This window comes from Clavelina lepadiformis, chromosome 1 (assembly GCF_947623445.1).
Source record: "Clavelina lepadiformis chromosome 1, kaClaLepa1.1, whole genome shotgun sequence".
Taxonomy (NCBI): Eukaryota; Metazoa; Chordata; class Ascidiacea; order Aplousobranchia; family Clavelinidae; genus Clavelina; species Clavelina lepadiformis.
This window is the reverse complement of record NC_135240.1, coordinates 13,262,678-13,501,336: the sequence shown is the minus strand read 5'-3', so window position 1 is coordinate 13,501,336 and position 238,659 is coordinate 13,262,678. Positions and strand designations below refer to the sequence as shown.

The 238,659-nt window shown below is 35.8% G+C and overlaps 21 protein-coding genes, 2 long non-coding RNA genes, 1 other non-coding gene and 1 pseudogene across 54 annotated transcripts; 12 read left to right on the top strand and 13 right to left on the bottom strand.

Moving 5' to 3' along the window:
• Positions 1-5,506: 5,506 nt before the first annotated feature.
• On the top strand, positions 5,507-9,692 carry LOC143464576 (uncharacterized). The gene is made up of 2 exons (XM_076962432.1): positions 5,507-6,880; positions 8,906-9,692. The coding sequence occupies exons 1-2, from the start codon at positions 5,600-5,602 to the stop codon at positions 9,197-9,199; spliced, it is 1,575 nt and encodes a 524-aa protein (XP_076818547.1). The 5' UTR covers positions 5,507-5,599; the 3' UTR covers positions 9,200-9,692.
• A 1,971-nt stretch (positions 9,693-11,663) lies between these two features.
• Positions 11,664-21,309, bottom strand: LOC143458275 (TBC1 domain family member 15-like). Its single transcript, XM_076955302.1, has 15 exons — positions 20,383-21,309; positions 19,595-19,690; positions 17,268-17,395; positions 16,784-17,005; positions 16,382-16,516; positions 15,997-16,123; positions 15,633-15,839; positions 14,885-15,013; positions 14,640-14,743; positions 14,400-14,474; positions 14,101-14,237; positions 13,680-13,780; positions 13,344-13,541; positions 12,977-13,093; positions 11,664-12,777 (listed from the first exon to the last, which is right to left on the bottom strand). Exons 1-15 carry the CDS (start codon positions 20,407-20,409, stop codon positions 12,613-12,615), a joined length of 1,968 nt encoding a protein of 655 aa, XP_076811417.1. The 5' UTR covers positions 20,410-21,309; the 3' UTR covers positions 11,664-12,612.
• A 4,406-nt stretch (positions 21,310-25,715) lies between these two features.
• On the top strand, positions 25,716-34,377 carry LOC143463707 (elongin-A-like). Of its 2 annotated transcripts, XM_076962109.1 has the most exons (17): positions 25,716-25,995; positions 27,237-27,321; positions 28,398-28,454; positions 28,674-28,898; positions 29,049-29,114; positions 30,413-30,983; positions 31,114-31,218; positions 31,332-31,426; positions 31,532-31,594; positions 31,814-31,973; positions 32,060-32,113; positions 32,265-32,359; positions 32,616-32,717; positions 32,851-32,932; positions 33,014-33,151; positions 33,454-33,576; positions 33,703-34,377. In XM_076962109.1, exons 2-17 carry the CDS (start codon positions 27,265-27,267, stop codon positions 33,765-33,767), a joined length of 2,058 nt encoding a protein of 685 aa, XP_076818224.1. In that variant the 5' UTR covers positions 25,716-25,995; positions 27,237-27,264; the 3' UTR covers positions 33,768-34,377. The 2 variants fall into 2 exon arrangements, with proteins under 2 accessions (XP_076818224.1, XP_076818223.1); XM_076962108.1 differs by lacking the exon at positions 27,237-27,321 and having other exon boundaries at positions 25,721-25,995.
• Positions 34,378-40,550: 6,173 nt separating this feature from the next.
• LOC143449320 (L-fucose kinase pseudogene) lies at positions 40,551-42,665 on the bottom strand (annotated as a pseudogene).
• A 159-nt stretch (positions 42,666-42,824) lies between these two features.
• LOC143458439 (uncharacterized) lies at positions 42,825-53,027 on the top strand. Its single transcript, XM_076955313.1, has 7 exons — positions 42,825-43,058; positions 45,934-46,108; positions 48,781-48,897; positions 49,103-49,255; positions 49,577-49,682; positions 49,901-50,310; positions 52,489-53,027. Exons 1-7 carry the CDS (start codon positions 42,913-42,915, stop codon positions 52,561-52,563), a joined length of 1,182 nt encoding a protein of 393 aa, XP_076811428.1. The 5' UTR covers positions 42,825-42,912; the 3' UTR covers positions 52,564-53,027.
• Positions 53,028-53,132: 105 nt separating this feature from the next.
• Positions 53,133-58,421, bottom strand: LOC143458423 (sodium-coupled monocarboxylate transporter 1-like). Its single transcript, XM_076955312.1, has 13 exons — positions 58,196-58,421; positions 57,652-57,755; positions 57,269-57,457; positions 57,000-57,065; positions 56,744-56,863; positions 56,273-56,427; positions 56,018-56,149; positions 55,720-55,938; positions 55,539-55,651; positions 55,196-55,353; positions 54,715-54,929; positions 54,198-54,301; positions 53,133-53,837 (listed from the first exon to the last, which is right to left on the bottom strand). Exons 1-13 carry the CDS (start codon positions 58,245-58,247, stop codon positions 53,650-53,652), a joined length of 1,815 nt encoding a protein of 604 aa, XP_076811427.1. The 5' UTR covers positions 58,248-58,421; the 3' UTR covers positions 53,133-53,649.
• Positions 58,422-59,055: 634 nt separating this feature from the next.
• Positions 59,056-64,707, bottom strand: LOC143458406 (sodium-coupled monocarboxylate transporter 2-like). Its single transcript, XM_076955311.1, has 13 exons — positions 64,578-64,707; positions 64,225-64,328; positions 63,948-64,136; positions 63,701-63,766; positions 63,282-63,401; positions 63,049-63,203; positions 62,826-62,957; positions 62,259-62,477; positions 60,296-60,408; positions 60,041-60,198; positions 59,717-59,946; positions 59,476-59,579; positions 59,056-59,387 (listed from the first exon to the last, which is right to left on the bottom strand). The coding sequence occupies exons 1-13, from the start codon at positions 64,624-64,626 to the stop codon at positions 59,194-59,196; spliced, it is 1,833 nt and encodes a 610-aa protein (XP_076811426.1). The 5' UTR covers positions 64,627-64,707; the 3' UTR covers positions 59,056-59,193.
• Positions 64,708-65,106: 399 nt separating this feature from the next.
• Positions 65,107-83,645, bottom strand: LOC143455638 (potassium voltage-gated channel subfamily KQT member 4-like). Of its 9 annotated transcripts, none has more exons than XM_076955109.1 (18): positions 83,566-83,645; positions 80,120-80,254; positions 78,661-78,866; positions 75,343-75,433; positions 74,497-74,623; positions 74,204-74,379; positions 73,947-74,075; positions 73,634-73,744; positions 71,719-71,903; positions 71,479-71,650; positions 71,238-71,355; positions 70,449-70,548; positions 69,198-69,329; positions 68,802-68,993; positions 67,284-67,485; positions 66,734-66,859; positions 66,379-66,595; positions 65,107-66,025 (listed from the first exon to the last, which is right to left on the bottom strand). In XM_076955109.1, the coding sequence occupies exons 3-18, from the start codon at positions 78,858-78,860 to the stop codon at positions 65,472-65,474; spliced, it is 2,832 nt and encodes a 943-aa protein (XP_076811224.1). In that variant the 5' UTR covers positions 78,861-78,866; positions 80,120-80,254; positions 83,566-83,645; the 3' UTR covers positions 65,107-65,471. The 9 variants fall into 9 exon arrangements, 7 of the variants coding, with proteins under 7 accessions (XP_076811224.1, XP_076811222.1, XP_076811223.1 ...); XM_076955107.1 differs by lacking the exon at positions 83,566-83,645 and adding an exon at positions 80,488-81,965; XM_076955108.1 differs by lacking the exon at positions 83,566-83,645 and adding an exon at positions 80,421-80,558.
• Positions 83,646-87,632: 3,987 nt separating this feature from the next.
• On the bottom strand, positions 87,633-94,395 carry LOC143453986 (ketohexokinase-like). 2 transcript variants are annotated; one of them, XM_076954974.1, is made up of 8 exons: positions 90,938-94,395; positions 89,471-90,859; positions 89,121-89,258; positions 88,900-89,037; positions 88,547-88,616; positions 88,304-88,453; positions 88,071-88,159; positions 87,633-87,922 (listed from the first exon to the last, which is right to left on the bottom strand). In XM_076954974.1, exons 2-8 carry the CDS (start codon positions 89,578-89,580, stop codon positions 87,652-87,654), a joined length of 966 nt encoding a protein of 321 aa, XP_076811089.1. In that variant the 5' UTR covers positions 89,581-90,859; positions 90,938-94,395; the 3' UTR covers positions 87,633-87,651. The 2 variants fall into 2 exon arrangements, with proteins under 2 accessions (XP_076811089.1, XP_076811090.1); XM_076954975.1 differs by having other exon boundaries at positions 92,455-94,395.
• Positions 94,396-96,945: 2,550 nt separating this feature from the next.
• LOC143452334 (uncharacterized) lies at positions 96,946-100,495 on the top strand. The gene is made up of 3 exons (XR_013115007.1): positions 96,946-97,208; positions 99,721-99,779; positions 99,913-100,495. It is a non-coding gene; the product is annotated as an uncharacterized LOC143452334 (long non-coding RNA).
• Positions 100,496-105,763: 5,268 nt separating this feature from the next.
• Trnaa-agc (transfer RNA alanine (anticodon AGC)) lies at positions 105,764-105,836 on the top strand. The gene has a single exon. It is a non-coding gene; the product is annotated as a tRNA-Ala (tRNA).
• A 1,025-nt stretch (positions 105,837-106,861) lies between these two features.
• Positions 106,862-108,849, bottom strand: LOC143452221 (uncharacterized). Its single transcript, XM_076953110.1, has 2 exons — positions 107,785-108,849; positions 106,862-107,667 (listed from the first exon to the last, which is right to left on the bottom strand). Exons 1-2 carry the CDS (start codon positions 108,110-108,112, stop codon positions 107,300-107,302), a joined length of 696 nt encoding a protein of 231 aa, XP_076809225.1. The 5' UTR covers positions 108,113-108,849; the 3' UTR covers positions 106,862-107,299.
• Positions 108,850-112,885: 4,036 nt separating this feature from the next.
• LOC143452151 (uncharacterized) lies at positions 112,886-124,318 on the top strand. Its single transcript, XM_076953011.1, has 5 exons — positions 112,886-113,205; positions 119,911-120,227; positions 120,415-120,574; positions 120,688-120,811; positions 121,828-124,318. The coding sequence occupies exons 1-5, from the start codon at positions 113,139-113,141 to the stop codon at positions 123,395-123,397; spliced, it is 2,238 nt and encodes a 745-aa protein (XP_076809126.1). The 5' UTR covers positions 112,886-113,138; the 3' UTR covers positions 123,398-124,318.
• A 4,315-nt stretch (positions 124,319-128,633) lies between these two features.
• On the bottom strand, positions 128,634-132,666 carry LOC143452214 (pirin-like). Its single transcript, XM_076953098.1, has 8 exons — positions 132,126-132,666; positions 131,858-131,993; positions 131,537-131,665; positions 131,339-131,448; positions 131,179-131,262; positions 130,752-130,892; positions 130,484-130,610; positions 128,634-130,173 (listed from the first exon to the last, which is right to left on the bottom strand). The coding sequence occupies exons 1-8, from the start codon at positions 132,258-132,260 to the stop codon at positions 130,061-130,063; spliced, it is 975 nt and encodes a 324-aa protein (XP_076809213.1). The 5' UTR covers positions 132,261-132,666; the 3' UTR covers positions 128,634-130,060.
• LOC143452166 (uncharacterized) lies at positions 132,315-138,134 on the bottom strand. Its single transcript, XM_076953037.1, has 2 exons — positions 136,184-138,134; positions 132,315-134,907 (listed from the first exon to the last, which is right to left on the bottom strand). The coding sequence occupies exon 2, from the start codon at positions 134,809-134,811 to the stop codon at positions 132,880-132,882; it is 1,932 nt and encodes a 643-aa protein (XP_076809152.1). The 5' UTR covers positions 134,812-134,907; positions 136,184-138,134; the 3' UTR covers positions 132,315-132,879.
• Positions 138,135-138,603: 469 nt separating this feature from the next.
• On the top strand, positions 138,604-142,017 carry LOC143452249 (uncharacterized). 17 transcript variants are annotated; one of them, XR_013115000.1, is made up of 11 exons: positions 138,604-138,758; positions 138,900-138,945; positions 139,113-139,589; positions 139,890-140,016; positions 140,095-140,184; positions 140,549-140,617; positions 140,695-140,786; positions 140,868-140,973; positions 141,091-141,168; positions 141,408-141,490; positions 141,766-142,017. XR_013115000.1 is itself a non-coding variant. In XM_076953206.1 (11 exons), exons 8-11 carry the CDS (start codon positions 140,947-140,949, stop codon positions 141,853-141,855), a joined length of 315 nt encoding a protein of 104 aa, XP_076809321.1. In that variant the 5' UTR covers positions 138,610-138,758; positions 138,900-138,945; positions 139,113-139,589; positions 139,890-140,016; positions 140,095-140,184; positions 140,549-140,617; positions 140,695-140,786; positions 140,868-140,946; the 3' UTR covers positions 141,856-142,013. The 17 variants fall into 17 exon arrangements, 15 of the variants coding, with proteins under 15 accessions (XP_076809321.1, XP_076809306.1, XP_076809312.1 ...); XM_076953206.1 differs by having other exon boundaries at positions 138,610-138,758; positions 141,054-141,168; positions 141,766-142,013; XM_076953191.1 differs by having other exon boundaries at positions 138,610-138,758; positions 138,900-139,001; positions 141,054-141,168; positions 141,766-142,013.
• Positions 142,018-143,561: 1,544 nt separating this feature from the next.
• On the bottom strand, positions 143,562-158,032 carry LOC143452175 (tetratricopeptide repeat protein 39C-like). Its single transcript, XM_076953048.1, has 16 exons — positions 157,859-158,032; positions 155,783-155,831; positions 154,990-155,118; positions 153,470-153,581; positions 151,645-151,748; positions 151,028-151,161; positions 149,641-149,937; positions 148,851-149,019; positions 148,623-148,716; positions 147,246-147,300; positions 146,867-146,919; positions 146,068-146,177; positions 145,808-145,931; positions 145,235-145,353; positions 144,920-145,042; positions 143,562-144,796 (listed from the first exon to the last, which is right to left on the bottom strand). The coding sequence occupies exons 1-16, from the start codon at positions 158,008-158,010 to the stop codon at positions 144,713-144,715; spliced, it is 1,908 nt and encodes a 635-aa protein (XP_076809163.1). The 5' UTR covers positions 158,011-158,032; the 3' UTR covers positions 143,562-144,712.
• A 5,213-nt stretch (positions 158,033-163,245) lies between these two features.
• On the bottom strand, positions 163,246-174,233 carry LOC143452126 (frizzled-2-like). 2 transcript variants are annotated; one of them, XM_076952994.1, is made up of 13 exons: positions 173,486-174,233; positions 172,830-172,984; positions 170,937-171,098; positions 170,650-170,761; positions 170,420-170,522; positions 169,359-169,541; positions 168,490-168,591; positions 167,322-167,440; positions 166,968-167,103; positions 166,588-166,720; positions 166,180-166,256; positions 165,919-166,038; positions 163,246-164,864 (listed from the first exon to the last, which is right to left on the bottom strand). In XM_076952994.1, the coding sequence occupies exons 1-13, from the start codon at positions 174,158-174,160 to the stop codon at positions 163,990-163,992; spliced, it is 2,952 nt and encodes a 983-aa protein (XP_076809109.1). In that variant the 5' UTR covers positions 174,161-174,233; the 3' UTR covers positions 163,246-163,989. The 2 variants fall into 2 exon arrangements, with proteins under 2 accessions (XP_076809109.1, XP_076809102.1); XM_076952987.1 differs by having other exon boundaries at positions 163,250-164,864; positions 165,913-166,038; positions 173,486-174,232.
• An 11,405-nt stretch (positions 174,234-185,638) lies between these two features.
• LOC143452230 (protein LKAAEAR1-like) lies at positions 185,639-187,077 on the top strand. The gene is made up of 4 exons (XM_076953119.1): positions 185,639-185,898; positions 185,967-186,131; positions 186,233-186,339; positions 186,603-187,077. The coding sequence occupies exons 1-4, from the start codon at positions 185,795-185,797 to the stop codon at positions 186,740-186,742; spliced, it is 516 nt and encodes a 171-aa protein (XP_076809234.1). The 5' UTR covers positions 185,639-185,794; the 3' UTR covers positions 186,743-187,077.
• Positions 187,078-189,254: 2,177 nt separating this feature from the next.
• Positions 189,255-196,137, top strand: LOC143452159 (double-strand-break repair protein rad21 homolog). The gene is made up of 15 exons (XM_076953025.1): positions 189,255-189,434; positions 191,159-191,283; positions 191,420-191,524; positions 193,104-193,210; positions 193,303-193,389; positions 193,553-193,639; positions 193,705-193,800; positions 193,973-194,094; positions 194,227-194,395; positions 194,483-194,706; positions 194,812-194,910; positions 195,048-195,179; positions 195,288-195,495; positions 195,568-195,644; positions 195,767-196,137. Exons 1-15 carry the CDS (start codon positions 189,291-189,293, stop codon positions 195,956-195,958), a joined length of 1,974 nt encoding a protein of 657 aa, XP_076809140.1. The 5' UTR covers positions 189,255-189,290; the 3' UTR covers positions 195,959-196,137.
• Positions 196,138-201,289: 5,152 nt separating this feature from the next.
• Positions 201,290-208,373, top strand: LOC143452089 (coatomer subunit alpha-like). Its single transcript, XM_076952930.1, has 22 exons — positions 201,290-201,448; positions 201,558-201,671; positions 201,993-202,066; positions 202,214-202,330; positions 202,491-202,641; positions 202,776-202,900; positions 203,080-203,351; positions 203,488-203,685; positions 203,852-203,994; positions 204,173-204,395; positions 204,588-204,812; positions 204,931-205,063; positions 205,260-205,436; positions 205,565-205,754; positions 205,853-206,113; positions 206,238-206,516; positions 206,633-206,718; positions 206,830-207,039; positions 207,200-207,313; positions 207,387-207,587; positions 207,707-207,882; positions 207,950-208,373. The coding sequence occupies exons 1-22, from the start codon at positions 201,409-201,411 to the stop codon at positions 208,089-208,091; spliced, it is 3,651 nt and encodes a 1,216-aa protein (XP_076809045.1). The 5' UTR covers positions 201,290-201,408; the 3' UTR covers positions 208,092-208,373.
• A 1,233-nt stretch (positions 208,374-209,606) lies between these two features.
• Positions 209,607-215,303, top strand: LOC143452140 (uncharacterized). The gene is made up of 8 exons (XM_076953004.1): positions 209,607-209,741; positions 210,963-211,179; positions 211,401-211,541; positions 211,650-211,760; positions 211,965-212,638; positions 212,741-212,871; positions 213,061-213,498; positions 213,627-215,303. The coding sequence occupies exons 1-8, from the start codon at positions 209,647-209,649 to the stop codon at positions 214,631-214,633; spliced, it is 2,814 nt and encodes a 937-aa protein (XP_076809119.1). The 5' UTR covers positions 209,607-209,646; the 3' UTR covers positions 214,634-215,303.
• A 4,855-nt stretch (positions 215,304-220,158) lies between these two features.
• Positions 220,159-225,195, top strand: LOC143452186 (uncharacterized). Its single transcript, XM_076953059.1, has 2 exons — positions 220,159-222,989; positions 223,418-225,195. Exons 1-2 carry the CDS (start codon positions 222,335-222,337, stop codon positions 224,626-224,628), a joined length of 1,866 nt encoding a protein of 621 aa, XP_076809174.1. The 5' UTR covers positions 220,159-222,334; the 3' UTR covers positions 224,629-225,195.
• Positions 225,196-225,238: 43 nt separating this feature from the next.
• On the bottom strand, positions 225,239-228,244 carry LOC143452326 (uncharacterized). 2 transcript variants are annotated; one of them, XR_013115002.1, is made up of 3 exons: positions 228,069-228,244; positions 227,802-227,948; positions 225,239-226,779 (listed from the first exon to the last, which is right to left on the bottom strand). It is a non-coding gene; the product is annotated as an uncharacterized LOC143452326 (long non-coding RNA). The 2 variants fall into 2 exon arrangements; XR_013115003.1 differs by having other exon boundaries at positions 227,762-228,244.
• Positions 228,245-228,754: 510 nt separating this feature from the next.
• Positions 228,755-235,037, bottom strand: LOC143452197 (V-type proton ATPase subunit H-like). 3 transcript variants are annotated; one of them, XM_076953068.1, is made up of 14 exons: positions 233,953-235,037; positions 233,489-233,638; positions 233,218-233,421; positions 232,806-232,910; positions 232,525-232,581; positions 231,671-231,715; positions 230,670-230,767; positions 230,265-230,457; positions 230,100-230,195; positions 229,886-229,968; positions 229,660-229,785; positions 229,482-229,583; positions 229,250-229,363; positions 228,755-229,110 (listed from the first exon to the last, which is right to left on the bottom strand). In XM_076953068.1, the coding sequence occupies exons 1-14, from the start codon at positions 234,046-234,048 to the stop codon at positions 229,077-229,079; spliced, it is 1,503 nt and encodes a 500-aa protein (XP_076809183.1). In that variant the 5' UTR covers positions 234,049-235,037; the 3' UTR covers positions 228,755-229,076. The 3 variants fall into 3 exon arrangements, with proteins under 3 accessions (XP_076809183.1, XP_076809190.1, XP_076809198.1); XM_076953075.1 differs by lacking the exon at positions 232,525-232,581 and having other exon boundaries at positions 233,953-235,036; XM_076953083.1 differs by lacking the exons at positions 231,671-231,715; positions 232,525-232,581 and having other exon boundaries at positions 233,953-235,035.
• Positions 235,038-238,659: the final 3,622 nt, after the last annotated feature.

Sequence of the window (238,659 nt, the reverse complement as noted above, 5' to 3'; positions counted from 1 at the left end):
TCACAACTATAACGTCAGCCTACTTTCCGTATTGCCAGTAAAGTGCTATTAACTATGTCAACATTTTATATGCAAATTAAAAGAAGCGAACTACACCGTTGGCAACTAACAACATGCTTAGAACTATTTTGAAGTTATGGTTGTAAGACGTCCAGATATAACTACAAATGCAGGTCTATGTATTTTGGGGCTTGAAAAGTTGATGTCCTGTATAACAGGCTGCTGACCTCATGGCGGTCAACAAGATTTGTGGAGAACTTAATTTTTTACTGATAAGGAATAAACTGTTCTCCGAAAAAACATTAAAAACTATATAGTCGCTCTATATGGCGTCATCTGGTGGAACATGAACTTAGTTGTTAAAAGAGTGATGTGGGTGCAATAATTTTTAAGATGTTTTGGAGGCCAAAACGGTCTCTCACAATTTATACTTCTGTAACTACAGCAAAAAATTACTATTTAGTCTTCAAAAGCCACGGTCTTTTAAAATTTGTTAGCGGTCGCCAAAGCCAAGCCTCGAAAAATGTGTGGATCCATGTTAAAACTGGGTCAAGAGCCGGTTTAGCAGCTTTGATTTAATGAAATGATTTACGCTACGGTTCTGCTAGAGTCTAGCAGCTAGACTATTACCCACTTCTCATCGGGAAGGAATGAAGTTGACAAGTTTATTAACGCGCGCCAAGTTTAAGTCGGATCAACGCCAACAGCGGGCGAATCTGGCAAATTAAACAAAACTTCGGTTTGTAGCCTAATAGCCTATGATGTTTAAAATTATAGAAACTGTTTACCTTTCCACTGACTGATCGATCGTCATGTACTGTATTATCAACGTTGTGAATTAAGCTGCTTCGTATTTAATGTTTTCAATCCTGGATGGCAAATATGTGCAAAATACTTCAAACATTTTGAATTGTTTACATGTGAAGTAGGAACCCATTATCTTATAAGCGGTGATTTTAACGATTTTTGTGAATCCCTTTTTTATTTTTACTTTTAGCATCGTTGGTTCGGTAGCGTAGTGGTATAAAATTTTCTCAGTTCGAGGATAAAGATTACTATTTATCATATACATATACCATAGCATATACCATAAATTGAAAACGGGTCAACGGACATCGTGTAATTGTACCTGATAGCACGTTTGCATTAAGAAAAAAGCTGAAAGTAAACGTTCAAATAAAAAATAAAACTGTACTAACGCTTTCGGGCAAATTTTCTCGTCCTATCCCGTATCAAGACTCAATAAAAAAAGGATTTTATCGATAAAATTGAATAAACTCAAAAGAAAAAACATTACGAAACCCAAGCGGTCATTCGCAGCTGAACTTTCAATACGGTATCACTCGATATCACTAAGCGATGACTCCTCTACGTACATTCAGGGCATTGTTATGTGCTTATCAAATACCATCAGTGTTATGACGTGATTTGAACATCTTATAACCCAGTAATTATGCAGCTAAGCAAGAAATACGGTAATCTCTTTTGTTTAGAAAATCAACCATCGATAAAAACTATAACCACATAACCGAAGAGGCGAAGAACCTGATGATGGTCCGTTCAGAGATCTATTTAAATGACAAAATGATAAACTGTAAGTAATATGAAACCAAGAGGATTTTCAACAAAGTGCCAATGAAAATACAAGAGTTGTACGTTTGTAACCGTTTATCATACTCGAAGCCTGAAACCTCCTGCAAAATGTAAAGCTATCCGAAAATGAAATGCATTTATTTCAAGTTTTCAGAATGCAAGATAGCACTGCTTTAAAAAACTCAAAGTTTTTGTATATTTTATTGTAGATTGATGTACAAGGGCTATTTTGAAGCAAGGCTATACAAACACACAAGTTAATATGTCCAACCATTTCGTCTTTAAGAAATACCGCACATTATGCAGGCCTAATAGAAATTTTCCAAAATAATTGCGATCTTTATCGCCTTGCGAACGGAGACAACAAAACAACAACGAAAAAGATTTCTTGCAAATGAGCGATGATGGTCCACTAACTTAAAAGCTTATTCTTATAACTAGTCCCAAACGTAAACTTGTTCGACCTTGTATATCGACGTTAACTTGACAATTTAAAAGTAATACATAAAGGTATAAAATTTTGTGGACTAATAAATTAGTGATATTTCTATAAGTAAAGAAATATTCAAATACCGTAATTTGTAACATTGTTTATCTTTCGTGAAATTTTGAACTAAATGAACTTTCTTGTGTTATAGAATATAAGGTGCTACTGTAATTGACAAACAAGTATATGGTAATATTTTAAACATAACAGATGACGTTATTTACGGTTATTTATAATTTGTCGAGCTGTGTTTGGCATTTCCATTCTTTACGTCAATTGTTTAAGTTTCTGTCCGAAAATAGTCTTTGTTTACCAGGACAGTTCATTACATGACTGATTAGTGATTACTATGCACTGGTTTAAATGTAAACTTGTCCGGCTCGACACTAATCATACAGTAAATATCTGTAAGTGTGAGTTTTGTGTAGAGCGTGAAAACGCAAAACGTGCCTGTGTGCAATAAATTGTTGACTGCTTACACGTCATTTAAGTTTTTAGTTTCAACAAGTTTTGGCTGTTATTTATAAGTAGGGTAGAAAACCAATATACCAACTCATAAATAATAATCTATGTTGTCCTTGATTTACCTATGTTATATGGTTTGACAGTTGGTGACCGACAAAAAACGCTTGCTTTATTGCATAAGCCCGTAGTGCAGCAGTTCCGTAGAACTGTATTATTTACTAGAATCGAGTTACAGTACAAAAAAGTGGTTTAACAGGTTAGAAATCTGGTAGAGTCCAATGATAACCTATATTGTTCAGTGATACAAATCCCAGAAAATGACCAATTTACATTTCTCAGCGTACGCCATTTACAACATCAACTGCCGTTCGATGAAGTTATACATAGATTCGATAAAGCGCAATTTGGTTTTGAAAAACCGAAAAATCAAATGAAACGAAAATTTAATGGTATAATTCTAAATCAATTTTGTGTAAACAACTTTTAAAAAATTGCGTCATTGAAACAAACTCCTTCCCAAAAATCCTGCATGTAATGGTTATAAGATACAATACAATATTTTATGCAAAAATTTTCATAAATTGCGAAGCGCTAGTAAAATATTGTTGGGGAAGCATTGAATCTTATTTAATGTTTACCCATATTTGCGTGTGAGGCATTCTAAATAAATAAAAAGGCGCCAGATATCAAATGTATCATGACTACCGCATTTCCATTTGCTGATTTCTTTTTTTGTCTTCATCGATAAGCATGTTTATGGTGAATTTAAATCCTCCCCGTCAAACTAAACGCAGCATCTTCGATATGGTAATGACGTATAAGATTTTGCCAAATGTTGGAATTTATCTGTTTAGTTACGAACATAAACAATAAACATCCTTTATAAGTTATTCCTCAAGTGAATTTAAGCGTTTTATAGAGAATAACGTTCAGATATGTACGAAGAACAATCTAGATGAGGCCAGATGAGCTATATTTCTATCTTCTAAAACATACGTTCAACTAAAAGGATGTATGAAGTCAATGTATGAAGTGAAGAAAATCAATCAGTGGTAATTATAAACAGTAGGTGTCGTGGAGTGAGAAGATAGTATATTTTTTGCAATATTAACTACAGAATCCTTCAGTACACGAAATATACACTAGTATATAATAGAATCTCTGTACATATTAAAAAGATTATCGAAGGACAACAACGTCAAATTATTTTTTGACTCTAAAGACCCTTGTTATTTTTATAGTAAAAAGACCCTATAATTCTGCGGCGCAATACTGCGTTACATTATCATGCTTATTTAGAAAGTTCATCATGAATAATCGGTATTCAGGAATTTTGTTCTCATATAGCGGAGGGTAATGAAATCTGTCCAGTGCCTGGCATAGAAGCGTCGTTGTTCATATAGCACCCGAGGTCAGGTTATTCGACGCGTTCTTTCATTTATTGCCCCACTTGTGTGAGAACGGAAACTTCTCGCTGAAGCTAGAACGGCAAGGTACAGTATGACATTCTCACGGGCTACATTTTTTCGGTCTCGTCACCTCACAACCCACTATTAGTAACTATATATATTAACTGAAGACCGTTTAATCTTATCTTTCGAAAGCTAGACGTATGCGCTAACAAACATGCAATCATAAACTTTGAGCTAGTGAGAAAGCATAGGACTACTAAACCTGTTTTGAATGAGAACGTTGCAGCAAAACAACTTGTGGTATCAAAAGATAAACAAAACAACTTCTACGTGAGACAAATTATTTTGACATTTCTATAACCTGGTAGTTATCTAATTTCTGCAAACCATAGGAGTCACATTGGTAACACTTTGGCAGTAAATCTTTTGATAAAACAAACATTACGAAAGAAAGCGAGGAAAGTCATCAAATAAAATCTGTAAAAGTCTAGGCAGAAAAGACATCTCACATGTTGCTGATAGAATAAATATTTATAGCTGACATCAATAACAATATAAATAATTTGGAAAAGCTTGCTATAATGACCAATGTATGTGAAATAACGTTCTGCTTAGATGGGTAGTAATTCAATACAACCGGAAATATAAAGAAGTTGATGTTTCTGGCGACTTGCTTTGCATTGCCCTAGGCAGAGGCGGGCGCCAAGAAAGCGACATCACACAGTTACAGCAAAAGAAAAAAGATGTTTTTGCAAAACCTAGGACTTAACAGTACGCTACCCCAGTGATTCGGGTCGAATGAATGTCGTTCACCTCAAACAGGTGACAAGTCAATTAGTAAACAACTAGCACAGTTTTAAATCGTTAACCAGCTTATGGACGTTTATTGAGTTCAGAAAAACGATCTTGTTTTATATTGAAGACGTACCACTTAAAAGTCGCATAGGCGGAACTCCAGTATGTTCAAGCTTAAAGTTTTAACCAACTTATCTAATCAAATATGAGGAGTTATTTATGTACTAGTTGCAGAGATGTACAAATATTGTCTCGTTTTGTTTAGAGTAATGATGGTTTAACATGTTCGCATATAGACTTTTTTGGAGCATAGGAAGTACTTATGAAAAACGTTATAACTTAATTTTACTTAAATATACCGTAAGAGCTTTGGTGTGTAATCACATGTATGCTAAATTTTAGCAAACGCTCAATTTATTGCATTGTTTGCAAGCACTCCGGTTCCAGTTTTCCCGTATAGTCTCGCAAAATTCACATAAGATAACAAGAAATGCCGCAGCAATTTCCGTTTCCTGCGATTTTGAAACTGAACGTACATGAACCAACCCTGCCGATGCGGTTCAGGGTGTGGTTACGCTTATACTGATGATGCAATCAAAAACATAAAACACTTTTGGAGAAAAGCATCTTTTACGCGCTGCTACGGCGCGCAGTAGGCTACGTGAATGAACGTTTTGCAAAGTAAACTAATTTCGCAATTTTTTTTAAATATCGATAACCATTGTTTGTATCGATGATCATTGTTTGTAGGTGAAATTTCTGCTCGGTTAGGTAATTTTTAATAGTTTATGAATAACCCTTTATTGTGGTACACCAAGATAAGTTTATCACGAAAGGTTTGGTAAACATGCTTGAGGCAGAAGATAAAAAACTCCTGGAATCCAAGAAAAATGAAACATTGAAGAAGGAAACAAAAAGCAGACAAAGAGGTCGAAAAGTACGTTATTCAACTGGAAAAAGCAACAAAAGATCGGTAAAATACCCTTCTCTTTCTCCAGTAAAAGGTTTGAAGCTAATCAATTTTCCCATTCTTCATCCGGCTTTTGAGCAAGCAATCAAACCACATTTCATAATTACGCCACCAAATGACTTTCCTCCCGCTCTAACTTGCTCCGGCGCATCCTTCGCTTATCAAACAAACGGCGCCCACTGCAAGGACTGCGAGTGCAGGGATCATCATGTAAATCATTATCGAGTCCCTGTTTACGATTTTCATTCACCCAGTCATCATCATCTATTGCCACATGTGGCGTGCAGCGTTAGTCGATCTGACGTTGTTGACGGAGAACAAATCACGCCTTACGGTCGAGTCACGTCAAAGGTTGTCGATGGCACAACGTACTATCACTATGAGCGGCCTATTGACCCACAATCTCGTTCAGGCGAGGTTCATGCCTCCACGCAAAATGCCTTTAGTTGTTTTCCTGCCAACATCAACTTTCCACAGAATAGTTCTTGTTCGTCTTACCTTATACCTCCTCCTAACGCCTGCATCAGTGAAATGGGATCCGTTTCCACTACCGTATCATACAAGTCAACCTCATCTTCCAGATGCTCTTCTCCTTTTCTTGTTTCAAACGATTCAGCTTCAATAAATCGAGATTCTGGATTGGTATCAACCGAATCAACAGATGAAGAAGTGCATTTCGACAACGACGATAACCTCAAGAACCACCAGTACGAAAAAATTCTTCAGTTGGTAACGGAAGCGGCAGAAAAAGCGCTCTCGGATGAGCAGCTCTTAAAAGACGCTTACCTTTTGCGGCAGATGAGGAGGAATCGACATGGCTACATCAGCATAAAGTTGTTGGCGAATACAAAAAGCATTAAGAGATTGACAAGGGATCACAAAACTCTTGTGATGGCTTTACAACATTCTGACATTCTGGAAATAAACGAAGCAGGGACTAAAGTAAAACGAAATACTGACCTCCCGGAGAAAGTGGGATCATACAAGGCAAACATGTACCTTTTGCTGATAAATGTGCCAACTGATGATGATATTGAGAAAATAACAAAGCGATTCAAAGAGTACGGAGCCATCGAACAAGTGAGAATCGTGCGGCCAAACCGGCCATTACCACAATACCTGCATAATTATGCCACAGTATTTCCTGAGTTAGGAAAGGTAAGAAATGGTTTTAATTTGTATAGGAATGTTTGGATTTTGCACCAAATGTTTAACTTATGCCAAACAGTAAACAACTTAGAAAAGTTATACTAATCATAGTTATTCTCATACCAAAAACAACTTTGCAGTTTTTAATGACTATTTCACTGGCCAACGCATTCATATATTTTAATAAACGTTAATCTTACAATTCCATTGACCGCACATGACGCAGATTAAAAACACGCTTAGTTTTCAAATGTTTCTACCTGTTTCCGTTCATTTATTGAACTTAATAAGCACAAGATTGAACGTGGTTGTCATTAATGGATGTACTCGGGTCGAACTATGACTTTGGTTAAAGGCTGTACCAGACACACCCTACAAATGCTTAGTGAAGCAAGGTTACTAGCAGAGATGCCTTTAAGCAAAATGTCGCGTACCTGGTGCCATACGACATCTTTAGGATGTACGTCTTGTTCTATTTATAAGTTATACAGCTTGCAAGTTAATGCGTTTAAAACATACTTAGTCACATTTCGTACGTACAACAATGCGCTCGATGGACATTCTAATAATTATTCTTGCGTCTTGTATTGGTATGAGAGGAGTAAAATGACTGCAGCATTTTATCTTAGCAAAGAAATTTTTTTGGGTTACCTAATAATCAAATCGCTGCTAAAAGCATGTAAATGTTTCCAACCATATCCACTTTGCGGGACCGTAACAGTTTACAACCAGTTTAAAACTTGAACTTGACGTTACACTTGCAAAACGAGCGAAATAGCCGGACAGGAATCGACCGCAATTTACAGAGTCAAAACTGAGCGCCGACGTTACTACTTGTGCCTGCTCCCGATTTCAAATTTTATTCTTGTGCTTTTTCATAAAAACTTTAGCGTTTTGGAAGACTGGGTTAACAGTAATACTGATTAAATGTAAACGTCGCACGTCGTTGGTCTTGTTTTCTCCCCTCCAATTTTTACAACTACGATAAAAAAGTTCTATACAATTCGTATTGCGCTTTTTAACTTTAAACATATCAGAAATTGCTCTCAAAATCACTTAGGATAAAATAATGCGATATGCAAAGGTAGGAGTAATGTTTAGTAAAATGTAAAGATCGTAATCAATTACTTAAATAAAACAAAGAATCGATCTAACAAAAGTGCAGTAATCCAACATGCCCCGAAGGGAATAAAATATTTTCTCCATGCAGTCTTGTAGTATGGTCTATGTTAGAAATAGTATACTTTTTACAAGTATAGTTTTGAGCGACTTTGTTCTACTTGCGCGGTGAAAACATATTTATTAATTAACCCTTTTTGTTGTAATAGAAATAGACAATGTAACTTCTCAATCTGCGAAAGTTCTATTGCTAAACAATTATATTTTGCAATGCTAGTTTTAAAGCAGAATAAAATTTGTAAATAAGTGAAGTTCAATGAAATAAATAAAACTCGAAACCCAACCAGATTTAGTAAACGTTAGGAACCAAACTCTGTTGAAAATTTTATATATTGACCATAATACAAGCAACGATATATGGCAACAAAAAATAAAGCTAACATAACATCTTAAGCGTGCTGTGATGAAATGAATTACATGATTAAATATAAAAACTTATCATGATTCAGCAAATAATCCCCTGTAATGAAATATTTCCAGAAACTAAATAATTTTAATTGAACTAGCTTTTTAATACCTCTAATTTTCTTTTTCTTGAAAAGTTGTTTTCCAAATTAACAAAACCTGTTTATTACGCTCTTCTAAAGCATTATTATAACTACATTGAGCAAACAAACATTATTTGGTAAAGCCCTAAAGTTAGCCCACTATCAAATATGTCTTGCACTACACTATACGCATACTAAGATCAATACAGAACAGATGAAAACCCTGCGGTAACTTGACGCAAAAATCTGAAGCCTACTAAGGCTATAAGTCACACAGTTTTGCATGTATGTCTACAACGACTGCACTAAAATATGTCAATCTTACTGCGGAACAAACCTAAAGCGACTTACCAAAAAATATCTGCAGGTAATGTGCGCAGTCGTGGAATTTGAAAGAGAGACAAGTACATACGCTGCCTATAAAGGGACAGCAGCGCAAGACACAAACTCTGCTGCTATTCTGGGGTCAAAGTTTCAACGACGCATCCGCAAGATTCAAGAGAAAGCGGCAAATTGTCAAGATACGATCCCAGCATCACAACATCTGTCAAAGAAAAGTGAAAACGATATCTTCAGGATAACAAAAAAGGTAGTCCGACACAATTCCGGTGAATCAATAGATTCCAACAGCGCCGATAGCGGAATTTTTCACGACGAATAACCGACAACCCAAAAGATTTATCCGATCGACTTGGTGAGGACCTTGCTGAACCTAACATTTAATGTCGCTCAAAACTAGTCTCTGTGAGAGCGTTAACCAGCAATCTGCGTCATTAGCTTCAATTGTTTCTTAGTCGTTGTAATTCCAACACAGAAATGCCATTTGGGATCAGAACAACAGATGTTTGATCAGAAAACAGAAGATCGTATTAATTAAAAGACTGCAATTTCCTGCAGAAATCGTTTTGTTCACTTTGACATCAGTTGATTTACAACGTATATCTGCACCTGCTTTTTAATTGGATACATGCATTCTTGGAAAAGTGTTTTGCACTAAAGACTATCCTTGTGTTCTTATCACGGTATACTTAATGATCTTTCAAACCGATTAAATGTTTCAAGCTAGTAACATAACTGTATGTGATAAACGAAACAGAAAATAACAAAATAAAGAATAACTAACATAAACGTGTTGTCTATTTTTTGGGAACTTTTAACCGAAAGATTTCTCTGTCGTAAAAAATATTAATGACAGATGGATACATTTCGCAGTAAATGCATTGAAGTATTAGTTCCATTGGACAAGTTATGGAGCTATCTAGAGTATAACACCATCCAGTGAAAAACTTCGCTTTTCACAGCAACGATTCATAAAGTCGTAGTGAATACTTGATACAGTTCTTCATACATAATATAGGCTACCACAGTACTTGTAAGGAAATAAATTCTTTCAATCTGCTAGTATTTTCCTTAAGATTTTTTGTTATCATAATGTTTGATCGCCGTTATTTTGTAATTTCAACCTTGAAAACGATGCTAGCATCTGGCAGCCGTTGACTAAAGTAGTCTATATATTTTAATCGGCAAAAAAACCTATTTTGCACAGAATGTGCAATAAATTTCTGCAAAAAGTAACTTATGCTTGGATGCTGTCACTGATTTTCACAGCTTTGTAAAGTCCAACAAGTTATGTAGATGGTTAGTTGATTTCTAAACATTAATACAACAGCAAAGATATAATGTAGGATATAAGGTGGAGTAACATTGTTATGGGTACAACAATACTTCTCAAGTTCTCAAGACAAACAAGTTTATCGAGTTTCTTGAAAAGACAGCAGACAAGCTTCAATGTTGGTGGTTTTTACAATAACATAAAACTGATTGTAGACAATGCTTAAAAGTCATAAAACTTTTCCGGTAAAACGATTTTGTGGTCAAAACTATTTCTTGTTAGTTTTCGATCGAAAGATTCTCGCAGGTGGAGATCTGATTCGCTTTAGGCGAATTTAAATACAGTATCATGGTTGAGAATAGAGCTGATAACTGTTCTTTTTATCAATTGTCGCAGTAGATAGCCTATCGCCGCAACACAAAGCTAAAGAAACAAGCAGAAAATTGAATGGTTCCCCGTGTTAAAATGTCTTTGTTGCAACTAACAGGACAGGCCTTGAGTAATCACCAAAAGTCCATGAAACTTAACCATGTATTTTTGCATGTGCTTTTTCTTGATAATTTCTGTTTTCGTGTAGACCCTAGGGTTTTCTGCTTTTCTTCTCTCACATAACAACTAATACTTTGCCCACAGCGAGGCCACTAGTGGTTGTTATAACCCCGAAATTTAATTAATTCTTCCCTGTACCAAACCGAGCGATTTGAACTTTTTGACCAACCGGTTAGTTGTAAACAAGCTTTTGAGTAACGTCGCTGACAGGTAAACAAAAGCGCGTGAAAGCAAAACCTCTTTGACGATGGAAAAACTACCGCTGTTATTTTACTAAATAATCGTGATCACAAGCTAAGTTTTTTTAGACAATTGGGTAATGATAACCGTAATTTAAAGTATTCTCCAAACACTTAGGGTGTAATTTTTATTGTATAAGCAACTGCATATGCCTTAATAAAAGCAATATGTTGCAAGTGTTTATATTAATGTAATGGAATAACCAAGAAAATACTAGAAAAGTTAGTTGTGGTCAGTGTCAAAAACAATGGTGATGAATAAAGATTTATATAAGATCATAAAAACAAACATGTCGCCGATCGCACTTGAGCTGTAGGGAGGATCGCAAGTTTGACATGCTTAGTTTGAGGTGTTTTTCAAAATGATAAATATCTGTTATTTTACCCAGGTTATCGAAAGCTGAGCATTTTATTGCTGCTAGCCAATTATTTCTCTTTGAATGTTATTTAATACTTGCGAACTTCTAAAATTACCAGTTATCACCAACTTTATTGAAACGAGCGTAATATTGTTACCAAAATTTACTTTGAAAATAGTTTGTATGACGGGCAATGAAACTACAGCATCTAACTTAGGCAAAGTTTTAAGGCCATCTTATAACTTCTAAATTAAAGCATCTTATATTGATGCTAAGTGAAAGTCATTTAAAAATCTTTTCTACTTGTCCTACAACGGTGATGCCTACATGGCGAATCTGCATATCTCAAAAACAACAAAATAAAAATTGGAATTGAATCACTATTTATTCAAGCTAAGTGCTTTCACCATTCTCGCGCGCAAAAAAAAGATAGCAAAACAATGAAACAGAAAACTCGGCGCACAGACAATTAGGCTATAACGATAGAAGGGAATATTATGCCATTTCTCAATGCACTTAACGTGTGCCTATACATACCTGTTATGGGAAAAAAATCTTTTTCCGCTCAAGTTAAAGACAATTCAATATTGCACGACTATACAGGCACGAAACCGTAAACATACAAAACAAAACTCAGTCGACATAAATACGTGGTGTAAGTGTCAAAGAAATGCCTGCACATTACACGATAATCTAAATGATCACATCTTACAAGCACGAGTTATAAAAAAAACTCTTTAAAATGGAAAATAAAGACCCAAAACTTTTGAGATTAAACATGATGTTGATGTTAATGGCGCATAAAGTCAGCATAAAAAATTACCACGTTTTCCTTTAGATTCAAATATTCTTGAAAAATTTATAAATGGTGTAGGCAGTATTATAATTTTTTCCAAAAATATGTTTTTTCAAGTAACGGAAACATATAGGTTTACAAAAAATGCGCGGATATGTACAAATGATAATAGAATTTTAACTGAATGGAAAAAAATATTTAAACGTCTCATACGCATTGCGCTGATGATAGTCAAGTCATCAAACGTATCCATTCATCACACATAACACTAGTACCCTGCTGTTGTAAACGACGCGCTTCATAGCGGCAGAGTTAAGAAGATACGGAGTAATTGGAAAGCAGAAACGAAAACTTATTAACGGAAATATATTTACTGTAATTATAAAAATGCTCCATATGGTTTAAGCATATGCGTATATACCGCCTTATAAATCAGAACACCGATGTGCAATGGACGTGATACAGACAAACTTTGAGACAACACTTAAGTACGAATTAATTCACAAAACCAAGAGCTTCCTAATTTTCATTTTCTTGTTTTCGTTTTGTCTGTTTTGATAAACCTACTACGTCTCGCACAGTGTCGGATAGGTCGCGTTGGCAAGTAGCGAGTTGAAGGTATATTCCTTCTGCTTTGCTCAATGTCAATTGCAAATCGATTTTGCCAGACAATCCATTAACGTGCTGAAGAATGAAAGATCTACGGTTACCGGTAAGGTATTTCTAGAACGCATTAGCCGTAACAAGATTTAGTAAACTAGTTTACCGTAGAATAACTTTTTTAAAAACTATTGGAACGTGAAAACACTATTTCGACTTGAGTTGGAGTTTGCATTTGTCAAAATTTGGCCGTGAGCATTTTATAGTATGATAACATAGATACCTTCAATATGTCCGTAAAGCCACAATCTTTATCCATTAAGACAGGTTTTTCCGTGTCCAAAAGAGCAACACAGATCAAAAGATGGAAGTTATCACACGGTAAGCCGGTCCAAATTACCTAAATAACCGGTACAATGTCAATGGGAAGCTTATTACTTGAAAATAAAGGAGCTCACCAAATTAATCGCAGACTGAAAACATTCACCATGATCAGTTAATTTATTGTGACTTACTAGATATTTTCAGTTAACGTGCTTCCACTATAGTTACAAATTTTGCAAAGAATAATTTAAGCGGTAAAACCTAACTTCGGAGAAACAAAACAAATTTGGTGAAAATTTGCAGCGATCGTTACAACAACTCATTACCTCCCACAACGTTTGGATGTTTTCAAAAGAAAATTCTCTTTTGAATCTTAGGAGGAGCCAACGGAAACAGAAATAAAGGTTTTTTGAATCTTTTTCAATCAAGTTGTCAAAAAATGTTGGATCAAGAAACTGAATCAACGTTCGCAAGTCGCGCAGCTGTGCCTTCATACCATTTTGATTGACATCAAAATTGTGTTGCTGTAAATAACCAAATTTCATATTTTGAAGGAATGCCATACAAGTCCTTGGAAGTCTTTACCACAATGCCCTTTTAAGATAGTTCAAGAAAAGCTTTCCAAGAGATTGAGCAATTTAATAAAGTATGCATTTACTGACCACAATATCCATATATCCAACAAAGCACCAAAAAGCATCAACTTCATTTCCCATGAGCTCCAGTATGGGAGAAAGCAGATCGCTCATACCTTGAACATAACCTGCAAAAATAGAGGCAAGTTCTCATATGAAGAACATAATAATATCATCACCGAAATACATTCAAAATGTCCGGAATATAATATCAAAGTAATAAGTTCTCATGCCTCATCCAACATGTTGAGCTAATTACGCTCCTGATTTTATTCAATCAGTTAGTTTTATTACAATATTTTCGATTCTGTGCCCGTGCCAATCTTATTTCTTTGATGAAATTAATATGGGATTTATGGCAATAACCCAAGGCCGACAAATTATATACGTTAGAAAGACTGTTCGGTTCAACACACGCTTACACATCAGAAGATAGAGCTCTACATACCAAGATCGAAGTTATACATGCAATATGTCACAAGGACATCATTGAGAAGCTTCAAGCTGACATTCTCTTTCCCTTCATAGAAGGTCCGCGTCCGATCGGTTCTCGTCACGTCCTTGTCAATCAAGCTCTTGTTTTCTCTGGCAGAAATATTATACCAGAAAATGATGATTTCTGCAAACTATTTTCAGCATAGCGTGCGAATAATATACGAGTGCGGGGCGAAAATTAACATTTTTATTTTCTTAGTCGAACAGTTTTCAGATTAGGCTAAAAACAACGTATTAAACAAAGGGATCTACCTCAGTGGAGTGAAGCGAGTTTCTTGATCTGGTGTCACTGACTTCCATTGCAACTTCATTCGGTAGTAATCTTCCCTTAAAAATACAAAAAAATACTTAATTACAAATATATAAGCATGTAATTAAATGCAATTATAAATAATTAAACTAAACCTGATAAACACATAACATTTTTCAAATTGCACACTGCATAGCAGTACTGTAAAATAGGGATAAAACCTTCAGAAATAGCAAACTTACTCCTTATTTCTTCTTAGCTCACTTATCTCACAGCTTGTCATTTCCCACTTATAATAACCAAGTAAATATTTCCACACTTCTTTGCGTAATGAAGGATCAACACCCTGAATTTAAAAACACAAAAAATATCAATCCTGCCGTGTTTCACACAGTTCAGTGTCTCAAACCACAGAGAATGCAATTAGTGAGGGTGAGTGAGAGTGATCATGTGATACACGTAAAAGGTGTTAACCTAATGCATCTACCCCACGAAATATGTCTTTCTTAATTTGTTCAACTTCGGTGATCCTTCCTTCACTGTCTTTGTGACTAGTCCAGTACTCAGGGCTGATCGGTTTGCCTCTCTGCGGATGCAATCGTGGACCAAGTTCAGCCTGCAAAACACCCATAATATTATATACAGTAATACCTATCACACTAACTTCAATACGGATTGAAATGTAATTCGGTTATTCCGAGTTTACCATACATAATTCTTTGCCAAAACTGTGTACCAAAAAATATTTTAGAATAAGCATGTCTATGTCTGAATTACATAACCATGATAATAGAGCCTGAATTACAAGGCTTTTCAAGATAGATAGATTTGTGACAACTACAAGAAAATTTATGTGGCTACATAATTAACCACATATCGTATATCGTATAGTCAAAATATCGACATATCGTATAGTCAAAATTGCCTCAGAGAAAATGTTCCAAAGAAACACTACAACACTAAGCCAACCTGTAATTAAATTTATGTGATTTTGCAAAATCTAAAGTGCTACAGTCGTTTTGTCTCAAAATTCAGTAAGACATAGCTATAAGCAAACTGAACTCATTTAGTATGGTGGAGAAAAATGTTGTTGTCTATGACTAAATTTTGAAAGCAAAGGGTAAAGGCCAAAAGTATATTGAGTGACAGAAGGTAAAATGTTGAAATGAAAAGAGAATGTCCATCTTTGTGGTCATGTGGTTGGTATTCATGTCCTATATATTGTTGTCACTTACACAAGTTATGACTTCAAAGCCTGCACTTCCTTCGCCTTCCTGCTTAAACTGGATTCGACTGGAACCAACCGCTTCAGTGGCATCATCAATCAAAGACGCTCGCTCATTGGTTGGCCTTGTCAGTGGAGTTGTCTCAGCTGGATTCAGAAAGTCTTGCAAGAAGTTAGTCACTTTTGAGAACTGATTGAATGTTGAAGTTAGAGGATTCTGTAAAAGATATACGAATAACGTTCTTGTCACTATTTATCAAATGCACAGGTCATGGAACAACATCAGATGTACAGTATGATGATAATGATGGGTAAAGCATAAAAGTGCAAATTTACTAGCAACAAACAGATAACAATTTAAGCCAACTGCTTACCTCCAAAAATTTACCGCCAAGTGTGGGGAATGAACTGTCACCAAACAAATTGAGTTGATCAAAAGACTGTGTCAGAGCATTCTGATTGAGTGGTGTTATTTCAATAGTGTTTTCTTGTCTAAGAGACCTATACATTTACTAACATTGATACATCTGACATAAGAACAAGACAAAAATGCTAACTTTATGAAAATATACTATATAGGAAGTGACTGACAAGATACACTTTTCCACAACGCATAAAACGAAATTAAAATCTTCAAGTCCCAGTTAAGCTCACACGATATATATACACTATATGTATAACATACACACATATATATATATATATATATATATATATATGTATATACATATTGTATCTTTGCACAGTACGTATACTAACTTAGTTGTTGTTACATATCTTTCCAACACTTTCCAAAACTTTTTAGAGCCACCTTGGTGAAAATGTAGAGTAGGCAGAGATGCACCATCTGCCAATTCTAGCAAAAGATATGCCCAAGCAACACCTTTTTTGGATCTAGCATATATTACGACTAATTACTATTCCAAAAATTTGACATATGAGACAAAACTTTCAAACAATAATTTCAATCAACTATATAATACAAAATGAATTTCGATTTATAAAGCTTGAATGGAAGTGCCAATTACTGGCAGGGTCTATTTATACATTTTGCAGGCTACAGCAAAAATATCACTCATACCAAGCTCATTAACTACTATGAAACCAATACGTACACTAATACAGGTGAACTAAAAATAATTACAAGAAAATAGTACCTACTTTTTGATACATCGAATGTCCTCAAGTGGGATAGTGAAAGTGTACTGTGGAGAATTACTCTCTTGGGATTCTGCAGAGAGTACATCCATACTGAGATCAAAAGACTCATCTGTAGAAGATTCCTTTTTTGCATCTTTTGCAACCATTGTCCAGTCAGGATCCAGTGCAACTTCGGGAGTGGGCAGCCTCATTTCAGATGTAATTTCATGGTTGAATGCAGAGCTTCGGTTTTAATTAAAAGTACATTATCAGTATAAAATATCTTTGGTCACAAAAAGGGAAATTTCACATATCAATCTAATAACGCAAGTTCTAATAACTTAACTAGGGGTACGAGATTAAATTTCAAACTTTTTCTTGATTTTTGGTGGTAAGGATTTTATCTAAATATTATAGGGCAAAAAAATCTGCAACGAAACACTATGCGTACAGTCAGCACTAAAGGTTGGGAACTAACTGGGCAGCACAAAATTGACAGAAATACCTATCTAGCTGCTTATCTTCTCCAACCACTGCACTAGATGAAACACTTAAAACTTGAGCTTCATGTTCCGCAGGAGGTGGTGTAACAATGTTGTCATAGGGCTTCCATTGGAGATAACAGTGTTCATCCTGGTAGAATAAGAAATTCTATTATAAAACACAATCTGCTTTCTAGCATCACAGATTTTTGATCATTCCTTTTGCAGCTATTAATTATTTACAGAGCTTACATTAAAGTGAGGGGAAACTCCAAAAACAAGTTAATTTCCTATGAAAGAACAATACTCACTGAACATTCTGGTAAAATAGTTTTGAAAAATAATTCTTTTTAGATACTTATCGGCAAAAGAAAATCGCAAAGTCTCAGTTTTTAGCCTTCATTGTGACATAGATTAAGGCTCTTGTTATGTCATAGATTAGTTAAGTTGCTTAATAACACGCTACTGCTTTTGCTTTTCTTACGTGGTTGTCAACTGAAGTCAGAAGTGTAGGAGTTTCAGTTTAGCTTATGTCCAATTAGGCGTCATGTGAAGAAATTAGCAACGTGAAGCATTGTAATTGCATAAATTATGATTGTCTTAAACATAAAAAATCCGGTAGCTAAATCACTTGCAGCAATGAAGTTACGGTATCCTTTAAATCACATACGCTACCCGTTAAACTGGCACTGCACTGATTGGCATGGTTGGGCTATAAACTGTCACCTGTCAAGCTATTGGCAGTTAGAGCAATCTATACAGCTGCAACAGATACATACGTGATATACAGTAGGTGCTGCTAAATTTATGAATTTGCAAATATCATAATTTGCCAGGCAACTGTCTACCGCTAAGCACAAATAATTCCAAGAGGACATGTGAGTCATGTGAGGGACAATGAAAGATTTGGCAGAGTAAAATAGAAGAGACTACCAGAATTAATTGTCAAAATTCACAGCTTCCTAGATGAAGACCGTTATTCTTCACTTCTAACTTGCGGAAAAAGGCAACAATCATTTGATGCAGGAAAAGGAACTGTGCATAAAACCATGCATAACGACTTGAACATGCACAAATTTTGTTCCAAGATTGTTCAGTGAAGAACAGAGGGATATGTGTGTTAAGAGCAGCAAGGAAACGATGGGACTTTTTACTTCAAACCCAAGTGCTCATGACACTGTTGTTACCTGTGACGTGAAAGCTGAATCTATTATTATGATCACAAGACTAAGCGACAGTGCCACTGAAAGGGATTCTCCATTCTCCTATTGGATTCTCGAAGACCCAGGCAAAGCAAATCCACTGAACTCATAATGATCCCATGTTTTGACGCCAACTGCATGATCTACATTCACTGGGTCTTTCATGGCCAGATTATCAACAAGAGTGAGGTCGAATTTAACCAAGCTATAAAATTTCCAAAAGCTTTTAATGCAGCTAATTGTGATGGAATTCAAAATGTTAAAGGCCATAAACCAACAAAAATGCTTTGGCTGACTAGTATGTGACGCACTAAAAGATTGGAAAATGAGGTAAATCGGCCCAATACAAGAGTGGCGAAAAGAACAAGCGTTCTCATTCTTGAGGCATCTATCAGCTCTGTCTGCCTGCGAAGGAGCGAGACAAGTGCCTTAAAATAGTTGAGTCAAAGGTAGAGAACACACAGCTTGGTTTTTTCATGGTTAGAGTAGCTTGTTGAATTAAGCATAAAACAAAGAGAGGTTCTTTGACATTCAAGAGACCTGCACTGTACTCATCTTGGCTTTGTTTGATTGCACCACAGTCATTTAATAGTGACAAAAGGCAGCAATCTGTACTCAGCAATGATAACCAAAATGAATTTTTACCACCATTATTTTGAGCAAACGCAATTAATAGAACAACGATATTATTATTACCTAACAGCAAATATTGATTTGGTGTTGACTATATAACTTTGTCAATATTAGCCTTACCACCATGAAAAAGCGCATTCACAGGTGTAGGCTTCAGGAATGAAACTTTTAACAAAAAGGGTCATGGTTTGATGCTGCTAGATCAAATGTATATGTGAAGAATTGAAGACTCCTAAGGCCGAACCTCTAATTTGAATTGAGATGTCTGAACTTCAATGATATGGTCACATTACCAAAATACCTCAGGAGAGGCTTGCAAAAACAAGACACGCTTGCCACAGAGACAAGGTATAAAAACAACAGGCATGTTTATACAGGCACATCCCTACTCTCTAGTATGCATGTATTACTGTACATGTTTGGGAATTGATCCTAATATATAAAAAAGTTGAAAACAACTAATTTAACTGTTTCAATCGGTAAAAATGTTGTTTAAATTAAACGTTTCGACTTACATCTTTGAAGATTGTCAGAATACCACCAAGCATTTTATCATCATCTGATCCAGGAATGCAGAAATGAATGAAAACCCCTTCCTGTTCATACACTACCTAATAACATAAAATAGTAAGGTTAGTAATATTGTAAGTGTGTATAGAGGAAAACTTGTGAGCAATAAACAAAGCAAGAAATTTCAAGAAAAGATAAAGATGCAGCAGATGAAAAATAACAGAGCAAAAACTGATAATATAGACCAGCGTGGTCCAACTGCAGGCCCGCGGGCCAAAGTTGGCCCGCGAGCACCGATTTTTTGGCCCGCAAACTGATAGTAAGCTTTGATTCAATTCAATTTGATTCAATCTTAATAAAAAAGAGAACTTTTTTCAGTTCTAATATCAATGTCACATTGTTCTTCAGTTCTAATTTCACATTTCTTCAGTTCTAATTTAAAAACATTGGCCCGCAAGATAAAAAAAATTTCTGATTTTGGCCCGCGATGAAAAGAAGTTGGACCACGCTGATATAGACCATAAAATTGAGATCAGAGTTATCTTGTTTATACGGTATACACAAACAAAGTTATGGTAAAGTTCATTTTTTCCTATCTCTTCACTGCAACAGATGCATGCGTGAGAGAAATATGTTTCTGTTTTTAACATAAATATACAAGCTAACTCTGGTTTTAAATTTACGTTCTACTCTTGCTACTGCAGTATTGCCAATCCAGTGATTACTTGACAGTTACAGACATCTGCCTAGTAAAAACTTATATAGGTTGTAAATACAAAAAAAACCCAGTTACCATTTTCGCTGATGACTTTTGATCCATATTCACACTTGCACCAGTAGCATGCAGTTACAGATATACTAAATGAACAACTAAAATTATGGTTATCCGCATATAGAACAAACAATCTTGAAGCAAATTTTTACTGCTGTTACCAAACAGCAATAAATCCTTCTATTTAAAAGTGTTTTGATAATATAGGGCTGGTTTTCTGATGCTAAGGCAAGTTGTCTCAGATTTTTAACAAATTTTTACACAAAACATTCTCTAACAAGTAGTATTTGGCTGTAGTCTTTCACTTTGTTTAATAATAATGGTAGTAAGTAGTAACCAATAAGCAATCCTGGAAAGCTGCCATGAAGTAGGCTACAGACCGGTAAGCTGCTACAGATTTAGCCACAAAGTACTGGTATCCTATATTGGTGTCGGTCCGCCTACCACCTAAACAAGGCTAGGCAGTTTGGGCGGTAGGTCAGCCATGGCCTGCTGGTAGCCAATCAATCGATGCCTCCAACTAGGCTATAGGCAGTTAGGCGAGAGAGGGAGAGCGTTGTACACCGGACATGTTCCGTGCACAACGTATTCTGGTGCACAAAATGGGTCAAAAAAGCTACTTTGTAAGCTAAGTAATTCCCAAACAATGGTATTTGATGCACACTCACGCATACCAGTGCACACTTTTTGTTGCCTTCTGGTGCACACCAGTTATTGAAAATTACGCTGTCCGGTGCAAAAAAACTTACATTCTATCCTGGAGTTGGGCACCCTGACCCAGTCTACAAGCAGCTTGGTCTACTTTACTTTTCCACCCCCATCTCAGAATCGAGTATTGAGAAATTAATATGTCATAATTTCTTTTGTATTAACTCATAACTTCTTCCCATTCAAACCGTCAAGTCGGAGTGCAAAAGTACAAGAGAACGGCTAACTAACCTATACCCTTAATGACGCAATGCCTCAATCAAAACAAAAACAGATGATCAAATCGGTCAGGAGTTCAGGTCACGTGATTGTGACCAATAAGGCAGACAAACAAACATCATATAAAAAGGTTTTGTTTGATCTCCATGCTTTAGTGATTTCTGGAGAAGAGGAGCTTTTTAAAGTAAGGCGAAAGTCCAAAAAAAAGTTGACCTTGAATCAAAAAAGTAGCGGGTAGTTGTCAGTAAATATACTGCTGAAAGGATTTGTATTAGTATGTAGTGCTAAACCAGTTATTGCCATAAGCAAATGGAAAACACGCAAATTCCTCTCTTAATTTTAACGAATATCGGGCTTTTATGACATCACAATTAAGAAACCAATAAGGATGTGCATGTAGCTAGGGGAAGAGGTTGCCTGAAACACGCTGGAAAAGAAACACGATCGCACCGAGATAGGCGACTACGTTTGGCTGACGGCTAATGCCGTGCCAGCCTGTCAGTCCAGAAAATTTTACTTTTCCTTCAAAGGACCATATACTGTAGTTGAAAAACTGCACCCAGTTTATTTATTAGAAAATGAAAATGGATACGTTGTAGCCAAATGAAGCAAATTTTGTACTAATCCTAAACATTTGTGGTTGATGGAAAGGGTGTTTTTGCTTTCTGTTCGGTTTATTTTTGAATATTAATTGATTCGGTTTGACTCGAATCTTATTAACCAAAATACTCGACTTGACTCGAGTCACTTGTACTAAAAGACTCGACTTAACTTGAGTCTTAAACGGTAAATGACTTGACTTGCGACTCGAGTTTGATGACTTGATTACGATACAATAACTATAGCCTACAATACAGTTACGATACAATAATTAGCGACTCTTTTCCATTTACAGGCCACATGTTAATACGAACCGAAGGAGATACAATCCCTAAAAATTCGGAGTCGAACCTCGTCAAAGCGTACGAGAGTTTAGAAATGGAGACAAATGGAATTTCAGAAGTACCTCAAGAAATATAGCTTTGGTAGGGTTGAGCTAAACTTTACATACCAAATGGTTGCAATAAAAGCCACAAAAGCAGGTACAAACATTTTATTAAAAATCGTCAAGTAAATGCTGCGGCTGCTTCTGAATTATTGAGCAACGAACGACCACGCCGCAAACGCTGTCAAACTCGACGTTACCCAGATGTTGAATGATACGCTTGCAGGGATGGAAAGCGACTAAGGTGGGAGAATGTTACATAATTTTTCACTTAAATACTATTTCACCTTGCATTTTTATGTTACTCACAATAGAATACTTTTTGCGTTGCGTTTATTGTTTTGGTTTCTGGCGATTCTCAGCTTTAGTTTCGTTTCTCTTAAATTTTCTCCTAAATTCTTGCAAAAGATACCGCGCAAACTGTTTTTTTGTTTATATGGGGCTCTAAATAGGAAAGGGTCAAACGCGAACAAATGTATCAGAAAATTTGTGATTGCGGAGCAAATGTGACTGATCTGGAAAGCTATATTTTGGCGCTTAAACTTAAGTGGGTTAAACAACTTATTGATGATAGTTACGCAACTCCTTGGAAAAACACTGAAAAACAATTTTACTCGACAAAAGAAATAACGTGTGCGTTGTTATCAAACTTCCCTGATAACATGAAGTTATTGCCATTGAGAACAACGCGCGTTAATCAATAAAACCATGAAAGCAATTTCTAAGTAAATCCGACGAAAAATTTCATTTCGACAAAAAAACCTTTGGTTTAAGATTAAGAAGCAGTTAGAATATAGAAGTAAAATCTTTTTTATTAATAAACTCGCATTGACGAGTTTATATTTCTATGAAGAAATTATCAAGACTAACGGTGAAACACTGCAATACGATGAAATAACAGAAAAATAAGGCATTTCGCTTAACAATAAAACCTTTATCGAATATATTAAACTCATATCGGCCATACCAAGAAAATGGGCACAAGATCGTTTGAATGTTGCGAGCAGTACAAAGCCGCACTTGCTGCGACATTGGGATAGACAATTACTGCAACTTGGAGCACAAAAGCCTTTTATAACACAATTATTGACTACCAATCTTGTAGAAGAAACCACGAAAAAAGTAGGAAGAGTAATTAAATACCACTCATACACACTTACAAAACGTGTATAATTATAATTTTTTACCAAGCACTTTTTATTGAACAATTCAATCCAACCCTTAATAAACAATCCTACGAAAATGGTTCATCAATTTTATTAAAAGTTTATAATTAATCTGCCCACCCCATGCCCGTAGTTATTTGTGCTTTACCATTTCTACCGTTATCCGCTAAAGTCAATACAGTTTTATGCACCTTGTTGTTCGTAACGTCTGCTATCACCACAGGCCGGTGTTTTGAACTGTGCCTTCACACCTATTAATTAATTATCGTTTAGACTTTAGAGAGTGCCTATTTCACCGTAAGTAGATTACGCAGATTACGCTGTTAAAGATAGGCGGTTACGTTAAGAGAAAGGCCATGTAAGATGTTGATTTTAGGTATTTATGGTTTAATTAAAGTTAGATTTAGACTAGAAGGTAAATTTAGGTTAGACTTAGGCTACTATATTGTAACATTTAAGGTAGATTAACAAGAAACTGTGAAAAAGAACTTTGAATGCACGGTTGTTTTCGGCGAAATAGTGGCAGCGGCTCTGACTTTTGCGCCCTTTTTTCTTGCAGTAACTTCCGAACAGAGTCGAGGAGTTTTTATTAAACAATTCAATCCAACCCTTAATAAACAAGCCTACGAAAACAGTTCATCGTTTTTATTGAAAGTTTATAACAAATCTACCTATCCCACGCCTGTAATAATTTGTGCTTTACCATTTCCACCGGTACCTTCTAAAGTCAATACTGTTTTTTGCACCTTGCCATTCCTAACGTCTGCTATCACCGCAGCCCGTTATTTTGAACAATACCTTCGCACCTATAATTGTTTGTTGTATCGTCTTGTCTTTAAGCTCTATTATTTTGCTTTCTTTTTCCTTGCAGTTACTTCTGCACGGAGTCGTTATAAATATTTACACAACACTGATTTTAACATTTACTTGTTTCCTACTATGATAAAAGACATATGATAAATTGATAATGTCCGAAACGTGTTAGTAGGCCTACCTGAATATTGCAAATAGATAATTATGTTTCCTGTGCTAGTTCCTTTGTTTGCAACTGTATGGAATTAACCCTAAATATTTGGTTCTCAGTAAGAACTTTTCACCCTGGTATGTATATTGCTCAAAATTAAAACTAAATTAGTTATAGCTTATACAGCCTGGTCTATATGTTCGCATATGACCTGTGTCCTATGCTATAAACATAGACTACTAGCACACCGGTATACAGTTTTCAGATCGCAATATAGTCAACAAGACGGCAACAATTTATCAAAAGAACAATGAATATTCATAACAGGAATCCTAGTTTTCTTAACAATCAAAAACTAATTTTCATATTTTAGCTAATTCATAACCTCATACGAATGACTAATCCGCTACAGTATACATATTTTTTCACATTCAAAACAATAAAAGCTTCGTAAGACTACGTTACCATTTCTTAAGTTAAAATAAACGACGAACCATAGACATTAGAAATATAAACACGAAATATAAATAATGTTGATATTTCCGATGGTTATGCGAGGAACACAACTGATCGAAGCGAAGCGTGACGGGTAGAGCCTTTTTATCACCATTTAGAATAAGAGAGAGAGAGTGTTTCTCTCGTTCTAAATTGTGGAAAAAAATTTCCTGAAAAAGCTTTCAGCTTGCCAGACTATAAATCCAAAATCACTCGAGCATAACCATTTTTTCTCTCTTATTGTAATGTATAGTTGTATTTGTATACCATTATAAAAAGGCTCATTCCAGCGTGAAGTGACTTAAACAATAGTCGAAGGTTTGCAGGTTTTTTGCTGGGTTAGTAATCGAAGGAATGAGTGTTATTGTTGAATGGCAACCTGTTGCTTTCAAATAACGCCCTGCTTTTGTTTAAGGCTCAATATTAATTGAAAATCTGCTGTAGTTGACGTAATGAACAGCAGACTGTGATTGCTCAAGTTGCAAGCACTCAGCTATTGGTTGCTGCTGGAAAATGGACCTACGGTACTACTACTAGCCTACAGAACATTAGTTAATATCAGGATGTTCAGGTGTTAGGTTGATGGAGTGATAATATAACAATACTGTCTGTGAGTGTATTTCTTGTTTGAACATTCTAAAACGAGGCCAAGCACAATACTTCTCTTTCGAACCTACAGTCAATAGCAAAAAATAAATTAAACTGCCTGTCTGCAGCAGCCGTTGTCTGTTACTCACTGGGCAGTGAGCAGAAATCATTAGCGCTGTTCCATTTGGAAACAGCAGGCTGCTGTTCAACAACAGTGCACCCACTCTTATGGTTCTGAATCTGTCATAAAATTGAGCTGGCCTTTTTACATGCATTTGTGATTTGCAACGTTAACATCAGTCTTACCCTAACAGAAACTGTTACTTGCTACAAATTGTGTAAGGCAGCCTAGTCATATTTTAGTCTTGTAACTGGCTGTACATTCTGCTGCACTAAATTGTGCAAACAAGACCTAAGAAGTACAACAACAGCTCAGTGTAATGGATTATTTGCTGGGTATAGTCAACAAATACAAAGCTAGACTTGACGCAGACAACGACCCGCTTAAGGTATGATATTTTGTTTTAAATTAATTTTTAAACTAGGCTTGATACTTCAATTTAAAAAGGTTCTTGTTAACATGGATGATATAAAAACAACGTCTGAATGTTTACCACGAATTTGCTGAAAGTAAAAAACATATTATCAACGCCTCACAATCACATGTCTGCATGTCATGCAAGGGCAAAATAATTGGAAAAATATAAAAGCACTGGGGCTGAAAACACTGACAGGGCTGAAAAAAATAATAACATTAAATGGGACTGAAAGCGACTGGCTTACTGTTGTCACCATTTATTGGGAAATTTCAAAATTCTATGCTGAATATTGGCACACTGCACCTTACACCCAGGTCTTTATTTTGTGGCAGCTGCACACTTGAGATAAACCTCATTTACACTATTTGCAATCTTTAATTTATATTTGCCTTAGGCCTTAATATAAGAGATAAATGGATAGCTGCTTAATAGTCTAAATGTATTCCCTCAAACTGTTATATCCAGATTAATTCATCAACTACTTGTGCGGACTAGAACTCTATCAAAAACACTTTGCGCAAATACAAAATATAGACATAACCATAGCAGCAAAAAAAAACAACAGAAAAACTTTAAAAAATGTTTAGTATTTCGAAATGTGGCGACTGACGAATGAACAATTTGACTTCATGCATTTAACCATATTAATGATTGGCGAAATTTCCAAACGAATCAAAAATTCATTCACCTGACAATATTTTTTGATGGGCTGTGTTCTATTTACATTAATGTACACATGAGATTTACTCAGTTTGTCTGTCACTCTGTCTGTATGAAATTTATCTGTCTTTTTTCATGAATGAGTTGTTGGCAAAACCGTTTCAAAAAATTATGCAGGTAAGCAGATTTGACGTCACCAGGGTTGTTGATGTGTGTGAAAGTTTGCATTTATGATCAATATTGAAAAACTGAAAGCCAAATAAGCCTAATACAACTGTATATAGTTTCCGAAGCTAGGCTTAACTACCTCGAGCTAAGGTCACACAATACACATACAGATAACACTAGAATAAAGCATATAAAATAAAACTGTCCAATACGAACACTAAATTTATTGAAACGGTGACTAACATTTTCCCTGCACAGTTTTCGGTTTTGGCAATAACTCATTGTAAAATAACAAAAATGTTTTGCATCACAACGGGTAAAGATACAACACAGGTCTGTATTTGTGTAATATTATAAATGACTAAACCAATAAAATTATCCAGAATAAGGCAGTTAGAGAAGAACTTTCTTATGAAGAAAGATTTGCCGGATGCCGGACACTTGGCTAGCCGTTACACACCTGAGTTGGTGAGTTTACATATATCCAAGATCTCCATGAGCCCTGCCATGAAATATAGACTGTTTCAGACCCAAACTCTCACTTCTAGAATGATTCACTGTAAAGCCATTTCAGGAATCACCTCCAACATGATTAGCACAAGGTACTTCCAGCGTCGCTTCAGGAAAAGATTATTAGCAAAACATAGCATCTGAAGTTGGGTACCATAAAAATTGGGACTTACCTTGACTCTTCTGAACCTCTTTGCATATATGTTATGTCTGATACTCGTCCCACAAAACTGAAACATGCAGATGACTGGATTATTATCACTCATCAGTCAAACAATACCAAAACCACTGTAAACAGAGATTCGGTGCCCTGGAAAACTATTTCAAAAAAAAACAACTCAAGCTCTTTTTACTGTGCAACCATCTAGCTATATCTGGTGACCCTGCAAATTCAGAAGCCTGCCACACATATATAGAGCCAGACAAAGATGTTTACTGAGCAACCCAGGCTTGGTTTATATTTTAATCAGATATTTGTTTCAAGTGCGGATACTAACGTTTGTCATTTTGGCAAGACTGAGCTCTCCTCGTTTATTTTGCCGGCGATAATACAATCCAGTAAGTAGCACAAATAGACTGGCATCAAATGCACCAGATACTTTTCTCCACTAGGCTATCCCAAGTGCATTTTGCAACACTACAAAGACAAATTCCAAGTAAAGGTTTTCTTATTCTTTTTTCATGCTGTGAAATTCTTCATATATATAGTTATTTATGCAAACACCATCTGCTTTCATAAGATAAACCAACTGGACCATTTTTGAAGAGGAATTTTTCCAAATCACTTTTTCTTTTGTGAATTTTGTCCGTAGTGTGAGCCAATCCATGTCCAGAATTTTGGAATCTTTCTTAAACTAATTGTTTGTTTTCTTTTAATGCCAACTAAATTTACCTTCTCCTATGTTTTCTTGTAAAATATCTTCATACTAATATTTTTAGAACTTAGTATTAAGATATTGTGCTCTGCAAGATAATTACACATTGTTTAGCATACAAATATCTTGTAATATAGCGAAACATGTTTAACTTTGTAGATTGTTCGTGCTCTGCAGAAGTTAGATGAAATTGATATGACTGTTGCAATTTTAGAGGTAACACTATCAACATAACCTATGCTATTTTTGTGTGTCAAGATTATGTAGGCTAGCTTTTTTTCTATTACTCGTAAAGCCAGATATGTAGCCCACGCTATAAAACTCTGAATTTTTTTAAAGATTAAATAGTTATTATTAATGTACCATCAGAAAATATGACCTTTGCTTCGAACCATGCTTCCTATTTACCAGTTGTCATATATTCGGATTTTACAGAAAAGTGGGGTGGGGAAAGCTGTGAATGCTATAAAAAAGGTCGATAATGAAACTGTCAGTGAAATTGCTCGTGAACTCATCCAGAAATGGAAGAAACTGCTTCGCATAAACCAATACCCTGCCCCACCAACAGGTGATCAGTACACTAATCAAAGTGTAACAACAAATGATGAATATGACCCAAGTGGGAACTGGAAAATGAAGAAAAGCAATAATGTGGCTGCGGTAAGGCTCTTATAATCAAAAATCCATTAAAACATAAAAATGTAGTTTTTGTCAGGAACATCATAAAAACTTTGATTATCAGTTCTAATAGTTTGTCTTTTGGTTATTTTTTTTTTGTTTTGTTTTATGTTCTATTTTTTGCATGTTTAGAAACGTCGTGTTGAAGAGGAGGAAAGTTATGAATATGATCCAACACAAAATTGGAAAATGCATAAGGTATTCCAGCTAAGTTTAAATTTATTTCTCTGTTCTTATATAAGGCTGATGGTAAAAGTAAGATTACTGTGCCAAACAACTTTTTTAACATTGCGCCATATTTTTCATTTTGCACAGTGTTCAGTTTTTATTTAAAGCCCACTTCATCTACTTGCATACTTAGATTATATAATACAAAATACTTCAATACACAATCAGCAGCAAACCACATTATCTTAAAAAGAAATGAACTTTTGCCTCATGCCTTCCTAAAATTATAGGGAAGAGCTTGTAGAATAGTTTGTTGTACTATTTTCAGCAATCCCTATTTGCTACAGTGCTAAGCTCTGTTAAAACAGTTACTTTTCTTTGAATTGTGACTGAATGAATGTTTTTAAGTAATTTCGAGAAAAGAGCTTTGATGTAAATAACAATTTGATTTATAGAGCTTCAAGTTATCCATAGTATAGCTAATTACATACATATATGTATGTATATTGTATATGTGGCTGTACAGTATTAGTTTAATCTCGACCCTATATCTACAAATGAGTGAAAACCATCTGAAGCACAGTGTTCATATCTGGCTTGGCTAAATTGCCACATGTGGCTCTTTGGACATTTGCATGTAGCTATTTGAAGTTGTAGAAAAGCTGTCTTTGTCTGTTTTCCTTTCGTTGCGATTAGTTTACCTGGTTTTAAAATCTATTTTATTCCAGTCAATCGCTAATCATACTACTAGTATGATCCAGTGATTGTGTGACATGATTTGTAGTGATACGCATTCACCCAAATTAGGAACATGACGGTTGACATCAGAAACTTATGTGGCTTATCAAAGAGTATTGTCTGTGATGGGTATTCACATGATAACCGTAAGATCAACTGACTTCCTTAAACTCAGCATAGTTATCTGCATTTGCTGTGAAATGAAAAAGTCTCCTCTTAGGCTATGAATATTTTTGAATAAATACACATTTGCTAAGTTTTTATGTTGCAGCTCTCGAAAATTTTGGTTTTATCCAATGTGGCTCGAACGTAGAGTAGGTTTGACCACTCTTGGTGTATACAATCATCAGTTTATTGTTTTAATACTTGCCCTGTTTTTTTGTGTATTTTTATTGTCCCAAGTTTGTTAGGGTTATGTAGCTTATTATTGGACGAAAATAAACTGTAATTCATATGAAGCATTGAGTTGCACACTTATTTAGGAAATAGTGTGCAAGTTCTTTATGCTATCCAAACTGTATGTGGTGTCATACAATGAACAAATACAATTATAAATTTGAGGTATAACATTCTTAAAAATATCATTACAGAAATCCAAGAGAATGAAAAAGAAACAAGAATCTGATGGAGAAGATGAAGCTTCAGTATATGACCCTTCAACATATTCTTCTCATAAAGCAAAGCCCAAAAATTTAAAGAAGAAAAACGATAAGCTCGATAATAATGAACGCAGCTTTACCAAAGTAAGGAAAGTTCATGACAACCACGTAGTAAGTGATGATGAGTATCCGTCATCAAGAGAAATTGATGATGCTGAATTTGACAACAAATATGAACCTGGTGAATCAAAAAGTCATCACCCAGCATATGTACCATCACATAGTGGTAAAACCCACCATAAAAAGCCCTTAATTTCAGAAACAATTCATGAAAACACTTGTAGACAAGAAAAGATTATCAAGAAATCAAGAAAAGAAGATTTAAGTTCTCACAAAAAGTCTTTTTCGTCAAAAACTGCTTCTTACGAAAAGCAGTATAATCACTCAAAAGACAATGGAACAAAAAATCATAAAAGTGTTGCAGCTAAGCACAATAACAATTCATTAGTTCAGCTTAAAGCTTCAAAACCAACCACCACACAACCCAGCTCCAAAATTGGAGGTAAGTCTTTTAAACTTAAGGTTAATGATGTTGTTGGTGAAGGTCTCACGTTAATTCGAAATGAATTACATTGGGTGATATTTTGCAAGTAAACTTGTTATAATCTTTTATTAATATGTTTTTATCATAGTTAAAAGAAAGTCACCTGAAACCAATCAGACAACCAATAAAAAAATTAAAACTGAACATCAGAGCACAAGCAAGAAAACTGAAAAAAAAAAGCCAAAGGCGCAAGGTTAGTGAACACATACTCTTTAATCAATACTTTTTTGAATTTTTTCTGGTTTATTTTGTTTGTGTAAAATTATGCCAGTATTTCATCATTCAATTATGTTTTACATTGTAAAGATATGTCATTTGAGCAATTTATGAAGATGGATACAAGCAAAATCAAGAAAAAGAAGAAAAAGGTGTCAAGAAATAGTCCAGTGCCAATTTCAATGGTATGTTATTCTGAACACCCAACCGCTTTAAGCATTGCTAAATTCCTTGTACTGGCAGTTTCCATAATTTTATGCTCTTAGCGACTGAACATCTTACATTTGCAGCCACAAAATGATATAACCAAGCTATCCAAACCAAAAGTTGAGCTTCATTTGCCAGAAGTACAGGTTGGTATTTTATCATCAATATCCTGGTTTGCATGAAGATACATATAAATTTTAGTAGATGGCAGTTAGAGCAATTATTTTAAAACTGATTTCAAAACACTACATAGTTTAAATTTTGCTCAAATTTTTAAATAAGAATGTTGAGTATATTAATTACTGTGCTTAATTGCTCTCGAACCAATGCTAGAAGAGCAAGCAACAACTGTTGTTTCCAATCAGGCCACATACAGACCTCTGCCTATCATAAATCATCAGCTCCATTCAAATGCTCTATCAAAAGCTGAAAAGATGACTGATGAAATGGCTGCTGAACTCCACACACAGCGTAACTCGAAGCGGATGCAAGTTTATTCTGGAAAGAAGCTTGCATATATTCCAAGTATTTAACCTTAGGGTTTATTTGTTTAATCTTTTTTCACAGTCTTGTAACGTATTTCCAATTGACATTTTACATTTTGCTTTCAGAGATGATGTCACTTTTCGACCAGTGTATGAATGTTTTAATGAATAACATTGAAAGTAAGTATATGAAGGCCATTTTAGAATACAACACAAAATTTTGGCACTCTCATTGTCAGAAACATCTTTTGTAAGAATGTTTATGTAATATTTGATATGAGTTAGGTAATGAGTTCACAAATTTGAGATACACTTAAAAACTTATCCTTAGGGCTTGACGTGATTGGAGTGCCATATGACATTATTGAACCTGTACTGGAGAGGTGCACGGTGGATCAATTGTATAGGTTGGAAGATAGCAATGTGGTAGGTTATTTATGTGCGTAATTTTTATTATATATATTAATGGAAATTATTGGGATTAGAATATTTAATGCGTATGCCAAAGATCGCACAATATATGAATTACGGATACGCATTACTGCACTTTTCAAAACTAATCTTAATCTAAAATAACCGTCATTAGTGTTATTGCAGTTGTTTGAAACCAAACAAATCCCTGAACAACATAATTTGAACTAAGAGACGATAGCATCTAAGTCGGTGTTTGTTTATTATCTAGTATTTATTGGATGACACCGATGTGCTCTGGAGAAAACATGCTATGCAAGATTTCCGTGGACATGAACCGGATGAATTGGAATCATGGAGAGAGATGTACCTTGTACGGTGCTTTGTGGCATAGGGTCTTTTTACTTTTTTGTTTCGTTTACTTAATTTGACAGGAAAATGTTTGTGGCTAAATTTGTGCGACCATACTGTGTTTGAGGGTTATTTGTTGTTCATCATATTTACAGAGGTTACACGATGCCAGAGAAGCTAAGCTTGCCAAGCTTACCCATTCCATTGCAGCAAAGCTGAATCAGGCAAAGCCATTAGGTTAGTTGTTTGTCTTTCACTCCAGTTTACGAGCCTTTGAGGTTTATGTTGCAGCCATAAAAACTTCGATTTTTTTTTCAGAAAAGCGTACAAAGCTCGCATATGTTGGTGTTGGCCAAGCAAAACCACCTAGAAATGTTATGAGAGCCCAGCTAAAATACGGCACTGCTGGAAAAAAGCCAATTCCATTTCAAGGATCAGGACAATCTAACCTTCGAAGTAATGCTCAGCATTGTATTTAAACCTTCACGTTTCGCGCCCTCATAACCGGGTCATTCTGATGTACTATTTCCTATCCAACTGATTAAGAGCTGGAATTCAATTGAATAACAATTGTTGTGTTAACTAAACAGCAGTATAAAACGCATTTATCCTCCGACACTTTCCATAACACCCTGGTTAAGTATCCCAAAGTTACAGCCCGATCCCCATATCTACCAGTTTAAGTTTATTAACGTAAGTTGTGGTGGGTCGTAAATCTTGATTTCCTATGTTAAAGCGGTATATGTTTTATTTACCAGGTTCTGCGGCTACCGGTTTCAAGCAACAGGCAACTGAAATCCGTATGTCTATCCCTGTTGGATCCATAACTGCAGACACGGTTGATGAACCAAGCCATAGATCTGCCTCCATGAAAAAGCAAGGTAATGATTGTAATTACGAGGAAACAGCAATTGTTCATGCCCTCTACAAGTGACAACACCATTATTTTAAGTGTTTTTGCAGCCTTGATTATTTCGTGTTATTAAAGATTTGTTAATAATTTTAAGCTCCTCGCATCGCTCCCATGATGGCAAAGACGTTGAAAAGTATCAAGCAACGGTACAGAAGATAGTATATCTTCTCCACCACAAAAGTTTTCCTGTCACTGTGAGAAGTCAGACGTTTAACTTAAACTCATCAGTGTTCATGGTCATCGCATACGATGACATATTTACCAAGTCGTGCAATGTGAGCCAACTGATTTTCTGCACATTTTATTGAACTTTTCCCCTGTGTAGCCTACTTGATACGTCAGTGCATTGCTTAGGCCATTTTAGGTTTTTTTTTAGATTGCGAACTGACGCGCATGCTGTTGCTTTTACTAGCTTGTAGCTAGTTTTTATAGGACCCAGCATTTTCCTCTTGAACGTTCGAGTGTTCAAGGCATGATAATAACCAGTCTAATTCTCAATGGATAAACGTTGTGTTCTTAAACTCCCTACCGGGTCTTATAATGAAACAGCTGTCCATGACGTAATGTTGGTATTGAAGTACTCTGGACCATGTGCCTGTTATATTTCAAGCGACATTGCGGTTTATGTCCATCATTATTTTGTGAACTTGTTTTTCTTAAATCGCTTTGCTGGGGAAAGGTTTCGAAACTGTTTTTAAAACCACTTTTCGTACCTTGTTTTTTGGGTCGTGTATTCCTGCGGTGGTATAAAAACAAGAAATCTTGACAATCAACGTCTTTTTATTTCGCCTGAAAAGTTATGAAAGCCTTTAACGAAACGTATTCGTTTTTTTGCCAGCCACAATGAAGTTCGATTATAGTCGTTATAGTTTTAAGTTAGCTCTACTCGAACGATATCTTATCACGTTTGGTACAAGCGTCAGAATCATATAAACTTGAGAAGGAGACGCAAATAATATGAATATGAGGATATGAAAACAAAATTCAGAAATGCTTGAAAGCAAATTCCATTTCTGCATGTGGATGGAATGACGTTTAGGGATGTGCCGCGAGTAACATCACGTAGGACTGTAGGTCTAATCCATTTCGAACAAATCTCAAATATATTCGTGTCAGCACCGAGCGATAAATTTTATCCAAATTTAGGTAAATTTTTCTCTTACATGACATAATGGTTAAACAAATTGCTTTGTGTGAAATGAAATTTTGAATGGCGGTCGAAACATTTGTGCTATAACTACAACGGTTACTATCGCAACTTTTCTTCATAAAAATCTTTCTTTAAAATCTTAATAAATATATAATCTTTTTTTAACGAATATTGGCTAACTAATACCCTGGAAATGGATCGAAACCAAAGAAGTATAGAGCTAGGAACTCCATTACCTTTAGGTAACTCACGGGTTATGGATAATTTTAGATCCGTTTTTGCTTTTATTCATGATTAAATAATTTTGCACGTGAATAAAAAGAATATTTAAATTAAATTAGTCATATTTTTGTAGTACTTATGATGTAATAAAGGGACATAAAGTGTATTCAACATACAACGCATAGTGTGACAATATGTTTCTCCGTTAGGAGGCGCAAGCATGTGATAAAAAGCAAACAACGAAAAAAATAATAACACAGGCCAACAAAAAAATTTTTTTTTCAAAAGGCATGATATGTTAGATCGATTTAGTGGTATATCAGGGGCGCTGAGTCCGAAAATGCCATTACTTTTGCTGAATTGGCTCTACTTTTTGAGATATTGCTTTTTCCTAAATACGTCATGAAAAGTTACAAATGTATGCTAGTGAGTAACGTAGGTTAACAAAAACTGAAGCCATGTGAAGCAGCTATTTAGTTTTGCCCAAATGTTGAGTTGTCTGGCACAAATTTCTCGCTTGAGGGGTAAATAAGACCTTACATTAGTTTATATCATCTCCCATCAAGCACTAACGTAAGCCTTAACATCAACACATAGCATAACATTCTTGATTCGGCAACAAAAATAACGTTTTACCGGGACAGAGAAGAAATGTTAATGCAATTTTTCTCTAAAGAAGATAATTTTGTGTACTGTAAAAACATCGAAGGGCTTCTTTCATCTATGGGTCTACTTGAGTATAAACCAGAAGAATGGAGGTCATTCATTGACAGCTCCAAAAAAGGCTTGAAATGTGTGCTACTTCACAACGAAAATAAGTTTGTCTGTGTTCCAATTGGCCACTCAGTCGATTTAAAGAACACTACCAAAGTGTAAAGATGATCTTGAAGAAACTTTCTTATACTGAGCATAACTGGGAGATATGCGTTGATTTGAAAATGTTCAACTTTCTCTTAGGACAACAAGGCGGCTACACCAAGTATCCCTGCTTTATTTGTTACTGGGATAGTCGGGCCACTGATCATCGCTGGATTAAAAAGGAATGGCCCATACATGAACAGCTTGTGAATGAACCTTTGGTCATTTGTAATCGCATCATTTTACCCACATTGCACATCAAACTGGGTTTGATGAAACAATTTGTCAAGGCCTTAGATTAGATAAAGATGGTGCTTGTTTTGATCACCTGTGCAAAGCATTTCCTGGTCAAAGCATTTGTTGCCCATTTTGATGGGCAACAAATACGAAAATTAATTTAATATTAAGTTTTTCCATCACATATGACTGAAGTTGAGAAGGCAGCCTGGCACTCTTTTGTTGCAGTTGTAAAAGGATTTCTTGGAAACACAAAAGCAAGCAACTATGTGGATCTCATAGAAGTAAAGCTTACAAACTTTCAAGCTCTTGGATCAAGGATGAGCATAAAAGTTCACTATCTATTCAGTTACTTGGATCGCTTCCCTGAAAACCTTGGAAATATGAGTGAGGAACAAGGTGAAAGGTTTCACCAAGATTTCAAATTAATAGATGAGGATATCAAGGTAGATGTGATACTCACATGATGGCAGATTACTGCTGGGGCCTAATGCGAAGCTCTCCACAACCAGACTACAGGCGAAAGTCGTACAAGAGAACTTTCCTGCAGATGACTTTAAGCTAATTTGAGTAATTAACTAGAGTGCATCTAGGAACTTCACTAATGCACATCCTGAGATGGATATATTTCTTCATAAAGTGTTTTGCTTTGAATACTCCGTGGTAAATGAAAAAAATTGATTGCTTGTTTATTTCGTCTGTTTTTACAAATTGTCGTCTTTCTTGTGTTGGATTAGGCATACTTGGTTTGTTATTACCAAATTACTATTTATTGTTCACTTCAAGCAAGTTTTAATGTGGTATTGGAAGCTTAGTCTCACACATTGCAATATGTTAAGAGAATCTGTTGAAAAGACGAATAAATGGGGTATTTTTTGTGTTGAATATACGGAAAAGAATAGACTTATGCAGCACTTCTTCATTTAGCTAACCTCATTGTGTCTTTAGCTTTGCTCATTCTTGTGGTTTTAGTGCAGATAGACTTACAACAACATTTAATATAGGCTGTTCCTTAAAATAAAATGCAACCTACGTTCAAAATTAAAAGGTACCAAAAATATCAAAATTCGCTAATATCTTAAAAACTAGAGCCAATTTGCAAAAACTAATGGCATTTTCGAGCTCAGCGCCCCTGATATACCCTAAAATCGTTCTTACCTTCCATGCCAAAATTTTTTTGTTGGCCAGTGAATAATAGACGAGTCGTGATAACTTTTCCTTCTACTTGCCACAGTAAGTATAGACGTGTATTTCAAAGCACATATAACAGGCGAAACTTACAGACGGTACACATATTAGAGCTATGGTCAAGGGGGGGTAGTAAAGTTATTTAAAAAGTCTGGATTGCTTTTACGTAGTGTGGAGATTCTATATTTAAAGGTTCTATGAATACTGTTCGATAAATTTTCCAAGGAGAACTGTTGATTCTCAATAACACATTTGAGTCTGGTTTCCCATATGTGGTGATTCGTCATTGTGATTAAGATAGTGAGGACTTGGTCGGTGTTCGATTCAAGTCCTGGGTCATACCTTAGGGCGCAAACTGCAAAGATCCTCGACATTTTCCTTATTTAGGTTTAGGTTTTTGTTTCAAGTGTTTTTGTTCGTTTCCATTGGATCTGGGTTTGAGGGCATTTTTAAATTAGATGATGGGCAGAATCTGGTCCAATTTTACAGAAACCGACAGCTATTCTTTGTTGTTGGTGCGTATACGGTTAAGTCGGTGTTGAAAGGTAGCAAATTTCTTGCGAACTTAAAGTTAAAAGTTCGTAGGTAGCTTGGAAGCTCAGGGGAGTAGATTCTTTCCCATTTTTCCGGTCCATTTGAGTGATTCCGGATTGGATTCTTATTTTATTTATTATCCGTTCGTAGGTTTTCTTTAACTTTCCACCTATATGAGGTCAGTTTTCGTTAAATCGTATTTTTTGAAAATTTCAATTATTTTTTCATAATATGGGGATCGGGTGTCGGTGTGAAGAAAGGTGTTCAGATGTACAACTTCTAAGGTACGGGCAATCGCATGGCCAATCTGATATTCAACGTAACTGTTAGGGACGTTGAGGGCTTGTTTAAAATTCTGGCAAGACATTTTTTTCGGACAGATTTCAGATATGTTAGTTCCTCGTAGATTTAAAAATGTGGGAGGTTTAGGCCGCCGTCAAGTTTCGGGAGTTGGAGGGTTTTTATATTTGCGTAAGAGGTTTCCCTACTGCGTAGTTTTTGTACGTTTTCGTTTATTAAATTGATTTTGTTCGCAGGGGGAGGGTACGTTTGTGCCGCATTGTTGCTGATTGCAAATTATACCTTCGATTTGATTAAGATTTCCTTGGTGTCAAGCGTCGCATACGTTTTTTTGATTTTTTCTATTTTGTTTTCCACTTTTTTGTGTTTCCTACCAATAACGGTTCAGATATATGTTGTCGATGGTTCTACCTAACAGGTTTAGTTCCGTTTTGCACCATTTTATGTCTGGGAGTAGGAACGTTGGGGGGTCGCCGTTTATTATTAGGCCTTGGGTCTTTTTTATATTTAGTTTTGAGTCCCGAAGCGAATATAAAATTGTCAACGAGGGCCAGTGCCTTGTCAACAGAGGCAATGTTCCTCAGTGTCAGGGTCACATCGTCTCCGTAACTCACGTTCTTAATTTCTCGTCTCCCGTTGAATTGGATTTCTTTTACATTTGTGGTTTGACGCAGTTTTTCGGAGAAAGGCTGGGTTACGATAAGAAATAAAAGAAAGCTTGGTGGGTCTCCTTGTCTTAAGCCTCTTTCTAATTTAATTTCTGCAGAAAGGTTGCCGTTAACCACAATTTCGGCGGCACTGTCTTCGTAAAGGTTTTCGATAATTTCCCTGATGTTGGTAGACAGATTCAGTGTGCACAAGGTTTTGTTTAGCCATTTTTTTTCTATTGAGTCAAACGCTTTTTCGAAATCGAGTGAGATAAAAAGCGCCTCGAGCCCTTTTGTTGAGCTCTGTTCGAATAAGTCTCTTAAAAGGGTAGTGCCTTCGCTTATCCTTTTTTCCTACTGTTGCGAATTGGGATTCTCCGATAAATGTTGACAGAATTTCTTTTAATCTGTTTTTTAGAACTTTGGTATATATTTTGTACTCTACATTCAGCAGGGTTATCGGTCTGTAGTTTTTTAAATCTACATCATCCTTTTTTTGTGGACAAGAGTTATGATACCTTTTTTTATCTCCCTGGGAATTACTTTTAGGTCAAACCAGTATTGTATGAGCTCTCGTATTTCGTTTCTGATCAGTGGCCAACACTCTCTTTATAAAACTTTGTTGATAAGCCGTTAGGACCGGATGATTTTCCGTTTTTCGTTGCCTTTACTGCGATCTCAATTTCTTCGATGGTTATTGGTTTGTCTAGATTTTCGTTATCTTCCGCTTTTATTTTTTGGGTAGTTTCTTTTGAAAAAGCATATTGCGTATCTTCGTTCGTAACTGTTTTTTGGTACAGTTGTTCGTAGAAAGACTGGGCAATTTCAGTCATTTCTTTTGGGTTTGAGCGTGAGAGAAAATTTTTGTCATAGAGTTCGGCGATAAACGTTTGTTTCTGTTTAATTTTTTATTTTTGAAAAAACGCTTTGCTGCCTAGTTTTTTGAACGGTTTCTTTTTTCTTTGGTTTCGTAGGTTACGTTTTGAGTCTAGATAATCGCTATATGTAATTTTATCATTGCTTAATTAAGGCTATGATGGCGTCTTTGTAGGCTTTTTCCATTTCTATAGTTTTCCCGTGGTTCACCGCGTTCATTTCTTTATTAAATTGGCGTATCAAGGTTTTTAATCTTTTTTCATTTCGATCCACCAAATACTTGGGTTGTCGGAACACAGCGGTGTGAGAGTTGCCCAAAGCGGCCATTTTGCTTTTAACGCGTTCAAAAAGGGTTCGAATTTATATATCTGGGTGTTGTTTAACCAACTACTTACCAACGACTATACCTTTTAAATATACTTATATTTCGTCCATTTATATTTCAAATATTTTAAAAACTTTACCTACTAGGTCTAAGAACCAGTGACATATAATGAATATGTATTCCTCCGAACCAAAATCTTATATTGTACTGAAACGGTTGGCATTTAGTATCATTCTTTTTGCTTCCCAAAAGTCATGACAGAATATAATGACACGAGTAGTAACAGTGTAAACACGAGTACACGATACATTCATAATTTGACCACTGACGAAATTGCACCGCTTAAGAAAAAATAATCATACATAAGTTAGCACTGTAAAGACATATTATTCCAATATCCGAGCAAAGTAACACGTTGCAGCCAGACTATACAATCTGTATACATTTTTAAGTCTTTGGTGAGACATCATGAAAATAGGACGATGGTAGCCATGTACAGACTGCATGTCAAATTAATTAGAATATACAAATTCCATAGAAACTGCTGCCATGAAAATTGGAAAGTTAGTTTTGGGCGTACGGTCGAATGTTTAATATGAGCGCTGCTAGTTCACTGGAGCGGTGCGAAACACCATGCCCTCTTTGTCGATTTCAACGTCGTATACCGTAATGTTTTGGGCTCCCTGTTCGTCGCTTAAAGCTGAAGCAATAAATTCTTTGGTGTAAGGCTTATTTGTGAGAACATAAAGGAATCCTCCACCGCCTACTCCTGCTAGAGCTTGTCCTAAAGCATAGGGAGCCAGTGCTGCAATTATTTTAGCACATTTTTGCTGTTCGCACCCGGAAGTAATTAACTTCTTCTGGCACCAACATCGATTAATGTGATGGCCTATAGCTTTTAAATCTTCCCTCTTGCAGGCTTCTGCACACTGCTCTGCGTTTTCTCTGATATCATGGAAATTTCTTACCACCACTTGTTGCTTGGTGTAATAATTTCGTATCACATTTTGAAGCAAGTTCCTAGCTAATCTCGGCTGACCTGTGTAGACAAGCTCCAGATGATCGGCAAAGGTGGCGTAGAATCTACTCGAAGTAACTAAAGTCTCGTTTGTGACCCGGAGCGGTAGTTTTGCCTTTGATCTTCCAACTTTGATCCCTCCAAGTAAACCTCCGACTTGATCCTGCTGTGACGATTACGTCACGAGTCACGAGTTGTTTTGAGATGTTTGGAATTTAATTTGGGATCTTGTAATTCAGTGTTTACCAGACTTGAGTTTTCCTTAATGACGTCAGATAATTTCCTCGCTTGAACTGGTGTGTCACATATTTATACTGATGTAATGTTTTCAATCTTTCCTTTTTACGTGATCGATTTCACTGGTTACTACAGCGCTATGTAACATTCAGTAAGCTTTGCCCGAAGGTGAAAACCTTTGTGTTATAATAAATAAAATGGGAACTTTATAATTTAGTAATTTGTATAGACAGAATCAAGCAACTAACAGCATAGTCACGCAAATTTGAGAAATGAGAACTCATCCATCGAAGCAGAAGTAAAACAAGTTATCAACCATCAATCGTCCTCGCTCATATTCAAACAATAACCGACAGCATACGCGGTCTTTATGACAGATAAGTTCGTTGTGTAATACTTCACACGAGTAGTGCACAAGCGAATTAATTTTTGTCATACTGCCAACCTCCACCAGTAGTAAGCATCTGTTCCACAAGCAACACTGCGTGAATAATTGAAGATGTATCAGATGCGAAACCGCAAGCTCTATAGACGAACTTTTGTTTATCGCAAGTTCTAGTTTACGATTTATTGGCTACAACCTATGGGGTGCAGTACCCGAATGCAGAAAGTCTAAATCCAAATTTTAATAAAACTTGCCTACCCTCTTCAAAACAATCCTAAATACGCAGCCGAATGCAGTAGGGCAAGCCACAAGCCTTTAGAAATGTTTGAAAGTGATTTGAAGTTAACATACGCCATTAGCTGATTCAGACTATTTTTTATTCCTGCAGTTTTAGTGTCTGGAAGGCACATACCACTGCTAAAAATGTCTGTCACTGACAAATATACCAACATAATTTAACGTCATGTCATGTGAATATTTGCAATCGTTTCGGCTTAAATCATGATGCTAATCTGGCTCAAATTTTTGTTTTTTATTGTGGGTTGTAATGTTTAAGCTAACGAGTTTGACTACTACTTACCTGAGCGAAAGCGTTACAATCTGATGCCTAACACGTTTTCAATTTGAAAAAGAATCGAAGTGGGTCGAAAATTTCCTTGAAGTATGCTACCCAGACTGTAACTTGGAAAAGGTCTATTTAGGCCACGTTTAAGTATATGTGTTCCAGCATATGAGCATTAGAATGTATGATAAATGTTATAGACTATAGAGTATAACTAGATCTTTGATCATCATAATGTGAAGATGAAAATATGTTCTTAGTTAAGGGAATCCCCAGGTGGTTAATTTTTTTTTCAAAAACGTTCCGAATTCAAAATAAAGAGTAGGACTGCCAGGTCAGACCCAGCTTTGGCCCGCCGGCAGCTCCGAGTAACATCATAGTCTGCCAAATAAGATTTAAAATTTTCAATTTTTTGAGCATTTTTCTTGGAATTAAAATTAATCTTGTTTAATATATGTACTTACATTTTCAAAAACTTGTGGCCTCCAACTAGATCTGTAACCAGGTCTGTATTTCATGATAGAAAAGGCATTGTTAGATTGTCTTGCTTTTTAGAACCCTACATCGTTTCAGCCTTGCCTACAAGTGTGCAATGAATCATTTTTCCCAAAAAATCTCTGGTGTACGTCTGCCATGAAATACAAACCAGCCTGTAACAAGTGTTTATTTACAGATGTTGAGCATTGTAGCTTATAAAAGCATTTGAAGTTATTCGTAGCAAAGAACAATTGCAGTATGACATACATGTAACACATTTTAGGAAAAATGAGTGGATCTTACTTAGATTATGCACCATCTCCTGTAGGTGCTTCGAAATATAAGACTGACATGTTTGACAGCCATTCAGGAGAAAGTTTTACATCTTATTCAGATGATTTTGTTACTACGTCACACTCACACTGCAAAAAATTGTAAGTATTTTCACATTTCTCTTTTGCATATTATGGGGTTATCTTGAGGCTGGCTGTCTGCTATGTAAGTTTGTTTCCTTAGGCTAGTTCTCTGTGTGAACATGTTTAGCTCCCAGAGTGCTGGAGTGAGCCAATGAGGTAACAATTCTTCCTTGGATTCCCAGTTTATGTTTTTAGTGCAGTTTATATTCAAGGTTAGAATCAAATGTATAATTTCAAAATATTATAATTAGGCTGCCACTATTTCACCGGAAAAACCGTGCATTCTCTTTCTCTTTCAGCTCTTTTTCACACTTTTTTCTTAACTCAAGTGTTATAACATAGTAACCTATAAACCTATCTTAAATCTTTCTTCTAGTCTGAATCTAATTCCAATTAAACCCTAAATAACTAAAATGAAAGTTTTTATATACCAATTCTCCTAATTTAACTTGCCTATCTTAAACTATGGGCTGTGTGACCCACTTAGTGAAATAGTCACTCTGCTAGTGACGTTTTGTGTGTTCAGTTGGTGTTTCTATGACAGGGTTCAATGAATGTATGAAGTGTTCTCTCCATTTGCCAAAGGTATCTTCCGCTCAGTTTAGGAGGCCACTCTGCTAGCGCACTTTGCTAGCGTACTTTATTAAACATTCAATAGTCTGACAGCCACTTTTGTCCAAATACCTTCCAGGTCTGCTCTTTGGACTTTTTCACGGCCTGTGCTGCAGATTTTGTCGGTTCAGTGTATCAAGCTCGCAAAGCAGACGAAGACCTGACATGGAGCCAGGCTTTGTAGACCGCCTTCTTTGTTCAGATACCTTCCTTAACCCCTTGGTTCCACCTTGGGGTTCTTTTCACTGTATTCTTCTTAATATCTCACTAAACCAAGCCGTTTCCGCCCAGATGCACTGATGGCAAGATGCTAGTATCGCGACTTTAAACAGTATCCATTTCACCTCAATGTCCTTTCTGCACTATAAAAGATCCTTGAACTTGATTGAGATTTTGCTAGCAAAGATCTTTTCTTACATATCTTCTAAAGCATCCCATTTGATTCTATAAGACCCATTGGCTTTGTGAGATCTTGGAGGTGCCAGATGTTCCAAGAGATGCAGGTCGCAGACAACCAGTTGGTTCTTGCTAGATAACTTAGCTCCTCTTTCTGCTCAAACATCGATCACAGAAGAACAAATGTCGGCTGAAATGAAGCAAAAATCTATCCCTTCACCAGTTACCACATATACTTGTGCACAACTTAGTGTGGAAAAAGATGTTCACAATGCTAAAACTGTTGTTACAACATTGCTGTAAACTTAACCTTCCATTTTCATTAACGTCTGCACCACCATGTTTACCAATCACACCCTTCCGTTCCATGTATGGTCATCAGTTTCAACATTAAAGTCTTATATTTCTATGCAGTATTTTCATGAGTAAAAGTTGCCCTCAATTTGAAGTCGCACAAAATGATTGAAAATATAAAATAGTAGCTGCTCTTGATTAGATTACTTTTTATGTAAAAGATGCAAATGCAATGTTTGCCGCTATTTGCCCCCGGTAAAGGTTATTCCAGGTCAAAACATATCTGACGTTACTCATTTGAAATTTTTCTTGATATTTCTAGATTAATAAACATCAACAGATGCTAAAGTTGGTATTAAGGATTAATTGACAAGTATTTTAGAAAACATGCTTGTTAAAGTTCTGAAATAATCAGGTGAAAAGTACAGAGTACCGACTGAAATTTTTTGAAAAAAATAATTCGATACTTTTTTTCAAAAGTACCGATGGTACAGTAATTCGGCCAATAACAAAGAGTCAGATTTGTAATGGACTGGACAGCCTTTCAAGCATCATTAAATAAATTGATCACATATTGACACACACATCATAATATAGTAATGCAAATCAAAGTGCAGTGCTTACTTATAAATTTAACAGCCAGATGCTTGCTGTGGAGATTTAGTTTGCAGACGATTAAATGCTGTGCGAAGTTTCCTAGATTTGTTATGTACATGGAAGCTGTCATAATCCAGACTGAGTTAATAAATTTTCTTGTTAATTCAAAACTATGTAACAGTTTTAGAAATTGTTTTAGAGTTGGAAATACCACATTCCTGGATTGTATAATTAAAATTCTTAAAAGCAATCGCCCAAGCCAGGTTATTTTTCATATAACCGATTTATTATATAAAATCACAGTTAATATATTCAAATTTTCAAAATTCAAAAGACCACAAATTTTGAAGATGGCAAAACCACAAGTTAAAGAAATTGAAACTTGTTCCTGATTCTAAATGTCAGGAGAATAAAACCGCATTTATGGATTGAAAATAATATCAAAGAACTAATGGATGACCTAGTCGTCAGGCAATCTCAATCGTTATTGTTGTTGTGATTGTATCCTTTGTCAATGTAGTAACCATTCCATTTAAGTCATCAGTGTATTCACTGGTGAAGGTAAACAAGAGTAACATTGAGGAAAGTATGCAGCTTATGTCGTATGTAAGCATGATGCAAAGGACCATACTGCACGCCATGTCATATCTGACTGCTTTATGCATCTCATGTAGGGCACACAGCCTGCACATTCTAATTTTTCCCAATGACTACTTGACTTTTGTCATGAAACTTAATCTGGATGGCTCGCAAAGGACTGAGCTCAAACAGTTACTCATTTTAAGAATTTTCCTTCGATTCTCCGCTAGTAACCCTAAGCAAACAAAATCAACTTATTTTTTCATTAGCCAAAAAAGTTCAACATTCATGTAAAATCAAACATGAAACTTTGGTATGTCTAAACATTTGAAAATAGTGGCGCTTGTGCCATAAGTATTGGTTCCTGTTTAAGGTTAACATACATGAGTATAAAATAGTCTTTTTTGCTGTTTAGGGCATTACCACCTCGTCTTTCTTCTACTTACAATAAAGGCAAATCGCTTAGACCAGTAGAAGATGACTCGGATGTCATACTTCTGCACAACAGCAGTGATTCAGCAAATCTTACTATGTGGGAGCAATGGCTTGTGAACAAATTGCAGGTTGAAAGAGAAAGGTTTAAGGAAAGGGTTAGTAAATTTTTATCTTCTTTGATATAAATTTTGGCGGTTCAGTACCTGAGGAGAACACGGGGCTTACATTAAAGTCGCTTGCGTTCGTTACTGAATGGCACTACCATTCTAATGCCCTTGGGCAAGGCATAAATGAAGAGAAGCTGTTCAATGGTCCTGATGAACTGTTCCAAATTCGGACAATACAACATAAAAAAAATATCAAAAAAACAAATATATATATAATGTGTGTGCCTTTGGCTAGCTCAGCAACCAGGGCTCAAGTGATGAGAAATCATCGCTTAGTTTAAGTTGTGTAAAGGCTTTCCTCAGTCTGAGGATAAAGATTATGAACACCATACTACGTATAATGTATATACTAAAGGACCAGACACACTCTGGGTGGTGTATTGTCTCATTTCATCTAGCTTCTCATTCATTTTATATTATCTTTTACGTTTGTTATCACATCGGAATGACCAAGACCACATAGGATGTATTTTTCAATCTAACCATCCCCTTCATTCACTTGGTGGCACGCTGCCCTCCTGTTAATCCTTGATCTTTGCAGCGCTATTAGTAACATATAATTGTTAATTGATTAACATATGATTGTTCCTGCTAATCTTAGCAACCAATTTAGCTCTATGTAAATCAAGATATCACTACTCCGTCTTCTAAGATATTAGAATTTGAACTGTTTCAAATAATTTTTGATAAGTTAAATTCCCTTGCCATTCATCATGAAATATTAATGCAAATTTCAAATATATACCGCTGCTAGTAAGGCAAGTACTGGCAAGTATGTCAAATATGCAGTGGCAGTTATCAGGTCACAATGTGAAAACTATGTACATGACTCTGGTTTTCGGATCAAGTATGGATAGAATGTTTCGTGTATGAGTGACAAGAAATAGGTAACATGGTTAAAGTATATTTGTAGGCATGACAAGATTTTCTAGCGTTATTTAAGCCTAACCTAATTTACAGTTGGTGTATTTGTGCTGATGAAAGCAGATGCTAAACTACAGCTTACTGAGCTAAGTCTTGGTTGTTGAGCCTGGTCTAGTATCGGTAATATTCATAAAGGCAAAAATGCTTTGCTAGTCCATATGTAGTGTCACCTGGAACATTTCTATCATGAAAATAAACATCAACTTCCATCCTACTAATCAAGGCAAAGCGTTAACTATGCTCGCTCTTGTTCAGCGGACTTTCTGAGTTGTGAATAGTTTTCAATTCGGGCAATATGCGATGAAAAATAAAAAAACAAAAAATGTGTGATAATTAATCAGAACTTGCACAAAAGCTCGCCTAGCTCAATAGCTGAAGCTCTAGCAATGAGAAATCATGCAAAGACTCTCCTCAGTCCGAGGATAATGATTATCACAGCACACCAATCAACATACCATACAAACCATAACAAGTGAAGAATGCAGACTGGAAGTACTTTAACGATTGCTGCACAACAGTGGTTTTCAAGCTTTTATAGCTCACGACTCTATTTCACCTTTACAGATGAAATCATGATCCATCTTGGTTACACAGATTGCATAAATTTTACAAAAATTGAAATATATTGTCAAACCATTTACTTTTTTATGACTTCTTCATATTTCATTTGATACTCTAAATTTATGGCATTTTAGTGGGTAAAATAGACTAATTTATTGTTGACAAGTAGTTTGACCGGTTTAGTGCCAGATAATCCACAATCATGTCGGCTTTCGCCATGCAGAGCTAGTCTTTCTTTTTAACTAACAACCATTGCAGAGACTACTTGTTCATAGAAAAAAGTGGACGATTAAGACATCGGAAATTTGATGATCGTTCTTGATAACTCGTACAATTCATACATTTGGCATCAAAAGTTGTCCAAAGGGTTAATTATATACATGCTTGCTTGCTACTGTTTAAAGTCGTGTTTTATAATAACAGTACAAATTATTGTGATTTGTTGATCTAATTCTAATCTTTTATTGTCTCACTGCAAGCTTGGCAGCTAATGCTACTAGTTATACTAATAGTATCCGAGTATAGGATTGCAATTTGTTTTATTGCGGAATTCTGAAAAAGGTTATGTTTTGAAATTTGTAGTTGGATGGGCTTAACAGCCCCATGGGTTTGAGAACCACCGTTATACTATAATGTACTGTCCATTTCAACTCTCAAGGTACAATTGTCAAAGACATTTGGACGACGCACTGCATTTGTTTTGCTTTTTCCCAATAGTTGTTCAATATGAAGGAATAGAAAAAAAACGCTTTCAGCTAAGTGTGAAGTGAAAAATGAATAAAAATGGGTCCATAAATGCACATAGTAGGTTTGTTGAAAGTTAGGTGAAACTACTGTAGTGTAGTTGTAGCAAATAATTTGGAAGCAATTATTCGGTAGGGGTGTGCTATGTGAAGTTAACTTAACCAAACTCGTTAATATGTAAAACAATAGGCTCTCAGTCGAGATCAAAGTGATATACACCAACTTAGTGAAAGTCTGCGACTCATGCAATTTGTACTGATATTTGAAGAAGCAGCTCTGCACACTATACGGGTTTCATTAGAAACTCATTAATAAAAAGCTTGCTCAAGGCATAATTTAGCATTACCGGTAGTTGTGCGCGATGACTTATTTCTCAACTCCAAAGGTCAAAATTACTTTCTCACTTTTGTATTGGTTTTGTTAATTTGCAGAAAATACAAGCTAAAAAAGAAATTGAAATGGAAAAATTAAAGCATAAGGAAAAAGAAGCCAAGACACAAGCTGCTCAAGAACGACACAAAGAATGGCTTCAAGAAAAATTACTTTTGGTAAATACTTTTTGATTCATATTAGCTGAAATGTTACTTGGTAATTGGCTGATCCAAACTTACAACACTTAGCAGTTTTAGACAAATTTTAATTTTAGGCAGCTATTTCTTGTGATGTAAGATTATTCTGGTAAAGATATTATTACTTACTAATTACTTTGTATCAGGACTGCGTAAATATAATATACAGTAGCATTTTTTTTAGATGAAGCTTGAGAAAGCTGCAAAGCATCGTGAAAATAAAGTCAAAAAAGAAATTGATAGCGAAAAGAAGACAAAATTAAAGTCTGATACTGAGGATAATTTTAAAAAATGGATGCAGAAGTATAATGAACATGAACAAGAAAAACGAGTTAAGGTATACATTTATGGTGGTTTATAATTGTTTTCTTGCACCACTGTCAAGCTTTCGTATGCATTTTTGTCAAAATCTGTTGGTAATTCCATCAGTACTTTTGTTAGTTGGCAAACAAACCATTACCAGAAAAGACATATCAACTGCCTAAAGATGATTGTATTTTATATCAGCATTTTTGGAGGCAGAAGAATGGAATATTTTAACAAAATTATGTTATGTTATCTTCTCAACTATTGATTATAATAAGATATACTTGAAAGCACCCATGAACACAACTCTTAATACATTAACGCTTGAAACAAATTTTGCTTGACTATGCAGGCTAAGCAGGAAAAAGAGAAAGAATTGCAGCTAAAAGAAGAAAAAAAGAAACTGAATGAAGAAAAATACCAGCAATGGTTAGAAGGTAGCAAGCACCGCTGGACAGGTAAAGTACATTGCATGGAGGTTAGCATTACCATATGTGTAACTGTTTATGCTATAGATTAGCCAAAATTTTTGCAATTTCTAAAACAAGAAAGTTTTTTTTAAGTAACACTGCTTTCATTGGTAGCATTGAATCTGAATGTTGGTTGCCATTTCATGAAGTCATTGTTTGTTAAAAGATATGTTGACACCAAACATTAAAATCACTGTTTTTACCAGCTCTCCGCAGGAAGGAGACACCGACACCTTCTTATATAAACCCCAATCCATGGATTGGTCCGGAGCAAGACGCATCAAGAAGACGACCGCATACACCTCTTTCGCAACCAACTGTGGAACGAGAAGCCTTTCATGTCCGGCCGCGGAGCTTCTCAACAAAACGCTCTTCAACACCTAGCACTTCTGGAAAAGGCTGTCACTCGCGGGGAAATACAACTATCAAGCGAACATCAAGCGCACCTTACTCAAAGGAACAAAACGATTTTCCCTTACGGTTTGCTGGTATCACCACAAAATCTTTAAAATTAGGTGCAACAAAGCACAGGCAATCCTCTACACCTAAACGGAATGCACTAATTCCGCAACCCATGAATGGAATGAAAACTTCGTGTCTGTATTCAACTTCTCGTGTAAGTAGTAAATAGAGCTTGTACTTTATGCTGTTGGTTTACTCCAGAGGGAGCATTGTAATTAATTTATGCGTTCACATTTTATGGCTGGATGCACATACATTACCAATAGGTAGCATTCTTTACCGAAAGTAATTTAAATTTCTTTCTGTTTGTACTTATTTGACTGAAAATAGAATATACTTTTTAAGAATACGCTTAAAAAGTCACTTATTAAATTGGCTTTCGCAGCAATCGTTGATCTTACTTTTTGTCAGGGCATCGTTTTAAAATAGTGACACTGAGTTGTTGCAAGATCAGATTATTATTCAACATTCTGCTGCACGCAATTAACTTTAAGTTATTTACAATAAAAGTGAGCGGAGGGAAACAGCAGTGTAGCTTTCACCGCGATAACATTTGACTTGTGGATCGTGGAGCCGTCCTACTAAAACAGAACTGACCTCTCAGGATGATTGCAACAATAGTTACGAGATGGCCTATAACATAAATGATCAGGATATGTAACCAAGATTTTTCTTAGCTAGGAAACTTCCCGCTTTTACGGCTAGTCGATTAGCCGGTTTCTGCTCTCCTATCTTTTATGAGCGTTCCTTTAATAAAAACAAACGTCTTTCTTGTATTAAAACCAAACGTAGACTGAATCAACTCTTCTCCAACAAACCACAGCGTAATCAATAATCATTAGAGTGTGAGATTGGAAATTGCAGGCAGCGCAACATACCCTGGGGGGAGGAGTTGTGGGTAAAGGAGTAAACCATGTACGTGTGTAGAAAACTTACTAACAAGAAAAGGAGTCACAAGTGGTATATCGATGAAATACTAATACTACATAAACACGCAGTCACACATTATGACCAAAACAATATAAATCTAAAAACATATCGTGGAATATACATCTAACTATACAACAAAATACATATCAATGTGCAGTGCTACATTAAGGAGGCGTCAAACCCCTAAAACTAAGATCTTTATGAATTTGTTGGACGTCCTACGTAGGGCTTTAAAAAACCTATTTAGACCAATCAGAAGGCAGCACTGTTGGTGTTGTTTTCTAGCCTGGGAATTACCCTAGCAGTTGGTGCGCTTCAATGTCCCAGGTCGCATGCAGAATTAGGCTAAAAATTAGCATGAAAGTGGCTAAAATTAGGTTTTTTAGACCAAAAATTCTAGTGTTTATTTTGTGCCTCTGTAAAAAAAGTTTGAATCGTGGTTTTTTGATGTCATTTTCTGGAATGGTAGTTCAAAGCATATTAAATTGACATGCAAAATTTCAGAGAGCCCCATGTAGGATTTTTCGAGTAATCAGTCATTTAGTAAATTTACTGTATAATAAAACAGGTTTGGTGACACTTAATCACGCGACACTTAATCACGCGACGCTTAATCACCGACACATAATCACTAGGACATTTAATCACGCGACACATAATCACTAGGACATTTAATCACGCGACACATAATCACTAGGACATTTAATCACACATTTACAGTATCGGCTACCGTACACACTAGGTAACAATGTCATGCATGGGAAATGTAAGCAACTGCACGAAGATAAACTAAAATCTCGCTTGACAGATAACGGTCAACTGTGTCAACACGATGACTGTCATCGTGTTGGTGATATTTCTGGCTAAATAACAAAGAGTTTCTAGCTGGTGGAAGTCAACTTTAAACCAATGTTTTCTGAATTTGACGGTTTAGTTTAAATTATCATTAGAATTGTCGCGATACCCATCTGTGCGTATATGTGGTGTAGGCTACTTCGCTTTTGCAAAACTTTGTTTTAAGAAAGGTAATAGGTAAAAAGTTTTTTCTTCACGTCAGAACCGTTTTGATGGTACTTTGATCAAGAGCTTCGGTGACAATAGAATAATGTTACATATTACATAGGTTATACGTAGCAATGCAAAATGACATGTTATTTCCTGATTGGCTAATCTAATGTGTTTCTATAAAAACTAAGGTTTGGTTAAAATCTCCTCTTCTTGTCTCTACTCTCTACACATAATATCAGTTTTACCTTCTAGACTGTTCATTACTGAATTGGAGTTATAGTTTTGTTTAAATATGAAAAGATGATGAAAATGTTTCTAATGTGATACAACTTATTTCGGACAATATAACAATTAGACTTTATGAAGCTGGTGTTGATTTAAAGAAACATTATAGAGAAAGCCGGCGAAACGGAGTCAAAGACAATTGTCGGGGAGTTCTAAAAGAAAGACTAATAGCCTTTGGCTTTAGGCCAACCTTAAAAGCAATCCACATCGCCATCCCCACAGAGAGATGCACACGAGCTTGAATTACTGAATTTTCCTCACGCTTTTCCGACATTCGTTCTCTACAAAATAAATTCAGGCTATTCAGTACTCCTTTTGATGTGGACGCCAATACCATTCCCGAAAAATTTCAAATGGACCTTATTCAAGTGTGAATACATATATTTTGCTCTTTTTGTGATTGGTATGATTGAGATTGCAGCAATGTAGCGTAATATACTGAAGTGAGTGCTGTCGCATCCAAGTGCTGTCGCATCCAAGTGATTATGTGTCGCGTGATTAAGTATCCAAATCGCGTGATTAAATGTCCTAGTGATTATGTGTCGCGTGATTAAATGTCCTAGTGATTATGTGTCGCGTGATTAAGTGTCCTAGTGATTATGTGTCGGTGATTAAGTGTCGCGTGATTAAGTGTCGGTACACCAATAAAACAAACAAAGATTTTATGGCATTTTTTGGTGTTTGATGCCTTCTTAAAACGCCTATCAGCATGGTTAATATACAAAGAATTACCAAACGTGAAATTTGGTGACAGATATATGTACAGAAAAGATATAAGTATATGCAAATTATACATTTAGCGGTCGGGAAATGTTTGGTAAAATGCATTTCCAAGCGTAAAAACATTCTTTATTCTGATACCGTTTCTGCTATCTTTAAAATACTGGTTACCCTTAACTAAACTGAAACATATTTATTCTACCGATTGATTGATTGATTTAGGATGTATTCAGTTGGATTTTATTGTATTGATCCCTTGAAAGTGTCGTTATCATTATCAACATCCCCGATAAACAGTTTTTCATTTCGGAATTTGTTCTAGAAAAATTTTTCATGATTACTGGGCAGTCCACAATGCACATAATAACTTCAAACATGTTTAAGACTTTTGTTGGTACTCATTTCAGACGATGTAATGGTTGTGTGTAGATAACACGGTTGCTACACCGGCAGCCCAGGGCGATAAGCGGAAAAGCTGTTCACAAAAAATGTATTTTCTTCATCTATTAATAGCATTACAGTTATCATTGGATGTATTATTGGGTCATATTTAAACTTCGGATTCGGTAGAAACATATTCTTGAAGAATCTTAAGCTCGGTTTCCTCCGCCTTGAAGCTTTCTTCCTGAAGTGGTGGAACTCCAAAACGAAAAAATTTCCGAACGGAAGCCGGAAATATTTCGTTCTCAATTAATGGAATGAATAACTTAGGATCCAACTCACTCGGTTTGTTCGCGCCTAAAAAAGCAAAACAGACATGACATCGACCCCAATTATTATAAAACATATGGATTGTTATAAACTATTAGACGAAAACACCTTTTCGTTATTTGATCAAAAACTTTAAACCTGACCTTTACCCGCACATTATCTAAGATTAAGCTACTGTTCAGGATAGAACTGATTTGTAAAACCTATAGTCACTCAGACTAATCTTGAATGTGACTTGAGATAGGGTGTCATAGAATCAAGAAAAACACAATGCAGTTTTCAGACTGAGGACAAAATGAACGAACAGTTCTGCGCAACGGGTGTGTGTACTTTTATTGCAGTGTAAGTGAAGACGTTTGGCTCAGCCTACTTTAATTATAAACATACCTGTTGCAAAAGAAACAAATAATCCCAAAATTAGACACAAGGCAAAACCAACTGCTCCAAAGTAAATGTAAGATATGGCAAATAAAGAATCCTGAAGCGGCAAGCTGCAAAAACAGAAGTAAACCTTTGTGCTAAAGCAGATTTGTAAATCTGGTTGAGCTTTTAGGTTTGGGGCCGGGTTCAGGTTTAAAAAAAGTAATACTCACACTCTGCCAACCTTTCTTCGTAATTTCACATTCTTTACACGAATGTGTATGCGCGCATGACGCTAAAACCTACTACAGAGCGCAAAGGCCAACTTAGAAAAGGGTGACATGGAAAAATGAGTTTTATTCATTCGGTAAATTTAACTTTCGGAATTAATTCGATCCTCCAACAAATTTTCGATTTCGGGCTTGTATTTTCGCGTTCGTGTTAAGTATAGGCTATAAAGCCCGATTACAATTCTGGACTAAAACATGACATGTGTGCTGATCGAGTGTCTAAAACACTGAAAATAAAAAAGAACGAGTTTTACTTTGCCTCTATAGAAGTTGTTGTCATCACCACAGCCGTTGTAGGAAAATGTTTTAGTGGAGTTACATCGGTTGCGTTTGATGAAAGCATCTCAACGCATTCGTCTGTGGAGGCAGGTAGGCTACGGTTTTGTATTGGCGATACTCCGTAAGCCAAACACAAGGCTACAAGTGTCGCTGTTAACACCGTGCTCGTAATTTGTCCAATTAGTGCTCCCTGTCAAAACCTTACTGATAATAAACAAAAACTTAGAAGTTTTCTGATGTTATGCTGACGATACGTCATACATGTTAGTGTTACATGCTGATACGATCAAACTTTGAATAAATTAAAGAATAACTAGGTAGGCCTATATAGTCTTAGGTTGTAAATATAGCGCTTTGTGCCGGATTGCTGAATTTGTAGTTGAAGTATAGATTAATTATTCCAGTGATGAAAAAGCTTTTAAACGCTTTGACCAACAGAATCTGCCAACTTCATACCTTTGTATTTGTCCACGGAAAGAAGAGACCGAGAGTAAAAACTGCCAATAACGGACCTCCTAGTATGCCAGCTAGTGTGAAACCAATTTGAGTCACCGTCCCACCAAAATATTGAACGGACAAAGCAAATGACATTACGATAAAGCCAAAAACCACCACTGTCGTAAGAAAACATATAAAAAGACATTATTAAGTGACCACTAATATTTTGAAAACTACTTTGTTGTAGACATAATAGAGAATAGACTATGGGGTGCTAGTAATATTTTGAAAATCAGTGGACATTGTATGAAGTGCTTTGAAAATTATTATGTTTTATATTTTTGTAAAAATCTAAACTTACCTATAATCTTGCTGATTGTTACTTGTGTAGTCGATTTTATCTTAGGTCTTTGCACAAGTATAAAATCTTCTACTGCAAGCGATGCCAGTGAGTTAATTCCGGATGATACCGTACTGTAAAATACTGTACAAGTAAACTAATGTTGTTCATTTTCATCTGCACAAAATGACAATTGTTTAACCTGAGTGTTCCGCTGAACCCGGCCGATACAAACAATCCAGCCATGCCAGGTACGTCCTGAAAAATATCTACGACTAGATAAGGCATCATTTGATCAACTTTCTGTATCTTGTTAGCTAGTAGAGGATCGCAGCCTTCATAGTAGGCATACATAGCACATCCAGTCAAAACCGCAATCAATATAAAGGCGACACTAGGAATGATGGCCACCAGAGCAGCGCTGGATAAAATGTGAGTTAAAAGTTTTATTGCGTAAAGTAAAACAGTGCTGTTTGATCATTCATTGGTAGATGACTTACGTTCGCGCTTTTTTCACGGACGAGCAGGACATGTACCGTTGAATGATTGCTTGATTAGGATTGGAAAAATTAATAGCTGTACCTACTATGATCGTCCAGAATGAATTGCGTAACGTTGGATCAGGATTAAAACTAAATGCATAATGTATTCACTAATTTAAGCAGATTTTTTCCTAGTTTGTTGAAAGGGGAAAAACGTACATTTAAGAAACTATAAGAAATATGTATAGGCGTATGAGATAAGAAACTATTCACTTAAAGAAATTTAATCTTCCTCCACGATCCAACGCCGCCCAAACTTTGTGAAAACCTCCAACATGTGTTGTCGCTTTTATCAAAGCGGCCAGTGAGCCGGCTAACATGATACAGGTTTGCAAAGTGTCCGTCCATACCACTGCTTTCATGCCACCCTGCCAACGTACAATTGCATATTATATAAAGTTTTGAAACAATTGATTTTTGGAAATGTTTTTGGTTTATGTTATTAGTATATTTATGACCTGGCAGTTATAGGCTGGTCCATATGTCTGTAGTATAAGGCCTACAATAAGGTAGCTAAATGAAAAACAGACTTTGGTACAACACTTTTTGTACGGTATGTTACATAAAACCGCTTCTTGACGATTACATTTGCCACCTTCTAAATGTATGACTTTAGCTGAATAACTATGCCTAATGTCAAATCTTTTTGGAACTTCATTCTTCTATCAGGTCAAATTTACTTACAAGTGCAGTATAGATGGTGCAAATTCCACTTCCTAAAATAATTGTCCAAATCAGATCAAGCGGTGTTACTGCATTTAAAGCCAGTGCGGGAATGTAAATAGTCAAGCCCATGTAAACAATCTAAATCATGTCAAAGATAAATTACTGCGACTTTCTGAAAAACATTCAAAGTTACACAAAACTCGTGCCACACAAAGGTTGCAACCAACTTAGTTTTTGGAAATGCAAATATATTCAGTATATATAAGAACTTTACCATTGCCACAGAAATAAAGATTGATCCCATTTGACGTAAGCTTTTATGAAAACGCAGCTCCAAATACTACGGAAAAAATATTCTTTTGAAGGTTTGACTTTTATAAATTGGCAATAGAATATCTGATGGAAGGTTTAAACTTTAAAGAATTATGATGCGTAATCGAGTTAATCGTGAATATATTAAAATCACTCCGCCTGGTATACAACTGTTTGGTTTTTTTTTTATATGAAGTATTGAACAATTTTCTCGTTTTCGTATAACACCACCTCATATATTGAAGCCAACTTCAAGCGATGAACCAATGGAATGTAGATAACACACGCCACGGTTGTTGGGATAAAGTTTACGAAGCAAAACCAGCCTATGACGGTGCCAAACAGATAAGTTTCTGTGGGATATCCAATGACAGTCATGGCCGAGATGAATGTCACTGATATGGATAGACCAACTGGAATCTACATCTCATAAAAGCATCCAAAAACAAATTGGCTACGATAGATTTGACCGTGTTCTTAGAATATGTTATCTCAGTATACGACTATACCGGGATTGTATGGGTATGACTTTCATGTAACGTTTAAGAAATAAGGTAGAAATCCATGAAATAGAATCACGTATTTAATCGTATAAATAAAGCATCGATACGTACCGGTGGCATGTTTCTTCCACCAAAATAGTAATTGTCCAGATTACTTTTCTTTCTGTCTCTGTATGCGTGGTAAATTCCAACAAACATAGTCATTACGAGCAAACCTGTAACAAAACCAAAAATTCCATTCGTCCAAAGCTCCAGTGCAAGGCTCTGGGGTTTTCAGTGAGGATATATGCAGCTATATTAGTATTTGTACAGTGCTGCACCAAATCGATTAAACATATTTGCAGAGCAATAACTGTTCAAGTATAACGTACAAAACCCCTTCTTGAAGTGGTGTAATTAGCTCTAAATGGTAGTATCTTGCATGGTTAAAAACTTTCCGAAATTTGCATTATTTTCTGATCTATAACAGGAATTGGGATCCTCATACTGCATTTGTTAGCTGCTTGTAAACAACTTGATTGCGGTTAAGTATTTGTATAGGATTATGACGTGCTTAAAAGTGCAATTGCTGCAATGCGCTTTATGTCTGAATGCCTAGTTTATTGTTGTTTATGAATATTGCATATACTTTACAAATAAAGTTGTAAATTCTTACCTATAAATACGACAAAATCGACAATACCGAACTGTTTCTTATTTGCATCCATTGTTTGCAAGTATATATATTTCTACCTTAATTATCTAACATCTGACAATCTTGGACTTCTTCAATGTATGGATAAACTCTTAGCCCAGTGAAATTCATGAAAAGAGCCTATGATCGAGAGATACCTTTGCACACCATTACGACCCACTGCCCCCGCACTTAAATGGGTTCATCAAACTCATATTATTTAACAAGTAAACTTTGTAAACAACGTAAAAAAGCATTATTGACGTAGCCCTTATGTGGCAGAAACATCCAGACCACAACGGACAGCTCAATACTCTTCACTCATAAAATGTAGAAAAGAATATTTGTTATTTGAAGAAATTTCTGTCCGATATTAATGGGTTCAGCCGGTTATTGGTGTCAGAGGTGGTGTTCTATGTAGCAGAGTAGAAGAATGCCTTATGGCGCATTCAAAGATTTGTGAAAATCGGTTAGAACCGTTGGATTGTTCTATTTTAGCAACCGTAATCGAAGTGTGTAACTGTTGCTCAACACAGTTAGTTAAAAAGATTTATTTTTTACTTGGATTCAGTTTGGTGTACAATTAAAAACGAAAATAAAATCCTTTTTAGCTAAATTGATACGATCTATTTGCTGAAGTCATAATACTTGTTTACCGCTAATAGATACAATAGAACGCCGCCATTTCAAAGTTACCGCGTACAATTTTATGGACTGGTGTCGTAAATGGAAAATTTGCGCAACTCGTAGCTAGATTTATGGCTTAAATCATTTCAAAGCGTATGCCGTAAAAACGTTTTAATTCGTTTAACACAAAAGTTTGAATAAAAACAACCACTATGTGCGACTAGGACAAATTTCATGTTTAAACTTTGCCAAAGGGTTTGTGTTTCACCAATAAAGCATCAATGGTATAAAACATCCAACGAAACATTAATAAAGTAAAACTCCTTCAATTTCAGTTTTTTAAGCAGTATTATTTAAACAACTGACTCCTTTGCGTCGTTAAGTTGTTCTACAATGTCTTTTTCTCTTGGCACGGCTTCATAACAGACTTTTTGCGAAATTTCTGGAACGCCAAACCGGAAAAAGTGTCTAACCGAAGCGGGAAAGATCTTGTTTTCAATCAAAGGGAAAAAGAGCTTTGGATCTGCTTCCCTCGGGTTGTTCGCACCTAGAAATATTTCCGTTACATTTGTTGCGTTGACTGTCGGTGTGGGTGCTTTGTGTATTATAGCAAAAACAGACTTTTACAGTTTTACCTGTTAAAAATGAGGCTACCAATCCCACAGTCAGTCCAATAATGAGAGCTACAGTACCGTAATATATGTAGGAGATTGCGAATAAAGTATTTTCCAGAGATGATCTGAAATAAATATTGCCTAACATTTTAGCTATATGCATATATGTTTTGTCGTTTTTACCGCATTTGGTCAGTTGTGTATATCAAAGCCTAAGTTGCACTTGCTATAGTATATACATAGTATTCGCAAAGTCACATACCTGTCTGAAGCAATAGATACGGTGGAAAGTTCTTCATAAGCAAAATGACTTGTAGAAAGAGTCGTATAATTCCGTGTATATGACTGTGTATTACTGGGCGATATAGTCGTGCATTCTGCAGTGGACAAAGGCATAGCACGGTTGTGAGCTGATGAATTTCCGTATACGATTCCACAAATTGCCAACGCCCCAGTAAGCACCGTACTGACGATTTGTCCAATGGCTGTGCCCTGAAAAACTCAACCAGTGTCAAATCATTTGTTATGGCAATATAATTTGACTAAACACGTCTTGGTTTTGCAGCGTTCATCATCATCAAACTACCTTAGTATTTGCCCAAGGAAAAAACATGCCCAGAGTGAAAACTGCTAACACTGGTCCTCCTAACGTACCACCAAGTGTGAAAGCAATTTGTATGATGGTGCCATTAAAATATTTGATTGTTAAAGCAAAGCACATCACAATAACTCCCAGTCCAATTACTGTCACAACAAAACGAAAAGTTTTAAACACCATCGATACTAAAACTTCTAAAATCAACAGTGGCATCAGGAATTCAATTTAAAATGTAATCGTTACCAATGCCCTTGCTGAGAGTCACTTGAATAGTGGAGCTTAACTTTGGATAACGATGGAGAACGAAATCTTCCAGTAAGAGTGCCGCCAGGGAATTAATACCCGAAGAAACGGTACTTTAAAACATAAATCTAATTGTTTACATTCTTACAGGTAGTTATCAATTAATTATTATATACCCACAAACAAGGTATTTTAACTTTTGGATTTAGTGACTGCTGAGAAATTTTAGGAAACGGCGACTTTCAAAAACCAACTGCTAATTTTCCGCTGAACTGCGGTTGCAAAAGAACAAACTTTGATAGACTGTTGGTGAAATTTAAGAGACCTGTGTATAATATTTGAAGATAGATGTATACAGTTCAATCAGTTACGTTATTTAGCATTTCCTTATTTGCGATTGAATCACATTAATTAAGTGTTCACCGTTCTTGTTTATGCTATATATGCCCAGCAGACATTGTTATTTCCAAAGATTGAACTCCCACTTATTCTAATTTTAGCATTTTGTTGTTCCGCGCGAGATCGAGATACATCAAATTATCCTGTTGCTTTTCTGTACGCCTTTATGACTCGTATCTTGTTTTCGCAGCTAGTTAGTGCCATCGTTTGCTTAGGCCGTAGGATATGTATATCCACATTCATATTCTGAATTCCCAATCTAATAGACATCGTCTTCAACTTCGAGGCTAAAACAACCGATTCAACCCAACACAGTTTCCATCCACGTTGTACATATGAAGGCGAAGACGACCTGTTAAGCAGTGAAGCAAACCCACAAAATCATCAATTTGTTGGGTTTCGGTTGACTGTTTCGGTTCCTCGAAATACCTTAAAAACACTGGGGCCACAAAGATTGAGAATCTTGAACAGCCAATAATCTTTTAAGAAAGCATTTAATCCCCTTTTTTTAAATAACTAAATCAGTTTTTCTTAAACTGTATGCGGTGAGAGATTCTCAGGTGTGCCACAGGATTTTTTGTAATTTCGGAAAGTAAGCTATTCGCATTTCAAATATGCATGCAGGCTTGAGTGCGCACTATCCAATAGAACAGTGGTTTTCAACGTAGGGGTCGCGACCCCAACTGGGGCCACTAGCCTTTTTCTGGGGGTCGCAATGTCTTTAATGAGTGGGTGTATTTTTTAACTTTTTTGGAGGAAGTGATGTGGTTAAAAGCTGGTTTGCAAAGGATTGAATTGTCTTTGATTAGTTTTTTACTGTACAGTGCTGTGCAGTAGTTTAAGTAAGACAACTTTCAGTATTTGGGTTTATTAGTGAAAAATGCGTTTAATTACTAAATGATAAAGACGATTGTTACATAATCCCGTTATATAGATTAGCCGTAAAGGACTGTTACCGCTTCATTTAGCGTTGTTAACCTAGTTCTTTTTAAATTTTGCAAGTACAGTACTACTGTAGCTTTATTTTTTACTCTTTCATAAAAAATGGGCAAAAAGAGGTCTCATACAGCTGAAATGAAGGCTCAGATCAACAAATTTTAGCAGATGAGGGCTACTCAGAGAGGAAAACTGCATTATTTTGGAAGGGGGTCGTCAGGTCATCTTGGGTCGCTAAAAGGGCCGCGGTACGAAAAAAGGTTGAAAACCGCTGCAATAGATGAATAGATGACTGATAATAATATTATTGTATTCGCCTTGCCGATGTAGTTGGCTAAAGGTGATAGTCACGTTAAGATTGTATTGGATTGTTATGTAATAACGTATATTTAAACTAGACGTCTACCTACCAACATGTTGACTTGCGCGCGGAGTTAAGCAAAGTAATTGTATTTAGTCTGATTAATATGATATAATGATAAGTTTTATACATTACAACGGTAAATTTTTTTAAAGCAACTTTATTTTTGTAGTAAGTGTGCCGCGAATTAATTTTAATTTTCTTAGTGTGCCGCAAGCTGAAAAAGTTTGAGAACCACTGAAATAAACATGAAGTCATTTCACTCACCTTAAGGTTGCGCTGAAAGTAGCGGATACGAAAAGTCCCGCCATACCAGGAACATCATTAAACACATCTACAACCAAGTAAGGCATCATCTGATCCGGTTTTGCAATCCTTTTATCCATTATTGGATCGCAATCTTCGTAATAAGCGTACATGGCACATCCAGTCAATATTGTTATCACTGAAAACACAAAATGCGGCACGATAGCTACCATGGCTGCCCTATAAAAATAATGATATTATATAGTTTCATAGGCAAACTTTTCAGTGAAAAAAATAGACGAGGCAAATAGGCAATTCCTGCACCTCACTATAATGCGTGGAAATGCAAAATCTTTTTTAGTAAACATAACTTTTTTCATCCTCTATTTGTTTGTATAATATAAAATAAAAAAACAGGATATAGTTTGGCACTATGAAGGTTAACTTTATAGCAAGAGCTTTCGCAAACATAAGCTTGCTTCTTCAGTTGTACTGTATTTTCGCAGTATATCCTGCTTTTTATTTTACTTTAAAATTTCATTAACATGGTTTAGACAAAATCAACATCGGAAAATATGTTTGACTTACATTCGAGCTTTTTTTATCGATTCGCATGAAAGATAACGTTGTGTGATTGCCTGATTCGGGTTGGATGCGGCAATTGAAGTTCCAACGCAAATAGACCAAAATGAATTTCTCACCGTCGGATCGGTTGTAAAACTACAAAAAATTAAATTCAATTGTATGAAGGTTTGTTTCTCATTGATGCAGCAAAACATATGGCTAGCAAGTTATTAACATCGGTTCTTACTTCCAGAAATTCAATCTATTTCCTCGATCCAATGCGGCCCAAATGTTACCAAACCCTCCAACATGCACTGTAGTTTTTATCAGAGCAGCTAAGCATCCAGCCAGCATAATGAAGGTTTGTAAGGTGTCTGTCCAAACAACTGCTTTCATGCCACCCTGCATGCATGCAAATTTCACGGTCATATAATGATTTCAAATCAAACAATTAATGTCTCCAGTTCATGATAAACTTACCAATGCTGTGTAAAGTGTGCAGACAAAACTCGTCAACACAATTGTCCACTCCAAACCCAAGGGTGTAACTGCATTTAGCGCGAGGCCAGGTACGTATATAGTCAATCCAATAAAGACAATCTAGAGGTGTTAGTTATAACAAAAGGAAAATAAGTTTATTGTTTATTACGATGCTTGTTGGTATACAGTAAAAACCTGTAAATCAGACACATGATCATACACACTCGACTAAGACTATAGTTGTGCACTATGCAGAGAAAGGGTGAAGCAGAATGGTTTTTTGGCTCTATAGTTCTATAGCGTTTGAAAACTCTCTAAGTTGAGTAAGTTGGGGACTTGGCACAAACCATTTTAGTATACCGGTAGTTAATTTGTGATAATACAATTCAACATAAAAATAACACTTAAAAATTGATTACCATAATAAAAAGCATGATTGCTGAACAAGCTTGTCGTAGCTTTTTGTCAAATCGAAGTTCTAAGTACTGTGAAAGAAATCAACATAACATGAAATATTATTCCAAGACTATATTATGCACCAGTCGACAACACTTTGTCTATTAAATGTTTGTGCTAATTTAAATTTGCTATCTAAGGTTGTATAGAATCTTTTTCGGAAATATATGGAAATAAGCTTTAAACTGATATAATAAACACTTAACTTACCTGATAAATAGACACCAATTTCAATCGATGCACCATTGGAATGTGGAATAAACAAGCTACGATTGTGGGTACAATTATGATAAAGCAGAACCAAAATATTGCCGTACCAAACAAATACGTTTCTGCTGGAAATCCAATTATGTTTATTGCAGATATAAAGGTGACAGCTATCGACAAGCCAAGAGGAATCTGAAGGCAGGTGTTTAAGCATGAAGTGATAATAGAACTTTCAAGTAATTAAAACACAAATAGGCTAAATTTGCTAGTTACTCCTAACCGGTGACATTTTTCCTCCACCAAAATAATAATTTGCTATGCTCTTCTTTTCTCTGTCTTTGTATGCGTGATAAATCCCGATAATAATTGTCACCAAAAGCATTCCTGCATACATTAATAGCAAATATAACATAAAATTTAATGCTTGCGTGATAGTTTCCTAAGCAAGGTAGCCCACCAACTTTCTTTAAAAAAAACAAATACTTGATTTGTTTATACCGAGAAATGTGGTCTTGGTATAGAATACTGTGTATACGCTATCTTTTCATATATATAAATGTACATACAGTGTTTACAACATAGGCAATACAGCAAACGAATTTAACAAAAGTTTAATTATTTGGTTTTACTTACCTACGAAAACCGCAAAATCAACTGCACCAAATGTTTTAACTGGGCTCATATCTTCAAGCTAAATCCTGTACTCACTGAACAAACCGTTTGGTAGCAAAATTGTAAGCTTTCTGTCAGGCTCGCTGTATGAACTTATATAAGTATGAATGAAGTCATAAAAATAAGAATTTTGTGGTATACTCGGTGGGCTTAGTCAGCATAATTTGCAGGATATTTATTATATGTACTTATAAACTATTGAGGTTTATGACTGCTATATTAATTCGGTCCAACTGAGTTCAAATAAACTTTAGGTCACCATTTCACCAGGAATGTTTTAAGTTTGAAACTACTTTTTACAGTTATACTTGTTTAGAGCTTCTTTCTAACTTAAATTTTAAACCTAATCTAAGTCCTTACCTTATAATCTATAAATCCCAACCTAAATAGACTGCGTGACCTACTTATAACGTTGAAGTATCAGTTTTTACTTATTAACAACTCGCTAATTTCATTACATTTGCTGTAAATTAGAAATAACGGTCGAGTCTTAGAACTTGATAAGAGGTTGTTGCACTATCTCAGTTAAAACATACAGTACAGCTACAAATAGGGCCTTGAACTTTAAAACGTTGGAATATTAATGAATGCAAACAAGCTTCACGATAAAAACTTCACCGTTCGTTATTGTACAGGACAAGGTGATGAATTTGCTTTGCGTATAATGCAATTTGCAATGTACTAAAGAATAAACTTATTTTATTTATGGATATTTCTCTCCGAGATGCTAACGGTTGTGTGCAAAAATTCCCATACAATACATTACAGATAAAAAAAAACACGGTAAAGCCGATATTAGAACGAAAAAACTTAATTACAAGAAATTCAAAAGTAAAAACAGGGAGAAATTCCATATTAAACCATGTCGGTGGCACTTACAACGCAACCAAATGGTTTTGAAGTGACACTATTTGTATGATCTAAGCAAGGCTTTGATGTAGGGGAAATAGGCATAGGCAATTGTTTATCTTCATGCCTACTGACGCGTTGTGTATGTTTTTCGTGCAACGTGTAACATTCCGATTGGTCAACTAAAATTTCATTTGAGATCATGAAATTGTCATTAAGTTTCTCTGAAGGCTTGTTTAGTAAAGGCACGGCCAAACTGTGGTAAGTGACTGGCATTTCCCAGTCAGATGTTTCGTGTTGTGATGACTTGTTAGAAGCGTAAGAAGTTGGTTCTGATGCTTTGAAACTGTCAAGAACTGTGCGTTCCGTAAGAAGGCTGGATTGATTTTCGTTTGATTGCAAAGAAATGGAACTTAGGCAAGAAGAATAATCGTTTGTATCATTCCCGTCAGAGGGCATCCTGCAGCAAAAATCTTCTTTCCAAGCATCTTTATTATTTGTTGGTTGTGACGTTTTATCGCCACCACTGCCAGCAGGTGAATACTTCTCGTCCAGTAATTCTATGAAAATTTGACTTTTTAATGACCATTTAATTATTAGTTGCAAATGATGAATAAAAATAAACTGAAATGCGAAAAGGTTAAAAAAATAGTTAAAATGTATTTAGAAGTTAATTTTGGTGCACAGTATCAGCGCACTAAAGTTAAATATAGACATATCGTATATAAGTCACCTAATGTTTATAAAACCAATAAAATCATTTAATTAAATTCAGCTAAAACCCGTCCTATTACTGGCCAATGGAAGGTACAAAACATGGAATACTAAATTCCAGAATTTGATGTGCTGTGGGTTCTGTTATTATTACTCTGTTTACTACTACTACACAACATACTTAAAAATAAATTCTAACCTTCTACGTCGCTGAGAACTTTTACCAAAGGTTTTGCAGGGAACGGATCATGAGATACACCAAATCGTCTCGATTTGCTGGGAAGAGAGCGCACAGATGATCCCTTTTTTCTATTCTCCTCAATGTCTTCTGCGAAGTCGATGCAGTCATCTTTGTTGGAATCTTTATCAGAATGGATGTTGTCTTCATTTTCTGTATCCGGTGATTCATAATCAATCTGCAATGTCATACTGTTCATTACATTAAAATGGCACAACTAAACTGTCATCAGTTTGTTTATAGTATTTTCTTGATCGAGTATTGTCTGCTAAAAGTAATAACTTCTGCCTTATTCAAATCGTCGATGCTCTGTTACCTGGGATTTTATTCCCCATGCGCTTGCAGGCTTCATTTCATACGCAGATTTCGTCAACTTTGGAGATAATTGCCGCTTGTGAAAGTGCTGATGCCTGTTAACTGAGGATTTCCCATGTTTGCTGCTCTATCAAACCAGAAAACTGCCATTCAAGATACTTTCCCGAAGTTATCAAATAAGCTTGATTACGATGTATGAAAATCGCTAATGTTTTTTTCGATTGCAATATAATTACAAAGTTGATGGTGGCTGAACCGTGTTTTAAACCAGTATATAGTAAAATAAAAAACATGATATAGATGGTAACTCTGAAGGTTAACTTTAATCTGTAAAATCAAAAATACAATTGCAAACGTAGTTTCAACCAAAATCTTATTTCCAATGATGTGGAAAATTAGTCTATTTTTGACTGATTTTTGAATAATCAATGTATCCTGATAAAAAAAATAGATAAGTTTGCGGCAGTCACATGAAATTTCTTTCCGAAACTAGATAGTAATATTCCAACGTCATTTTAATCGACAAAATAAAATTATTAAAGCCATAGTACCTGGTAAAACCGGGATCTGGCAAAACGCCCCGACCCAAAGGAATGCTTTCTTGATGTAATGTTAGCATCACCGCCGTTACTTGCAGCTTGCTGCATAGATGGCGTCCTCCGTAAAGAGGAAGTAAACATTTCTTTTCCTCTCCGTGATTTCTCACTCGACATTCCAGTGATCAACCTTTGTCGTGGGCCGCTTCCATTTTGGCTATTTATATGGAGGACAAATAAAGATAAAAGCTTTAACCTATAGGAAGGTAAATGATTCATATAAAGAGTGGGGTTGCGTTTCTTTTGTAAAACGTTTCTACATGTTTTGCTTTGTTCAAAGCATCAATTCATAGCATTAAATATCCAAAAATCGCATTAAACAAATAAAGGTCAAATTCCAGCTTAAATGACTTTCACTAAATACGATGTAGCCTATATGGTAAAATAATATGATTGGCGGTGTTACAGAGAAGTTCAAGTGAGGGGCAAGTGCAAAAACAAGTTGATCTTATGTCACAAAACGAGTTTTCAGCAGAAAAAGAATTTTGTTATATTGCGATTAAGCAATATTTGCCAAAAATGTGTTGAAAAATTATCAATTTAGCGTTAATCACAACATTTAACTGGTAGTAATTATATTACGTCACAATCTGTAAACCGTGTGCATGACACTATGAATAGGGCATCATCTCCTGTAGGCGGCAAGAAATTGGTTTGTTTGTACGTGGTTAAGTGCATAACAGAACCTAACACAGTATTTTGCCTTAGTTAGGTTTACTCTAACAGTGTAACTTACAGTTTTTGTGTTTATGCTGGTGAACGTATTGTAAATGCTAAGCTACAGCTATTCGAGCTTAGTGTTGGCTGTTGGCTCAACGGCACAACTTTGGTCTAATACCGATAACAATCGACATTAACACAAGAAGACTTGTACTAATACATGTGGTCTATATTGTAGGCTACTGTCACCTGTGACAAAATTATGTTGGAAATAAACATAACTTGCAACTAATCGCCTACCTGCGATGCCAAATTCCCAAGTTTTTTAGTTAGTTCACGACTACAGTAGGGTATTACCAAGTTTTTTGATTTAGAAATCACCATGCAGTTATCAAGTATGGTGTAGTTTTGTGACGTCTTAACCACCGTCCTAAGAAACGGCAAATTTGCAATATAATTTTTGCCAATAACTGCTTAACCATTGAATATTATTGGAATTTTTGTCTTGTATGCTTACTGGTAGCTCTTGTTTCAAATAAAGTTTGTATTTAAAAAAACTGTATTTAAAAACTTGTTTTTGCACTTGTCGCTCCCTTTAAGGTATTATAGGAAGTAGGCTAACAATACAATCTGGTTTACTCACAATGGTAAAAATAAGTAGTAGCCTAATCAATCAACACATGGTCAGTGCCAATGTTATTTTTTTACATACAAGTTTAAATTTGATCATACTTCTATTTTTGTTGCCTTTTTATTGCCTTTTTGTTGAAAGAAAGGCGACCACAAGCATATCAGCAAGGACATTTGTCTTACCTCACCAGTTCCAAGATGGTTTCTAACTTGTTGTCCAAACTGCGAAGGTCGGACTCCACGTTCATTAGCCTGGTGTTCAAGCTCCGACAATGTTGAAATTCGGCTGGGTTGTGAGTGGGTTGCATGTTACGGTAAAAAGATGTCGCGTTGCTGGTGCAATTTTCCGGGTTTATTCCGAGTAACATGTCTACCCTGTGAGGGTGTATAGCCCGATTATATTCTTACAATTAAATTCGAAAGAGATTAGACTACTTTAAAATCTATTCCCTAAAATTTCAAAGACCTATTTAATTTCTATGTGTAGGCAGGTATTATAAAGTTTTTTCAGTCACCTTCTTACAAAAATTTTAAATTTTGGTATATTTTTTTTTTGCTCAAAATATTTTCAAAACTTACCGGCTCTGAAGTAATTTTATCCGCGAAAGCATGTCCACGTGGCCCGAAGAATATTGTTCAATAACGTCCTTAACATCATAAGGCCGTAAAGCCTCCTTAAATTTCCTTCGGGCGACCATAAACTTCATCATTCTGCAGTAACGTAAAAAGTGAGGGGCAAGTACAAAAACCAACTGATTTTAAATTGAAGAATGGTTGTCAGTAAGTGAACCGGACAAAAAATTTTTCAGTAACATAAATCGATTAATCAAGCAGTTATTGCCGAAAATGCATGGCCAATTTGCTGCTAATAATGCTGGAGCAATTCTGACGTAACAGCGTGAAATCAACGCTTCCAAGTATAATATGTAGTGGTGGGTTGTTTAAGCCTTCTGAATGGAAAATAACTATGCAAGTAGGTGATTAGTTGCAGCTGATGATTATGTTCACCATAGAAATGTCGCAGGTGACAGTACGTGTACTTCTGAAGTATTTCTGTCTTTTCTACATTTACCAGTACTGGACTATAGGCTAGTGTCAACAACCATTCCTGTTACGCATTTAAGAACGCTTTAGGACCATACCCATTACTTGTCGTACACACGAAACGTTCTGTTTATATTTGATTGAACGACTATACCAGGCCTGGCCAACCCGCGGCTCATTGCCCAGTATTATGCGGCTCTTTCATTCATATTGAACCTCCAAAAGAGAGCACATTTTACCTATTTTAGGCAGATAAATAATACAGAAAAGTAATCTCTACCGGCTAATGTTCAACTGATATTTGCTAAATAATGACTGATTACATCAGATTTCGACCAAGAATAAAGATGATGAAACTGAAACAATATCTGATGCAGTATTACGACGTAATAAGAAAAAGCGTCTATACTATACTATACTATACTACTATACTATACTAGCGTCATGCCGTCATGCAAACTGTTTTCATATTTTGATTTAATATTGTCATAATAAACGCAAAGTTTACGTTTTTTGGTGACACGTTTTTGGCAATAATGTCTACCACTAAACCATTAAATATTATTGAACAATTTCTTCTCCAGCACATTTGCTGACAACTCTTTTTTGGGTTAAGGTCAACTTGTTTTTGCACATGTCGTCGTGCCCATCACTAAACAAAAACCCACCAACGCATATATCAACATTTTTAGGCTACTATATACAATATCCGCTGAATATAAAAACACACCATACTGACATATGCGTCATAATCATACCACAAGTATTTCGGCAGTAACCACTAACCTGATACTTCTGACAGCGTTTTTATGCTGTTCTGTTAGCACTGTAAACCCGCTACCGTTGCTGCCATTTGAAGATGAACCATCCGAATCTTCAGCATTCTCTGCAACCATAAATTAAGGCAACTGAATAAATAAAGCCTAGAACCTACGTGACTAACGAAGGTTATTCTGAGCAATATGTATAAATTTTTAGCGTACAACATAAAACCATTTTTTCATGACCAGTGAACGTGGTAAATGAGACAATAAATCCCGGATATGCTATTTATCGCAAAATAAGGCAAAAACTTCAAGTAACTTTCAGTTGCGAGAATTAGCCTCCGTAGGCCTACTTGTTTACTATTCAAAATCTAGAAATCAGATGAAAACTTAAAGACGGAGTATGTGCTTAAAGTGAAGAACACCGGTCAAAGAATTTACACAACACTATTCTATAATTAAGCGCTTTAACAAAAATTGTTTTCTCTTTTCGGAAGTAGAGGGGGCATCATCTCACACGAATGCGCATACATGCTGATAACGTGGCGTTGTAAATGTTTATACATGTACTTTAGCTAACCGCTTCAACCATCGGTGTCCGTACAAAGCCAAACAATTTTTACCATGATCGGCAACATGTCATAAATACATTGAAAACTGCTTTTACGTTTGCGTAAATATTTGCCGCTATATTTGGTTTACAGTTAAAATAAACATTGGCTAAAAGGTTGCATTTGCACGTGCATAAATGACAATTAAATGTGTCCCTTGCAACGGTTTAAAGTCGCCTATACACTATATGCCTATACACCTGCTTCGTACGGGGACTTTTTATCGACGACAGTTTTGTCTCGCCATGGAACTCGGATGGAGTTTTGTCGCGAAAGTCGGTCGCTAAGTTTTTCGGCAAAACTTTGAGATTTGGTGATCTGTACAGCAAAATCAAAACACGTTATACTTCCCATATCTTTTGGGGAAGTATGACTTAAACCAATAGTTAGTAAAACTAATCACGGCATTTGCAGCTTAGGGGTAATAAAGGGAAATTTCACCTCCGCTTTGTTGTTACGGAGTCCTAGTGAGACCGGAGGAGCCAATTCAGTCAGTCCCGGAGGTTGCGAGACCACGCTCAATTTCGAACTGAATCGGCTTCTTAATGTAGGCTTTCTCCCCAATTTGGGACTTGTAGGGCGCAGAATATCTTTTAAAGTTTTTTTATTACCCCTAAGAAAAAATTATAAAGTAAGCATATGTGTGCAAACCACTTAATCTTTAAACTTTCATCGTCTTACGAGTGGCAGTCGCTTCGTGCGCGCAAGTGGGGTAACCAGGTCGCAACCGAGCGGGAATTTTTGTCGGCAGCATAGCATCTCCACATGCATTGTATCAAGTAGGCTGCTGGCATTCTTCGCCTGGCAAAATGTTTCTGTCGGTGTTGTTCCTGCACCTTAAGCGCGAATCCTGAACCAAGTATACCCTAAGGGATAAGCATACCATTTTTACAAACCATTTCTGGTTAATTCTGTTCGACCCTTTAGTTATACTGTTTACATATCAAAACTAAACACAATTTTCTTTAAAACAACGCGTTTTATGTGTAGAGAAAAAAATTATTTGACCGAATGCGTTTATTTCAACTGATTATACGATACAATAGCTCATAGATTTACACAGATTGATATGGTATACAGTTCATATTTACAAATCCAAACTGGTATAAATTTATTGCCATGATATAGAAATTTGTGGAAACTCAACATTGCTTAACTTATTCAAAATTAAGTAATAAGTAGCGTATAGTCTATTTCGCTCTCATTTCGTTGGCGTGGAAGCTGAGCGGATTCAATGGAAACTCCCATCATAACTTGCAATTGGATGAAAAGAAATTATTTTCCCAAAATGTCAGCAAACAAATAAAAATGCTCTTTAACGAGCCTCATTTTTTGCCCGACTTTATCATTTATTTATGAAATTGCACTGGAATTTTCACTTTTGGAGCATGGTGCTTGGTAGCCAATTTTATGGGTATATACTAGCCCATATCTTATTTTATAATCCTCCAAAATAACCCACCTTCATTTTTCAATTAAATCCTGGAATCCAATAACTATGGCATGGACACAGCTTGTGACATTTTTGGAATTTCAAGCCACATCGCGAAGTTAAAATCTTTCGCGAATTTGTGCAGGTAATAAGCAGTTTTATTAAAAGAAAGCATTTAAAACTGCCGTTAGAAAAAGAACATAATAACACACATAACAATAATCACACTAGGCGCTCGTTAACTCGGAATGAAATGGATCAATTAAAATACTTCGATTTATCCGAAGTTGGTATTGGCGGTAATTGACCAGCACGAAAACGAGACTACATAGAATCATAGATCATACAATGATGCATTTTTAGCACTCAGTTAACACGCTTGTTCTTGTGGATTTTCTTGATAAAAAGATTATAATTCGCTTGATTTAAAATAGCATACTGTATATAGTATACACCTACTCTATATAAATATATATGGTGTAAAATGCAGCATCGGTAACGTCCAACTGTTATATTCGTTAAAGCCTAATATACTCTCAGGCCGCAAATATATAGGTTATAATAGGCCTACCTATATATAGTAGACTACGTTGTCACAATGCTGTTAATCTTTTTCTCGCAAATGTTGTATTCTTGTCTCAACGAAGATATGAAGCACTATGCATGCAACTTAACTCGACAGTGGAACAAAATTGTGGAATTGAACGGCGCTAATTTTACATGCAAAAATTATGAAACCATGCCCAAAAATCTTGTCATTAAATTAAAAATCGGTGCATTTTACCTTGCCTAACCACTTTCCAGTTATCATTTTAACTAAGATCTTACACGTGCGTCAACGCAATCTAATCGATTCGGCTCACGCTAGAATGAACGACGGTGGATCAGAACAACGATTATTATATAACGGGCTTGGCAGCTAGAAGAACGGGCCATATCCCTAAGCGTAAAACTTTCGCTTGGTTATATGTTACTAAAGTTACTACTAAAGTTGGTGGAGGTGTTAAGTTTATAAACCAGCCGAACTTGCTGGATTCATAGAACTTTGGGGAAAAGTCTGAATGCGTGTGAACAGCATTTTTGCCAGGATGGCCTATTCTTAATTATTTCCTTATATCCAGCCTTAAAATAAACTTATTATTGATTAAGCGAAGCATTGCTTACCGCAGGTAACGCAAAAAAGGAAATCCCTAAAATGGCGAAACAGCTTGCTATCAGACGTCCTATCCAAGTCTTGGGTGTCTTGTCTCCGTATCCGATCGTTGTTAAAGTAACCTGCATACCGTGTTAAAAGATTCATAAAGATACGTAGATTTATTAGTGTTGCTGCTTGTGTTTAACCATAACTAATATAGGTGAACAATTGTTTGAAATGTGCAGCATACATGTTAGCATACTGCTGTAAGATTATTTCCTACGATTTAGTAGTCCCTGACCGACAGCGAAACGTTATCGAAGTATAAGAGACTTTACTTACTAGCCCCCACCAAAGTGCATCTGCAAAATTTCCGAAGTCTTTTTCGTTTTCCTGTTTTTCGGCTTGAAAAACCAAAAATGAAGCAAAAATTAACGCGAGGAAGCCGATGTACCATGCAGTTAACAATTCCTATGAAAAAATATATTTTCACTCTAATGGCTTCATTTGATTGACCATGGAAGCATAGGTGAATGTTAGTAGCTAAACGCTTAATCTAGTAACATAGTTATAAGAACATTTGAAAATGGCAATACAACCTTCGTGTGAGCTTTCACCACGGATGAAAGGAGCTTCCAGGTTCCTCCTCTTCTATCCATGCGAACCATTCGGAGGATTTGGAGGAATCTCACGCTCCTCATTGCGGTGGCTGCGAACATCTGGCCTTGCGAGCCAATGCATATGACAAGGAAGGAAGAGACGACCACAATTATATCTGTAAGTTATTGCCAATGACACGATCAATGTCTTCAGACCTGTTGTATTGCCATAAGGAAATAACCAGCCTAAGGGAACCGCCAAGTGTAAGTTATCGCACCGTTTCGCAATATACCTATAATACAAAAAGGCTTCCTGGAAAAGCGTAAGATCCCTACAATTCCTTGATATCTGCATCTGCACCCGGAACTCCACATCCTCAGGATTAACTCACATGTGAATACAACCAGGATCACTATTTCCTAGGGAAAAAATTGCGATAGGAAACAGACATCATTACTGTAATAATTGGCTTTGACCATTTTAATAAATTCCATATAAGGTCCCGAAATATATTCATAAAGGTAAAGTTCGGATGAGATTTCACAATTAGATAATTAATCCAAAAAATAAACTAAACAATTAACGACAACAAAATCTGAAACATCTATCTATTGTCTATACCGGTAAGAAATCTCTCACAAAATTGAATTAATCTTGTACAAAAACAGCGAGCGTAAGAGACAAAGCATTAGCCGAGTTGGTTTTGAGGTGTTTTTTAGTTTATGGCTGATAAGTATCGATCTTAAGCAGTTAATAGCTCATGGTTGCCCATTTCTATGTTTTATATTATGTATACTAAGTCAGAAACAATTCTTGAGCAAAAAGATTCTTTCCTGTCCAAAACATTTTCTGTCGTGTGTGTTTATTGTTTAACTATAGCCCATTGTATTTGTCACCACATTTAACAGTATATAATTGCGTATGAAAATATTCATAAACGCAACATTGTTAGCTAATAAAGTGACAGTTTCCTACGCTACGACAGAAAGCACCGGGAAACGTGATCGTAACAACACAGGTAATGGTTCTGCTCATAAAAATAACTGCCACGCACGATCGTCTCGATCACCTTATGTCACTTGAAAAGACATGACTTCCTCACAATGTCTATGGCATTTCAATGTACAGGTACACTTACCAGCACATAGAGAACTCTGTTTGCCATCACTTTGTATTCCTCTATAGTGGCAAAAACTGATAAGACAAGGCAACCAAAAACCAAGGCAAAGCTAAAAAACAAAAGTTCTGATTAAAAACGCTTTGCATTCACGTATACTGTGCAGCAGTGTAGCATGGTTGCAGTTGTTGCACACTACTGAAAAAGCAAATATTAAAGCGATATTAATGATCAAATCATTCAAATCAATTACCCAGCAGAATCAATACACAAAGCGATTTTATTGCAAGTGATCGATACAAACAGCTTTGCATTTCAAACAATAAAAAATTATAAAACTGAAGCAAGCCTATAAAGTTTATACGCTACAGCACAACACGGCTAAAGGCGGATGGGGTTTTTTGCAGTCTATTTTCAGATTTGTTTCAAAAACAAAAGTAAGTATGTTTTGTGAGATGAGCTGATATTCTGAATTTATTTCAGCTGTGAAATACTATGTTCTCAAGCCGTTAGATTGTCTGATTTTTTGATACAGTTTGTAGGATAAATATATCGGTAACCAAAGTGCATGCTGGCATCTCACAAAATCCAATACGTTGCGATATTCCTTTTAGTTATCCGTGGCATCCGACAACGATATACTCACGCAAAAAAGTGGTACAATATTTGATATCCTCTAGGCTGTTCCAGAAAATTAAACACCAAACTCCTTAGGCGTCTGCATGAAATGCAACATAATAATAAGTTAAGGCCTTATATCGAAACAAAACGTGACATAAATTAGTATGAACAGTGCGGGTTAATCACAATACCGAATTGGTTCTGTATACCTATGATACAAGGTTTGCTTGGATTTGGCGTTTGAAGAAATTGGCTTGCCGAGAAGAGTGACCCGTTTTTCCATCAAAAATCTATCTGAACTATTGCACGAGATGGGAAACTGCAACTTGTTTATATGAATAGAAGAACTGCGATATGATTGTGGCGCTGAAAAGAAACGTCGTCCATCTGCCTTTGACGGTGAAATTGACGGAGATGGAGATTGTAAACGAATTGACGTAGACGTTTGTCGATCATCCTCAGCTACGGGGCGTAAGTTATTCATGTGGGATTGCTGGTAATTCAATCCTTGCAGACGTTTAATTTCGGCTATTGAAGATGATGTGGTGTTTGGTGGAACATGTAGCCTGTCGCAACTTTTGAGTTCTGCGTCTCCAGCGGAATAAATTCCGTTCTCCAAAAAGCATTCCTGGTCGACTGAAATTTGCTTCAAATGATTTTGTTTTTGTAAACCACAGTCATTAGATTTTTCAAAGAAGACGTGACTTATCATCGATTTCGTTGGGGTAAGGTTCCAGTCTGGATTTTTCCCTTCCGTGCTGCTTCCGTCAAAAACGTCATCTTCAAAAGGCTCAATTGAAATCGATGGCAGAGTTTCAACATCCTCCTCACGTAATTTACGGCTCAACGACCAATCATCAACAGGATCTTGAAAAAATGACACACTGTTGCTTCTTTGTGAACGAACCCTGTTTTCCGAATCAAAATGAGCTTTTATCGGAGAGAATTGAAGAGACATTGCTGAATTAGACAGTAATTTCGAGGCTTGAAAAGATAATCCTTTTTCGTCTAAACGTTTTCCCTCGCCTGGACACGAAAGAGCTCTTTTTGTAGAATCAACCATGCCTAGGATAATCTAATTTTGTACTTAAAACATCCAAAGATTGCTTATCCACAATATTTCTGCATATCTCGAAACTGCTAAGAGCTTATTTATACTAACAATCGAAAAACTAAGCTTCATCGAAAGTTTTGTTGCAAAAGAGCATAAAAGCAAAAATACATTTAATGACAGATTTTTTATCGCTAACTTTTCTATGTTGTTACCTAAACTAAAGATAGCTCTTACTAAAACCGATTTACCTTACTAATTAAATAACCCTAAGCTTCGCTCTTGTTTTTACAGCGCGGACGGACAATCTCTCAATCATCGATAAAAGCGGTGTGCGAAAGTGCTGAAAGAAAAAGTGCAAGTTCGGATCTTGCGCGCGACCGCGACCTTTTCCCAAAAAAGAAAAAAGGAATTTAACGATTTGTGGGTCTAGAGTCCGCTTTAGGTGGGCAGGAATTAGTTGCTTATCAACCGTATATATAGATATACTGTAGCTATACCTCAAACTGTCATTTTGTTGGGAAACTGTCGTACAGTAAAGAAACGATGCAGGTATTCGCACAACGCGCTACTGCTCAACGTTATATTTAAACACGATTTTAAATACATTCTTTGTTAGTGTGGAGTGAGGAGTCTTTAAAATTCCTTAGTGGACCGCGCCGATTTCGACATGTAATTGATCTCAGCATCCTAAAGCAAACGTGATGTGCACCGCGTTATTGATTGAACCAAATGATTTATTATCGTGTTAAATTTGAACAAAATCGTAGACTGTTTCGGTTGTAATCCTACGTAATAACATTACAATTTCAGAATTATACCTTTAATTGATTATATGTATATATATAGCCTATAGCATATGTGCCCGAGGTGCGGGCGGTCGCACGCCTTACGTGATACATCGTAGTCTATAAGATATGTTGTTGTAAATTATATTGATACTGGCGTATATAGGAGCAATGATTTGTTATATCTCAGAGTAACGTTTCAACATTGTCGGAGGAAATAAACCTGTTGCAGATTTTTAATAACTGCTGCTGTTTACGTTGTCATTCGCAAATAAGTGTGAGGGGTTGTTTTGCAAAACGTTTCAGATTGGGATGGTTACTGTGTTTAGACCAACTCTGTCAACCTAATACCAATGTGTATTATAAACAGAATGATATTTTTTAACAATAACCTCCAGAAACATTTATGCATTTGGTTTGATTAAAAGTTTTAATAGTCGCGTGTTGCTACAGCTGTATATTATAGTCGCTAAATTTATCAGTTTTGTATCACAGGATCTTTTGGAGTATATCTACGAGCATTAGCAATGAATGCTTAATTATGCATTAAACTATGGGAAAATTATTTGTTTTGGCCAGTTGCGAAGCTTGCCACTTCACTGTTAGCTCGAAAATAGCCACTGAGAAATTTCCATTATATCCCAGCGGAATCGCATACCCGGTACCCAAAATGTCAACCTATCCACTACTGCATTTATACAATGCGCTGTGACCTGTGAGGTCGATAAGGTGACAGTTTAGAGCATGCATGCAAGCACGTAGCAGATGAGGTTAATCAAAGATGGACTTCGCATCAGTACCGAGTGTTTCGACTAATACTACTCGACATATAATTGAAGTGAACACACACACACACTTTACACGGCAACAATGACTCACGTTACCACGTGATAGACGATGGACCAAGGATGAAAGGTGGGACGCTCAAGGAAGTTATAAACGGCAATTTTTGCCTTCCGGTTACGGGACTTTCTTTTTGATGGGATTGTGAAATAGATTGGTTTTCCGTGGAGACTCATCTTTCGTTTTCGCATGGATTCCTGGTAGCTGTGACCTGATCTTAACCTCGTAGGAGCCATAAAAATCTGCAACATTTTAGATTTAAATTTAACTACATGGAGAAAGAGATAAGCGTATTACGTACCACATTGCTTAACGTGGCCTCTTTCTTCAAATAACAAATACGCTGGATGACACTAGAGGTACAATTGAAGTACAATACTGATCATATGACTTCAAAGTGGCCTATTCATATTTTGTTGATGTTTCAAATTTTAAAAACATTGCTGTAGAAACACGCACGATATAACGTATGAAAAATTAAGCTAAAAACCACAATCTAGTTGAACATAGCAACTGTTGCAACGACAATATAAACAGCAAGGACTGCGCCATTAATGTGCTGCGTCTGCACCTATGCACAAAAGCAAGGAAACCAGACTTAATACATAAAAGGCTGAGGTATCGACGGCCTGTAAGGCCAATACATTTTTTGTATCGTTGTTTGTGTAAATATGAATGGTAACGCTAGTATAGACATGAAAATATATTGGTTGTGTTCGAAACAGAAATCTCTTTTCCAATATTCCTAGGTGAACAATTGGTATTGAATTATAACGGGGCTTGGTATCCTCGTAGGGAGAGCTCTGAAGACCTTTTGCGCAATTTTTAGTGTAGCTGTACGATATACTTAATCCGATATTTACGTACAAAATTTAGCTATGGCGCCTACGAGACAATTTCCGAAATGTCAGGTTTGCTTTAGTTAATCGTTTAGTAAAAAATTGAGTTAAAGAAAAAGTAAAAGTATACTTTGTGGTGTAGAATACGTGAGAAAGACATTCAAGTCCATTTCCTGTTATTTTTGTACGTCGTTTTTCCGAATGAAACGTTGTGTCTATACTGTACGCACAAAAATTTCAAGTTAAAATCACTCTTTTTCCGACTTGTGGACCACATCGGGAAAATAGTCACTTCGGTGTTGAAAGATATTTAACAATGACAGCCATACTTTAGCAAACAATATACTCGAAAAAATGGTTACATTTTGCAGTGTATCCAAACAGACCACAACACCGACCAACCAACTCTATTTGCGATATAGTATAGCGTAATTAACGTATACCGCTTATTTTCTTTCAATTTACTAGTTGGGCCATATCATTATGTGTCTAGAATAACTTCTGCTAATCGTTTATTAAAAAACGTCAGATGTTGTAATTTTGAGTTGATTCTATAACTTCATGAAAGCTTGCACACACATATTGTCATGATATGGATCATCAGCGTGTATTAATTAACTGCAAAGTGTATAAGCACCAACTTGAAGAATATATACCTGTGTTGCAATGGACTGTTGCCTGCTGTCTTTCTTATTGTTTTGTGCTCCAGGTATTTTTCCTTTGCCAAAAGTCGAGGAACCATCGCTGCTGACATCAGTTAAGTTACCTTCATCTTCAGATGCGTTCAGATCCTAATCAGTCAAAAAGTCTCAAATTATTTACGCAAACGTTCACAACAATGTATCGAGGATTCGTTCATTTTGTTAGTTTCATATTTATGAAGCAGTGTTTCAATGTATTTCAAATCCTGTGCTGTTATGCTATAAGCGTCTGCGTAAATACAAATAAAATCCCTACCCTTAGGAAACGTGCATCGTAAATATGAAACATATAACGAATTTCCCATATGAAGGCCTCAGTTTACCATGAAAGAAGTCCGTGTTTTGAATGTTCTACTTAATGTGGATTGACTAGCCAGAGGTTGGAGGGGGATGTTGTGAAAAGAACCATCTGCGTCATGGTCATCGGTAGTGATGACGTCACTGAACGTTACCCTTGATGACGTCATAAGTTCAAAAAAGCAACTTATTTAAAGTCGTAGACATGTATAAAATTGTTTCGATTGACTTGAATTCTTATAATCATTAACATTCTTAATTAGGCTTAGAGTTTTCATCTGAAACGTAAATTTTCATTAACATACAAACTAAATCAACCAATCATTTTATTTTTCTTCATTGTTGCGGTGGGGACGAAAAATCAGTAGCCTACTATAAGTTCTTAATAACATACACTGTATGCGAAGATGATCAGCTTAAATGCGTATATAATTACCACTCAGTCTATAAGATTTTATCCACACCGCACTTCATGTTGGTTCTTTTTACAAAAATAACTTCCCAAATCGATGCAGGTTTTTTTTTCAGCACGGAACGGTGCTGACATTATACATGTTGTATAACACAGTATACTGCATTGGTCTAAAGAACCGACCAAAATTATTAGAGTGTAAACTTTTCAAGAACAAGATGCTTCGAGCAGTTTTATTGTGATACACAATCTTTAATCATTTTTTGTAAGAAAACCTTTATAACAAAAAGTCATTTCCGGAAAGCTAAAAAGCTCTTATAACTTCATCCTGTTAAACGTCAAGAAACTTGTCGTCTGTACCTTTGCATATTTTTTTCTACTGAGAACGTTAAAAACGACCAATTTGTCCCTCATTTGCGTTTGCCGTCGTTAACTCCGCTCTATCTAATCATTTAAGCATTTCGTACTAACGATAAAACGTTAAACTAAAGCAAATTTATGAAATTAACTGGTATCAGCATTATGGAATATGCGTTGGAAAACTCAAATTTGCTTGCTTAATCCTTTCTCGATAACCGATAACTGTCATGGACGATAAACAATGTATAAACTTTACCTCCTTAACAATGTTACTGTGAGCATGGTACGAAAATAGTTCAAAACGTCCAAAGTGAAAATGATATTCCAGACTTCCAGCCACACGGCCCCAAGAATTTATTCTTAGCGTGATATTTTTCTCAACGAACTGCATGGATCTGTTTTTCATGCGCGTTTGCGCTTTTAACATGCAGGGGCAGGCTCGCAATCACGTGTGAAAATTTCGGTCGTCCGTGAAACGTGGCACGGGTCAGCGGCTTTACTCAATCACATTGGATACTTGCCAGTGGTAATGTTAAATGGCTGGTATAACAGACCGCAGAAATAACTGTTGTTTAGAATTATAAAAGTACCGTCTCCGTAAAAATACGCCAGTTATGCTATTTACATCCTTTTATTGGACGTACGACGGAGCTTATTTCGTAACTTGTCGTATGCAAAGAGTTGGATAAAATTAATCCTTAATTAAACTCGGATTAAATCCGCCATGGTATCAATAGTACACTACTGTACCGTTTATGTTGATGTTTATTACTACTTTGGTGCTTAAGAGTGTCTAAACGATTAATTAAAAACGGAAGGAATTTTTAATTGGTAACTAAGATTTATTCTGAAACTTCTGCAAGAAAACAAAAACTCACGGGAACTTACGGTACTTTGCTGCTGCTCTGTACCAAGAGCCGCACACCGGCTGCTTGTGTGACAAAATTTTATGGTGTAGTAAGTAGTTTAATCCAGTATTAAGCTAGTGTGATTTTCTACATGTAGCCTAATTCTTTTTAAGTGATAGTAGTTTCTTGGCCATAGGAAAGTACTGAACTAAATAAGAACCGGGATTAAACGTTAACGATTTAAATAGCATTAACAAAGTACCGGAATTACCGAACCTACTCAAACTAAATGAATACCACAAAATCATAAGTAGTTTGCATTTGGTAGACTAACTTTGATTGACTACATATTCCCTGGATTCTTTGCTCTACTGCATTTTAAAGATCTTCTTGCTATGCCTGGTTGGAAACAAATAAAACTCGATTGAAAATGGAAGATATCACTTAACGACTTTTTTATCTCTATCATAGCTTTGATGGGAGTCTTAAGGCTGTGTACAAACAAACACTGAATACAATTCTATAAAACAATGCAAAGCGCATACATTCACAGAGCCGGTGGTAAAATATACAGTAGAAGCTTAATTGCAAGGGGCCTCTGTAAGATGTGAAAGTTCACAGTTATTCGAAACAAATAACACCTTATTACCTGCCCCCGAGCTAACTATTTTGCAGTCAAGACGAAATATATTCACGGCTTGCTGTTCTTCATCGGCTTAACTTGGGCATACCGCGGCCTGGAAATGCTTGCCGTAAGCAATTATGCGCCTGAATTGTTTCCTTCACATTTACGCGTTTATAAAGTTATTCTTCACTAACGTAATATTCAACACATCATTGCTGGACTTAAACAATTGTCAAACATAAACTCTAATAAATTATTAATAACAAGACTTTGCTAGCTTACTTTGGATTCACGTAAGGTTCTTGCCCATATGTTTAGTAAAGTGGGCAGAAGAACATACTAAACTAGTGCGAACGACTTCCCGGTCAGTTTTGCTCTTATTATTGGTTACAATATACTTTGCTCTTATTATTGATTATACATAATACGAAACGTCATTTGCCTAAAATTAGTTAAACCTGCCACTTCTGCCACTGTTCTTAAACTACCAGACCTGTTGTGGAGTGCTGTGCATCCAATTTTGAAGATAATGGCTTTACCCGAGTGAATGTAATTCAAAGTTCGTATAAACCTTCAATCACCGTATGTTAGACGATGACGTTATGACAGTGGTCACTCCACTTACGAACGGAGCGGCAAAAAACAACTTGTATGGCGATGGCCAGTCTAAAAAAATCCATTTTGCAATAAGCTTTTCACTAAGTTTACGGTAGGCTAGAAAACACACGTTTCCTCACAGAAAATTCCTACTTACAGTAGTGGCTGGTGACATTTTTACACTGAATTATTGCAACATGAAGTATACAGCTCAATGACATATTCTTAAACGGGATATGCCATTCAGTGAAATTACACTAACCTTTGTCTATTCCTCAGCGTAATCAAAACGGTAATTAGCTTGCTGATTTAAATGCCATATACATTGCTGACAGAGCACGAGGGGGTGTCTTCCTTTGCGGTATGTTGTACACTATTCAGCACAAACAGCTCCTGAATGAGCATTACGCAAACTTACACTTCCTTTACTGCAATTATCCTTATTTTCTTCTCCAGTGGATTGTAACCAATACGCAACGATCGGTTGAATTTTACACCATGCAGTTTCAGACTTTTATAAAGGAAAAGTCATAGCATTTAATCAATATTTATTCAACCATTGTTAAAAGGATCTGTTTTTCCTTCACTGATCTGCTTGTTATTCATAAACCACAAAACTTTGCCTTACATGCTGCATTCATCAAAACAAAGCAAGAAGTTTTATCTATACCAAGAAAAGGGCCACTAGTTTGCAACGAGAAAAACGCTATCCAGCACTACAGCTAAAACAAAATGTGAAAAATCTTTATCATCTCGTATAAGTCACGGGTGGTTGCTCACTTTGAATCACTGAAGGTTAAGTTTACACACTACAAACTGTGCGCTGGTTGCATCTGAAGTCTTAATCGGCCAAAAACGTTGTAGTCAAATCGAATTTGATTCAAATACACAAAACTTAGCAAATGAGAGAAGACCTAAATGAATATCTACTTACTGTGTTCAGTAACTTTACTTTTCTACTTGGATTTTACGAGATAGCCTACCATCCACTTTGACAGGCAATATTTTTTTTTGCAAAAAAACGGCTTGTTGCATATTTAATCCGCCACATCCATTTAAACTAACGTTTTGCTTAAAGGCCTACTTGAGATTTTTAACTCATGCGATATGATTGCTAAAAGTTATAATAATATTACAACCTTTATTGCCAAATTTCATTTGTTTTATCTATGTGCGAAGTGATTACATTCAGTGAAATTGCACTGCTTTAGATAAGCGGGTTGACTGTAGGACACAAGGACAAGCAAATAAAGCAAAGATTTCGTTTGTGTTAACTTATAAGTTAGGATAGGGTTAGATTGAAGTTATAAGTTATAACCTTCCTGTTAGCAAATCAGCTTAGTTAAGGTTAGCAAATCAGCGAGGAAATCCGGCGATACCAATCTACCCGAAAAAACAATCTGAATATGTTATGTTTTGCTGGCAAAGCATAGACGCTCTCTTATTCACTCGAGATAGTTTTGTATGTCTATACCTAACTTTGGTACTAGGCTTGAGCAGAAATGAAAAACTTGCCAGATACGCCGCCGTATCGATTTTAAACCTGCTTTAGTCATCCACGTCTGAACGTTAAGTATTGATATACTTTTTAGTGATTTAAGAATGACCTTTGACAGAAAACAATTTAATGTGCCCCAATGTTTAAAGTTACATTCCAGTATTTAACAACGATAACTGCTATTCATAAGAGCAACGTTGAAAGAAAAATTGTCTTCCCTTTACCGCTAAGTTTGGATAGTAAGCTTTTACTCTTCATCGCTTTCCTACAACGCTGCAAATTTTTATCCTGCCGTGGACTTGGCTCTGCTCACATAGTGTTCTGATGCACTTATCTTAAAGAATGTTTAAGCTATAGGACTTGTCAAGAAAGTGTACTGTATAGTGTATACAGTAGCTACAAGCCAAGGTCTGCCAGAATTATTTACGGATGTAGCCTATTACTATTGCAGGTGTGCGTAACGAGCTAGTTTTTGAAAGTTTCTATATTCTGTCGTTTCTAGTACTTTTAGTATTATTTCTCAATATTATGTTGTTAACACCCTACCAAATGGCTACTCCAGATTTCTCAAATAAATTATAGGGACCAGGTTTTGTGTCGTCAGTTTTCTTTGCTCGCAATCATGCCAAAGTTTATTTTTAAATGTTGGTTAATTTAACAAATTGGGTGTGACTACGTAGATCGGCAACAAGTCCATAATGAGCTAGATTTACAAAACTACAAAATCATTCCGTGAGATTGGGTAAACGGCATTCAAAGTATCTAAATTTAGGAAACTGTTATAGAGCAAATTCTTGTTTAGGAGCTGTTCAGAACTTCAGACTACATGATCGCGGCAACACATACACACTATGCCTATCAACTATCAACGATTTTACTTTTCTCAACAGCCTTCAAGCATTTTGCTTTCTATTTCTGACAAAAATGTAATTATATGAACAGGAGTGTTCTATTACTGCACTACGACGTCAAGCAATTTTTCTTGAATAAGCAAAGGTGTTCCTCTGTTATCATACACACCACAGTTTGTTGCGTAAAACTAGGTTAAAAAGAAAATCTCTTTGTATTGAACATTTCGACCGAGGCGACTCATAAACTTTCTAATATTTTATCCTACTTCAATGGGTTTTACGTCTGAAAAAGAGTTCTTTTTACCGCCAGGTCTTCAAGTAGTTTGAAAACAATCAAACACAAAACCTTTCACGGTATCATCGGCATACCTACTCTCCAACAAACGTAAAACCTCTTTTCATTGTTTTGAAAATACCAAGGAATTTATACATATAGCCATGCAAAGTCTGAAACTACAAGCTGGGTTAAGATCTGTAAAAGTACTTACTTTAAGATTTCAACTTATTTTATTGCTTCAATTGTCACGGTAACAGAGAACAATGCCGTTGCTTTTAATTGAGTTACTGGTGGACGTAAGCATTTATGACAGGTTCGAGTTTTACTGATAAAGCTGTTTTTCTGCCTTTACTTGCTGTTGGACTAAACTGTGACCTTTTCGAGGAGTTGGTATACGGCATATTAACTATTTGCTTTCCTACAAATATATTTGTTTTGGTTGTTAGTTTTTATCAATGTTCACCTGGAAGACCTATTAATCCATCTTAAAATCAAAGATGCTGTAATCAAATATCGTACAATTAGTTCATCCTGATCAACATCCTGATTGTATATAGGTATTAAACGCTAATATCAAGCAAGCTTTGTTATATTTTGTTTATGCGTACCTTTGGTTGTTGTTGCCAAACTGATTCCCATTGACCTGAAATGCGGCTGCCAACTAAAAAAAAACTTTTCCCAATCCTGGACCATGTACCATGTTAACTTTTCGAGCGGGCCTGGTTGTTAAATATCACCGGCAACGCATTGCAACTTACTTTGACAAAACGTATTGTGCCTTGCCAGTGATGAATAACATTTGCTTGAACTTTTGTATATCTGTCATATTACCGTCGTAGTCGAGATATTTCTTAAAATACGGTGTTATGGCAAATCGGAAGTTTTCACTTTGAAACATCATCAATAAATTCAAATGTCATTCGTTCGTTAAATCTTCTGAAACTATTTCATTAATCACACGAAAATCGAGTAATGTTTATCCGACATTTAAGACGGCTAAAGGTAGGTTTCACGATCATATATAACTCATACAGCAAACATTAGTATTAATTATTCAAAGTAAAGTTTTTCGCGACAGTGCTGGCAAGTGGGCAAAGTGAATTGCTTTCGGTTGTCAATAAAAACTTAATTTTCTGTTTGTTTGGTGCAAATTTTATTGCGTTAGCGCTGCTCTTTCACACCAGGAACGTCATGGGTATCATTAAGTGCAAAGACGCAATACCGTCACGAACACATTGTTATCTTAATAATGGTCTTTGGCTTTAAACTGCGCACGAAAAGTTATAAACGCAATCAGAGTAATGATAACAGCGACACGAAATTGCCGTGAACAAAACACTGGTATTTTCCGTGACTGATCATCTAGTTTTATGTAGATATGAAGTTTTAAAAACTGATAAAACACGGTGCAGATGATGTCATAACACTTTCATTTTGGATAACAAGATAATTAACCGTGTTGCTTATGATGTTTGACATTATAGTGGTTGAACACATGTCGATGATGTAATTACGTACGTTACAATGCTATTGTGGCGGAAACTATTAGTGTACCAATAAAACCACAAGGAAACATTATTACAAGAACTGTATCATCGACTTAAAGCGAGTCAGCGGTATGTAGATGAATCATCATTTCGGCATTTCCGAAAACTGTCAAATACTTGCAGCTTTTACTTATGGAAGTTTCACGATATGTAAAATTTTTTTTCTTAATAATTTTTATTCCACCGTTTGAGAAAAATCGCGTAAACACTCATAGCCATACGAGCCCACCTTGCGGCCAGCAACTTTGCACGCAAATTTAACAATAGATGGCAGGTTGGTTGTACGAAGGCGTGCGTGAAGCAAAGCACCCAGAAATGTGTCTCCTGCTCCTAGCGTATCCAGTGCACGCTCTGGTGAAAAAGCTGGAGTCATGATAACGTCACCGACAGCGCCCGATACTCCAGAAGCGGCACCCAGTTCTCCCCAAGCACAAACTATGCCTGCACTGTCAATAAAACATATTGAATTGATACTGGAAAAAAAAACGGTAAGATGTTGTTCAAATCGCTGTATTATACCAAAATCTGACATTTATATTCAGCAACGTGTGCAGATCTATGAGACAGAGAGTATTGTATCGTGTGGTTTTACACCTGGATTTAACGTGATCCTTAAATGCTTTCACGGTATCTGGTGCGTTATTGTATCCACTATCTCGAGCGTATTCTTGGCTGATTAACACCTACAGAAATATAAAATGCACGCTGTTACAGACAATAGCGATTCCAGTCAGTATACTAAATAAAGTAAAAACTAATACCGAACAATTTTTACAATAAACTGTACAACAAACATCACGTATGTTCGCTTTCTTTGTATATCATACCAGGTCGGCATGGGGGAGAAGCAAGGGAAGGTTTCTTCTGTGGGGCTTTTCTAATTCAACTGACATTTTAACGCGGTTAGCTTCGTCTTGTCCCTCGTTGTATTTGACCACGTGACAAATCATCTTGACAACTTCTTCAGTATTTCGACCCTTACAATATAATCATCAGTGGCTCAGTACATAAGCCTATTCCTTGCTCAAATGTCGTTTGATGCATTAAGAAGTGTGTGCTTGGAAACCAACCTCAAAGTGAATCCATGAATAAGCTGAAAGGTCGAGTTTCTGGAAAAAGTTGAACGATACTTCTCGCAAACTGAAAAGAATGTTGATTCAACCGAGTTACTGCATGGAAGTGCACGCAGGCACCGGTCAAGTGTAATAAGTCTACTACAAAATAGAAATAATAAAGAATTTTAGCGCATAGGTAAGCTCGGAAACATGTTTATGCATATGCATAGGTCTATATGCCTATGTCTATACATAAGTTTTCGAGTACGCCAAGTAAAGAGAAAAACTTTCCTCGGTCCGAAGACAGAGGTGAGCAAAAGCACACAATTTCAAGACAAATCAAAGCAATAAATAATTAAGACACCTACAGTCCAGGACAATGTAGGATTGTTCTAGAACCAGTTTCATCGTTGATTACCACGCTGGAATAAGGAAGATCGGAATCACCAACCAAAGACATTTGTTCCAAGCCAACGCCACACCTTTCCATCTCCTGACGAACAAAGCTTAAGAGAATTTTCAAAATTATGCTTATCAAAGATTACATAACGAACTTGCATATACACCAGCTTAATCTAAAAACCTGTACCTGCAAGCGCTCTTTTGAAAAAGGTCTTTTGTGTCCTTTGGGAACACGCCTAAAAAATCAACTTTATTTCCCAACAACCCAAGTACTGCGCTTGTATTTGCAGCGTTCCCACCCTTTTGCCACGTCATCTTTTTTATTCTAAATAAATGAAGTTGCTGAAACATTTCCTGAATTCGATTGCAAGCATCAACACTAAACAATTGACTGAAAATTTGTCTAAATACTTGTGTTTACTGGTTATTTGCAAAAACAACGCATCACATTTTGTAATTGCTGTATTTTCACAGCAGCAAAAAAATCCATTTCCACCGCATAAGCATACTGTCTATTTCAGTTTAAATTATTGTCACCTTTGATCAGTTCCTTCAAATGGATACGAATTGCAAACATGTATGACGTCCAAGCAAATCAATCCAACACATAAAAGTTTCTTATCCTCCAAATTGTCCGTGTTTGCCATATCGTTTTTTTTTTCACAGAAACACGAGAATTTTCTGCAGTTATAATTACTAGGCTTCCCGACTATAGACTATATGACATGACATGTCATGACAGAACCAACGTAACAGGCAACATTAGCCCTTATCCGCAATGGCAACGTGTAGACAGATATTTACACAACGTTTTCAAAAAAGAGATGGTTATTCATTAACTCAAGCAACTATCGCTGATGATTTTAAACAGCAGACAATAATCTTGAAGGAAATTAATAAAGCATGTAATTGATAGTTAATAACTAACCGATCAATTGGTCTCCTTATATCCACTGCTATTGCTTGCACCGAAATTCGCCATAAATTAAAGATAAATTTAACAATACTGCAAACAACACTTGCGAAGATTAGAAGCCGTAGTCTAACTATTTCAGTACCACTCTCTGAACGTGATACCACATCTCAGCGGTTTATATGCAAACGTGAGAAATAATTTTGCTGGGAATGATGCTTGCTATACAGAAAGTTAAGTCGACGCAAATATTTTCCCATTCTCCATCCTAAATTTATATGAAATAACACCATGCTCAAAACGTGATGGATGGGCTAAACATAAATAAGACCACAAAGCTTGGTACGATCTGGGTAAAATTACAAGTCATAGCCAAACCGCAACTCGTTTTACCATTCTTTAAAGACTTGTACAGATGTTGGAAACCTACCCGTGTAACGAGAAAAGCATAAGTTAGATAACGAACTGTTTTACGATTTTGGCTTGCTTGTAACGTGTTGAAATTCAGCTTTGTGTTAAGAAGTAGACTAATAACAAGTCGTGTTCGACTTAGAATTTCAATTAGAATTTACTGACTTTTTCTGAAGACTGCAGAAAAGATGAGTTTAATCTAACTATCTAAGTGTCATCTGAGAATTCGATTCTCATAATACCGTTACAGTTAGTCAATTCTGTTAGTTATTTCCATGACAACAGGAAGTTCGTTTAATGAATGTAACTAAACTGTCTAATCAGTTTATTCTACTTCCACTTCGTAGTGAAAACTTTGCAAGCAGTCGTAGCCATAAGATCCAACCTTTTCGCTGGCAATACGGCAAGCAAATTTCACAGCACTGTTTAGACATTTTCCATGTATCAGGGAGTGTCTGATACCAGCCAGAAATGTATCACCAGCACAAACTGTATCCACAACATCTTCTGGCGAATTTGCCGGCGTTAAGATGACATCATCAAATACACCAGCCACACCAGAAGCAGCACCAGCCTCGCCCCACGCGCAGATCACGTAAGCCCTGTAGATCGAGCATAGTCAAGGAAACAATAAGCATGTCCTACAGAGCTTTTTAAATGAAAAATATTTAGCGATTTACGTTATTTGACTGATTCTGGTTTAACTTGAAGTTTGTAAGATTCCACCGCATCTGCGGCGGTTTCAGAACCAAATGCCCGAGCATAGTCTTGAGACTCTTGACTGACGACAACCTAAACGACCATTTCGTAATGGAATTGGTCAAACGCTAGGTCTAAAACTGTCACGTTTATCCATCCCTTTCAAAATGAGAGAAGCGTAAAAACTTTGTTTTTTGCGTTTCAAAAATCGGTTTAAAACTGTAATACTCATCATATGTACATTGCCGTGCACAACAGTTTTGTAAAAGACTCGCTCATTATATGTTTTTTTACAGGTCGTAGCTGATACATACTCGCAAAAAGGAGAAACAGAAAAAAAATGAAGATGTAAAAAGACCAATGCATGGAAGAAAAAATTGGGTTCGTGATGAGGGTCCATGTCCCAATGCCCCCACCCGTAAATAAGTTATAGTAGAACCACTGGTTTAGACCAGGGATGTCCAACCTTTTATTATAGTGGGCCGTATTGTCACTTGAAATAATTCAATGGGCCGCAGAACCTATTAAATTTCAAGAAAAATTGATACATAAAGAGCTGACTGGTACAATTTAATTAGGCTAAGATTCAAAGTTCAAAATACTACTTCGAGTGAAAATGACTAGCGGGCCGGACAAAAATCTCAGGTGGGCCGCAATGTGGCCCGCGGGCCGCAGGTTGAACATCCCTGGGTTTAGACAATAAAAGGTTGTGGAAGTAACTTGTTCTAAATTCAATAAACAATTAGTCAAGGAAGTTTATCTGCAAATTGGCTAATTTGAAGCAAGCCACCGAAGAACATGTACGTAGGACTGTTAGTAATGGTAGGAGTCATGAAAACTTTATTGAAAATTAAGAATAAAGATATGCCAGGATACGACAAGATAAACACGCAAATGTAAAAACTTTGTAGGCTACTTTTTGATATTTATACTGGCCGACTACATCCGCTATATTTTGGTATTAAGAATGGTCCACGCACAATACGATTGTACTAGTACTGGTGGTGCGTGCAAATGGTTAAAAAGCATTATTAGAAAATTAAGAATACTGGTAAAAACCTATACTTGTAAACTATTTAGGAAGGTCATTGGGCCAAGCCTCCCACCCCTCACGAACCCAATATTTGAGCCATAAACGGTTTTTACGTCATCCTTACTTTTCGTTTATCGCATTCCTTTGTTTGCGATTATATATCGACTACAACGTACAGTAAAACGTAAGATAAGCTGATATACAGCGTGATAGGATAGTTTTATAAAGCGTTTCAGAGCTTGACACCACAAAATACCAACTATTATTTGTATAAATATGAGAATATGCTTCATTAAGAGGTGTCTTAAAGCGGTTTGAACTGATAAAAAAGCAAAATTTTGCGCATTTTGGGCAGGTTAGACTAACGCGGGAATTTTAGACCCAACTTGTGAAAATTTTTGCCCTGCTCCTCAAGGCAATCCTTAATAAGCCACCGGGTAATTCCTAAACAAAGTTCAAACGAACCCAGGTGTTTGGCGAGCCAGTCACTGGAGTTCGATCGAGATCAAAAGTCAAGACACACACAGTCAAAAACTGTGTGAGTGAAAACTAGTCCAATTTTTGTGACCATAAACGTTGTTAAACGTCTTCATTCCTTTTCGTTTATTGCAGTTTGTTCTTTGCGATTCCTTATTCGTTATAGCCACTGCAAGATTGTGCTGTGAAAACTACAACATTGGTAACTATAATACAATGATTATGGTCAAGAACAAAATACACTGATCGTCAAACACAGTAGGTTGCAAAATAGAGCGTTCCCGTTGTTGATACAGTTTATTCTATAACGAGTTGTTTTTCGTTTAGTCGAATTACAAAAGCAAACTTAGTGGTTATCGACATTTTTTTGAAATAGCTATTGATATGAAATACATATTTTAACATCTGAGTATGGTTACAGCTCCTGCGTAATTCCGTACCAGCTTAATTTATAAGAAAACTTGACTGATTATTGTAAAACATTTGATATGCGTGCTAGGCCTATACGTCATTGTATACAATAGATGCACAAAACGTTTCGAAATTGTACGCCATAAACTGCCAACCTTTTCGCCTGGCTTGTTCAGACAAAGGCGAAGGAAAGCCAACCTGACTGCACCACTGTGTTTAAGGCGTGTTTTGTATTTTACGGTTCGGGGAATGCATATTGGAAACTTGCGGAATCAACGTTTCCGAAAAGTTTACAAACGACTGGTCTAAAGTCTAACCTGGGCAACGTCATATTTCAGCTGACTACTGTCCGCATATCAGTATTTTCCAAAATTAGGGCGTAATAGATATCAAATATCCTTTTCATATGGTGTATGTGATGGTGTATGGTGTATGTGGTTAATAATATGATAACTAAATTAATACATAAATGGGGATTTTTTCTCGTCACGGTTGCTACTTACGATCCCGTTCCCTAAAAGCTAGGTTTTAGAATAGCAGCATACGAAACGATAGTAACCTTCTGTCGGTCTCTTACACTTACATCAATACCATGTGAGTAGCCTATTGACTAGAACTACTGCAAGTTATAAAATAACATGTACAACAGCTCTCTCCCTTTCTTAAAACTGTAGCACCCCTCTCTACTTTAGCCAATGCAACTGCCTGTAAAAACGATTGAACATTTGAAAATAATTTCGTAGTGTTGACGAATGCAATAACGGCTGGTAGGCTAAGCATTTCCCTGCTGCTGTATGACCCCTTACTTATAACTTGCGCCAAAGCTGTATATTTTATGTATGTAATAACCCTATCGTACCGCAGTACTTTGTCTATCGATCTGGTTACATGATTTTTGTCCACTTAATCTTGCCAGCAGTAGCCCTTATTCCCTCATAAAGCCTTTTGCGCTAAACATGAAAAGGAAATAACCTGCTTGACGTCATACACAGCCGCTTCCCATTGTATCAATCGTAGTGTTGGAAACAAGTACAAGCTTTTAAAATTGAGACACGAGTCTAGTAAGTCACTAACAGCGCTAGGCCAAGTCAAGTCGTTTTAATCAAGTTTTAATTGCATTCTCAAATCAAGTCATATCGAGTCAGTCACATTCACTGAGTCAAGTCCAAGTTTTAACAAGGGGCTTTCCAATCTTTTTGAACACATTCCCACTTTTTTTGTTACGTAACGGCCAAATCGTGAAACGCTTAGCAGGTTGCCGGTTTTATCACTTCTTTACTGTTTGTTGATAGTTGGTATTACCTGTATTTTCATACCCCGTTTTCTTGATAATAAACATTTTACAAAGCAATCTGTACATAGCAACCCTGAACCTTTACATTTCATCTAAGCAAAAATAAGAGTGGCTGTGGCACACGCGAAAAAGCATACTTAAACAACTGTTGGCTCTTTGCCCCTTTCCAAATCGCCCACAAAATTTTAATGCGCACCGTCCACCAAGCTTTCTGAAATGAATGGTTCCGCTTCAATAAGCTTGTTTATATGGCCACTCTCAATACTCTTTCCGTGTCAACTTGCTTATTAATTTGGCAACCATCAGTAACTAAGTACAATTATTTTCCGGCTTTCTACAGTCTCACAGCACTCTAACTTATTAGCGACATTATAGTTCAGGTGAAAATATGACAAGTTTAAAGAAATTGATTGGAAGTGTTACAAAATGCAGCATTAACAGCTGATTTGTGCAATAATGAAGTAAGCTAAACGCAGTGGACCTGTAACCGCACAATTACATATAGCCAGGGTTGCCATCGGTCTGGATTAGAAATAAGGACGACTAGTAAATACTATCTTACACAGTACACAACAGGAGAAGGCAATCAATGTTCCAAAAAAAACGAGATACAATTTGCATGTTCTTAATTTTGGTATATCTTTTGTACAAAATGGTATACTAAAGGTGTCGAAATGCTCAAAATAGGAACCTCTGCCCAAAAAATAAGACAAAAATAACGACGCAAGTGACATTAAAAACATTTCTTAGAAATAAGGACAGGAGAAAATCTTTTCTAAGACAAAGACCTTCAAAATAAGGAAAAATCTTAGAAATAAGGACAGTTTGGCAACCCTGAATATAGCCTAAAAGCCGATATCCACTGAATCACCTCTTCAGTAAGGCCATAGAAACCCCTCATTTATTCCGCCAAAAAACCACAATAGCTAATCATGAAGGCATGGTCACCACCAAAAAACGGTAACGTGAATAGTCTAATTCCTAAATATCAGCATCTTTACACGAACTCATTTGCATGCATTAGGAAAATGTATGTTCACAACATACGACCACGATCATACGTCTTCACTTTTTTTGCAGAAGCACAACCATAAATAGGTTTGGTTTGCATACGATTCCAGAAGCAACTAGTCTAGCCTTTAAGAGTAATCTTCCCAGTCAAAAAGCAATTTTCATAATTCAGACATTGTAGCATAAATCGTATTTCGTATTAACATACGGCATAATGACAGTTATAGTCATACAAGGGGTAGTGCAACTAATTTGTTGGACGGAAATACGCATGGCAATGCGGCCAATTTGTGTCAATTTTGTTACAGATCTTGCAAGATCTACTAGGCCGTTCTGTAATGTTTGCACAAAAAGTGCTACACCACATTTAACAACATACTTGACCGGAAGCGTACTTGACATTTTTGCGTACGTAAAAATTTACCCTGGCTACGGCCTAAATGTACGTTTAAATCCAAAGACACAACCACAACCACTGCAACATTAGTCGACCATATCGTGTCATAACGACTGAATCGCACCATCTGAAAGAACCCTTAGGTTACCCTTTAGCGTGTAATTTAGGTCGTTAGTCTATTCTTCTTTTTTTGTTTGTTACGCTGATTTGTTGCACTAAAGGTCACCAAGAAAAGATTGGTAGCCTGTTAATATACGCACAATCACGTCACGCTTCATTGGGCCCAGTAAAAGTTTAACTTGCCGAACGATGATGACGCGTGGCATCATACTCATGAAGGTTGCTTGTTTCTAGGGAGAGTATTTGTCGTGCAGTTTCCAGAATAATCATTTGTGCAAAACTTTTAATTTCCTTTACAATTTCATTTCATTTGTAGCAGAACAAGTGTAACAACTAATTTGTGCTTCCGGATCAGAAATCCTTAACCTGAAGGTTGATAGACCTTTATTGAGTAAATGAAATAACTTTGCGACTATCAATTATAACGAAAACAACTTTTGCTTTTGTCACATGAAAAATTCTCTTAAAAATCGGTAACGTTATAGTGGCGGGAATTAGGACGCCAAAAATAAAAAATTATGACAGATAATTCATAGATAACACATAACACATATATTTAGAATCTATGGATAAATGCATGCAGGAACTTTACCATTAAGTAACTAAATTTTAAGAAATTGTTACCAGGATAAGCTTTTTTGAATAAAGTCACGTTCTAAACGTGACAAACGTTGAGAATAAGAATAATTTCCTGTTAATTATTTATATGCCTGCGAGGATATTTTTAGCGTAGGGTAGAAATATGCTTTTTGAAAGTTTAAAAAAGACTGTGTAAGTTACATGTACAGTTAGTTCATTACTCGAAAAAAATTGTGCTTTCGAAGCTATCTTTCTCAGTTGCTTGTTCAACTAACATAACTTTAACCTAACCAGCTACATCTCCCTTTTAATCTAAGTCTAATTCCAATAAAACCTTAAACAGCTAAAATCAACTTTTTGCATACTCATTCTCCTAACCTAACTGCATATCTTTAGCAACAGGCGATGAAACCTACAAACGGTGAAATAGTCACTTCGTTTATTATTTCATCTGTCTATGATAATTTGTGCTTTTTTTATTACTAATCCAAAAATGAATACTTTGTGTTTTGCTCAAATGATATTTGCGATTTTTTTATTCAAGAAACTATCATAGACATCTTATATACAATTATTTTCAAACATGTTTAAGAGTACAATATAATTTTGTACATGCGCCTTCTGACCGATAGGTAGAAGTTTCTATGGTGATAAGATAGCCTAAGCCCAGTAAACATACATTAGAAGAGAACGAAGTAAAATGAGCTATTTTTCGGTTTTCGGTTTAAATTTTCAGTTCCTTCTGCTCTACAATGCTACTTCTGGTGAAGGTATAAACAGCATTGTATACTTATATAATCGCTACAGGCCTTTCAACATGTGCTCTCAAATGACTCAACTTTGACCGTCAGATGCGGCAAGTTGAGCCATCAGGTAGTGTAAGTTGAGTGGTTTTGCTGACTCACTTTTCTTTCTCTCAAAAGCTATCAGGTTAGTTTATATTGTTGTACAAACCATGTTTGACAGCTGCCCTAATGTATTCTTTATTATACTATACGACAACTTAAATAGACAGAACAAACTTAAACAGACAACTTAAATAGACAGGACAAAGATATTTTCATGCTATAGCACAGTGGTTCTTAAACTGGGGGGCGCGCCTCCCTTGGGGGGCGTGTAACATTCATAAGGGGGGCGCGAGAGATGACAAACTGTCTATTATATGAGCTATGTCTAAACATGCTTTCTTGACTTTCGCTATAGGTTCATTTTTAATAAAATTTTAAAGTGTGTCACGATGGCAATTGTATTTTTTGAAATTTGGATTCTGAAATACGTCAATGGTTACGTCATAATATTTGGTGTTTCTCCGCATTGAAGCGTATTGTTTTCGTTTACTCATTCATGCACTCCTAGCTCGACTAACTAACTGTTCTCTTGTGTTCTCTTTTTGCGGTGACCTGTTTTTTCTCACAACGGGGGCGGCGTAACAAGAAAAACTTTTACAAATGTATCACTTGTAGAAATACTTAATTTACACTAAATGCATTTTCTTTAGTTTTACAATTATGATGTATACAGAAAGCCAGATGTTTTTGCTACTAACCTGTAAATATCCGATCAGTTTACGACGTATAATTTTCGAGTCATTAACGATTGAAAATTTGTGTGCAGTGTCGGCCACACATAATAAAAATAGTAATGTCGCGCACCCGTATTAAATAGGGTAAAACCAACGTCAGCCAATATTAAAACCGTAAAATGAAGTAAAATTTTATTTTAGTATTGATTTAATAACCAGGTATTTTAGTAATTAAATTAATTGTATTGACACATAATGAGTGGAAAAAAGAGGAAGTATGACCAAAAGTATCTGAAGTATGGCTTTATAGATACCACAGTGAACGGAAAAGTCGTACCGCAATGCGTGATATGCTTAGAAAAGCTAAGCAACGACGTTTTGAGACCAAGTCGTTTGCAGCGTCATCTTCATGAATATAAAGACAAAGCCTAGGAACAAACTTGACTGTGTAGCCGACCTAAGATGTGCATTATCTTCTACAAAGCCTTCAATTAAACGTTTGGTTTCCAAAAAAATTTAATTTTAGTATTGATTTAATAACCAGGTATTTTAGTAATTAAACTAATTGTATTGACACATAATGAGTGGAAAAAAGAGGAAGTATGACCAAAATTATCTGAAGTATGGCTTTACAGATACCACAGTGAACGGAAAAGTCGTACCGCAATGCGTGATATGCTTAGAAAAGCTAAGCAACGACGTTTTGAGACCAAGTCGTTTGCAGCGTCATCTTCATGAATATAAAGACAAAGCCTAGGAACAAACTTGACTGTGTAGCCGACCTAAGATGTGCATTATCTTCTACAAAGCCTCCAATTAAACGTTTGGTTTCCAAAAAACAACTACATCCTTCACATCAATGAGAGTTAATTGAAAATAAATTGTTTTTTTGTTTAATGCTTTTTTATTTTGCAATGAGGTGGGGCGCGAAATTTTTAGGTACCGTCAAGGGGGGCGTGTGCCAAAAAGTTTAAGAACCCCTGCTATAGCAGAAACAATATTTTAAATCAAAAGTACAGTGACCTGACTTCAGACAAAGGCCAAAAATAACAAATGTTCAACCTTTTTACTTTTCTCACCTCTTGAGCAGCTTGCGTTGTCACATCAATGATTAAATCACACAATCAGATTTTTGTTTCTAACTGAGCATCGGTCGTTTGTAACTGGCAAGGTAGATACAGAAAGCTGTTCGCACAGTATAGCCTGTATAGGTTTATCTCAATGGTAATCTATTATGGCATAGTATGGAATCGATTGGCATTTTTTCCATCACATTGCCGAAAGTCGTCCATCTCATTCAATTCCATTCTTAAAATCTGCCATATGCTGGCGTAATTTAAAACTAGATCGATAAACTATGCAATGCTGCCTACAGAGCATATCTCACAAAAATTTTATAATCATAATGTGAACTAAAACCACTTAAATGAAAATCACAACAGTAACGTAAAAGTGTTGGATATTTTTGGTTCAAAACACATAATTACAGTGAAATAAAAATTCCCCTGAGACATTGAGTCAATGCTCTGAGGATGGAACCAGAATGGAAGATGGAATTTTTCTTCCATAATTCCATTGTGCAAATCTTCCATCCCATTTCATACATTTGATTTTACATATTCTAACTTATACCAATATCTCTGTTTTATCTTTCATTCTATTGCACATCATATTATGCCCTGCCAATATCACATGGATAAAATTATTTAGTTTCAGGGTATAGTTTTCAAATAAGTAAATAGACAGTGCATGGTTCATCTATCTAACAGTAGGCTAATTGTAAAATGTAAAGGTTTTTGTTAAAACTTATTTTAAATTGGTAACATCCATATAAAAAGATTGTTACAATATCATTCACAATGGTTTCAAAATTGTAAATATTAATACTAACGCTTTATTTTTAAAACTAATGTGTCTTAGATCAGCCGGTTTTTGACCGTTGAAAAGCTGCCCACCAGTGGAGAATTTTGTAAATCCAGGTGCCTTTTTAATCAATGCAATTACTTTGTGATTAAAGCTATGATATAAATAATGAACTTTATATAAGTTATGAATGATGTATATTTTGCAGTGTACAACCTACTCTTGTTATTCACATTTTTCATTTTACAGAATCAAAGTATGATCAAACAAATAGGGCATAGGCTCTACCAAAGGTGGACAAACTGCGGCTCGCCGACATGTTTTTAGTGGCTTTTCTAGCTGAATAGTGATATCCATTATTGTTCGTTATCCATGCATTGTTTACTGTATTTGTATTGACACTACTGATAATGCGGCTCGCTGGTGTTTGTGGTTTTCCGCAAGTGACTCTTTCATTGAACAAGTTTGCCCACCCCTGCTATACTATAGCAGACACGTGTTGTATGTCTGCGGTATCAGTGAGAAAAGTTGAAACAAGTGTTTAAGTGCAGTATCTTAGATCGATCGTGCACGTGGACAAAAATTCAGATCATAAGCGGAAAAAAGGATCCAGAATGGATGAAACCAAAAAATGATGCTATACCAAAGAGTGAATCGACTCGACTCACTTTTTGCAAAGACTTGGCTTGAGTCCTTTCCTAGAAAATTACTTAAAACACTTGACTTGAGTAAATATTTGAAAAGATTTGACTCGAGGCAGTTGTTGTTGATTATATTTCAGTTTTAACGTAAAACGATTTATTTTTTTCAGATTTTCGATGTAATACAGAGCACTGTATACCAAACAACGTAAAACCAGAAAATACTTCGACATGAAAATAATAAGCTGGTTGTGCTGTAAAATTCCAGTACGGAATTTTACAAAATGAAAAAAATGGGACACAATTAAAAAGGAAATAAGTAAACTGCAAAATATCCAAAAAAAGTGCATAGTGCACAAATTGCATTAATAAGAACTTTTCAGAGTAAATTCTGCACAAGAAAATTGAAAAATGGATGATGAAAAGGTATTATACCAATAAAAATATTTATGGGTATAACCAAGGTTACCTCATACCGAGCTTAGTTTGTTATTTGTCTTAGAAAAATTTCTTGTACTCATAATATATGAACTCCTTTTCAAATTCTGCCCTTGTTTGGTTGGAGTAACATATTGCTAATTGTTTTATGAAAAAATCCAGGTAATTTAGCATACTACAAAAATTTACTTTTAGTTTTAATTTTACAGAATATAATAAACGCAGTGTTTTTCATGCTATGTCTGCGTTAAAGTTATACACACAATAAGGATTGTATATAGAGTAAAAATAAGGTGAGATTTTACAATTTTATGTGAGCAACAATACTTTAGTGCAATTGCTTCGGTTTCCGTGTTTTGGCGTAGATCAAGTTTTCTCAATCTGGGTTACAGTTGGACCTCTCAAAGTTACATTATTATAGGTCTGAGAGAATATACTTACCTGATTTTTTACATTTTCCACAGATTCTTATACTAGTTTTCTACGTTTTATCTAAGTTAATATTTGGAATTGTTCTCTTCTTCCCTAGCACTTTGCACTAATTATTGTCTCTACATAGCTGATTCAACGTTTCCAAACGAACAGTAAATTGATACAAGACAAAGCCAAACCAGTGATATGGCTACAACCACTACTGAAGTGCATTTTGTGTGGAAAATGAAGCTACATGCAATTGTAGCACTGATCCGCTTTGTTGGAATATTCAAGTGAGAGGCAGCAGATCAATTATACTGATAATAAACGATATAGTCATCAAATTTAAACACAAATTCTTCCAGGGTTTGTAATGGATTGTTAAACTGAGTTCTGATTTTCGACCGGGATCAGGACACACACATTGAAACAATGTCCATGATCATTAGCCCATTTGTTGGGACCGTAAACGATTTTACGTTTTCATTTCTTTTCGTTGATTGCAGTTTCCTGTTTATGAGTTGCGACTCTTTAGAATCTGTGAAAGCTACAGACAATATTGTTACTAAACCATCATAGACAAGGACATAATCAACTGATCCCCCAAAACTTACTACAATGGCTCTTTTCCTAAAAAGTTAATCACGCATACCAGTTAACAATACTGAGTTTTTGTTTAATCGACTTGTAAAGGCAAACTTGGGTTATCTATACTTTCGAAGATATAGTTATTGAGAGAAAAAATATTACAAAACTCATTACCACTCAAGTCCAGTTACGATCATACGAAATACTAGCTATCCGTTTATCAGAAAACTTAATTGATTCCTGCAAAACGCTTGACAAGCGGAAGATACCGCGTTTCAAAACTAAACGCCGTAAATTACCAACCTATTTATCTGGCTGGTTTAAACAAAGCAAGCAGGTTTAGTTTTGATCAGATAAATCAATAAAAAATTGCAACCATAATCTTAAAAAATATCATAAATAGTTGTTTGAATTGCACTAAGATAGAATGAATCGCCTCGTGTGTTAATTCATCTGGGAAACACTGTATTATACATTTTTCAACAAAGGCAGGCCAAAACGTTTTCATATAGTGACAATAAAGAATATTTTATTTTACCCTTTTCAGCAATGTAAAAGCATGACCAGTAATATTTTGGTAAACCAACATACCCATGTATAATGCTAACACAGTATAATAGCCTACTGCTTTTCTACGCATTATTCTTGGTCTGTGTTGGGTTTGTGTTTGTAAAAACTTTACCTTACAGTTTAATAAGAAAATACATTTCATTTCGAGGCGTTTTTAAGCAGTTTTTGGGAGGGTAAAAGCGCAAAATATTTTGGTACCGCCCATTTTTGGTTCTTCCCCTCAACGTGATCCTTAAATCTCCACTATGTATGATGTATGATTACAAATATTATCAAAGGGTTTGAATGCTTGTATGAAACTTGCGATGTTCGATACTTTCAAAAGGTTTGACAATCACTGTTAAACAATAACTTGTGGTACGATAGCAGTTTGACTTTTTCGTCACCAAGGAACTAAATTTCACAAGCAAATCTTAAAACTAAACTCTATAAAGCATTGCGGCAGGTTTTTGACACACCCACACAATATGCTGTTATATGGCACTTACAACGAAACATCACAACGATACTGTTGTTGGATTAAAGGTTTCCGTCCTTTTTCCCCAATGGCTTATGTCATCAGCAGCCTATCAGGAGTAAGGAAACTGACGTCAGAGCTGTTGTGAAGATTTGAGGCTGCCATATGCCGATCGATAGTTTTTGCAGTTATCAGTTAATCTAGATTAAAAGAGTTATTTAGACAAGATTTTCTGGGGTTTGTATAATTAATATTAGGCTACCTACGAAGCAAATTTTGAATTGCACTATTTTTCTTTAGTATTCCTTGAATCTTTTGTAAAGCGTCTTATCTTTGTTGTGCTAAATAGTAAATACATCGGTTTGAAAGATACCAGTACTTTATTTTAAATGTTTCTTAAAATAAGTTTAGCGATTAATGACCCCTTGGTTCAAACAGGTTCGGATATTTTAGGTTAAATGCGGTCATACCACCTGGGGATTACGTAAGAATATTTAAGCGCTTTCAATGTGGGCTTAAAATCTTTAGAGGGCCACCGAACACGTTTCATTGCATTCGTAAAAACGTATCGCCTACGCCACAAATTCTAGCCTTCCCTTGTATGACCTTTATAAATCCCTTTATAAGTAAGTCTATATACATGGGAATTTAGATCTATATGCAATGTATAGCGATTTCATTTAAGTCCAATGGAGTATATAATGGATAAAGTTTAATCAGTATACACTCCAGCCTTCGAATTATGGGTAAGCTTAATCTATTTTTTTGGTCCACATTACGTCTCATATTGTTAAAATTGTTCAGTTATTTTTAATTTCAAATCTGTATACCTGTATATAAGTATTGTTCTAACAATGGCTGCTCGGTGGCGCAACGGTTAGAGCATTTGGCTCGTAAAAATGCGAACCATCTTCGATACCCAGTGAAGATCCCGTTGTAAAGTCCTTGGACTATTTACTATAGCATAAACATTAAATCTATTCTTACTCCCTCTATTCAGCGGGCCTGGTGAACCGACCCAAATTCAGGCAATACTCTGTAAACATCAAAAAACGTATATTCATTGGACTTTGCAGACAAAGTTGGTAACAGGGGCCGGAGTAATGAGGAACGTCGCCGTAACCAACTCGTCGCCGAGTTGAAACAATGAAGAGACTTTTCTCAGTCATGTGATATAATGATTCTCGTACCACACCATTTGACTAATTACTTTATCGCTCAGCAACTTGTCTAAGCGTTTCATTCCAAATTTACAATGGAATTTTTTTCTTGCTTAACAAAAAATAGTTTTCATTGTATATTTCCTATCGGTATAATGTAAATGTATAAATATCCCATACATCCAACTCATTTTAGCAAAGGTGCGAAGTGCAGTCATATCACATACAAATTCAGTAAAACTTTTAATTCTAGGTTAGTTAAGCATTTTGGTTAATTAACATAAGTGTAATATACGCTTGACATTCTGTTTATGCAAAACAGAAGGATTCGTGCACACTTACATTCCTACATGGCCTATAAGCCCTATATGATTCATTTCAGATAAAATACGTTTGCATTAAAAATACTCACACATAACAATTACGCTCAAAACGTACGCCATTACATGGCCATATATTTTAACAGCCTAAAGGTAAAAAATTCCCAATGATATAGAATGTGTAACAATTACAGGCTGATAACATAAAAGCCGTCCAAAAACGGAGTGTATAAGTTAAGTCGCAGAATGACCAGTGTTTATTTTGGCGTCTTTTTGGTCGCACTTTGCTTTCATTTCAGCCAAAACAGAATAACGTCATCTTTGGCCGCATTACGAAGAGCCCGATCGGTAAGCAGATTAAAATGAATACGTGCGTCACCGCTGACATAACCTGCAGGCTAGATAAGACTTCAAAAACAACTTCAGGTACAATTTGCTACCCTTGAGGTAGATACAAAGAAACATGTAATGATATAAATATCTCTCCCTCCCTTGGGGGTTGCTTGCAAACTTCGTCAAGTATATGCCTTCTCGGTCTGTTATCTAAAGTGAGAAATAATTAATAATAAATGGTGTCTATGACGTGATATCTACATGACAAGTGACTGACGTCAGTTAAGTCAGAACCAAAGGTGACCAAAACGGTGACAAAGCTAAATAGATTGACCAAAATATCGATGACGTTTTTAACTAGGCTATCTCTTCTAGCGATATTGGTTTGACTAAAACTAAATGTTCAAGCTGTTGTGCTTTTGTCGTAGCCATTGATTCACACTCTAGGGAAGCCAAACATTAGCTTGTTAATGAAATTTTTTCATACGTTTTACTAACCTCGTTATTTTATTTGAGACACAAGAAAATGTCGGACCGCAACTGAAACTTGGCATAGTGCTTTGCTTGAACTGGCAAGGATTATTGCCACCATCACGGTATAAACATTTGACAAATGAGCAACTATTTCACTTCCTGCTTTTGTGTTTTAAGGTAATTTAAGCCGTTTCAATTCTTGCTAGTTCGTTAAATCCATGGCAACTGTTTGGCCAATATCCACTTCATAGACATAGGTCCTAATAGATCAAGCGGAGTTCACACAAGTTTTACCATACTTGGCTGTTATTCAAGTGCCTAAGCTTACAGTAATATGGCTTTAATTTACGTTTTAAGAAGATAGTGACTTCCCTAAATGTTAAACGTTCCATCGGAGAAGATTTGCAAATGAAATCAACTCTATTATTTATTTAAAAGGAAAGTAATCTGGACGCTTCGTCAGTTGTTTCACATTTTGGTATTTCGCAATACTGCACTTTAATTTATCCACCTTTTTCATTCTGATTTTGCCATAAACTCATACTACGTTACACGTTAACAAAATTTATTCCATACTATCCATGATAAAAATATTGTCAAACATACCCAATTACAAGCTGATTGTTTAATCAAGAAATTTATTACAAGCGCATTACTCATTAGATGCTCAGATAATACTTGTAAGTTAATGCCGTAATTTTCAGAGGGGGTGTAGCTCACATGGTAGAGCGCGCGCTTAGCATGCGCGAGGTACCGGGATCGATACCCGGCACCTCCAAGTCTTCCTTTTTTCTTACATTAAAATTTTTCTGCAACAAACCAAAATTGTATGACATGAATTTGTTTATCAAAGTAAAGAATTCATTTTTTTGAAACGACCTGAACATTCTATGGCTTATATTTCTGCTTAACTTACAATCTTATAAATGCAAAGGATGTGGCAATTTCATTGCTTGAAGCTTCTTCATAAAAAAGAAAATTTGACTTGACTTAATTTATTAATTAATTTATTTTTGATTTTTTTGAAACAGCTGAAATGAAGTGAAGGTCGAGTGTAAATATCGACAAGAATCACCCCCGAAAACATGACCATCAGAGGTTTGTTTACAAAACACGCTCCGTGGCCAGTGCAAGGTGGTAAATATTACATTGATTTCTATTTTTTCTTGCCACCTCATTCAAAACCACAAACCCACTTTTTACAATGCCATAAGAGCAAAATCAATTTGTAATACAATCTAAAATACTTGATTTGTTTTTCTACCTTATGGGCTATACGCATTAATTATAAATACGATACATACAGTATTAATGTAAACTCTAAATACAATTTCTGATGCATTTCCTCTTATGCTGCCTTTGCGCCATGTTAGCTAATCGATATTTGTGATTAAATCAAATCATTTGTGTCATGCTTTTTTGAAACACACAGTCATATATAGGTTAACTTATTTTAATATTTGACCTTTATTTGGAAAACGTTTCGCTCTACGTCACTTCTTCCGAAGACAAAGCGATCTATTGTTTTTTAATAGTCCAAGAAATAAGGCTTATCGGCTATGCTATAACCATTTCCATTTCTTGTCAATTTCTTTATCACCAGAAAACTGTCTAGGCACAGTGAAAACTTAAAGGAACAAGTTAACAGCACTGACAAAAACAACAAAAGGTGTTTATTGTGTTTAGGAGAACAGTCACGTGTAGTAAGACATTTTGAGCATGTAAACTATTTGACTTTTGTTGCATCATATAGACATCGGTTCTATGCCATAATTAAACCGATCTTAAATTACGTGATATCACCATGTAACACAAAATTTGTCCATGGGTTAAAACTATTATTTTCTGATTTAGTATGGTCTAAATCAATAAAAATGAGCATTCAAAAAGTTCAAACTTTGGTTCTGACTTTATGAGATCAATTTATTGGAATTTTTTGACTAGTTTTGCTTTTTTAATGCCTTTGCTCCCACTATATTTTTTTGAATCAATAGAACGGAGTTAAATCTAATTTTAGTTGTTGTTGTTGGCTTTGTCATACTGAAATAATAACGGAAAATGTTGTTTCCAGAATCTATTTCTAAAAAATTACATAAAGCAGAAAAACACACGTATGCAAGGCGATTTTGCTACACAAACACGAGACAAAAGCCTTAAGGCCTGGTGCTATAGGTATTTATTCAAAACTGTTACAGAGCAAACCTACGCTGTCACTTAAAGCACTCAAAACTTATAACTTAATCACAAAGAAACATTTTTTCGAGATTGGCGACGATATGTGAGTTCACTTTCATGTAAAAGGTTCCATATATAGTCCCCCATCATATTTTCGTTATACTGTCCTTGATAGCGTTCCTCAAAATACCTGATATCTTGATGAAATCTTTCACCTTGTTTTTCTGAGCAGTCCCCCATGTTATCCTTAAATTCATCAAGATAAGCATGTAGTACGTGTAGTTTCAGCGACATCCTGCATCCCATCTTCCAATACGCATCCACAAGTTCATCGACAAGTTCCATGTAATTCTCTGTCTTGTGGTTGCCCAGGAACCCGTTAACTACAGAAACGAAAGAAGTCCAAGCTCTCCGTTCAACCTCAGACAGCATCTCTGGAAAATTGATGGAATTTATAAGTCGCTTCAGTTCAGGTCCCACAAATACTCTAGCTTTGGTTTTTGTTTCTGACAATTTTGGAAACTGCTCTTGAATGTGCTTGAATGCGTCACCTTCTATATCATGGCAGTAGCATAAATCATCTTTAAACGTGAAGAACACTGAGAAGCCGCGATGTCGAGTAATTCGAACACTGTCATCCAGTAAGTCCCATTGCTTTAGTCTGGAAATGAGTAGCTCAGCATTCAACTTTGTCAATGACAGTTCCCTGACAAGATCGTTAATATCTTCTTGGTTGGGGTAGTAGGGCCACCTTTCACCAGCAACTCGGCGTTGGAGACAAGCAACAGATGATTCATCTGTTTCAGAATCTGTAGAGCTTGCGAGTGCTATGAAATGTTTATCGCTCAAGGGTGGTTGTGACACAGGCATGTCAGTCATGTTATGGGGTACAGGTGCAATAGATGACGGAATGTCAGGGTACTTGATAGAAGGTGCATTCTTTCCCTTCCGTCATTTGCTTGGGTCCACCATACAGAAGTAGCAGTCTGTGAGATGGTTTGTGGGCTCACGTCAGACACAGGGGATAGCAAAACGCATTGCTCTTTTCTCTCCTCTAAACCAACCTTCTAGAGTACGACAGCAGTATTCACATATGATGTGTGGTGCCCAACGTTTATCTTGATCACCGACTGGCATGCCAAAATATGCATGATAGGCTTCTGTCGCACGGCTGCAACTCTCCAGACAGTGCTTTTTTGCAAAGAACTCACCACACACAAAGCAGAAGGAATCTGAGTACTGAGCTGAGTACTTGCAACCATGGCTAACCATAGCACACTTTTAACAATTGCGATAAAACTAACAAAACCAGTAAAGATTCAATAAGAAAATACATCTGCTAAAAAATATCAACACAATCAGTCACACTACCTTGCTAAAACATTAAAATACCTTAATCACCTTAATAAAACTAAAACCAATCTAAATACCTTAAAATACCAATCTAATCAACATGCTCATTTTCATGAGAAGTAGCACAAATTTTAAACTAGCCGTAGAAACACAAATCCAAAGTTACGGTGGTATCATAAAGATTTTTCATGTATTTTCGGTAAAAGCAAGCAGAAAATAGCAATTATTTGCCAAGGACAAAGAAAAAATTTTTTTTTGTTACATAGTGATATTCATTGAGAACATCAATTTTAAAGGCAACTAAATTCCAATTGCCGTATGTTAATTAAGACTTAGGTCATGTCATGTGACATGTAGTTTTCATTTTCTTTGTACTGTATGATATAAGAGATAAAATAGATCGAAGTTTGCTTTGCATTCTAATTTCGTTGACCCCCACGTTTGTCGTTTCAGGTTATAGTTAGCTTATTTCCAAGTACTTCACAGCATAAGAGTAATCTAAATTCCCTTAACAATTACTTGGAATTTGGAATGGAACAAAAATGCTATAGCCTATCTTATGCCTATATAATGCCTATATATCTTATGCACTAAATATTTTCTACGAGTTTACTTTTTATTTCCACTTTTTTCCTTTAATGGCAGTATTATAGCTAATTTCCCTCGTACCGGGTTAGTACAGTACACTTGTTTATTGTTTTTATATATAAAGTTGTCCGGAAGAATTAAGGAAAATCATTTGATAATATTAGTGTTATGCGGCATTTGGGTTCCTTATGATATGAATGAAACATTAGCCTCGCGAATAGAATTTCATGTAGCCTACACACAGATTTTAATCAGGTCAGAAAAATGCCATTATTTAATGAATTAAATTAGAACATAACCATATACAAACGTGGAATAGCCTTCATTAAAAAGTAAAATTATGTATTACTTCAAAACGTTGGAGAATGATTTTTTGAAAGGATATAGATACATTACAATTGATCGCAGCAGCAGTATAAATATGAGCTTGTCATCCTTGCCCCCTTTGTATTATTGACTGACAACATTTGCCTGTTTACCACTGCTAAAGTTAGTTAAAAATAAACATGATCTAATCGACGGTGTTTTCTACTAGATAAATAGCGCAAAATACTTTGGGATAAAAACTGCTCAAAAGTGCATCAGCGTCACAATAATAAACTGCTTGTACCGTGTAGCCGGTTGTTTTTTCAGAACGAGCAAACGTTTAGGTTTACCATACAGTCATCATCAGGCAAATGTTATAATTCGTCACTGACCTTCTCACGCGATTTGGCCCCAATGAGTAGGGCCATTGTTTTAAGTCAGGATAGATTTTTACTTCTCTCTGATAGCGGATTATGATGTTGACTTAAAAATTCAAATCTTAATGTATGTTAATCCAATCGTTACATGCAGTGGTTGTATATCGATCAATATCTGAAAAGACCAAGACTGTCCTTTTGGTTCGTAGCTGTAGCAGCAATTGTATTCATGTTGTAGGTAGAGCTAGTGGAATGGAACTGTTTAGCTTTTGCTTTGAAATAAGTATTTTGTTAAACATAAAGTGCTGTACGCTGAAACTGAATGAAGCATAGTGCTGTACAGTACAGTGTATGATCCACAAAATCTCCAAACAGTTGTTATTAAATAAAGTGTGTACTGAGGATATCGGTCTTGTACAGTACCTGTACTATAGGTAGGGAGAACTGGCCTGTAGCTGTGATGTTTTTAGATACGCCAGAAAAAAATTTCATCGATTTTTCGAAATTCTTTTATAATTCAGTAATTTTCTCTTTTTGAGCGCGTACTTCTGCAAATCGGGAAACCATGTCGAGATGACTCAAAGGTTTTTAAATTCCATCGCACTTGAAAGGTATATGACGTAATATGACATATATGATGACGTACAAAGAGCAACATGTGGTATGTAAAATATGTTAAACAATAACAAAAAAGAATTTGTAAGTTTTGCAGCAATATTTCATGTTCAAGCTGTTTAGTGATAATAAACAAAACTAGCCTATTAGTTTATTTTTTCGAAGAAATGTAATGAGGGAAATGTTGCTTTATTTAATGCAAGTTAACAACTTACCATGTAGGTTACAATACATAGCCTATAGCCGGCGTGTAGTATAACCAGATTCGCACTTCTCACAATCTTTGGTTTATATCAGTTAAACTTGATCAAAAAATCTGAACCCGTGTCTTTAGTCACTGCGCGTGAAAATGTGTAACTCATTAACAATGATGGTGCCATATGGTTTATTTTTCGTCATTGGCTGTGGGGAGCACAGATTATGTTGCTAACCTTGTTTGGAAAATGATAAATGAAGAAGGAAGCTCACAAACAATCAATGAACAAAAGAAAACAGCAAAGCTCCAAGAGCTGAAGAACGTGTTGTTAACTATGCGTTGGTTCTGCGACGATGAAAGGTTTTCATGGCCACGGAGCCCAAATAGGTTTAGGTAAACAGGAGTAAAACTATGCAACAAAAAGCACAAAAAGATAACACACGTCAGTGCTAATACTTCTGTTAAAATATACTCTAGGAAACGTTAAGAATGTGATGCATTAGGCTTATGTGTATGTAAATGATTAAAACAAATCTAAAAGAAACACCATTCTACGCACAGCTCTTTCGTTTCAGTGGCGAAGATTATGGGCACGATATTGGCCCCTCCAGAGATTCTATTTAGTTTACTTAATGTTTTAACCGGCAAATAAGCAATAATCATTGACTATGCAATTTAATTTACAATGCAATGTAATTTCCTGTTTGCTTTTCTCAAATATATTCATCACGTGACTGTTAGTGGTATGGCGCAACAGTGCCACAACTTTGGCATACATTACGTAATAAAGCAAATATCATACGTCACTATGATGTCGGTTGATAAAAATAGGCTCTACTCTCCTGTGAATGTGACAAATCCTGTATCATTGCGTAACCTAGTACACGGCAAACAAATATAGTACAAGTTAATTTTTAAGCAAATCTCTTGTTTCATTTAGCTTTCAGTCTGCATTAAAAATGCAGCAGTATACAGTAAGTATACGCTGTGGGAAACTGAAGCTATACATATACAGTAGTTGTATTTGACTATATTTTCCATACTTTTTCTATGATGAGCATATTTAAATGAAGTACGCGACCAAATCGATTCAGTTATAACTTTCCAGAGCTGTTTTACGGCTGTATGTGACTTGCTTAGTATTGGATATTTCGTCATAGCACGAACAAGGAAGAAACACGGAAACAAATTACACAGGCCACCATATAACGCATTCACATAGGTCAAAAACATTGACTTTATGTGGAAGTGTCTTTTGCATTCATTGGTTTAGTTTATTTATTAGACAGCCATGAAAAAAAATTGGCGTTTATTCTCAGATTCCGCAAAGACGTTAACTGGGCGTCGGTTATGTTTTATGTAGGCTATGCTATAAAATAGATGTATTAATCGTAATTACGTAAAACCCATAATTTCCACTGTCATGCACAATACTTGTAAACCTTAAATACATCTCTCATATAGAAAACGATTACTAAAAATGGCTACATAACACGTTCTGCAGCCAGAAACACGTCAACACCAAAATCAACCACCCCATCGTCCTTGACCTATTACAAACTCCAACGTCCAAAAAGCCATCAAAACTTGTCACACTGATGACGAGCGTGCGTTCGAGAGAATAAAGGAAAAACGCCGTCATACATTCAGAATGACGTAATGCATCCTCTTCACGGCGTCGATAATAAAAGAAAGAAGAGATTTTTTAAAAGAAACTAAACACCGCATTGGTATGACGCAAGCGTTTTCAAAGAAAAAGCACAGACGTTGTTAAGAACGAAAAAAGAGTCGAAACGACTACGTAATCATGTAGACTCCCGTTACAGAATTGCTGTACGGTTTACGTATTGGTTGCTATTGCTGGCTTAGTTGTTCAAGAGGTAGATAGTCCAAACGCAGAGCTTTACTCCAGTGTTTGAGTGGGTAGAATTATCTTTGACACAGTGATAACAATATGTTTGTCTATAAAATGCTTATTGGTTTGTTCGTGGATATATTTTGCTCGTGTACTTTGAGGATCCATTTTAAATGACTTTCCTCGTGTGGTCAGAATTAGTCTCTGGTGAAAAAGATAAGTGGTTTGGACAAGACAAAAGACTAACCTTGCTTATGGTTGCATTTATTTTAGGATTACTTTATTCACAGTACTAGTTCATTTGTTCGTTGTTTCAATTATCACTATCGTTATAGCCTTCATCATACGGCTATACAGTTTCAAAGTTTTGTTTTGTATATTACAGATCTAAACAAAGTTAAGAAAGAAAGTGCAACTACTGAAATTGTACAAGTGGTATAAGAATAAGCAGGATTTACGCAAGAGTTAGCTCGTCTCCTGCCCGCCCACCAACCAAAAGGATTCAAACAGCTTCGTCCGTTGCGCTATGATAAGAAGGCAAGCGCTGTATACCACTGTGTTACACTGAATAGATTCGTGGCCTGCTCTGCAAGAAATTTCACATCCACTATCAACATGCCAGTTTCAAGAAACTTGTCACTGCCATCGTCTATTGAGGCCCGAAAATTTAAGAAAAGACCGGGTAAGAAGAATCTAACTTATTTTAATCTTTTTTTGTACGTCCTGAAATAGCTTGCAAGAATGGGAATATACCATCAGTTGAGTTAACTAACAACTCACTTCAAAACAAATGGTGTGTAGGCGATGTCCAGCTAGGTTACATAATTCAGGTCACGATATGGCATGAGAAACTCGTTGTCCTTTTTTGCTTATTCATGTAATAAGCCACGAATAGAGTCTGACAATTAAAGAAGAAAAGTATAATGTTACACATCGCCACCTAGCACAATAATTGTTTTATTTTCGCTGTATGTGTCATAAATACCGCGCAATAAGATCGGTCATGTGTGTTTCTTTGGATAATATAAATTAGTAATTATATCGGCGATGAAACATGAAAGTTAATAACGTCTTGTGTCAAATTACATAATTGGCACTGCCTTTAATTTCAATAGCCGGTTTCAAGGTTTATCAGTATAAGACCTCACTGCGTACCCTCAAACGCTTTGGTTTCCTTGCACATTTTTGAGAAATGCGCAAAAAATTGTTTCGATCCACCCAAAACTGTCCGAACGAAAAAATAGTTAACAATTGTGAAGTATGTACAACAATTAATTAAAGGGGTGATTACTTCATCAAAAACGACGGTAGCACTTTAAACAATTGCGCAGCTGCAAGTAAATAACTCGACGTGTAACTTACACATTTTCTTTGGATTTTAAACTATTTCAAGCGTAATATAAGCACACTGATGAATCAGACAATCCGTTGGTCCAAGCGGCGATTTTTCATTACTCGAACTGCCGGCGCATTTTCATGTGTTGTACCCACTTGGTCTTGACGCGTAGTTCTTCTAAATAGTGAATTATTTGGAGAGATGATTTTATTCTTAATTTAAAAATATGCATTCTTTACCCATATGTTTTTTGTTATGAAAACCGGTTAAGTCTATCCTACTGTGTAACGGTTTCAGTGAAGCAGAGCAGCAATAACGTGATAAAAACAGGAAGCATTTGTATGGCGGCGTTTGAAGGCATATACGTTCAAATATCAACATGCAACCAGAGCGAAAAAGAGGATATTAGCTTGCGCAAACGTTTAATTTTAAGCATTGGTCACAATTCGGGCAGATTTTCTGCTAAACTGAAACGTTGTTTTCAGCAATCGTCACGTATTCGTAAAAGTCTGTTTCGCAATCCCGTATTACATAATGTTATTTGATTAAAACTGCACAGTATCCTCTTATAACATTAGAACATGCAACGTGCAGACGCGTCAATTAATATTTACTTAAGTTAAAACTTCTGGCTAAACATAACTGATTAGTAAATTTAATGGAATGATAGTGTACGACTAATCTTTTCATTATGAGGATTAAACCAAAATTAGATATGAAAAAAAGTTTAGGATCAGCTAAAAAGGTTGTTGTTTAAAGCTTAAAACGAACGAACCACCATTAATCGGTTGAAAAATGGCCGAAGTGTGTTGCGTAAACTTTAATAGTTTCATTTACACAAATGAAACGTGTTTGAACTTCACGTAGAACCATCGACGGTCAGCAAAGTGCACCAGAATTAGATACACTGGTAAGGTGTTACTATTTTTAATCAAACGATCTTTTTTAGCGAGATGCTTCAGAGAAAAACATTTAACACGTTTTTATTGTGTACAGTGTACACTGTACAGTGTACACTGTACAGTATAAAAACGTGTCCGAACGGTGTTAAAAGATTTGAATTTGGTAACCGGTTAATCGGGTCTTTGCCAACTGTTACCTTTCATCGCTTTCTCTCCCTTGCGTCATCAATTAAGCAATTGCTTGTTGGGTAAATTGGCATAAAAAATCGATGTACAGTGGCGCTTGCCCAGACCTACAGTATTTAGTAATTGTTAATGACGTCATAGACGAATAAGCGCCCATCTCGCATTGGTTCGAATCACGTAACTCTCCTGTCATGTATGCAGGACCATTTACGTTTAACTATAAACGGCACTAAGCAGCTGCAGGAAAACTGTTTTCAACACAGATTAAATGTTATGTTTTTCTTTTCTCTTTCGTACAACATGCACTATTTGTCAGACATATTTTGTGGATTAACATTAAGGTTATTATAACGGCAATTTCGAAGCGCCTTCCACGAAAGTGCTATTCTGGTTTTCATTTGCAAAGAATTTTCCCATTAAAAAGGTTATTTTAAATTTCTGTGATTTAAAGCAGTCCTTTGTGTTAATAATAATAACAAGTCGACACGTTTTCGGACTCCCGTTTTAACAAGCAAATGAAGCTGCTGCTGGTGAATGCTTGTTACTTCGAATGTTTTTTCTGACAAGGCGGTAAGCACATCACAGACGAACAATTCCTTGTATGACCTAATGCATTATGTTATTTGGTTATTTTTGTTTCCACGTATAATCTGTTGTGTATATACTGATAGTCCTTACGCAGCTTTGTTGAAGAAAAAAACATGAAAATTCTCACAAAACCTGTGATAAGACTAACGACGAAAATGACCATGTAAGCTTCGCAGAAAATCTTATGTGATTTATTTGTTGATACGGTGAAGCTATGCGGGATTAGAGTGCAGACATTGCCTATATTCTTATATGTCAGGTTTGGCAATCAGCTTTAGTTTTAACAAAGCGTCTCCTTCATTAGCTTAGTTACCCAAGCTGTGACAAAGCGGCTGCTGTGTTCGGTCCATTTCTGCCACGCACTACGGAATTTTTTTAAAACAGTTTATAGTTATCTTAGATGCGCGTCAAAAAACAACGCGAATAAAAAACCAACTTAGCTGTAGCATGTCCTCGGGCGAAACCGGAGTGAGTAAAAAGCCAGCTCGCCTTTGCTTTGCACGCGATCTTCTTTATAAAATAATGACGTAATTTTGCGGCCTCATTTTGACCGAAGTTGCGTTCTAAAACCCATTGTTTAAAATAGACAGTCGCCAGACCGTGAACTATAGGTTAATGAAACCCCCTCATTTTAGTGTTAGAAATTTTATTCGAGTCGAAATTCTTGCGCGCGCTGTCTCTAAGTAATATGCCAACTTAACGCACTATGTAGTTTGCCACATGCTTGACTGCTTGCCACTCACGACCAATCATATTTAGACATCATCTTCGTGGCAGCACCTTCCTTGTGCTGACCTTTCGCCTTAAAAGGTTCTGTTATGCGGTAGGTGCCTTCCTTCTGCTTATAAGCGCGGTGACATTAAACGCTCAAACTTCGCCCTTATACAGAACATGTTTTAATTGTTCTTTGATGTTTGATGTCAGGAAAATTGTTATATATGGTACTTGGTTTTATGTGACTGGCTTAATGTTAACTAATTCAAAACCGGTTTAAAACCTACACACTTTGTTATAGGCTCGGCAGAAAAGTTTGAAGCATTTTTTAGTAGCCTGTGACAATGACCAGGTCCCCCATGACTCATTTTGAACATTGTTGGCGTTTGCGTGCCGGAATTTATTATTCTCTTTGTCGATGATTGCGTCATATATTTTATGTGGCGCCAAAGTCAATTCAGTGAGTGAATGGGAAGCTAGATCAGTTAATCGCTCAGTGATATCACCACGTTTCCATATATAAAGATGAGCTAATTATCTTACGTCTAATACTGTTTTCAAAGAATTTTTAGACGCTAGCTTGTCATGTGACATATAGGTCAGTAATCAGTATTCTATAGACAAGCCCCAGTGAAGCTGAAATGTATATTTTTCCCAACTGATTTCCGTAATTTTATTCCGCGAATGGAGAAAATGATGTCCTATACTTTATGGTGTTTAACGATACTGTATTAATCTACGTCTAATAATTTTGGGCGACTATGCTTGCCCTGTGTGCTTGTTTATGCGCCCTTGAGGTCATACATGATATAAATATTCTGGAAAAACTCGTTGTAGTTGTGACATGTGTGTAATGACGTCATTACACTACAGAGCTATTACGACAACGTTTAAAAACAGTCCACTTTTCGCTCTCGAGCCACAGAAAGGCAGGTTTAAGTGTTTTCACCGATCAACAGACGTAACGTGTGTGCTTAACGATTACAGAACACGTAACAGGACGAGTTGACCAATGGCGTCGTTTCGCCTGTACAAGTAAGCAAAGTATATGGAATATCAACACAGATGTATTCTGGATCGGGGATCATATTATTGTAAATTCAATCACTTCAATATGACCTTCTTTTATTACCTTCTTGTATTGTTTGCGATATCGGTCGCGACTTGTCTGACGAAAATTTTAACTGAATAGGACCAAAAAGAGTTTTGTTTAGCATTAGAAGAAAGATTGAACTGAATTGAGTAAACCGTGATACTGATAATTGTCAACTGCTTTCTCGAAATGTATTGTCATTGTGCGAATTAGTCACTTAATGATAAATTTAACAAGATACTGTAGTACGGCCCCATGTTGTTTGTGTCAGATTATTATATTCATTCGTTCACAGCTAAATACAACAGCGATGACTCAAGCTCTTCCGTGTAATAGGGTGACGTCATTATTAGTTGGCTCAATGTTGTGCAAAACCAGCTGATTAGTGGGACACAACTGTACATATGACATCGCCAGTCGCGGTATCTTGCGCGCTGGTATGTAATCATTCACGAAACGAAAATAGAGGTAACTATTGTCAGGAAACATGGTCAGTCATTTAGCTCAATTGAATAAAAGCCGTCGCCCTAATCTTATATTTGAACACGTGCTGTGTCCCCTTGCCACACATACCAAAACTACCTAATTTATTTGCTCTATATAAGCCGAAACCAAATCTTGAAATGATTTACCGGCACCTTACCACGTACCTTTTTTCGTCTGATTTTTTTGGGAAATTTTATACCAAAGAAATTTTCGTTTAATTGTTTACAGAATGTGCGAAATAATTATTAAACTGGAGACCGCATATCTCTCAAGTTCGCAGTAATACAGAAACAAACTTTAGGTTTACCTAAAGCGTTTTATAACATTAGTTCATTGTACCCTGTTCCACTCTCTCCCTCACTTTACTGCGGCAACTTATCCTTTTCGAATACTCCGTTATTTTTGTCGCAGAGACATACAGTACCTGTTATATCGTAAATTCGGCATCACGTAGTCGTAGGACGTAGATAATGGCATTGGAGACCGATTTACATATACTGCTTATGTTAACTCTTAGCTGGTGTAAGACGGAAGTGAATTTTCACGAATGACGTGGTTTTCTATTTTTGTTCCGAATGGAATTATAGTACAGTACATTCCAGGACCGATTGTGTGGGTGGTCACTACCACTTCTTTATCTTCGTATATGGTTGAATACCCGGCATCTCAGAATTTCGACACAAGCCGAAACCCACCATTGTGCTGAAGTATTTTTGGCAAAACAATATCCTTTACGATAGCTTATTAAAATATTTGTTCATTTATGCAAAACTATGTAATATATAGCACCGAAAGCAACGTAAAATAGGGTCCTTAGGGTGGGCAGATGGGTCGATAACATTTATGACTATGAATAATGGAAAAAATGGTACCAGGGTAGGGATTTGCCTAACGCATACCAACAACTTGCCGTTCCGAGTGGTTGACTTTTCATTAAACTTGTACTTTTCCACTTTAAACTCAGAGATGCAGAAGCCCGCTGGGGAACTGACGTCAGCCTCAAGAGCAGTGGTTACGTAATCGGTTGTTTGCGCTTTAATACAATGAATATGGTGAATAGCGGTAATTAATTTCTGAGTACGTTTGCGTAAGCCGTTTAATTGAAATGAAAAACAATTGCTTATGATTTAGACTGTTAGTATACAGCTGACTGTTAAAACCGACTGAGTACTGTGCAGATGTCAAATGATGTTCATCGCTTTTAATAGCTGCGTAATTGAATAATGAATATTTGGGCTTGACCCCGCCCTGTTGCGTTTGAAATGGGTGTCATCTTGGTCGAATCTCATGCACGTAAAATTAGGTATGTCGGTTCTTTTCCAAAAAAGGTGTTGTTTGCTGCTCATGGAATGCGAGCAATTGCTTGCTCAAAGAACGCTAAACAGAACATACCACCACGGGCATCTTTTTCTCATAGTTTCCTCTCTTGAGAAAGGCTTCTTGTAGATTCTTACCCTAAGGCCACGTAAAATTACCTAATGTGATGTACATCACGCGATTTTTTTTTATTCGTTTAACGTTGAAATTAGTGGAAGTAACAGGCGATTTACATACTTTTGATACAATGTTACTTAATTTCCACTTGTGACTGAATTTTCTGTAACATTGTGATTCAAATTTGTGTTGACATGCGTATTGCTTGGCAAATATTGTGTCACTTGATCCAAATCAGTGGGTTATACGTTTATTGCTTTGTTCTACAAAGAAACGTTTGCAGTTGCAAATAGCCTCAGCGATAACCGCCCACTCGCACACAAGCGTTTCAGCCAATCTAAACTGTCTTCAATAATTCACTTGCTTATGTCATTAAGGCATTAGCTTTGCGCAGTAGCGTTCCTAACCAGCAAAGCTTATCGTACAATATGGTCCCTTTATACTGATTTGGCTGGCCTAAAGTTAACTTACAATCGAGTGCAATCATTATATCAGCCTATTTATACGTTGAGGCGAGGGTATCGAAGATAAACGCTATATAGAACATCGAAATTTTGAATGCTAGAAATGTGATTTCAAAAACATTTTCATTGTTATACGGTTTGTGGAAAGTTTTATTATTAATTAGTTTTGATGTTATTTTCACAGATGAACTCCACGACTTAAAACATTGTCTGTCGATGCCTTCTTCAAGTCAAAACAATAATTCCAACAACAACAGCGACACCTGTAACGATCCGAGTGACGTCAATGACACTCCTATGTTATTTCATTCGTCTGCTTCTGTACACTTAAATGCTCCCACTCCTAAATCTCCCAGCCGCGTGGCAGATGTACAGAGGGCGAGATCGCCAGCAAACAGAGGCACCTTGTCCCAGCCATGTCTGTCCGAACCAGCCAGTGTTGGTCCAACTAGCATTTTCCCGCATTTATTTTTAGGCTCTCAGGAAGACGTTAAAGACAAGGTGAGCAAAACCTGATGTCATATATCTTCATCTTTATTTGTATTTGTTCTTTCCTTATATGGTAGGAAACTTGTGCGAGTCAACTTTTGTTTGTTGTCAAAAGGGCTTTGGGGATTTTTTACGTAACTTTGAACTTGGCAATTTGTAATTGGCCACTAAATCAACATTATTTCTTTTGAACGTAAAGGAAATGCTGACTGAGAACGACATTTCGAACGTGCTTAACGTGAGCTGTAAATGCGAGCGACCAGCGCACCTGGACGACGATCATTTTCGACGCATTGCGGTACTTGACAATTACCAAGAGAAGATTACCCCGCACCTAGACGAAGCTGTCAACTTTATCGGTACGACATAGTTTTCGGGCGCGCCTGTGTTTTGATGACTTTGTTAGCTCCTGAAGGTGTCAATTTGGTAGGTGTACGTCAGAACCGTGATGAACATAACTTCTTTTTAACAGAGGCAGCTAGGAAAAAGAATGAACGTGTCTTGGTCCATTGCCTCGCAGGTGTTTCCAGATCAGCCACAGTTGCCATTGCCTACGTCATGTATTATCTTCGCCTTAATTTTGATGACGCTTACAGGTATTGACAGATCTCTTTTATTCGCTAGTACCATCTCACACCCTACCCGAGTGTCTTAAACTGTACTGAAATAGTTTGTCGTCTTGCCGCATACGTCACTGATCAAATATGTTTTTCAATGTATGCCAGCAGGCACGTTTGTATGCGTTCCAAAAAAAAAGCGGTTCACCCGAAGAATTAACATGGTAAAATAAGTCCTTTGGGAATAATACACCTTTCGAACATTTGGCACTAGCCATAGTGTCGTTGGAACCTCTTACGGGCAAAGTTGGCAAGCCAATTGATTATTTGCATTACTTTATAACAAGGAAATGTTGCACTTGGCATGGACGAGCAGGGTATCAGTTCTTGCGACATCAGTAAGCCTGTAAGGGCAAACAGCTGAAATAAAACTGAAATACTCAAGGTGTATGATTAGCGTTCGCTTATTATTGTCGGAATAGTGTGCGGCTTGCCCGTGTCGTATTACAAGGTGACTTAATTTTATCGTCAACAATTGTCTATTGTGACGTTACATAGCAGGCACGCGTTGAGAGCCTCTGCAGAGCTGCGCATTCATTCTCTTTGTAAAAGAGATTGTTCGAATTTCTTTCCGTTGAGGTCGCCTCTGGAAACGGTCTAAGAGAATTACAAGAGCGTTCGGCCAGACCCAGATTTTTTCCTGTTTAATTGTCTTGAATGCTTCTTCAAGTATCCCGCCTTTGTAGCAAGTGGAATGTTAAGAACGTTGGGCTATTTTCGTCCATTTGTGAAGCTAACGTCATGGGCATTTATTGCTTCGATGTTTTAGAGCCATCGTGCGAATAGTCTTATCATATTTACATTCGTAACGATGGACTTTGAAGACTGAATATCGGTTTATTACTTAACACACGATATCAGTACAGCACATTTACACATCTTGTAATAGGCTTGTATCATCATATCATATACATTACATTATATATGTCAGTGTAGTAATGGTTGGTTGCATAATCTGACAGATAGTATAAATGTCAATATCATATTTCTTGTAGGTTCGTCAAGGACAAGCGACCTACTATCTCTCCCAATTTCAACTTTCTTGGACAACTAATGGAATTTGAAGAGAAATTACGCAAGTCTGGGCACATGGACAAGCCAAGGACTGGCAGTATTCCAAACATATCCGAGTACAAAATTGAAGCCAAACCGAAGGCCAACGCGGTTCCGAGAATAGAAGTGTCCAGGCCGGTTTCAAATGAGACTGCCCATCAGTTAGTTACTAATAAGATTACGACAGGAAACCCGAACACTCCATCTTCATCGTTTTGCAGACGACGACGAGGCCCTGCTCTTGACAAACTTTCGTTTTCCAGGAGTAGTTCTCATCAACCTTGCATTATGACGGACACCGTCGAAGACGCTCATCTGTATTCAAATAGCTGTACTCGTGGAGGTGCTGGAGTTGTTCTTGACCTCCGCGTCACTGTTCCCACATCCGAGCCGCACTCCAGGAGGCTTGGGAGCGACGGAGTTGAGGATGGTGATGACGATGCGCCCGATCACCACTTCGAACCGGCACATCTCAAGCTCGGCAGCACGATCCACAAGTCAAATAGCTTGCCTCGGTCTATGCCAACCTTCTCCATGAATAAATTTCGAGAATGTAATGCGACACCCACTGCTTCGCATTCGGATGCCTTCTTCAAAGGCGAAATGCTCTCAGTCCGCCACTGTAATGGCCTTCGTTCGTCCACAGCTCCGAATACCCCTGCAGTGATGAGGCTTGCAAGTGCGCCCCACTCACCCTGCAGCCTTGTTTTAACCGCTCAGGAGCGATTGGCTCCCCGTGATGTTGAAATGATTCAAGCGGATGAGGACAACGACGCCTCTCCTCCATCTCCTTCTTCCAGAAACCGCAGTCAAACCGATCCTACCTCGTTATATTTACAAGGATCTTATTCATATGAGCAGCCTGGTTGTTACAATAGCATCGGCTCTCCGCTTCCCGACAAATTCGTTTCACGTAAAACGAAAAGTCCCAAAGTGCTGAAGAAGTCCCGTTCTTCTGGATATCAAGTCTTCCTTAACAACAAACAACAAGGGGCAAGTTCTTCCTACCAAGCTCCGATACCGTTCCGAGCAAGGACGCGAGACACTTCTCCAATGAGCCATCGTCCAACTCAAGAATGCGCCTCTCAAATGCATTGCGAGAGCCCCGGAACTGTAGGCTTATCGTCTTTGACCCTTTACTCGCCCGTTCTGGCCAAGAGTGACCCAATGGAAGTAGTGGGCACCAAGTGCGCCATTGAAACGCCACGTAACAATGGCGGTCTTCCGAAAAGCACTCCCAGAAAGACTTGTATTAATTCAACAACGCGCAGCGCGACCAACAGCGCTGCAAGCCGTACTCAAACTACTGATTCAACATCTTGTAGTAAAATACCCTCCTTCGGAACACCAGAACCGTTTAAGTTAGCATCTAGCGCTGATCTTAAACTAAGCTGGCGTAAACGTCAGCGTTCGGCGAATACCGCTGAAAATGCTGGTCCCGGTACTCGAACGCCGACTTCCTCTACGGTTCTTAACCGCTGCGGTAATCTTGAAATTATAACTTGTTCCTAGTTGTTGTTTAGTGTTCGTTTTTTTCACCAAGTTACCTAACTTGTTATATTTTTATTTGTAAGTTGTATTTACGTACATCCGCCTTTTAACAACACAACATTGTCAAAGCGGTGTTGAGTCATTTTTTCTGACCAAGCGTTCCAGTGCGTGTACATCACGTTTGCGAACGGTATTTACTGAACTCACCAGCCAAATCATTTCAAATAAGTAACCGTAGCGCGTTATTACTTAAGTTCTGTTGATGTCGAATTGCAACAGATTTCAAATCGTTAGCAAAACTTGCCTATGCAACGGTAACGTGGTGCTGATTTTGACACTCAAAGCCACATCGCTAGATTTCCTGCTAAATTTTACCAGAAGTCTTGGCCAATGACGCGTTTCGAACACAGTTTTAAACGTCATGCTCCTTTGTATTGTGTTGTAGCGTTTATCCTATCGTAGCAACGTCCGACACGTGCAATTTCTCTCCTCTTTTATGTGCACAAGATTATTAAAAATATTACGATCGCGCATCGTTATCGTTACGTTATTGCCGATTTTTCGTTGTGGCGTGTTGTGTTTGTGTTCACTTATTCATATTCGGCTCGCCTGATTGATATGCCTGAATTCCTTTTGTATGTTAATAGATGTGCTTTGAAAGAATACAAAAACCTGCTCGATTTAAACCAATCGAAAATGAGAAGGGATTTTCCAGCATTTAAAACTTATTTGGAGAGTAACAAAAAGACAAAAGTCGTAAGCTGTTAACTCAACCACATAACGTATAACCAATCGACCGTGTATGACTGTAGTATACTGCTGTATGCGTGAATTTTTTACGAGTATGTGTGCTATATACTGGTACAGAATGTGATTTATTTGGTACTTAAATATGCCTATGTATGAGTCTTGAATGTACAAATAAACTCGGATGAATGAGAATTTTTGTGCTCTTCTGCAGTCAAGTGAAAAAGTATTTATACAGTTACAAAGCAGTTTGAAAGTAAATAAGACACTAACTGGTGGACTTTTACAGACTTGTCATATATAGTGAAGCTCTACCTAGTGCATGACGTAAGTTTGAGTTTCCGTCATTCAGATTGTTGACGATTTTAGCTGAAGTACATATTAAAAAAGAACAGTACTTATTCTACAAATGACTTACTTTATGCTGATTAGTTTTATGATGCAACAAAGGAAACTTATTTTTCAATTCTTGGCATCAAAAAATAATTAAGCTTGGTGGGGCCCAGAGATATTTTAAGCCGAACTCGGAATGTTTGATATCATAAAAATGGAGCGCTTCTCGCCACCTCGGTTGAGGAATGGCATTAACTTTGGGTTACCGTGAACATATCGCTTACGTTGAGTCACCATGCAAAAAAAACTATTAGGGCGCCTTGATAAGACAAACACAATCTTTCCATCCTCACCGGCATCCAACCTGTTGAATTTCGCCCATGGTTGATACCCTTTTTTCTCTTGCCCGTCGGGTTATGGAGACTGAAACCACTCATCTGCTCCTCGTGAAGCTTTTTGCTTAAGTCAATGAGCAAGTTCGACGACGAAAATCAAGATATTTATTTGTCCCGGCCGCTTTGTAGCTGTTAGAACAAGCCAACTCCGGCATCGGTACGGCTCGTTGAGCGGACCATAAATGAAATGCATAGTGGCGACCTATGTTCTTACAGCTTTATCTACCATACTCCCCCCACAGAATACATGGCTTACGGATTTTGGATGACAGCACAACACAGAGGTTACTCCGTTCATGCTCGTATACATCTCGTCTTAGTGGCCGAATACCATGACACAGGAATAACATTGACGCATTGTGACGTGATGGAAATCGCACTTTGGGATGGATTCTTGTTGCTTCATTTGACAAACACTGCATGTTTCTTCGACACTTTAGAATATTTTGTAAAATGTAAAACTTGTAAAATACATGTTGTTCTGTTAGATTGTTTAGAATGGTAGTAGTTAATGCACAACATTTTTGCTTTCACTTTACTTGTGTCACTGCGCTAATTTTACCTTGTGCAGTTATCAATTGTGGACTGACACATCGATCAATAAGTTAGCGTTTTTAATGAAAGGATTTTACTGAACTTTAAATGAAGTATTAATGAATTTTGGGTTCGACCCTTTTCGCTGGTTTGCTAGGTCAAAGTTTTATTTAGAATCTTCTTTTTTGCCTTGCTGAACATTGCGTGCAAATTTATGACACCAATTCCAACCATTCCAGTGAAGTAGAAGCTATTGAACTTCACAAGAGCTGGAAACTCTTAAGTTTTCTTACCAACGAGTTTGCATCTGATGTTAGGTATCCGGACTAGGTTTACCTATAGCTTACTTCACCAGTGCCTAATACCTGCGACAAAGAAAACTATATAGGCCTACCATACCATTTGGCCAACGCACTTAGTACTCGCCGTGTTGGAACTTCAATTATGAATCAATCTACTACTATTTTGTATTTTTCTGCACACAACTTCTAACAAAGCGGCCATTTTCTTGTTCAAGTCAATACAAAAAAGTTAGAGCAGTGAACCAATAAGATTATCGACTCATATATTTAAGCCGCAAGACTTGTGATGAAGAAAATGTCTGGTCCGTGCAGAGTTGACACACTAAACAGCAATAACATCTCTGGTCATTTCTTTTCAAAGCTTACCGTCACCCTCTAGCATTGAGTTAAGACCACAAACTTTATCGAGTCTGGGAAAAATCCCTTACATATACCCACGTTTTAAAAGCCTCATAAGCCACCAGGCCATCCTGAGAGCTGTTGCCAACGTTTGTTGTTTCATATTTAAAATGTTCAAGAACTTTAAACGCTTGTTTTATGGCGGCGTCGAATCGATTACACCATGTAACAAAAATTTAGTTGTGACGATTTTTTAATATTTTCTGAAACATATTACTGAGTAAAACATATTTCTGGCAATTTTTTGTCTCAAATGTTGTATAAAAATGTTATTTTAAGCTTTTTAAACTTTCAGCACCCTGTTTTTTCTAACTCTGATTGTAAATTCGTTATAACATTGGTGCAGTGTGACGTCACAATGGCCCAACATTTTAACTTCATAATTGTAGCCTGTATCGTAACAATGATCATTCTTGGCATAGTCTCAGTGAGCCAGTATACCAAGGTTGCCACATTGGCTATTTTATTTTTACTGGTATCTTATCAGGTTAATTACAGGTGGCGTGATTCTCGATAAATTGAGTGATGTCATCATCACGTAAATGTAAGCTGTCTGCTTATTGTTTTTGCTATGCCTGTGGTCTATACATTAGTTTAAAGCAAGTGAAATACAGAATAAAGGCGGAAGCAAAATTTTCTTACGCTTATGAACTTTAATTTGGCATGAAAATTGGTGACCAAGATAAACACTGGGCACCTCGTGTGATCTGCGGAACATGCCGATCAAATTTGGATGGCTGGCTTAGAGGAGACCGGCATTCGATGCCATTTGCTATTCCGAGAATCTGGAGAGAACCCCAAAATCATACAGATGAGTGAGATGACTGCTATTTCTGTATGGTTGACGTTTCAAGGTTTAGAAGAACTAAAAACCGACGTGACATTGTATATCCTTCTATACCGTCTTCTATTGCACCTGTTCCGCATAGCAGTGAGTTGCCACTGCCCAAACCACCGAGCAAAAAAGCTCCAGAAGATTTAGCAGGGTCTGAAGATATTGAAAAAGACTCCGATGATGTCCTTGAAAATGCATTACCTGCACTCTCACCTTGATTTTTTTAGTCCAAATATGGGTGTGTAAGCGAAGAACATGGTGAAAGGTTTCACCAGGACATTTCTGATATGGAAAGAAGATACTAAGAAAGGTGGAGTCGCAACATGATGGGGGTTTATTTGTGGTCATAATACGAGAAGATTTCTCAGTTCATAGACGCAAATCACACAAATAAAACCACTTCTGAAGTTTTTTGGAATGTTTGCAATATGGATCCTTACATAATGCATTACTAGGCTATATTATGGACAATACTTCTATGTGTTAGCGTGTTTGTGAGTCTTATACAAAATAATGCTTATTAATGCTGAAAAATTTTGGGTAAAATCAGAAAAAGCGATATTTCTTGAAAATTTCGGACACTTCAGGGAAAATATTTGCATTTTTGTGATTAGTTCCGAGTAGCAAAACACAATACATAAACATTTTTATGCAACTAAAAATTTCGCAAAATTTTGTTACATGGTGTTATTGACCTATTTCTCCCTTGTGAGCAGCCAGGATTTCGACGTGAAAGCCTAACGTAAATCACGTCATTCTTCTGACTCAAGTTTTTGTTTGATGTGTCAAGGGTAAGGAGAAGGCCGGCGCTGTGTGTTTAAAACTTACAGGTACCTATGACCCAGTATGGCATCGCAGGTACTGCTGATCCCAGACAAGCACATGATACTCGTGAGGAACACCTACATCTACGTCGATTGCCTGGCCACTGTGTAAGTTACTCAGTGCGGAAATGGAAAAGAGTGTAGGCTTCCAGGCGACTCTTGACAGATGCCAACGGATTTAGAATAAACGCGAAAGAAACTTTGGTTTACATCCCGTGTTGATAAGACGTCTAGTGGGCTTGGTTGCTGCTACTTGAAATAAATCAGTCTTAGCAATAATCTACTCCACTGCGGAGTTCTTTGCACCTGTCTGGTGTTGAAGTACGCACCCACCACATCGAAACTGTCATAAACGTTCTCTGTTTGCCGTGATTGGATGCCGGCGTCCCACAATATTGGTCAACCTGCCCATTCTGGCAAGTATGTAACACGCTGGGTTTGCCGCAAAGAAACTAACTCTTTCTTTCGCTGTCAGGCAATAGAACCATTTCAAATACTACATTCTAAAGTTTTTACCTTAGAAAGAAGATAGGACTAACTCTATCGACTAGAATGGAGACACAATTTGTCATGCTTCACTGCTATACTGTTAGAACACGCCAAGCGCTTGGGCATCTGTGAGGAGCGTTGGGTGAATTAAAAATGAATTATGAAGTGGAAGGATCGAGGCCCTACTAAGCGTCGTGACTAATGCGTTCTAAGCACCTATTCCGTTTAAATTTTCACAAGTTGAAAGTGTCACACACTGCAAGCTGTAAGTGTGGTGCAGAGAAGCAAACAGCTGTCTTGTCATATCCGACCGCTTTACCAACCGTGACCCGGGCTGAATACACGATCAGCGCGTTCACGTTGTAGTTCCTGCTCCACAACTAACCTGGATAAACGAACTCAGACGACGACATTCTTTTAATAAATTCTGACACAAAATAACCAGCCCGTACTAAAAGGCTTGATGAAAAAGGTGATCTATTTTGTGTCTTTTATTCGCATGCATAGTGCTATATTTCGGACCTTGTTTAATGAGAGTTCCGTTCTAGTACTCATGCTTGTTACTACAATATACAATGCGTTCTCTCCATCGATCAGTGCAGTTTTGCACTGATATTGAAAATATTTCCTTGTCGTCTTTGGAATGTGTCCTGAAAGCAGTATTCGTTTTGATATCAACAAATCAGTTGATACCACTACACTATTAGTTTGGTGAACGCACTGCGATGCTCAACTAGCATTAAGTGGCCTAAGCCCTAACATACAACTAAGGAGTCAGATTAACAAACATTTTATCAATTACTACGACCGCACAGTAAAGTTAGCACACAGATAAATATATATAAACAAAATGCATTACTAGGTTCAGAAATGATATTGTTATTTTAATGACTGTATACACAATGACTTTTTATCGCAGAATGATGTTCAACAGAACTTTCTTTGAAAAAACATTAACAAATCAAAGAAATTTTACGATAATTTTAAAACACTTTCATTAGCAGCGATCTATACATCTAATTGTTCATACGAGTGAGTGCAAAATTAATAATATTCCGGAAACAACAAAAACATTTTAAGTAAATGTGATTAAAATATTAAAAAGGCCGCCGACGAAAGGAACCTTAAGCTCAGCGTACTCAGGGGTATACCCAAACAGTAACAACCACAGTCCATTAAGTTACAAGTGATGAAGTGCTTATTTTAGAAATATTAAACTATCCCAAGATAAGCTAAAAAATATATCAATGTTATAAAGAAAATGCAAATTTGCTTTGAAATGTTGCAAAGCCGAAATGGTTCGGAGCTTATTCATAAAGTTAATGAAGATAATGTTGCCAGCGTTTGAGATATCAGCACAGGTAAAGTATATGACGCAGTAGCAAAATAATGTGAGCTTAACATAAAGAAAAAAGTTTTAAGGAAACATTTGGGTCTTCATAGTGTGTCGAGTACCGACCAAACCACATAAATATAAAACTGTATTACACCTTGGAAAGTAAACATTCAGATAATTGCTTTCGGGCAGTTTTAAGCTCACGATGTGCAGACAAAAACAGAACACTTACTCTAACAAATACTGATTTGGGTGGGTTTCATAAAATACTTTTAACAAAATAATATAGAAATGCATTTGCAAAAAAAAACTATTGAGACAGGTAAAATCCTCAAAATTCTCAATGTTATTTTTGCATCTCATTGGGCACTAAAATTACCAAAGTATCTTTGATAAAATTTCCCGAATAGGAATTCTTTGCAAAAGTTTGCATAAATAAGTAGGTGATAAAAGATTCTCAGGTCATTTTAAATATATGTTTCAAAAGCAATCATTGACGACCTTTGCTGCGCCAAAATGGTGCCTTTTCAAAGCCGTTACGTCCATGTTGAAAATCTTGAATTGCGTTCTGTATTTCCTGATGACTATTCATGACAAATGGACCTAAACGGGAGAAATAAACAATTTACATTTAACTTGAAATTTTCGTTACCTCAAAAGTGTTTTTGTCAATCTGAGGGCATAAACAGCGCTCGGTGTCTCAAAATTAGTTCTATCGTTCATAGAAGCAGATTTTAAAGTTTGATTGGTGCAGCAGTGTTAACAAATTAGTAGCATAGTGCCAGACGAATTTTTACAGTAATTTTTCGCTAATTTAATAAGTTAGGAGAACTCAACAACTCAAGCTAAATTGATATGTCTTAGTTGTGAGCTAACGAGCTTCTACAGCATCTGAAACAGTAAAAGCCTTTACCATGCTGCACAATGGGCTCTTCGGTGGGTTCTCCAGCTATTAATAGAAATCTGGTCTTTTCATTTGAAACATTTTCCATTTCAACAGAATCACCATCACTAAATACGACAATGTTATGAGCTGCAACCTGCATGAAAGCAAAAATACATTTAACAAACAATTATAGAAATTGTATTACTTGCATTTGACAATTCAACTGCACATTTATATTCCAGCATCGACACAGTCCTTATGGTAAAGCTATTGCTGAAAATGTCAATACACATACCTCATAGCTAGAAAGTTTAACAGCACCATTGAGCACATAGGCAAATGTTGTCCAACCTTCAGGTACGCTTTGCTTGTATTTAGCGCCAGGTTCAAGATTAAAGTCCAAGTACAGGGTTGGTGTCCTTGTCTTAACTGGTGACTGTTGAAAATTAAACAGATATAAACATAAACTTTACCTACCATGAGAAACTCATGGTGTGACCGAAAAATCCAAAATTTTAGACAATTTGAAAGATTACAAACTTAGCATAGGAATAAGATCTAATAAATAGATATTACCAGAAAAAATGAAATACTGAAGTTACATTTAACAAAACATAATTCATGCATCCAATATGGATCCAATTCACGATCTGAGCTAAATCTGTTTTGTTGTAACTGACATATATATTTAAGTTTTCAAATTCCCAGACAATTTCTAGTACCTTTTCGCCGAGAGATTCACCTGATATGACTGCTACTGTTATCCCATCTCTGCTTGGCTTTGGAATATCTTTACTAAATAGTTCCTGTAAAACAAAATATTAAGAGGTTTGCATGCTGTTAAATTGTTTAAAGACAAATGAACCATAGCTTGACACCTACTTGGTATTGAGGATCACACATTTTATCCTTTGCCTTTAAATTAACCCAGAGCTGAAGAAACCAACCTTCCTGATCACCATACGGCATCTCAGAATGCACAACCCCTTTGCCTATAAGGCGTATCATGAATAAATACTTTGTTAACAAGCATAACATAAAATAATAAAAACAGAACCATTGTAAAAGCATTTATCAAACCTGCAGTCATCCACTGTAAATCCCCTGTTTTGAGTATTCCATGATGTCCACAGAAGTCTTCATGCTCTACAGCTCCATCCAAAATATAAGTGACAGTTTCAAACCCACGATGAGGATGGTCAGGAAAACCTTTTAATTAAGTGTTATCAAATCTTTATAACTAAAAATTAAAATTAATAAGCCATTTTATATTAGAAATAGATTATATAGTTTAAGCTTAAATAAACTTTTATTGTTAAGGAGTTATTAACAAAAATTTCTTTCTTCTCTATCAGATATTTAAAATTTTTTTTGATACAATGCTTTAAATAGTGCAATAACCGGCAGGCTTTTGAACTTTTCCCTCATCCAGCAGAAGAAACGGATCAAGATTCCGAAGCTCTGGCCGTCCCACACTCCTCCTAACTCTTGCTCCTACACCCTCGCTCACCTCTGTACTGAGAACTCTCTGTACTACCTATTTACAAAATAGTTTAAGTTTAACACATGACATAGTAATACATAAATACTAAAATAAATTTAAAAAAATAACAAACTGTGTAGACATATATTTCAGAATATGTTGATATACTAATTCAAGTATGAAAACCTTTCGAGTTGCAGTCATTTTTAACGAAGCTGGTTTGTCACTTGTTGCAAATTCGTTGTGCAAAGTTTTTGCAGCAGTTATTTTTGCTTGAGTAAAATCAGTGATGAGAGCAATCAGTAATACTTGAAATATCATGAAAACCACCAAAATAAATGTTGGTGGTCTTTCTTCCTATGCTCTGTCTTAAGCCTAAAAAACAAAAGGGTGCAGAAGAAAAAGGTGATAAAAAATACAATTGAAAATCAATTAGGCACAGATTCAAATAAACAATGCAGTTTTATCACCATACATCAAGTTGGCAGTATGCTTTAATAAAGTACTAATAACTGACATTATGCTACCTAGCAAATATTGAAAACATTAACACCACATAACAAAACGTAAACCAAAATCTAACATCATGAACAGAAATATAGGCTATGTAAGTTATAGCAACATAGATGTGTAACTAAAATAAACAGCAATACAGACAAAATAAGAAAATGATCTGGTAAGATTTAAATATATTGTTATTATTCAATACCACCAAAAAAATAGAAATTGTTATTTTTGGTGAAGATGTTTTAATAAGTTTTGTAACATACTATATGGTATATCCTTAAAGTATAATTAATCAAGATCAATCGAAAAAAAAGATGTCAAAACTTAATGCAAGTGAGAAAGTCTTTCAGAAGCTTTGTTAGTCAGTCAGAAGAAAACTGAGCTATTGAATTCCATTCTTTGGTTCAGTCGGCAAACATTCCACCCGCCATTGTCATACGCTCACTTCACATTGATGAATTATGTTATTTAAAATATCATGAGATACATTTTCAACCAATACATCAGTTGCTGCGGGAGATACATTAGGTATTTCAAGTGAAATGCTTGTTATCACTGGTTGCTCGTTTTCGTTTGTAACAATAACCTCTGAAGCAAGATCTAAGCTATTGCCACTTATTAGAGAAGTTTCTGGTGTCCCAGAAACTGAAGCAACATTGTCCTCTTTTCGTTGTCGTTTATATGCAGGTAAATTGTTCGTGCTAGAAGAAAGTAAATTGTTTTTCTTTTGTCTTTTGCGTTTAGTTGTTTCTTTTAAACTACACTTTTGTTTTCCTTTTTTATTCTCTGTTTCTTCATCAGAAGATGAATCAGGCATAAACATTTCATTAGTCCATTTGCTTAGATGTTGTTGGCTTAGCGCCTCGTCAACTTTTGCAAAGTTTTTTCTGCATTCATTGTGGTACTTTCGCCTCAGGTCATCTCGTGTTCTATGCCGAAACATGGCACTCATTAAAGCAAAATCAGCTCCTACCACTCTCAGTGCATTATAAAATTTGTTAGTTTGCTTGTTTGTCCAGCGAGAGGGCCTTGCTGTTGGTTTTCGTCTAAAACTACATTGGTTTACAACACTATTCAATCCACTCTCATAAACGACAGGAGAATCATGAATGACATCACGTCGTGTTGGGGACTTTACAACCAAGCTTTCCTCATCAATAATAACTGTCCCATTTTCACTTACTCTCAGCTGTGGAACAAGAGGTGCTATTTGGTCATCAGGATCAGCTTCACTAACTGGGGCGTCTTTAGATTTTTCCTGTTCTGCTTGGTCTTTATTAGATGACTCTTCTGAGATGTTTGTCATTTCCTCCATCTGGCGAAGTTTGCTGCGAATTCCAATCTCCTTTCCACTATTAGCAGGAGGATTTATGTAAATTAAGTCTCCCATGGACAGCAAGTTTCTATCTAGATTTTCCCATTCTGTGCTTTTACCTTTATCGCAGGACTGAAGCTCTAACAGCTTTAATTTGTGAAGTGCTATTCTTTTGGTGGAGGCTTTTTCCTTGGCTTGTTGCTCCCGATACAAAGCTTCGTAGTGTGCAGCAGGAGATTTGACCTCATTAGTAGCCTTTTTAGGAGAATTTTGGCAAAAAGCTGGGGAGACCTTTGATGGCAAGCCTACAGATGGGGACTTATGTGGAGAAGTTTGCGATTTTGATGTATTCAAAACTTCTGCGGAAGAGCAGGTAGATGCCTCATTTTCAAGAATCATGTCGGAGGCCTCATGTTTGGACGTCGCTGCTGTTTCAACTACCTTAGGAGTTACAGTTTGGTTTTCAGGAATCAAACAATCAGTGAGTTCACAACTTGTTCCAGCAGCTGGGGATTCGGTTTCTTTTGTTGGTAATTCCTCACAAGAAGATTTGTTTAGGTTTACAGATAATCGTTTATTGGAATTCTGTACAGTGTTCACTCTTGCACCTCTTTTAGTGTTTGGCATAGCAGTTATTTTTCGTCTTCTATTAGATTTTACTGGTTGCTGTTGACCTCCTTTTGTTATTTCATGTACAGCTGTTTCACTAGTGTTGTGAGAATTTGTGTCTTGCAAGCTCTCCTGTTTTTCAGCAGTCCACCCTGATACCATAGGTATATCAACTAATTCATTTTTATCTTCAGTAATACCATCTTCACTAGATTTATCAACTTTTGAAGAAGTTAGCTCGTTTTCAATAGCTACACGTTCAGGTGTTACCTCGGTGTTTCCAGCACTGTCTCTCTTTAGCTTTACAGGCTGATCACTTATGGGGATTGCGTTTTTGGTTGCAGCTTTAGGTCTACACTCATCCTTGGCCGAAGATTTTTCTGCCCCACAACCAGGCCTCGGCAAAATTGGTTTGAAATTGCCCTTGCGTCTTCGTAGCATGGCTTATTACCTTTATACATCTCCCATACCATTAATCCAGAACAAAATAAGGTATGCAGTTCAGTATAGTGGCTGTACAGTCACTGTCCAGCCAAGCTGTCAAATAAATGAATCAATTTTATACTAAGCGCTAATTAATCACCTAGGCTTACAGTATTCTATTCAAGTATCAGAGTAATGTAGACAATACTACAACAAATAAGAAAAAAGCAGCCATACATAAACTTTTTAAAAATTCTGAAACATCAAGGTCTAAAACGACCAGACATCAAAGATTAACTCTTTTTCTTTTGCAATTCTAGGTTACATTAAAGGTGAAGGAGTAAATGGTTGAGTAACTAATTTAAGTGTGACTTAAATCACTTTTTTGCCATTATAATAAACAACATGGCAGATGTAGTAGGTACTAGTGATAGCTTTGGGACAGGTGACGGGTCTATTTAAAAAAACTATGCATTCAGGAATAAGGTAAGTTAGTTTGAAGAAATGTAGCGATTTGGAACTGTGCTAAGTGCTGTTGAAATATAAGTTAGCGATACTTGCACGCCAAGTGCAACGAAGCTCTTCTTTGTGACTAAGACAAAACTTGTTTTGAGCAACATCATATCCATATTGGAAAACGTCACAGAAATATTTTCGTATGTTTTCACATTTTTAGTCCGTTAAGTTGTGTGTGTTTTTGGTTATAGGTCAAAGTCATTGAAATGCTGAATTAGAATGATATTTGCTGGTGTATATTATATATGTTATAAGATTCCAGATAAAAATGTATAGAATTTGTTTGAAAAATATGTGTAATAATAGCCGAAATAATGTCGTTACTTTTTGTTAACCGTATATTAGTTCTTTAGTTGGTGGTAATTAGATTAAACAAACAGCATAGTACAACATGTGTGATGGCTGGGTTGAGCGTCGATTCTACTGAAACAAATCTCTTAGATTGTCTTTGAAAACAAGAACAGAGGGTTCATTGAGAAAACAATGTTATGTTATTAAATTATTGGTTGCTTTGTTTTTAGTAAACCGTTTTTGTTTTTCTTGTTTCATTCGTTGTTACCTTTTTAAATTTATTAAATAAATTCTGGGTATATCTTCGTGTAGCAAATTGAGGAGTTTGAGGAATGCTTGGAGAATAAAACAGGATTCGATAGGTTTGTAAGGATTGCAAAACACTGCACTACACAACCATTTGACAATTGCCCCAAGAAAGGTCAATTTACTAAGGTTCTAATGTCCATAGTGCATTTTTGAAAGTATTTAGGGACAGATACACACACGAAGTACTACAAAGCTTGGGCATGGTAAATGCTTCTGTGATTTTCATCAATAAGTGGTTTTAAAACGGCTTAATACTTCTTCATTTACAGTATACCTGTGTGCTCTGCTCTTATCTTGAATACGCAGGATTTTTCATAGCAACAATTAGCAGGATTTTAAATTTGATCCCAAAGCCAAAATCTTATCACAAGTCTAAACATTAACTTAACAAGCAACTCATAATTAACTAAACAAATATCATAATCATAAAAAAATATATTTCATCATCCTTGCATTTAACAAATTATATAAACATAATCCAATGCAAAAAAAGATATAAAATGAAGCATATATATATATATAATATATCGTTTTCAACGTGTTCTAATGTATATAAACCGTGAATACAAATTGCAGTAACATCTAGACAAGTGATTATAATAAAAAGTAACTATACATTTAAAATGCTAATGAAATTATCTACAATACTTTCTGTATACAACAGTATATGTATGTATTGTCTACAACTGGTTTGTTGCTGTTGTTATCAATGTATTCATTACTGCGTTGTATTTCTAGAACACCCTGTACATACACTTTCAAAAACAAGACTCAGCGTGTCGTGCAGTGAAATTATCTTTATAATGTGGTTAAAATTTTGGACAGGGCACAAAAGAAGGTGGAAAGCATATGATGGATATGACTAGCAGCAGTATCATATCGCACAACAATATATCATAAAAGTTGGTTTTATATTTTTTATCATTCTCACTGTACACAGGTACCAGTTGAAAAGAGCGCCCAACTTTTTTAATTAACAGGACTTGTACAGTCAAACCAGAAACACTACAAGCATTACAAGTCTTTATTCTAACCAACATGAATTTATTTCAAATAAAACATGTTTAGCTGATTAAACAAGCTAGGCCGAAATTGAGAACGAATGTATTGTAGGAAAAACGGGTCTAGTAATACAAGTGCACAACTACAAGATGCCTTTGTATAGTAGGCCCCAGCTACTGAAATAGTCACGTCATCTGGTTGTTTACTTGTATACTAGACCAGGGAAACCAAAACATTTTTGCTTTGCCACTTCAGTTTCAGTGGTATGATATGGTAATTTTTATCCTGAAACCGAGAAAAGTCTTTGCATAACTTGAACCAGCAACTATTCCTCATCGCTCGGGCCTCCATAACCGATCAAGAGTTTTCGCAAGTTCAAAGTGTCAAACAATTATTTTTTCTATATTGCCCAAATTTAGAACTTTTCATCAGGACCACTGAATAAGAGCAATAGCTTGTCAATGCTTTGCCCAACTGCCCAAGGGCATTACAATGGTAGCGTCAATGAGTATCAAACATGGAACACATGCTATATTATTGCACCTCCAACACTCTAACCACTCAGCTACTGAGCAAACAAAGTGGGTACAGATCAGTCAGCTCAGTAGCTTGAAGTATTATGCCGGGTTTAAATTGAGCAAAAACTTTCCTCTGTTTAAAGTTAGAGGTTATCATACCATAACATACCATCTGATCTCTTCTAGCCTAGGCATCATCGCCATAAAAAACAGCGTGACCTGGCAGGCTGTTATAGTGTTCCATAATTGCAACACTGCTACTGGTATATGCAGGTAGGTAAGGTTATTGAAACTGTTATGAATGTGCCCCAAAATACCATCTGATCATGTGACTTAGTGTCATTACTCATTACAATTACATTAGTATAGCAGGATTTAATGAAGCACTTAATTGCTAGATTTAGTCTAAATCAACTATGACCATCGTATAGGTAGTAATACTGTAAAAATCAAGCTGTAATCAAAACAATCCAGTGGTTGTGCACTTGTATACTAGACCTGATAAATTTGTCAGTTACTTAGGCTAGTCCTGCTGTCGTTTTCTTGAATAGTGATACAATTTAAAAGTATACCGGTAAACTACCTACTCATGCCATAAGCTACGGTACTGTAATTAGGCCTAAATACTTTACAGCTTTCACAAAACTTTCTGTTTTCTTGTACTTTTTTGTACATGATAATCTAAAAAAGGCCTTTAATCAGAAATACAAAACAATGCTTCAGCAGATTTTTAACCAGAAATTACGCACAGTCATGCTTACATGACGAAAGACGAAAAAAGTTACGTAACCTTGGAACGCTGCAGTGCCCTGTGAATTCACCAACACCACTTTTCCTGCTTTTTGTTACTGTATAATTAAGAGTATTCAAAAGTACGCAAAACTTAAACATATGAGTGCGCAAAGGACGGATTTTATTAAGCTGCTAAACCTCTTTAAAAGAGGATGAGAAATTTCTCCCCTGTCCTTTACACAACACCTTTCCAACGAAGAGTCAATAGGAGTGCTAACTGAGCACATGCTAAAATGTCTTTGTGACGTCACGAATGGCAGCCTGCTGGTTTTCATGAGCAACCTGCTATCCGTGACGTCACATGGTTGCCAGCACCCTGCTATCCGTGACGTCACGTGGTTGCCTATCGGTATACCACCCTGCTGTTCGTGACGTCGGCAGCCTTTATTTTTTATATTGTTGGTTTTTCGCCGTTGGCTGTTGGGAACTTGGGAGCGAAAAATGTATATAGGCTAGGCCTAGGCTGAAATGAGGATGTTGTTAGAAGCTGCCTATACAGCTATGCTGTTGCTGAGGCTGCAAGATTCGGAAAATCCGGTATGTAGTGGAAAATCTGTGATGCAGAGACACATTTAGTTGTGATGTTGTACATTGACACCTCAAGTCAATTGAAGCAGTCGTGCAAAAAACCATAACTACTGGTATGTCTGTATGACTGTATGTGATATGTTTGTTTAGATCAAGGGTGTCAAATTGAAATGTAGGATCGCATTTCAAATTTCAGGTAAGATGTGGGCTGCACCAACATTTCAAAGACGAGCTTTGCCAAGTCATGGCTAGGTGATTGTCGTCTATGCTAACATCGGTATTGTCATAGTGACATATTCTTTTACGCCTGTTACCGAATATTTTTGCTTTCAATTGCTGTACATTAAAATTTTTGTTACATAGGTTTTCTGCTTTGTGAAATGCTTCAATATTTAAGAGAAATGGTGAAATATAAATTGTCGGAAAGCTGTATTGAAACCTCCATGGACAATGTGTTACAATTTATATCGCAATTTCAATCCTGTCCACTTTGTCCTCCGACCTTTCTGATAAAGCAAGAAGCATATATAACTTCACCATAATGCAGAAATATTCCAAACTTTGTGATTGCTTAATTATGTTATTTGTGGTGTGATTGAGATTTAATGATGTACAATATGTGTTTGTATATTTCAGGAAGCAAATATGTAGGCATTTTGTACCCAAAATATTCCCGGAATTAGTAGCTTTTTTACGTTTACAATTTGCTTTCCCTACTTTAACAACCTGGCTCTGTCACTGTTCCCAAGTATGTTAGCATTCACACATTGCGATGAAAATTCAAAATACTACTAATTTCATATCCTTGGAAAAAATCATGTTAACTTGTCAAACATACCGGTATGTATTGGCTGAGAGGTTTTCTGATTAAATAGTAATTTTGTGTAACTAAGTGTAACATCCTGAGGAGCAAAAAAAAACTACAAGTTATCGAAGAATTGAGTTAATAAGCTCCCAAGCCTCAACCATTTTAGTAGCTATTTTTCATACTAATGAAAGCACTTCCATTTTTTGAACATCATACTCATAGTCAATGTTCAATCCAATGTGTTAAGTTGCAGACTGTAATTGTTGTGTTTTATATAAGAATTTTCAATATACATGTTTCTCCATTGCTGTTAACAGTTTTCTTTTTTTTAGTTAGTTGTCTTCCTTGCAAAGTGCAAATTCCACTTATTTTCTTACTTGACGTGCGGCGCTGGTCACGTGTAAAGACGTCAACACGCAAAACACTCAGTTTGGCGCCCGTGAAGCCTTGGTTTTAAAGGTAATCTTTATTGGGTTTGGAATAAACTTACATTGCTTGTAGGGTAAACATAGTGCTCAACTTTTTTGGCTTTTACAGGCAAAGAGGAAGATTGTTGTACTGTCACCCGTCTATTCTACAATGTGGTTTTGGAATGGGCGGTTCCGGCAATCTACCTCAAGCAAACTGGTAAGCTGAACTTATGAAGTTTTCGGATCAGGGGGAATGCTTAAGCGTCTGTAATTTTGAAGCCTAACATATGCCTGCAATTTATCGAATATATAAAAAAAGAACCTTTTTTTAAGGAACTTATTATAATAAAATAATAATAAACAACAAACTTCTAAACTTTGGCACATAAACAGTAACAAAAATAATAAATTTATTACAGTAATATCCACTTAAAGTTAGCAAGTGATGTGCAGGTGGTAATAAATTTTTTCGGACATTTCCTGATCTTTAGGCAACAACAGTTATGATAGCCATGAACGTTGTTAATAGTTGTTGTAAACTGCACATTAAAAGTTTAACTATCATGATCTAATTTTTGTAGGCCAATGCTATGATTGATCAGTCATTTATCACTGTGGTAAATGTCCATGAAAACCACTGGTTGTTGATGGTCAGTAAAATTTGATAAATATTGAAATGAGGAAACTTACTGGCTGACTGCTAACCAATTACAATTTTACTTTTCAGGTTAAAAGCAATGACACTAAAACTATTTACGTTTATGACTTGTTTGGAAAAGAACCAATGGAATATATTCCTCGAATAAAAAAACACTTTGGGTATCACTGTAGTTGTCATGTTAGCGCCTGTTTCATGAATATAAATTTATGCAAAAAGTAATTCTATTTGTAAAACAATAGATCATTTTTTCGACACTATTGAAAAACAACATCTGAGTGGAGATACTGCTGCAGAAAGCATAACGAACAAAAGGACTTTATGAATTGTGGCCCTCTTGCATTAATGGTAAAGTTTCAAAACACTGTTTTAGTTTTCTATAATCCACTTTGGATCCAGAATATTTTTAAACCATTAAATTGTTGTAGGAAGCAGAACGTTATTTGTGCCAAAATTTGTTTGAAGACGCAGATTTCAAAGCGGATTCAACATCGTGTACTTTGTACAGAGAGAATTTTGGCAACTTATTGCTCAATATGACAGGTAAGCATTATTTCAAGTTCAAACAGCTAGGGTTTAATGGTGCTATTGCAGTGCTTTTCTCCTATTTTACATAGAATTAGAAATCATTGTACATAGTGTCGACCATTTTCACAAAATGCTAATGCAATAATGGAACATTCTTGTAATGTAGATAATTAGATACACCTGTGCTGAATTACAACAATAATATGGAAAGCATGGTTGTTGCTTAATGTGACATGTTTCAATTACATTATTAGATGAAAGTTGTTTGGAAAATTACTGTCTCATGTGTCATGTTGCAAAACCACCAAAATCATTTCATGGAGACACAATAAATTGGGTATGATTCCTATGAAGTATGACAGAAATGTGCCATTGGCGCATTTGTTTTTGAACAAGTTGTGTAATGTGATAGTGATAAGAATCCATTAAGCTAATGAAAGTGTGAAATTCAATTAATTACTTAATCATATTATGTAAATTATAAGAGCGATCAATTTTGCTATGAACATTAATTAGTGCAAAGGTTACAGTGCTTGCATTTCCAGGTTTTTGAGGATAAATACATTGAGAGATGTGATGGCAAAAAAGTAATCCTATGTACTGTTTTCTAAGGTGTCCTATGAAGAATGTAGAAGGTGGTGCCATGAGATTTGTCTGAAAGGTTGCTGTTTAAAGAACACATTTACATGTCAGCATCACTAACAGAAAAGTTGATTCATATGCACATTTCATTGATTGTATTCTTTTTCTTTTTCGAAATAACTTTTAATAAACATCATCCACAGAAACCTAAGATAAGCAGTTTATAAACGAGGCAAACAGGAAATAAAGTTGAAATATTTTACATGCATCAGAGAAAAAACTGCATAAATACCATTTGTGCTTGTAAAGTGCTCGTACTGAACAGAAAAATCCATTAAAATGAAATTGCATAGTTGACAAATAGTTGTTCCAATGGAAGACCGCAAACAAACTTGGTACATTTCAATACAACACAGTGCGACAAAAGGTTTTCGCAGCAAAAATAAAATGTTCCTTAGTTGATGCTAAACCTTTAAGAACTTTATTCAAAATCATTCCAAGAAAAGATACGCACCCAAGAGGTTCATGAAAGGGAACCCCGATTTACAATAAATAAAGAAGAAAAGCTGGTGAAAGTTATAATAAATAAACAAAGAATTAAGGCTTCAGTGAACGCACGATTTGTTATCAACAACTGTCATAGCCTACTTTCAAGTTGGCCTACCGTCCGTACCTGCACATGTCCTACCGTCCAAGGGGCAAAAATAAACAATACTACAAAATAAAGATACTATCAGCAAATCAATATGTGCTACAATATCAGTAGGCTATACTTTGTTAATGTAAATTACACTTTGGGTACTTAAATGAATATAATAAATTCTTTTGTGCACTTTTTTTCTAATAACAGTAGCAGAATACTACTACTCCAGCAGTTGGAGGGCTGCTGTTGGTTACGTCACGGTGAGCAGCCTTGGTGTTACGTCACGAACAGCAGCCTGGCAATCATTGAGCAGAAACCAAGAGCAGGTTGCAGCACCTGCTCTTTCGGTTACTACCCCGCCTCCGAAGAGTAGGCCTACTTACTAACTACTAACACAGCTGTGGTACAGAATTGGTGAAAACTTGTGTATACAGTTTGGCGTTAAGAAAAGCTTTGTTAACAGCCGCAGTGTGGGCAAAAAGTTTAAAGATCAGAATAGAGAACAAAGAAATGTAAATCGTTTATTGCTCAAAAAAATGTCATCACGAGACATGAACTTTTGAGCCGCAGTATAGCCTTCCAAGCTTCGCCAGGCAATTTGCGTCTTGTTCTGTTTTTTTTTGGCATGTTAGTATGTGGCAGCAGGGATAGTTTAGCGTGGTTTAATCTACTTTATTTCTGAAGTTAATGTTCTTTGTTATACTTCTAAGTTAAGATTATGTTTGTGTAGTGTATTATGTGTTCTCAGGTAATAGTCTAATTTCCGTTCAATAAAGCTTGAGCAAAGTTAATGTGATTCTGTTTATCACATTACGTAATATACATGTTGTGTAGCTGTTCCTCCTGGTCTAAAACTGAGGCTTACTTGAATTTTTTCGGCAGGCAACGTGCCGAACCACCACATGTCGGATACATCAAACCGTAAAATATGCATACATATATAAATATATTGCAACCTGTAGTTTGAAACGAAATATGGTGAAATGGTTTGCTTGAATAAACAATTGGGGTCACTACGTAAAATGATTAAGAGCCACAACCCTAGCGGAGACCCATACTGTATTTTCGCTTTTTGCTGTTAAGGCGTCTGTCACACACCAAACTTTCAACTGATTTTTTTTTAAAGTTTCGGTTACAATTTTCACCCTGTAACATTCTGCAATAGAGTGATCAGAAAAAACTATTTGTTTAGTATTGGGACATACTTTTAATGGTTTCCAAACTAACCAAAAATATGACCGACTGACAAAAATAAAAATTACGTGCGACAAAAACCACAAGTAATTCTTATGTTGAAAGGAAAAGTTTTACATCAACACCAAATGAATGATACTGTGCGAGAAAGTAGCCTAAAATGTAAATGGTAGGTCTACAGATAAAAGATGAAAAATATAGACTTGCACTTGACACCTAAAAACAACCTACTACAGACTTAAACACGAAATATATATGGAACGTCTTGAAACAGGACTCATTCACAAACGGCCACACACAACACGATCAAAGAAAAATAAATTGTCAACACAAGTTAAAAATACCAAAACAGCATATTAGGAAAATTTAAATCTATATTGCAAAGTGTGCCGCTGTTCAATCATTTACAACATACTAAAGTTAACCACAAAAAATTATTGCTGGAGACTCGTTTAAAACTCGTGCAAAGCCACAACAATTAAGTTCGTTTTATGCGTCTTTGCTGTAGCTAAAACTAAATGAATATTTTTAGAAGGACCTTGCACAGGAAGACCACTGAGATATTAGTACCGTAACAGATTAAAAATGGTAAGTAAATGCAATAACCAAAACGAAAAAAGATCAATACTTAAAACTTTGTTTCTCAAGTATCAGTGTGTATTACAATGCAGTGTTCCAAAAGTCATACAAGATCAAAAAATAATTTACTGACAGGCTGCCATATATACAGGGTCAAAGAGGCATATTATTTTGTGATAATTACACGATGGTAACTTCTAAAAAATTCACATGTCTTGGGGAACACCTTTGAAACTGACTCAATGCAAACTGCAAAAGCAGTTTGTTGTTTATCAAACAACTAACACAGCAGTTTTATAACATCGGCTGCTAACGACGTAAATTATATAATTAATCGATAATTCGGATTGGGAGGAATAAGTGCTACATTTAAGAATTAATTTTTACAAATGGCACAGTTTTTGTACAGATATGTGTGATATGCACGCAGTTAAGCCTTATAGAAACGTTACAATGACTCTATACTACATATGTGTTGAAATATCAAAGCAACATAAAACTAAATAGCATTAAAGTCAAAACATAATCTTAAAGCAGCGAAAAGGACATCACAAGATTAACTCATCGCTCTTCTTTTAAACGCAATTCTGTAGCATGAATCCTCATTTGCAAACGATTTTCAAAGTCGTAACCAGAAAAATTGTCCTAAAGTAGATAACCATTAGCTTAGGCAGGATAAATAATGACTGTAATATGCTTGCTTATCTATACAAAAGAAATCAATTTGGTGAAATTTAAAAACAAATTAGTCGGAAAAATAAAAATCACTTTGCAATGATGAAGAAGTTCCCCTCCTTTTTGTTTGGTTCCTTCAGACGCAAGCAACAAGATCGAAAGTTCGTAACAAGCGAAAGGAGCAATATGACCGTCTTCCACATCACGCTCCGATATCTGAAAAAAAAATGTGAAACAGTATTTCAAAAAGCTAAAGATATGAAACCAGTCTGTGGAAAACAAATACATTCTTACAAAAATCTGTTTCAGCAATTACATGGATTTAAAATTCAACCAAACAAGATGTTGGTTTATAAATAAAAATGTTAACTTTAAAGAAGTCACTTGTGTACTATCAATATATATTACTTGAATAGCGTTTCGAAAATATTCTTTGCATTTTTCCTGGTGACCTAAGCACTTGTGCAAAGCTCCTAGAATCAGTTGTTTCATCCCATTAAGGCATGGATTGGACACTTTTTCACATTCTATGACAGATACCAAAAAATTAGAAGCCATTCAGAATGCTACATTAAGACAAAACGAAATTCAGTAACAGATGGTGTATTCAATAATTAATAGATAGCCAGTTATTCAGTACTGTGTCAAATTAGGATAACCTTAGGTCAGGTTTTTAACTAGGTAATTGATTGTAATATACCACTCATACAAGCAGGGTCAGAATGAATAACTACTACAATGAACTCATTACTTAATACTGAAGTATAGCATAATTGCCCTCATAAACCTATTTATTGCTTCCTTTACAAATGGTTTAACTGTAGTAGTTATTCTATAAAGCTGCTTATCATTGTTAATTGTTATCACAAAGGTTCTTTTCGAATTGCGTCCAAATGAAAATTCTGCATGTGCGCAGTTACCTATAAATTATTTTAATCGTAATTGCTTCATTGTATTAATTTATATTAAAACATAACTTACCAGTTAACATTTTCCTCAAGCTCTCTGGAGTGCAGTTTGGAAATGCCCTCCATAAGTATAAAACTTCCAGAATTAACAACAATATATGTTCGTATGTGGAAGGAATTTTTTCAAATATTTTTGCCTGAAAAAATGCAATTATCCTCAAATAAACTACATACATAGGTTTAAGTTGTTACACATTGTTTTTAATATTTGATAACCATTTTTACCAACACTTGCACATGTTTTTAAATAATAATCTACCAATACTACCCAACCTTTCGAACAACATAAATTTCAAGTTGGTTAGTTTTTCGTTTCATAAGTTTTGGTACTTCTCTCATCAAGGTCTGGCATTTTTCAAAATTATTCATAACTCCATTGAGCACTAAAACAAAAACAATTGTTTCCAAATTACAACAGTATTAGCATAAATCGCCACCTCTAAAAGAATAGAAAAAGTAATCATAATATAACAGATTTATATGCACAGACCTACACAAACTTGAGAACCTTTAATTTTGTAAAAACTGAACATCTAAGAAATAAAAACGCAAAGAGGGAGGAGTTTATGGATTGTGTACAATAATGTAGTGTATTTAAACTCTCAAGATACAATATTGTCCAAAAGTAAAGCGATTTTTCAGTTGCTCTTTCAAACAGAACTGATAAAATAAACATAAGATGAAAAATATTGTGTCACCATCACAATCAATCGTAGATAGCTGGCAAAACAATTGTAAATTGCAATGTGTTACATTCTGGAAAAATATTTAGAGGTCTGATTAACTTGGGCGAATTATTCCGCTAATAATTAGCAAAAAGGTGGCAAATTAGACAATACAGACAAAGATAACTTAACTGAAAATGGTAATACAGAAAACAATAGAATTTCAGCTGACAGCCAAGATCAAGCAAAATGCGCTGACTTGGGTGAACAAGGTACTTTTAACAACAACAAATATCGCATTCTATCTTAAAATAACATTACACAAAAGTTACTTTTGCAGTCAGTGTAACTTAGGTAGACTACATATCATGAAGTAGAAAGCGAGTAAATGATTTACTACTTCTTACATGCTGTGAGATAGCAATAATAGCAAACAGACCACTTCGATTCTTCTTTCAATCTGTAACATTTATATAATTAATACTGTACAAGGAAGTGAGTAGGCTGATAAATTATTTTTAAAACAATCACTTCCTTGAACAAAATCCTTGCAATAAAATTTATATCAACTTACAAAATGAGTTTACAGAACAAAGGATTCAATTAATGCATACTTGTTAAGTTCACAACTTAGTTAATAGGTAATGTCCATTTATCAAAACAAATTCTGATAAAATTTTGTAAAATAGTATGTGCTACAGTAACCGAACTTAAAATTGCTTAAAACATAAAAGCAACAAATTACATTTATATTTTCACTAGCTACCAATATCAAGTGAAATATACCTGGTCATATTTTCCAGCGCTCGTTGCCAATCCAGCTGCATGATACAGCACCACCCTGCAAAGAAACTTGTTTGGTTATAAACCAAAGCACTCAAAATAAAATCAATAACATCATAGATGCTAAATATAATAAGAATGTGCAGTCAGGCCTCGTTAATCTGAACCCCAGGAAACCAGATCCCCGCTATCAGATATGAAACTTCTATGAACGAATATATTCTTATGCATTTCACACCCGAAATCCGGAAAGCTCACTGTCTGACTCTAATGTTTGACAATTTAAAAACGGATATGCCACATCAATAAAAAAACACCCACTAATACCAATTAGGATAAGTGTAACATATTCATTCGTCAGGTTTTCATACTTATCACTAGGGCGATTATTTTTTGACCTAAAAAACGAAAGTTTTTGTCCTAAAAATTGAAAATTTTGACAAATTTTGACATTAAAAAACCTTTTTTTGACAAATTTTCATGTATGAAGAACTCAAGTAGTTAAATTACGCATTATTGTACAAAAAGTTAAAATTCATTATAGTAAAGAAGGGCAAAAATCTGAACACAGACCTAGCCTATTCTTAAAAGGGAAATGAGCTAATTACAAATCACTGCCAAAAAAACTGCAACTAAAACACAACAAAAACTGTTCAATATATTTGTCTGAACACTCAAACTAAAGATACATGATGTATCTAAAGCAAAACCGAAGCAAGAGCTGATTCACAATAAGTAGACAATGGGCCATTTACAACAGTCTAAAGTAGGCTACAAGGTGTACAATGTAAAATGTCAAGTTCACCTACAGTGCAACCTCTATGACACCGCGACAATGCAGTTTGTAAACAATTTTGACTTGGTAAAAAATTAAACAATTATGACAATTTTTGACCTAACGCTGTAAATTTGACAAATTTTTGACTTTTTTTGATAATCCAATAGTCTGAATTCCTTCAATTCAGTCAGTCATTTTGAATGAAATTGGATCTTCAAAACAGTTCTTTTTTGCAACTTAATCTAAGTGAAGCCCAAAACGCAAGCAAAGTAATATCCTTATGATTTTATGTATCCATATATCTAGCCAAACCGACATTTTTCAAAGTGGTCCGGATTAATGAGAGGTTTGACTACAATCCGTTTTAATGCGACAAACACAACTAATGTACAGCAATGTACAATTTAAATGAATTAGTGAATGAATGTCTGTCACTGAACAATATCATAAAAAATAAACTAAATTTACAAATGAGATTCAAGTTAAGCAGAAATCTTTTCCTTTAAAATAAAAGAATATTACCATGAAGACAGGTAACACAAATCAAAATGAATAAAAGCTAGACCAAATGCATTTTTTGTTTTTAAAGCATTCCTTATTACCTATTTCATAAGCACACAATAATTGCAGTTCTCTCTGTTCCTTTGCTTGATCATATGACTGTTGTAATGAATCAAGTGCACTTTCAATGTTGCACTACCAAACAATTACAAAATTTCTGAATAAGAAAACTTATCATAGTAGCAAAGTCGATAACATCAGGTTCTCATCAGTGCATAAGCTTTAAAACCCACCAATGGCCTGTGATAACTAGCAAAACTTTAAACTACCTTTCCACGCAAGACCCTCCCTTTAAAAAATAAAACCAAAGAAGAAGTTGGATATTTCGCTTCATTTCTTTGGAGTAATTCTTCTGCTTCTGAAAGTCCTGCATCAACACTGTCTCCATCAACAGCAAAAAATGATCGAACCACAGTGTGGTACCAAAGTAATGACAACCTGTGGTTTATAAATGAAACAATAACTGGTATGTAGTAATAAAATTACCACCCGCTGTTTCTTATTCACAAACTCAAGTCTGATTCAGTTTCTTCAATTTAGTTCAATTTTATGACCACAATCATAATTTATCGATGTACATGAAAAATAACTTTTCCATCATAAAATTTTACCAATAGCTTGCACCAATTAACAGATGGCCCAATTACCAATTAATTATGTATGTATATAATCATTATTGTATTATTGATCGACATTAATTGATTGGACACTGATTAATTATATTAGAGCTTTATTACAGGGTAGTATGCTGTTTTTTTAAATATTTTCAATAGTTTTAGATACTGGAAGTATTTACACTGCGGTTGTCTACAAGACGTTTACATGAATGCATACAAAAATAATTAATTGAACATTTTGTTTGTAAATTGCGGTGTGCTGTTGTTGCGTGCGACATATGATCTTACTGTTTCAAAATGGAGCGCAAATGTTCCGTAAAATATGTGTCTTACTACCTTTACAAATGGCCAATTATTTAAACCAATTAATTGATGCAATGGTACCAATAACGGAGTTCCTAAATAATGAAGGTTACTAAAACAATATGAATCAAAATCTTACATGGCTAGTGGGGCTTTCATGTCCTCACTTTGGCATGCCACTTCTAGTGCTTTAATTCCAGTTATACGATCACCACAAAATCCCATCATATTTACTATACGAAGCAAATTCTGAGGAACAAGTGAAACACAAAGATTGAAAGCACCATAACCGAAGCACACTGACCCATAAAGCCGCAGTAGGGTAGATTTATGAATAGATTTGGAGTCTTTCTCTGTTATAGGCAAAGCCTTAACACTTTCGATGCTTTCAGTAAAACCAGCCATTTCTCCATTAGGCAGAGATGGACGCTCTGTCCTAAAACATACAACAAATTATGATAGTCCTGGCAACTAAAGTATTTTCAACCTTACCATATCACTTACAAATTTACATACTTTATTTTAAAAATGACCTCAAAAAAATGTAAGCTCATCCAATTATTGAAAAATTAGTATTTTTTATTTTTAGCAGAAAAAGTACTTCCAAATTATGCAATAAAAAACTTTTCATTCAAGTTACACTTAAGGTGGATATGAAACCTAATTTAAATGTGGCTCAAAACTCAAACTGCAATTCTTTACTAAAGTCTAGATAAAAAACTTTCAAGTCACTCAAAAGTTTTGTGCGATCTACCCTCACAATTATCTCAAATACCGAGTTACCAATTTTGATGACTGAGTACGCGTTTTCAGAAAGTAGGTCAAACAAAAATGTAAAACGTAAAATACATACATTGGCGTTGATAAAAGTAGCTTACATCATTTCAACAGATTAGAGCAAAACTATCTATTCAAAAGGAGAGGTTTTATGCTAAGCCATAAAAAGTGCCGTTATTACAGGTTTGCTTTATGTAGAACAAACTCATAGCACAATGCTGCACTCCTACAAAATTACTTGTTTAAGTATTCAAAGGAGATGACAGGATATTTTCCCTTTGGTGTAAACCAGGTGGCAATGTACTGGTGGCATACGAACGTCTTAATCTCACCGTCCCAAACAACACACTAATTTGCATTAATTCATTTTAAACAAGTCATGAACCGTCCTACAATTTAAGATCCTAGCTTTTACCAGAACTTATGTGCGATACACAATGTTATGATGTGTTTATTAGTACAGTTTGTTTTCAATGGTTATGAATGGTGTTTCATTAACAAACTTGTTGTTGTGGTTTCTTAAGGGTACTTGGTTGTTTTGATATTCATAAATACTTAATTCCATGGTGTGAATGTGCAAGCTAATAAAAAACGCAAGTCAACGAAGTATGCATTGAGTTTAGTTTTCGGTCCGCTCTCAATCTTGACTGCTGATGGCAACTCAGTGGAGTAACGCTTGCACTTCTAAACTCATGTTAGTTGGGTTGTTGATCGTCAAGTTCAACCATAATTTTGTTTGTAAAACTCACTCCGATGAAGTCTTTACATTGTTTGAAGATGAAACGCTGGACAATGAACTTGATGTTTTCATGTCTGATGAATTTATTCGGTCACGTTCTTCTGGGCCTGGGTCAAATCCAATAGGTGAATTTGATGAAGGTGTCTGAAGCAAGACGAAACATAAACAAGGACACAGTCAGCATCATCACAAAAGTATGTATGAAAATTAATCCAGTCTTGTTTCTACATTTGCATAGACTGCATATATGATATCTGTTGATAGAATTAATTTCCACATGACAATTTAGTTTCGCCAATACCGGCAGATATAATTCAAAAAACTTTACGCAATAATCGTCCACAATTCCAAAATACTCTTTTACAACTGAAGTACTGATACAGTAAGTACAATACTTTACTTCCGCGGACTACATTTAATTGACTAATACTGGCAAATGGGCCCAAACGTAACAACGATCTAAAACAAGCAGCTGTGATTTTAGATTTTATACATGGCGATTTTCATATTAGTTCATGTTGCAAGATTCTTTGTTACATTTTCTCAGTAAAATTAATCATTAGCCTTGTTTAATTTGCAGCTCAACGACAGGGTATATATAAATATACCAAATGCAAATTAACTCACAGAGTAGTCAACATGATGAGATTTTAACATGGTGGTTATTTGTTGATAGCATTTTTCATAAAGTTTCCATGCCTTCCTCAAATTCCATCCACCTTTAATGTAACCTAATCAGTAATAATAAACACAGATCTGTTAACAGAGCTAAGGAAGGAGCTAACTTAAGCATGCAATACTTCAATAGATAATTTACAGTAACAACATGCTGTTATGTATAGTACTGTTATTTGGAATAAATTAATCAGTGGGGATAAATTAAGGACTGTTGTTAGTTCTCAAAAAAGAACATGTTAAAAAATGCTTCAAAAGTTTTTAATTTTGATAGGTAATTTCAAACTTACTTTTTTGGGCAAATTTTTACCCTTGAAACCAAAATTTATTTCTGTTACAAAGTAAATAAGAAAAAAGTGTGTACTTATGTTCAAGTATGAGTGCACTTTATACAAACATAAGCTTTGTTTACATCCTTTTAAAAATATTTAAACTTTCTTTCCCATCTTTCAATTACCCTTGTTTACTGATGTTTTCACCCTACTTTCCAAATATTTTCTTCTAGTTTTAATTACCAGCAGTGTAACAATCTAAGTAAGTTAGTATTAGCGATGCGTAAAAACGAAAAAGATCCGAATTCATGAAAATCCAAATAATAAATTTTGATATTAATGCGAATCCAAATTCAACTTTACTCACTGTCATTGTGCTCAATTAAATTACATGTCAAGCTACATATTCATGCTAGCGCTTTTCATTTTCTCAGTGAATGAAAACATAAATTTGTTTTTCACTTGTTCAAATTGATTGAAATTTATTGCAATCATTTTACTATCTTTACTGTCATTAATACAACCGAAAACTTCAATGCTTTGCTGTTGATTACATAGTTTTTGCAAAATAAAGGATGCGGCCTGAACCTGCTAGCACGATACCTATTCATCAGAATAACAAAAGGTGTCAATACTTGTGCGTTATATTTGGATTCTTGCTTGATTCAACATGTCCCAAATTTGTATGATACCCAGGTTCATTACAGTATCATTTCATCATAAAATTACGCTTGTTTGGTAAGGAGAATCAATCATAGTCATTAAGAAACAAAATAACTGGGCAAAAAATGTCGTAAAAATTCAGTATTTGCAAAAAATCAAGTTAACCAGGTGAATCGTATTTTGTATTTATGATACTTTATCAACAGTTTTAACTTTTGCTGAAAGTTGTAGATCCTTGTTACACTTTTAAAACATTTGTTAGCCAAAATTGATAGAAAATACAAGTTGTGCGAACAATTGGTCATATTATTAACTCGATAATGTAGCAACGTGGATTGTTTCAGTGGAAATGATAAAAATCGTTTGAAGATGAAAATCTATCTTGGTTTTGACAGAATTAATCATATCTATGATTTTATCACATTGAGACAATGGTGATACGTTCCAAAAAAGCAGGTTGTGTCAGAAAAATCCTTTTTTCATTTACAAATATAGTATGCCATACATAGAATTAAAAATGAATTTATAAAGCTGAGTTTGGATTATTAGCAGGGGATTTTATAATGTATTTTAAAAATGAAAATTCCAGTCCTAGGCAATTCTACTGTTTACAAGTAAGTCAGAAGTGAGAGACCTAAAGAAAATATACAGTTATGAAAGTTAAATTTAGGAACATAAAATATGCTGGGAAATTGGGGCAAAATATTACCAAAATCTGATATATAGTGTACTACCAAATTGGAGTTTATGTATAAGAACAAAGTCGTACAATTACAGACGAGCAAGAATATCACTGGAAAAACACAATGGTGAAACTAACTTACTAAACAAGATTAGTCTACCTGTAACTTCTTGTTTGATAAAATAAATTAACGAAATATAGAGGTAACAATCGGCCACAATTATTCTCCTAAGTAGCAAATCTTCAATAGGAAGCGGTTTCTTTTGTGATGCCTGAAACAAAAGTGACCTTAAATACAATGAAATTAAACAGACATACAACCATGAGATATGACACAATATTATCATATAAGTTATTCTTGCAATTGACTAGTTCGACTTCTGTTAACAAATTTATTACACATAGAAATGTTTTAATAGCTTCTGCTACAACAAAAGTATGGTAGCGTTGCAAAAAAATTACTACAACTCTAATATTTTAAGCTGATATTGTCTGTACATGCGAGAGCACTTCCACAAGGCAAACATGGTATTGATTTTTAATTACAGCTCCAGCAATTAATAATATCATCTTAGTTTGTAGGCAAATGTACTCAAAAGAGCAGCTAAAATAATCTTTACAACATAGATATATGCACTGTAGATATTGTTGCTTTGTTCTAAAGTTACACAAATCACTCCTGACAGAGTAAAGACTGCACCTTTATTTGTACAATTGTAAAAAATATTTCAAATATAACTCTTATAGCAACATGGAACTTTAAGCGTAGATACAGTATATGTTTAGTGATTATTCCATCATTGTGTCACTCGATCAGCAGCAGTGAGCACAAAACCTAAAAATTTCTCAATATTCAATGAAATAAGATATATATATGCTTTGGTACCTGGTTTTATCACCATTAGTATCATATAATGTTGGAATATAGAAGTTTGAAAGATAAATACGACAATAAATACCAGAAAAATGAATTAACTTGGGAAATATGCTGGAGAAATTTTGGTACTAACGTACAGTTTAACCATTGATAAATAATTAATTTGTCTTCAAAGTTTTTGATCCAAACAAACACTGTATGCAGATAACAGTTGAGCATGTCAGAAAGTTTTTTGAAATTTCTACTGTCTGCGTATTAAACTTTAATCCACAGAAAATCAACCCAAACGCAATGAACCCTGTAATAAAAAATGTGAGAAGAATCTTAAAATTAGAAAATCTTAAATTCTACTATTGTGGCAATATGAGGTTAAAATGTAACCAAATGGACGGGTTAGCGGAGAAATATAACTTCAGCGTGAAAAAATGTAATGATATAATTGGAATGACAATTAATGGATAAATCGGGACGAAATACTATAAAGTTGCAACGGGTGCAAGTCGGTTTATGTAACAAAGTACATTATGTTATCATTAATGTGACAATGCAAATTTTTTGACAATAAATTATAACAACATGACGATAAAGAAAACTCACCAGGCCCTTTAGCATAACCCTACAGCTATGTACAAAAAATTACACCTCAATAACCCCAAAATTTATATCTTATTATGATACATATTTTGTTTTACTTTCTTAAATACAGTATATATTCCTATTTAAAGTGGTACCGTATATATATCACTAATAATATAAAACGTAAATTAAATAATCGAGCCATTAATTCAGCATATATATATTACCTTTTTTCTAAATTTATTTTTAAGGTTATCAATTAAGTCCTCTTCTGCAGAATTACAAAGCTTTTGCGTAGATTTTAATGCGGTAATAGCTTTCTCCAATTTTTCCTCCTCAAAAGTCATGAGCCCTTGCTGAAATCAAAATAACTCCAATCAAAACAAAATAAATGCAAAGATACAAATGTAGCGCTCATTTAAATGTTAAAAGCAAGGATAACCTTGTTTATGTATTATGTGGCTTATAAATCTTGGGTTGAAGGCCCGAGGTAAGGTACAGACTATTATTCTATACCTCACGTTTAATACTGTACAACATTATGCACTTTCTGTAACATCATGATAAAACTTAATATATATATATACAAATATTTTTCAGTACAAAAACAAAGATTGTAATCCTATGTAAACAGGGGCGTCCATTTTTTTGCCACTAGGAGACTATTGTGTGTGCCAGAATTGCTCTCATATTTATCGTTTTTGATTGCAATGTTTCTTAAATAAACGATTATAACATCATTAACATGCATTCTATCCACAGTAAATGAAATATCAAAAGTTAACCAAAGGCAATTAATCTAATTAATGTATTCTGATTAAACGACCAGACAAGTCCCTACTAAGAAGTTCTGCCTTTAGCCTAATATGGCAATATGATTGAGCTGATTGAGCTCAATGGCCTCAATCACATCGGTTTTAAACTTGTGAAGAAGATGCAAAATGCCTTGATTCTAACCTCAATCGTTTGAATCAACGCCAATGATGCATGTAAAATCATGTGTAAATTATTATTACTCACCATAAAAGATACGAAACTTGAACCAGCACTCATGAGCGGACTATTGTTTCTAAAAAACATAAATTTTTTATGCGGTAATGACCAAATAGTTACGTATGTTTGCTATTGACAATTAATTTTTAGTTAACTAAAAAATCTTAAGGTAAATGGAACAAAAGTTTCAATAAAAAACAATATATAATATGTATAATATTTACTGAGTGTAGTTAGCAACATTTAATGTGGATAAAATGTACCCAAGAAGTAAGTTACGTAATAACATCTTTAAAGAGCTGGGTAACTGCTCTTAGAAAGAGTGTCGCTCACTCCTCATTGAAAAAAGATCATCGCTTGTGCTTTTACTTTTCTATAAAAAAGAAAACAGCTCCTTATGCAGCTCCTTTTCTCGCTCTTTTCAACAATCCAAAAATATTTTCACTTTGATGCATTTTAGAAAACCAATTTGCTTTCATGTGTTGCAAATTTTCCTTGTACAACTTGCGTCTAACTTTACCAAAATAAAAGTTATGACATTTCATATAAAGCGATGGTGAAGAGTTTTGATTTGGTCACATCTGCCACAAATGATCATAAAAAGTAGAGTACAGTAGACTTTACTTATTATGACTACTATGGGACCAGACTATTCTAGCCACAATATCCAAATGGTCTCAATAACTGAAACTACTACAGTATCGTTTAACCAAACCAGGATCGATATCAGTTAGATACAAAATCAAAAAAACATCGAATTCATCATTTATTTCATTAAGATTAAACAGCAACAATAAAGTGAATGCGAATAGGTGAATTGAGAATACACGAGGCACAATTTTCACTGTCAAGTTGCATAATTGACACGAAAGATAGATACAAAAACCTAAAAAAGATGGAAAAGTGGTCATAGAAAACAGAGGATTTTATATGGCAAAATTCGGGACCATATCAAAATGGTCATATAAAGCGGTGGTCTAAGCGAATTCTACTGAATTGAGAATCTTTTAGATATAGATGACCACGTTCATCTACTTAATATTATTCACTTTCAAAGCATATATTGCTTAAGTAGTAATAATAACAGCAACGAGAAGAAAATTACCAGCATTAGTAAAATATATAATGATCGCTATAATAAATGAAATTAGTCTCAAGAAAAGTCAAAATTTCTTTTTATTGTCCACTTTTGTCCATAGTTCGAAGTTTCGCCCCTAATTTCAAAACAGAGCGCCGCTCTTGAAATCGCTCCTAAAACAAAGCATGCTTGTGCCCAGCTCTGCATATTTATGCCAACTGTTTTGTAACAGTAGTTTTGTTATTTAAGTTTCTTAATTATTGTCAGTTATATGCAGCACTATAATTATACTGTATAATTGCATGTATATGCGACTATGCCATTTGCTACCAAAATAATGCACGATAGGCATCGCTGCCTATACCGCACTGTCCGCAAAAACCTTGAACTGTCTGGAATTAGGACAAAATAACACACTAGTATGGCATCAAAACCTCTAGAGCCGAATTTCAGTAGATGTCTCGGTGCCATGGCAGCCAACACCTGTATTGGACATCCAAAATTGAGTTGTATGCATGCCCACTTAGCACCCATTGTTTTTTTGAGGATTGGTTATACCGCACAACGAGGTTGCCCATGTGACAGATGTCTAGATAAGGCTTATCTGTGTTAGATCATGCTATGGGCACAGTATGAAGATGAGAAAAGATTTATTTACAGGAAGTAACTCTGGCAATTGTGACCAGGCCATTGGAAAGAAAGAAGTAGAGCTTTTATGAAACTTTAGGCCCTAAAACACTGCATTATTTGATTGTGTCTGCTGGCAGATTAAGCTTAATTTTTCGGAGTTGGGCATTTAATTTTTTTAAGGGGCACCATTTTTACAGCCCAATTTTGAAACAGCTTACCAGGTCAACTGAACAGGAGTAAGCGTCAAACTTACTTTACTCAAAGGCATTACAACGAAAGCTCATTGGGTATCGAACACAGGTTGCATTACAATGAGACAGGCGCTGGACACTTTGGCAATGATACCTATGTACTGCACAGTATTGGGTTAATTTTATATATTTATAATAACTTACTTGAATTTATTAAACAAAGCTTCAGACTCTTTAAATCCATTGTTCAACATAAGAGAAATTCCTTCCAAGGCTAAAATGTGATCATCAAAATTTGGAGGAAAATCAGTATCAACCCCAGCCATTATAAATAAATTTTTAACAATCACCAGCATATACCAAATAACTTTTATATTATGATCTAAAATAGGAAATTATGTAATAAACATAAGGATATTTGAAAGAACATAAAACCTTTATTACTTTAAAAAGCTAAAAATTTTTAATTAAAGTTGCCATTCCAATGTTGGGCTCTTTGTTCGAACTGTTTTGAAATCTACAAACTGTCCAACAATCTTGGGCTGTGTAGATTCATTACTTTGATATGAGAAAAATGTTTTGCTTTAGTTAGTGTGGTGGTAGGAACAGAGACTCAGAACATGCGACCAATTCTGTCCCAACAAGCAATGCATAAACTGAAATGACATCCCACCCAGTGATTGAAAAGTATAAATAAATAGGATTATACATATATTATGTACAGTACTGGTATTTAAAAGTGTACCTTTTTTAGTTTATTCTTTTCTTCCTCGAACAGTCATATTCTTCAGAAAAAGGTTATTGCCAGTGTGACTGTACACTGGTCTGGTACTGGTGGTATTGCACTCAAGGTTGGGGTAAAAACTATTGGAAATTGATATTATTGGGTTGCACGCAAGCCAAATCACAATATAGGCTGAAGATTTGGCCTGGATATAATCTCATATAAGAGGGTAAATATTAGGGATGGGCCGACACGAACCCAAACCCGAATAGATTCGCCGAATATCGCCTTTATGGAAGATTCGGGCGAACACGAATACCGACAATGGCGAACCCAAATACAACATTACTTATAAATTTACTGACTTTTGTCAAAAATGATGATCTAGTTTCCCGACAATGCCAAACTAGAGTCAGCAGTACCTACAATGAAGGTCGTTTTCCTAACAATTTTGCTGTTTCGGTCGTTTTTTAAACACTATTTTTCGAAAGAAAGCGATTTGTTTATCGATTACGTCATTTTAGCAGCAAGATTTGAAAACTTTTGGAGGAAATTTTAGTATTTGGTTCTAATACGAACAGATTCGGGATTCGTTCGTGTCAACCTTCATGATATTCGGGTTCGTGCGAACCCGAATAATCTTCCTCGCGGCACATCCCTAGTAAGTATAGACTGTTAAGCAGCTTTTTATTTGGCTCCCAAAAATAAGACTTATATGAAATAAAGTGTGCAAAAGGTGTATTTGAAATTTATCCAGGGTGTGCAGCTGCCACAAAATACAGACCGGCAGTATGCAGCCACAGAGTATGAACCGTTTTCGGCAAGATCTTAAAACATGCAAGCTTAAAAGCTTAAAACATGCAAGATAGTAATAGTAGAAATGATAATTGTGCTATAAAATGGTAGGTTAGCATGGCCACCAAACCCACAAAATATATCAAGGATTCAAGGGTGTTCGGGATATGTTCAAACATAAATTACACAGGTCTAGTATACAAGTGCATAACCACATCAAAGTTAACATATTATAAAGTCACATTGACGTCATTATATTGTGGGGTCAAAAGAAGTCAAAAAAAATGATCATCCTACTACTTCCCTACAAAAGTTGAAAAAACGCACTTTTCGAACCTCTAATAAACTACTTTAACAAACAGAAACCTAAAGTTTTATTTTGTAGAAATGACGTCATGAACCTAATATTCAACCTGCCAAAAAATGTTAATTTCATCCTAACCTTAACACAGCAAGGTGTCCAACCAGGACTGAACCTTTAGACCTTTAAACCGATTTGAGCAGATGTTGTTTGAAAACTGACCCGGAACCAGAACCCACGATATTAAATTTGTCTGAACCCAAACTGAAGCTTAACCATTAAAGACTAAGAGAAAAAAAACAACCAGAGTCGAACCTTTGTCAATTTTGTAACCACTTTTTCAGTACAATAATTTCATCCAAGAGTTATGGAAAACCTGTTTCTTTTGCTTATTTCAAAACGTAGAAAACCTAAACTAAGAAATACCCACTCATGATCAAATTCGTTGAGTTAACGAATTGCTACTTGAACACTGTAGTTGAAGAAATTAAAAAAAGTAATTAGCTAGGTTACCGGTATGTCTTCTGAACCCGCAGCAAACCTTCTAATAGCAAGCTTGCTAAACCTAAATCCGGAGCGAAATGAATGTGTGCCCTCGATGCAAACCTGAACCGGAGTAGAACTGATAAAATAAAAGTTTGTAAAAAGTGAACCGGGGTTAAACCGTTTTCCACTACAGTTCGACCCTCTGCTTAACACCCTCAAAATGGGACTGAAATGTAACAACCTCCTGGGGAAGGAAAATTGTCAGGAAAAAGAAGGGGAATCCCAATTTCGTGGTTTGCAGCAAACGCCACAAAAAAAAATACAATTCAAACAACAATGTTCATTCAGAATCGTATGTCTCAATCAATAATAATCAACTAAAGGCAATCAAAACATAAAAAAATAAAGAAAAAGAAAATCTTTTTTTTTTTTTTATTATTTGTGGTAGAACAATAGAACAACAACAATAACAATAAATAAACAGTAGCATAAAATAAAGGACAAAGCACAATTAATAAAACGCAAATCAAGAGCATGGCAGGCAAAGTCCCCATTTACTATAATGAAATCTTAATTTATTTTTTCTTTTTGCTAAACATCTCTCGGATTGTTCCGTATTCTTCACCACGTTTTCAAAGAGCTCTATTGATGGTTTTCTGTTGTTACACTTGGCCCGGTAGATAATAAAACGGGCTACTAACAACAAGCAGTTAATAAGCCGAAAAGATAGTGTCGGTTCAGGAATACCGAACAGTAAATTGTTACACTGAAGGCTATGAGGCCACCTCAAGCGCGCAGCAATCCAATAACATATATTTTCCCAGAAAATTCTCGAAAATGAGCAATGAATAAATATGTGTAGTACAGATTCAACATTATTTCCACAGAAAACGCATAGCTCAGAGTCTAATGCTCCAAACGCGAACAGCGCCTGGTTGGAAACAATAGCTTTAAGGTTAAGTTTAATTTGAAATGAACGTAATTTTGTTTCAATTGTTGAGTTGTAATGGGCACGGTATAATTCTTTCCATGTTGTCACGGGTATGTCAATTCCTAGTTCTTTTTCCCATTTTTTTTGTATGATATCGACAGTCGTAGCTTTTCGCTGAAGAATGAACTCGTAGCTGCGTTTTGTTGTTTTCCCATGGAGTATAACGCATTGTTTTAGAGATTCTAATGGGTTTCTGTTGTTCAAAAAGAAAATCTTCACCTTTTCGTTGTCGTCCAAAAAAAGTTGCGACATCACGTGGCGAGATATTACGCCCTAAACTTAGGACAAGTTTTGCAATCGGTAGATGGCGTTGTGGTGGGTATTTGCCAAAATAAAGATCATTTGTCGTCAAAGGACGGCAAGTTAAATTCTTCCCAATTCCAACGATTTGATACTAAGTTTATTTCCAACGGTCAAGTATCAGAAGAGTTGTGCAACAAAATCCGGGCTCGGGTCGGTTTTGCACTTCCATATTAGGTACGGATTCCATGCATTTTAAACGGCGATAAAATTAATCGAATACGTTTCAAGCTGTCTTCGGGTTCGCTCCTATACCTTGCTTTATGAAAAAGTCAGACTCTTGAAACTTGGCACGATGGTAAAGGAGGGATAGCCTCAACCCCCGTTTCTTCCCGATGAAAATTGCGATACCGCGTGGCGAGATATTGAACTTAGGAAAAGTTTTGCAATCGGTAGGTACCGTTGTGTTGGGTGTTTGCCAAAAAATTGCCATTGCCGGCTAAAAAAATTCTTCACAAATTCAACGATACCAGGTATCTTTATATCGGTCAAGTGTGAGCGGAGGTGTGCGCCGTAAATCGGGGTCAAGTCGATTGTGTGCTTGTGTACTAGGAATACACCCTATACGTTTTAAATGGCGTCGAGACCCAATCACAAACATCTCAAGTACCCTTACCCGGGTCAGGTACTACATCTTTCCTCCTAATTATCGCAGACTGTTTAAAACTTGCCACAATTATAAAGAATGGGCAGTACCCGGGTTTAAGGCGCACAGCTCCGTTTACATTTGACCGATGGGAGCAAACTTGGTATTGAAGAATTTTCGAAGAATTTTTTGGTAGTCATCAAAAATCTTCTTTTCGTCTTGTTTTATGTTAAAGGCAAGTTGAAATAGGAATTAGGTTATTTATTGTGTTCTTCATTAATCTGACTTATTTTCTAACAAATATTTTTTCAAACTTAATTGCTTATCGTAACTTCATCGACATAGTGTGTGACCCACTTTTGCACCAGACACGAAAGCGATATTTTTTGTGGGCTTCGTGCGGTATGATACTGTATCAACAGTTTAGCGGTGTCAATGCCATTACTTTTCATGATCGATTTTTGGTCGTAGCAATAGTTATAAAAGGACGGTTTTTATGTGACATTGCAATCTGCTATTGTCCTATTTCAGAAAACAGCAATCTGGGCCAGGAGCCGAGTGCAGATATCGCACGTATTTCAATTGCGTCTACACAGTGAATGCATACTGATTAAAAGATTGTTATCGATATTTCGTGTGCATAAAATATACCAAAAAGTAGGTTGCCTTGTAATGTAATACCAAACATTCGTAACAGCAGCTACGTTTCGTATAATTACTGTCAATTACGTACAACACTATTTGAAAGTGAAGAATATTAAATTGTTGAACATTGGTATCTATACAATTTTAGATGGCTTTTAATACTCCTGTCGTATATTAATCATTAGTGGCAAGTGTAACCAAACAAAACTCTTCAGCATGAGATTCCATCAAACTTCCTATAACATTTACAATAAATAATGATAAGCAATTACAGTTGCAGTTATACACACGTTTTACAATGTAAATTTGATGCTTGCAACATGCGAATGAGATTGGTGTCGGAAATTGCACCGGAGTAAAAATATTTTTTAATCGCTAAAATGAACGAAAGCGTCAAAATGAGCACGTTCTTTTCTTTATGGAAGAACGTAAGCACGACTGACGATCTTATGTACTACGAAATTATCCTATTTGATTCAAACGCCAACCAACAAGCATGTCAATTTTACATTTTGACTACCGGTATGCATAATCGCTGCCATTTTTGTCATAAATGGGGCAAAGTTGCATTCTATCTTTGGTAATAGCCTAACTGTTTAACTTTAACCACTAACTTACAATATTTTTAAAGAATTCTTTGTTTAGAGTAGGCTATAAGCTTAAACTTTCTGATAACTATTTTTTGATTGAAATGTATGATGTAGAACTTGCCCTCACATTTAGTTGGTTGGTTAGTTCAGCTTTAGACTACTTTGTAAAAGGTTTAGGCTACTACGTTAAAAGTAGTATTGATGGAAGTTGAAAGTTAGACTACACAAATTGGCTAACTTGCGCATTTATAGTAACGAGGTTTCGGTATCACAGCAGCAGATTACCAAATTAAAATTTTCTTAAGCAAGGAAATAGAATCGGGACTGAAACAATGCGTAAGTATATATCTGTAAGCTAGGCCATCCTCATTTCAAATAAGCCTAATGAGCGTTGGCAATTTTTGCAAATTGAAATTAAAAAAAAAACAACAATTTCATGAGAAAATCTGACGAGCGCCCCTTTCCCTAAAACAAATTTCTGCATCTACCTGTGCAGTTCATCTATAGCTATCAAATCATAGTTTCCAAGAAGGACATGTTTTTCTTTTACCGGTACAGTACCACAAATGAAATAGAAGATCAAACACAAAGGCACAGTGCTTAAGAGAAACGATTTAAAAAAGATCTCACTTAGTCCGCGTACAAGCAAAACTGAACTTTTTTGGTGCAACATAGAAAATTTTCGCACTTTTGTGCGTCTCACTCAAAAAATCTCACTTTCCAGATTGATATTAATAGCCTAAAATTTGTGCTATACAATGTTTTACGGTGCCACAACTGTGAACTATGCTTGATTGAAAAGTAGTGAATCGTTAGACGTACGTTACATTGGATTAAACATCGAACAAACGTTGTTATTAACAAATCTTTCTTGTAAAACCTATCCTAGTATGTACACACGGTCATGGCGATCATAGTTAAATAGAGAGTGTTCGTTCTGCAGACTCTGTTTTCATTGAATCGACTCGAGGTGGTGGCACCGGCGGGGAAGTAAACGGTATCCTCGGTTTCGGTGTACAGTTACTGGTATTTTCACCAATACTTATGGTACGTTTAGTAGGGATAGGTAAGTTAACATAACGGGGACTTTCGCTCCTGTTCGTTAGTTGGGTGCCAACAACCGAAGTAGGGTTAGAATGGTTAATAGCAGCACTACTAGTGGTAATACCAGGCTGACATCCTTGAATTCGCTTCAAGTTTTTAGTAGCAATGTTATCATCATCAACTGCGTACGCTTTCTTTTCAGCAGCTATACTCGCTAAAGGCTTAAAAGCACTTGTATATTTTTCCGGCCTTTTACAGTCTCCTGTTTCTTTTTTGGTTCCAAATTTATCGTTCGAAGTAGAACCTTGCTGCTCCGATTCTTTAGTAATTTTATGTGGCTTTCCTATTTGTTCAACTGTTTTATTCGATGCTTGATTGCTTGTCTTCGTTCGATCTGCAGTACTTGTACGTATTCCATCGTTATATGGTTCTTGTGTAGGTTGAAGTATCTTTGATGTACCTGGTATGTTTGGATCAGAATCATTTTGTTTCGTGAGGTTTTTCTTGCAAGAGGATTCAACCCCGTTGGATTTTACAAAGTATCCATCTTTTTTGCTGCTCCTTTCAGCTTTTCTGCCGGAACGTAGGCCGCGATGCTGATTGGACATATTTTTTCGTCCGATCACTCTTGTATCACGGTTCATGTGGGATTCCTCAGCGAGAATTCGGGACCATTCAGTATCAGTATACGACGTCAAACTGTCTGTACTTTCAGAGTACGAAATATCTTCCCAGGCTCGTGACCGACCTATAAATTATAATCATACGTATAAATCTCATTGAAAAACGGAAAGAAAATAAACCCACGGATTAGACAAGAGTTGAAAGTTTCAACTTCCGTGTTGACGAAAATTAAAACCCAAACCAAGTATCCAAAAATTACTTTCGGATTTTTATGGATATATATTTTAAAAAGAGCCTAGTTGTTGTCTGGTTGCGGCTTTTTGGTATTATTTACAGAAATTTAAAACCCTGTGGCTAATGTGAAAACCTATCTCGTCCTGTTTCTATTGTCACGTAGCCTATTGTGGGAATAAAGTCGCGATGATATTATTAGGTCGTTTATCATCACTAATTTTTAACAAAACTTAAGTAACAAATTGAAATGAACCACTACAATAGTTATCCTGCAGCTTCATGCTTAGGGTGACCAGCGGTCAAAGAAAAGTATCAAATACTATATGACGTATATTGGCATAAAATATCATATATTCTAAAGACACTTAATTAAAGCGGCCGAGTCAACTTGAACAAGAAGTGATGCAACGAGGTAGCAAATTACATAATTCCCAGACAATCTGCTTTTTTGAAAAAGTATAAATTTAAAGCGAAAATGCGTTCTACAGCTGCCCCCCTTTAACTTTCAACTCCGGTCTCCCCTATCACCAATCAAGTAACCGAAATATTTTAAAGGAAAAAAATCCCAGCTTATAGCTCACCCGCACTTGTTTTATGATAAACAGGTTTGCCTATGGACATAAAATACCCCTAATTTGTCTCGAGGGGTGGAATGGGACAGTGTAAATGGGCTCATTAGCAATCTATATAAATATACAGATTCCTAAGTGGGCTGTGGCATACTGATGCATAGGCCTTATAACAAAAGATGATGTTAAAAATATTTCCTTGTGATTTTATGTTTTGTTTTTCTGTTCCACATATAGCAAAATCTAGAATAGGGCCGAAAAGCGTTTTGTTAGCAAAAAATAGGGTAAAAAGTATTTTTAAATATAATTTTAGATATCATAAGAACAGCCTATGGCGATAATGATATACCACTATATGCTATGACATACCCGCACCTTTTGAAACATATTGGGCTGCTACTGATGCTGAGGAACCTCTTAGATCAGCATCACCAAATTTTCCAATATATGTCTCTTCGGTGTTGTCAAGTTTCCCCGCTAATTTTGCCTGAAGGTCTGAAAAATGCGTATTTAATTATACGATGTCGCTAATTACACGATTTAAGATATTGGATTTTGAGGTCACGACAAACACGATAAATTAAATAATAAGCACGTAATATGCTTTATATACTCATAATGATACAAATTATTAACCTTTAGCATGTGGTCCATTTGAGTCATTCAAAAGTCGGTCCACTGTTGTGTTTATTACAGATTCTTTTCTTGGGTGTCTATAAACAAGTGATATGTTTAGTGATTGTGATTTACAGGCTGACTGGTGTTCAGCATGCAACCAAACAACACTATAGGCTACTCAAGTAATTGCTTATGGACCGATGATCAATTATACAAATGCAGTTATAGAAATGCATCAGTATAAATCCACCGACTATACACAGGATATCCATTAAAGTGCGTTTTTTTCGATTGATGTGTGCTACAATTTTAGCTCTATATTTAGTGAAGGAAGCACTACTCCAGCTATCATTGCGCAAAAACAAAAAGACAAGGCGGCGTTTAAATGTATCGTAATCGTTACATTGCAATTCCTTTAAATCTTACATGAGATCAGAACAAAAGTTTTTCCACGAATCGAGAGTTTTTCTACTTCCAACCCAGAAGAGCGGAGGCAGAGCGACGACCAGAAATAAAATATATTTCATGCAGAATAGGAAAGGTCCTGGCTCTGGTACAACTTTAGATACAAAAGTTCACTTCTATAAACACTGCAATATTTGTCATTTTAAGCACAGACGAAATTTTATCACTTTCTCCAATTCTAAAAGTCATTACATTTGTATAGAGTAGACTATAGACTATAGAGCATTAATTTTTCAAAACTGCCCAAGTTAAAACGAATTACCTGTAACAGTATTTCAACAGTAAAGCGTATGTATAATTGTATATTATCGCGTATATTATTATGTAGTTTTGCAACCAACCTTCAGCTGACACAGTGATTTCGTGCTTCTTTGACGGGCAGGGGACACCGTTTTCCTCACATGAGCGGACGTACCAAGCTGCTTCCCAATACTGCCTGTTGCCTTCCTCTACCGCATATATTATTATCAATGCAATCTGGAAATATGAGTTTGATTTATTATTGTTCAAAGGTTTTACCTGGCGTTAAGACATCACCGCAATGATGGCACTGTGGTAACGCGAGGTTTAAGGATTTATGCGCGTTTGTATGTCAAAATGTGTGGTGACAGGCATGGACCCGCGTACGTGATTGCGTTTGATAAGATTACATTGTGTTCATATACAAACCAAATTCGTTTCAGCTGCATACATACCTGAGGCAGAATATAAAGCACGCTGAACACGCCGATCCGTATCATGAACTTGGCCAATTTTTCTTTGTTTTCTTGATCATCTTGAAGACTTTTACGGACGCGATTAAGGCAAAAAAATCCTGTAACATTTCACCAATATATATTTTAGTTATAAGTTAGTTACCCATACATCTGACACAATTACAAGTAATGTTCGTTAAAACGTTGCCCTCTTGAGCGGTCATAATATAGCATATTAAATAACGTGTTAGCCTATTGGAAAGTCGGTTAGTAAGAAATATCCACTTTTAAGCAAAACTATCTCAATGCAATTGTGATCATTTTACGCTCAGTTTTATATAATGCACAGAACCCATAGATGTGATACAACCAACAGCCTTTGCCTAATCGCCCAAATGGATGTTCATAGTGAGCTAACGCTATAAAAGTTCCATTTTACCAAAAAGAATAGAGTGTCCTATAGGCTGCGTGTTTGTCGTAAATAAATGTCAAAGTGAAATTACGAGCAAGACTGCTATTTACACAAAGAGCAAACGAGGTTTATAAGGCAATAAACCTTAAATAACACACCACTGTGTGACCATATATTTGAATAGTTTGTATGCAACAAATCGGCCACAAATTGTTTAAACTACTATATATAGCATTTTACACGAGTGATGAAAAAAACACATGTTACGAAGTTCGACAAGGTAATCATATTTTGCAATAATAATAATTAGAAAAGTTGCTCTACTGTAGGAAGTGGCCATCACCCCAAAAAACTCTACACCTCCCACTGAAGTGGTAGTTTTCCAAGATCATGGCGAAAAAGAAGAAAAATAAAGTATTCAAGAAAAAAATCACAGTAATAATAATATAAATCAGATTTTACATCTTAAAGCCGCACAATCCACTATATTCACGCCGCACTCCACAATATTCCTAATGTAATAATACGCGCAGTGCGCTTTCCTCGAATAAGGCAACAGCAAAGTTCATATTGTATCAATAAAAGTTCATATATTTCCCTGTGTTTCCTCAAACTAACATGCTTTGTAGAGATATAAGCGTGCATGATTGTCGTAAGGTAAATGTTAGCCGGGTTAATCTATTTCAGCTTGGCGTAAGTGTTGACGCTTTTTGAAACACGACCTGCAGTGCCATGTCGTAGTTCGTGGAAACATACCTGTAAAAAGTACAATGATCCCGATGATAAGGTATGTACACATGGGCAGCAGAAGGAGGTATCGCAAACCGTCTACATCGTACAGTCCAACAAAGCATACACCTGCAAAAAAGTCCAACTCAAGTAGCATAAGAATAAAAGAGTTTAGTTTCAAAAACGGCGTATTATGATGTCTATAGCATAGTGTCCTTGCATTTTATTTCGCACGATATGCTTTTTAGGATGACAGTAACAACAACCCAGAAAGTTAACGAGCCGTTTTTCAGAGGTCTTGTCCATTTTTCCAGCATTTTAATTATAGAATAATATCTTGAGATACTGTATATGAAGTGATTCCGTATTACTAAATCAAGCAAAAATGTGTTCAACAGACCACTAATATTTCAAACACTTCCGCTCTTGACTTAATAACATGTTTGTCGCACTAAGTACTGCAAATTCACGGTCAAGCCAAATTGCACAAGTACGATATTAAATAACAAGATTTTTCAGCTCCAATATAGTGTTCATTGTTGACTGTTGTTATTGCAAGACTTATATTGGAGCTGGAAAATCTTGTTATTTAATATCATACTTGTGCAATTTGCCTTGACCGGGAATTTGCAGTACTTAGTGCGACAAACATGTTAATAAGTCAAGAGCGGTAGACAAACCGCAAGCGCTAAACTTTGAATTATTCAAGAAGTCAACCGTACTGAAAAGCTCATAACATAAAGCAAGTAAAGCTGCCAGTGACCATGGTGACAGCTGCGACCCCTTAGTGTAACTAAGCCATACAATCTTAAAGGCTTTTGAACACGGCACATTCAGTTAAGCAGTAACCAGAAAAAGCAGCAGAATCGATCAAGTACATAATCAAAATAACTTACCAACGATGTTATCGCCCTCCACTTTATTTGAGATAAAGACGACAACAGTCTGAAATGCCGGTATCCCCCATGCAAGAGTATGGTAGAAGAAATGGTAGCTTTCTACGGCTTCGTTACTCCACTTGAAACCAGCGGCTAACAACCAAGTAAAAGTAAGTATCAGCCACCATATCGTCCCGCTCACTGAAATATAGACAAAAATTTCTTACACTGCGCAAAAAAACGATGTTTTGAGCATCATACAAAAGACAGAAATATCTTTGCGGACACAGCTTAAAGTGCTTGATAAACATTAAATTCAATATTTAGTAAAGGGGGTATTTTTAACTGTAACTTAAAATGATTTTTGCGTTTTCAAGGGCAACAAGCAAGTTTTTATTAAGTTACATGACATCTTTACTGTGATGCGATAAAATTGACGTTGCCAGTAACGCCAGAATGTTATTTCCACAGTAAGCAATTAATATACATCCTACAAGTTCAAACGTTCAAAAACGATTTGATCATTTCTAAAAGAATCTTGTCCTTCTGCGCTGCAACGCCAAATCCATACGTATCGGCTAAAATCAACGCATTGTTTGACAGCAAAATACTTTATTTTAAGCGAGGATTCGAAGTGTATGGTACTTCAAAGCAGTCACGTTTGCGGTCACAATTTCAAGCAAAAGGGGTGAACTACACGTTTGAGAGAAAGTATTAGGTTCCTACCGGTAATTAATCCGTGACTAATGCGGTATAAAACCTTGTTTAACCGCATTCAAACAATTCACGCAACTGAGCGGTGACCTTCGAAAACAAACCATCAATTATAACACCTTTGAAGCAGTTATAGAAAATCAGTTGGGACTAAAACTTCCAGACGAAACGTCTGGAAGTTAACTGGCGATTTCCGTGTCGTAATCAATAATGACATTGATGTTATAGTGAATGAATTGATTTCGGAACGGTCTTGAAATGCGTAAGTTTATTTTATTTATACCAGATTTTAATTGACGGTAAATTGAAAAAATTAAACACTCAAATAATGTCACCACCATACCAGAAACACGCTGTATACTTACCAGTGAAGTAATATAATATCATGAAAATGACGGAACAGAGTTGGTGATGCGAACCTTCCACCACCGCAAATCCTTGAACAACTTCGTTTTCTTCATTTATTATCTAAAAATAGCCAAGTTTAGTATCATTTTTCGTTGTGATAGTACACCTGTAATTTAAAATGACATGGATATGCCACTACTTGTTCAAGATCAAACGGTCCTCTTATGAATTAAGACAATCGGGCTACCTCTTCATTGCAAGCGACTTGTTCAGCCAGGATAAAACCAACTAAGAAAACGATCGAAATGACCAGGTAACAAAATGCATAAAACACTATCGGCCGTTCCGGGTACCCGAACCTGTAAAGTGAAAGGAATTTTAAAATGAAATTAATAATTTTGTTGTCGACATGGATGTGTAAGTGTCAATGTGCCATAGTCCATTAACCATCGCACGGTTTTCTGATTATCACACAAGGCGCATAAATTCAAACTTGCTTGGTTACAGAGGCCCACTGGACCACGTTAGACTTACCGTTTGGTGTTAATAGAAAAGGTAAGCAGAGTAAAGGAAGTCACGACCACGCATATCACAGCAAGTACGAGCACGACATAACGCACTATCCATAGTTCTTCGTTTTCCAAATACATGTTTGGACAAGGGGCCGTGCAGTTGGGTAAACCCATGAATGTATACCTGCATAGAATGTAGACATGTGAAAGTTTCAAATGCCTTTATCGGAAACAATAGTGGAGTCTTTGCCTAATGTTTACATTGCTTCGAAAGGGCGTACAGCGACGGCTTATTTAGGCACGGTTTCATCGTACTTTAGTGCAACCAGGTACCCATATTATTTTCATCCACGAAATTACATCATTTGTAACATAAAAATCGGAACAAAATCAATCACAGATACTGCAATGAGGCCGTCACCGAATGGATATGACCAGCAGTATGTTGAGTAACCAATAGCAGAAATATGTGAATTCATTCCAGTGATAAAATTATTCTAGTATCGTTGATACTACGCGTCACTGTGAAATCTTTGGTTAATCAGAGTGTGCTAGTGACAAGCTCTGCCGCCAAACCCCGTCGTGGGTGGTACAATCCTTGGCATAATGATTAACAATAGAATATAATGAATTCTAGCAGGGTGATAACGCTGTTTTAATACTAAAAAAAATCAGCAAATACTGTATGTCACCATATACATTCTATGGAGTATAGAAGTAGTTTGTCTATTGCCCACTAATTTAGTATTATCAAGCAGGCCTAGCACATGAGCAGCATGCTACCATTTTAGCTGTACGTACATGTACTGGTTTTTGTGTTACTCAGCTATCGCTCTACTACCCAAATATTGTACACATAGTTTAGTTACTCAGAACTAAAATACGTTTGACTTGATGCTGAAGCGACAAAATTCGAACTAGAACGTGTCCAAAAACCGCGAATATTTGCTTTTGTTTTACGGTAAACACCTAAACACTTGGTAGATTACTGAAGCTGACATAAAACGGCCGCGTCGATAGAAATTTTACAATTTAATCAGCTTTAACCGTTGTGACGTAAAAAGAACATAAAATCGTTTTGAGGTATGTCCACATAGATTCATAGAAGGACGTAGCCGGAAAAGGCCTTACTACAATCACCTATCGAAATGGAGCACTCAAAGATGTTATGTCAAGTGATGTACATGTAATGGTGACGTGTTCGAGGACGATTAATTGTACACACCGTTTAAATGCTTTCTTTTCGTCAGATGGAAGATAATCACCATGAATTGATTATATCTATCCACATCCATTGTTAAACGCCACTGGTTCTCAATAACAATACTTTCTAAAATAGGAAAAGATAACAAAGCCCGCACACACTTGTATAAACAAACATAAACCACTTGAATATGGGATGTGTAGTCTGTGGTAGATTTTTTATATTTATGCTTGTTGTGCAAGTGTGAAATATATATTGTCAAAGCCATTTCATCGTTCCCCAAGTTATACTAAAATTGTCTGCTATTCCTTGCTTTCAACACAGGAAGGCGTTTACTTCATAAGCCACTAGATTCATTCGAAAAAGTTCATTTATCTGTTCAACATTTCAACACCTATAATAAGGCATTAATTAAATTGCTGGGGACAGACTGGGATCTGTGCGGCTAAAAAGTACATATGTTTCTTGGTTTGAATTTACACCCTTGGGAGTATTGTCGTGATAAAACACGTTACTTGTTGATAAATTTAAGACAGTTAAAATGTCCATTGCCCCTATTTACAACCCTAACAAAGAGCGATCGGCTGCCATGGTAAATATTTTCTTATTGTCTTTCGACAACTGACAAAATTCTTGGCCTATGACTTACAGAAGCAACTGATAAAAATTGAGAGTGTTACTTCGTACAAACGTACTGTACTTCATACATACCCATTGTGTCCAGGGGGAGCCTTCATATTCGAAGGGCACCAAACTCCGAATTCAGGGTATGGTTCGGTTTTATTGGGCAATGTACTTTCGTCTTCTTTCTGTAATCGCACCAAAACCGGAAATATGACGTCATCGTCAGACGGTGGAATACACACCTTGTTAGAAAAAACGAATTATATTAAAGTTGCAGATGAATATTGACGCTATTTCGAAGTTCTTCACAAAAAACAAAGTTAGTGAAACAATGTTGCACAAGTCATCTTAAAACAATAAGTTATATTTCATGTTTATACAAAGGCTAAAGTAGTCAAAAGTGAAGCGTGCTTTATTTGTAAGCATAGCCTGCATAGACACTGTTATTTGTTACGTCGCACTAAACTATTGTTTTGTAGTGGGAGTGTGTATAAACTATAAACAGTTAAACACACAGATTAATAGCTGTGTATATAACTTAGGACTTCTCAACTGGCGTACAGCAACGTAATAATGTAATTACACAAAGTAATGAGATTTCAAACGTGCTAAAATTGCGACGTAACGTCGACCTCATATCTAACGTCATGAGAGAGAAATTCATTTGTGTAAATACAATGACTCATACTTTCATACAAAAAAACCTACAAAGTGAATGGATATTTGTTATTGAGTTAACTTACTTTTCCATCATCGAGCAGCGCCTCAGCCCACATAGCCGATGTTTGTCGACTGATAAAGTACATGTTATTCGCTTCTTCATAATATCCTTCACTCCCAGCTGCACTTCGACTGCGGGATTGTGAATAAGATGAAGGAAAGTAATCACAGCTGAGCCGTTCAGGCCATTCTATTCCAAACATATCCGCAGTCATCTGACACTCGCGCTTCACTCGCTCACATAATTCAAAACACGGGGGTACAACGCCCCTTGGGGTGCATACGGGTGAATATACAGAGCAAAGGAATAAGGTGATGTATTTCGAGCATGATGTGGATATCAGTGGGTATAGGGCGCTGAGCGACGCCTCCACCTCTTGCAGTGATCTGTCTCCAGAAAACGTGGGATAAGTGGTGATGTTATAATGCCATTTTATGACATCATTTGCAAATTTTTCTTCACTCCTTTCTTTGTTTATTGTTCTCCGTCGTTTTGACGGTAAAATACCATAGCTATTGTCAATTAGATCTTTTTTGGTCACATCAAGAGATGTTATTCCACCAGTTTGGTAACAAAGTGATAGTGTAACAGGCGCGCATGTTGGCTTCGCGCCACCAGCATGTACTGCTGATTTGTGCACAAACAAAGCATGGCAGCAAATTGTTAAAACTAGTAACTCAACCTGATAATTCATCATTCCATGCCCAGGTGCTTTTCTCTAAAAACCTACGCTTAATTCAAGGCATTTGGCTGAAAGTAAAAAAAGAATAGTAAAAACTATTACGCTAAATATTTGCTGTAGACAGATATTTATACAGCTCAGAGTAAAACTAGAACTAACTTAGATTTACAAAAATACAAGCAGTCCAAAACACAAGTACATGAAACGGAGCTAGCAGTGGAAGCTCATTTCGACCATAACCGTGAAGCGTTTCTACAAATAGCTGTAGCTTTTTCCTGACAAAACCACTGCGCTCGCTAATCCAGCAAAAAGGCGGTTAAGTTATGCGCGCATGCGTAAAATTGTAGTCATAACATTTGACGAATTAAGTGTTTAATCGTTATTAAGCGCAATGGTATTTTCGAACAGGTAACGGCTAGAAAATGAAAAGCATTACCGTCTAATCACTTCAACTATTATTATATTATTAACCAGACATTTCAAACGGTGGTGACCAGCTGCTAAGTGTTCATTGTTTTTCGAATCTCAATCCTATACACACAAATGAAATGCTTTTGGTGACTTTAGAAACAGACAAACCTGATTGAAGCGGACACTCAGACAGCATTTCTTTCTTGCTATACGGTACACGCAGCGTAGGCGTATTAAAAGACTGCAGTAAAACATCTCTTATAACATTATTTCTCGGCTTGTTGAAAAATCAGATCAGGCGTAAAATCGGGTAGCAGTGCAAAGGTATTTGAAATGCAAATATTATGGCTTCCTGAATAGTTTGTTGCACTTTGTCATTGGAAACTCTCCAAGTCCGACAAACAGTAATCCAACGTAATGATACTTCGCAAATTGAAAAGACAATATTAGAACGTCTTTAACTTGCGTTCATGTAGCAAGGAGTGCAGCACAAGACCTTTAAACAGATTAGTTTGATGATATAATTTGAAGTATGCATCACTAAGAGGTATGCGCCACATATCAACAATACCTTCACACTGTGAAAACTACAAGACATTTCCTGAGAAAACAAAACAAAATCTAAATATATGATGTAATCTTTCAATACTACCACAATACAAAAAATGCTGAATGACTGGAAACTTTTAGAACGGCAGAACTACCTAAAAGTGGTACTTGTGACACAGAGCACTTGGGAACAAAAGTGGCCTGTTTTTCACCAGGAACAATGGGAAAAAGCTCGTGCTGCCCTGAACGTACTTCTACCAACGAAATTCGGCGTCTATCGGCGTTTATCCGTCAGCGACGTCAATTCAATTAGGTCACGTAATCCGACAATGAGGACCTCTTTTCGGACAGAAAACGACAATTTTGCTTCGAAATTACTCATAGAAAGCCATATGGACCCATGCTGATTTTGATAACAAAGACTGTTTACATAGCAAATTAAGTTCTTGGCATGAAGTGTTCATGGCATTAAGACATGTTTATTAAGCACTTGTTTCTTTGACATCTCAACAACTTCGTTCAACGGACTTCCAACCTTACATGCCCATCTTATGCGTTATAAAATAAGTCTTGGAAATAATTTGCTTTTACGTTGACATATCATCTTAAATTAAACTTCTGGGCTCTTATATTCCAAATCTATATCTATACCGCCCTACAGTTTTTATAAACATTTAGGCCTACAGAAAAAAGATTGTGGTCTCTTTAATACCAACTTAAACTTATTAATCTCAAGCAAGCCTTTGTTTAATATTTTGCTGTGAACAATCTTTGCAAAACTTTTGAGATAAGAAGCTGCAAACCACACTGACATTTTTGCAACGTTTTAATTTTAAATCTCGATTTGCCTTAAGGGTGCAATAAAACGAGCGATGCATTATGACCGAATACAATGCACTTATGTAATGGGATGAGATGGCAAGGTCGACGTATTTGAAATGTGCACTAATTAACTTAGATTTAATAAAAATTTAATCAATCAGGAATCCCATAAGCCAAATAATGTCATAATGTCAAAAGTGACTCTGATTTAACTTAGTTTCAGATGCAGGTTATAGTTCCCGGGCGATAGCAAAAGCTAAAGCTGAGTTCTTTTGACTTGGAGACGCGTTTTTATATCAAGAACAGAATAATGACATCTTTTCAATAAGTTGAAAATGGCCTGAATATTTCCATCAAAGCAGTCAGTACTTGTATCTTTTCCATATACAGTACTTAACAGTAAAAAATGGTCCAAGTCTTATTTCTATATTTGAAATTTTGTTTCTATGTAGATCTTATTCTTTTGATGAAATTAATGAACGCCCGTTGATTTCCCAGGATACTTCGTACTGTGCCAAAAAACGTACAACATTATTTCCAGTAAAACGAAAACGTACGTGATTGATTTTAATCATCCATTTACTTCACGTAAAGGTTGTCTTGTTATCATGGGTTATGTCTAAATTTAAACTTTTAAAGTAACGAAAAACAGGCTTATTTTTGATCGTCATATTTCGCATTAGAAAATGTAAAATCGTTTTCGACAAATTGTCTTCACAATGCATCATTACTGAGTTTATTTCAATAAACTTTGTATATTATTTGACAAAAAGATATGCTAACTCTTTCAGCCTCGGTAAGGCATACATCAAGTGAACTTTCTCACACGGTCAAAACAAAACCAAGGTCGAACAAAACTAAGACGTATAAATGTCAAAATCATGGCCTGTTATCGGCGTCATATATCGCTTTCAAGGCCATTAAGTTTACCATGTTTATTTGGTTAAGCATAACCATGCTGCAACCGCAGTTTTCAAATAGAGTATCAAGAAGTCTCAATACATTGTACGGAAACCGAGTTGGTAGTGCCATCTGATTAACTTGAAAGTTTTTTTGTGATAAACTGATAACATTAACTCGTTGTGCGTTATGAAAATAATAAGTAAAAGTTTAGTACAGCAAAAACTGGCCTGCACTCTCTATAAATTCAAAATGTGACCATAATTACTCATAGATATTGTCTGCCTTGAAAACTCACGCTACCTGTGTACAAATCCAGATAACCAAACCCATATTTCATCTCTAAAACGAACCGTCGTACTTGCAACTACTCAAACACGTTGCACTGTCTACTCTAAACCAAGCCGAAGGACCGCATCAAATAGTCCATAGTTGCACAACCTAACGATTTAATATGGTGTATGTAATCTGTTGCGTGATAGCTCAGCAAACATTCATCTGGTCATTTGATGGTCGTTTGTTTAGAAGAGGTACCGTTGTCATAACTAGCGAAAAAACAATCCTAACGCGTATGCTCAACGATAAATCAGGTATTCATATACTGTACTAGGTTACCTATGCTGAGTGAATAAGATAATAGTAGGTCATAGGCTATTTGACGTAAGGTTGCTGACTGCAGCAAAGTGAAAATAGATCCAAAATTGATAAACCTTATTAATAATTAACAGATGTTGGAGAGACGGTTAGTGCTGACATTTCGGCTTCGTAGGCTATGCCTTCAGCATAAACTGAAACGGTACCCTTTGCAAATGCTGAATAGGAATGAGTTCTGTCAAAAAAGATATTGCAAACAGAACGGATATGCTTTCAGTTTTTTCCGAAGTGACACAAAGTTACACTACTGTATACTATAACGATAATGCAAAACGGACAATGAAAGAAACTACAATTGAGATATTATCGTAGTGTTACTTGTACCTTGCCGGTGCCACTGATCTTTACTATTTTGTTGTACACACAATATAAAACAACATACATCGACAAATTTATTACAATATGTTTATGGCTCTTAGGCCGTAAAACTAACGGCTCTAAGCACCGTAACCAGGATAAATGTTTTATAGCTATAGCTAGGTTCAAACAACAATTACTATGATTTACTCACAATACATACGGCACAGTAGCCTACAACACTACAATAGATGATTTCAATTGAAGAGATGTCGTTTGTGCAAGGTGTATGCGTACTCGCTTGGTTCTAATGCGTCAATAAAACTCCTTCCGTTGCTGAAGTTTTAGTACAAATTTTAACAAATTTTTTATCAACTTTGTTTTTCCAAAATAACTTAAAATTTATTCAGAATGGCTCGAATGTAACTCTGTTCCTGACAAAAACATTTACGACTACGCTAAGCGCGAATAAAAAAACAAAAAACGTGAAATGAACAAAAACAAGGTGAATTTTGAGAAATTGGAATGTAAGTTATGTTTCCAATCACACTAACCATGTCAAACGAAAAACACTTCCTATGGAATGCGTCAGCTGACAACGCAACACAAATGTCTTACATGTCATTCATCGTTCTTGTGTACGTTTCCCCTAAGTACTACGCTTTAAGGTCGCAAAAAATGGTGGTGGTATTTGTGCTATTTCCAGATTACATTTTAAATGGTTATTTGATACGGACTATCCGATTCTTAACCGGCAACACATAATGACCGTGTAAAGACCTTAAATAGTAAATAGGATACATACGTTAACGACACCTGATACTCTCGGTTGGGTAACATCTTCAACTACTGCAGTAGGTGCTGTACTGTACCTTCGGACGCAATATCTGTTACAAAGCAACAAAAACACACGCACTACTAGCAGTAGGCCTACATTGTGCAATGGGCATTAATAATTTGAAGAAATGTATAGGCCTTTAATAGTAAAATCGACTGAATTACGAATTGTCTAATAACCCATCTTATCCACACAGACCACCATGTCGACAATAGACATGTCAGATTTCATACCGGATAAAGCTTCCCTTTTAGCTTCATATAACACATTTTTACTTTCCTGCAACTCTTACTTCGACGTTCCTTTTACTTCGCTTCCAGGTCTGTAACGTTAGTGTTTAATGCTGAGTGGCAAAAATAGGCCACATGCAACAAAATTTTATCGTTCCGCGGAAGAGCAATACGACGAAACTTCCAGTCTGGTTTTCAATTCAAACAGCGCTGGGTATTGGGTAAGCAACAAAACAAATTCCAAAATCGTTTTTCTTACCACATTCTCTGTGTAAATCTTTACCCAATTCCTTCGATAGTAACAGTAACTTGTAAGCTTGTGCACATTAATTTACTCAGCAATACCAGCCGGAATGATGAAAACATACTATACCTAGCACACTGATCAAGAGACACACTCAAAAGTCTTTCAGCTGGCTATTGCAGGACATCTTTTGTTTGAATAAAACCTTACCGGTTGGCAGAAACGAATCCACTTGAACAGCCATGTGCCAGTGCGATCACCTTCTTTTGTTGACACGTGACGCAGAGAAAAACGTTTGAGAATGCGCTAACAATGAAGTTGTCAAACAATAAACGATTTCGAAACGAGGCGCCGTTTTGCAAATGTTCGAGATCGGCCTTCTTTGCTCCCTAATTACACGTTACAGGTTAATTCCTAACTGTACAAACTATATCCACACTTCGCAATCATTACAATACCTTGCGGGTTTGGTGTCGCATTTTGTGGCGAGGGAGACCGGGCAACTTCTTTTAATCTATTCTCATTAATCTACATTCAGTTATTGATTACTATCAAAAAGTGTGCCCATCAAGTAATTATGTTGGAACGCCATATGTTAATAACGTGGCCAAGATCCTTATTGTAACCTACTAGGTTTATCACACACGACATTTTAATCCCAAGCTCATAAAACAAACAAACAAGTCCTTACTGTAAGGTCATTATTCTATAATGGCGGGTCAGATGAAAAGCGCTAAGTATCCGAGCAAGGCACATTATATCCACGCATGAAATAATCCATGCCAAATACATCAAGTATTTAAATCCATGACAAAAGCTCAACAAGCAAACCCGGTAACGGGGTCTACAAGCTAGGCCTATAACACTTTTAAGTAGCGGTTACACAGAAAAACTGAAACCTAACAAGCCTGTAAAACTCAAAGTTCGGAAGGCGTTCATGGGTAAAATTAATTAAAAAATTAATTGATCAAAATTTTTTGGCACACCAATTTAAAATTTATGTTGCAATTATGGCATGCAAAATGTCATGTCGTAAAATCTTTCAGTGCAGAATTTAGCGGCTCACTTATTCTAGACTAGTCGCATTTGGTTCAGATTTTGTTTTACAGTGCGCTTTCATTTGTTGCCGTTTTTTTACATGTAGCTTGCTTTTTTTTCCTTTGAACTTAGCCTCGTTGAAGATTAGAAACAATTTTGTAGGCTATTTTTCTATTGACCTTGTAATGAAATGATTGTTTATCGTTCCTTAGCCTGTAAGGGCGACCACTTCAATTACAAAGTTTGTCTGTAGAATTGTTGTCTGTCCTCGATGATAAATGAGTCTCAGGTCGTTGTTTCGCTTCTCTTAATCTTAGAATCAATTGTACACCATGACAACTGTATAAACTGGTTATATTGTTTCTTGTTTAAACGATTACATTAAATAAGACATTGGGACAGCTACATAATAAAGTCGACCACTTTCTAGGGTTAACTTCGTAGACTGTGACGCAATGAATAGCTGTAAATGAAAGAATAACTCACGTCACGAATTATAACGATACACCGGAAGTCATGCATAGGCGACACGTAACGCAATGCTTTGCTTTGCCGATTTCCGTAGTCTATGCGGCATTCGATTTGCAAACAATTTTATAAAATCATCACATAACCTCCCCCCAGAAATTGCTTTAATAATGCAAGTTTAAAGCAATTTATGATCAACATAAATGTAACATCATATTGTCAGAGATTCCTAACACAGGTCCTTTTAAACCCTTGCGAGATACGACAACTTGACAGCGATACAAATGGACAATATCCTAGGCATTAGACTCAAGTTATGCTTTATAGGCTTGACCAAAAACATACAGCAAAATACAAAACGCTATGATATATATAGAATAAACAAACAAAAAATCATTACTGAATGTCCAAATACCGACAAAGTCTCTTTACTGGCTTGCCACGCCTCGTGGATGGAATAGCGTGCTTTGTGTGTCGGTCATTCTTGCATTCATAGTTGACTGAATTCAACGAGTCTTCGTTGAGCACTTGCATACGATGTAGATAAGACATATCTTCGAAACTTGTAGTCTGAGATCACTAGACTTTTCTCAACCTCAAATGTAACTGTTCATAGATTCCTCGATAAAAGAAAAGCGTAGTTCTCACCGAGCTCGTTGGCACCATAAACGTTGTAATGAAATGATTGGTTATTGTTGTTGAACTTGACTGTACCAGTCACTCCAATACAATCTTTGATTGTCTGAATGTTTATTGTCTTCGAGATAATGAGCCTCAAGGTCGTTGTTTGCTTAATCAATCCTAGACTCGATTGTTCAGCTAAAAGCTGATTGTCTTGTGAAGCCGACAAGCAGAGTTGTCTGACTTAACACTGAGCTTATCTTAAGTTGTACTGTTCAGTAGTTTGCACCAATTTGTTGATTGTATAAACTGGTTATATTGTTTCTTCGTTATACGATTACAAATTGACAGAACATTGGCACATCAACAGCACTTCATTCAACAGTCAATGTAATAGCATTTTGGCTTAGCTATATTCAACTGCATTAAATTGCTGATTGCTGATTATTCCCAAACTTGTTACTTCGTACTGCTATATGCTAACAAACTTATTTTCGACAAACTGAACGCGTGCGAGAAAGGCACAAATATTACGTCACAACAATAATACAGGAAATGATTGTGGCTCGTGTTACTCTTTGCTAAAACAACACATTAGTATTAGAATAGTAAATCCTACATAATCTGTATATTAATTTTGGTTATTATCACAATATTATCACAACCTTTTAATATGCATGATATGGTTCAAAATGGTTAATTTTTCTAATTGCCTCACTGGCCCAGTATGCGACTTCATGTGAATTATGACGTATTTTTATGTTTGTCAGCATTGTTATTACTTTTTTGACCATGTTTATTGTATGTTGGGTTTAGTAGTCGTACTAACCATTAACTAATTATTTTATTTCATAGTTACATTTTCTCTGCACTTGTCAAGTTCTTCATTGGACTTTGTTGTTGTTATTTTGTCGTGCCCAAAGTAAAAGCGTTGTATTTTCGTTCCCCCACACTGGCCACACACAATGCCGAAAAATTAACGATATAATGTGCAAAGACTCATTTTCATTGCCTTCATCAAACATACAAACATTTTCGATTTACAATAAGCAAAAAAATATAATTAAAACTGGTGCAAATAACTGGTTGCCCTTCAAAGCTACTGCGGCTTACAGCGTCTAATCATAATAGGCCAGCATTCTGCTTTTTATTTTACTCTATTCCAGGTTAAAACAGTTCAGCCAACTTCAATTTTGTAGTAATCAGTTAGATTTCTATAGTTTAAATTAAAATCGTTTCGTTATGCTGAATTAGGGAAAGGACCTTGTTGCTAGGCGCTTATTTAATATCAACAATAATAGTGCAAGTCCAAAAACAAGTTGACCTTCAATGAAAGAGTGGTTGTCAGTAAGTAGCATTCAATAATTAATATGCAGTGGTTGAACAGTTACTTTGAAAAATTATACAGCTAATTAGCACGGTGGTGGTGAAGATTATGATGTCACAATATGAAATTAATGTGCTTGATGGACAGACTGAATTTTTTAGCCTTTTTAGACAAAATCTAGGATGCGCAATAGGTCTATAAGCAGGCATACCTAATTTTGTGATTAAAAACCGGGACGCTTTAGAAAAACGAGTCTTATCAGATACATGTGATTCATATTTTACTAGGAGTATAAAGCTATTTTGGATTTCTGTCCCGGCTAAAACGGGACATATGGTAAGATTATTATCTATAAGCACCATCCCAGAGTGTCAGGTGCAAGTTTTAGCAAGTACCCGTACATTCTGATTACTACAAAACCGTCAATAAACCATGTTACAGATCCCAAAATGCATAAAAACTCTGTTCATAATTAATTATTTTTAGAATGGATATAAAATACATCCAGATGTATATTTGTGTGGATGCGGTTTTCTTGAGTTTAAGTAGCGAAATTAAGATGCATGTTGCGTAAAATGGTGCACTTAAGTGAATTTTATACTATGTATTTAAATTAATCAATCGTGGACACAGTGTATACGCATTTTTACATGATTTATTGCAAGTTTGAAAGATCATAAGTGGCTTGTTAAAGCATCAGAGCCCACTCTTTGCAGCCCATGAGTGTGCCATAAGATCTTGTCTAAAATAGATTTTTGTATAAGCATACTCAGCCACGTTTATTCACACTTGCGCAAATAGGTATGTTTATTTATGCAAATACACATACCTGTCTGCCAATTGTCTTTTGGTAGTGATTTTATTATGGTATCATTATCCTGGGACTGAGGAAAGTCTTAGCACAAATTAAACCCCGCGATGATCCCTCATTGCTTTAGGCCTTGTTACCGAGCTAGCCTTTTTGTAAGTACCGATTGTTTAACATTTTTTGTCATATTACCTGAATTTAGAACTGTCCATCCGGCCCACTGAACAGGAGCAAATGTCTACAATGCCCTGCCCCAAAGCATTACTATATAAGTTGTGATAAATATATCAATTAATGTAATATAAAATTGTGTACGACATAGAATTCTCATCTATTGAATCAGTGAAGCATAACACTGCGTGACATAATCGATTGCTTCCCTGTTACTGTGCGTGCATTACGAGTCATCACTTATCAGTCTTATGTTCAACGCCGCAACATGTCTTTATGCTGTTGCTGTCACAATGTTCTATCTTGATTTATTCGTTCAATGAAGCTTTAATATAATCAGAATATATAGTTGTCGAGGTGTACAATTAATTCTAAGATTAAGAAAAGCAGACAACGACCTTGAGACTCATTCACTTCGAGGACAACAATTCAACAGACAAAATTGTAATTGAAATGGTCGCCCTTGCAGGATAAGGAATGATAAACAATCATTTCATTACAAAGTATAGCGCCACTGGGTATTAAACACGGAACATGAACCGTATATTTTGTAAGGCCAGCGTTCAAACCATATGAAGAAGCAACTATTATGTTTGTAAATGCATGTGTGCAAAAGTTATCCTGCAAAGTCCAATCAAAGCCTCAAAGTGGCAGACTGCTGTGCATAACTCAGCCCTATCTCCAAATTTCATGTGTATATGATGATTGATGACATATGTAATGCATTTTTCGGAATGCGATTTTAAAGTATTTCGTTTATTGGCATGCTTTTGTGCAACTGAAGTCTTGATATTATGCCTTAACCCAGGGGTGGCCAAACTGCGGCTCTTTAATGAATTAGCATTTTCCCGGTCTAGACGAGTTGTTTGATCAGATTATGAAACAATGCGTTCTATCACAAGTAGTAACAATGGACCCATTGTTAGTAATAATCAAATTACATTCCAAAAAGTACATTATTGTACAGAAGTGTGCTAACTTGTACACTGTAGTTAAGTAAACTGTCAGATTGAAGCTGTACGTCAGGGCTGACCTAGTTTTAAGTCTTGGTTACGGTTATAATAATAATTGCAAAAAGAGTTGGTGAAGCCCAGTTGGAGACTCATAGTATCGCCACACAGCACTAATGTTAATCAATAGCTACACTTCTTTGTGAGTGAATAAATTCGTGTTTTTTATTGTGTTTGTGTTGTGGCTCTTTTAAAACTGGAATTTGTTATATGCGGCTCGAGCATGAAGCAGGTCTGGCCACCCCTGCCTTAACCCTTGTCATAGAAATGAAAAATTTGATCTCTAGTATGGTGTTGCATTTAACCATCCATATACATGTCAGCCAATCCTACAAGCATGTCCTGTATGTTTTTGGCACAAATATTGATAGTCCTGTGTACTTTTAGTGTTTTTGTTTTTATTTATTTAGTTTTGACGTATGTGCTTTCTGGGTTTGTTGGATAAGCTTATTTTTCATGATTACCGCACTATTAAAACTTTGCACATTTTTAGCCTTCTGGGCTTTGTCGCTTAATCGCATTCTGTTATAATATCAACAAGCTGAAATTGACCGGTTAACTATTTGTTATTATTTACTTTTGTTATATGGGCACCAATGAAATAACTAATTTCACTAAAACCTACCTCGGTGCTGGTCACCCTTTTTTGCAGTGGTACATTTGCTGCACAATTTACTCCAAAACGATATATGAAAGTCTTCTGCCACCATTATTTTTAATGTGGTAAATGCCGTTCACGAGTAAAGGCAAGCTTGGTAAATGAAAATATGAAATATTTTAGTGCGATATGAGCATCATAACATTTTCTCAGATACATCTTTAAGATTTTAACCAAAAGAACAATTGCTGACCACGATGATTGCTCATTCATCCACCAGTCTAACCAAGAAAAGTTGCAATGGTGTATTAAATGTTTAACATTTACATAGCATTTTTTATACCACACCAATTTCTAATTCATGAAAGGCAACCACAGCGTAATTCCAAAATGTGTTAAAACAAAAAATATCAAGTACGGCATAATCTTGAAACTTGTTTGAAATTTTCATTTAAAGTAAATTTGCAAGTGAAAAATAGCTAGATTTAAAAACTATTAAAAGCAGGCATTTATCAAAAATAAAATCATGAATTCTGGGCGATAATTAAATTAATTATATTTAAACTTTGGGAGTGGTTGATTTAAATTGACAATACACTAGGAAAATTGGCTTATTATATTTTAAATAGTTGTATGTGCATGATTTCTTTGAGTGGCTGAGCTATGGGGGGTACAGAGGGTGATCCAAATAAGGGTGGAAAAAACAAAACCCGGAAGAAAAAATCACCAGCTGAATTAAAAAAAATGGCTCCACAAGAACGTGCAAGGTATATGCTAAATAAAAAGATAATTGGTAAATTTGCATTTGAAATGTTTTATACTGAATATGTTATAGATATATGGCATATGAAGAGCCAACAAAGGAGCAACAAGAAATAAGAGACATAGCTCAAAAGCGTGTAAAAGATGCTCGGCTGCAAGTGAAATTGCAAAAACCACATAGAAGTTCAGAAGAAGAACTGGAAAAGCAGAAACATAGCAAGCTTATTGGGCAATTAAAGTAAAATTTGGTTACTTGGGCTGTATACATTATACTGAGTTTAATTAGTAAGTAGGCTATATGCACATAGTCTTGGAACACTAATGTTGCAAAATTGTTAGAGCTGCTGAAGCACGAAATCGAATTCGTGTTATGCGATTGCAGTACCAAGCTATGAGAGCACATGAAATAAAGCATCTTATTGCCTGCCAACCAACTTCATTAAAAGGTATCAGTATATTTAAATAAAACAGTATAGCCTAACAATTTGAAACCCATGTAGCAAGCGCCAAGTAAGTAATACATGGTACAATTAGCATACATAAAAATTGAAATGATTTGTAATATGTGCTTTTAACTTAATACTGTCCTTAATTGCCATGGAAAATTTCATTTCATGCTACAAAGTTTCATTTTTTATTACCGATACGTAATATATATTTAGTACTTTTTCTATGAACATGTTTTTTTACTGTTTATTTTATATGTTAGCTCTCAGGTTTGAAGCTTTAGTCCCACCATACATAGATAATAGCAATCCTGGTGACCAGCTTGACAAACTAGAAAGAGCCAGAGTGGAATTGATACTTGAAGATGAGATGGGAATAACAATCAACAGAAAACTGGACTAATTCAATTAACCTAACTATTTTCAACAAAATGTTTTATTCATGCCTGTGATCATTAACTTTCGCACGCACAATTAAGATTATATTCAGCTGTAATTTTACCGATTGCCAGTAATAGCAGTCATAATTAAATTTGGGGTTTGTAGTTCTGCTACGAACTCAATAGCAATGTTGACTATATAATTAAGCACTGCTGTTGACATCACCAGGTAAACTGCATATTTAAATATACCCACTGTAGTGGGTGTAACAATTTGCATTTATCCATGAAATTAATCTGCTAGTTTAATGTATATTGAGTTAAATTGTCATTGGTAATAAAATCAATATCCAAAGAAGATAGAATTGTTTTCAAATATTTAGTGAAAGTCAATATATTTTTATAATTATAAAAACAAATAACTAAGTAAGTGGATAAACAGATTTAGATTATATATGTTTCGATCTTTGGATTATTTAGCATGTTTAAACTATTTGTAAATATATAGTTTTGTGCTTTGAAACCACAAAATTTAAAATGTGCTTAGGGACTCCAGATATACATGTATTGCTAGACTGACAGTCCAAATTTTTGAAGGTACTGTTTAAAACTGTGAATACAATTTAACGCTTATGATACTGGAAAGCGTGATTTGGCCAAAATAATTTGTCTCCTTTCAAAAGTTCAAGTTTAAACCCAATAGAGAAAAAAATCCTGTAATTTAAAAATTAGTGGAAGTCATTTATTGATGGAGTCCAGTTGGCTTAAACTTATACTAGTAAAGACATTTTTCTGTTCTTGATAAAACGCATCCTCAGTTAATCAAGTGCCAGTCTTGATGAGATATAATTTGGCATGATACATCCTAGAACTAACAAGACTTTTTTCTGATGACCCGGTTGAGCAATTTCATAACCTGGGAATGTTTGTGTGTGCTAAAGCTAAACAGAAGATTAGTTATTTAATATTTTCTATTAATTTAGTGTTGTTTGGGCAATATGGGCACTTTTGAAAATGTATATGCTTAATTTTATTTTATGCTTCATGAATGCCAACACAAATTTGGCAACATGGTACAGCATAACCTGACCGTTGCGATTACCTTACCAGAAGAATATGATATGTGCTGATCTAATGAACCAGTGCTCACCAAACTGAGCATTTGTAATGTATTTTTTCTTTGTTTTTCACCATTAATGGTGCGGAGCGACAGTTAGGATGTTAACTGTTGTAGTTATAGCACAATAAAACACATGCTCATGAACAATTAATGAGCAGGAAAAGTGGCAAAGTCCAAGGGTTTAAAACATGCACGGTAGCAATGATGGAATTGTGCTATAAGATGGTAGGTTAGCATGGCCCCCAAACCCACAAAATGATTCCTAACTTTAACTAATTTAAGGCGGAAATAACACAAACAATGAAACAACTACACTTTTGGAAGATGTAGAGGACATGTTCCCTAACATTAAAAACACAGATATTACCAGCCGAAATAAATATATAAAGTGACATGGTTTTATTAAAATGACTTTAATACCTTAAGTGCACAACAAATGGATGGTTGTGGAAAACCGCACAAAAGAAACTCTATACTAGAGACCGGAATTCCATTTCTGTGGCCAAGAGAGAGCACAAGATTGAAGCCCACAACTGCACTAGAAGATAGACAGTATGAATCAAATAAAAAGTATAATAATATCATTAGGAAATCACGCCTCTACATTCCCTTCAACTTCGGTATTAAAATAAGAAAAGAGTGAACAATCAGGCATGACATGGACAATCCAAAAACAAATTTTTTTCACAAAAATGAAACAAACCAGATAAAAGGGATTTCTAGGACGAGCGGTACAGCAAAGAAACTGGAAAACAATTTATTTTATTAATCAGGTTTTTTCTACTGTCTTGGTTCCATTGTTCTTTTGCGTGTAAGTCGTATTCGTAACTTTAGTTCATCACCAGTTTTAAATCCTGTGGTTACTTTTATTTGTTGTTTATTTGTTTTATACAAGGGCGGGAAAAAGCAGTTTTTATTTTCATATTGGTTCATGGTATGCTCGAAAAAAGTTTTCCAAAAATATATAGAAATATTTTGTTTCATTTTGACTTTGAGTGAACGCAAGAAAAAGGTTGTTATTGATTAAGCTTATTGGGGTCTAGGCTAGCCACCGCTACGCGCTACCGGAATTATCTAGGGCTCTAGGCTGTACCTTATAGCTCTGGTTAGTTTTACAAGCTCGATTGCTTTCGTAGTGTATCGTTAATAATTATTCGTCAGTGATACAGAGCACCTAGTGCCGGTTGGCGAAATTTACAGTTGTGGTACGGTACCCGATAAGTTAGGCTACTGTACTGTGCATTTTGCGTAGTGAGCACTATAACCATGGCCTATAAGGCCTTATATAGCCTAAGGTTGTTAACAAAGCTTTTCCAGTATGTGACTTCTTGAATAAATCGCACTTGTAATTGAGTTAACATAGCCTAACTCGCCTTTACCAGTTAATACACTTTTATACTGATTTATTTCTACAGTTTTCTTTGGTTTCGATATTAGTACTCGGAGGGAACATGTTTTATGCTCACTTTGTACTGAGTAAGCGAGGTCCTCTTGCAAGGATATGGCTTGCTGCACATTGGGATAAAAAGTTAACAAAAGCTCATGTCTTTGAAACTAATCTTGAAGACAGTGTTGAGACCATTATCAGTCCACAGGTAAGTCAAAATGTGAAGAAGCAAGTGCTTGTTTTTTCTCCGAGGTTAACAAATAGCCTATATACCTTGTTTTGTTTAACTTGAATTCTTTTGAGTAGAATCACTACTTTTAAATCATATTATACAATTTACTATGATTTTAACTTAAAACTTGTTTTGAATATTTCAAGCTCCTATTATAATAAGTTTTACATCTTCCGATAAGCCAAGTGAGTAGTCTAATTCTTTTTGTTGTGGGATATAATTTCTTGTTGTCCACGAGGCAATAGACCATTTCCGAGTTGTGGTCACAATTTTTTTAGGTGGCTAGATTTTTTTGATCGCTTATACTTACAATCTGGAAATTATCGACCCATTTTCATTCTGTTTAAATTCCAAGTATTCTGGGCATCAGCTTGCAAATATTTCGCACAGGTGGATAGCATATGAATTTGAAAACACTATCTAAAAAAGTTACCCAGTTTTTATTTTACAGTGCTCGAATTCTACGCATTGATTTTGTTCGACAAGAGGTCACGTTACATGGTCAGCATAGCATGTGATGTAAAATGTGTAAACGTTTGCGTGTTATTTGCGGATCGTTACACATGTAATTTTTTCTTTCATTTCAAGCAAAGGTTAAAAAATAGGCTAGCAACAAATATAAACTGAATTACTTTAGCTATATACATGTGCCATAGAAAACACGCAAACTCTTATGCATTTTGTGTCGCATGCTTTGCTAACCACATATCTAGATATCATATCAAACAAGTCCAGTTCGTAGGATTTAAATCGCTGTAAATTAAAAACTAGGAAATTAAAGAAATTCTTGTTATTTACCTGGGTGGAATTGTTATGCTCTTGATACCTAAAACGCTTGCAATTTAAAAAAGAATCAAAGTGAGTCAACATTTTTTATGGTTAAGTAGAGGCGAGTGAAAAAAATCCTGTCACCCATCCAGTAACTCGTCCGTCAGTCTGTCACGTCTGGGGAGTAAGTTGATATTATGTTCAGACAGGGTCCATGCAATGAAGATAAATGCTTTTTAGATAGAAATTCTTTAGTTAGGCCAAAGTAATGTGTACTGTAGACAGTGGCGGATGTAGAAAATTCTTGATGGTAATGTTCTCGGGTCGATTGAAAGTTGGGAATGTCTAAACTATGAACAGCTATGATGCCATGTGAACTTATGCACCACATGTGATTAGTGAAGTAATTGTTACAACTTCAAGTATGTGGCTAAAGCTAGTACAGATTCAATTACTATGTAAAAAGAGTAACAGGTAAGTGCATACTAACCGCAAAATTTTTTGTATTTATTAGCTGGTTTTATGTCAACTGAAACAGTTTGCTATGGTAAATATGTCACAGTGCAAATGCTGTTTTCTGCAATTGTACAGTTTCAAAAGGCGACAACGTACACTAAAATTGTTAATTAAGGAAAACATGAGAAAGGAGGGAACAGCAATGTGGGAGAATAATAGAACAAAAAAACTTGCATTAAAAACAAAATAGCATAGTCTCACAGATGTGCCAAACCACAAAAAATTTATCAAAACATACAAAACTGCATTGAGAATCAAGGCATGTCAAAGTATTGAGAGGACATTGTCTTTCACCTGAATGGTTACCATTGCCTGCCACCATTAGCATATACATTTTGTTGGTTCCTGATTGTAATATATTTGTTAAATGAATTTTTCATCCTACAGCATCGAAATAATTTTCTTCATATTATTAGGTCAAAATGGCTTTACGGACATCTGGACATTTACTTCTTGGTGTTGTGCGAATTTACAATAGAAAAGCAAAGTATTTGCTTGCTGATTGCAATGAAGCATTTGTAAAAATCAAAATGGCATTTAGGTAATGACAAAACAAATGACTGTACATTATACCAACTTTTCTTTTGTAATACAGACGAAATCGGTTATTCGTATCACCTATTTGCCAGACGTTTTGATTCTCATTAATAAAATATCGTTGACTGTCTTGTACACAGACCAGGTGTTGTTGATTTACCCGAAGAAAATCGAGAAGCTCAACACAATCAAATCTATTTGGTGGAAGAATTCCATAATTTTGATGCACCACTGCCTGATATTAGGTATGGTATTGTAATATTTTTGCATCGATGGGTGTATCTTGAAATTTTAAAAGGAAGGGTTCAAGAATCTTGCAAATTATTGGTTATATAATGTTTGCCAATGTACATCAAATCGAATATAAATCGAAAGCAACAGCTACAACAAAATTTGTCTGAACTTTTATCACCATATTCATTGTTCATAATAATAGTTCAATCAGGAACTTAGCTGTTTTCTTGTGTCTCTGTTTCACGGATTTAATATGACTTTTTTGGAAAGATAGTGTACCGGTGCTTGTGTTTTTTCATGCATAAAAACTGGCAAGTTTTATCAAGTTCAACTTTTCTCTTTGATAATAGCATAAATGACTATATGGAGCCTGGCTTGAATGTAATTAATTATCAAATTAATTTATAGTTAATTTTTTATGAAAGGATACCCAGGTTGACCAACTGACCATTTTAGGTCAGTGATGTTATTGTATCACCTGGTTCTTGGTCGACTCTTTGATCTTTTTCTGGTTGGTATGGAAAGCACGCCTTGTTTTACAGTTCTTTCCTGAAGCATTTTGGTGAAATTACACCACTATCACTGTTTGGGCCTATCAATTTCAAAATAAGATATGGGGGCTCAACCTTAGATAATCATCAAGTTCAGTTTTATGCATTTGATTTTAGCCTTGGACCATGATTTCTACTTACACACCTGTGAGTGCACTTTTTCAGTCATTATCGAAGACCTATGGCCATAGGTGAGAACTGAGTCATGAGATGTGAGAACTCAATCATGCCCTTGTCAATGAAGCTTGCAATCAGTCAATGGCTTACACATCTTTTCTGTGTTCTCAAGACTTCTCAAACAAGAGCCATGCAAAGTGTCTGTGACTCAAACTATTTCATAGCATCGTTTTTCAAGACATTTGGCATATACCTTACCTACCTGGTGTGCTAAGTTATAAGTGTTGAGATGCCCCAACAGAACAACATACTGTTAATCTTCCCTCACCTCTAGGGTCAAACTCAAAGGTCCACTATAGCACAAAACAGATCAAAAGAGAGAGGATATTCCAGTTCCCAGTTACCTTCGATAGATTTGTGAGCAAATACACATAGCATAGTATGAGATTACAAGTATTTTCAGTCACATCCCCAAAGGCATACCGAACATATTCGTGGGTTTTCAATTATGGGTGGCCTGTAAGCGAAAATGTTGCTTACAATTCAATTGAGCCCAACTGTCAAAAGCTCAAACACTTTTCTTGTTAACCCATGTGATAAACAATAGAGTATGGTTATAATTCTTGTGCGTATTTATAGCTGCTGGTTCTGGACAACTTGCAGTCTGACTTAAAACTTTGCTTCTTTTAACCTGTCTTGTTATGGATTTTCTTTCAGAAACAACATTTCCTTCAGCTTATCTTTATGTCTAATATTATAAAAGTCGTGATGGCAAAGTTTGTGAACATTTCATGATTTCGCTATGTTGTGTCAATGATAGAGATGTGTATTTTTCAAATTACTCCAAGCTGTATATCAAACTCAGACAACTAACTAGTGCATGTTGTAAATGCAAGTAAAGCAACTATTATCGCCTTTTCAGTGATTTTGACATGGGTCGCCATTTGACATTGAATCAATCCAGGATCGATGAAATTACGATGCCAGAAGAAGTGCCAACAACCTTAAGACTTGATGAAGGATTTGGAGGTATTGTTATATATGGTTAATGAATTGAATGTTGTGCAAGACCATATAGATTCATAATGTATCGTTACATACTTTTTAATGCATTTAACCAGGTGATATGATGGAATTCGGAAAGGAGGTCGAGGATCAGTATTCCGCTGGAGATTTGCAAAATATGTTTTATAAAGATGATGATGGCAGTAAGTGTACATTAGTTTTCTGATGGTATCAATATTGCTTTTTTGCACGTTAAATAGCCTGCTTTTACTCACAGGAAAGCACCCAAGTACTATTTTTTCTAAAAGCCAGTATTTCACAAGTTACAAATTATAATTGTTGATGTTTTTTTTTTTTGTTGCAAAGAAAATGACAAAGGGCTTGGCTTTGGTATGGATTCCAATGCAATAAAAGATGGCTTTGGACCTGATCTAGGAGATGAAGGCATCTTAGGTAAATTTTGACTAAACAAACTTGCTCAATCCCTTTAAATATTAATATTATTTCTTTGTCGTAAGGGGGAAGTTTCATGCAAGGTCCAGGGTTGTTTGGTGAAGAACCAGATGGAGGTTTTCTTGGAGAAGTCCCACAACGAAAAGTTACTGAAGATATTGGTATGTAGCCTGCTGCATTAAACAATTTGCTTTTAGTAAGTTTCATAAGCAATGTTGTTCCAATGTTCTTTTTTATGTTAATAACTTGAACCCCTTCTTGAAATGGGTGTAATTACTAACGATTAGTGAACCTGATCAACTTATAACTATTGATTTATGGTTACTCAAACAGCAATGGAAACAGGTGAAAGTGCCATGGATAACCAAATCATGTCCCCAGCTCCACTTCTGCAAGCTCAGCAAACAGAGACAGAACTGCAACCCCAAAATGTTGAAACTATGCTTCCACCACCAGTACGCAAATATGTTGTGGATAGTAACACTGCTTGAAGACATTATTTTAAAAGCATTGTCTTCCTCTATTTTTTAAATATACAGTATTGTTGTTAACGTGTTTGTTTACAATTAATTACATTTTTTATATAGCCACCACACGAAAGTACGGTTGACACTACTCTCCTGGGTATACACCAAACGCCTGAAATGGGGCCACCTGCTGATAAAGCCGTTGAGGAAGAGACCATGAATAAGGACCAAACTACTCTTGTCGCGAATGAAGAGGAAGCATTTGCCCTTGAACCATTGGATGTCACAGGTACTTTTGGAAATACCCAATTTATCACTGGCTTGGTTTTGCTGTTGATATGGTAGCAAACATTAATTTCCAACATTAATTCTACAGGGGTTCGAGACATTCGCATGAGACGTAAGCGAAAGCTAATCGTTGATCATGTTATGGAGCTTGATGGACAGACAATGAGAGAACAATTAAAAGATTTCAATGATATCATTACAACTCTGGACATGGCTCCCCCAACAAAACGTCTGATGCAGTGGAAGGAAATGGGGGGAGTTGATAAACTGTTTGCACTTCCCTCAAAGACAGCTGGAGATGACGTGAACAAGGTGGGTGCTGTTTAATTATTACAAGGTCGTGTAAGGTAATGCCTTATGATATCCACCGCTATGCTATTTCTCTCTCCTTGTCTTAACCGATGCATTGTTTTTCAGATTTTCAGCATAAACTTACACACAACTATTCCAGATGACCTTCTGGATGTAACTGGGACTCAGCTACATGAACAGTTTGGAGATAACACCACAATACAGGCAAGTCCAATATTTCCAGTGGTAGTATCCAACTTGCCTATAATACTGCATACGATTGAGATATAACATCAGTGGCGATTATATATTGCCAACTACAATCAAGTTTATCAATTGTGAATGTGTATTGTTTGTTATAGGATGAATCTTCATTACAACTAAAACGAGATGAGTTGGTGAATAACATGCATATTGCACCGGAAGTTATTGATGATCAGCCACATAGCATCTTACTTCAGAATAAGGATCCATCAATGAATCAAATAAATCCTGTAAGTGATCATTTTGTTTGTAATGTTGTACATGTATCTGTGTGCAGTGCATTGATCATTAAGTTACATACAGTTACTACTACTGTATTGGCCAACCATAATTTGTAGGCTGCTTTCAATTCTGATGATGATTATGAGCCATACAGCATTGGACCGCAAAGTGTTGCATCGAGTTTTGATGAACGACGTGGTCAGAGCCCACAGCCAACACCTCTTCCTGCAGATTCAATGCTGTCCGGCCTTGAAGTGCCTGATCCAGGCTTACCAAGTCTAGCAGAGCCTGAGATCAGTGATTTGCCAATGCCTGCAAGTCCCGGTAATTATAAACTACAAAATTTGGGTAGTGGTTACTTTAAAATAACTTATAACTAATAAACTCAATTTGTAGAAGGTGAGTCATTTGCCGATGATGTTGATGATCTGAGGTGGAACAAACGAACGCAGCATCTTCTACATTCATTGCAGGTAAGCAAATGGTATATATATAGCAAAATGCTCCTACATATTAAGTTTGTAGTTTAAACTGCTTTTCATGTGTTGAAATCTATTACTCATTATTACACATCAAATAATTTTCTGCACTACAGCGATCATTCAAACACGAACAGGAGGTTTCGTTCTTCCAAATGACCGGTGGCACAACACGAAAACAAGCAGTATCAAAATTCTACTCACTTCTGGTATTAGCTAAACAAGAAGCTACCCATTTGGTGCAAAGCCAAGTTTTTGGAGATGTTTATATTAGAAAGGGGCCGAAATTTGACACCATACTCATGTGAAAATGCTTATGAACCATGAGAAACAGCTCATAGCAATCCTTGCATGTTGCTTTCAGCCAGGAAGGTAATGTACCATCCAAGGCTTTTTTCTCCTTGTAGTATCTCAACAAAGTTTTACAAGTTGACAGTAGCCACGCAGTATTTCCACTCTTGCTGACATACTTTAGAAGAAAAAGAAATCTATTTTATCAAATCTCTGTACAAAGGACAGGCGTGCTGCACTTTTCTTTTTGTTTTTGCTGATGTTGAATTACTAAGTTAACATCACATAATCTAGTATTGTAGTGCTAGGGAATATTAATTTACCGAAATCCAAACTTTGTTTATGATGATTTCTCGTAGTTGTTCATCTAACATGCTTCAGAGTTTTATTTGATTAGTTGTGCAGTGTGCTACTATCAATATGTCACTGCCATTTGTTTAAATGTTAAAAGTACAGTGGAAAAACTTTAAATGAAATACTTAGCAGATTTAACATTGTTGTTTTATTTTCAACTTTTGGGTGTTTTTACTTTCAATAAATACTGTTATCTTGTCATTTTTTACGAGGCATCATGATGGAAGGTTTAAGCTTACACTGACTAAAACTTCCAGTTTCACTCATGGAAAACATTTATTCACTCATCAAATACCATCACTTTGGCAGCTGCTTCAATGATAAAGTTGTATAATATTGGTGAGCAATTCCACCACCCAGATTTACTCAAATCACGGTTGTAATACATGCTCCAATTTTAAATTCATGAAATGTTGCTCATGTTTTTACGGGCAACAAACCAAAACAAAGAATTAAAAAAAATTTAGAATGATATAATGAGTCCAGTTCTTTTCTGCAAGAAAAGCATATATGCCTACTAAAAATCTTGAAACCAGAAGTTGCCCAATGCTATACATATATTCCGACCCAAAGCAACAAAAAAAGAATTCCAAATCCATTAAAAAACGATCCCACCAAAGCCATGAAAAATTCCTTATAGAAGTCTCGTGTGTATTTGGTTGAAGTAACCTAAAAAAACAAGAGTTAAACATGCAGGTACAAAGGTACTTAACTCTATGATGAAAAAGAGATTACTACTGACCTCATAAACAAAAAACCAAGCGGTGAAAAATATCCCAATGCCAAGCAAGACTAAAGTCAAATGTGGATATATTGCAGGGTTAACTGGTGAAGCATATCGGCTCATTGTTGAAAAGTCCAGAACAGCATCCTAAAAAAGTTACAACATTAAAAAATTATCATTGCTTCAAAAGATTTATTTGGTATGTATTCAACAAAAATAAAACTATCAAAACATTGATGTACTGTAAATTAGCATAATGATAAATAACGGGCGTTCTATTTCTTCCTGCAAATTTGTACTTTTCTGGTGCCATAGGCATTTTTACGTGTTCTTTCATCGCATTCTCATCTTTGCGACTAATGATTGGCCAAAATGACACGGCGTATTTGCACTAAGTTTTCTATAACACTTGTATTACATAGACCTTGGTATAATATACAAAACAGATTCGAAAGCTGTAAAATTTAATTTTTTTTTGGAAAATTGCAAAACACTGGCTGGCCAAATTAATTTTAAATTCTGTTTGTAACATAGGCATTTCAGGTCACACTTGATTTTTGTTCTTTTTAATTTTTAGGAATATTTGGAGGGTGCATTTAAGGAGATTTATGGGTCAAAACTTAGATTTCTTTGATTTTGTTATTCTTAGAATAGCCCTTTGAAAAAAATTTAGATCAATCAGAAAGCATCAGGTTTGGGGTTGTTTTGTAGCACTTTTATAGTTTCAGGTCGGAAGCAGGATGTAGATAAAACTGGCATGAAAATGAGTGAAATGTATACATATTTCTAATGCCTATGCCTTTATGCTAAACCAGGGGTGGGCAAACTTTTTGTACTGAGGGCCACATCTGAAAAAATGTTGCAGCCGGGGGGCCGCACACTCTCATTACAAAGTAGGAAAATTTACCGGGTGTGTAAATAAATGCATATTCATATTAAACGCAATTTTTGTATTTCACACTCAGTTACGTTTAAAGCTATGCAATCATCATCACAAAGGCCTACGGTAGCCGCTACCGTTTTTGTATTTTATGATCAAACAATACGTGAGAAGTGTACGGCTAGTTGCTGAGAGCATGTTGCAATACATGCGCGACTGCTGACGGGTGTGTGTTTACGCACTGAAAGTGAAGAGAAAAACACACTCGTAAAGGGAATAATATTTTGTCATGTAACCTGTTTAATTAAAACAATAAGTGATGAGTAGGATTTTCTGCAAGTGCCGGCGGGCCACATACGGCCCGTAGTTTGCCCACCCCTGTGCTAAACAATGATAGCTGGACAAGTAGATATTGTTCAAATATGAGTATCTTCAAAAATTTGCATTCAACATTGTTAAAAATAGGCTGAGCAATAGACCAATTGCTGTGTCTGTTTTAGTAAGGCAAAAATAAGTTGATAACTGCAGACTATGACTGAGCTTAGAAGATCACAGACTGGAAGACTAGCCGATTAGACCCTTTTCGCGTTACCGTCTGGCAAGATTTTTTCAATCACCTATTACTCAACCGACTTTGATTCTTTTTATATTGCAAGCATTCTGGACATTGGATTATCTAGATTTCATTCAGGTGAGTTGCATACAAATTCTTTTATGCGATAAAAAAATTTCTGAAAATATGTTGCTCAGTTCTTATTTTACAATCGTTTGAACCCTACACACTGGACTGGTTCGATACAAAGTCACATTACGTGGTTAGGGAAGCATGCAATATAAAATGTGTAAGAGTTTGTGTGGTATCTGCGGCGCGTTTAAATGTAATAATTCGGTTTGTATTTACTTCTAGTTGATTGTTTTAAAATTTGCTTGACATGCAAAACAAAATTAGCCTCTGTAATGCGCCACAGATCAACACTCCAACTCTTACGCATTTTACAGCGCATGCTTCCCTGACCACGTATCTAGATGGCATAACGAACAAGTCCAGTGCAAAGGATTGCAACTAAAAAAATTCAAAACTTCTTTAATCGTGTAAAGGAATTCATATGCATCTCACATGAGCGGATCTTTACAATCCAATGCCCAAAACGTTTGTAATATAAAAAAGAATCAAAGTGGGTCGACAATTTCAATTTTTAATTATAAGGGACTGATAAAATCTTGCCACCTAAAAAATGGCAATGACAACTCGGATAGAGTCTACCGTATCAAGACTATCAGTCTATTGCCGTTTACCGTATTTGTATTTTCCTACTTCGGTAAACAGCGGCCGGTAAGATAAGTGTCTACTTCACCGGCCGCCGTTTGTTGAAGTAGGAGAATACCCATTGCGCAACTGGCTAGCCGTTTACCGAACTAGCTTTTTCCAAATTCGGTAACCGGCAGCCGGTGAAATACCGTCAACCGGGGCTACTTTGATTTTGGGGGCTACTATGGTAATAACTATGGTAATACTACTATGGCGGACTGAGACGTGTAGAAAGGAAAATAGCCTCGTCCAAACAGGCTATAAGCGTAATGTTTTGCGGAAATGGTGCAGGGCAGTTTTTGCCACCAATGACTGTTTATAAGTCAAAGAATCTTTATGCAGAGTGGACTCGAAATGGACCCCAAAATGCTTTATACGACCATTCCGTGAGTGGTTGGTTTGACGCTTCTTTGTTTGAAAAATGGTTTTTTGGTTTGTTTCTGGAAGCTGTCAAGGACACTCCAGGTACCAAGATTATGCTGGGTGACAACTTGGCCTCTCATTTTAGTGAAAAAGTCTTGAAGGCTTGTGAGGAAAATGACATTAAGTTTGTTAGCCTGCTTCCGAATGCGACGCATCTCCTTCAACCATTGGACGTCAGTGTCTTTGGGCCAGGTAAACGAATGTGGCGTCGAATTTTAGCAGAATGGAGGAAAGAGAATCGTTCCAAACTCCAAAATCTGCCTCAGCGACAATGATGGATTGAGTGCCTCCGATTATTGCAGCTGTGCTTAACAATTTTTTTTGACACTTATGTTTTTTATTGCTGTGATGTTTTGTTTAATGCAAAAAACTATTAGAAAAGCCCCAAGGGAGGGCTACAATGAACATTTTAGGTATTTACAATGTATTATCGTAGTAGCCCCAACCCAGGGGCTACTACGATAATTTTTTAAAGTTGAATAAAAAAAGTGTGAAAACATAAAAATGAATTTTTTCTATTTTTTTGAGAAGCTTAGGACCAAAGTGTTACTCAATCAAGAAACAAACCCTTTTTGAGCAACATGTGAGAGAGGAGGCAAAGAAATGTCCTGAATCTTATCATAGTAACCCCGGTTGACGGTAGGCTAGACGCTGCTAAAATGGAACAAAAAACTGTCCAAGTTACCCAAACTAGTTTTTAATGTTGGCCAAGTAGGCTTGATACCGTACCTATTAAAATCGTCCAACTTACCATGATTACAGTAGAGTTTTTTTTCCAAAATGATTCAAAGATGTGACACTTTTTGCAATCTATTGAACCTAAGTGCAGTACACCCGCCCTATACAGTTCTCAAAATCCTTTAAAATTTGCCCACGTAGACGGTAAAGCCCCTAATGCAAGGTACCACTAGTATACGTGGATGTTTGTAGACAAAATCTTTAATAGTTCATTAAAAAGTGACGCGACATACCTAAAAAAAAGGTCTACAATACGTAAATTGATTGTAATATTAACCAGGAAAGTTATTTTAAATTGATCCCTCAGTGTTAGCTGGAGATTTATTATAGAAAATATTTTTGCGTCGGTTTGTGACATTTCGGAACGAGAAACACGGAACGTGTCAACAATGACGTAACGAATATGACCAAGTTAGATTACATGACGAAACAGACGGTTACTCCTTGATTTTATCTATTTATGATAAATGTAAAAATATCTTTACTATTGAAAGTTTTACCCGTTTAGTTATTTATTTGTTTTAAAATAATTTTAACAATTTCCTTGTTTTGCCAAATCAAGGTTAAAAATTTCTCAAAAATATTGATCAACTTTAATCTCATGCAATTTAGCAAAGCGAAAGAAGATTAACTTTGGTATGGTTGAGCTACATAATACATCCTAAGTGGATGCAATGAGAGCCGCGTAAGTAGAGTGTAAAAGATTTTATTAAATAAAAGCTGACATGTTTCAATCAACATTTGTTCTTTGTTAAAACCAAAATGAATTAAAGTGGTTGATTAGCAGATTAAATATCGCACAAAGTCACACGACGGGAAACAAGCGATAAAAATAAATTGTAGAAAGAGTCTACTACTCTACTGGTCATCCACGGTTGGAGATTCTGTAACTTTCCACAATTGTACTGGTCACTGCTGTATGCTTAGTATCTAACTCTATTTTTCTTTACAAAAAAATCTGCTTTGTTTTTGCTGTAACGTATGCTTACTGCTGGTAGTTGGTTTCTTTAAATAGACCCAAACCTTTGAAAGTTCAAGAATGTTGACGCGATTTGAAACTAAATCTGCACGCGTTAAAGGTAAACTACTAGTATTCTATAATAATTTATAGGCATACCTTGCCCTAACAGCTGCCTGGAAAGCTTTTTATTTGCTTTTAAAGCATTTTTGTATTTTACACAATTTCAGGTATTTCATTTCACCCCAAGCGTCCTTGGGTTTTGGCTTCCCTTCACAATGGCTGCATACAGTTGTGGGATTATCGAATGTGTACTATGATTGACAAGTTTGAAGAGCATGATGGTAACGTTTATTTATATTTTTTCTTTGACTTTTACAATAAGATGGTGGTAAAATGAGTGAGATATAGACCTTCTAAAAGGATAAATGCATTGAATGCTGTCACAGCAACTATATATTTCACTATTCAATGTGTAGTGTTTATCCATTTAAAGTGAAAACCACAATACCGTAATCAGCCGATTCTCATCTCATACTAGGATATATATGAAGTCGCAAGTGGCACTGTGGCTTTGTGAATTTATTTCCAATAGACAAGTATCAGAATATTGTTTTCTTTAATTGCTAAGATATGTATTCTGAAATAGCTCATTTTTTATTAAGGCCCAGTTCGAGGAGTTTGCTTTCACAACCAACAACCGTTGTTTGTTTCTGGTGGAGATGACTATAAGATAAAGGTTGGAGTAAATATATCTTCGTAGCTTTAAAATCATTTTTGTCTAGAAATATTTCTGAATTTCCTTAACCTGACACAGGAATTTTGGATATATTATAATTATGACAAAAACAGGTAAAAAATGTTATTTTTGGATTGGAAATTTTAGATTTGGAATTACAAGTTACGGAGATGTCTTTTTACCCTTTTGGGGCATCTTGATTACATTAGAACTGCAGTATTTCATCATGAGTATCCTTGGATATTGAGTGCATCAGATGACCAGGTATTGAATATTATCTATTCTAGATTCTAAACTGTAGAAATTAAAAAGTTATTTGTTAAATCTACATGTTTGGGTAACATTGGAAAATTGTGTGATATTGACTAAACATGTTATATACTAAAAATAACTTCCCATTTGTTTAGTTTTATTTGTTGCTCAGACAATTCGTGTGTGGAATTGGCAGTCTCGTACATGTGTTGCTGTCCTCACTGGCCACAACCATTACGTCATGTCAGCCCAATTTCACCCATCTGAAGATTTAGTTGTTTCTGCATCGCTTGATCAAACCGCTCGAGTTTGGGACATATCAGGTTAATAGTTTACAATAAACTCATTCACATATAGGAGTTGTTTGGGCTCCATGTAACATTTTCATACTTTATAATTTTTGTTGTAATTACTGGTTAAGTTTAACCAAATTTCTTACCCATTTTACTGTTTTAAGGACTGCGTAAAAAGAATTTGTCTCCTGGCTCAAGTGGTGATGACCACCCAAGAAATCCTGTTGGAAGTCCAGCATCAATAGAATTGTTTGGTGGCACTGATGTTATCGTCAAACATGTATTAGAGGTGAAGACATAAATCTTTACATGATTGTTAAATATTATGCAAAGGTTTGCTGCATAATATTCTCAATAAAGTAACGAAACTTCAGATGTATGCTATCCTTTTTGGCTAAAAAACACTTTTAATGTGAATTTTCAACATTGAATTCCGATCATGTGTCTACTTACATTTTATTCCTGCAGGGCCATGATCGCGGCGTTAACTGGGCTTGTTTTCACCCTACCATGCCGCTAGTTGTAACAGCAGCTGATGACAGACTCATCAAGATGTGGAGAATGAATGAATCCAAGGCATGGGAAGTGGACTCGTGCAGAGGGCATTATAACAATGTTTCTTCCTGTGCCTTCCATCCACGCCAAGAGTTGATAATCAGTACTTCAGAGGACAAATCTATCAGAGTGTGGGATATGGGAAAACGAACTGGTGTTCAGTCCTTCAGACGTGATCATGATAGGTAATGCACAATTATTGCATGTTCAAAGCCAGTACTAGTGTATTTCTATGTCCGTTTTAAATGCAATTGTGTACTTCTATCATTTGTCTAAATAATCTTGTTTAAAACTATTTTTCATTTGCATACAATTTTGCAGATTTTGGATTTTGGCATGCCACCCATCCCTGAATTTGTTTGCTGCTGGTCATGATAATGGCATGGTAGTGTTTAAGCTGGAGAGGGAAAGGCCTGCGTTTGCTACCAATGCCAACTTTTTGTATTATGTCAAGGACAAGTATCTCCGCAAGCTGGATTTCACAACTAGCAAAGATGTACCAGCAATGCAGTTAAGAAGGTAATTAATTCAATAAAATGTTGATATGATGGTCAACTCAAATGATTGATTTGATTTGGCATATGCAGTCGAAAAAGAATCTTTTAATTTTAGTTTAACTTTGTTATGGTACATAATTGTGTTTGAGCTGCAATCCACTTGTTTTATTTTATCTTTATTTTTTCAGTGCTTCAAAAGCTAGCATATTTTCTTTATCTTATAATCCATCTGAAAATGCTGTGTTAGTGACATCAAGAGCATCGAACATAGAGAACTCACATTATGATCTCTATCAGGTCCCGAAAACAACAGATTCTTCTAACCCCGATGGTAAGTTATTTACTACAATTGTTTTGAAATGAAGTTATCAGTCAAGAGACTTTCTAAATATGTTGCAATAAATGTGTAAAAAATGTAACATACAAGCATCAGTATTAGATGGATCTAGGAGCCTAACTTTTTTTTACCTTTGAAATATCTCATTTTACAAATTCGTTTCGTTCTTTAGCACCAGAAGGTAAAAGAGCATCAGGTCTGACTGCAGTCTGGGTTGCTCGAAATCGCTTTGCTATTCTTGATCGTACACACACCATTGTGATAAAGAACATTAAGAATGAAGTAACCAAGAAGATTCAGGTACCAGCTGTGGATGAGATTTTCTTTGCGGGTGCAGGTTCCCTCCTACTCAGAACTTCTGCTGGAGTCACATTGTATGATGTGCAGCAGAAAAGGTTAGTGCTTACCTCAAAATACACATGAAGAGAATTGTAAATGATTTTGCTTGATTTAAGAAGATTTTTAAACGCGAGATATTTAAAACAGGATTCTTTAATCCTGTTTAAATTATCTAAGTGCTTTTTTATACAAATTGATCAGGTTTTACATTTTTATTTTACACTTATGCACTTTTGTTTGGTAAACAGGTCTCTGGCAACTGTGAAGATACAGAAGGTCAAATATGTGGTTTGGTCAAATGACATGTCCCATGTTGCTTTGTTGGCGAAGCACAATATTGCAATTTGCAACCGCAAGCTTGAACAGCTGGCAACTGTCCATGAAAATGTTCGCGTTAAATCTGGTGCATGGGAAGAGAGTGGTGTGTTTATCTACACCACCTCCAACCATATCAAGTACTCCCTAACAAATGGGTAAGGTATTTCTTTTAACGCCTTTCGTTTTGGTTACTGAACATGATATACCGGTACATGAAATATTTTCTTATAAAGTTGAGATGTTTGAGTTTACAAGATGATAATTTTTTTGAAGTGACCATGGAATCATTCGAACCCTTGATCTTCCAATCTACATAACACGAGTACGTGGGACTAGTGTGTATTGCTTGGATAGAGAAACAAGACCCCGTGTGCTTGCAATTGATCCTACTGAGTTCAAATTTAAGGTGAACACTATTCCAATAATTCCCAGACAATTGCCTTAGATGGTCGTAATGTTGCAGTAATATTCTTATTAGGTCATTGCTTTTTATATCTATCTTTTACATTGCAATGCTTATGTATTGTGTTATGTCTATTCCAGTATTACCGTACTATTGATTTTTAATATTTTTGACAAACAATATTGTGTCATTTCAACAGATGGCACTGGTGAACAGGAAGTATGATGAAGTCCTGCATATGGTGCGCAACACTAAGCTGGTTGGCCAGTCCATCATTGCTTACTTGCAGCAAAAAGGTTATCCTGAAGTTGCATTGCACTTTGTGAAAGATGACAAAACCAGATTCACTTTGGCACTAGAATGTGGCGACATCGAGGTACTGTTTGCCGTATATTGTCATGCTAAAGTCTCAATTATCATTTTTGTATGTATTTGTAATTTGTTGATATTAGTTTGTTTAGTTACGAACATCTTGTAAGAAATTTGTAATACCTTTTGGCGTAGGTGGCACTGGCAGCGGCTAAAGCATTAGATGACAAGCAATGCTGGGAAGCTCTGGGAGAGGTAGCACTGGCAAGTGGAAACCACCAGGTTGTTGAGATGGCATACCAGAGAACGAAAAATTTTGACAAATTGTCATTTCTCTATCTCCTCACCGGCAACCTTGAAAAATTGAGGAAAATGATGAAAATTGGTAACTTGGCAACTTCACTTTTGAAAGCCGGGTCTGTTGTTTAAAGCATTTTAGGAAACTATTAAGCATTATGTAAAGACTATTTGTTTGCTATTTAGCTGAGATCCGCAAAGACACTTCTGGTCACTATCAGGCAGCACTATACTTGGGAGATGTTTCAGAGAGGGTGAAAGTTTTAAAGAACTGTGGCCAAAAATCTCTTGCTTTTCTCACTGCTGCCACACATGGACTGACAGAGGAGGCAGAACAACTTCAGGAAGAAAATTCTCCGAAGGTTCAGGAAGATGCCACTCTCCTGCAGCCCCCTCCTCCTATCACACAGTTTGAAGAAAATTGGCCTCTTCTGACCGTGAGCAAAGGTACTACAATTACAGTTAATAATTACTGTGAATAAAAATTTGAAAAATGAAATCGGTTTTATGAATAAAGTAAATTGTAAGCAGTGTTTAACTTAACGTTCACTTCGTGTCTTTTTTCTCTTAGGATTTTTCCAGGAATCTAGGAAAGGTGGTGCTGGAGGCGGGTTAGCAGCTGATGTTGATCTTGATGTTGATGCAGGAGGCTGGGGAGATGATGTGGAGATTGTTTTGGATGAAGATGGCGCCGTTGTTGAGGATGATGAATTTGCAGATGCTGAGGAGGGAGAAACTGAAGGTGGAGGATGGGATGTTGATGATGATGATCTTGAACTTCCTCCTGATCTTGATGTTACAGTAGATGTTAGTGGAGAAGGAGAAGGTTACTTTGTTGCTCCCACAAAGGGTAAAAAACCACATTCTACTATGAAAGTTAATGATAATTTTTTTTGCATTACAAATCTTGCTATCTTAACTACAATACATTATACTTTTATACATTGATTTTATTACATTTCTTAGGAACTGCACAGACTCAAGTCTGGTGTAATAACTCACAGCTGCCTGCTGATCATATACTGGCTGGATCATATGATACTGCATTTAGGGTAAGCATAAAAAAATCTGAGTTCCAGCAGTACAGTGACTGAAAATATTCTGTCTGTTACTACATATCTTATATCTAAAGATTTTATTTGCACCTAACAAATGTCTTTCAGCTACTTCACGACCAAGTAGGAGTGATCAAGTTTGAATCCTATAAGACTTTATTTGCGCACACGTTTGCTCGCTCGCGGACAGCTTATGCAGGAATTCCAGCTTTGCCGCCCATGTTTGGCTTCCCACATCGGAACTGGAGAGAAGCGGGTGCAAAAGCTGGCTTGCCTGTTGTTGGTCTTAGCCTGGCAACCTTAGCTGCAAGACTACAGGTACATCCGAAATGTTTTCTGTGGTTTAGATGTATGTAAAGTTGTTATGTCTATTGCACATGAGGTGGGCGGTTCAATAAAAGGGATTTCAGCAAAATGGTTATATGGAAGTGATAGATTTTCGGTGTATGTCTAATAAATCCGTGCGTTTTCTTCTTAGGATGCATACAAACTGACAACGCAAGGAAAATTTGATGACGCAATTGTTAAGTTCCGAGATATTTTGCTCTCCGTGCCGTTACTAGTTGTGGACAACAAACAAGAAATAAGCGAGGTGAAACTTTGTGAAAGTATTAACGTTAGATTGTGATTTTAGGCATTTTAAACAAATTGACTGTACTTTCTAGGCTCAACAGCTGATTACAATCTGTCGTGAATATATCGTTGGTTTGTCAATGGAACAAGACCGTAAATCTATTCCTAAAACAAACCAGAAGCGACATTGCGAGATGGCTGCGTATCTCACGCATTGTCAGTGGCAACCCATTCATCTTATGCTTGCCTTACGAACATCACAGAACCTTTTCTTTAAAATTAAGAACTACAAGGTTTGTACCATAGGAAATAAATACGATTCAAGTGCAGCTTGTTTATGTTAATATTTGCTCGAAGTAACTGCTGTTTGAATGATTGTAATTTTTAACTTAAAAATTTTTCATCATTGCAGACAGCAGCGGGGTTCGCACGCCGACTTTTAGAACTTGGTCCAAAACCGGACGTGGCGTCACAGACGAGGAAAATCATCGCTGCTTGTGATAAAAATCCCAGGGATTCCCAAGAACTCCTCTACGACGCTCACAATCCCTTCGATATTTGTGCCGCTTCGTATCAGCCCGTTTATAGGTTAGTAAGCTTCCCTAACCCCTTCCTCTGTTGATGACCCCACGAAACCACTGACTTTGTTTTGCAGGGGAAAGCCTGTTGAGAAGTGCCCGCTGAGTGGCGCATGCTACCTTCCTTCATACAAAGGTGAGATCTGCCGAGTTACAACTTGCACCGAAATTGGCAAAGATTGCGTCGGTCTTCGAGTCAGTTCTATTCAGTTTCGTTAAATTACATTGATTACTCCGTCTCTGTAAAGTGTGTGTATATATTTTATTTTACATGTCGTCTGCTATTTTCTTATTTGCTGGTTCAAAGTTATAAATCTTTGAAGTGTACTGTTTACCAAACTGCATGTTTTAGTTTTTAACAATCTGTATGTTCTCATGTGGTGCGATTAAATGGTAATGAAGTATGGGCTGTAAGACATGGTTCAGTACAACCATCGACCAATGAAACGGAATATTGTGCTTTACGTTTTCTGAATTAAATTAAAATATATACGCAGATTCTGCATGACGTGTATGTAATTAAAGTTGGCTTCCTCTATAGTCTATACTATAGATAAATAATAATCAGAGGCAAATAGCTGCGATGTCGAAACAATTTACCGAAAACCTTCCGCTTAGAAATTTACACTATTTGCTTTGTGCTTTATTAAATTATTTTATTGCCTTCAAAACCGTACTGGAATCATTTCAAACGCTTCGCAAATTACAGTGGAACACACTACATCAGTATAGGGTGACATAGAATATGCTGTACTCAGATATCATTTTGTCTAAATTATATTGTCGTAAAAGAAAGTCGTCCAAACAACAACAAAGAATACAAAGCATAAAGATATTAAAGTAATAAGCTGTTGAATAGAGCCGTCTGATTAGGGCCGAGCAACGTGCGACCAGGTCAAATTTCATTTGGCACAAGGAATGCGAATGCTGTGACCCATACAAATGATCTTGTAATGTCATTCACGGCAACTCATCACGACTAAAGTATGAAAGTAACATTTGTATCCATTTTCGCAGTCAGCATGATAAATTTCAAGAAAGACTTAAGAAGGTGTTAAAATACTTAAAACAACAACCTGCACTGCATTAATTCTTCGTGATTAAAAATGCAAACTTTGAATAGGCTTTTAAGGGCTGTTGATTGTCAGTGATAGTTAGTCAGTCTCGTTTTGAATAAGTTGCATAGAACTGCACAACACACTACAGATTCGACTAAACTTTTAGCATATTTTGTTGGTTTGTGGTGTTCAATCCATTCCCGTTTCTTATCAATCAACTACAGCTAGCCAGTCTGCTCAGCCATGGCTAACCTGACAAAGTTAGTTGCTTTTGTCTTCTGTGAACCAAGCCAGTTATTGAAAAACTGTTGACATTGACGACACATATATATCATTCAACGTATGTGTGTACTCAAATATCCTTTTGCTTAATGTTTCACTAAGAAAGTGTCCCTTGATTCTTGAACTTAAAAATAATTACTATATTTTTCTCTTTCTTTTGTATTACCACAAATATCTGATAAAGTTTATTGTTGAATGATTTAACAACAATGATGATAGTTGTCAACCTCTTCTGTGTTTTGTTTTAACTTAAAGAACTACTCCTGAACCTTTAATTTAATAATGTTGCCAATAAACCAAAGAATTTGGCTTTTGATTTACATTTTCCCTTTTAAATTTGTTTGGCTAACAATGTGTCTTTCAAAAGCAGTTCATGGGAATATTTTTCCTTGCAGAAGTAATGTAGGTCTACGCTATAAAAATTTAAAAATAAAATGAAAGCGGCAGAAATAAGGACTGTGTCAGGTTATGAAGCCATCAAAGCAAAGACTCTGCAATTTCCACCGGGAACATTAGAAAATAAAACAAAGTATGTGATTTTTGACGCCTATATAGAAATACTTTCTGTTTTTTAATTTAATATCTGTTTGATTCAATATAAACATGTGGCAGAACAATTCTTATTGATATTGATCTTATCAAACTCAAGACGTCCCAGTCAAAGTTGAAAACTTCGTTTTTTCCAAATATCAAAGTTCAGTTTTATAGCCACGCTCTTTGTTCAAGACTATTTTGTCAGGTTCTATGTACATAGCCTTTAGGCTTATTTTGAAATGATTTGATAGAAATAGTTATGGTTGTACATAGCAGCATTTGCTTGAGTGTGAATAGCAGGGTGTGTATAGATGTCTAAGCTATTGAACTTGTTTGATCTGAATACTGGTTAAACCCAAAAACGACTTTAGTTATGACAACTGCTGACTATACTTTAAAAGGGCTAAGAAATACAGCTCAAATTATCATGTGACATCTCGTTAGGGGTACGAGGCTTTCATTATTGAGGAAAGTTTATTTTGTAATATGAATTCCCATCGATATTAAGCTCATATGTACGGATTAAGGGCACGCGGAGCAAAGAAAACAGTCCGACATAAAGCAATATTCTCTGTCCAGCGAAATAAAAGAAACTTGATACAATAGTGTTCTATGCTTGATATTTTGTCAATACGTTGACTCTTCAGTTGAGCTGAAAGTGTAGCATAGCAGGCAAACCTTTGACGCCGCCCATGAAAACAGTAAATTATTTTACAGGGTGCAGTTTTTATGCGTTTTTATCAGATCTATATTTAGCCAAATATTGGCATTGGTCATAAAGTGTACAGACGGTTTATCTAATGTACTGTAGTTGAATGTTAATTACACTATTATTGTACTAGATTTTATATGTGAAGGTATACATAACATAGTAACGAGAATGTAAAGAGAGATATTAAGACTCTGTAACCTTGTGAATAGGGCCCACGCATTTGTTTTCGCTTGACTTGACGTGTAAAGTTACCTCGATAAGACGAAGTTATATACCTCAAAGTTTGTTTTCGTAAGTTATACCTATGTACAGTTTTTGCAAAGTTTTTCAAGCCAAAAGCAGCTGCTTTTCGCGAAAGGATTATCTGGAAGCATTTCTCTTGAGAATCTGATCTTGAACCAAAAAATATCTTATCATATACAGTATATAGATTTTATTTATTAATTTATTATCGTTCATTGTGAAAACGTTTTCACTAATTCATAAAATATCATATCATTTTAGTGTCCGTGCTAACGCAAATTCCAATACTTTTGACGTGTCAACGCCGCCACTCTTTTCGTTGAGGTTTCTCAATTCGGTTAGTTCGGCTGAACTACTGAAATCCCGATCAAAATCCCGTGTCTCGGTAGCCCCGGATGTCACAAAAGAAGATAACCACAAACGGCTTCCGCCAGTTGAACTGACCATAAATAAGAAAATCAAATTTCCACACGGAAAGGTAGAATCAAGTATAGTAAGTTGTATATACAATTACATGAACACGTGAAGGCCTGAGTAGCTGGTGTTAGTACGAAACAATGCATCAATACTCTGATATTTGTGTATCAGTGTATACTTTTCCCTGTATAAGATATACATTACTCATAGTTATGCTTTGAATTCAAAATTTATATCATACAGTACAATTTAACTTAATCAATTTACGTTCAATTCTTATAGAGGTTAACGGATAAAGAAAGAAATGGATTTAGTCAGCTTATTTCTTCCGATCGTGTAATTCTTGAAGAATTGCGTCAACAACTCCGTACGCAACCGCCTAATGGCACCACCAGTGTATTAGAAGCAATCGCAGATCCACAGGTAATTAACTAGAATTAAATGCAATAAAACTCCTACAACACAATTGAATATAAACTTAATGTTGAGCGTTGTTTAGAATTCGGAAAATGTAACAGACGCTGACTTTAGGTACGGCAAGAAAGATTTTATTACGAGCCACTAAAAACTTTCAAGCAAGATAAAAGTCAAATTAAAGATTGCTTTGTAGCTGATACCAGGGTTCGAGTTGTAAATATTATGGTAAGTTTCGTCAAGTTTTAGTCAAAAGTTTGCAAGTTGCCTATCAATGAATTAAACTTGTGGTATGCCTACTTTTATTTCAAATATTTTGTTATTTTATCTGCAATACTTGACATTTATAAGAATTACTTGTTTATTGACATTAATGTTTGTTTTCAAAAACATAACGGTAGCGTTATCACAACTCTTTTTATTACGCAATAGATACCTGAAAATGAACACACAATTGGTACCGATATCCTATTACCGTTGACTATTTCGCGGCAGCAAGCGGCCGCAACTAGAAATACAAATAGAGTTAGAGGTGGCGCCTCTACAGCATTTTCTTTTTTGCCCCAAGTGGTGGGAAGTTCATTAGAAAAGAAGTCCCATGTTCAGCAAGATTCTGGTAAATACTTGAAAGACATTTATCAACTGGATCTTGAGAATCTGGGCAAGCTTAACTTGCAAATGGTCTCGGATAAAAACAAGCCAGCTGGTTTTGGCTCTCTTCCCAGAAAAAGTCAAGTGAATTTGCCACAGATTTCTCTAAAAAGAGACGATTACGAATTAGAAGAAAGTCAAATCAGGTGGAAAAAAAGAAAGGTTCTTGAGCCCGGTCAGCCGGCCCGCCCGGCTGCAACTGTTCAGCTGCCATCCAGGCGTGACAAAGAAAGTATATCAATTTCCAATTCTTTCCCAAGACGTGCAACGACCACAGCGAACGGTAAGGCCCACTTGATTGGCCCCATGAACAAAATGGAAATGATTGCAGATTACAGCAAAGCCTTGCAAAGTGGTGTTATTTCATACAACGAATATATGAAAAAACTTTCTGTTCTGTCACTGCACCGCGTCACGCTTCCAAACAGCGCACAAAGGCAATTTCATATCATTAGGTAATCAGCAATTAATTGGTGGTTCAATTTGAAAATCACTTATCATATCAAGCTACTGTTTTATCAATTGGTGATTTATCTTTTACTGACTTTTTACTCTAGAGATCAGACGAACAACATGAAACCTACTTTAACACACGTGGAAATGAAGCCCAACACTAATTTCCATACGTTGCCACCAGAACAACGTGAGCTTGATGTAATACGAAGACCGAGCATGCCCAACGACAAGGGTATTACAAACACTAATTGGCTTACAATGTACTTTTTTCATGTCTTTACTCTTCATTATGGTATTTTTATGAAATATGAATTGGGGCAGTTTAATATATTTAAAATTTAATTGTAACTTTAAATCGTTTTAATACCTGTATTATCGTGTTTCTGGACCATACATTTCACAAGTATGTCTATTTTTCTAGTAAAACGATATCACCAAACTCGAAAAGCACGAAGCAATGAGCAAGCTGCCATCGAAGACTCCAAAAATATATCCGATAAATCAGACCCACCCCAGCTTCATAAGGTCGATATTGGTGAGGGATTGACATTGTTTGACGAAAGCCAACCAATGATGAGTGACTCAAATGGAGATGTCATCATCACAACGGATCTAACTCGCTACACCCACGTACATCATCCTCGGCTGGGAAGACAAGCCCATTATCATTGGAATCATGACGTTTTAAACACAAGTCATGACTCTCGATCTGACAGGCGAGGTTACCACTGGCAGAAGGCTGGGTCTGAAAACAGAGATTGGGCAAATCATTTTGATTCTCAAAAAAATCCCACAAGGAAGAGTGATCTAAAACCTCTTGAAAATAACGAAACAGATAACAATAACAAACAAGTACCAGGTCAGTTTTTGAATACGGCCCGCAAACAAGTATTAAGTTATGTGATGAGTAAACCTACTTGCAATTTAATTATATAAATTCAAAATGTCTAATTTACATTTGGGGAATAATAGGTGTTTTTATTACAGCTCTCTTGTCATTGGAAGACCACCTGAAAGGCATTGCTACTGAAAATATTGCAAATCGACTTCGAAGTTCTCAGAAGAATAGTTTAGGTTTTATAGGCCAGTTTGAAAAGGAAGCATTAGCTGCCCTGAACTCTGATGATATTTTATCTGTGAAAAGTCCAGCTAATCAAGTCGGAAAAATCCCTTATCCCGTAAGTGAAGCGGAACAAATCGGATTTGCATCGAGTGACGTTACCGGAGACATGACTTTAAAAGTTCCTCTGGGACCTCTTGCGGAAGATACGGACGCTGACGATGTGTCTGATGTTGATTCTGTATTTCAGCCTCATCTCAAAAACATGTTAAAAACCATAAAGAAGGCAAAAGCTAACAAAAAACGTAAAGTACCCGAGCTTCGAGGACTTGTTCCTACTGTTGTTCCAAAGCTTCGAGTTGAAGCTAGTGAAAAGAGAAATGCTGAATTGAAAGGAACCGAGGGCGATCGAAACAAAACCACAAACGAACTAACTGCAAATGCTAATTTTCTAGAGATTAACAAACAGCTTCCTGAAAATACGCCTCCCCCAACTGCAGAAAAAGCACAAAATCTATTTGTCGAAGGCAGTCAACAGCCTGGCATTCGTGAAGTGACTCACTCAGCAGGCAACACTCTAAACGTAGTCAGTCCGACACGTACAAACCTTAAAATAGTAATAGACAAAGCAAACTCCCAACTGATCCTCAACCAAGCATCTTCTGGGTCACCTATATCACAGCGAAGGCGCACACCCGCATCCAAAAAAGAAAACTTGGAAATGGTTGAACCACCTCCTCCTGAGAACAACACAGAGATTCGCATAATGACAGCATCAGTTGATCTCGTCGCTCCGAGTGATGATGACGAAAAGGATGGGGGAATGAGCGATAGATCAAGACTGGAGGTTGTGATTACATCAATGCCCGCCGCGCCTCCGGCGTCAATAGCCACTTCATCGGAGGGTGAACAAACTGACGTAGACGTGGAATGATATTTATTTCAAATATCTTTTGGAATTAAAGAATAATAATTTAATTAAAGGATTAAGAATAAAATTCTTAAAAGCAAACTGTAATATACGTTAAAAATACATCACGGTTTACCTCGTTGGTCCACTAAATCATAAAGTTGTCAACCAAGAATTAATTAACATGGGAAACTTGCATCGTGCAGTGTCTTCTGTGTAGATCTTATTTAACAATATAGGCGGAGATTGTAAATTTATAACAAGTGCTTTTCGTAATTAGAATTTGGCGACGGCGATCGCTAAACAATTTATAGCAGCGTTTAAGGATTGAAGTGTTGTTTTATAGCGTTTTCTGTAAAACCTCAAAGTTGAAACAGAAATACCATCCGCAACATATAGTAGCTTATTCAACAACGTTCAATTTCAATAGCTTTTATCTTAATCTTTTAGTATATTAACATATTGCAGTGGTCATTTGTAAATGAGATTAGCCTTATACATTTTGATATGTTTCAAAAGCTGTTTAGCCAATAAGTTAAAAGTTTTAGACAACTTTACGTGGCATTTTATATAACTTATTTTAAGTCAGTTTATTTTCAATTTTTCAAACATTTTCAATTAATTCGGTTCGATCATGAGCACATTGTATTACTATGGCAATGTACAAAATCCGTAATAAACGAAATTCGTGTTTATTTTACGAAAAATGACTGTAAGAAAAGATAATTTATGTCCTGAGAGAAATATTTTTTGTATACGATATTTTGCCAAGAAACCAGTGAGAAAATAGGTTATATCTTAGACTATATAGGCGCGGTTAAAAGTTTGTCAATAGGCCAGAAAACGATATATTTTAAAATTTAACCTTGCCGTATTTCACAAGCAGTTTTGAAAGGATGGGTATGCTTTAGCTTAATGATAGAAGACCGATAGATGCCAATATTCGAAAAGAAAGAAGTTAGGGCGATAAAGTGGAAACGATTGCTCTAAGGAAATGGTGAGCACCTGAACGTGGTTTTCCTAGAAGTACACTTACGTAGTACAAACTAAGTTTTCAATCAATGTTATAAATGTCACCAGCCACTACAGTTTTTTAAAACAATATATACTTGAGATTTAACAACATTTTCGTAATCGATAACTTTTTGTGAAAACCATAATGACGCTATTTCGTAATTTTTCAATCTTTCACTTTTATATTTAACTTGGCTTTTATATTTCTGGAATAAAAAAGTGAGAAATGTGCGGATTTAATAGAATGATTAATTTTTAATCGATGTGGCAAAAACGGGATTATAATTCTAGTACAGATTGGCTGGGATAAAAAAATTATTTGTTAGCCAAGAATGGTGTTACAGCGTTAGTGCGAAAATTGATTTACTTGGGGCAGAAACGGTAATAGTTGACCGGACGATTTTTTGAAATCGATATATACTGTACGTTTCTGTTGACGTTATTTTCGAAATGCAAAAATCATGTAGACGTGACGCAAAGTGATATAAATTAGAAAGAATGCAAATACAAATTGAGAATTAGCAAAGACAAATTACCCTCATCGTGTATTTCATAAAAGAGGCGCGGATGCACAAGCAATTTAAACAGAAAGAATTTAATGTGTTTAATGAGCTACAAACAATGAAATATTTAAGTCTATATAAGACCATATTTGGGTTAAAAGGTTAAAATTGAGTGGAAAGAAATTTGATTTCTCGCTGTCTTTGATCTGTAGGTGTTAGCAGCTACAACCTATAGTTGGCAACATCATAGTAATATTGTAACCAAACTTTTTCTCAGCCAGAAAACTTCCCGCTTTACAGCTAGTCAATTAGGTCTTTTTGCTTTACTAACTTATAGTAGCCTTTCTTAGTTAAAAACAACCATCATTCCATTACAAAGGCCAAACGTAGACTGAATTAACGCTCGCCCAGCACTTCCCAGCCGAGCGCAACACCACACCAACACAGATTCCACCGTTGTCACCCAATCAGAAAATAAACGCGGGACGCTAAATACCAATTAGCCCCTAGGGGTAACGATGTAAGACGTCACAAGGGATAGACTAAAAACACGTGTACATATGAATAGTTAAAATACGGCAGCACGTGAGCAAAGGTAAGAAAACCTGACGAGCATGCATACAAATGACACAATGCGAATAAAAACAGAAGTTGACCCTCACATTTGACTAAATTAACCTATAAGAGTGGTGCGAACATACAGTGTACAATGTGATGGCCGATGGGTCTAAAACGGGTGCATAAAAATAATCCCGTGACAATATTAATAACGTTTATATTCTTAGATAGAACGCTTTTACGTTTATTTATCAATATTTCAAAATTAAAATAACTATAAGATCTATATTTTATGAACATGATCGATTTTAAAAGCATATATCAATAATTTAGTTACATAATTTTCTTTATCGTTGTATTGACTATTGTACAACTGTGCCTTTTGTGGCCCATTAGATACTTAATCTCCTCACAGTGGTCGTCTTTCCGGCTTCCTTGATTCGCACACGTTCCCTGCCGAGAATCTTTTGGAGATTATCAAACAATTCCCTCCTTTAGTGCATGGTGCTAGGTGCTATACGCTGTAATATCCATTACGTTACTGATTACATTATTCAACTGCTTAGCACCCATATAAACGTTTTTCTACAACTTTTGCCGTCATATTTTTAATATACCAGCACGTTATCTTACATCTTCCGAGCTTACTTTATGCCGTTTTAGATGACTTTTATACATAAATAATACTAACTATATACAACGACAAAACCCTGTGTGTATTTTTTTCAAAGATTTTCGCCATCCGAAGTTGGGTTTGTTCTCTAAGGCACTATTAGTTTTTAATAAACTTTTACTGAGCATTTTGAGGACATATAGATATTTCACAATGTATCTATCAAGTTTACTTGTCTCTGAGCTCCTAGTTTTTCGATCGGATGCTTCCATACACCGTAAGTTTTCTCTTCTTTTCCAAACTCTTGGTCAAAGACCTGTTTGAGACAACATCAGAAAGAAGAAATAACATTGGCCGTATACAGTAGCATAGGACCGGAGTAGGGACCATTTCGTAAAAGGGTCCGAAACTAAGCATCAGGAATTTATGCCGGTTAAAAACATTATGATGATGTATAAACGTGGTGCTACTGAAGAAAATAGATCGTTTAATCACGCTAATTACGAAATGAAAACTTCAAATGCAGGCCGACAAAAAACAATGTTTCCATAAAACTATATAGATCTATAGTAAAATAATCCGTCTATAAAATGCGACGCTAAAAACGTTTCTTTATACCACATGCAAATTAGAAAAAAATTGAGTCTGGCCTACTTGCCAATAAGTATTGACCTGCAGCGAGAAACAAAATCAAATTCAAAACCGAATATGAATTTTTACATAACGCAAGGATGAAAACCAGAGCATAAGACGTGCTTGCGATAACGAATGTATTCTTAAGCAGAACGCTGTGGTATAACCGAAATAACAGATAATGGACACAATATACTCATAGCTGGAAAAGACATATTGGACTAGATGGTGCAAGTGACCAAGCGTGTGATTAAGAAGGAAAAATAGAGATCGCGGGCAAAGTGCAGTGTTTGATAGACCAAAAGGCTTCTGAACACGACCAAGCAATATACGTCAACAACAAATCGCTTTTCAGAGAATAGATCGATATTTGTTTTAACTTTGTTGTTATGTCGACTTATCCTATATGCAGCATTGCAGTATCACGTTCTATTACAATCACCTGCTGGCACCACCGTAATAACCTCATATAAATTTTGATGGTTCTGTGTTACATTTTTTTATCATTATAGATCCCATGCTGATTCTGTAGTAGCAGTTTCGCATGAACGCTTGATTACCCATCTTTACACAATGTTCTGTTGTCATCACCTTACCTTCAATGGTGAAATCCGAAACTGTTCTATGGGCGAAAACCTGAAACGGATTTCTTTATGCATGTGAAAAAACACAAAAGTCGTTCAGGCAACGTAATTGACCAAGATAAAAATATATCAAAGGCTAACATTAATGAGTGGCTGCACTAGTTTTAAACATACCGCATACGTCCGTCAAATTCTATTCTAAAGCGCTAACTGTTGCGTTATTATAGAATGACAAAGAACTCTTGCTCAGGGGTGGTAATTTGTTATTAGCGCACAATCAGCACAGCAAATGATCAGCATAAAAAATAATGTAAAGATTGTTGTTATTTTATCTTCTGGTGTTAACCTGCGCGGAAAAGGCGTTTCAAATTTTCATCGTATTGGGATGTTAGTTTTGAAATTTTAACTGGAAGTGAGTGAGTAAATGAAATAAAATTGCTATTTAGTCGAAGTTAGGGCACGGTCTTCATTCTGACACTGAAATTTTTGTCATAAAATCTTAATTGATTGGTTGATTAATAGCTGGTTGCATCATAAAATGCCTTGTAATTCCAAGATATATCATATAAAATTGACAGCCTCTCTGGAAATTTATTTAATTTTTAAGAGATAAAGTCCTACCTTATACAAAACGTATTACTCGAATGTGAGCGATTGTTTTTTCAAACATTCATTCATACGATGTGTTCGGAAGCTATATTTAGGGTATATGCTTGTGCATTACGAATAAATTAAAACAAAAAGCTTTTCCTTGTAAAACTGTTTTCGTTCTCAATCAGGTTTGGTAGAAAATTACCGGATGTAATCAACATGATGGATACGGTTAGTCATGTTTTTAAATGAGAAGATAAATCAATGCAGCACTCTCTAGAAACTTGTTTATGCCATAAAAACGATTTGTTACTTTGTAAAATGTGAGCTCGCGTAAACGTTTTGCAACATGCGTGCGTAAGACGGCAAGAAGCAACGGATATAAATATTTAATGGTTTAGTTCGTATTTTTCTCAACGCAGGTTCGACTTATACTTTAAAGTGATTGTTTTATATCGGCCACAAAGTCTTCACACAGTTAAAACTTGTTGCGAAACAATAATGTTTTAAAAAAGTTTCATAAAAAGCAATTTTTAATTGATATCATTTGTTAAGGGGCAGTTTCTCTCACAAGAAAAACAAGCTTTTTTAAAGTTTTTGGCTTTATTAACAAGCGTAAAATTGATACTTTTTTTAGGTTGCGATGTCGTACGAGATAAACATAATATATCTACAACCACAGTCCTGCTGACACGATTGATGCAAAGGCGGATAAGCTCATTTTAAGAGCTGCATGGGGAAACAGTCGAAAACGTTTGTTCTACAACCCCGCGGATTGCGCAATCTGCAGGTTAATATAGGCATGACTTATGATTTCGTCCGAATTTGTTCTGATTTTTGTGGTTTTAGCTGAGCTGTTAGAAAGACAACCTATGGATTCGCTTGGAGACTGGATTTTACTTAGTCCCACACTTAACTTCACGTAATACTGTGATTTTGTTCCTTGGTTGAACAACGCTATTATTTCAATTGTCACGCATGACAGTTTGTTGCACGCCCGCAAGGCTTGCGAAAGGTTGAGTGTTATTTAGACTAGTGTCGGTTAGAGATAGATTGTCCCTTGCTGTGACTGCACTTTAACCCACTGCGATTAAGTTAAAGTCAGTGTTTATGATGAGGATGTTTAAATGCTTGTTCCATAAAAACTCTTGTTGGAAAAGATGCAGTTACAGTATTCAATCGCAAGATAAATATCTGAGGATTAAAGCAGGCTGCTTGAAAACTATAAATAACGGTATGTCTCAGGTTGTGCGTTTTGTTATCTCGAGTTTGACGTATACAAAGTTAGATTTAGATTTGACGGTATTTGGTCACTTAAGAGCAAATTAAATGTGGTTTTTAAGGCTAACTTGGCGCCAAACCACTTCTTTTTTAAATATATTCTAGTTTTCAAAGAAATCCAAGAACATTAATGCAACGGTATAACTACAAAACAGGACTTTACTTGCCACGCATTGACTAATACAAAATTAGAAAAAATTAAAGCTACAGTTGTTGGATTGAGCCAACGTTCGCTTGGTCACGTTTCTCTATTTCGTATGTGTCTCTACTGCTTCATTCCTGCAAGCAATGCATTGTACCAGTGCACATGCACTTAGGATTGATTAGATTGACTTACACAGGCTGAGTTACGGCATATTAAATTACAGGCTGCGTTTCAACCATTTTAGCCATTTGGTTGAAGTTGGGTTATATTATGTTGGGTTATGTTGGGTTATGTTTGGCTGAAGTATTGCAGAAAGCTGTAAAACGAAGTGATTTCCAGCACGGTTTAAATGATTCAATAAATGTTTGATACTCTTTTCAACCTTGAAAAGCGAAGAATCTATCCAGGGAAAGCTAGACCCTTTCTGAACAATATATGCTTTTGACTGATCTTTCGACAACTTAAGAATAACAAAAACCCGTTTCTTAAATAAAAATGAATGCTTATAGAAAATAGATGCTCAAAAATTTTTAGACGAAACTTTTTACTTTTTCACTTTTTGGAAAACAATATATCACCATGTGAAAGAGTTTGTTAACTTTGTAATGAGTGGCTGACAGAAAGGTATACATTTTACTTGTATGGGTATGACTTTTAACGTAGCCTAATTAATCCGGGTTTTCAGCTAGTTTATTTAACAAACTTAGCTCCCGTGAGAGAATAACATTAAATAGTTTGTATATTTTTGAGCTTCTATTTTCAAATACACGCAACGCTTTCCTTCAAAATGGATAACTTTACGAAAATATTCTTCACTTAATCTTTAGAGTAAAACAATTAACTTACTGTATTTCTTTATTTTAATGCGCGGGAATGGTTAAGCAAGTAGCTTGCTACGCTTTTGTTGTTTTTTTTATGTTATATATAAGTTATTCATTACAAGTGACGAGTATATATAAGTGTTTATGTCAGATGTGTGAATAGAAATATTTTTGAACAATTGGGCTTCAAATTATAATAAAGCTTTGGTCCGATATTTCCCAACAGTAGGCCTGTCTTCATAGATAAGATTTGCGTTAAGTATACATAAACAAATTTTTTTCTCAAAGGCGAATCTACCGAATAACGTTTATATATTTTCGATTCGATTTCGCGGACTAAATCGCTTCAATAAGCGTGTCTGCAGCAATTAACATTTATAAGGCAATGCACTCGTATATGAGCAAAAATAAGGCTTGAACATTTTTATTTCATTAGAAAAGAAGCAGGGCGATGGATTGACAGCAGATTGTCAACTTGAAAATATGGAAAGGTGCAGTAATGCAGTAACGTCATAACAAAGTGACAAGCGCGTAACAGTCTTTAGAAATGAAGTGCACTATATAATTGAACAAACTGAACGCGGTTGTAAAAAATCAATAGCATGAGTTCAGGCGGAAATTTTGTTACAAATCCCACTAAATCCAATAAACACGTATCACGACTAAAGGACATGAAATTTGGTAAATAATTCAATGATAATGGAACTTGAAAAAGTTTTAACATGAATTTATGCAGGTATCATTACATGCTATATGAATGGTAGAGTATGGTAGTTGTTCGCTATTTAACGTTTGTAGGCCATTTTGTATAAACTATTTTTTGTACCTGTCTTTGATACGTGTGAATGTTCCAGGAAACAAAATATATAACTATTTTAAAGGCAATATTTATCTATACAGCAAATTATAAATAGCACCAATTAAGTTTTTTAGGATTGACCTTTTTTCTATACAGAATACTGTGGATGTGCTGTGTTAATAAATGATAACGTCTATAACAGACGCTGGTGGATATTGTGCGTGTGCAGCTTACAAAATGACAAACAAAACAGCTTGTGTAGGAATGGCAATACTTTATGGAAACTATTTTGTTTTTCTATTGATATTAACAAAAATGTACACATTGGACGTAACTGCAGCTTCTACACTAGGCCTGCCCAATGGACGTGAAGGAGATTTCACAAAATCAACGTTTCGCTTTGGTAAATACGGAAAGATGAGTAGAGTAAAACGTTCTCATAGTACGGCAAGTAAATCGGAAACGGAAAACATGGACGGGTGGATACATTCGATTAATCAAACTGTTTTTGTTTTGCCCCAGTTTGAAAAATTTTGCAAGCTCAGCGTTTCATTCTATGACCAACACAATATTTACGAATGTCGGCCCTCCTCATTGTGGCTAGACTCCGATACCCAAACATTGAAGAAAATAAAATCCACCTTTCTTTACTACGAAATTGCTGTTATAAAAAATGCCAAAATGCAATGGAGTATTCCAGAAAATGTCACCGATTTGAGACTTTGGTACCAAAAAATCGCTATTATTCAAAGTGATGCTTTTGCTGACCTGCAACATTTGAAGAGTCTTCACCTTGAGCATAATGTCATTTCTTATGTCTCCAGAAGAGCATTTACAAGTAAAGGATTAACTGCGTGTAACTTTTTATCGCTTATATCTTCCATATTTAGATTTGGAAAAAATGAAATATTAGCTATCAGTATAGCGATATGTATAATAATTGTGTTTTAGGTTATACCTCATATATTATAATATTTATTATAACATTACGAATATGCAATAATTTTTTATCCACGTCGTTTGTAAAATAGCTTGTAATTGCCAGAATACATGCGATAAAAGGTCAGGACCGTGTTACTGGTTAATTTATCTGTTTTTACCCATAAAAACAAATTATAAAGCATAAAAAGCATGGAAAGAGGATTTCGTGTCATATCCTATATATAGCTATATGCTACGAGTATATAGCAATATAACATCATTAATTCCAAACAACAGTAAATAAGTTGTTGCAAATTCATTATTGGTCAAATTTATTCTTTACAGGCTTGACGAAGTTAAAAGAACTGAATTTATCCTTCAACAAAATTCAAGCTTTGCCAAGCTGTCTATTTCAGAGATTACCAAATCTTAAAACTCTCTCTCTTGAAAACAACGAATTGGAATTTATCAAAAGACGCACCCTTGCCGGTTTGGAATCCTTGACATCTTTGGATTTATCTAGCAATGCTATTGAAGAGATTCACAAAGATGCGTTCCTACCTCTACATTTTGCAGGCAATATTATTATTACCCTTCACAAAAATTGTCTGAAATATCCTCGTAAAGAATGGATCCGGATAGAATCTTACCCCTACCAGGACATTTGCTCACATGAAACTGCGCTTACAGCAAGTAAAAAAAATTTTCTGAAGAAGTTGAACCACTTTAACAATTTTATGGAAAACTTAAATACTACCGAAAAAGCGTCATCGAATACAAAAGGTAAAGCTGAAAGAACTGGAGTGGCAAACAGCAAAGCAATTAGAGTTTTGAGTGCAGAAGACAACCCTTGGCAATGTATTTGCCCATTATCGGACAACACCTTGCAGTACATAATGCATGTTGCTGATTTGTTTCATAAACAGAGTTATTTACGATCTACGAACTGTCCCGCTTCACAAAACTGTACAGAAAACAAAATGAGCATTTATTGGTCAATAATAATGCCGTGCGCGGACATAAAGTATGATATTGGCAAACCGGCTGCTAACGCTGACGTACTTTTAAGAAATTGTTGTATTTCTACAAATACACTTGAATCGGATGAAAGAAACCGTTCTTGCCAGATGCTCACAAATATTTTGAAACCCAACCAAACGGGAAGGGTTTCATCAGACAATGACAAGATCGATAACAAGGAAATGACCGAAAATCATATCACTATGATCGGCATCATCATAGTTATAATCTGTCCAATTCTGCTTACACTTTGTCCAGACTGCCACAAAAGTGTGGGTCCAACATCCGATTTTCCACCTGTCGGAAGTGGGAGAACATACGGTAACCAAAACAACAGCAACAAGCTTGTTGAGACGAGAAAGCCTCATTGTGGAAGTCAAGTTATAAGTAACAGAAATAGTGTTTGTTTAACAACTACACTTGACGCTTCCAGCAGTATGAGCAGTTTGACCGCAGTATCGATGTTTGAAAGAAAATCTATGGACACAAGTTCAACAAGTTTTGCAGGAGTTTCGTCGCGGTTAAAAAACCAGTGACACTTCTTTCCTAAATCGATTGAAATCTATAAGTTAATAAGCTGGAGTAGGTCCCTGTACTTTTCGTGTTACGCGATGGGGAGTTTGTAACTGACTGCAGTCTGCAGGTTTGCATTGGGTTGCAGCTCCATTTCGTTTTGACTCGTGCGACGTTTCAGTTGTTGCAGTTAATCACGACACCTTCACTCTTGTATCAGCGTATGTGGATTATTTTTTTTATTAGAAGGAAAAAAATATATACGATGTTTTGCACAAAACTTTTTCTCGACGCAACCAATGAAGTTAGTGTCTTTTGAAAAGGAAAGTTTTTTTGCAAAGTCCAAGCCTGTTTGTCATGGTATGTTTGAAAATCTTTGATGCAAATCGTTGGCAGAATGTATGTAATGCATGACTCCACGAAAGTGCTGTTTTGTCTGTATACTATACCACTGTGCATGTACTTCTTATTGTTTGAATTGAGTTTCGACCATTCAGTTGCTTCAACGTCTTTGCTTTTAATTTCATTTATTGCGTTAAGCTACTGTATATAGCTGTTTTTTAATATAAACTAATAGCGTTTTGAAGTGACGTTTATCTCTTGACTGAAGAAAGTTTTAATTTTACAGTTGGAATGGAGTGTAGATCCAATATATTTTTTGACTGTTTACACTATAATCAGTTCACAATATTACTTTCATTCGACAGAAAATAGCGAATACTTAAGTGACAAGTTTTCTGATATTATTTAAAAGGATATAAACGCTTCTTCCAATTGGCAAATGTCAATGTAAGGCAGATCATATTGATGAGCAGGCTTGGGCTCGTTATCAACTTGCCGATGATGCCAGAGCTTTCTTTTCCTGAAAATGTAGCCAAGAAGACAATCACGGTTATGTCCGATACGACGCAGATGCTTGTACATATCGCTAGTCTCCTCATCAACTGACGAATTTCCGCTTCCTTTTTACATCCAGTTGCCGAACCATTTGACTTCGATGTTTGTTTCTTTAACGGATATAAGACCAAGCCCAGCAAAAGTGCCTTGTATAATAATGCAGGAGCACAATAAATAGCCTACTAAAAATATATAGAATATTTCTTGTTTTACTTGAAAAGTTATCATACAAAACCAAGTTTTGCAAAACTGCAACTTGTACATTAATTTAGTTCTAATACTTTAAATACTTTGACAGATTTACCTGTTGTACAACACCCAGAAAAGGTAAAATTGTCACACGCACCAATCGAGATATATTCTTGGTGATACGAAAACAACCTGTTGGCGTACTCACCCCATATGCTGAAAGATTAAGGATTACTATGCTGACCAATGCCGACAAAATAGTAATAGTAATAGTTGCTGCACTAATTTGCTTCAAAGTAGCAGTGGTTAAATGTTTTAGTCCAGGAGTTGTATATAAGCGTCTTTGCCGAATCCAAAGCACGGTATACATGGCTGCAATTGCAACAGCATAAAATATGACAGTGCATTGAAAGGTCACTAAACAAACGAGATCAGACCCCTCATGGTGTAGCTCAGCTAGATTTAGATTAGAGTACAGAAATGTGAACAAACTCGAGATGACCAGTGAAATATCTGCTAGCAAGCCTTTAGTTTTAACAGTATTCTTTTTCTTCTGATCGGGGATACCTAACGGCCTTTATTCAAAATGACTAGCCTCGTGTATCTCTGCAGTACAATACCTTAAGTCAATTTTAGATCCTGGTGCTTCTTGCTTTTCTTTTGCTTTTGTGCAACATTGCGATAACTTTCTATTGAACTTAGTCGAAGTGTATGTTAACTGAATGTCGTTGGAGCTCTCTTTTTGGGCTGGTTGCGTTTCGTTTTGTATTCTTGACCCGGTACTGCTTGTGCCAACATCTACCTGCGATAAAGGAATGCTTTGGAATCTTTGCTTATGCTTTCGCAAAAGAAACATCACCGATGCTAACAGCAAATAAGCCGTCAGTGTCCACAAAATAAGAGAGATAACTTCAAACGCAATCCATGAATTACTTAGGAAGAAAATGTTTGGCGAAGTGTCGTTAAGTAACGACGAGTTGAAAGTGGAGAAATTTAAATAATTTGTTGTGCTCATTCCCTGCTTTTTTAAAATGGATGCAGATTTTTCTAAATCCATAACACCACTGCTGCGTTGCCTTTCACTGCATCTGAAATGAGCAACAATTCTAAATTCATCAAAACTACTATATACGTTATGACAATATTTACGGATTGTTTCATGCAAAAACAAGTAATAATATAACCTATGTAAATCAATAAAAAGAAACAAAATTTTTTTCAATGTCAGCATTTCAACAAATTTATCTGCAATTTAATACTTCTAAAGTAACTGTTGTCTCTTTTTTGTAAATATACACAGACGTTTCAAGTTTATCCCATGAGAAAAACATTTTGAGCCAATGCTATCAAGTAAAGAGTTCAATTTCGGAATAGGCTTTAGTAACTGTATTCAATTAACTGAGTAGCCTAGATGGTTGGCGATGAATTTTCTTTAATTACTGCGAATGGTTCAAAAAGAAAAAAATCAAAAATTTTGCTTGATGTGATTTACTTTAAAGCGAGTTCGATGTAAGAAGAGCTTTATTGCCACCATACGAATTATAATACATACTTGACCTCTCATAAACCAATCCCTGGTTTTCTTTACGTTGTTATATTTAGTGTCTTTTTATTTCACTCTGGCAACTACATTAGGACTATCAGGTTACCCTTGTAAGGAGGCACCTCTTATGTTGACAAAGATTGAGTAACATTGATCTACATCGAAAAATCCAAACTGATATACGATTCAAGATATAACATAAATATTTTAAATATTCGTTATGTTCATTAGCGCATGCTAATAACAACTGACTCGATTTTTTCGACCCCACCGTGTTTTAGTCGAAACATGAAATGATTGCTATTCCCAATATTTTAGCCTTATGGACTTTGAATTGGCATTTACAACAGCATAAGTTATAATAGTAATGGGCTATACAAATTCCAACAAAATTAAGCAAGTTGCGCAATTAATTAACATACCTATACAAAAGGCGTTGGAAGTTCATTCACGTTTAAAACCTTTTAAATTCGACAACGGTTAAACAGCAGGATATAGCTTTTGTTGCATTCAGTAACTAAACTTACAAGGGAATTAACTAACGTTGTTCACCCGAGTGAAATTTACCGCAGGTTTATCCCATTTTTGAACTTTTCTTCCGACTTTAGAACTTTCATAGAATATCAAGGAGCTTGCGACTTGACGGTTGCCAAGAACCCTGACATTTATCGACCTTTTGTCATACCCAACAACGATAACGAAAAAAGATCGAATCTATCATATAAATGAGTACTTTTTACGATATTGAAGACCTAAATTATAGTTAAATATTTCCTGCGTTATTAACTTTAAACTCTTGCAAATCTTATTGTTAATTAAATCTTATTGATGTACCTCACAGATTGACATCTTTCGCATATCTACTGCACTCGTATGCTCTACAATAACAGTTTGTGTCACCTGTTCCTAAAACGTAACAATATTGCTTGCGTTTATCTATACCCAAAGCTTTTCATTAAGAGATTTGACAAATCACAAAGAAAGTATAAGCTAATTCTCATGTTTGATATAATTACTTTGTTTGTAGACTAATTACGGGTTGCCCTCACCTTTCAGAATAACATCCCGATGTTAAAAACATGTTTTGGCATGGATTTTGCTCCACGCCTAAACATTACATCGGTAGTATTGAAAAATGAGACGTTTTTCGTCGAAGTCGCAACTACTTAAGAGAAATAATAGGAAAAACGTCAAAAAATCTTGTAATTAGCGCACAGTTTTTGTGCGTGGGGCGCAGTAGATGTAGCCTACATAAAAAGAAAATTTTCGAAGGCGTGGGTGTCCGCGTATACAAAAACACAAATTGAAGTAACTTATAAAGTTCTGTGTAAGAAGAATTAAACTCATTCGTTTTATTTGCCAATGACATTCTAAGATGTTGATTAGAGACATTCTAAATCGGACCAATTTGCTGTCAATTACGAATTCGTTTTTTTATAGTATGACATTTGCAAGTGCTTCTTGCAGTGACTTTTGTCTTCTAGCACTATGTTCTCTAATGAAATCTTCAGAAAAGCAAAGAGCATAATACTTCTTTAATATTGCACTAAAGGCGCTGACGAAACAACAATCAAAACATTCGTTTAAGTAAGCAAGCAACCAGGACAAACTTCATATCGTAACTGATTTTAACTAAAATACAATGACATTAGTAGTGTCCTGACTCTAAATTTAGACTTAAAACCTTGTCTCATCACAATGGGGAAAACGTTATGAAAATTCAAACTGCAACGTTACTTTAGGGACATCGCACAACGCAATTTCGCATTGATCGAGCACAAAACAGACTGATTATACCAATCTATGTATACAAAAAGAATCAAGAAAACGGAATAATGAACATTAACCGCTGGTAAGCTGCTTTCCAAGGTATTCCCTGTAAATATTAAAAATTTGTTAAGAAAGATTAAAATAAATAAATAGATAGATAGAGCAAAGTAAATAATGCAAGGCCTGCCGTTTTACAACAAACTGTATATCAAGTTACCAAACTTAATACTTAAAACACGACTTACCAGTTGTGGACCATGAGTTTTTGTACGGCGATAAGCGCACAATATTTCACCTGTGCATTTTCATGAGCAAGCAACTGCATAACAAGCTGCTTCAGCCCTAATTGATCAATCACCCTAAAAATAAAATGGAGTTGATCGTTCTGAAAAACCTAGCACACACATTGCTTTGATGAAAAACAACTGGTGGCGGTTAGGCAGCGCCAGCAACCGAAAAAAAACAAAAAAAACTGACTTTTTGCCCCTTGGATAATGACGCACATATTCACCGATGTCATGCGTGGCTACAGCAAGTATGTCGGGATCCTGAGACGTTTCCATGAGACTTGTTAAGATTCTATTTAATACCACACATATTTAAATCAGTAATTTCCAGCTATTAGAAACACAAGAGCTTTTTAGGTTCATATTACTTCAAAAGCTCGTAATTCTTTTCATTGAGTCTAGCAGCATTTTCTCTCCAAAACTTTTCTGATTTATGAACAGGGCTCCATTCGAGTCTTCTTGATTTAACCTCTGATACATATTCATCAAATGAGCTACAAAAATTCAATATAATGGTTTCAATTTCAGAAAAAACAAACTTACATCAACGATCATGTCAGCAAGGTTGCCCAACAAAAAGCATATCAACTATACCTAAGATCTTGCAAGCAATTGCTGAGATGTTCAGTTAAAAATTCCACATCATTTGTGATGTCTTCATCTGCAAATTGCTTGCCCTAAATCAGTTAGAAAGTTAAACATATTTTTATGTCATCTAGATCATCCCATTAAAACGCTATCACTCCTAAACTACTGGCAAATGTTTCTAACAAAGTTTATTCTATTAATAACTACAACTATTCCTTACCTCTAAAATTTCCAATTGTTTCAGAACTTTAAAATGAATCATAGCTTGTGAAAACACTTTTACTGTATCATTTTCAACTGGTTTGTCAATGAGATTCTATAACAATAGTAATGCAGATTACGCCCAACGCCAACAAATTATTTCAACACAGAAATAAATACTCACTCTGAAAGTTCCTAAAATTATCCTCGTCACTTTTTCCTTTGCTGCTTCAGCAAGAATATCAGCAAGCACTGGGACAGAGTTGTATTGCACCATTCTGTCGCATAGCTCAGGGCTAAAGGTTATCAACCAAATGCAGAAAATAGTCTGATATTGCAGTTGAAATCCACACTTGGTGTACAACAAGGATTGCAAGCTTTGAAAGTACATAAAAGTTAATAAAATACAAAGAGTGCAAAAAAAGCCACAGATTGTTGCCTGCAAAACATATCATTGATTTGGGTTGAAATGTATTAAATGGGAGTTACCTATAACAGGAAAAACAAATCACTGTTCATCAAACACATTCTGTGAAGCAATGAATTATAACATTACCAATAACCTGACTTAAAAGGACATATCACAAACCTGGTCATTCCATCCATATTAAAAAATGCCTCACGATATTCCTTTACGCGAAGCATCATTTGCAGGCAAGATAGAATACTTTGTACGAAGTCAGTCACCTAATTGATTTGATTGTTAATAAAAAGTCAAAGGTGAAGAACATCAAAGACAGATGATATAGTACGATGGCTTCACAATTAACTCTCCATCTGAAGTTTTTATTTTTACTTTGTAAAACATAGTGCATGCATAAACCCATTCAAAATAAATTTACTAAAGAAAACATAAAACTACTACATCTACCAACCGGTTACTGGTATATACATACCATATATACTTTACCCTACAGTCTAAAACTGTAACAATCCAATTATACGAGTTATAATTATCTCTCATATAAACATATATATTATATTGTTATACATAAACAATTATATGTCATGAAATGCTCAAAATATTACGGGATGTAGAAATTGTAGATACAGTACTATATTGCAATTCTTCAAGGACAGTAATCAAATATTATACTAACTGAATATTAAAGCTTTTAATTGCTTTAATAATGACAAGTTTGGTTATTGGTTTTTTAAACAAATTTTTCAAAATCGATCAAATAAACGAATTCTGACATAACAAAACTGACAATAATCAAACACCCGGTACTGTACTATTCTATACTAACTGAATATTGTACAATGTTTTGTCATCCACTGCCATGCAATAGATTCCTAGTCAAATCACATCAACATCATCAAATGATTAGGTACAATTGATTTGATTTTACAACAACAAATTTTGTTGGTGCTGATTAACAAGTCTAACAAACCCATGCAGTACAATATAGTTAATAACCCAAACAAAATTATACACAACTGCAACATTATTTCTAGAACAATTTCCAAATCAAAAAGATCATGAATAAACTTTATAGTGAAGAGGCAAATTCTACAAAGCAGTTAGTAATAATCACAACTGTTGCTAAATCAACTTATTTTGTTATAAAAGCTGGGTGCTTGGTTTACCTCTGATGCCATAAGTGCCATGGTCTCCCTTGGCATATTCACATTCTATTTTCAGTTGAAAACAATAAAAAGGTGTAGATTGAAATACTGTACATTTTAAGTTAACTAGTCTAGCCTCTAATAGTTCGGTTATGAGTGGTCACGTCATCAAAGCCCTGATTTTAACAAATAACAATACTGTAAATAGCTTTCTTGGCCTAAAAAGCATTAAAAAATTATTATGTATACAGTGAAAGCTGGTTAACTCAATTCAACTTGGCATAACAGAAGTACTTAGACAAAATGCCTACCAAATTCCTTGTAAACAACTCATGTCAACCTAAATCTCAGTTAGTTTAGAGTGCTTTTGCTGACACCATGAACAACCCAATACAAATTTATTCAAAAAAACATGCATCATGTCAACAAAATCACCCATAGGGCAGTGCCCACCATAAAACTTGAATACTGCCTGCCAATTTAACCAAATTTGGATAATGCAAAACTTTGGAAAACTTGAAGAAATTTGACGGTTACCTTTTGCTTCGAGTTAACCAAGCATTATTTGAGGGAAGATGACAATACATTTCTTTAAACGTGACTTACAACTTACACATTGCACAACATAAATTCTCAGACAAACGAAGCTTAAAGCATGAATGAAAATCGTATTTACACAGATCAGTTTGATCTGGATAGAGCTTTGGTAATCTAGCAAGCTGTCAGATGCACAAAAAGTGAATGGAAATGCATGTTTGCATTGAAAGTCTAATGTGTTTAATTGAATATAGGAAAAGTACTATGCTATCCCTAAAAGCTTGCAAAAAGTGTTCATTGCAAATTAATATTGAATTACATGGCACACTTGCATTTACCAGCAGCTTTTCATCTGGTTTATACAAGACTTCATTTGGTTCATATTTCATCAAATTCTGTTGAAGAAACTTTTACAATTATTGGAAGAACAAAATAACCTCTTGGTAGATGAATACCTAACATCTTCGTAAATGTGGTGGTTTGAATAATAACTATATATATAATGTAAATATATTAATGGTTTTAGAAAAATCACTCAGAGCTAAATTCACTCATTAAAGTGCTAACTGACTTCCAAACTCCAACAAAGGGTAACCACAAATTAAAAGCAACAACCAACCTCATTAGAAAGTTGTGTCTTGATCCAGTTCAGGTAATATGTTAAATCATGAGAGCTCATTCTTTCTTTGCTCCAACAAGCCAGCTTGGAAATAATTCTGCTTGCCTACGAACACATTCAATTATTGGTAAAAAATCCCATGCTGGCATGTTAAACTTCAATATATTATTATTGCACGCATACAATGACACACAAAAGAGCCCATCACCCACCAACCTTTGAGTGGCGTATCTCCTCTGCTAACCAACTAAATTCCTATGTTGGATTTATAATTATAACAATCTAATGTTATCAATCTACATCGTTTCAAATGATTACAATAACGCAAGACATGCCATGTAATTTTGACTGCAAAAATTGCACATATATACAACAAGATATCAATCACCCAAAGAGCCAGTTTTTAACTTACCTGATGAACAATAAATCTGTCTGTCCTGTTTAGCATGTTCATAAATCCAACCCATGGCGACAGACGTTTTTTATTATTACTATCACAAAAAAGTTGGGTACGCTGCCGATCCTCTGTTAGAAGATCATCTACAGCAGTCAGAACATAGCGGACTGTTTGTTCCTTTGAAATTCGAGTCATCAGTGAAATGAAAGTCCGTGCACACTGCAAACATGTCATGCTTTCAACTTGATAAATACATGAATGCAATGAAAAATTGTTAATTGCAAACCTCATCACCCCGCCGGTCTAATATCTCCTTTCTAGCTTCCGGAGTCTTTGCAAGATCAAATTCTCTAATCACTTCAAAATCTTGTGCCTGTATCATTTGTCCTTGAAGATATGATTGCCAGTTGACTCGGTGAGCTCTTACTTCTATAGCCTAAATGTGTAAACTATGACCATTCATTAAATGCGTAACAAGAGGTACTGATGGTCTTAATAGTACACCTATAGTAATACGTTATAACAGATATACCATGTCATGTAACTTTACGCACAAAAAATCCTACTAAATACTGGGTGAAGTGAAATGATATTATGAAGTAATTAATAATAAACACCGCTGTGTCACCAGGAGCTACTAATGCTTTAAAATGCATCATAAACACTAAATGCTACAAAACCCAAATCATTACACATCTATAAAATTTCAAAACCAACCATGTTTTGAGGTTTCACAACTAACACCTTTACCTGAGCTTGAAGTTTATTTGTTGGAACGGGAGCAAGTGCTATTAGGTTTTCATCTATTTCATCACTGCCAAGAGACATGTTCCTTACCTGACTCATATTATTTTATAAAGAGCAAAATCCTAAACCCCTTTGTGATCACATGACGCATATATGTGATATTATGAAATATTGTAAACATTAATTTTATTGTTAATTGTTAATAAAAATGTTACTACTGTGTTATATTCAGCTAAAGACAACATTTTGACAATGTGCAAAAACAAATTTGCAATAGTTCATTTCTTTTTTATGGAAATTTTAATAAATATGGTTAGCCTACATAAAGTGTATGCCTGCAAAAGGGCTGATATACCCTAACTAACAAAAATATCTTAAAAGTTAAATGCCTTGTCAGGTTGTTACTGTTGCCAAAGAAAGTAACATCTTCTAGGCTATGTACATTAAGCATAAATTAAGGCACAACTCTAGGGGAAACTTTAATTTTGGAATGGGCAAAAATCTCAACAGACTTATTTAGTGTTGCACGTAATTGACAATAATCATGAAACCAGCATAATTCAATAACATAGCTGCTGTTACAAATACATGTAAGTTTTTTGTGCACTGGACAATGTAAATTTCAAAGACTCGTGCGCCGCATCAGTCTCAGACAACTAAAAATTGTGCATTGGTATACAAGAATGTCAACCAAATCTCACTGTTTGGGAATTATTTGCATAAATCGACCCAATGTGATAACTGATAACCAAACTGACCAATTTTGTTCATTGGATATAGTTGCGTTCCATTCAGGCCGGGGCCGCTACTTGCCAGACTGCAGAGTTTGAGTTTGGCATGGGCGCACTCAATATTGTTTTTCATCACCAACAATGGCGGAATTTGGGTCCGTATTTTTGGACTTAATGCCTGGGACAGAACTATTGCACATTCAATTTTTAGTGATACGACATTGAATCAGTCTATTTTGTGTAATCGGGCACTTCAATTGTGTCTAGGAACTTTCGTGCAACCGTTCTTTTAATTTTTGGTTGTTTGGCGAACGCAAGATCTTCCTGAAACTGGTACTGCCTACCTGACTGTTCCTTGGCACTGGGTTATATCATTCACATTGTTATATCTATTGTCATCGTAATGACATATAAGATGTTTATACCGGTCGCGTGACCTGCTATGACAGCACCAGATGTCGCGCGACCCCAGATTAATGGAAAAATTCACCCCATTCGTCTATTTTCCGCCCAGTACGGGAAATGTTTCCCATTGTAATGGCAGGAAGTATGCCTTTCTTACCCTAGAGTAAGATATATGCCTTTGGAATGGGGAGAATTTTACTTTGGCACAAATATGGTTTGTGAACCCCATTCGTCTATTTTTCCGCCCATTAAAATGGACCTGCTTTCAGCAATGGGGTTTCCCACAAACTATATTTCTGCCGAAGTAAACATCTCCCCATTCCAAATGCATATTTTTTACTCTAGGGTAAGAAAGGCATACTTCCTGCCATTCAAATGGGAAAATAATACCGCATTTCCACCCATTTCAATGGGCGGAAAGCAGACGAATCGGGTGAAAAATTTAACAGTACGGTAGCGGCCTCAACCCGCTGTAAAAGACCACGAAATAATAATAATGGTTTATACTTTATACTATCTGAATCCTTTTCTAGTTCGAGAAAACTAAGCTGTAATTGAACATCTGAAAACCACAACAAGTATCTATATTTGTACATTTATTGGCCAGGCCCAAATGCTGCTGTTAAAGGTTTTAATATTCAGGGTTTATAAGTACCGTATTTTCTTGAATAGAAACCGCGGCTACTATTTTTTATTTTTGAACGTTTTGCGCGGCTTCTATTCGAGGGCGGCTTCTATTCGAAGGCGGCTTCTAATTTTATTACATGAAGTACCGGTAGTGTTGATTAGGTGACAATAAAATTCTGCGCACTCTTTTGACAAAAAGATTTTATTCTATTACTATCCGATCACTACTGAATGTGATAACTGCTGTTTTTCGCATGTGCAAGCTCTCAATGACAGCATTTATATTACACCGAAGCGATTTCAGCATTGTCTTCCGCTGCTTCTATTGTTTACTTTTAATCAAATCGTGCGGTTTCTATTCAAGAAAATACGGTATGCTGTCCCGTCTTGGTTTATCATTTTTATCCAAGCTCGGACAAAAAAGTCATTTTTATTTTTTAAGACGCTCACAAATAACAGGAAAAACTTATTAAAACTGATGCATAGGCTATAATTTCAAACAATGTGATATCTAACATAATCTATAATAAGATTAGCGAAAGCGTATATCTCATTTTTGAGTGAGAGCAGTTTTCCCAAAAGTGTCCTCTCGTGGGAGACTTTCCTCCAATATAAATATAACCTACAGTCGAAAACCTATGAAACGAAAATCTATGATAAGCGGGTTATCGTTGTGTACGGCTCTTCAACACTGTAGCCTATACTGTATCAATTGTCGCAAGTATTGTAGACTACGCATAAATATGAGAATATATTTCATTTTGAGGTGTTTTAAAGCGTTTTCTAAAGTGTAAAAAACCGATGATAATCTCAACTAAATGCCGGAATTATTCAACTTTTTATAGCCTAATAAATAAGCCTAGGTTATCCTAACCTTTTCATAATAAATTCTTCCATTGTATTCAATACAGTATTAACGTCCAAACTAACCCACGAATTCTCAAAGCTATCACTAGCCTATTAACGTCATTGTAGATTATCGCTCTTATTACGGCATTACGGCTTTTTTCACCATACCCAACGCTGTCAAATCCAGATTACTTTTTAATTAGCTAAACGTGCTGTGGGGATGGCGATGTGGATTGTTTTAAGTTGGCCTAAGGCCAAAGGCTTTAGTCTCTCTTTTAGAACTCCTTGACTATTTTTATCTTTGACTCCTTTGCGTGTGCTATCTCTGATTATTTCTTGAGGCTAGCACAACATTCATAAAGTCTAAAATCTAAATTGTTATATTGTCCAAGATATAGTCGTATTCACATCAGAAAACAATTTCATATCCATTTTTCTAATCCGAATAGAGCTATCACTTCAATTGAATATTGAATAAGCCAGAAGGGCAAAAGAGAAAAGCCTAGCCAGACGATTTTAACCAAGCCTAAGCTTTTATATCCTTTATGAGCCAATCAGCGAAAGAAATGTTATTTGCATTGCTACGTATAGATATGTCATATTCTACGTCACCGAGCTTTTCACCACGAGCACTATCAAACTTTATACACTCTAAAATGCGACGCTACTTAAAAACACTCATATACTGTCAGTATGTCGGTTTAGGAATACAATTGTTTGAATAACATGATTAACCAAGAATAATACACCTGTCTAAATATTCCATTACATCTAACTGGAGAACACACAATCGCTTATTAAAATGCCAATTATATCAATTATTAAAATTCCTATTACAATCGCCATAAACGAACCATGCGAATGCGTAAAACTTTTCTCCACTACTGGCGAAACGTGAGCGAGTAAGTGTACGCAACCATGCGTGAGTTGGGAAAAACAAAACCTTCTCTTCTCATAAAAAAGAAACAAACGAGGAGGAGGTAGTTTCCCATCATGTTCTTCATATCATTGGTTCAACCGTTAACTCAGCGTAAATGTGATTACACAGCAATCTAAACCAAAATTAACTCCACCTTCTAATCTAACCTCCAATAAAACCTTACCGGTATATAGCTAAAATCAACTTTTTGCATAGGCTAGCCTTCTAACCTAACCGCCTACCTTTATTTAACAACAGGCTGTGGGACCTACTTGCGTTGAAATAATAATCAACTCTTTTGCATAAGTCTATTTTGCATATCATCCTGCTGTCGGAGTTTTGTTCCCGTCTATTAAATGTTTGTGAGAATGCTTCAGTTCATTTCATTGCATCAAAATTACGGTAGCATAACACTACATTTCAGGTACTGTTGCCTCCTTGGATGGAGTCACTACAGCATGCAGCATTTTGCAAAATCGTGAAAGTAGGCTATATTGAATAGGTTTTGTATAGTTGTGATGTAATTGTAATAGAATTGCAGTGTGGTGGTTTCTACACTAGTTCTAAGATGTAACGTTTTTGTGGTCTAACATAACTGCGTTTTATGCTAAGATAATTGCGGTAGAGCCAGTGCAGAGAGTTTGGAAACTGCACACACGACATTTATTAATATGTATGCCAAATTTTTTTATCTTCATCGTGATTTATTATAAATAACTTAATCAAAGAAAAGCTGGTTGTGCGAATACCAATTCATAATAAGTAAAACAAAGAATTGAGACTTCAGTGCACATCATTGTGGGGATGGCAATGTGTATTGTTTTAAGGTTGGCCTAAAGCCAAAGATTGTCGTCTTTCTTTTAGAACTGCTAGACTATTTTGTCTTTGGCTCCGTTGCGTATGCTTTCTCTAATTGTTTCTTTAAATCAGCACAACATTTATAAGGTCTAAATTGTTATATTGTCCGAAATATAGTCGTAGTCACATTAGAAACAATTTCATCACCATTTCACATTCGAATAGAGCTATCACTTCTATTCAATAATGACTAATCCAGAAGGTAAACTGATAAGAGGAGAAGAGAGAGATTTTAACCAAACCTAAGTTTTTATACCGCTGTATCCAGCCAATCAACGACAGACATCTTGCCATACTACGTGTAACATATGTCATATGTAT

Coding starts and splice junctions, on each gene's coding strand:
- LOC143464576 (XM_076962432.1), top strand. CDS start 5,600: ATGCTTGAGGCAGAAGATAAAAAACTCCTGGAATCCAAGAAAAATGAA. Junction 6,881..8,905: donor TATTTCCTGAGTTAGGAAAG/GTAAGAAATGGT, acceptor AAATATCTGCAG/GTAATGTGCGCAGTCGTGGA.
- LOC143458275 (XM_076955302.1), bottom strand. CDS start 20,409: ATGGATCAAAAGTCATCAGCGAAAATG. Junction 15,014..15,632: donor GCTTTGAAGTCATAACTTGT/GTAAGTGACAAC, acceptor GGTGTTTTGCAG/GCTGAACTTGGTCCACGATT. Junction 13,781..14,100: donor CATGTATAACTTCGATCTTG/GTATGTAGAGCT, acceptor CTATTTTTGCAG/GTTATGTTCAAGGTATGAGC.
- LOC143463707 (XM_076962108.1), top strand. CDS start 25,927: ATGGATTATTTGCTGGGTATAGTCAACAAATACAAAGCTAGACTTGAC. Junction 28,899..29,048: donor AAAGCAATAATGTGGCTGCG/GTAAGGCTCTTA, acceptor TTGCATGTTTAG/AAACGTCGTGTTGAAGAGGA. Junction 33,152..33,453: donor AGGACAATCTAACCTTCGAA/GTAATGCTCAGC, acceptor TTTATTTACCAG/GTTCTGCGGCTACCGGTTTC.
- LOC143458439 (XM_076955313.1), top strand. CDS start 42,913: ATGAGTGGATCTTACTTAGATTATGCACCATCTCCTGTAGGTGCTTCG. Junction 46,109..48,780: donor GAGAAAGGTTTAAGGAAAGG/GTTAGTAAATTT, acceptor GTTAATTTGCAG/AAAATACAAGCTAAAAAAGA. Junction 50,311..52,488: donor GTCTGTATTCAACTTCTCGT/GTAAGTAGTAAA, acceptor GAAACATTATAG/AGAAAGCCGGCGAAACGGAG.
- LOC143458423 (XM_076955312.1), bottom strand. CDS start 58,247: ATGGATGCAAATAAGAAACAGTTCGGTATTGTCGATTTTGTCGTATTT. Junction 55,652..55,719: donor GGGTTCAGCGGAACACTCAG/GTTAAACAATTG, acceptor AGTATTTTACAG/TACGGTATCATCCGGAATTA. Junction 54,930..55,195: donor TTCCGTGGACAAATACAAAG/GTATGAAGTTGG, acceptor AGGTTTTGACAG/GGAGCACTAATTGGACAAAT.
- LOC143458406 (XM_076955311.1), bottom strand. CDS start 64,626: ATGAGCCCAGTTAAAACATTTGGTGCAGTTGATTTTGCGGTTTTCGTA. Junction 62,478..62,825: donor TCGATAAAAAAAGCTCGAAT/GTAAGTCAAACA, acceptor TTATTTTTATAG/GGCAGCCATGGTAGCTATCG. Junction 59,388..59,475: donor GGTAGCCTCATTTTTAACAG/GTAAAACTGTAA, acceptor AAATATTTCTAG/GTGCGAACAACCCGAGGGAA.
- LOC143455638 (XM_076955104.1), bottom strand. CDS start 77,005: ATGGTTGATTCTACAAAAAGAGCTCTTTCGTGTCCAGGCGAGGGAAAA. Junction 74,076..74,203: donor TGGTGAAAGCTCACACGAAG/GTTGTATTGCCA, acceptor ATTTTTTCATAG/GAATTGTTAACTGCATGGTA. Junction 69,330..70,448: donor AACGCTGTCAGAAGTATCAG/GTTAGTGGTTAC, acceptor ACGTTACTGCAG/AATGATGAAGTTTATGGTCG.
- LOC143453986 (XM_076954974.1), bottom strand. CDS start 89,580: ATGGCAAACACGGACAATTTGGAGGATAAGAAACTTTTATGTGTTGGA. Junction 88,454..88,546: donor ATTCATGGATTCACTTTGAG/GTTGGTTTCCAA, acceptor TTATATTGTAAG/GGTCGAAATACTGAAGAAGT. Junction 88,160..88,303: donor TTCTCCCCCATGCCGACCTG/GTATGATATACA, acceptor ATATTTCTGTAG/GTGTTAATCAGCCAAGAATA.
- LOC143452221 (XM_076953110.1), bottom strand. CDS start 108,112: ATGACTGACATGCCTGTGTCACAACCACCCTTGAGCGATAAACATTTC. Junction 107,668..107,784: donor CTACTGCCATGATATAGAAG/GTGACGCATTCA, acceptor TCAATTTTCCAG/AGATGCTGTCTGAGGTTGAA.
- LOC143452151 (XM_076953011.1), top strand. CDS start 113,139: ATGCCAGTTTCAAGAAACTTGTCACTGCCATCGTCTATTGAGGCCCGA. Junction 120,575..120,687: donor CGAAGCTGTCAACTTTATCG/GTACGACATAGT, acceptor TCTTTTTAACAG/AGGCAGCTAGGAAAAAGAAT. Junction 120,812..121,827: donor AATTTTGATGACGCTTACAG/GTATTGACAGAT, acceptor TATTTCTTGTAG/GTTCGTCAAGGACAAGCGAC.
- LOC143452214 (XM_076953098.1), bottom strand. CDS start 132,260: ATGATATTTCAAGTATTACTGATTGCTCTCATCACTGATTTTACTCAA. Junction 131,263..131,338: donor TGTGTGATCCTCAATACCAA/GTAGGTGTCAAG, acceptor TTTGTTTTACAG/GAACTATTTAGTAAAGATAT. Junction 130,611..130,751: donor TTAAACTTTCTAGCTATGAG/GTATGTGTATTG, acceptor GCTTTCATGCAG/GTTGCAGCTCATAACATTGT.
- LOC143452166 (XM_076953037.1), bottom strand. CDS start 134,811: ATGCTACGAAGACGCAAGGGCAATTTCAAACCAATTTTGCCGAGGCCT.
- LOC143452249 (XM_076953226.1), top strand. CDS start 140,947: ATGAATTGTGGCCCTCTTGCATTAATG. Junction 141,169..141,407: donor CTTATTGCTCAATATGACAG/GTAAGCATTATT, acceptor TTACATTATTAG/ATGAAAGTTGTTTGGAAAAT. Junction 141,491..141,765: donor ATGGAGACACAATAAATTGG/GTATGATTCCTA, acceptor CTGTTTTCTAAG/GTGTCCTATGAAGAATGTAG.
- LOC143452175 (XM_076953048.1), bottom strand. CDS start 158,010: ATGCTGGTGATTGTTAAAAATTTATTTATAATGGCTGGGGTTGATACT. Junction 147,301..148,622: donor ATTGTGTGCTTATGAAATAG/GTAATAAGGAAT, acceptor GTTTCTTTGCAG/GGTGGTGCTGTATCATGCAG. Junction 146,178..146,866: donor TTATTGCTATCTCACAGCAT/GTAAGAAGTAGT, acceptor TTTTTGTTTTAG/TGCTCAATGGAGTTATGAAT.
- LOC143452126 (XM_076952987.1), bottom strand. CDS start 174,160: ATGATGAATTATCAGGTTGAGTTACTAGTTTTAACAATTTGCTGCCAT. Junction 167,441..168,489: donor GATCATTGTACTTTTTACAG/GTATGTTTCCAC, acceptor GAAATGTTACAG/GATTTTTTTGCCTTAATCGC. Junction 166,039..166,179: donor AAATGGACCACATGCTAAAG/GTTAATAATTTG, acceptor CGCATTTTTCAG/ACCTTCAGGCAAAATTAGCG.
- LOC143452230 (XM_076953119.1), top strand. CDS start 185,795: ATGGGGGGTACAGAGGGTGATCCAAATAAGGGTGGAAAAAACAAAACC. Junction 185,899..185,966: donor GCTCCACAAGAACGTGCAAG/GTATATGCTAAA, acceptor AATATGTTATAG/ATATATGGCATATGAAGAGC. Junction 186,132..186,232: donor AAGCTTATTGGGCAATTAAA/GTAAAATTTGGT, acceptor CAAAATTGTTAG/AGCTGCTGAAGCACGAAATC.
- LOC143452159 (XM_076953025.1), top strand. CDS start 189,291: ATGTTTTATGCTCACTTTGTACTGAGTAAGCGAGGTCCTCTTGCAAGG. Junction 193,640..193,704: donor AGGAGATGAAGGCATCTTAG/GTAAATTTTGAC, acceptor CTTTGTCGTAAG/GGGGAAGTTTCATGCAAGGT. Junction 194,396..194,482: donor TGAACCATTGGATGTCACAG/GTACTTTTGGAA, acceptor TTAATTCTACAG/GGGTTCGAGACATTCGCATG.
- LOC143452089 (XM_076952930.1), top strand. CDS start 201,409: ATGTTGACGCGATTTGAAACTAAATCTGCACGCGTTAAAG. Junction 203,352..203,487: donor TTCAGACGTGATCATGATAG/GTAATGCACAAT, acceptor ACAATTTTGCAG/ATTTTGGATTTTGGCATGCC. Junction 205,755..205,852: donor GAGGAAAATGATGAAAATTG/GTAACTTGGCAA, acceptor TTTGCTATTTAG/CTGAGATCCGCAAAGACACT.
- LOC143452140 (XM_076953004.1), top strand. CDS start 209,647: ATGAAAGCGGCAGAAATAAGGACTGTGTCAGGTTATGAAGCCATCAAA. Junction 211,761..211,964: donor TTCGAGTTGTAAATATTATG/GTAAGTTTCGTC, acceptor ATTACGCAATAG/ATACCTGAAAATGAACACAC. Junction 212,639..212,740: donor AGGCAATTTCATATCATTAG/GTAATCAGCAAT, acceptor TTTTTACTCTAG/AGATCAGACGAACAACATGA.
- LOC143452186 (XM_076953059.1), top strand. CDS start 222,335: ATGATAACGTCTATAACAGACGCTGGTGGATATTGTGCGTGTGCAGCT. Junction 222,990..223,417: donor CTCCAGAAGAGCATTTACAA/GTAAAGGATTAA, acceptor TATTCTTTACAG/GCTTGACGAAGTTAAAAGAA.
- LOC143452197 (XM_076953068.1), bottom strand. CDS start 234,048: ATGAGTCAGGTAAGGAACATGTCTCTTGGCAGTGATGAAATAGATGAA. Junction 230,768..231,670: donor TGGCACTTATGGCATCAGAG/GTAAACCAAGCA, acceptor CAAATCAATTAG/GTGACTGACTTCGTACAAAG. Junction 229,584..229,659: donor AAGAATTACGAGCTTTTGAA/GTAATATGAACC, acceptor GGTATTAAATAG/AATCTTAACAAGTCTCATGG.